General features: G+C 54.3%; 2 protein-coding genes across 24 annotated transcripts; one reads left to right on the forward strand and one right to left on the reverse strand.

The window, feature by feature from the left end:
• The first annotated feature begins 28,714 nt into the window (after nucleotides 1-28,714).
• Cux2 (cut like homeobox 2) lies at nucleotides 28,715-212,130 on the forward strand. 17 transcript variants are annotated; one of them, XM_060382429.1, is made up of 22 exons: nucleotides 28,715-28,932; nucleotides 143,508-143,618; nucleotides 146,878-146,925; nucleotides 167,569-167,647; nucleotides 179,794-179,928; nucleotides 181,485-181,605; nucleotides 182,810-182,886; nucleotides 183,628-183,694; nucleotides 184,885-184,933; nucleotides 187,613-187,717; nucleotides 189,896-190,087; nucleotides 190,164-190,222; nucleotides 191,915-191,963; nucleotides 192,044-192,164; nucleotides 192,889-193,530; nucleotides 194,102-194,203; nucleotides 197,775-198,565; nucleotides 199,004-199,169; nucleotides 200,300-200,569; nucleotides 202,174-202,362; nucleotides 203,175-203,448; nucleotides 206,581-209,540. In XM_060382429.1, exons 1-22 carry the CDS (start codon nucleotides 28,822-28,824, stop codon nucleotides 207,365-207,367), a joined length of 4,545 nt encoding a protein of 1,514 aa, XP_060238412.1. In that variant the 5' UTR covers nucleotides 28,715-28,821; the 3' UTR covers nucleotides 207,368-209,540. The 17 variants fall into 17 exon arrangements, with proteins under 17 accessions (XP_060238412.1, XP_060238420.1, XP_060238423.1 ...); XM_060382440.1 differs by lacking the exon at nucleotides 28,715-28,932 and adding an exon at nucleotides 28,974-29,164; XM_060382430.1 differs by lacking the exon at nucleotides 28,715-28,932 and adding an exon at nucleotides 29,028-29,164 and having other exon boundaries at nucleotides 143,508-143,698.
• A 1,639-nt stretch (nucleotides 212,131-213,769) lies between these two features.
• Pheta1 (PH domain containing endocytic trafficking adaptor 1) lies at nucleotides 213,770-219,182 on the reverse strand. 7 transcript variants are annotated; one of them, XM_021631322.2, is made up of 5 exons: nucleotides 219,032-219,182; nucleotides 217,750-217,832; nucleotides 217,020-217,109; nucleotides 216,490-216,613; nucleotides 213,770-215,885 (listed from the first exon to the last, which is right to left on the reverse strand). In XM_021631322.2, the coding sequence occupies exon 5, from the start codon at nucleotides 215,859-215,861 to the stop codon at nucleotides 215,133-215,135; it is 729 nt and encodes a 242-aa protein (XP_021486997.1). In that variant the 5' UTR covers nucleotides 215,862-215,885; nucleotides 216,490-216,613; nucleotides 217,020-217,109; nucleotides 217,750-217,832; nucleotides 219,032-219,182; the 3' UTR covers nucleotides 213,770-215,132. The 7 variants fall into 7 exon arrangements, with proteins under 7 accessions (XP_021486997.1, XP_060238429.1, XP_021486996.1 ...); XM_060382446.1 differs by having other exon boundaries at nucleotides 216,490-216,669; XM_021631321.2 differs by lacking the exon at nucleotides 217,020-217,109.
• Between the last annotated feature and the right edge of the window lie 12,052 nt (nucleotides 219,183-231,234).

The raw sequence follows: 231,234 nt of genomic DNA on the forward strand, positions 1-231,234 counted from the left end.
CCCACCCCCCCACCCCCCACCCCCCATCCCCTACCCCCCATCCCCCCGCCTCAGCAGCACCCACCGGGACACAAAGGAATGGATGTTATGAGAACGAGGCGGCTTGGCTAGGCAGCCGCAGGCCTCAGTCATGTGGAACCCGCCAAATTGAAAAGATCTTGGGTTAATCAAATCCCTTTCTCCTCCGCTTTTATCAAGCTCAAGAGGGGCCGACCTACTAATTAGAAACGCTTTTTCATGTTAAACACAGGCACTTCAGAGATAAGGAGGGAAGACCCCTGGCTCCGAGGTTCCCTGTGCTGTTACAAGCGCTCCTGGGCTCTGTGGAAATGTCCCCCGCTGCCAGACGAGGGCCAGAAAGCATCCTCTACAGACTTCAGAGAGTGTCGGCATGATGCTGACAACCGCAGAGCGAGCTTTCATTTCTGGAGCGTCCTACGTCGGCACTGTGGCTTGTTTTTATTTTTGTAGAGTCTGTTTTGTGTTTTTATGTGTGCTGCTTGCATGAATATCTGGGCTCCGGATGTGTGCGGTGCCTGAGGGCGCCAGTAGAGGGCGTCAGAACTTCTGAAACTGGAGTTGCTGATGGTTGTGAACCACCAGGTGGGGGCTGGGAATCAACCCTTGATGTTCTAGAAGAGCAACAGGCCAGCTCTTCAGCTCCTATTTTACATTTTTACTGTGCATGTGAGTCTTTGTTTGGGTCACGATTGCTGTGATAAAACACCATGACCAAAAAGCAAGTTGGGGAGGAAAGAGTTTATTTGGCTTACACTTCCACAGTGTAGTTCATCAATGAAGAAAATCAGGACAGGAACGCAAGTAGGGCAGGGACGTGGAGGCAGGAGCTGATGCAGAGGCCATGGAGGGTGCTGCTTACTGGTTTGCTCCCCAGGGCGTGCTCAGCCTGCCTTTTTGTGGAACCCAGGGCCGCCAGCCCAGGGATGGCACCACCCACAGTGAGCTGGGTCCTCCCCTATCAGTCTTTAATTAAGACAATGCCCTACAGGATTTTATGAAGAGATTTTCTCAACTGGGGCTCCATCCTCTCTGATGACTCTATAGATTGTGTCAGGTTGACCTAAAACTACCAGCACAGAATGTGCGCTCCAGAGGAGGCCAGAGGAGGATGGTAGGTCTCCTGTTCCATCACTCTCTGCTTTATTCCTCTGAGACGGGGCTCTCCTTGAACCCAGAGCTGGCCTGGTGGCCAGCCATCCTCATGTCTTTGCCTCCCACAGCCCTGGGGTGAGAGGTGTCTCTGCCTCAGTTTGCCACTTGGCATTTGAACTCATATCTTCACACCGGCAAAGCAAGCACTCGTGTCTGCTAAGCTGTCTTTCCAGCCCCCACTGTGGCTGTTTAAATGTAAATGAAAATACAATTTTTCTGTACCATTAGCCACTCTCACAAGCCTCAGTAGCAACGCTGTGGCTGGGGCTCTCCATCATTCCAGAAAGGTCTGCTGGGGAGTCGTTTCTTTTTAAAGAGCTCGAAACACCTCTTTGCCATTGGGGAGGAATTGAAAACGAATTGGTTTCTGGGGCTTTTGTTTGTTTGTTTTTGTTTTATTAGACAGTGTCTCACTGTGCAGACATAGCTGGCCTGGAACTCCTTCCTCTACCTTCCTCTGCCTCCCGAGGACTAGGATTAAAAGTGTTATAAATCAGCTGTCAGTGATGGCGCACATCTTTAATCCCAGCACTAGGGAGGCAGAGGCAGGTGTATCTCTGTGAGTTTGAGGCCAGCCTGGTCTACAGAGTGAGTTCCAGTGCAGCCAGGGCTACACAGGGAAACCCTGTCTTGAAAACACCAAAAACAAGCAAGCAAGCAAGCAAGCAAGAAAGAAAGAAAAGGTCACAGGTCTAAGAACAGATTAGAAAGGCCCACATGACCCCTAACCCTCTACTGAAAAAAAATGCCTACCAAAGTTGGACACTCTGTTCCCCGAATCTAAGGCCCAAATGCTCTGATTATGTGGAACTCAGGCCCCCAGGCCTTTGACTGACTCTTCAGCCACACGGGCTCCGTCTCACACGCAGCATTACTGGAGAGATTATGCAAAGTCACAACTTCATTATCCCTGGACTGAGCCTTCCTGTGGTTTCGGGCAGGAAATCCCACCATGTGTCTTTCCCAAGTGACACTCGGCATGGCTGCTGGCCATGCCCTCCTCCCGCTGGCAAAAATCTTTTTGGATCTCTCTGGAGCAGTCCCTGTCCTACCGGCTCTGGCCTTGTGGCATAGGTGCTTGCTTGTGATGGGTCCACACACCGGCCGCATGGACACGAGCCCTGGGGTGCTTGCCATGAAGGTGAGGCTTGGGTGGGCCCCTGGCTGTCACCTGGAGAGGTGGCTGTTATGACACCATGAAGGGATGAAAGGACCAAGCTACTCTCAGGATCCACTTGGCCTGTCAAGGTTAGCTTCAGTTGTTGACTTGACACACCTGGGGGTGGGGACCTCAGCTGAGGAATTACCTCCACGAGACTAGCCTGCAGCCACGTCTATGGGGCAGTTTCTAATGTGTTCATTGCTGAGGGAGGGCCCAGCCTACCGTGGGCAGTGCCATCCCTGGGGAGGCGGACCTGGGTGATAATGGAAGGCAGCTGAGCAAGCCAGTGAGCGGCACTCCCCCATGGCCTCTGCTTCAGCTCCTGCCGCTGAGTTCCCGCTTTAACCTTTGATGATGAGCTGTTTCTCGGAAGTGTAAGATGAAATAACGCCTTTCCTCACCAAGTTGCTTCTGCTCTGTCTCTTGCCACCGCCGTAGAAAAACAAGCCAGGACAGGAATTAGTACCAGAGAGCAGGGTTGTTGTTTGGGGGGAAATAGTTGGCCTTCGGGGCTGGAAAAGCTGTTGAGTGTCCTGTGCTTTCTGGGCTGTCGTGGGAGCGTGGGAGGTGACTGTTAAGAGCAGTGCAGGCTACGGAGGCTTTGGGACATCTCAGAGGGAAGCAGCGACTCTGTGAGGGGTGTGCACGTGGTGAGAATCTGTGGAACTAAAACCTGTGCTTTACTGGGACAGTTGATGCTGGGGTGAAAACCAGCTGTGGTTCACAAGAGAGCAGCAGATCAGCGAGGTGTTCTGGGAGGCATTGTTCTATGATTAGGGCACACAACCTATCTGGTATAAGGAGGTTTATTTGGAGGAGGGGGAGGGGAGAGGAGTTAGAGCCTGAGTGAGCTGTGAGGGCAGAGAGAGAGAGAGAATGAGAGAGACAGAGAGTCAGCTGGGGTGTCGCACCTGGCAGAGGTGATGACAGGGCTTCTCCGTGGCCTCAGTGTCCGTACACAGAAGCTATAGTCCAGCGGGGCCTGAGGCTGCAAATCAAGCTGGCAGCTGAACTGGGTAAGTGCTGCTTCAGAGCCGCCCATGCGCTGGGTCTGAAGGCATAAAGGATGGCGGAGAGTGCCTGAGGCTCAGCATCGGGCATGGTGGAGGCAGGAGGATCACCGGTGAAGGGGCAGCCTCAGCTGCGATGGAGACCCCCGGATATTGGAACTGCCAGGAACAGGGGATGACACCAAGGACAACAGCGGGGCTGACAAGCCCCTGTGTGTGCTGCTGTGCTGTAGATGGCGGAGCTGGATAGGTGGGCTGCTCCAGCCCTTTGGGACCCAGAAGATGGCGAATCCCAGGTGTCAGACCCTGAGATTTCCAAACTGTTGAATTTTGGTTTTGTTTTGATCTGACTATAACTATGCCCAGGTTCTTCCCTTTTGGATATAATGGTGTTTAACTTGGTTTTTCTTTCACAGGACCCCAGTTTAAGAGACTGGGTATCTTAAAGAGTCTTTGAGGGCTGAGAGACGGCCCAGTGATTAGGGGCACAAAACACTCACACACATAAAATAATGTAATTAAAAAAAATGAGGCATTGAAACATTTAAAAAATTTTTCTTTTTATTTATCTGTATGTGGGTACAGACGTCACATGTGGGTAGGGACCCAGGGAGGACAGGGAATGGTGTCCAGTTCTCCTGAGCTGAAGTTACAGGGGCTTGCAAGCCATCCAGCCAGGGTTCTGGGAACAGAATCAGGGTCCTTAGCAAGAGCAGCAAGTGCTCTTAACTCCTGAGCCATCGCTCCGGTGCCAGACACAGTAAACTGCTAAAGTGGTAGGATTTTTAAAAGACTGGGGGGTTTTAAAAGTCGTACTGTATTTTGTGTTGCGGCATTACTATGGAGATGATTTGGGGGACAAATAAAACAGGAAGGGGTGTGGCTTACAGTGATGTCGTTCAGTGTCAACGCTGACAAGGGATAGAGCATCACGGCCGGCGGCAGCCGGCAACACCCCTGGGAAGAGACGAAGTGAGCGTTTTCTCCGCTGGAGGAAATGGCCATAGGAAGTGAACAGTGCTCTTAGAAAGAGGCTCTCTTCTTCCTTCCCTCCCTGCCTCTCCCTCCTGTCCTCCCTGCTTCCCCTCCTCACCCTCCGGTCAGGTTTAGGGCTGACTCCGCAGAGCAGGTCCTAGGCAGATCTTTACCTACTTGTGTACACTGAGGCACGTAGCTGAACCTGCCCATGCCTCGGGTTCTCCATTTGGAAAACAAGGGTAATAGATGGTGCGAAGCAGAAATCCTGACTGATTTAGCAATTTTATTTCTGATGACAGGGTGATAGTGGTTGAAATGGGGGTGGGAGTGGCCATCTGCTGACTGGTATTGATCGCCGTGCGGTTGGTCATACGAGACAAAAGCTGTAAGCAGTCCTTGCCTTCCATAGGAACTGACGAACGCAGAAAAAAGTGCGGTATATCCGTACAATGGAATAGTACTCAGCCATCCTGGGTAGCCTGGGCTGTCCTGGACTCACCTTGTAGACCAGGCTGGCCTCCACCTCATAGAGATCCACCTGCCTCTGCCTCCCTGAGTGCTGGGATTACAGGCGTGCGCCACCGCGCCTGGCTGCCTTGGTGCCATGAATATTTATATTCTGTCGCCTTTGGGGAGCAGAACGATTTCTCAGACACCTCATGCCCACTCTGAATTTCACAGCACACTTGGTGACCGTGTCAGAGCTAACTGGCCGATGCTGTTGGGCATGATAACCTGCCCTAGGAGAGGTACCAACCCTGCTACGGGGGAGAAGGGACATCTTCGGTCTCACCGCTCAGCGCAGCGGTGACTGAAGATCTAGTGTGAGCCGGGCTGCGGCAGACACGGTGAGGAATGAACCCCACCTTCTCTTTCCTGGGAGGAGCGGCAGGGTCCTCGCTTCGGGAGACATGACTTAGAGGCCACCGGAGGGCGTGACCACGAGGGTCCCTCCGGAAGTTACACTGAGCCTGAAACTTCAATACACCCGGCATTAGTAAGGGATGGTGCCAGGATCCAGGTGCGGTCAATGTCATACCTGAGACCCAGTGCAGAGGAGACGTCCAGGAACCTTGTGTGCAACACAGAGGTGCCATGCCCAAGACATGTTGGGGAGGAGTGGAGGCACAACTTGCCTTTTCTTCATGGTCAAGAGGTTGCCAGAGGAAAACGGGCATTTGGAGCGTGGGAGGTATGTGTGGAGCCAGCGTTCCTACTGTTTGGCCGGAGAGCTGTGTCAGCCCTTGGCAGTGGGAGGAGTCTTCTAATCAGAGGGAACAGCTAGCCAGAAGGCTCAGAGGCAAAGTAGCTTGGCCTGGCTTCTCCTGGGAATTCCAATCCTCGACCGGGCAGCTGCTCACAAGGCAGGACTGGCAGTTTCAAGGGCTTTGGAAGCTAAGGTCAAGAGGAAGTCACAGAAAGAAATGGTTAGTATGAACATTAATTTTATTTTTTTTTTTTTTTTGGTTTTTTTTGAGACAGGGTTTCTCTGTGTAGCCTTGGCTGTCCTGGACTCCATCTGAAGACCAGGCTGGCCTTGAACTCACAGAGATCTGCCTGCCTCTGCCTCCCAGAGTGCTGGGATTATAGGCGTGCGCCCAAAAATCAGGCCCAGCCAATTACAGTGATTTGCAAATGATCTTTCGTGCTTAACAAAATGAGATATTATTAGTCTCAGCGACTAGGAAAGAAGAAACAAAAGAAAAAGAAAACAACAAACAAACAGACCCCGCAGGCTCAGATTTCACTTGCCAGTGCTGCAGACACTGGAGCAGGCTGGTGTTTTAATTGGTCGTGCTGACACTATCAAAGCCTGTTCTGGGGAGCTCAGCTGTGTTGTAGCTGGAGACTTGGTGTGTTTACTCCACCCAATTCCCCCAGTCTCTGCAAATTTGCCCTGAACAGGAAAATACCGGTTCTCAGCAGCTCTCTACCCCTCTCAAATCAACAGCTCCGGGCGCTGGCTCGCAATCCACTTCAGGTCTGAGCTGCCCTCCTGTTTTCCAGACTCACATTCCTTGTGCACAGGGTCCAGCCAGGATACGCCTCCCCCCTCCCCCACCCTCCCCACTAGAGCAGTTTCCTGCCCTCCAGGTTCTAATTGCTGTGACACTAAATCCATAGAACAGGCGAAGACCCGACATTCCTTCTCGCCCCCCCAGTAAACCCAGGTGCTTCCAGGAATGGTAAAAACCAATCTCTTCCAGGCTTCTGGGCTTCCTGAGAATGGGAGAATCATAAAAGATACTTTTCAGCGCAGATTTATACCTCATGCTGTCCCCACCCCGGCCCTGCATCCACACAAAAGCTGTATTTTAGCAACATACATCTCCCATCAGCAGTCCCGGGACACCTCAGTAAGCGATGATGTTTATTAGGACGTGAGTCCCATTAATTCTGGCCATCATCTGAGTATGTATTTATGACGGCCTGAGGGGCTCCTCCTCCCGCCTGGGCCAGTCTGTGGTTGCATTCTGCACACATTGCCTGCAGGGTGGGCTGTTGACAGGTCAATCCTAGGTGCAGAAGCCAGGCCCTGGTCTCAGTTTGTTTTTCTGGGGTTTTCTCATTCCAGTATGGTAACCCTCTTTTCGGCCGAAGGCGATCTGATGGAAAGGCCAGCCTACTTGCCCGACTTCTTTGTTTGCCGGGAGGATGGCTATCCTGGGTGAGGGCCGAAAGGCCAGCAGGAGGACTCGGGTGCGGTGGGGAGACGTAGGCGCCAGGCTCCGTAGGTAGCTTGGTGAGGCTGAGTGGGGAGGTGTGGTCCCGCAACAGGGTGTCCTGAGGGGACCAGAGTCGGAATCGGAGATGATACAAGTTCTTAAATGATGCTGTACAGGAAAAAGGAGCCGCGGATGTTGGGAACACCTGCCCTTCCTGTATACCCAGGTCTGGAAACTGCACCCTCCATCGCTACAGCCTAAAACCTTCGGTGACCTCGTCAGGACCCTTGGCTCCATGAGACGCAGGCCCGGCCAACCACAGCGTTTTCACAGCAGTCATCCCTCTCCACGCGACCATTGGTTCTCCATACCCATGTGACTCAGGCTCAGCCAATCAGAGGGTGCCAGCCTTCTCTGACTGCCATGATTGGGCCTGAGGTCAGCACATAACTTAGGCTTGGCTAGTAGGGGTGGCCCGTCTCCCAAGTCCAGAGGTGAGTAAAGAGAAGTCAGGACTCAAGGCCAGATGGATGTAAGCTTGAGATATTGCCACCATGAGGGAGAAGCCACCTGAGAAGGAAAACTTGGGTTTTGACGAGGAGCAAGAGAGCCATCGCCTAACAATGGCTGACCCACCCATGGTCAAAGCCTGCACCAGAAGACTGTGACTGCTTCCATTTCCCAGATAGGAAAATGGACGCCCATTAGGTCACCCAGGTAGGACCACGCCAGAATCCCCGCCGCAGTGTTCTGTCCACGAAATCCCAGTTTCTAAGAATCAGGCATCATTCTATAGCATTTACTGAGCACCTGTTGTGTACCAAGTTGTGTGGTGAGGTGGACAGCATCCCCGGACTCTGCCATAGCCGCTATTGGGTTGCCATGGTGACCTGCCTCTGGCTGGGTGGGGAGGAGTGGAATGTATTTCCTCCCAGTTCTGCTGGCCGCAGGGTCAAGGCAGGGCCTGCTGTTGTGGAGTGGCAGGACCTCCTCCCTGAAGGACATGGCCTCTGTGTGCATGTACAGAAAGAGGAGGGCTCCGGAGTCTTCCAGCGCCAGAGTCCCAGGTCGGGCCTGCCCTGTGTCCTTGTGCAACTGTGATTCCATCCTTAGGGGAATAGTGTGCAGATGGTCGCACGGGGTGCTGCATGGTGCTTGGGGAGCATGACTCAGGGTACCACCTTTAGGCCTTCAGGAGTGAGGGTCCGAGAGGGTGGGCAGGCCCAGCTTGCGGGGGACCTAGGGGTGACCCGGTAGGTACCGTGTGCCCGTGACTCTTACAGAGAAACTCCTTTGCGAGGAGCAGGGCTGGCCCTTACGGACCTTCGCAAATGTCAGGGGTAATTTTAGCCCGCAGAGCCGATGCGTCCGGCGGCAGAAGTGAGAGCATCTGGGCAGACAAAATGCACAGCCACAGGAATCTCTATTTCAGGCCGTGGGCCTGGCTCCGCCAGAGAGAGAAGGCAGGCTACCCAGCAGCCAGAAACTGGACCATACTCGAGATAACCAAGGCACAGGACCTTCTCTGGTCCACTCTCAGGATGGCATTAGGGCCCTCCAGCAAGTGCCATCTGAACGGGTATCCTGGCATCAGGGATGGTCAGTAAGGTGGCTGGACAAGATCACTACCTTTGCTTCTTTGAGCAAGTGTCCACAGGGCTTTCAGAGCTGTTGGGGAGTTGGGAAAATTCTACAAGTCCACAGTCTGGACTAGGTCCTTAGGGACTGTGGTGGCACAGGAGAGCACCTCTGAGCTTCTCTTACAGCCAGGGGAGGATTCTGAGGAGAGAGTGACCCTTGAATTAGGGGCTTGAATGCCACTCTGTAGCAAGGCAGGCCAAGTTGGGAGTGGAAGAGGAAATTCAATCATAGATAGAGATAGATATATGGATCCAGATGTTTCTTACTGTGGGATCTGCAGGACACGTCATCCAGGATCCCCTAGTGGACCCAAAATGGCCGATGGTCCCAAACTATGTGCGTGTTCCCGCAGTGTGTACTTTATGAATCAGCTATAAAAGGAGCTGAGGGGTGAAGGTAGCTGGGCAGGGACCACCTTGTCATAAAACCTACCTACAACTCAGAGCCCAAGTGGTATGCTCCTGTGGGCTTGGCACTTGAGAGGCTGTGGTCCGGAGAGCACTTGATCCCAGGAGTCCAGGACAGCCTGGACAATAGGATGGGAGCCTCTCTCAAAGAGGAAGGAAGGAAGGAAGAGAGAGAGAGAGAAAGAAAGAAGGTACAAAAGGAGGAAGGACAGAGAAAGGATGGAAGGAAGGATAGAAAGAAGGATGGAAGGAAAGAAGAGTAACAGTTTCACTATAGGACATGACTGATCTACATCTGTGCCTATTTCAAGTTCATCACAGACTTAGGGGTGGGAGATGGGATTTTGGTCCCATTTTGCTGCTGAGGGGACAGGCTTAGAAAGGTCAGCCTACTTGCCCGAGGCTACACAGAGGCGGCAGCAGCCCTTCAATCCAGCTTCAGGCACTTGTTACAGTATCGGAAGACTAACTATCTTTATAGATCCTGCAGAAGATGGCTACAGCCTGGGAGAGCCCAGGCTTGCCCTTTTCCAGCCGCAGCTCAGCTCTGGTTCCTTCCACCAATTTTACCATGCTCAGTGGGACCACATCTCACTCCATCCTGCGTTCCCAAGGCAGCCCAGGGCCCTGCCCTTCCTAGCACACAGCCATGTGTGCTCGCCATCCGCACAATTATCACTCATTTTGTACTATGCTTTAAATGGACTCATTTTTTAAAAAACTGTAAATAGACGTATAGGACAAGGCAGCTTTACAGTACTATAAACGAAACGCCAGTTTTTCTTTTGCAGAAATAGAACACAAACTAAAAATAAATATATAAATATTAAAGTTTTTAAAAATTCCCATGTTCATCTCTGCACAATCTAGTGTGTTGTCTGCCCGCTCCCCCACCCCCCACACTGGTTCCTTATCCCTTCTGAAGAGCGACAGCAGGGATTACAACACATGCTCCCAAGGAAGTCGGGGTACCAACGAAACAGGACAAAGCCACCCTGGGAACCGGTCACACGGCTGGACCAGGAAGGACCCACCCAACTTGGCACCAGCGGTGCTGGCCACCCCGGCAGGGGCCTGATCAACTCTCATTCCCAGGAACATGAGGCACCCACAAAGCGGGGGTCACCTCCCGAGTGGTTGCTCAAAAAATGCCACCGTGGGGAGGCGAGGTGGCTCTGCGGGTAAAAAGCCAGAGGTGGAGTGTGAAAAGCTGGAGAGGTGGGCCCAGACTCCCTCATCTCTCCCGGAGGTGCCTTGGTTCAGATTAGCACACGGAAGGCTTTGAGGCTCGGGTGTGTGAGCAGGTTGGGCTCACAGCCTTGGGAAGAATGCAGCCGCCGAATACGTTTCACAGGCTCAGAAATCTGAGCGCCTGCAAACCGCTTCACGCACGATTCCGAGGATGGAGGTGGCGCAGCTAGGACTCAGATAGTCTGCCCTAAATGCTGAGCCAGGCTTGCGCCCGGAGCCACTGAGCCGTTCTGGGGGCGGGGTGGTGGCTGAGGACAAGGGCTTCACCGTGTAAATCCCAACCCAGACTGGAGTGCCAGTCTCAGCTCTGCCACGCGCTAGCTGTGTGGCCCGGAACAGTCAGCACGCACAGAATATTTAGCGTCCCGTCTGCCAGGGTGTCACAGGAAGAGACGCGTAGAAGCAGCAGGGCCCAGGGTCACACGGGAAGCGTCAGGTTGGGGATTTGAACCCCCGAGCTGCTTGAACCGCGGCTGCGAATCCTAGCTGTGACTCTGTGTCCCGCTCACCCTGAGCTTCTGGTTCCAGTCCCTGGGAGCCCCCCCTTCCAGGCCCCTTTCCAGCTTGCCCTGTTTAGCCCAATACCTGTAGCCCGTTGGTGACAAAAGTACAGTTTTCTCGTCTGGGGTGACCCCTGTCACCACCCAGCCAGATGGAGAAGTTGCCTCTCAGCCTTGCGCTCAAGGCGAAGGGGGGTGGGGAGGGGCGGCAACACTGGCAATGGTGACAGCGTTGGAACCCGTTCTGGCCGGACAGGTTTCCTACACACCCGGACACAGTTGGCTAGAACGGTCTGCGCGTAGGACCCAGGTTTCCACCCCAGCTGATGTAAATTACCTCTGACCCATATATTTTCCTGGAAATCAATGCATTTTAACACGAGATAATATTTATGAAATTGAATTTTTTATTGAAGCTAATGCAATTCTATTCTATCTTATGCATTTTTATTAAACTAATGCATTTTAAATTAATCCATTGTATATTAACTACAACAGACACGGGTACTTACAGGCAAATGATATATGCCCGCCAAGATCAATACAGCGGCCAGAAGTTTCCACATGAGTGAGGGATGCTGAGAACTCGGGCCGTGAGGCCGTGAGAGATGGGTACTCTTTCTCTCAAAATCATTACTGCGTACAAACCCGAAGGTTTTGAATTCATTTCCTGACTCAGAACGGGAGGTGAATCGCTTTTGACCAAGTAGACAGCTGATTTTTTTTTTGTAGTTTAATTATTTGTGTGTGTGTGTGTGTGTGTGACACAGTGCCTCGTGTGGGTCTCTTTGTTGTTGCCCTCTGTGTACCCCAGGCTAGCTCACTTGTGAGTTTCTGGGCTTCTCACCTCTCCACACCTCCTGTCTCCTAGGGGAGCACTGGGTGACTACATCAGCTTTCTGTGGGTGCTTGGGATTTGAACTCAGGGCCTCACATTCCTGGAGCAAGTGTTTTACCCCAAGCCATCTCCCCATTTTGTTTTGTTTGTAAAAGTTTTTTGGATAACAATTTGGTTACAGCATTTCTCCCCTGCTTCCTCCCTCTATACCCTCCACATGCTCCTTCCCACTCGCCTTCAAAGTCACGGCTGGTTTTTTAAACTGATTTTTACTGCATGCATATAGGTCTATGTGTACACATATATTCCTAGCTCTAACCAGTTTAGCCTGCGTCATACTACCTACGTTACATTTTGGGGGCTGACCATTTGGCGTGCTCTCCCCCGGGGAAGAGCACCTCTCCCAGCTTTCCTTAGTCGCTGATAGCTCTTTATGTGGGCCAAGTGGGCTTTCCCCTGTCCAGTTTGACGCATTCACCGGTGCCACCCTTGTTCGGCTCGTGTTGGTGAGATTTTGTGGGTGTCGCTTCTGAGATTTTTCGGGAGCCACAGCCTCGCCACAACCTCCCTGGTCCTCTGCCTCTACAGTCTTCCGGCTTTCTTTTCTGCAGTGCTCCCTGAGCCTTCGGTGCAGGAGTGTTTTGTAGATGTGTCCACTGGGGCTGGGCCCCACGATGCAGAGTTTTGTTGTCTATGTGTTTCTGTAATGGTCTCTATCAAGTTCCTCCGTGAGGGGCTAGGACCACACTTCCCTGTGGGCGTACGGACAGATGTCTCTAACCTATTGTTAGAGGTTATGCTTGTTCAGTAAATTGGTGGCTGTAGATTCTCCTCTAATAACTGTGACTTCACAAGCACTGAGTAGTTACTGGTTCCCAGTACCAGGCATGGTTTTCCTCTTGTTGACCGGGCTGTAAGGTCAGTTAGAGAACTGTTGGTTACTGCCGAGGCATGGATGCCAGTACTGCGCCCTTCCGGTTAACGCCATGCTGGTCACTGATGTGGTTCGTAGGCGTCATAGCTGGGTGGGACTGATGGCTGCCTCCCTCCTTTGGAAGCTTGCATGGTGCCTGCTGGTGCTGTAAAAGCTAGTCCTCAGGGAGCGGGCATTCAGGTCAGTCCCAGCTCAGGTGCCTCTGGGTCCTGCTTCTGAGGTGCACGGTGTCTTACCTACCTTGAACCCCTGCAGGGCAATAGGCTGTGTGTTTTCGGAGTTTTTGGACAGCCCTGATGTCGGGTTTTAGGTTTTTTGTTAGGTGGTCTTTGCTCCGGGAGCAGTTTAGATGGAAAAAGTCCATTAAAACTGTATACTTATCCATGGGGTCCTGTGCATTGTTGTGATTTTTTTTTTCTTTTTGAAATAGCTAATAGTATCATCCCTTGTGGCCTCTTCAGCCGTCTGTTGGCATGTTACCTCCCTCAGGACGCCTTTTCGTTTTCTCCTCTCAGATCACTTCTGTCCTGTATTCCCCTTTACCTCCCCCATCTTCTTCCGTATTTACCTACCCCCTTCCCTAAAGAGCCCCCCTCTTTCCATTTTAGCCTTTCAAAAGATGATTTCACTCAAATTTAAGAGGCTTCTGCCTCAGTCTCCCCAGTGCTAGGATGAAGGTGTGAACCACCCACCCTGAGATGAGATTCCAGTCACTGACTGTTGCAGGGTATTTGATCCCTTTGTGAACCCTGAGAGTGTGAACTGTAAAACCCTGTTCATTGTTTGGTTTGGCTGAGCCCTAACACACACCTTTAAGCAGGCAAACAGGTGATCATGGTATGGCTCAGCCATCTATAGCACACTCATAATCTAAGAGCTCTCTGTACACAGGATTCAATAAAGTTAACCCGAGGTCAAGAAGCAGATCGAGAAACCAGTTGATAGTGATTAAAGAGCAGGAGGGACTTTGAGTTGAGGGGTATTCAAGACAGCGTGGAGAAGAAGAAAGGGCATTAGCTTTTTGAGCTTTGGCTCTTTGGGGCTTTAGGTCTCTCCCGCTCTGGCTTTTGGGGCTTTTTGAGCTTTAGCAAGCTTTTGGCCTTGGGTCTTTTGGCCTTTTCCTCCTGGGCTGTCAGCTGAGCTAGTGAGCCTTTTGGCCTTTTTCCTCTGAGACGCGAACCGAGTAGGAAGGTCAGCTGGGTGCTTTCTCTGCTTCTCTGAGCTGGCAGCTCTTCACCCGAGCAGCTGGCTCCTGAATCTTTATTGGTAAAATAGAGTGGTTGGGATTGCCATCTTTTGAAGCATTTACTGCTCTGTATAAAACACCAACGTTGCCATGCAGTGGGGGCACACACCTTTAATCCCGGCACTCATAGCAGGAGCGCATCTAGCTACTGACATAGGGTAGGGTTGATTCCACCAACCCCAGCAAAAAGATGTGTGCTCAGGTGGGCGGTGGTGGTGCATACCTTTATCCCAGCACTCGGGAGGTAGAGGCAGGTGGATCTCTGAGTTCAAGGCTAGCCTGGTCTACAGTGTGAATTCCAGGATAGCAAGGGCTATACAGAGAAACCTTGTCTTGAAAACAAACAAACAAAAAAACAAGCAGACAAACAAAACACCACTAAAGTCTGCAAATGATTTATTTGGGGGAAGAAAGAAAGAAAGAAAGAAAGAAAGAAAGAAAGAAAAGAAAAGAAAGAAAGAAAGAAAGAGAAAAGGATGAGTTGATTTAGTCTGGCTCTTGGCAGGAAAAGACCAATGGCTCCAAGTGCATTCAGAGGAGAGCCCCTTCACAGGCAAGGCTGTGACCTAGTGGGAGGAACGCCCACTTAGCATGCACGAAGCCTTGCCTTCCATCCCCAGCACTGCATAAAGCAGGCATGGTAGTGCATGCCTACAGTCTCAGCCAGGGCAGGAAGGCAGAGGGTCAGCCCAGATCACCCTCAGACAGAGAGTTTTCTCTGCTCCTTGGGATTTGGTGTAAGTAGCTGATACCTGGGGTTATGGCAGCCATCTTTTGATCACAAGGTAAGATATCACCAACAGGCTGAGCAACGCAGAACAGCAAAGGGGTTGGGACCCTTGTTGTTTTGTGTCTCTCTCAGACAAGCTCCATTCCTACACTGAAGCTTTGTGTTCTAAGCAACAGTGAGCACACATCTTTTGTGGTTTTGTTTGTTTGTTTTTGGTTTTCTGAGACAGGGTTTCTCTGTGTAGTCCTGACTGTGCTGGAACTTACTATGTAGACCAGGCTGGCCTCGAGCTCAGAGATCCACCTGTCTCCCTAGTGATGGGATTAAAGGTGTGTTCCACCAGCCGGCTGATCACACTCCATTCATGCTGGTGTTGGAAGAATCTACCATTAACCTATGTCAGTAGCTAGATGTGTTCCTGATACACTGTCATATACAATGCTGCTATCCTGGCATTTCCTATGGGGATCTCCCAGGACCCAGGTAACATACAAGAAAAGAAAAGAGAGAGAGAGAGGAAGGAAGGAAGGAAGGAAGGAAGGAAGGAAGGAAGGAAGGAAGGAAGGGAAAAGAAAAGAAAAGAAAGGAAAAGAAAAGAAAAGAAAAGAGAAAAGAAAAGACATGCAGTAATCCCAGCTCCATTTCCCAGCTGTGTGGCCTCAGATGCACTCCTTTGTCTCTCTGGGCTTTCTGCTGCCTCACCTGGCAGACTGAAGGTGGCCCCATAGGGTCAACCTTGATCCCTGGGCCCTTGAGCTGTAACCTGTTCTCTTCTGCTATGCCTGGAAATAGGATGGGAAAGATGCTGCCAAGTTCCGTGGTCGCCATGCTGTTCATTTCCAGAGACAGATGGAAGGAGGAAGAAAGTGCGTGGAGGTCACTGGGGAAGCTGGAATTATTTTCCCCCAATAAAAACTATTTCAAAGTTACAGAAAAGCTAGAAGGAAGGCTTGTTCCTGTGTTAATACCTGTGCCAGGTCTCTGGCCCTCTCCTGGACCCCAAGTGATTCTCTGCATTCAGCGGATCTCAGACAGTACACAACTGTGAAAAATGCCAGGGCGGGGGATAGGTGGCTGCAGGATTGGGGGCTATTGGCCTCTGGAGGCTGCGCTGCTGCTGAAGCTGTGGCATCCCTTGGTCAGACACTGGCAAGGTCCATCCTCCTGCCCAGTAGATGTCGCTATGGCATGACCTTTGCAGTCTCCAGGATTGGGCACCACTGACAGACTGCTCAGGTCCAGCGTAGGAAACCAGTGAGTTTATTGGGGTTCCCTGCAGCAGTGTGGGTGACTTAAAGGCAGCTGCATGGCCAAAGAGCCACCCCAGAGTGGGTGAAGACTCGCTGGAGAGCTCTGTCCTTGGAGCTTTTGCTCCACATGTCTATGGAGGAGTCTCCCCTCTTCGGCAGCTCTTCCTGCTTCTGTAACTTGGGGGGTCTGTGATTGTGAGTTCCCTTAAAGAAGGCCACTAACCCCCATCGAGGGTGCCCCACCACCTCATCAAAACTTAACTTTTATCTTTCAAAGGTGCCCTGGGTGAACTTGGTGGTGCTGGTCGGGTAATTTAGTCTGCAGCTATGGCTTCAGCTTTAGAAAATGCAGGGAAGCCAGAAATGGGGCTGGGGGTGGGAGCTGAGGATGGGGATGGCAGGACACGTAGGCCACTCCTCAGGAGGTGGTGCCGTGGCTCTGTGCTCATTGCTTTGGGTCCACTGCTGTGAGAGTTGAGGCAAGCGTCCTATCCTTTCTGGGCATGTCATTCCTGTTTCTAAATGTCCCCTTGGTTGCTGATCAGTTAATTTTCTTGTGGTTCCCCCCTTACTGCTGTCCAGGCATGAGGTAGAAGGGCATGGCTTAGGCCTGGCCTACCATTGTGATGATTGGCTCAGGCCCGGCCACGCGATCTAACCTGGACTAACGAGATTCTTCTCTGCTATTTATTTATACAGGGTCTATGTAGACCAGGCTGCCCTTGAACTCACAGAGCTGTACCTGCCTCTGCCTCCTGAGACCTGGAGTGAAGGACATGTGCCACTGGAGATGGAGGTCTAGACCCGGAGAGCCAACTTTGCCTCCTGAGAAGACAGGCCTGTCTGAGAATAAAGATGCCAGGGAAGAAATCAGATCCTGCACAGCGAGAGAGGAGATGAGAATCCAGCATCACAGCCCTGACCCAGCTGTACCTGAAGTCCATGCACACACCCAAGCCTCCAGTTATGCCCGTCTGCCCGACCCTTTCTGCTCAGGCACTGTGCTCGTGTGAGCTAACTAGCACAGGAAGTTTGCAGGTGCTGGCTAGCCCCGCCTCTGTTCCTTACCTGGGGGAATCTCATCCCTTTTGCTCGGGTTTGGGGCAACTGGCATCATGCCCCCTCAAGACCAGAGAGGGAGTAAAGCTTCCCACCCTTAGATCCACCTTACCACCTCAGGAGGGACCAAGTGCTGTGTGGTCTCTTGGGACAGGCAGTCCAGCCCCTTCCTAGCATCCTTAAAAAAAAAAAATTGTGTGTGTGTGTGTGTGTGTGTGTGTGTGTGTGTGTGAGTGCCTTCGCATGCACACACATACACAGATATGTGCAAGTGCCTGCAGAGGCTAGAAGAGGGTGTTGGATCCCCTAGGACTGGAGTTATAGCTGTGAACCACTCCACGGGTGCTTGGAGTTGCATCCTGGTCCTCTGTGAGAACAGCCAGAGCTCTGAGCTCTGGGGCGTCACTCCACCCCCTTCCCTCTCTTCTTTGCTTCTTCCCTCATGTTGCTCCAGCTTCCAGTGGCCTCTGCTCTAAGCCACTTGCTTTAGGGGCAGGAATAGCCACACCACTGATTCAGAAATGGACATGTGGCACAGTGACACAGTTGGCCAATGAGGTTTGAGGAAAAATGTCCTAGACGGGGCTTCCGAGAAGTCCCCTGAGTGAGAACAGCCCCAGGCTTGGTACTGACTGTCCGTGTCAGCCATTCTTCTGTCACTGCGATGAAATAACCCGAGGAAATCAACTTGAAGGGGCAAAGGTTTCCTTTGGCTTTGGGACCCTGTTTTCTTTGGGGGGGGGGTCTGTGGGAAAGAAGAGCATCACGATGGGGAGTGCGGCCAAGCAGAGCCGCTCACCTCCCCGCCCGCAGCCCCCATGTGGAGAGCCCGACCGTGTGGCACAGCCGCACACCAAGGCGTGGAAAACAAGGCATCCGTTCACGTATTAAAGCAGCTCGAGGCTGAAGTTGGCACCCTCAGGATCTTGTCCTTCTCAGAGGCCCCTCAATCAGCCTGCTGGGGACCTGGCATTCAATACATGAGTTCCAGAGATATCTAAGATTCAAGTTGCATTCATCCTCTCCTGAAACCTACGGGGGTTCTTCTGAGAGCACGTGTCCCCAAGGCACCCCTGTGGTCACTTGCTTTGCCATGACTGTGCCAGAGCCCAGAGGTGGGACCCTGGCACCTGGCATTGCACTGTCAGTTCCCATAAACCATGGGGTCTGCTTACCTGAGAAACTGAGATGGGAACACCTGTCCCCACGACTGAAACAGTGTTGAATGAAGATGTTGGGGGCTGTGTTTGATGACACAGGCCCATGACCCCAGCACTCCGGCGGGAGAGGCAGGAAGATTGTCTTCCAGATCACCCCAGGCTACAGAATGAGTTCAAGGCCCGCCTGGGCTCCATGAAGGCCTACCTAAAGAGAAAAGCGGCCTGGGGAGGTGGCTCACTGGGTGAAGGTGCTTGCCGTATCCCCATCCCTGCAACAGGGACTCAGGATGACCTAACTGCCAGGCCTGAGCAAGGAGTTGTCTATGCCACCTCAAGGAGGGAGCCGGGGTGATGAGTGGTCACCTCGGGCAGCCCCTGAGCCCACAGGTGGGGCCTGGCCTGGCCCACAGGGCCTGCTGGGTCTGCTCTCCCACAGAGCCTATGAGGAGAAACACGCCCAGCCTCTCCGTCCCGGGTTTGCATAAAAACCCACGTCCATGAAGTAGCAACTGCAATGTTTTGCAGTCACATAGCAAAGATATTTAAAAATATCACCCATATGTGTTTTAAATACAGGCAAATAGCTGGCGCGGCAGCCGGCTTCACACCCGCGTGCCATTCTGAGCTTGCTGCTTCTCGCTCCAACTCTCAAAATCGCACATTGAAGGCCAGACAAGCCCAGAATGCTGTGAGCTGTGGCACCAGAATCGCTCCCACCCGCAGCCCGGCTCTCTCTGGGAGGGGGATCCGATGTGACCTGGGAAGGGAGCTAGGTGTCCCTGCGCTCGGACCTCCACTTCAAGCCAGGATTGGTGAGGCAGTGCTGTCATTTCAGTACTCAGGAAGGTGAGGCAGGAAGGCAGGAAAGCAGGAAGGTTCAAGGCCATTTTCGGCTACACCGGGACCACTTTGGACTCCGTGAGTCTCAAAAACACCCCCCAAACCTTCGATTCATCCTTCATGAGGTCACACTTCAGAACGTCTGTGACATCAGTGTGTGCCGGGCTGAAAGACGCTCTTTGGGGCTGTGAGAGGGTTGAGCAGGTAAAGGCGCCAAGTCCAATGACCTGGGTTTGCTCCACGTGGTGAGAGGAGAGGACTGACTTTTGCAACGTGTCCTCTGGCTTTCATCATGAGCATCCATATGCACACCAAACAAGTGGGGTGAAAAACGTTAAGTCCCACTTTGCTTCTGTGAGATCCTACAATATGAGCCTCTCCCCATGTTATCACTTTCCAGATTTATACTTCAATACCTAAAACAATATCCCCATGCTCAGCAGCACAGATTAGAGCAGGGTTAGACCCCGCAAGGCGGCGTTTTTAGCACGTGGCCACAGCAGCACCCTCACGCTGACCGCTGTGCTGTCACAAGCGATGTGACCTTCCGGGGCCCGTTCTGTGCTCAGTCTATTGCTGACGGAAGTGTGGTCATGACGAACATGACTGTAGCGGGAGTGGTCAGTCCAGTGTTGCTGAGATCCACGGCTGTGTGATGTTAGCCTGTTCCCCTGCCCTCGTGGCCCTTGGCCACTTCAGTACACATCTAAATGCAGACCGCAGGAAACCTTTCCTGTGAGGCCCTCAGCCAATCTTCCCTCATAGCTCACTGGCCAGGAACGAAGGATGAAGGAAGGAAAGGATGGAGGGATACAGAGAAATAACACACAGTGGGAGCAGTGAACCGACATCTTGCCGTTGGGGGCGCTAGCTCGGGAGCTGGCTCCTTTTCTGTTCCTGTGGAGCAGGTGTTATACAGTCCCTAGAGCCTGGCTTAGTCAGCTGACTTGGAATCATGGGAAAGGGCTGGGGAACTGGAAGTGGGGTCAGTGTTTGTGGGGATGTCAAATGGCAGGGCCCTTCCTTCAGGAAGGAGGAAGGTGTGGAGTGCGAAGTGGATGCTGAATTGCTTTGCTCAGCACCAAGAGACCCCGTTTCTTGTGCTCCTAGTCAGTGAGCTGAGATTTAGACTACCCTCATGGAGAGACAGCTGGCGTGGTGGTCTGACCCTCCTGGTCCCCAGGAGTCACTAGGGGTCTTTATTCTTTTCTTCCTGGGGCAGGGGCCATCCCTCTGTCCCTTCCCTTTTCCCCACAGAATTGTTACCTAAGAATGTCTGTGCACTTCCCCCAGCATCCTTTGGGAGGTCAGGGGGGCCTTGGGTTGGAGTAAAGTTGGCACATACACAAAGCATCCACCAGGTGGGGCCTGTGCCAAAGCCAGGTGCTGGAAGTCCTGGGAGAGGTCGCCTTACCCCACTGAGCCTGTGTGCTCACAAGGCTGTGGAACTCACGTGTGCAAATAGATGTGTCTGTGAGAGGCTGTCTTTGGCTTGTGTGTTAGCGTGCATGGAGAGTTATGTGTATGTGTGTGCAAACCTATACGTCTGTACCTGGGTGTCCAGAGGGGCATAGGCATGGTGCCTGTGGGTGCAGCTACCTAAAGTGCGGACCGGAGCCCTGAGTGTTCGTGCCTCTGTGCTCACGTGTGTGCATGTATGTGCAGAGAGGCGTGTGCTAGAGATGAGATCTGAAGCTGGCTCTTGAGTGCACTTGAGTCCCCTTAGGCAGTTTGGAGGCTGGGGGGTAGGAAGGCTGGCCTTTTGCGGTAGCTTCAGGCAGTGATGGGGGGGCTGCCCCACTTTCACATTAAGCTCTTCCATCTTTGAAGGTGTCTGGAGTGGAGAGGAAAAGTTTCATTCAGAGCATGTTGAGTTCTGGTGAGGGGGCACTCCGCAGACAATGGATACAGAAAGGATTTGACTCCAGCTGGGAGAGGGACTCAGTGCCCCAGGGAGGAATCAAAGGCACCCAGGGATAGGAGAGACTGGCACCGAAAGCTGAGAGCTTGACCCCAGCCTCGCTAGCGTTGTGACAAGTCACTGGGCCATTTCCTGGGCAGAAAGGACTGCGTTGGCCTCCCAGCCCTGTTATGCAGAAACTTGAGACAGCAGGCTGGGCTGACCTAGTGTAAGGAATGGAGGAATGCAGCCACAAGCAAAATAAGCTCTGAGGTTCCTCTTCTGTCCTGTGGGATGGTGGCATCGCTCTTGGTTTGTGTGTACCAAGGGCAGAGAAAGCAGACAGAGAGGTGACTTGGGAACTGGCTTCCCGGGTCACACACATGTGTCCCTTCCTACTTTCCATTCCATTGGCTGCCACTGCCTCAATGTCTTCTTTATCCCCTTCCCCCTGCCCGGAGCCCAAGGCTGGTAGCCTCCTACCCAACTTCCAAATCATGTTCATCCTCATCCCAATGGGCTCGTCCATGACTCTGGGCCTGAGTTTTTTGACCTCTGAAATGGGCACAGCCATGTCTGCTGTAAGGATCAAGGCAAATCCTGGTGTTACCCCTGCGGGCATCAGGCACCATGAGCCTGTAATGATGACACCTGCCAGGGACAGAGACTAGCACGAGAGTCATGTTCCTTATCTTACCAAAGCAGGCACTGAACCCTCCCTTTTTGTTTGACTCAGTGGCCAGTCCCCAGTTAAAGATGAGAGTCCCACATGCTTTAGGAGAGAAGGCAGACAGGAATGGGGAGAGGTAGGAGCTGGGAAGATGGAGGGAAGAGAAGGCACGCTTGGTTGGGCAGGGAAATTAAAGACAGAGACGAGAAGCTGCGAATGGTGGAGCCTGCCTGTCATCTCAGCACTCAGGAGGCCGAGGCAGTAGGGATGACAAGTTTGAAGCCAATTTGGGATACAGAATGAGAGTCTTTCCCCCTCCCTCCATGACGCTGGAGTAGCCCTATGTTCCTCACCCTAGGGCTTCTTTCGGGTAGAGGTGCTGGAGGGTTGGGTTTCCTCAGAAGACAGGGCAGGTCCATGACCACCCTGTAGGCTGACAGAGGGGCAGAGGCCTCTCAGGTCAGCTGTTGGCATGTTTAAGGCAGGGGCCGTGTGTTTGCCCGAATTCCTCAGTTGCTGTTCTCCGCTTTTAATGGAGTAAGCGTTTTTATTTATGTGTTTGGGAGGATATGTACACATGAGTGCAGTGCCCATGGTGTCCAGAAGAGGGCACCAGACCCTAGAGCTGGAATTACATGTGGTTAGAAGTGGCCCAGCAGGGGTACTGAGAAACAAAGCCTGATCCTCTGCAGCAGCTATGGACTCTTAGTCCTGGTTCTGATTACAAAGCCATCCCTGGGCAGAATCCTGGATTCTTGCGTCACAACGGCTACCACCACACTGGAAGCCAAAGAGACTGAGAATGCAGCTCTGGGATAGAGTGCCTGGCATGTGCAAGGCCCTGGGTTCAGCCCGCAGCATTGCAGGTGGGGTGTTGTGAAGTTGGCTTCCCAAGGCCAATGCAGGTTGAGTTTTATCCTTTCAGATTCACAGTGTGAAGCTGGGTGTGGTGGCACACTCCTGTAATCTCAGGAGCAGGGAGGTGGAGACGGGAGGACCAGAAGTTCAAGGCTAGCCCCAGCTACGTGGTGTGAGGCCAGCCTGGGCAACATGAGATCCTGCCTCAAAATGAACAAATTAAGGGGTAAAAACCAAGCCATGGTGTGCTGGTCCTCCGTGTAACTGAGTGTAATTGGGTCTAATTGAGTGTGTGTCTGTCTGTGTCTCCGCCCTCCCCACCCGTATGCAGCTAGCAAGCTGGCCCAGAATCCTCTGAAATCCAAATCTGTCTTTTCCTTTCTGGTTTCTGGGACTGGCTGTTTCCATCTATTCGCATGTGTCTATTCCGTGCGAGCGAATCCTTCACGGCTTCTCATCCCATGCTTGTCCTTCTGCCTCCCCTTCTCCGTCCTCCTGACACGGTGACAGTCTTAGCATCTGATGGAAGAGTCCGCCCTCCCCAGCAGTCTTCGGAGGAGTCGCAGCTGCTCTGAACCCTTGCGACACCATCGTAATTTAAGATGGCAGGTTTGGGGAGACCTGCCTGGCTTCAGGGTCGGAGGGAATGGCCTGAATTTATGGACACGGTTGAGGAGCAGAAGGAGGACCTTCACCCTGAACCGGGGGCCGGCTGTGACCACGGCAGCCCCCTGCTCAGCTCCCCCACAGAGGAGCCAGCAGGCTGTGGCGCTCTGTGGCTTGCACTGGGCAGGGTCCCCGGGGAGCACAGCCTCTCCCCTCCAACCAAATGCAGATTCCTGATGAAAAAACTAATTTATGCTCATAAAAAAGTAATTAAGGAGGCCAGCGAGATGGCTCAGCTGGTAAAGGCACTCGATGCCAGAGCCTGAGGACCTGAGATCACTCCCTGGTACCCACACGGTGGAAGGGGAGCCGACCCCTGCAAGTCATTTTTTAAAAAAGTACATAATCTATATTTAGCTTATGTGCATTGGTGTTTTGCTTGCATGTGTTATCGTGCCAGATTCCCCGGGATTGGAATTATAGGCAGGGGTGAGCTGCCGTGTGGGTGCTGGGAATTGAACCCGGGTCCTCTGGAAGAGCAGCCAGTGCTCCTAACCACTGAGCCACCTCTCCAGCCCTGCAGGCTGTCTTCTGACCTCCACGTGTGTGCTGTGGTACTTTACTTGCCCACCCTCCCCTAAACAATTGGATTGGAAGCAAGTTTTAATATATATAAATTAAGGGCTGGGAGTGGGGCTCAGTAGCAAATCGCTGGTTCAGTAGCAAATCGCTGGTTCAGCACGTGGGAAAGCCTGGGGAAATGGACCAGCCCCATGTCCCAGGAACAAATCTTGTCTCAAAAGTGCCGTGGGTGGTGTCTGAGGTTGCCCGTTGTCCTCCACGTGCTCATATCCACGTATACGCACGTGCACTCGTATGCACGGGCACGCGCACATACATTCAGTTAAACAGACTAAGGTGGGGTGGAATTCAAGAGGTCACTCGAGGCTCGCTTCTGTGGCCGTTTGATGTCTTTTCCTTGGCAGCCTTCTGGGAAGCACAGTGCGACAGAATCTGGGAATGTCCACAGTCCTGCTCCAAACCCGCAGTCAATCCACCCGATCCACTGACATCTCAACACAGCCTGGGCTCACAAACAGATGGCCCTCGTCCTCTTCAATGATGGACGATACTCTTTCGTCCCCTCAGCCAGGAGGTTTCTTTGGGTGGGTGGGAGATCAGTCAGCCACCCACCTTGCTGTCAGTTACCCGTGGTCAAAAGAGTTCTGAAACTGTGAGATGGAAAATTCCAGAGGGACCACATTCATCTTTTACGACAGTGGGGCCATTCTACTGGTTCATTGTTTTATGGATTGCTCTGGCTAAATTCGTCACGGCTAGTGAACGGCTTACGATTCCTCATAGGTAAGTGTGTATGAGAGAGACACAGGACACGGTGGGTGCGAAGTTTCAGGGATCCCCTGCGGGTCTTGGAAAGTGTCCTCTGCACCTAAGGCAGAGGCAGGTAGGCCTCGGTTGCCAGGAAGAAGGACAGCCACATGCTCCCGACCTGGATGAGAAAGAGGCCGAGGGAAGCAGGTCCTGGAGCCAGTGAGGACAGGAGGGGGCAGTTACACAGGAGCAATTCAGCAGATTGGGAGCCTGGGAACCAATATGCCCAAGTTCCTCCCTTTCCACCCTTTGATCTTCTAACAGGCACCCTATTGGTCAGTCCAAATGTTAGTCAGACAGCAAGGGCGCCTGGGAGATGTAGTCCACCGAGGTCAGCAGGTGCACAGCGAAGGGGGGAGGGGAACGAAAAAGGGCACACTCAACACGCAGACAATGCGATTGTTTATTTTAGTAGTGTGAGAATGGGAAGGGAGTTGGGCCCGGAGGTCCTGTCCCATTAGTGGGGCTCCTCAGGCAGTTCTGATGGGTCATGGGGAATCGGCACCCGGCTGAGGCCCCATCCCGGCTTCGTGGTTCATTCTTCCCATCAATCCCAGATTACTGTAGGTAAGCTTGGTATCTGCCCTCACCATGCCCCCTGCACCCACGTGGCCTGGAACTCGACGCTTCTCAGGACCTAAGCGTCCCACCTCTAGCCTAGGAGCACCCATCCCCGCCTGCCCGCTATGACTCCAAGAGCCGGAGGCCTCTGCGCATTGGTAGTGCTCCACGCACATCCTTGTCACGTGGAGGGAACAGGTTTTGCACCGGCACCCACGCGGAAAGCAAGCCACGAAGGTAGACTGGCATGCCCACGTCCCTAAGCGTAAGTGGCAGGGCCAGGCTCAACACGCAGGCTAGCCACTCCGCCGCGCGAGCCGCCGGCGTTCTATCTGAGGTTCATTTGCGAGGCCTTGCCGACTACTGGGCACTCTAAGGTGGCGGCCAGCGTGGGGTAGAAGCAACCGCTGGCTTGCTTCTTGCAGCCGGCTAGTCCGGGCCTGAGCCTCCCCCCGCAGACGGCTGCCAGGCTGTGCCCCGCTCTCCCTGGGTGTTCACACTTCCAGATTAATTCCAGCGCTTGCTTCACTCCCTGCCTGGCAGCTGCGGTGGGCCACGCGGGCCTCTCAGAGGGCATTTTCCTTTTGTTTCAGCTTTGATGCTGTGATCTCTCGAATGTCATCATGTGTGGGGCTGAGGACCCGCCTGCGGCTCCCTGGGGATTCTTGTACAGTTTATGAATTTCTCGAAGGATCCCGGCTCCTCCTGCCTTCCGGATGAGCTGCCCAAGAAAGACATCTCATCTGTGTTCTCGGAATTTCCTAACATCGATCTGGGGGAGTGGGTGGCACGGGGAATCCGGGACTAATCAGAGATCTGGTTAAGTTTCTCTCTGTTAAAAAATGCCAACAGCATTTTATCACAGTGGTATTTTAAACTGTACTGCCTTAGCTCCAAGGTCACTTGTCTGCTGTGAAAGTCTGAATTTCCTGGCTTTAGAGGACCACCCATAATAATATCACATCCTAGAGTGAACTCTATTTAGGGGTTAAACACTTAACCGCTTAATTCATTATTGCCGAGTGGGAGACGGTTACAGATGTGGCTGGAAAGGGACCCTCCATATCTAATAAGGCCCGGGCTGGCGACGTGCTCGGAACGTGGCTGGGAGAGAGACGGCTGAAATTTATTTTGTGAATAAAGCAATAAGCCGCTAAACAAAGCTAATATGTTTCAGCCGAGACAGAAAGACACGATCATTCAGTATTTATGTAGCAGCCCGTCCCTCAGTGGGGCTGCAAGTTGCCGCCATTAAAATGGTCGGAATCCTTCAGAGACTCGGCTGTATTAAGTCATTTAAAAATATCACAGACTTAAAACAATCTGAATTATTGGATTTCCTCGCTGCTCCTGGGTAAGCATGTTTGCCGTGGCAATTTCCTGCTTGGCCAAAGGTACGGCCTGACTCAGTGAGGAAGGAAGAAAAGTTGTTGGCAGAATCTTTATGTGGTACCAAACGGCTGAAACAGAACCAGATCTTGGTTTTGTGTCTATTGTTCTTTCAATTTTGACGTGATTTCAGATCCCCTGAAACATCTGGAGGAAATCTAAACAGCGTGTGTTGAGAGATGGAGCCCCTAAGCCTGCGTGGTGTGAATGGTCTCAGGTTCTAGCGGGAGAAAAATGGGTGGGTGTTCCCTTCATCTGCTCAGCTGGGGCTGGCCACAGGCTCGGCTTCTCCTCCCCTCCCAACCACTTCTGTGCGTTTCCTAAAAACAAAGCTATTTTGTTAAACGGGCTACAAGGCAGGGATCCAAATCAGAGAGGTAACTTTAATAAATATTTAATCTTATCTGTTGGCTCCGGTCCAAGTTTGCCGTCGAGTCCAGTTGATGGCCTTTGGAGGAAAAGAAAGCCCTTGGCTGTCCCCTGTTATCACTTTGTCAAATTGCTCTGGCTTCCTACAGCTTGGAATATATGCTCCGTCCTTCTGTTTGTTTCAAGCGACACTGACATTTTTTTTTTTTTTTTTTTTTTTTTTAAAGAGAGCAGCCCATATATTTTGGAGAATTCCCCGCTCCACTTGGGATTGTGTGATATTTCTTCACAATTAAATTTAGACTCTGCACTTTGGGCAGGAATACCACACACGCACGAGTCTTTCTCGGCACAACATACCAGGCAGGAGTCACACCCTAGCAGCGTGTCCCACAGAGGCAAAGTCAGACATATGTTAAAAGACTCTTTCATTTCATTTGAGGCTCTGTGAAAGTGCTTTGAAAAGGTCTTACAATCTCAAGGTTTTTTTTTTTTTATTCTTTATTACAGGTTTTTAAAGACCAGACCCAAAGACGTGGAAGCTGCAAGCTGTATAGATACTCAAGAAGAAAATGCAGCCATTTAAAAAAAATTGCAACACATTAGTTATGAAATTTGCCTAAATTCACTTTGCAGAATGAGAGCTGCAATTTGAAGGCAGACTTATCGGGAGAGGAAATAAACCACATGTCACGTGCAATTTAATCTGGCAGGGAAATGGGCCACTCGGAATTGCTAACTCGGCCTAATTCGTTTCATCTCTGAGAAAGCTCTGCTGTTGGTCTGAGGAGTCTTTTCAACTCCTGCATTAATGCATCTGCCCAGACGTCACAGGAAAAAATGTATGAGGACAGTAAGAGAAATACTGTATCCTACTTTAAATCACACCGCAGTTTTTAAGCAGCTCGACTGATGGCTTGGAGCGATCACACCTTCTCCTGAAGCGTTTAAGAAACAGTTATTTACATTACATTAAAAACTTTAATTGCCTTGAAGCACGTGCTCAGAGACACAGATATTGGAAAATCATCAAAAATATCCATCATGATTCTCCCTCCTTTACAACTCTTCTAAACTTCATCTTTTTTATAACCCACTCTTATTGATCTATTGTCCCAGACCAAGAGTGATGCCCTAAGTCCAAGCTCGGTCATAAAAAGAGAATATAATTTCGGTTGGCTGTCCATAAAAACTAGTCTTTTGACAGAGAAAACGGGGGGGGGAGGACTATGCCCCTTCTTTTGGAAGGGAAGTAAATGGGGGTGATGTGCGGGGCCAGGCGAGGAAGGTGACTCCAGGTCCCCCAGGTGTTTTAGGGGGGTTCCGATGCATGATGGGATTCTGAGTCCTTTCTGAAGGACGAGGCATTGGGAGGGGTCTAGGGCTCAAAGAACAGAAGAGGAAACCGTGACATAGGACTCCTTTGGTCCAGGGTCTGAGGAACTACAAAGGCCAGGAGGGTAAAGGTCCATTTTCCAAAGACAAGGAGAGCAGGAACGCTATGCTGCAAAGGGCTGGGGAGAGGGAGGGAGGCAGGTGGGCTGGCCACAGTAATGACAACGTGATTCCCCATAAGTCGTTAGCGATCCGGAGCCCCCACAGCAGGCCGGGGGTGGGAGTGGGGCCTGAATGGATCCAAGCAATTGTTGGGGAAAGGTTTCTCTAAGAACGCCCTGCCGGGATCACTCCACACCGGGCCTTGAGCAGTCAAGCTGTGGGATGCGCTACGCCCACTAAATAACAGCGATCAAAGCTCTACTGTGCAGACACACAGGGTCCCGGGTCCCCAACCAGGGCTCTGACCCGGTCCCTGGCGGGTCTGAGGGCTCCCCGGCTGGCCAGCACAGTGCTGGGCGCCGGGAGACTTTCCCACGGCTCCGGGGCGCCCCCTGGCGGCCGCCGCCCGCAGCGCTCGGGAGCGTGTGGCGCTCGGGGGCGACTTCGGCCCGGGGGTCGCGCGTGTGCTCCGTCCTCGCCTCGCGCGAGGCCACGCAGAGTCCGGCCCCGCGCCCTGCAGGGCGCTCGCTCTGCTCCTTACGGCGGCTCCCCCCGTCGCCCGCGGCCCCTCCGCGCCGCCGTCGCCCCTGCGCATCGATCCGCGCGCGCGGCGCCGTCGATAAGTTTGCGAGGAGCCAAAGTCAAGTGCGTGCGCGCGGAGCCGGGCCGCGCTCCCGGGGTCCAGCCCGGGTGTTGGCGGCAGCCGCATCCCCGGCCGCGCGCCCGCCCCCAAGATGGCGGCCGAGGGGGGACCGCGGGGGGCCCGGGGGCCGAGGCCGGCCAGGGCGGCACGGGCGACCAGGGGGCCGCGCGCAAGACGGCGCCTGGACCTGCGGCGGCTGCAGGTGAGCGGACTGGCCCGCCTTTGTTCGTCGCCGCCCGGGGCGGCCGCCGGGACGCGGGAAGCCGCCGAGGCGGGAGGAGCGCGGGGAGCGGGAGGAGCGCGGGGAGCACGGGGAGCGCGGGGAGCGGGACGCGGCTGCGCAGCCATCCAGCCGCCGCCGCCACCGCCGCCACCGCCGCCGCCGGCTGCTGCAGCCAGGACGCTCGGGGCTCCTTCCGGGCCGACCCCTGCGGGTTAGTCTCTGGGTCTAGCCTCCCGCCGGCCTGTCCCCCCTCCGCCCGCTTTCCCTCCCTCCGCCTGCGTTCTGCCCCCCTCCTTCCCACCTCTTGTTGCCCCCACCTCCCGCCTGGCTTTTCTTCCTTCTTCCCCTGCTGCCTCCCCTCCTCTTGAGCTCGCCCCTCGCCGTCTCTCTCCCGCCCCCCTCCGCCCCCTTCCCCTCCGTCCCGGCCCGCCTGCCGGGAGCCCCGGGGCCCGAGCGCGCGCAACTTTGCGCACCTGCCGCGGGGCGGAGCAGGTGCGCGGGCTGCGGCCCCTGGGAACTTTGGCACCCGCAGCCCGGGCTCGCCGGCGCCCGCGCCGTGCTCTCCCTGCCCTGGGTTCGCTTGGTCCCCTTCGCTCCCCTCTCCTGCTCCTGGGCGACGCGCTTTCGCAGCCCCAGCACTTTTTCGCTGTTCGTGGTGCGCGGGCTCAGGGTGCCTCCGGGTTGGGCCGTTTGCTGAGGCCCCGGATTGGTGTGTGTGTGTGAGGGCTGTCACGGTACCCCAAGGGGTGACTCACTCCGGTGCACGGTACGGCGGTAGGGGCTCCCCACACCCTGCAGTCGGGCAGAGGCGAGGCAGGTGCGGCCACGGCCAGGGGCGGGGAAGGGGAAGCCGTGTGGCTAACCGCGCTCTGATAGCATTCTGCCTGGCCAGTGACATTCTCAGAAGACGTGACAGCACGTCTGGAGATTAAAAAAAAGGGGGGGGGGACCCACTTTCTCTTTTTAATCTGCCCGCAGATCTCGTTAAGTTGCTTCTGATAAGTGGCAGCCCCCCCCCCCCCCGCTTGGTCTCCGCTTCCCGCTCCCCTCCTCCCTCAAAGCCATCGAGCTGGAGAGAAAATCGGGGCACTCAGGCATGCACTTAATAACTGCGAGAACGGTGCAGTTCCTGGTCCGCGCCCGAGTTGAGGTTACAGTTTGGTGGCCGGCTGAGATGGGCAGAGCTGTGAGCTGTGCTTGCCTGTTTAAAGGATGCTAAAGTGGCCTTTGGTGGGGGGTGGGGTGGGAGAGGCAAAAGGACAGGGAGAGAGAGAGAGAGAGAGAGAGAGTTGGGTAGCCACATTGGGCTTGGCACGAAGGCCCATGGTAATCGTATTCCCTGCTAATGTTTGTAAATGAGACCCGGGCAGGCTGGGGGACAGCGTCTTTATTTATGATTGATGTTCTGTAACATAAGGAATGACAAGAACGCGGCAGACGAGAGGGGAGCGAGCAGCTGGGCTGGCGGAAGCCCTTAGCTGGGTGCTATTGTTATTCTACCGGGGAGAATTGCCACGGTGAGGTTTACTGCGCCGGTATTTGCCCGGGTCGGCCAGAATGCCAGTTAACACAATTCTCATTAGATAACTCGCTTTCCGCCCAGGAGCTGGGGCGGCAGGGTTGGCGAGAGAGAGAGAGAGAGAAGCTGGCCTGGGGCTGAGGGCTGGGTGCGGCTCCCCACGCTGGTTTCTGAGATGGGGTGGTGATTCTTGATGCTCCCCGTCCCCAGGCTTGGTGGGGAGTCTTTTGTGGAGCTGTGGAAGGTCACCCCAGTCTCGGTTCCAGCTGACTCCCCAGGGTCTGCAAGCCTTTTGTTAGAGTCTAAGAATACACTGAGATGGAAAAGGAGATTTGAGCAGGAAGGTGGTGAGTGGGGGTGGACAGGCCTGTCCAGGTGGCAGGGACCAGGGACACTGAGCCCTCTCTTTTCCCCAGATAGGGATGTACAAGGGTGTGTGCTGTGTTGTATGGGGTGGGGTGGGGGGACTTAGACAATGGCTGTGTGTCTGGCACAGTCGGGCTCCTGGGGAAGGGGGGGCTCATATGAATCGATATAATAGGAGGGGATGTCCCCCAGGGAGTTTGCAAAGGCTTCCTAGTTCTAGAGCTTGGAGAAATGACTGTGGAAGCTACAGCGTGCAGCCTGTCAGGCCCAGGCTGCCAGGGGCAGCTGCCCAGTCCCTGACCCCCGTCTCAGACTCTCCTGCGGCCCCCTGCGCCGTGTGCAAAGCCCAGCGTCTTCGGGGCATCCATCTCTCAGCCCTTTGCCCGAGGACCCTTTCTGGTCCGTCTCGTTAGTGGCTTCTCCATGCTCTCCCGCATCTTCATTTCTTCCCTCCATAGAGAAAACTTCTCCCGCTTATGGTGACGTACAGGTAGGAACTGTGGGTCTGTGCAGGCCCAGAGTGGGGGGCCTGGGAGAGTGTGTGACTTGTATAGTTGGTTGTTCAGGTTGGATGGTTTCTTGCAGCTTGATTCCTGAATCTTAAAGTGACCCAGCCAGTAAAAGCATCCCTGAATCCCCAGGCTGGACCACACTGCTGACGCTGCCCCATTTGGGACAGGAAAGGTGACCTTGTGCCAGCTGGGCTCTCCAGAAGCATATATTTCTTAAACATGGAAGCTGTTCGGTTAGTCATTATTATTATTACTATTTTCCAGCGTGTTCTGTGAGCATGGTGGAGCAAACATGCTGGGGGCGGGCTCGGTGGGATGGAAGTCAGTTGAACCCCCGGGGAAACGGGGCTCGAGGAATGACTGCAAAGGTCACTGGATCTGGGTATCCCGCCCTGGTTACTCCTCAGTCACCTCCCCTGCTTTTTTTCTTCCCCCTTCTCTGCTTGTAGCAGCTCAAGAATGAGAAGAAATAAAATCCCATCCCCAGTTAATGCCGGCATATTTCATTTGGTTATAGGATGGTTTTACGGTGCGCATCACTAATGCGAATGTACTTTATGGCTTTTCTGTGTATTATCGTTGTAACTGGATTCATGGTTTTCCTTTTCTGCTTTTGTTTACTCCCCCCCAACCCCATTTAATAGGCGTTCTGGCCCCCAGACCATCTTTTCTATTCCCTCTAAAGACAGTTGCTTAAGCTAAGCTTTTGGGGGCACCCAGTGTGAATGAGAGATGGGGTCCCCCTGCCTAGCTGTGGTTGTGAGAGAGGCAGGGGTGAGGCTAGTGGCCCCTTATAGGAGACCCGGGTAGGAAAATGCCAGTTACACTGAGGAGTAGCATGGCCCTTGGGATGAGCCAGGGAGGCCAGGCTTGTTAAAGGTGTCTTACAGAAACTTCTGGAATGGCCGGAAGCCAGGTGGTGCTTTGTGGTATACTGATCTATGCTCAGGGTTCAGAAAAGAGTGTGGATATAATTAAACTATTACAACCTTGTGATGTTCTGAAGCAGGTAAATTTTACATATCAGCTTCTCAGTGCTCAGGCATCCATTAGCGCCCATGACAGCTTTTGACTCACCTAAATGTGCTATCATTTAACAATGTGTCAAAATCCCCCTTTCTACCCATGACAGCAGTAAATAAGCTATCAGCCAGGTTGGTGATTCCTAACTTTGGAAACTTTGACAGTGCAGACTCGCAGTCTGTCAGAGTGGGGAGGTGGCAGAAAGGGCTTGGTGTGCCAAGCCAGGCCAAGTGTGGGAGGACCAGAGGAGGGGGCAGGGAGGGAAAGGTGGAGGAGGCATTTGGGATCAGGGGAACCTTCCAGAAACATCTCAAGGTTAAGCCGAAAGGCTGGTGAGTCGCCTGCCTTCCTGGGTCTCAAGATTTCACTACAAGAGCCCTCTCTTCAGAAAGAGGTGGAAGCTCATGTTGAGCATGTATTTGAGGAGCCCGGGCGTCGTTTTCTGGGCAGCCCCCTCAGTCCTGGTTTCTCAGCTGGTCAGAAGTTGCTTCTTAAAGATGGGCTCCTATTGGAGTGGTCCCCCCAACCGCCAAGCTGGTTATGTGTTTGTTGTGGAGGGGCGGGGTGGTGGTGGTGGTGGTGGTGGTGGTGGTGGTGGTCTGGAATTTCATTTTAGGTGGAGACTGTGAGAGGGTGGCTGGGCACTGTGCTGTCTGGGTGCCCTGCACGTTGCCGGCGGCATGGATGCGGGGTGTGAGAGGCTACCTGCACGGGCACAGATAAAATAATTGGCTCCCACCACCCCTGTCTTTCTTTCTCTGTCTTTTAACTTGCCCATTAAAAGAGGCTTCTGTCTTCAAACTTGACACTCTGCGAGGTAACCTTTCTTCCGGCAGATGGTGTCTTGCGTGTGAGCCACCTTGGCTGGTCTAAATTTGGGCCTGGTTGATGGCGGTCGGGGGCTGCCCAGAAACTGTGGGTTTGTATGCCATTTTCTTCGGGGGGATTAACTGCCAGCTAGTTCGTGCTCACCTGGTGTTGAGCCAGGGTCTGGCACAGGTGAGGCCCAGTTGGGGCATGAGGCCGGGACTTGCCTATCTACCTTTTCTATCTGTTCGTTTTGACGTTGTTTTCTTTTGAGAAAGAGGCTGACTGGCCCAGGCTTACCTCAAACTCTGGCTCCTCCTGCCGCAGCCTCTCACGTGCTAGGGCCATAGGCAACCCTGTATCAGTCTGCTTTCCATCCTGGCCTTGGGACTTGAGTCTTCCGAGGGTGGGTAGGGGAGAACACTCAGCACTCAGATCTCCCAGATGACAGAGCCACTGTGCGGGCAGGCTGAAGTGGAGATGGAGGGTGCTGGCTCACTCTGGACAAGTTCAAGGGGTCACATCCTGATGGCGTAGTCCTGGCTTGAGCCCTGCGGTGGCTGGTGTTGTTGGTGATGGTAGGGGCTGTTGACCATCAGGCACTTTTGTTTTGGGGCAAGAAATTCTTACAGTGGAGTTCACTGTATGCGGAGCCCTCCCTGACTTCCTGGCCAAGATGGTTTGCCCTGTTTTACAAAATGTGGATGGTATTTTCCTATGATGCATACATTAAGCTTCAAGTCCCTTCATTCTGGGGAATACCATGTAACCTGTGCCCCTTACTCTGCTCTGCCTCTCTATCACCCCCCCCAACCCCATAGCTTTTGAACAGGCATTTCCCCTGCCTGGAATGTCTTCCTGCCTTCCCATGGCCTATGTTGCCCTGGTCTCAATAATCGTCATCACTCTCCCCCCAAACAGCCAAATAAGTGTCACAGTTCTCCCTGCTCTATTTTATTTGTGCATATGTTTGTGTGTGTGTGTGTGTGTGTGGGTGGGGGAGCTAGTGGCTGACATCAGGTGTTGCCTTGTTTTTGAGGCAGGGTAATGGTTAGTTCTGCTTGTCAATGGACACAGCCTAGAGTCTCCTGTGGGGGTCCCCCCATATCAAACTGAGAGACCCGCCTGCCTCTGCCTCCTGAGTGCTGGGATTAAAGGTGTGAGCCATCACTCCCACTCTGTGCGTTTTCCTAGGCAAAGGTGTACCCAGGATCTCTAGGGACCCTGCATTTCCCCAAGGGCTGACCTCCGAACTTTCTGGGGTGTGGTGGCTCTGCACATCCTAAGTAGCCGTGGTCTGCCACCAAATGTGACCACAAAGGCTCAGGACAATCACATGCTTTGAGGTCCATAGTGTACAGTCCAACTCCGTGTCTGGAGCCTTAGCCAGTGAATGAGTGGGTGGTGGCTGGACATAGCCAATAAGAACAAAGAGATGTGGCTCTCCATTTGTCACAGGTCAATAAAACTTTATTCACAAAGCAGGTAGTGATAGCCATGCTTGGCCTGGGGCCTATGGTTACCCTCTGGTCCTCTGGTTGTGAGACATCTGCCATATTGGTGAACCATTCCTAGGTTTCCTCTTTTAAGGATGAGTTTGTCTCTTCTCCTTTAAGATGGAAGCCTGACTATCCAGGATGGTGATGGGTGCCCACACTGGCTTCAGATCTGTCTCCATCTCACTTGCCTACTTTGTGACCTTGGGTGGTGACTGAGCCCTCTGTGCCCCCTCTGTCCCTCTCTTCCAGCAGGACTGTTAGTATTCTACTACACGGCGTACGGCACTGTTCGGCAGAGCGTGGGGCATGAGATCACGCTTTGTAAGTACCTCGTTCCTTCTTAGGTATTTTTAGAGGGTGTGGGAGCGGCAGCCAGAACCTGCTGGCCTGCCAGGCTGTCTCCAGGCTTCTTGGGTGTTGCAGTATGCTTTCCTAGTAGCATGCGAACTGCGCTCAGGGGCAGCAGAGTCTGCAGCATGGAGCCCTGTTTGGCCCATAGACATGTCTGTCTGCCTGTCTGTCTGTGTGGATGAGCCGGGATGTGAACTCTTTCTCGTGAAAGCTGTTGGCGTTTAGAATACTGGAGGTTTTAACTCAGAAGTGCATCTGTGTTGGTTGGTTTCCTTGTAGAAGAGGGGCTTTGAGTGGTGGGCAGGAACCATCGAAAATGGAATGAGACCTAAGAAGGGCGTTCCAAGCCAGTTCCAGGGAACAGCCAGTCCACAGAGGGTCAGGACAGCTTGGGGGAAGTTCAAGGTCACTGCTGTCAAGGTTGCCATGTCCAGGTTGCTTTGCTGCCCTACCTTTGCTCCTCTAGGAACACAAAACATAAGGCTCCTGAAGGGCCTGTGGAGAGAGGTGGTCGAGGTACAGAGTCCAGTGATCCCAAAGGTGCCTGCTCAAACCCCTCCCCACCCCCACTCCCAACCTGCCTCTGTCATCCTTTAGCCAAACCAAACTCCAGTTCCCGGATATACGTTTGCCATTAAAAAAGAAAGACAGAATAAAATCAATCCCCAGGCGCTCTGGTCTGAGTTGGTTCTCTGCCCAGGATGCCCGGAGCCCAGCGGTGCTTAAGACTGTGTGAGCTGCCGCCATCACTCTAGCTGGGCAGGGACCACGGCTCCCTGGGAGCCGCTCTGCTGGACTGGCCAGTCCAGCCGGCTGCTTAGGTGTTGGTGCTGTGGCTGGGAAGACCGCAGAGGTCACCTGGCCTCCTTGCTGAGGCAGAGTCCCTGAAAGCAGCTTGTCACTCATTACCCGTTGTCCCTCATGAGCACCTATGGGCCTGTGTTGTAGGATGTGTTGAGGGCTCAGTCCTGTGTGCTGTTTACCAGCTCTGTGACCTGGGTGAGTTGCTTAACCTTTCTGAGCCATGGCCTCTCATATATAAAGTGTGGATGGCAGTAGTGTCCCTCAGGCGGAGCCCAGCATACAGAGGCACTGGAGAAAGTTGAAATTTATAACTGCTATTGTGCTACTTCATAGATGTGTGTTTACCGCTCATGGGGACACTAACAATGACAATTAGTAATTACATAAATAATAGTACACCAACATAATTAAGCTAACTTGTGGATTATGAGGTAGAGGATACAGATACTACACAGACGTTAGCAGGAGGGCTGGGCACCATGGCGCTGTGAGGTGGCAGGCGCAGGCAAGGTGGACATACACACATGGGCACTAACCTCATCACCAGACATTGGCAAGGTGACCAAGGAGTTGTCTTCACCTGACTCCGGAAGCAATGACTCTCCAGAAAGAGATCCGCAAGCCACGGGTGGTAAGCATTCCTCGAAGTGGGAACAGTGTGTGCAAAGGCCCCAGTGGGCAGAGAACACACACACACACACACACACACACGAAAGGCGGCAGGATGCGGGGTCACAAGTTCCAGCTGGGTCGTAGGAACTGCCTGCCCTCACCCAGAGGTCGACTGTCCAACACCACCGGGAAAGCCTTGGGAACTTTATTTTTTAACTAGTTAACCCACCTCCTCTCTTTAATCTAGTGCCTATGCATGGTGTTGCCAGGGTTCAAATCCCAGCTCCGCTGTACCATAGCTGTGTGTCCTTGGCAGCTGCTTTCTCCTGGGAGGCACGGTCTGCCTTCCCTGAGGTGGCACACTGGGGGCTCTGTTGGTCAGGGTTGCAAGGCCGTGTCGTGTAGGACTCTGGCTCCAGGGAAGGTGACAGATCCTAACTGCTCTACCTGGAGTCCCAGGCCTCAGCCTCCGCGGTGAGACGCAGCACACAGAGCGGTGGGGATGGGCCCAGTGCGTTTTCTTTGCTGTGCACCCCATCTTCATGTGTGCTTCTTGGAGGCAGCAGACAAGGAAGTGGGGTCCCCTGCCTAGGGCCCCCACTGCTGTGCAGCACCCTCTAAGGTGTCCATCCAGTCCTGGGGGATGTCACTGTCCGAGTGCCCAAGCTCGGTGGTCTAGCCTTGCTGGGTCCACAAGCCCCGTGCAGTTTGGGTCTCTCCTTTCCGTCCTTCCAGAACCTCTCCCTTTTGCCTCCTGCCTTCACCACCCTCTGGGCTCTTCACTGGTTCCTGGTAGCATCCAGCCGATTTCAACCCCAACCCTGTGCTCTGACTGTCTGGCCTGTCCCTTCCAGAGCTCATTCCTTTGGCTTGGTGACCCACTCCCTACTCTGCTCTTACTGAGTTGATTGTTCATTCATTCATTCATTCATTCATTCTTTCGTTCGTTCCTTCTTCCTTCTCTGCTCTTCCCTCGGGGAGTAATGATGGAACACTTGAGCTAATGGAAACCGTTCAGCCTCAGGCTAACGGTGAGCTTGGTTTATCTTTAGCTCTGTGCATCGTGCTTTAGAAACTGGTGACCCCAATTCCAGCCTGGGCGGTGGCCCCCTTCTGATCAATGTGTCTATGAATTAGTTTCCAGTGCCTGTGGGCCACCTGTGACGGTTTGCCAGCTCAGTCATAGTGCTCAAAGTGCTTAGGGATGGCTGCCACGGGCATAGGACATAGCCAGATTGCATTTGCCACCAGTTACCATGTTTGTCCACCCTGAAGTATCAGAGAGGAGCTGAGAGCGTCCGGGCCGGGATCGCAGCCTAAAGAATGAGTCCAGTCTGGAGATGTGTATTGTGAGCTGCCCTTGGACCTGGACAGGGAGGTTTTGGGCACCCTCTCTGCCTCAGTTTCCTTATCTGTGGGATGGGTCCAGCCCCCTTCTGCGATGTGGCCTGGGCCTGGAGCCGGCTTATTCCTCAGCAAACCACACCAGTCTCCATGGCATGCCTTGTTCCTGTCTCTCACTTTCGGGGCTCTCCACTGCCTCAGAAGTGCCAGGTCTCTGGATGGAGGTGGCTTCTCTGATATCAGATGAGAGGAGGCACGCACGGGTGCCTCACGGCTTCCTCTAGCCATGATCAGATTCTTCCTGCTTAGTCCGCCGAGAGTCAGCAGCCAAGAGATGAAGCTGCTTAGGTTTTGGGAGGTTAGAGTTCATCCTTGAGGTGCCCATGCATCTTGGTGGACAGCAGTTCAAGCCCTTGTGTCTTCATTCAAGCCCTTGGCTCACACAGTTCTGTGAATCCAAAGCCCTTTTGGTCCCCCTTTTATTGCTCAGTCTAGTGCCGTATTTGCCACAGGTGCGTTGTCAGGGCTGTAGCCTGGACCTTCTGGCCTCTTTGAGCTTTTGGTCCACTGTGGCCAGAGGTGCCAGGGTTGAGCCCACCCGCCTACACCCCTGCTCAGGCCCACCTGCATTTACCATGCCCACCCTCCCTCCCTTGTTTCTGTTCCCTTCCTTCTTTTCAAAACAGGCTCTCAGGTAGCCTAGGCTGCTTTCAAACTTGCTATGTAGCCAAGCATGAACTTTAACTCCTGATCTCCCTCCTCTCCCTCCCCAGTGTGGGAATTGCAGGTGTGCTCACCAGCCCTGGCTTATGTAGAGGTAGTGGGGTGCAGACCAGGGCCCCGTGCATGTGGGCAAGCACTCTGCCAGCTGAGCTAAGTCTGCAGCCTCTTCACAGCCTTCCAGTGTCAGCTCGAGGCAGGAAGTGATCCCGGCCCGAAGAGCAGCCTGGGCGGTTGAAGCTTAGTCACTGACTCCAGAATCCCTTAGTCAGACATTCTCAACCTACGGGTCATCTCATCACCCTTTCGCAGGGGTCACCTAAGACCATAAAAAACCCAAAACAAACCATTTACATTATGATTACTAACAGTAGCAAGATTACAGTTATGAAGTAGCAAAGGTAGTTTCCACAGTGTGAGGGAACTATTTAAAGGTGGCAGCCTTAGGAAGATTGAGGACCTCTGCTCTAGAACCTTCCCTTGTCCGGATGGACAGTGAGCACCACCCCTCCCACCAGTGTGCGGCTGCGTGGCGCCCCAGTCCTGTGGCCTGTGTTCCACAAGATGAAATTCCGGGCCGGCCTGATAATAAGCAGCTATTGATTCCTGCTGTGGTCGTTACCAAGATTTATTTAGTCAATATGGCCTCCCTGTTCAATAAATCGTGTCGTTGATAAAGAAGGAAGGAGACAGACTTGTAGGCTGTATTAAAAAAGTTTTTCAGATTTTCTTTTAACAGTTGACTCCATCCCCCATCCTTCCCACATTGAGCCTATAGCAGCAGCCTGCCAAGGAACTTGACACCCGTGAATTTGATGTCACTTTTCCCTCCAGGATCTGGTTCACTCCATACCATCCGCTCCTCCATTTCCTCATTTGCTCCTCATAGTCTTGGGGCTGACAGAGCAATCACCCTAGACTATAGTTGAAGACTCCGAGGTCCAGAGTGTTCCACTTGCCCAAGGTCATTCAGGACTCCATCCCAGGCAGAATCCGTCACTCATGGAGTAACTGCCAAACTGTGAATGAGCCAGGTGCTGCAAGCAGGCACTAGGGCCAGGCGCTGGCTGTCGGGTGCTGGCCCAGCAGGATGCATAGTTGCAGAAATGGGAAAGGAGGAAAGAGAAGTGTTGCCGTCAGTGTGGTGTCTGCCACAGGGGGCGATGGAGGCCGCCCTGTGTGGGTGACGCTCAGCTTTGCCGAGGTCCTGACTAGGCAGGCAGAGGAGAACTCTTAGCCACAGCCACATCCTGCGCTGGGGCAGCAGGCCACGCCTGACTGCAGGTGTGCAGGTTTGAATGTGGACTGTCCAACAAGGGCTTATGTGTTTCAGCGGTTGGTCTGCGGCTGGTGGCTCTCGTTAGAAAGGTTGGGGGACCCTTGTGAGTTGGGGCACTCTGGGGGGAGGCAGGTCACTGAGGGGTGTGGGCCTTGAGGGTTTAGAGTCTGTCTCCAATGTCTGTCCATCTTGCCTCTCTCCCCTGAGACTCGAGAAGTCCAGTCCCTCTCCCCTGCAACCAGGAGGCTGCCTGCCACCACGCATCCCCTGGTGCACTCTGTCACCCAGAGCGTCCTCCTTCCGGCTGTTAGGAAGGAAGCAACAGTGTAAGCTGTGTGTGTGTTTGTGTGTGTGGCGGGGGTCCTGGCTCTTTTTTTGGTCCCTAGGAAAGCAGAGAAGTCGGCCAGCCCTTCCGCTTACGCCCTTCCAGAATGTCGTCTGCTCATACCGCTTCTGTCCCCACCTCTCCCGCCCACCCTGCATCTACTTCCAGCTGCCACCTCCTCACAAGGTACCCCCTGTGTCCTCAAGGACCCCCTGTCCTCCTTTGTCCCTCCCACCTCTTGTCGCTTCCTTGTTTGCTTTTCAGGGGCCACTCTCTGGTGGCTGCTAAGCAGTGACTCTCTCAGTGTGTCTTCTCCTTTGTCCCCTGGGTGACTTGTCCCACTTCCCTCCCCGCCTGGGTTGACCGTTCTCCACCTCTGTCTCCCAGACCTCGCAACTTGGCAGCTTTCCTTACACAGCTTTCAAAATCTATTTTATCAACACCTTTTTTTTTTTTTTTACATTTATTTACTTAATTTTATCGGCATGTTTTACGTGTGTGTACATCTGTGTACCATGTACGTGCCTGGTGCCCCTGGAGAGCAGGAGAGGGTGTCAGATCTTCTGGAACTGGAGTTCATGTAAGGGGTTGTGAGCTGCAGCCTTATAAAACATCATCTACAACCTTCCGATGGTGCTGGGAACCAAACCGGGTCCTCTGCAAGAGCAGCCAGTGCTCTCAACCACCAAGCCGCCCCTCCTGCCCCTGTGGAGACCCTCCGACTGTGTGTGATAAAGATGCCTCTAGCTCCGGATGACCAGAATTGAACTCTTATCCCCTGGGCCTCCACTGGAGGACCACTCAGATCCACAGGACAGAAACTGTTGGCTCCCTGCCTCCCCCTCCCTCCTCCTGTCAACCCATCCCACAGTTGAGGGCTTACTTCCCATACCCACCCATCCCATTCTCCACTCCTTTCCACCGTTGGCGACTGGCCTGAGTTCCTGGCACCTCCCCTGGACTTTGCTCACCCAGTTTGTTTTCTGGGCTGCCTTCAGTGGCCACACAGCGGGGTGTTTGTAGATTGGTAGGAATCATCCCCTAGTGTGCTCGCAGGCCCTGAGTCCTCAGGAGCCACCGTTGAGCCTCCACACAGTGCTTCTGCCCTTGGGGTTTGCAGGTTCCTGAGCCTGTGCCTCCTGGGTTGCAGTCTCCAGCTAGTGTTGGGTTGTTTCTCTTCTTATTTTTGCTTTGTGCGTTTTGATGTTCTTTTACCAGGGGCCTGTAAGTTTTTAACTATGCCTTCCTAGTGAACAGGGCTTTCTTTTATTAGCAGATCTTTCATTCTCTAGTAACAGTTAAAAAAAAAAAACATTTTTTTTAAAGTCTATTCTATTAGAAACCATTTTTAGAAATTGTGTGTGTGTGTGCCCACGTGTGTGTGTGTGTGTGTGTGTGTGTGTGTGTGTATCACATGCAGGCAATTCCCCTTGGAGACCAAAAGTGGGTTGCTGGGCCCCCCAGAGATAGATTTATCAGTAATTGTGAGCTGTCGTATGGATGCTGAAACCGAGCTTGAGTCCTCTGCAAGAACAATTTATGTTTTAAACCACTGAGCCGCCTTTCCAGCTACTGTTTGATATTTCTTTGTGGAGCCTTCCATTCTTGGTCTGTTTGTATCTTTGACTCTATATAGTGTCTACTGTAAACAATGTGCAGCTTTTTGTTTGTTTGTTTGTTTGGTTTTGGTTTTTTTTTTGAGACAGGGTTTCTCTGTGTAACAGAGCACTGGCTGTCCTAGAACCTGCTTTGTAGACCAGGCTGTCCTGGAACTCACAGAGATCAGACTACCTCTCCCTCCCAAGTGCTGGGATTAAAGGCCTGTGCTACCATGCCTGGCTGACAATGTGCAGTTTTTAATCTGGTCTAAAATCCTTTTTGTTTTGATTAGGTTGTTTAACGCACTCACACTTAATATGTTATCAGTGTAGCAGAGCTTGTGTTTGCCGTTTTTCTTTCAGTTTTTCGTGTGTCTGATTTCCGGTTTCCCCCCCTCTGTTCTTTTACTGTTTTCTTGAGTGTTTTCTAATGTGGCATTTTAGTGTAATGATTGTTTTTAATTGCTTGGTTTTCTTAGCAGTTACATGGGTTGGCCATATTCGTTTCAGCCCATCAAAATTCTGGCTCAGGTTTACCCATGTTTGAGTCCTTCAGGCCCTGTTTTCCCTCTTCTTCACCTGATCTCGAACTGCATTCCTTGTACTTTCCATTCTCTAGCCTCAGGCCTCTGGCAGATCCCCGTGCCCCACACTCCTGCCATATTGACAGCCCCCTGTCCTGTGACACAATTTTTTCTCCCATTCTACGCCTGGTTAGCTCTTTTTCCTCTGGTGCTTACAAAAAACGTGTCACCAGGGGCCTGGCCTCTTAGGTATCCTGTCCATGCTCACTTCCTGTCCACAGTGCAGTAAAGTTCATATACCATGTGCTTTCATGGCTGGGATGGTCTGCAGGCATGTGGGCTGGTGGGACTCTCTCAAACCACGAGCTGAAACAAACCCCTTTGCACTTACCGTGCTGGTGTTTGGTCACAGTGATGAAAAGGTAACCAGCAAACGGGCTGCTGATTAAGCCTGCCTCCCACATGGACTCTCATCTCCTCTAATCTTGGATTGGTCTTACAGCTCATGTGGCCCCTGATGTCCTACGCTCTAGGGATCCGGCAGTTCTGCAACTGTGTTGAGGTGATTTTGCTTTTTCTGGCCTCAGTGTAGCCTGTCTGGAAAATGGGCAGGATTTACATCACCACAGATGAGAGAAGTGCTGAAAAAAAATTACTTTCTGAAAAAGTATATAAACATTTATTTGAAAATTACATTTGTGTGTGTGTGTGTGCCACAGTGTATATGCTGAAGCCAGAGGACAACTTGCAAGGGATCAGCTCTCTTATTCTACCATGTGGGTCCTGAGCATTGAACTCAGGTCATGAGGCCTGGCAGCAAGCATCTGTACCCACTGAGCCAACTTGCCAGCTCCCAAATATTAGATTTTATATTGTTTATTTGGAATAAACGAATAGTTAAACACTTAGCGCTTCCTAAATGTCCCCACTCAAATGATTTTATTCTCACAGTAGCACTGTGATATAGACATTGTTAATCTCCCCTGCTTTCCGAAGAGGCAGTTCAGAATGGTCAAGAGACTTGCCCCAGGCCACAGAGCAGGGCCAGGCAGCCTGAACACAGCGTCTGCACACGTACGTAAGCTTGCTTACCTGTTCTTGGAGTAACAGGGAAGTGGCTACTGTGTCCTGCTGCCTCTTTTCTTCCCTAAAGTTTGTGTGCCATCTTACATGAGAGTGGGCACCCCACAGGAGACAGAGGTGCCTGGCAGAAGTGGGAGCCAGGGCAAGAATTTCCACAAGTGGGCACCATGAGCCTCAGACTTGGGATGTTTGGGTCCCTATAACAGGACTCGGGGGATAGCCATATCCTTTTTCCTGTTTCATTACGAGGTCACTGGACCTGCTCCCTCGGGCCAGCACCCTGGAGCCTCTCCAAGCCAGCCTGCCCCTCAGAGGAAGGCCTCTGCAGCCTCCAAGAGGTCCCACGGCCCATGACCTACTTTGAGACACTGAGCTCTGGAGAAGAATCCTTTGGAGTCGTGCAGGGCCGGGCAGAGGCTTCGGGATTGTGGGACCCCGGAGTACCAGGAGGGACAAAGGCCCAGCTGCCACCACCAGCCTAGCTGCCAAAGCTGAGGTGTGTCCCAAGGAAGGCACACTTCCTCCCTCTGTCCCAGATGCCCCCCTTCATCCTGTGCATGTGGTGGCCTGGGTAGATTGGCCAGCGGGAGTCCTTCAGGTGACTTGCGGAGGCCCCTTCCTCTCTGGGGGAACCTTAGAGTGTGTACCCGAGGCTCAGCCTTCAGGCAGCCCACTCAATCGTGGTGGTCACAGCTTTGTCTTTCACACACTGTTTTGGGGGCCCTTTGCTAGACCCTGCAGTGTGCCCGGTGCTGCCCATGGCATGTTGGGGGTGACTGATGACTTTCTTTGGGAACAGTGTTTCTTGAGCTGGTCTGTGAAGCAGGGGAGTGTAGGGTGAGGCAGATCTTGCATTCGTGTAGCTGTATCAGCCAGTCATCGCTGTGTAACAAGACGCCCAAGCCTGTGGGGATAACTATAGACTCAGAGGGTCTGTCAGTCAGGAATGAGGCAGAGCCCAGTTAAAGCTGCCATCACCACTCCATGACAGCTGGGCGTCAGCTGGTAAGGTTCAGTTAGAAGTGACAGGGTGCCTCACGTTTTGGCTGATGCTGGCTGCCAGCTGACCCTCAGCTGCCCACAGGATTACCACCATGTGGCCTGCCCTGTCGTTTTTTTTTTTTTTTTTTTTCGATGTTCAGAGGCCAGGTTTCCAGAGAACAAGGTGGAAATTTGGCTTTCTTCTTCTAGGCTTGGACAATGGTTGTCATTTCTTTAGCTTTGCAATAGTCAGTCCAAAAGGAAAAGGTCTAGACTCCGCTTCTCAGTGGGAGGAGTGTCAGTCATGTTCCATGAAGAGCCTGGGAAGGGAGGGCTATGGTGGCTGCCATCTTTGGAAGTGATGTTTTCCATAGGAAGGGTGGTCCGGATTCATGTGATTCAGGTCCAAGTGCAACAGGAAGTGGCTGAGGGAGACAGTGGGTGATATAGGTTGTGCGGAATGACTGATAGTGACAGTAAGTGGCCAAGCAGGGAATGCGGTGACAGAAGAGTCTGTGAGGGGAGTGAATGAGATGAGAAATGGCCAAATAGGAGCGTGTGTGAGGGGAATGGGTGTGTCAGGAGAGCGTGGGGGGAAGTGTGTGATAGAAGAGTATGAGGGGAATGAGTGTGACAGGACAGTGTGTGAGGGGGAATGGATGTGACAGGAGGTAAGGGTGAAGTGAATATGACAGGAAGTGGTCAAGGAGGCCAGTTTGACTTTGCCAGAGTCTGCCAAGACAGCAGTAATGAAGGAAGATGCTGGGGGCCCCATCTTTCTTCACCTTCTGAACTGCCCCTTGAGTGCCTTGGGGTGACCAGCCAAAAGTTCACACATGGGGACCCAGGCCTCATCCAGCTGACTGGGCCCCTGCCTTGGATGTTTCTCACTGCCTCCCTTTTCCTATGGGTCTCAGTGCTCCCCAGTCCCCCAGCAGCCCCCCTCTTCTAGAAAGCGCAACTCCCACCTCAACAGCCTGGAAACCCTCCAACTACCACACTTCTCCTCAAATAAAAGCAGCTAATTAACATTATTCTTTAATTATTGCCTTTATCAACAAGGGGTCTGATTGCACCAGCAGGGTAGTTGCTTTCCCTTAAACTACTCAAGTGAATGCTTCAGTTCCTGGTGCTTTTGAAATGAATTTGATGTCATCTGCCCAGAGTCACTTAATGGGGACGCCTGGGTAATGACTGAGCGCGCTAACTCCGTTAGCAGCCCTGGAAGCATGTAATTTGGCCCCTCAGGCAACCGCACTTTGAAAATCTCTGGATAGTTTTGAACTCTCTGTTCTTAATTAAATATGCAATTTTTCACGGTAACCAGGTTAATTCTTTTGTGTTGTGTTGTAATACTGTTAGGAATTTTCATAGTTCTTATTAAACATTATTCAGGCATTGTGAATTCCATAATTAAAAAAAATGAAAAGAACAAAGCTTGATTCCCTCCTTTCTTTTTTCCCTGGCTAATTTATCAAATGAATTTTGCAAATTTTTCTTTCTGTCCCTAGACAGTGTGGCAAGTGTTTTAAAGGGGGAAGGATTTAATTGCCCTGTAGGGAATGGCTGGTTATGAAGGATTTGGCTGTTTGATTAGTAAACCCAGTTGGGACCGGTCTAATACTCCATGATCTTAAAAATTGTCTGATTGTACCCTCTCCGAGGAGCCTCGCCGCTCTCTCCCGCCCGTCCGCCTCTCACAAGTTTGATTATGAAGCGGTGGGGAAGGGAAGCTGCAGTGTTGACTTTACTGCAAATTGGGGATCTTGGGAGATTTTTGCCCCCATCCCCCTGGCCGGGGAGGGAACAGGAGAGACAAAAGACAGAGACGTAGAAACACACAAACTAGGGTGTAGGGGATACACACACAAAGACGGAGACAGCGACAGACACACAGACACCAAGGCTGAAAAGTTCTCAGATCTCAGGTGCCGTGTAAGACGGAGGGTGGCCTGAGGGGACAGCTCACTTATTCTTGCAGATAATGACCCTCCACCCCCCACTAGCTACTGGAGAGGCAGCTCCCGAGCTGAGGAAGCTTCGCTGTGCAGGGGGGGAGGGAGGACCGATTTCCATTCTGGAACTAGGACCTGTTCCCAAAATGTGCAGTCTGCCCTACTCTGAGCATGCTGTTAGCAAAAGGGACAGGAGCCCAAACTACCCTTTGTCAGGCCAGGCCTCCTGGGGAAGGGGTTCTGGCAGAGAGAGCCAGGTTCTTGAGACATTGACCCCGGCCCCTTTTGTTTCCAGAGAGGCCACCCGCTTTTGCCTCAGTTTTCCCCATCTGTAAGATGGGGCAGATGACTCCTAGCCCTTTCTGGCTCTCCTGCCCTCCCAAATCTGTATGCATCCGTGCACAGATGTATCCACACACACGAGCACACACGTCTCCACGCACGGGTATATAACCCCGGGTTTCCAGCACAGTGCCGCCTGCAGCTCCTCTGTTCTTGTCGGCCTATTTTTATTCCTGTTCTAGTCACTGGGGACAACGAGGAGCCAAGGAAGATTTCTGGGATTTGGGGCAGAGAGGGAGGCACAGGGTGTGGAAGAATTTGGGGGAGAGAAGGTGCATTACCACAGGGCTCTGAACACAGAAGGGTACGACACCAGAGCAAGCCTAGCAGACCGCTGTCTCAGGTCCTGGCTTCTTCCTTTCCCGTGAAGCCATCGGTTCTGGCCGGTCTTTCACTGAGCGACTGCACCTGCCCTTTTTTTTTACGCACATCCCACTGGTCAGAGCAGGTGTTTCTAGCCAGGACCCTGGTGGCTGTCTTCCACTATCCCCACCCCGAGGCCGGGCTCAGGCCTCAGGCCTCCTGGAGACTTTGTTTTTAAATGTTCATCTGCTTGCCTTGTTCTGTCGGGAGGGCTGGAGGCCTCGTGGTCAGGAGCCTGGTTGTCGAGGCAGGTGAGTACCACTCTGGGCCTGCTTCCGTCTCTGTGAAACGGGTCTTTGGGGACCGTGGAATGAATTTCACAGGGGACTAACATCCAGTAGGTACTCTGTAAGTGCTAGCTGCGTGGTGGCCAGGCCATTTGTTCCTCTGTGTCCCTCAGGGTGCAGCGGGCACGCATTTGCCTCAGGAATGAATGCAGGTTGGCAAGCTACTCTTCTGCCTAGGTGGCGTGTGCGTTTCTGTGGGGGCTCTCTTGTGTGCGGGCACAGGTGTCCACACATGGGTGTACCTGTGTATTGCACACGTACATGCACACCTCCAGCCAGGCATGCATGCAAGGCCATTCCAGCGGACAGTCTTGCTTATCTGCTGCAGTTAAGTATTCATCTGGGATTGGAGAATGCCGCATGGGCAGTAGATAAAGTGACATCACATGTGAAGGATGTGAGAAGCTGCATGCCCAGCTCTGCGTGGAGGAAGCAGAGTGGGAGGGGCTGGGCAGGGGTGACATCATTCCTTCACCTGGTGATGGGCCAGCAAGCTTTGCTTCGCAGCTCCTGGCTGCTGGGCAGCCAGCCATGTACCAGGGATGCCCCTGGGGATCACAGTGGACTCTTTCTGCCCTCACAGTGCTGTGTGTCTCCGTGGTGTTTAGAAAAAAAAAATCCCTGAAGGGACAAAGGTAATGAATCAAATAATCACACATTTGAAATTCTGTACCATGCTGAGGGCTTGAGGGAGGGGTGGGGGAGAGCGAGCTAGGAAGGAAGAACTTAAACTGGGATCAGATTTAATCTTGGCATCAGGAAAGGACTCCTGGAGTGACAAGGGAACTAGTAGTCCAGGGAATCAGCATGTGCAAAGGCCCTGAGGTGAGGAGGAACATGCCTATAGTTCTAGGGAGGGGAAGGGAGCTTGGTGTGGCTGGGTCCCCTGGAGTACCCCCAACAGCCAAATAAGGCTGGGAGGATGGACAGCCTGACTCCGATGGGACTGGAGAGAAGGGGACAATGTCTGCTGACATTAGGGGGATGGAGGGTGATGTGTGCTAGAGAGTGTCGGGACTCAGAGCCTGGGGTGGGAGAAGTGGCCAGTCTGGGCTACTGGGCTTCCGCCCTGCTGTCCTCTTGCCCTGGACTCATGTGACACCTGGGAAATTGAAGGACGCAGCAGACCAGCTTAGGGACAGGCACGAGGCACGTTTCCTGCCCAGGCAGGGGGGTGGGGTGGGGTGGCAGTGCCCCTTCATCAGGTCACTCTGGAACGCTGATGCATGGTGGCATTCTGAGCTGCAGATCTGCTCTTGGGATCCAGCATTTCCCTCTGGGATGTTTCCATCCGGGATGTTGAGTAAGCGCTGCCTGTTTTTAAGAACTGGGTAAAAATGTGTGTTTCTGGCAGGATGTGTCAGGTACCAGCCACACCAGGGAGGCTCCGGGCAAGATGGCCAAGGGCAGGGGAATACACACCCTTCCGGAAGTGGCCAGCTCAGCCCTGATGGCATTGAGACAGGCTGGAGTTAGGAAGGAACTTAATTCTGAAATCAAGGCAGAGGGCCCGGGGAGATGGCTCAGTGGAACAAGTGTTTGCCGCTCAAGCATTCGGATCTGAGTTGGGGTCCCAAGCACTCATCCCAAGATGTTCCTGTAACCCCAGCTCTGGAGGCGTGGAGACAGGAGGATCCCAGGGACGCTGACCAAATGGTGAGCTTCAGGGTTAGTGAGCAAGCTTTGTCAAAAAAAAAAAAAAAGGAAGGAAGGAAGGAAGAAAAAGAAGGAAGGAAGGAAGGAAGGAAAAGAAGGAAAGAAAGAAAAAAAAAAGAAAGGAAGAAAAGGTGGATCCTGGTGGTGGCGCATGCCTGTAACCCCAGTATTCAGGAGTCAGAGGCAGGCGGATCTCTGTGAGTTTAAGGCCAGCCGGGTCTGCAAAGTGAGTCCAGGACAGCCAAGGCTACACAGAGAAACCCTGTGTGTCCAGAAAAAAAAAAAAAAAAAAGGTGGACAGAAAAAAGGTGGTTGAGGAAGAAAATTGACATTGACCTCCACCCCTTCCTCTACACACACAAACAAACACATGAACGCACTCTCATGAACTCCCACACATATAAACATGTATACACACACATTACCTGTTTAATAAATAAAACAAGAGGCAGAAAGAGCCTGGTGTTTCCAAGCTTGGGATGAGGGGGAGCAAGCCCGCCCCTGTTTACGTGGACACATGGCTGGTTCTGACCTGCGTGGTTGGTCATTAGTTCATTCAGCGTAATACTCCAGGCTTCCTTGGCCTCAGTGTCTCCTGGGGAGCCGGGCAGTGGAGGGGCTCTTCACAGGGTCTCTGTGGGTGTAAGCAAACTCAGGGCATCCCACTGCAGTGTGGCACAACCTCTCCTCATCCCGACAGGCCTTGGATTTTGTGTGTGTGTGAAGTTGGACGAGTGGGGAGACCCATCTCTGAGAAGCGAGTCTTTACAGAACTCTGTTTTATGTTACGTGCGTGAGTATTGTACACGCGCGTGTCTTTGCCCCATATGTGTGCTTGGTGCCCGCAGAGGCCAGAGAGAGTGTTGGCTCCCCTGGAACTGGGGTCCCAGGCAGTTGTGAACCGCCATGTGGGTGGTGGGAATGGAACCTGGTCCCCTGCAGGTGCGGAGCTCTCAACTGCTGAGCCACCTCCCCAGCCTCAGAGGTACACTCCCCTCAGATGGAAAGGAGGGCCTGGGACATGGGGTAGCTGGGCCCAATGCTTGTACACAGTAGGTGCTCACTAACTGTCACTGCCCTTGCCAATACTGGAGTGAGGAACTGACTTGCCAGGCATAGATCCTGCTTCGTGGGTGCTTTTGAAATCTGGTACGGTTTTAGGTAAGTAGTTCTCAAGCTGTGGGTCATGACCCCCGTGGGGGTCCCATGTTAGATATTTGCACCACGATTCATAGCAGTAGCAAGGTTGCAGTTATGAGGTGGCAATGAGACAGCTTTACGGTTGGGGTTGGCCACAACACGAGGAGCTGTATTAAAGGGTCGCCTCATTAGGAAGGGTGAGAGCCCTGGTTTAGATGGCGAGCACCCCACCCTTCCCCAGGCTCTCCTCTTCCAAAACTTGGTCCCCAGCTGCTGGCTGTTCCAGGGTGTTGCGAAACCTTTAAGAGGAGGAGCCTCAGCTGGCTGGTGGTGGTGCCCGCCTTTGATCCTAGGACTCAGGAGGCAGAGGCAGGCAGATCTCTGTGAGTTCGAGACCAGCCTGGTCTACAAAGTGAGTTCCAGAACATCCAGAGCTACACAGAGAAACTGTCTCGAACAAACAAACAAAAAAGAGGTGGAGCCTCATTGGAGGAAGTGGGTTGCTGGGGATGGGGGTTGAGGTTTTGTTAGCTTTACTTAGCTTCCTGTTCAGCTCATCGTCTGGCTCCTGCCTCCATTGCACTACCTGTCACCTTGACAGATGGTACCCCTCCAACTGTGAGCCAGAATCAGTCTTCCCTCCCCTAAGTTGCTTTTGGCAATGAGAAAAGTAACCAATACAGAGTCCATGGGGGAAAAAGAACGGTTCTCAGAGGCTCCCGGGTCTGATCCAGCTTTTGTTGCGGACTGAAGGTTCATCTTAAGTAGGATTGTTTCCTGGTAAATTCCACAGCCTGGGTGGACCCGAGTGCCAGAACTCGGCCAGAGAGTCCATATTGTTGGTCTTGTTCCCCGCATGCCGTCTTCTTGCACAACTGCTCCACTCTGCCCTGTGTAAAAGCCTGTGTAAACAAATACTGGGGGAGCCAGTGAGTGGCGGGGGATTTGGCCTGGGAGAGAAAGCCCGAAGAACAGAGGTCATTCACCTCTGTGTGTGAGACACTTTCTGTTTGCTTTTGCTAAATGTCCGGTGGTATTACCAAATGAGAACAGTATTTTTGTTCATTAATTTCCTGGCAGAGGTTTTTTATTTTTTCTTCTTTTCCCGGAGAGAGAAGGTTTCTCTATGTAGCTCTGGCTGTCCTGGAACTCACTCTGTAGACCAGGCTGGACTTACACACATCTGCCTGCCTCTGCCTCCCAAGTGCTGGGAGGAGAGGTGTGCGCCACCATCTCCAGCTTGGCCTGAGGTTTTTGGACCTTCAGTGTCTCTGGTTGGGAATCAGTTCATTCAGGGCCCTTGCAAAACCTGCCGAGTCAGCATCCCTGGGGCGAGCTGCCGGAGGCCTGAGCCTGACAGGTCACCCAGGTGATCCTACTGCACCGCTGAGCGTTCCAAACCCATGTGAGTGTAGAGCCTGGCTACATGTGAGCGTGGACTCGCAGGGTGCCGACCACCTCTTCCTAGCACTGCAGAGAAGCCTCTTGCCTCTCTAGAGGGCTTGATTCCCCCTCTGGAGTTTTTTCCCCGTGATCACGGGGTCAGTATGTGTGTTTAGACCAGGGGGTGCTGAGTGCATTGGCATCACGGTCTCGGCTCTGACTGAACTAGCTGTGTGTTCTCCCCATGGCTGCTCTGAGCCCCAGCTTGTCCTCCCGTGGGATGGGAGAGTGGGGTTGCTGCCTCATGGAGGACCCGCTGAGCTCTCTGTGTGGTCCTGTCTGTGACTGGCCTGGCCTTGTGTGGCAGCTTCCACGACCATGGCTTGGAGACCTACCTGTGAGGTGGGCCCGTCCTCGTGCAAGTGGACCAGCAAGTGGGCAGAGGCCACAGAGTGGCCGTAGGCCTTGGCGTGTCCTCCATGGACCCCCTGCTCCTGGAGTGGCCATCATGCACCCCACAGTGCCATCAGTTCTGTGACAACCCAGGGAGGTAGGGGAGCTGTCATTCAGGGAGGTCACATGATCCAAACCAGGCCAACCAGAGTAATTCCTGGTATTTTCCCTTGCCTCTGGGAGGGGAGTCTTTTTCTCTTGTTGAGTTTATGAACAAACAGGAAGGTTAGCACTAACACTGCATTCCTCGAGGACGCACTGAAAGCCATCTCCTTGGAGTGGGAGTGACGGAGAGGGTCAGGTTTGAGCCTTTTCCAAGGCCACTCTCTTTGTATAGCATGGCCACAGGAGTTTACCTGGGGCCTTATGCCTCTTCAAATTAAGTTTATATCATTGATAAACAGAAACACAGACCCCTCCTCCCTCTAATTTCTCATGGAAGTTTCTGGAAACTCCTGGCCGTTTCATGCTGTATGGTCATAATTTCTATAAGGGTGAGCAGGAAAAAACGCCTGTGCCGTGACTCTAGTCCTTGTATCCAGGTCCCTGGCAGGGCTTTAGGATAGTGGCAAGGTTTCTCCAGGTGTCACAGGGTTCAGGGATGCCTCTAGGGACTCCCTGAGAATGCTCCCCTTACCCCTCTAGCATAAGGAGGTGTGGCTGGCTGGGCATAAAAGTGTCCTGAAGACACTCCATTCCTAGCATCCCCCTGAACCCCTTTCACCTGCTCTGGCTCAGTCCTGTGTGAGCTTTCGAAGATTGCAGCAATCAAGGCCATTTCTCTTGCTGCATTTGTCCCCATGCCACCATGTCTGGTTCTGCCAGGATGGCTTTTTCCTCCTCCTCTTCCTCCTCCTCTCCCCTTTCCCTCTCTTTTGGGCTTCTGCTGGGTTTGGCTACTTCAAATTGAAATAACTTGGAGCACACAGGAAAAATCATTCCCTTGTCTGAGTGACATGGGGACAAAAGCCAGCAAGCTGGCCCACTGCTGTCCTTTCAAGGTGCTTGTCAGCCAGCTCAGTGGCAAGAAGTGCCAGGTGTCACCTGGTGTGACTGGAGATGACTGTACTGGTGAGTTTTGTTTTTCCTCAGAAAGCCTTCAGCTCAATCTCTGGTCTCTCAGGGGCCCTGGAGCCGTATCTGTTTTCTACAGAGATAAAAGCAGGCCCAGTGGAGCTGCTTGCATTAGCCATGGGCACCCAGCAGGGACCCCGAGGCTGGGGCTTTGTAACCCACCAGTTCCGCCTTCATGGTTCCCCTCTGCCACTCTTTGTGGTCTGTGTGGCCCTGTGGGGCAGAGCCCCAAGAGGAAGCAGGGTGCTGGCTATGTCTCTTTGCTCGCCTGTGGGTGGGAAGGGAAATCTTGGGGTTTACATCATGGCTCTGGAGTCAGACTTGGTGTCAGTTCAGATCCTGACTCTGCCAATCTTACGGAGCCTGTCCTGCCTGAGCCTCTGTGTCCCCATAGCTAGAGCTGTTGGGTGTAGTGACTGTAACTTTTCTCGTCTCTGTGACAAAACCAGCTTAAGGGATGAAGGATTTCTTCTGGGCCACAGCTCAGGGAATACTGTCATGGAGGGGGAAAATGAGGACTCAGGGTAGGCTCAGTATACCAGCGAGAGCTTTGGGTGTCTTTTCACGTACATCTGGGGTCAGGAATGGGGTAGAGCTGTAACCCCTAGGTCTGCACTTCCCCCCCAATAACCCCTTCATGAGGCTCTGCCTCCTTTTAATTAGGTGGATACATTATAGTTGTTTTCTCCAGGTCTATTCTCTTGGCAAGTTCTTTTATAGAGCAGACAATTTTAAATTGCCATTATTTGTTGTAAAAGATTGATTTGCTCTCATTTATGTGACTGTGTGAGTATATGCATGTGAGTGCAGTGCCCATGGAGGCCAGAAGAGGGCGTCAGATTCCCCAGGAGCAAGAGTTACAGCAGCCTGACTTGGGTACTGGGAACTAGACTTGGGTCCTCTGCAAGAGCATCTTAACTGAGGATCCATCTCTCCAGCCTTCAAGCTTTTTAATGTAATGAAGTAAAGCAATCATTTCTTTCACTGACCACATCTTTGGCATTGGGTCTGGAACGTCACCAGTGTGTCCCAGGCCATCCAGGCATCTGAGAAAGGTCTTGCACAGCACAGTATGTGGTTCTCTCCATTTTGAGTTGATTTGGGTAAAGGCTGGCAGGTCTTGGTCTGGCTGTTCCTCTGTGTGGGTGTGAGCTTTTCATTGGCACCATCTGTTGAATGACTAATCTCTTTTCCCTCATTGTGCCTTTTCTCTTTCGTCAAAGCTCTGTCAGTTGCATTTGTACTGTCCTTTGCTGGGCTCTGGGCACTGCCCTTCCTCCACCATGCTGGCTTCATCACTGTAGCTGTTTAACATCTGGAAGTCTGTGGTTCTTCTCCCTTACCTGAGCATGGACCTTTTCTAGGTCTTTTGACTCTCTGTGATTGATGTTTCTTTTTCTTTTCTTTCTTCCTTTCTTTTTTGTTTTGTTTTTCAAGACAAGGTTCTCTTTGTAGCCCTGGCTGTCCTGGAACTTGCTCTGTAGACCAGGCTGGCCTTGAACTCGGGGATCTGCCTGCTTCTGCCTCCCAGGGTGCTGGGATTAAAGGCATGTGCACCATTACACCCAGCTTGATTGACATTTCATTGAGGCTGCAGACCAACTTGGGAAGAACTGATACCTTGATGATTCTGATTCTGGCTGTCCATGAACATGGGATGTCTGCCACTCTACTTAGCTCCTTGAGACTTTCATGTTTTTCCTCTTCTGGCTCCTGTGTATAATTCTGAAGCTAGTGTTTTCTGCGCAGAGAAGCCTGTATGTAGGGATACCAGGATCTACCCATGAAGGATACTGCTGTTTGATTGATTGGTTGGTTGACTGACTGACACAGGATCTCACTTTGTAGCCCAACCTATTTTGGAACTCATAGTGATCCTCCTGCCTTAGCTTCCCAAGTCCTGGGATTGCCGATGACATTCATTCTGTCATGGAGGGACATTTGAGTGACTTCCAATCCGAGGTTCCCTTAGCAGAGCACCAGTGTCTCCTGATGCAGAGAGCCACATGGCTTTCCTGGGCAGAGATCACAGTTCCCCAGATCACACCAGTGGCTTTGGGGCTGGGTGGGATTGTGGGAGCCTCACCATGTGTAGATAGAAATGTCTCTGGGAAATACCCAGCTTCCCCTGGCTGGCTCTGCGCAGCATGTGGGTAGATAGAGCCGGAGGCACTGATGATGATGATTTCCAAGCAGGGTGCCACCTCCACCAGCTAAGTGTGGCCTCTAGTTGCTTTTAACACCATCCATCCATTCATCCATCCATCCATCCATCCATCCATCCATCCATCCATCATCTGTCTGTCTGTCTGTCTGTCTGTCTAAAGTGTGGTGGATGGTATATATGTATGTGAAGGTCCTGGAGGCTATCGGGTGTTGGGCTCCATCACTCTCTGCCTTATCCCCTGAGACAGGGTTTTTTCACTGAACGGGAGTTATAGGTGCTGTCCTAGTGAGTTTCCACTGCCAAGTCCACACAGCCTAGAGTCATCTGGGGGATGACCTTTGCCCATGGGCATGTCTGGGAGGGATTGTCTTGATTGATGATTGATAGAGGAAGGCACAGTCCACTGTGGGCAACACCATTCCCTAGGCATGACCTTGCAAATGAGCGAGTATATGGTGTTCTTCCCTGGTCTGCTCCCCGTGCCTGCCTTGGCTTCCCTCAGCAGTGCACAGCACCTGTAAGATGCAATGCTACATGCTTTTATCACAGTGCCTGAGTGCTCTAGGACGGATACACACGTGACCACACCCACTCATAGGTGGGTGCTGGAGAGAGAAACCCAGGTCCTCATGCTTCTGCAGCAGGTGCTTTTAGCCCAAGTCCCCATCAGTACATTTACATGTGATTTGTATGTGATGTTGGCAGAGTCGGGTATTATGCTTTAAATGCCGTTATGTCATTCCTGTTGACTTTCAGGTGCACATCTTTTATATCTTTTGTTTGGTTGGTTTTTCAAGACAGGCTTTCTCTTTGTGTAGTCCTAGCTGCCCTGGAACTTGCTGTGTAGACCAGCTGGCCTCAGGTTTGCAGAGAGCTTGAACTCACAGAGATCCTCTTGCCTCTGCCTGCCTGAGTGTTGGAATTAAAGGCACGTGTCACCACCTCTATGTCTTTTATTATTCTTTTACTTACTTAAAATTTGAGACAGGGTCTCATGTATCCCAGGCTGCCCTCAGTATGTCGCTGAGGATAAACCATTTGTTCACATGGTGCTGGGGATGGAGCCAGGGCATTGCTTGGCAGGCACTCTGCCCTCTGAGCCACACCCCAGGTCCTGCCACTGCTTAAGGAGTTCAAGAATCTAAGCTGCTCATCTCAGGCTTCTAACTCCCGTCTGTCTGTCCATCCATGTAGACACTGCTCTGACTGGTTGTGTGAGATTTTTAGCTGTCTTTGCCTCTCTGTGCCTCAGTTTCCTCAGTTGTAAAACAGGGACCCTAAAACTGCCTACCTTCTTTATTTTTGACGATTGCACAAGCTGATTGGTAAACACTTGGCGCGTGGGAGCAGGGCTTCCCAGGGCAAGCAGGGTGTGTTGGCCGGCCTAGAAGCTGCAGGTGTTCTGTCCCGTGGAGGAGCTGAAGTTGACAGGAGACCTTCAGTTGGAGTCTTGGAAGAGCATTCAGCTTTGGTGCCAGGTTTTACAATAAGTAAGTAAATAAATATAGACATACATACATAAATCTATAAGTATAATGACCAATACGAGTAATAAACAACAATTAGGGGATGCCCAGTTAAATTGGAATTTTGAATAAATAATTCTTACTGCATGTATGCCCTATGAAATATTTGAGATATATTTAACACTAAAGAAAGGAAATCAATGCATCATTTACATGACTCACAGTGATGTATTTATTTAGCTGGATGACCTGGTGGCTTGCTTTCTTCTGTTGATTTTTTGTTTTTCAGACAGTGTCTTGCTGTGTAGCTCAGGCTGGCCTCAAACGTCAAGCCCCCTGCCTCACCCTGCAGAGTTCAGGGTGGGATTTGGGTCACTGGCATCGGACGCGCCTACCCCTCGCCTTCAGTCTGTCTTCGAGGCGCCAGGGTCGCCACCGCAGAGGCCGCATCCCGGCCCAGCTGTGTTTCTCATGACTCCCGTGAGCTGTGTCATGGGGAGCACCTGGCCTCTCCCCACACCGCATGTTGCTCGGTCTGCGGGCCCCAGTGCTTCATGACCAGGCTGCGGGTTGAATTCAAGACAAGTGAGTCACATGCAGGTTCACTTGCACCAAGAGGGTCTCAAGTGGAAGAGCAGGCTGGCGCTGTCTGCCGGAGCCAGGCTGGGTACGTCCTAACACGGGCCTCCGTAGCTGAACCGAGGCTGCAGGGAGCCGGGCTGTGGGCAGCCAGGCCCGCATTGATCGCAGTTCTTGGAAGGCCTGTCACGAGGACACCAAGCAGAGCGTAAACATTACCGGTGGCCAGCAGCCGCCAGGGTCAGGGCCAGCTCACTTCTAGGGACTGGCCAGTACTGTCCTTCGCCATCGAGGACGTGGCACCACCCCCTCCTCCAAGCCTGAAGCCTCCTGAGACCCTCTGGCCAGGTAAGGTTGGGCCCCTGAGCTCGCAGTGGTGCCTCTTTCCCCCTGACCCTTCCTTCCTGGAGCCTCGGGGACTTCAGGCTCATTGTTCATTCATTCCGTCCTCACTGGACCCCTCTGTCCCAGCTCTGGGCAGGCCTGGCATTGTGTAGAGGGGGTGCCATCTTGCCACAGCTCTTAACCCTGGAGCCGTCTCCTGCCTGGCTCTGGGGTCCAGCTGGTATTTGCGTTGCTGTGGGCTGCCACCCACTGGACGGTGTAGTGACAGTCCTAAAATGTCCCCTGATGTGGTCAGGTCCCGGAGCCTCAGATGCAGACGCTGCCTCGGGAAGGGGTCAGGGTAGCTGTACACAGATGGGCCCGTTAAGAGCAGATTCTCGGCTCTGTGGCAGGAGCAGCCTCTCGGTGGCTCGCTGGGTGCTTAGGAGTCTTGGTGGCCAGCGACATGGAAGCCTGTGGGGTGCTCTTGACGCTGGTTCTTTTGCATGCATGTGCTGAGGAAATGCCTAAGGTGCCTTGGGTTTTGTGTGTGTGTCTGAGTGCTTGCTGATGGTCAGTGTTGCTCTGGACCGTGGGAAGAGGGCTGTGACCCTGTAGGCCTCAGTACTGAGGAGCCCAGGTTCAGAGAGGCCTGATGTCTGGCCTGGGGTCAAGGGCTTGCTCTGTGCGAGGCAGTATGTTAAGTGAACCACGTGAGGCTGGTGTTTAGCATCCTGGTTTAATGCAGAGCGCTGAAGCACAGATAAGTCACTTCCCTTTTCCGCAGTCCCGCAGCCGGTGAGTGGTAGAGTTGGATTTTGAACACTGTATTTGGCTTTCAGACACAGTCAGGTACAGCGAAGTGCCCTCTGGGGTTCGTGCTAGACTCACCCTCATGCCGTAGAGCACTCGTTACAGAGCACTCATTACAGTGGGGGGTCGTTACGGAGGTCAGCACCGAGGAGGTAGGGTGCGTTCAGCTGGCTGTGCGGGTGCCTGTGTCAAGGACTCTAGGGCCGTGTGGTGCCCGTGAGCACAGCTCTTGTCAGTTCCTGGCCATCTGAGCTGTGACCTGGAGAACAGGCCACTGGAGGCCCAGAGAGGCTGTGTCACTGCTTGAGCTCACACAGCCAGGATGTAGCAGAGCAAAGATTCAGCTGTTCAGCTACAGGCTTATCCTGGCTTTGCTTCTCCCACATGCTCAGGTCAGGGAGCTTCTGGCTCCCCTGGTCTCTCCCAATCTCTGACCCCCAACCCCTGCCGAAGATGTTTTCCCCTCCCATGTTCATCCTTCCCATCGGGTCAGCTGTCTCACGAGGGCGGTGAAGCTGCCCTGAGAGTCTCTACCTGCTCAGCAGATTGTGAACTGACAGGGTGTGTGTATTGGGGGAGGAGGAGGAAGGGGAAGAGGCGGGAGAGGTAACGTGATAGAGGACCTTTCTTTGATCCTGTTTTGGTAAGATCTGGCTCTCAGGAAGGCTCTAGTTCAAGGTCAGAGATCTTAGAGATTGGCGAGAAGGCCAGGGCCACCACGGGGTCCCCACTAACCACACCAGCAGCCTTTGGACCCCTCTGGCCAGGACCACCCCCCCCAAGGCCATGGAGCCGTCTTTGTGTGAGGAGCACACATCTGAAGGTGGGAGCGTGGCTGGCCGAGTGCCACCCATCTTTATTTATTCATTCTGTTTCTGTAGTGCAAGGGAAATCAGCTCTCAACTTGGGAATCAGGACTGGCCTTCCCCAAGCCTCGTGTCCCCAAAGGCCCTGGCCAGCCTGCCCGCCCTGCTTAAAGAGGCCTTTTAGTCAAAGGCACAGCCCAGGCCAGGCCCCAGTGGATGCTGGTAATGTATTCACAGTCATGACACGCAGCCCCCCGAGTGTCCTGAACCCCAGCCTCTGGGAATTGGTGAGGCCGTGCCATCGACCCAAAGCCCTGGACCGATGCCCTGGTCTAAATCCATCAGGCCCAGCAGCCCCCGGTCGTGGGCCACTGAATAATTTACGGTCCCTGGGAGTAGCGGGGAGCGGGTCACTGGAGTTCATGGGTTAATAACAGGTTTGGTTTTCGATGTCAGCAGCTCTCCCGATAACGTATGAAAGAATCCTATTCTGTTGATTAGATTTTGAAATGGATCAATTTTTAATCAGCCAAACACCTGACTCACTCAATAAGGCCCGCATTGTGCAGACAGGATGGAGGCCAGCTTTATTTACAGGAGTGTTTGTTTTTTTGGGGGGCCTGTACGCAAATGCCCGCCCTACTCCCTCTTCCTGGCAGAAATTGACCGGGTTATCTCTGACCTCAAATGGCAGCATTTGATTCCCTTTCTGATTAGTTGGGAAATCCATGGGTCTGTTTAAGAGATAAGAATGACAGCTAACGGTTTGATTTAGTCATCGTGCTTATTGATGGAGAGAGCATTTATTTGCCAATGAAGAAATTTTGCTTAATGTAACATCAAGAAAGGAAGAGGAAACAGAGCTAGCTCTGGCTCCAGCTCCGGCTGGGGGCGGGGCTGGACTGGCAAAGGCATACTGTACTGGGCAGGGGCAGGGGCGGAGGATTTCTGGGTTCCCTGGCCCTATATTGTGAGGTTCTTCAAATAGCATCAGTGAACAAACACACGGAATTAGAAAGATAGATGATAGCAGACCAGGGTGTGGCACCTGAGGTCATTTTATTAATTCATTCAACAGCCCCTGGAACTGGTAACATCAGGCTCCAACCGGGGACAGGATAGGAGGGTGAGAGGACGGGCCAGGCAGTTCTGGTCCCTGGTCGAGTGGCCGGGGAGGAGGCAGTGTTAGGCAGTACAGGCAGCCCTGCCTGTAGTGTTCTTGGTCGGTAGGGACAGAGGACCATTAGTGCAACTGATTGCTTTACTGTGGATGAGGCCTTTTCCCTCAAACTCAAGAGCTGGGAGCAGGGGCAGAGAGGATGTGGGGGGGGCTGTACTTTCAGCGTGTCTTTACATGCTGGTGCCTCGGTTGGACAAACAAGCCTTCACTATAGAGCCTTTCAGAAGGACTCATCAGGAACTGCGGGTGTGGGAGTCCCTGGGACGGGCTTCTTGGGTAGACTGTTTGCTCTTTGTACCGAAGCGTGCGCTGTCATTTGGAGGTAAGCCTTGGCCTGCCTGCCGCTGAGATCATACAGCTGTGGGGTGTGGGTGTGGGGGACCTGGGGACCTGCTGCCTTCCCCCCAGTGGGGCTCACCCTACTCATGACCCCGGACCATCCTGGGTAGGACTTCTCCCTCCCATGGCCTCTTAGTCTGAGCTTGGTAGGCATGGCGACCATGCAGAGAGACCTCGGTGGAGAGCTAGGAGCTACTGTTGGAAGCAGCTCAGGGTTCTGGTCTGGCCTGTCACTCGCACTGCTTGTGACCTGGACAGGATCACCACACCCATCTCACAGCCTGCGGGCCTGCCGACCTGTCCTCTCATGCACCCCTTCATTTCTCTGGTGGCCACCCGCCAAAACAACGTTCTTTGCACACCCATGCTGGGCAGGCCTTACCCCCTCCCCCTTAGTTCTCAGCGCGACTACATGCAGGATTTACTTCTGCTGATCCAGTCCTCATTAAAATGCCAGCTCAGCCAGGTGGCACAGGTCCTTAATCTCAGAACCCAGGGAGGTGGAGGCAGGCCGATCTCTGAATTCAAAGCTAGCCTGGTCTACAAAGTGAGTCCAGGACAGCCAAGGCTACACAGAGAAACCCTGTCGCTGGGGATGTGAGATAAAATGCCAGCTCTGGGAAGGTGGGGACTTTTGTCTCTTAGGCACCTGCAGTGGCATCTGGCACACAGCAGACACACCGTCAGGTTCCTGTGGCGGGGAAGAAGTGCGACGAGCTGGCACCTAAGCAGCTCTGTTGCATTGCTGTTGCATTGCTGCTCCCGTGACTGCCCAGAGCTCCTGAGCGCTGCGGTTTCCTCTCCTGGATGTTGGCAACAGTCAGCCGGTGCAGATGCTGAGTCTTTGCTGGTCCTCCACTGGAGCGTGTGATTCTTCAGGACATGGGGGTGGAGGAGCCGTACTCATGTCTGCTGGCTGCCCTGGTGGGGACCTAGATTCACTTCTCAGAGAAGGCTGTGGTGTCCAGGGGCCTGACCCAGAAAGCCATCATGGTGACCATAACTCAAGTCCATTCCCCCAAAACTCCCTTGATGAGGGACTTCCCATACTCAGGAGGGGGTCGGCAGTATGAGGGACAGGGTGGAGTGACGACAGGACCCCACAGTGATTGGGGTGACTGCAGCAGATGCCACGTAAGGCGTTGTGTAGCCGCTGCGCCTTGTTTGTGCAGCTGTGGTGGAGCAGGAGGAGGCCCTCGGGGTTCACAGCCTCCACCTGCTGTGACCCTGTGCAGAGTTCGCAGCCTCTACCTGCTGGTGACCCTGTGTCAGGTTCTTTCCAAAACCACCAGGCCACCCTTTCTCAGAGTTGAGTGGGCCAGAGCATGGAGTCTCCAGCCATCCGTTCCTGGGAGCTTTTTCCTAAGGGAAGAGCTGGGGGTCTGGTGTCTCTGAGAGGAATAATGATTCTTGAGTTCAAATGAATGACAGATAGGAGGTCTGTACAGATATGAGGGACGTTGCCTGTGACATTCAGTGGACACCTGCTATGTGCACATTGTAGAGACCAACCCTATGCTCACAGGCTGGTACTCTGGTAGTAGGGCCCAGATAACCATGAGTGATCACTGAGGCGCCCTTCACAATAAAGGGGTGCAAGGGGCAGTGTGTTGGGAGCCCCGGGCTGGCGGGGAGGCTGGGAAGAGGCCAGCTCCAGGGTGAGCCACTTGGGACCCAGAGAACTTTGGTAGGTCCTTGCCACAGAACCTAAGGAGAGCCCACAGTGGCATCTGCTTGAGTCCTGGTGGAAGACAGGCTGGTGGTTCGGGGAGGGAGCCGTATCCCCTCCCGCCAGCCGTCACAACCTGTGGATGTGTTGAGAGACTGCCTGAGAGAAGAAACTTTTTCTTTTCCTCCCCCCACCTTTTAAAAGCCAGTTTGAAAAGGATTTTTCTCCCCTTTCCTCCCTGCGAACAGGCCAGGGGCTATTACGGAAATAGTAAACAGAGGGTGCCCGGCAGAAGCCGGTCTGTTTTAATTAGGGCATTAAAGTAGCTTAACGCTAACACTTTATATTTTTGCGAACTTGATTGTGTAGCATTTTAAATACCTGTGAACGTTTTAAGGAGTCTGGGCGATGGATTATTTGCAGTTTCACAGGAAGCTTCTATTTTAAAAGCAGGCCGGGGTGAGGGGCCGTGCAAGCCTCACTGCAGTGCCTCCTGGGGGAATGAGTCAGGCCGCGATGTTGGCAGATGGCCAACAGTGTGTCTGGCTCTTATTCAGCTACCCTGGGGTCTCCTCTGCAGGAGGAGCACCATACTGGGTGCCCAGCCGGGATCCCCACAAGTCCTGGTGGCTGCCAAGGCCTGATGGTGCCCCCCAATGTGCCTCCTAAATATCTCTGTATCTCCCTTCCACAGCCCAGGCCTGCCCCTGATTCCCTGTTCTCGTAGTGTCTAGCCATCTCATGAATTTTTGTATATGTGTGTTTATCTTCCTGTGCGTGCGTGTGCACGTTCACATGGAGGGCAGAGGTCAAAGTAATGTGTCCTCCTCAATTATTCTATGCCTTGCTCTTTTTTTCTTTTGTTGTTGTTGAGACAAGGTCTCCTGGGGAACCCCAGACTTGCTGATTAAGCTAAGCTGTCTGGCCCCGGCACTGCAGGGACCCACTCGTGTCCACGTCCCCAGCAGTGGCATGACAGAGAAGCATTGCCACATCTGCTTTCACACAGGTGCTGGGGATGCAGCTCAGGTTCCCACGCTTGTGGCAGGCACTTAACCCACGGTCTTCTCAGCCCCTGTTGGTATCAGACCAGTGGTTCTCAACCTTCCAAATGCTGCGACCCTTTAAAACAGTTCCTTGGGGCTGGAGAGCTGGCTCAGCGGTTAACAGCACTGTCTGCTCTACCAGAGGTCCTGAGTTCAATTCCCAGCAACCACATGGTGTTTCACAACCATCTCTAGTGAGATCTAGCACCCTCTTTTGGCATGTAGGTGTACATGCAGTCAGAGTACTCACACTCACACACATAAAATAAATAATGAATACATCTTAAAAAAACAAACAGTTCCTGTTGTGGAGACCCCCAACCATAAAAGTATGTTCGTTTTCATCACTGTAGTTTTGCTACTGTTATGAATTGTAACGTAAACGTTTGGCATGTGACCCTGTGAAAGCACAGTGTTTGAATGCACAGGGGTCTTGACCCACAGGTTGAGAACCACTGTGTTAGACCCTGCACCAAGCACACAGCAAGCTTCCCTGCCCTATTGGATTGGCCTTAAGATGAGGGGAGTTAGAATAAAGCGACCACAAACCTCATACACTGCAGTGTGGGTCTGAGTGTCCGGGAGACACCTTCCTATTAAAGGCTCCATCCTCAGCCTGAGGCACTCACTGTTGGGAGGTGGCGGAACCTTTAAAAGGCAGAGCCTACTGGGAGGAAGTGACACCAATAGGCATGCCCTAGAAAGGGCACTTGGGGACTCTTACTTCTTGCTTCCTGACTGAGGGGCAGCATCGAAAGGTGTCCCCACCAATAAAAACATGAAGTCCCCAGAGAAGGGAGGAACGAGCCAGGGCTCCATGGGGAGCATGCATCTCCTCCCTGTTCCTTGCTCGGAACAGAGGCAGCCTGGAAGCTGCCACATGGAGATGCGATGGTGGGCAGAGGCCACCTCAGGCGCGCCCCATTGGGAGCCTGTGGTTAAACAGCTACCCACCCAGGTCTGGAGCATGTTGAAAAGGAATCTACGGGAGGGTTGGAAAGGCTGCCCAGGCCTTCTCTGCAGGTGTCTGCAAGGTTTGGAAAGCACCAGGAAGCCAGTGGGCTGAAAGGGTGAAGGGGTGAAGTCCCTCGTGTGCTTTCAGTTTGGACAGATTTTGTGTTTGTGCCCCAGGACCTTTGCACATACCATTCCCTTTCCCCAGATTGCCTTCTCTTACCGAGTTCCCTGGTTCCCATTTCCAGAGAGCCCGTCCCTAGCCATTTTAGTTGAAACACTCCCCATCTGTACTCCATCCACACCCTCTCCTCCGTCCCCAACATGCGGCTCAATCTTGGTTGTTGATTTGAAGTCATGCCGAGTTGAGCAATCTCGTTCTCTGCTATCGCCTCACCTTCCAGTTAGGACTGAGTGGATTTCCCACCAGTGATGGCCTCTGGAGAACCTTCTCTGAGCCCATTGTTGGCTGGAAGGCGCGTGGATGGTGTGAGGCCAAGGATCAGTGGTAGGCTGAAGGAGGTGTCCAGCTCATGCCCCATCCGGCCTGCAGCCTAATTCCGGGTCCTTGAAGCGGCATGCCAGCAAACTGAGGATGTACAGTCATGGCCTTCGTGATTGCCATCCCCACCAGCCGCCCAACCTGCCAGAAACACTGGCGATGTGGCAGATGTTCCCTTCCTGCCACGGCTGCCCCTCATCTGGTCTGAGAGGCAGGGAGTGCCAGAGGGCGGGGACAAGGGCCATATTGGTTTCTTGGATGGGTGAAGAGCAGGGGCCCGGGACTTCGTGGCCTGGGGTGCATCCAGCGGGGGAAACGCTTGGATCAGAGGGAGCAGCTTTGGCTGACCTGATGATTTCTTTCTTTTACTGATGAGAGCTTGGAACCTATTGATTGAGGTGATCAACATTTAGATCTTTCATAGTTAATGAGGAGCTGTCTGATTGATATCGGAAACAGTCACTGCCCGGGGCTTTTAATGAAGCCTGCAGAGCGGAGAGAGAAAGACACTTGACATTACAGGTGGAGGAGTGTGGGCAAGGGACGAGGAGGGCTCGTTTCCAGTCACTGCCCTCTGTCCTTGAAGCTTCGCCCTGCCCTCCTGGAAGGGTGGCGTGCCCGTGGGAGTTCTTGCCTAGACTGTGGTGCAGCCATATGAGCCTGTGATTGGGTCATGGCACATCTGTGCAAGCCTGTGGCGTGTCCACACTGTAGTTTGCTGAGTGAAATGATGGTGCTTGAGCAACATGGACGAGACAGTAAAGATTTATGTGGACAGAACCAGGCCCCATAACTGGATGACTTCGTTTTAGCGGGTAGGGGGCAGGATCTTGTGCTGCCGGCCTGGACTTTAGCTCAGTAGGTAGTATAGGATGTCCTTGAACTGCTCATCCTGCCCGTTCCTCCCAAGTGCTAGAACTGGTCCAGACCGCCAGGCCCCTCAAGGATTCCATTCAGTGACCTTCTTGCAAAGAAGAAATTGGAGAAGCTACAGCAGGGAAGGTGTGCGGCTACCAGCTGTTCTGGGTTGATTGTGCCCGTGTCCTGCCTGTCACGGTGTTGGTCGGAGTCTTCAGGGAGCTATGTGAAGGAGTTGGTGGTAATGCTGCTATGTTACAGAGGAGGAAACTGAATACTCAGGGAGCTTGCTTGAGGACATACAGCCTGGAAAACATGAGACAGGAACTCAAACCTGGCTTCTCCCCAGGCTTGTGACTCAGAAGTCCTGTGTAGAGAGTGGCCTGGGTTTCCGGGCCTGGCTGGTCCCAATGCTGTCCTTGCATCTCAGCCCTGCCCGTTGTCCTCCACCCCTCACACGAGGATGATGTGACTTGGATGTTGTTATTCTTGTTTATAGGTGGGGAAACTGAGGCAGGGGAGGGACTGGGGGCTCTTCAAGGGGAGACGTGGTCCCTCCTCCTAGCCCCAGCTCCCCGGGATGTAACACAGCGGGGATGCAACACATTGGCTTTCTGGTCTGCCTCACTCGGCTGTATCCGTGGAGTCCCCATGCCGGTACAGTGGTCCAGGATCCAGGCTCTGTTGGCCAGTTCTGGCTTGGCTGAGATCTGGTCTGTCATCAGCAGGCTGAGGCCTTGGGCATTTGCTGGCTCTTCCTCCGCTGAGCAGCGTCCTCTCAGAAGAGGGATAAACTAGTTGAAGAAGAAAGCGTTCGCAGGGCTGGTGAGGACCTGACTCCAGATCCGAGCACCCACAGCCGAAGTGGGATGTGGCGGGGTACACACCTGTAACCACAGTGCGGGGAAGCTGGAGTACTGAGAACCCTGGGGTTTGGCCAGCCAGTGTAGCTGCAGCAGTGAGCTCTGGGACAGGGAGATGCCCTATCCCCGAGGAGGTGGGTGTTGTTCCTGAAGATGACACCTGAGGTCATGCACACACATACCACACACAGCGTACAGCACACACATATAAACACACACACAGACACCCCTCCCCAGTGTAGTCACCTTGTGAGGTGACAAGAGTCTCTACAGGGACAAAGACCTAGATGGGGCAGCTGGCCCCGTTTGGCCTTTTTGCTCAGGTTTCAGGGGAGGGAGTCACACCTCAGGGTGACAGGAAAGGGATCTGACTCAGCCGCTCCTTTCCAGGAAGGCCTGGAGCCAACAGCTAGCACAAGTCTAGCCAAGGTCAAGGTCCCAGTGTAGGGACCTGAGCCTAGGAAGTGCAGCGGCAAGAGTGGCCCACCTCACCCGATACACAGGCCCCGTGTTGACTTTTTCCAGCCCCAGGAACCTTCTAGAGATCCGGAGAGTTGCTGACAGGCTCTGCGTGCTCTGTGCTGAAGAGCTGCTGGCAGGACCTGCAGGTTCGAGCTGGACACAGCTGCCACATGCAACCCCAGCTCTGGAAGAGATGGTCTACAAGGCAGGGGTGGGCCACCTTTGCTCCGCAGGCTCCAGAAAGGCTGTCCCTGTTCTTCAGCCCTGGCCACCGAGTCAGGACCTTCCCTGGCTCGGCTGGCCTCCCTGGCACTCCTCTGTCAGTTTCAGACCTCTGTCTCTTTCCCCTTGGGGGAGAGAGACAGTCATGGGCAGCTGGCCACCCTAGCACCGTGAGCCCTCTTCATCTGACTTGTTGACTCGTCCAGAGTTTTAGGTCCAGCCACGTCTCGGGGTTCTGAGCTGATGTCAATTTCTGGGGTCGTGCTTCAATCCAACCCCAGCATCATCAGGAGACATTCTGGGTCCTCTTTATGCTTGGAGTTTGGGGTGAGAAAGAAAAGGGTGTGACAGGGACAGGAGGCTCTGTGGGTCGGTCTCCACTGCATTATCAGCCCCATAACTGCAGGAGTGGCTACAGATGGGCCATGGGCCATGATGGGGCATTGGCCAGATGTTACCAGATAGGCCTCAGAGCCTGAGGGTACCCCTGAGCCTTGAGTGGTGGTCGCTCACGAGACCTTCCCCAGTCTCTGCTTTCTCCTCAGTGAAGGTAGAGACAGCAGTGGGCCCTCCCACAAAGGTCTTAATCTCACTGCTGTGGGGGTCATGCCAGGTTAGGTGGTGTCCAAGGACCTCACTGCTGGGACAAAGGATGTAGGACTTGGAGAAGCGTGACCACAGTGATGGACACTGGCTTCAGGAACTCAGCACACCCCCGACTCTCGGACCCAGCCAATGATCTGCCAAGGATGGCCCAGCAGGACAGAGCTGAAACTTTTTCTGATAAAGCCACAATGGGCACTTCAAGGCTCCTCTTTTCAGGGGTCCTGCAAGGGGAGACCATTGCTACCTCAGTTTACAGACAGTATAGCTGAGGCTCAGGCAGGGTGAAGTCCACTGTCCAGGGCCACTCAGCTCGCTGGTGGCAGAACCACGATTCAAATGCAGACACATCTGAGCCTATGTCTCATTCCTTGGGAGCCTCCATGCCTCAGTTTCCCTATCAGTAAAGGGACCTTTTCTCCAGTAGTCATTAGGTCTCACCGTGCAGAGGAACCTCTGGAGCGTCAGGAAGGTGACAGGAACCCGGCTCACCCCTGCAGGTCTCAGCTTCCCTGTCCCTCCCTCACACCATGACTTGAGATCTTTACACAGTGTGAACCGTGTGCGGGGTGGCGAGCCTTCGGGTTGGGTGTGTGTGTGTGTGTGTGAGCTCGCGAGTGTGTGCTTGCAGCAAACATTTTATAATAGACAGGCCTTGTCTGCCACTTCTAAAAGTAGTGGGGGGAAAAAAACCCGCTTTGAGGAAATAAAAATAACCTCAATGCCTGAGATGCCGAAGTCCTTAGCTTGGTAGGGGCAGCAGGCGGGTCCTGGCTGGAAACTTCCAGTTCCGTGGCAGGTGCCTACGCTCGTGGGGAGCAAGTCCCCGTGGGTATTTTGTGGGCAAAGTGGCTACCCGTCCGAATCTCTCCTGAGCCTCAGAGGAACGCCTTCTGATAGAGGTCCGTCTTCCTCATTTTTACCAATGACCTAACGATTGATCATTACCTTGGCCGGGCCGTTGCACCGATCCCGAGCTGCTTGAAAACTTTATTTCCTGTGACTGGCATTCTCCGGAGTGAGCTGCTGTGTATCTGCAGCGCCCAGCTGGGAGGAGACTGCATGGAGAAGGGCTTCCTGGGCGGCCTGTGCTTAAGTAAGGCACCGCTGGGTCAGGTGACCGGCAGCATCACCACGGCGGCTTCGATGCTCTCCACATCACAGAGGAAACTTGGTGAGCAGAGTTGGCCCAACAGTGGCGGGAGCACCAGGGCCCAGAACTGTGGGAAGGGGGAGAAGCTGAGGTGCTGTGCCGTCACCCGGTCACCGAAGCCAAGAGAGTCTAGGAAGACCCTGAGGAAGGCGAGGATGCATGCCTCTCCTCTGCGCTCTGGTAACAGTAGGATCTGACTCCCAGTGGCGACATACTTTAAAGCAGAAACAAGGTGGTGGGATCCTATGGTGTGGATCTGTTTTGTCTGTGGACCAGAAGCTTGGATAGGTTTCCTTGGCTGTGGGGTCCCCCTAAATTGTTTCTGTGGCCTGTAGCACCTTGGCAGCACTGAAGCTTTGCTGAGAGTCCTGTGTCTCCCAAGCACTGGTTCCCCCTGGCGTCTCCCATCACTTTTGTCGAATGGCTCACTGTGAAGTTTTCCTGGGGAGAGGTTTGCTACGTTAATGAGCACAGAGGGCAGAGAGAGTTGGGATCAGGTCCTGGTCAGTGGCTGACTGTGTGTCCTCAGACAAGTGGCCTGACCTTCCTGGGTTATTGTGTTATCGTCGGCCGTGGTCTTTGAAATGAGGTGGCTGCTTTACATTTCCTTCTCTGTAAACTAGTGTCCTGTGGCTTTCCACCCAGGGCCAAGTGAGACGCTCGCAGGGTGGAGGGTTCAGGGCAATTCTGAAAGTCACGGCTGTGTCATGGTCAAAATTGACTTCTCCAATGCTGTATGATGGCTCATGAGACATCCCATGCTCACTTTCTCTGGCCCCAGGAAGCTCATGCCCTGTCGATTTTGTCTTGACACTGTCACTCCTCTCCCAACACCCTTTTTTTTTTTTTTTTTTTTTTTCTGAGATAGGGCTTCTCTGTGCAGTCCTGGCTGTCCTGGAAGTCCTCAATCTGTAGGCCAGGCTGGCCTTGAACTCACAGAGATCCACCTGCCTCTGCTTCCTAAGTGATGGGGTTAAAAGTGTGTGCTAGCATGCCTGGCTGTCTCCCAACATCTTTAAGCCACAGTGGCTTGCATAGCTGAGGTCTCATCCCTGTGCAGTGAAACCCACGTCATTGTGGGATGGTCCCATGGGTCTTAGACCCACAGTCCTACCACCCACTTCCTCCTGCTGCCTTTCCTACCCCCCTTTCCACACCACTCTCCAGCCTCCTTCCCCACCTCAGCCTGGGGTGCCAGGGAGAAAGCAAAGACTCTTGATTCTTTCTTTCTTTCTTTTTTTGGCTTTATTTATTAAAAACAAAACAAACAAACAAAACAAAACAAAACAAAAACTAATCCGAGAGCTAAGCACAGGGCACCAGCGGTGGAGGCTTAAAAATTATATTAATCGTGACAGCAATAACGAATGCATAGGAACACACGTGTCTGGGCTGCATGGGGTCCGGGAGGTGAGACAGGCTGCCGTGACAGGGATGGGGGGAGGCCCCCGTATCTCAGGGCAAGTAGGGGACACCACACTCAGGGGCACTCAGGGCCAGGACTGGACGCAGCCACAGGAGCCACGTGGTTGCAAGCACAGATTTGGGGCTGTTTTACACCGGGAATTTTACGGGGCACCAAGAACAGTGCAGGCTTTTCGTCATTTTGTTGGGGTCCAGGTGAGTGTACCTCAGGGCTGACAGGGCTCCCTCTCGGGTGTAGTTGGGACTCAGGGTTGGGCGTTTGGTTAGTCAACTCCAGGCGGCTGTGCAGTGGCTTTAAGCTGCAGCTGCGGTGACCTGTGCACTTGACCTTTTGCTGAGAGCTCTCAAGCCACCTCGGAGCTCCTGGCTGCAGGCAGGAAGAGCTGGGAGGAGCTGCTACAGCGGGCCAGGCCTTGTCCAGGGTCCTGAGCCTGGAGACCGAGAGTCCGCAGAGCACTGTCTGTGCTACGGAGAGATAATACGCTCCGTATATCTGAGGCTGTGGCTGTCTTTTCTGTTTCTCTCTGGCGTCCGAGAAAGGACGGCCCTAAGCTCTGGGCCATGGGGCCCAGGTGGTTCATTCATCCATCAGCTACCTGGGTCTGGTGGTTCACTGCAGGCTGCTCACTGCCCTCAGGGAATCACAGGGCCAGACACCGAGAATAAGGCGGGTAGCGGAAACTGGCTTGAGGTGGGAACTGCTCCCACCCCCCACCCCCCCAGAGCTGTGGGTAGGTGTTTGGTCGACCTGGAAGCCTGAGGCCAGGTTGTCTGGCTGGGGGCAGCAGCCCCGTAGTGAAGACAGGAGCCTGGCTGTCCTGCTGGACAGAGGATCTCGGGTCCCCCAGCTGGGGTGCAGAGTGACATGGAGGCTCAGAGGTAGGCCAGTATGTGTCAGTGGGAGGGGCAGCCGGAGCAAAGGCCAGGGTGGCCTTAGGGCAGGGTCACAGAGGGTCTGGGGCCCCAAGGTTGGAGTAGAGTCCTCGCTAAGGCTTGCATTTTGGGTTCTTAGCCTTGGGGCCCACCCACGTAGCCTGCTCTACTTTCTCGGGCCCCGTGTGAGCTCCCTTCTCACCCGAGCTGTTATTGGGTCCAGATTAGACCCCACAGGGAGGCGTGAGGTGAGGTGGCGTGCAGTCGAGGTGCTTTGTGGGTGCCTAATGGAGCCCCACTTTTACATCCTATCCCCCAATGTCAGATCTGGCCACTCAAAAGCCACTGTAAATGGTGCTTGTGTGGAAGGCAGGGTTGGGGGCACAGGTATCCAACTCATGGAGATAGGACTTTGAGGGGAAGTTGGGGTGTCTTTGTAGGTTTGGGGCTCCTGATCACCTTGACCGCCTTAGCGGGGTCTTCAGGAGCAATATAGGTTAGATTCCAGTGACCAGAGGGTACCAGGTCTGGAGCCTGGGACTCCGCAGGCCTGTCCATGCCTGGCCCTGAGGGTGGTCAGTGCAGCGTGTGAGGTAGCCTCGAGCTGCCTCCAGAGCCAAAGAGGTACTGCCACTGCCTTTAAAATTAGAAGGAAGATGTTTGTTGCGGAGCAGAACCTGCGTCAGCTCCGAGTCCTGTGGGAAGGGCCGCTAGCAGCCTTTCGCATTTATTTTTGCACATTCTTTGCATGTGCCGAGGCTGCTGGCGGTCCCTGCTCAGCTCGCTGTCGGAGGGGCTCACGCTGCCCGTCTCTGCTGTCGCTGGGCATCGCCGTGTTGGTGGCTCTGGGGAGGACAGAGCTGCCTAGGGTGAGTGCAGGGGTGTGTGTGGGGTGAACAGGATCCGAGACCACGTCCTTGTGTGTGTCTGTGCCCTGCCTCCCGTGTGGTCTGCGTCGGGGCATGTGTGGCTCGAAGGCTTTATCCCCTCACGTCCTGGTTTTGAGAGATTGGGTGGGGACCTTTGTCCCTGGGCGTGTGCGCTCAGGAATTGTGGCTTTCTGGGGCTGTGCCCGTCTTCAGGGGGTGCCCTTGGGTGTGGTTGCCTGGGGGTCTGCACCCGGCACCCGGCGCGGGCTTGGGGAGACGTGAGTCTGCGATCGTGGGTTCCTGTGGCTGGAGGTGTGTGTGGCAGAGAGTGGACATGTGTGAGCATACAGCATCGTACATGTAGAGGGGCGTGCACAGGCGCATTTGAACATGTGTGCACGGGGCACAGGGGCAGGGCGCTGTGTGGGCGCGCAGTGTGTGAGCGTTCTGCGTGAGTGATGGTGCAGGCACACGTGAGCGTGTTTGACACGTGCAAGCTGCATGTGAGTGTGTGCACGTGACACTCTTTTGGCTCCTGCCAGAGTGGGACTGCCACCAACCTGCCTGGCCCTTGCAAGCTGGTGTAGACCGAGGGGGCAGGCAGGCTGCACCCCAGCTGGTCCCAGACTCCTTCCAGGGCTGCTCCACCCAGCCCTGCCAGGAAGGGTGAGGCGGGCTTGCTGCTCATGGTACTGTGGGCTTTGGGGCCCCACGGATGACAAGTGCTGCCCTGTCCCCAGGCTTCCCCAGCCCCGTCCAGCCCTGGAGATCGTCAGGATGGCTCTGTGTTCCCTGGGATACAGCATGCCCCCTTCCTCCGCAGGGAGCCCGGGCTACCCAGCTGCTCCCAGCCAGGGGGACTGTTGTGCTGTGGTCTGCCTACCACGGATCCCATCCTCTCCAGAGCAGGTGGCCGGATGGGGGAGGCACACGCCACAAACTGGAAGTCAAGGCTATTCACAGCAGACCCAGTCCTTGGGGGCCGCACATCCAGAGTCTGGCTTCAAGTGCTGTGTGGCCTTGAGCACGTCGGTTGGCTTATCTGAGTCCCACTGCCCGGGCTGTGACATGGAGCTGGGACAATGGCAGGGCTTGTGGCTGCTGCTTGTCTGTTACTGAGAAGGTCTTTCTTGACCAGGACAGGTGTATGTGGCCAGGCGGCGTAGGTTGTGTGTCCTAGCCGTGTACGATCCCAGGTGTTCCTATCCGTGCCTCAGTTTCCTTACTCTCTTAACTGTGTATTAGCGGTAGCTGCTTCTCCCTGACACAGTGAGGGTGTCTCCTCGTTTTACATAAAAGGTTACAGAGCATGCACTATTGTTGTTATTTCTGGAACAGCGGAACGCAGATTAAAACATCCCCAGCCTGCGCGCGCTCCCGTGCTTCCATTGTCAAACGCGGTGTGGAGGCCGCTTCTCCGCAGCTCTGCCTGAGCTGGGGCCTCGGCGCCCGCAGCCTGGCATGGGGTTGCCGGGCGGCGCCCCCGTGGGTGGGCCGCTCTGCCCTCATCTCTCCAGTAAATTGGCACAGCGGGTACAGACGTGGCTGAAGCCACCCTGGGCAGCTGCCAGGGGCAGGAACGTCTGGCAGGGAAGCCCCTGGCAGCACTCAGTGTCAGTCCAGCCAGCTTCAGGCTTGCGGCGGCTGTGGCCACCCAGACTGTCGTGTGCTCTCTGCAGAGCTGACTGACGTGAACGTTGGTGACAGGCGAAGGTGGTGTGGTGTGGCCCCACAGTCTGGCAGCAAACCATCACCAGAGTCGCTTGCCCTCAGCGGCGGCTGGGTGCTCAGGGTGCAGCCCGGTGCATGGCAGGGACCCACAGATACCCCCTAAAGCGCTTAGCCATGGCTTCCAGATGGCTGTAGGAGTCTGGTTTCTCCAGTTGCTGGGTGGCCTTGAGCCAGCTCCTTAACCTCTCTGGCTCCCCCTCCCCCTGGGGGCTTACTTTTTTTTTTTTTTTAATTAGGTGTGTGTGTGCGTGTCACATCACGTGTGGAGGTCAGGGGATAGCTTGAGGAGTCGGTCCTCTCCTTCCATCGTGTGGGTCCCAGGGATCAAACTCAGGTTGCCTTGGCGGTAGGCACATTTGCCCCCTGAGCCATGTTGCTGGCTCCACTTTACCCATTTAACCTGGTGGCCAGCATAGTAAGTGATTGGTGAGATGCCTGTATTGTTTCACCGTTTGCGAGGAAGAGTTCTTGTCGGTATAATGAAGGTACTGAGGGGGTTTGCATCCTGACATGGACAGGTGGGCCGTCCTGTGGGAGGATTCGTGTTCTACTCTCAGTGGTCACAGATGTGTTCCCGTGTCTTGCCTACAGGGGGCGCTCTCTTCCAAGAGGCTTGTGGGCAGAGCCTCTTCCCTGGGATAGGGAGGGGCTTCACGCTATGGCATTTCCCTAACGGGAGGCCAAATGGCTGGGTGGACAATGTCCTGAACGCCTAGTGTGGTCGAGGGAAGTGCTGGGTTCTTGGACAGGGGTATGATGGGAAGCTGTGCCTCCCCCCTCCCCAACCCTGCAGGCTGTGGGTGCTAAAAGCTCCCTTAGGGGCAGTCATCAAACTGCTGGTGTGATGGCTGGAAAATAGAGATGTTAGGGACGTCTGAAACTCTGAGGCGGGGGTGGGCTGGAGGGAGGGGCTCTACCTGGTGGGAGGGCACCTGTGTCAGAGACAGCACTGGCTCAGCGCATGGAACCCCTGCAGGTGTTTTCTGGAACTGGGTCACAGTGAGGGAGACCCCAGGCTGCTCTCTGCCGCCATGGTTCGCCTCTTGCGGGTCTGCGAAAGAGAGCCCTCTTAACCCAGAGAAGGCTTGTGACTGGCTGAGGTGACCTGAAGCTCTAGGCGTGGCTTCAGACATGGCCGTATCCAGCTTCTGGGATTCGGTGTCTCAGCAGGCAGCTCTCTCCCCACTCGTAGCTGCCGTGAACAGCCAGTGTAGCTGTCACACCGGAGGGGCCCCCTGACACCTGTGCCCACCCTCCCAGTCATGCCCCGCCTGGGCTGCATGGCTGCTCATGCCTAGCCCTCAAGGCTGTACTTAGTCTTTTTGTGGGCCTGGTGAGGTGTTCTTGTTCATGCCTGGCACTAGTTCCACAGTACCCTGGCTGCATGGTGCTCCCATCACAGAGGCCAGACCCACGGTTAAAAATAAAGTAGGTGCCTAATGACTTCCTGTCAGTGGGGCCTTGGGGAGGGTTTAATTTAGCCAGTCTCCAGTGACTCTGGGGAGGCCCCAGGGGGTCCTAAATAAAGCCCCCAAACCATCTCTCTGAACCCTTCATTTATAGATAGGTCCCCAAAGTCTGGGCTACTCACACCAGCTTCCCTAGGTTCAAATTCCATTCTTTGGCCTTCAGGCTGTGTGATGGGAGGCAAGTTTCCCAACCTCTCTGAGCCTCTCTTTCCTCATCTGTAACGTTCACATGTACGTTTAAGGAAGGAACTGAATGCAGTACCTGTGGCTCCCAGCATGGCTGCAGGTTACCAGGTGGTCAGGGAGTCCTGAACTTCATTTCTGGTTAACAGAGGAGGAGCGAGCCTGGGGTGACCCTGTGAGACTATCCCCTCCCCAGGCCAAGGAGCTCAAGGGTCAGTGTGCCCTGCCTGCTCACCTGGTCTGCAGGTTGGCCCCTGCTCTCAGCCTTGGGTCTCCTGCTAGGGATCTTTGCATTTGTAGCGTGCCGTGGCCCTTGGAAGATGGCGGCCTGCAGTAGAGCCGGACGGTGTGAGTGGGCGCCAGCCCAAGTGGCTTTGCTCATAGAACCCTGTCCCTCCCGCCTCTTTGCTACTGTGGCATCTGTGACCTTTCTCTTCCTGTAGCTTCTGTCCTTGGCTGGTCAGCGCAGCGGCTCAGAGCTGTCCCTAAATAGCCTCAGGGCCACACTGAGGATGCCCGTGCTTAGAGGCATGGCCCAGGCTGCCCTCTACCCCCACCACTCCCTCTTCTGTCCAGCACCTTCAAAATCTTGGGGCTGACTGAAAGGAACTGTTTTAACTACGGTGAGGTGGAGTCTGAACAATGGCCGAGGCCTTGGGGGACACTCGCCGGTTCATTTGAGAGGCGACGTGTATTGATTTCCCTCCTCCCTGCGAGGGCCGAGGTGGTGGGTCATGACTCAGCAGAGGGGATGGGGCGGACAGGAAGCTGTGTGCTCTCCCCTCCCCAGCTGGCCAGAGCTGTGCCGGAGGGAGGGGGCTTCCTCAGTGCCTCCCCTCTCGGGGGATGGAGGGTGGTGATGGAGACACGGCTAGACAGACACAGAGCCAGCCAGCAGAAGCCTGCCCTCGTCTCCTGCCGAAATGACTGCGTGCCAATGGCTTCATCTCCCTGTGACTCAGTTTCCTTGTCTGCACGGTGGGCGAGCACTCATGCCTGTGGTCTTCAAAGTGGACAGAGAGGACCACCTCCTGGTAATTGGCTGGCATTCTGCCTGCAGCCGGGGTGTGGGTGACTCGTCCTAAGAGCTTTTGTTTGTGTCTGTGGTGCTGGTGATGGGATGGAGGCCTCTCCCATGCTAGGTAAGAGGTCTGACAGCAGGCTTCACCCCAAAACCCCATTAAGGTGTTTTAGTTGCTAGTAGATGGGCAATATAGTCTATGGGATGGCAAAGGAGAGGGGCTGAGTCTCAGGCAGGCCTAGAGGGCTTCCTGGAGGAAGCCTTTGAATGACGTCACTGGGGCAGAAGACACCGTGTTGTATCGAGATGTTGTGGACAGATAGGGATGCATAGAAGTCCCAGTCTCGGTCCCTTCCATCCTTGGCACTTTGGATGTGGGCCGACCTTTTTCGCTGGGCGGGCGGGCTGCTCTCTAACTGAATGCCCGTAGGTTGTACATCTTGTGCAGCGATATCGGAGGAGGGAGGCTGCGTCCCCAGCGTTTCCTGTCAGGGGGTGCTGCTGTCAACCCATCCCCACCGAGGCTGATGTCTGATGTCGACTGGCCTCCCCCGAAGGGTTACTCCTTTCTTTGTGTGTGATCAATGAGTCTCTTGTTGGGGAGACATTTGGAGACTTGCGCTGCACCCCTGCGCCCACTGGTTGGCCTCACCAGCATTACCCTCCTAGATGCCCCTGGCCTGGAACAGTGACTGCCGTGAGGTACTCCAAATGGCAATTTCCTGATCCCAGCATCCCTCTCGCATTGACGAGTTGATGACCTTTCCCTCTCCGGTTGTTTGTCTTTTCAATTATTCATTCCTGTTTTACGTACTTGAGGCTTCTGACGTCACTATAGGCCCCCTCCCTGCCGCCAGACTTACTCTTTCGGTCATTTTTCCCATCCTCCGCTTCATGCACGTGTGCGTCTTTAGGTCGCACATACTTGTGAAGGCCCGGAGTGTCACTCCTCAGGTGGTATCCACTTTTGTTTTTAGAGACAGGGTCTCTCATCAGCTTGGAGCTTGCCTGGTAGCCGAGGCTGGCCCGTGAGACCCGGCGATCTTCCTGCCTCCGCCTCACCAGTGCTTGTTCTTGAAAGCAGGTGCTGGGGATTAAAAGCAGGCTCCCCGTTCTCACACTGGCACAGCTGGCACTTCACTGACTGAGCCATCTCCCCTCTCTGTGTTCCCTGCCCCATCCCTCTCCCTTTAAAAAATCGAGACAGGGTCTCATGTAGCCCAGGCTGGCTTCAGGCTCCCTGTGCCCTCAGTGACTGTGAGCCCAGACAGTGAGATGACAGGTGTGAGACACTATTCCCGCTTTTCCTCCCAGTTTTTTTTTTTTTTTTTTTTTCCTCTCCAGAGAAGCCAGCCGGTTCATTCCACAGAGGCGGCCTCCACTGGAGGGGACTGAGCAGGAGTCTTCATGTCACTTATTCTCTTCTGCCCCTGGGCTCTCCTGTCCAGAGGTCTGGGCAGGTGCCTGTTTGGCTTGGTGCTGTTGGCAAGAACCCCTGGCATGGCTGCATGGTGTGGTACCACTCGGGGCACCGGGTCGGGCACCTGCTGACGCTGGGAGTGCAGATCAGTGGCGTTAGCTGTCACCGTGAGCTGCCCATTACTGAGGATCCCTGGCCTCTGGCTTTAGTTCCTGGGTCTGCAAATGGGCCTGCCGGCGCTGCCCCTTGTTCTTGGCTGGGATGTTTCTCTACAGGGAAGGCGGCCCTCAGTGCCTGCAGTCCCAGCGCTCCAGAGGTGGCTCTCTGTGAGGCCAGCCTGGCCTACAAAGTGAGTCCAGGACAGCCAAGGCTGCACGGAAAAACCATGTCTTAACCCCCGAGCGTGTGTGCGCATGTGTGTTACTGCACCCGTGCTCTACTTGTCCTGTCTCTGGCACTTGGGGACTTCATTCCTTGGCGATGACCCTCTGGGCTCACAGGTGGAGTCAGGACCTTGCTTTCTGGAAGGTCACACTGTTTCAGGCTCCATGGGCTTGTTCCTGCAGCTTGAGGCTACAGTCAAAGTGGTGCTCAGGGGACGGGGCAGGCGGGACAGGCAGGGCTCAGCACGTGGGGCTCCTCTCTTTCCTCATTCAGGTCCAGTTGCACACCTCCCCTCCTCTGCCATCCTCCCTCGGGACATGCCGACACCGCCCCAGCTCCCGCTGATGACTTGGGCTAGGTCTTTACCCCAGGGAAGGACTGGAGCTCATGGCAACCGAGAGGCAGGGGTCACCTGCGGCCTGCTGGTTGTGTGTGACTGACTACGGGTCCCTTTCTGCTACAGTTCAGCCCACAGGGCTGCTCATTGTTGCTGCCTTTCCACGTCTGAGGAGCCTCTTTTCTCCTGACCAAACCCAGACCAGAACAAATGACATGTAATATCCCTTCACCATAGCGACTTAAAAATTAATACGGGCCTCCGTACACTGCCCCCCCCCCTGTACGAGAGCAGCGCGCTCTCTGTTTGAGATTAAAACTCACATTTCATTTTTATATGCTGTGCTTAATCCAATAATGATTTTGCGTCGCAAACGGCAATAATATCTCTCAGCATAGTTAATCAGACTAGACTTAATTCTGTCACTATTTATTAACCTTTGTTGAAAAGCAAGAAGTTTCTCTCTAATCTGCGATTGTTGGTCCTGTCAGGGTCTATCAAGTGAATAAACAGTTTTGGCATTCATTAAAATGGTGCAAATCCAGAAATGACAGTCAGGGGTGGGTGGGATCTGGCTTGTGAAGCCCTCACCATGTTTATCGGGGTGGCTGAGGAGATGGGGGGTGCAGTGTGGCAGGGACCCATGTGGTCCGAGGACTGAGAGACCCAGCCCCAGATTCCTCTTCACTAAAATCTTTGCCTAGGACTTGAGGAAAGGAGGGCAAAGGAAGGAGGAGCGGACTCACTCGATGCATGGCTTTGAACTTCCTGGGGCCTGGCCCTGGTTCTTGAGCTACCGGGAGTCATCGGGCCTGCCGCTCATGAGGAAGCCGAGCCATCTCCTCTCCAAGGCCTGCGTCGAGTTGGAGTCTCTCAGTGTGGCTGGGGGCACGGCTCAGTGGGTAAAGCATAGAGACCTGAGCGGGAGCCCTTGATGCTAGGTAAAAGGCTGGGGTGTTGTGCACGCTCGCAGGGGGAACCACCGGGAAGTGGAGGCCGTGGCTGGGTCTCTGGGGCATCTAACCAGCCACGCCTACTTGGTGAGCTCCAGGTGAGAGGAGACCCTCTCTCAAAAACCCGGGTTGATGGTACCTGAGGCTTCCGGGCAGGGGCATCCCAGTGAGCTCAGCTGGGACCCCTGTAAGGACCTGTAAGGACCGGGTGGGAACTCCCCAGCACCCCAGGGTTGAGTAGGCCCATATGCCTTAAGACCGCTTCTCTAGAAAGTTTCCGGGTGATGCAGATGCTGGGGGTCTGGGAGCCCCAAGGACCTAGTGGTTTGGGGTTTTGTGAATCTTGTTGGGATGTTGCTAATAGGCTGTTCGTTGACCTTGGTTGGCAGCTGGATTAGGGTGTGCTGGGGGCGGGGGCTCGGTGGCCCCAGGCACCCCTGTTTCTTGATGGCATTATTCTGGAGCCGCCCTGCCCCGCTGCACACCTCAGCTTTGCCCCCTTGCCGCCCAGCACTGGGTTACCCTTACAGAGCAGGCTCTGATCAGCAGGGCACAGTGAGGTGGGGAGATGTCCTGCCAGGTTCCCAGGCCATGGGGTAGCTGACCGACCCAGCGTCAGGCCCAGTCACAAAGAGCCTCAGCCGATCACCTGTCTGTGTCCTGCAGCGGCAACCCTGTGCCCATACCTGTTCCCAGGCTGTAAAACTGGCTTTGAGAAAAAGGAAACTGCTGAAGCCTTTGAAAGACGCAGGCTGCTGGGATTCCCTGGATTCCATTTCTGAGAGCTCCAGTCTTGCCTCTTGGTGTCCCTTTGGGTTTTCTCTTTCCAAAGATGGCTTAAGCAGAACCTAAGATAGGGGCTGAGGATGTGACTCCACTGATAGAGGGCTTGTCTAACAGGAGCAAGGCCACGGGTTCAAGACCCAGCCCCACCTAAGTGGGAATGGTAGTACATACCGGTAATCTCAGTACTGTGGCCTTCTGGGATTCTGCAGGAAATCTGAAATTCAAGGCTATCCTTGACTACATAGTATGCTTGAGGCCAGCCAGGGCCACATGAGACCCTGTTTCAAAACAAAACGAAAAGCCTGGGAGGGATGGTCCAGCCACAAGGTAAACGCAGCGGTTGTTCTGGGCTTGGGCTGGGGTGGCCAAGGTCGGTGGCTGATGTGAGGGTCTCCCAGGACCGATGAAGCCTCTGCCCTTTCGGGAGGAGGTGGTGAGCAGGTGTGGTTAGTTGTTCAGGAAGGACGAAGGTGCCTGGGAGGGTGCTTTCTCTTCGCTGTCTGAGGTAAAGGCAGAAGGGAATGTTAAAATCCAGAACTCTCCCTTGCCTGGGACTGCAGAGGAGATGAGCCTGTCGCAGATGACAGGTACCTCTGACCCTCGCAGAGGTCAGTGCGAGCTGTGAGCTGCAGCAGCCATGGCCCCAAACCCACTTTTTATTTCTGCCTTGCAGAACCAAAGCCTGAGAGAACTCGGGGAGGTGGCATGGCCGGACAGCAGGGCTCTGGAATCTGCCCGTGGGACCTTGCAGAGACCCAAAGACCCCCAGCAGGTTCCCAGCAGCACTTGCAGTCTGTCCTCTCTTCTCTTCTGGGTCCCCACAAACATTTTGCCACCTCTGCAGCTTAAAAGAAACCATGTCGAGGAAGTGTGTGGGTTTCGGCTGCAGTGTCCCCTTGCCGACTCGTCTAGTCCATGCAGCGATCTTTGTGGATTGATGACACCCGGTTCCCTTCAGCATGTATTTTAAAGAGTTATTTTATTTTTTAAAAATTAGGTGTGTATGTGGGTGTGTGCGTGCGTGCGTGCGTGCGTGTACCACAGCATGTATGGAGGTCAGAGGACCTCTCTCTCTCCATCAAGTGGGTCTGAGGGATTCACCCTAGGTCAGCGTGCTTGGCTGAAAGTGCCTTTACTCCATCCATCCCACCGGCCCTAAGGCCACTTGGTTCTGAGATGTAGCCTGGCCCTGTGTCCTTGGGCACTGAGGGGCTGGGCAGCACTGGCCGCTCACCCAGCTGGGTGAGCAACTCTGCAGGCCTGGTCTCAGGGCTTGCCCCTCGGATCACCTCTCGAGGAGGCGATGTGTGAGGCACATTTGGAGGGATGGAGGGAAGTAAAATCCTCTGGAACATAAAGGAGCTAGGTTGGAACTTGATGAACACCTGTGGGCTGGGTGTTGAGGAGCCGGGCAGTGAGGCAGCGGGTGGCAGCTATGGAGAGTTCCAGCTGGGGATGGCCGGGGAGGAACTTTGAGTTCTGAACACCTGATCGGGGCGTAGGCTCTCCCCAGTACATGAGGGGAAATGCCTGACCAGGCCACAGACACGGGGCAGGCTGGACTTTCTCACACTCCAACCTGTTGGTTCGTTTTCATAAACTGTGGCCTTTGACACCCCCTTCCCCAATTCCGTTGTGGTACCCTTTGTATTCAAACCCTTTTTCCCTCTTCTGTTTGCGACCATGGTTTGTCTCAGGTTAGCTGAGTATATGGTGTGAGGGAAGGCTTTGAGGGTCTTGCCATTTCTTAAATGGACTTCCAGCTTAAGGATCTTTTTACATTTTTTTTAATGTGTTTGGCCTGCGTGTATGTCTGTGCCCAGAGCCTGCAGAGCCTGGAAAAGGGTTTTGTATCCCCTGATCCAGAGTTAGAGATGGTTGTGAGCTACTGGACGTGGCTGCTGGGAACTGAGCCCAAATCCTCTGCAAGAGCAGCCAGCGCTCTCAGCCACTGAGCCATCTCTAGCCGGCCCCTGGACAGTCAACACTGTGTGCTTCGATTTCTTGATTCCAAGAAAATGTAGGCTGTGTGTGGTTTGCTGCTCCCCGACCCCAGACCCTGCCCCCAGCAGCCTGTCCACCCCGCTAGGAGGCAGGCACCAGGCAGCTCCCGCAAGCGAGCATCGCAGAGGGTCCAGCACCCTCCAGCCCTGCTCACCCATTGTCTGTATGTAGTCCACGTCTGTGCGTTTTCCGTTTCCTCTACCAAGCAACCAAAGCAGGTCCTCCAAGCTGACCAGGGTGCTCTGGCGTCGGACCCCTCTCTTGCTGGCCCTGATCACCATCACAGAAATTCTTTGTGTGGTGCTGTTTTCCTTTGTTCATGGCTTCCTGTGAACCCTGAGCTTAAGGGCAGAGAGACCACGGACTCCAATCCAGGGAGTTTCCATGAAGATTTACGGGTGAGTGAGTGAAGGAAGGAAGGAAGGAAGGATAAAGCCCCTTTTCACACATACCTGTGCCTTGCTGGCTGCTGTCATTCACAGTTCCACACTTCTAGTGCCTGTCTGCAGATGGGGAAACTGAGTCCTCCTCCAGCTCTCTGCTTGGCTTTGTGTTTCATTCTCAGCTTTGGCTGTTGTGTGCTGCGCCTTGAGAATCCCTGTTCATCTAACAGGCGGACATGCATAACTGTAGTTTTCGCATTTATGGATGTATTATTTGTGTATGTGTGAATGAATCGGTGTGTGCGTACGCTTCCGTGTGGGTGTGGAGGTCAGAGGCCAGCTTGAAGGAGTTGGTTCTCCTCCTCCACCGTGGGGACCCTGGGGTTTGAACTTGGATTGTCAGGCTTGCTTTGCCCGACAGAGCCGTCTCACTGGGCCAATGGTGGCAGTGACGATAATGCAGTTTTGATTTCTTTAGTGAGACGAAGGGGTGCTGTGTTCCACAATCACTCAGGGCATTAGAAAAGCCAGCCGTGGGGTCTTGATCTAATTAGCTTTTCTTGTGAGCAAGAAAAGCTGAGTCTGCCAGATGCCAACAGGTAGTGAAGACAAGCGAAAGCGAGGAGAGCCTCCTACCCTGCTCCCAACCCTGCCCGGCATCATGATGTTAACTAATCGGTTTGTGGACATGCTTGGGTTAGATCCAAAGGCCGGGAGTCCCAAGCGAGGACTGAAAGGAAGACTTAAGAAAGAACTTCCTAAGGAGACTGAGGTGGCCAGGCTCCCAGCACGGGCTGCAGGGTTTGGGAATTCAGAGGAAGAGCCGAGGAGATCAAGAAAGTGGGTGCTGTGCAGGAGCCCTGGGGCAGCGGGAATGGGCCCGCTGAGCTGCTTCTCTCGGTCAACCGAGATTGACAGAAACGTGAGTGGGGCTCCCTAGGAGCAATAGGAGGGAGACCTCATGCAGTAATGGCCTCTCCTCATCACAGCTGCTCTTTCCTGTTCCACTCAATCCCATCTGAGTTTCAGAACAGCCTGGAAAAGCAGGGGCAGCAATGACTATTCTTCCCAAATCACAGATCAGCAAACTGAGGCTGATGGCCTTGGCCTGTGGCTTCAGGACTAGCCAGAAGGCTTCTATGGTACCAGCCCCCAGCCACACTGCTTTGTCTTGCCTATGCTTGTTGTCTTTGGTGTTGGATCTGATTGGCTTTTGTTTGTGATTCTAGAATCAAAGGACACTTTACTCCACAAGGAGCTGGAGGAATGGCTCAGCAGTTAAGAGTACTGTCTGCTCTTCCAGAGGAATGGAGTTCAATTCCCAGCACCCACATGGCCGCTCATAACTGCTCAGAACAATACCCTTAACCCCTCAGTCATGCTATCCAGTAGACACTGGAATACCTTACATTTTACAGATGATAAAATGGAGGCTCAAGTAGGTAAAGTCACTCACGCAGAGCCACACAGCTGGGAAGTGGTAGGCACGGTATTTGAACCTGAGCTGTTTTGGCTACAGAACCCACATTGTATCCCCCGATTTAATGATGGAGGAGTTGAGGCCCAGTAAGCCCCACCTAACACTTTGCATTCTGTCCCTAGGTCTCCTATTGGAGACCTATTCAGTTTGGGCAGTGGAGAGCGTCAGCCGCTCCTCCTGGGCCTGCCTCTCTCGGGCATGTGGCTCAGAGTTCCTAGAGTGAGCCTGTGTTGGTGCCTGATAGGATAAGTTAGCTACGCAGGGACCAAGCCCATTGCTAACGGCAGACTTTATTACACATTAAACGCCAGGGCTGGAGAAGTGTAGCTCAGCGATTAAGAGCCTCTGTTGTGCTTGCGAAGGACCTGAGTTCGCTTCCCAGCACCGACATCAGGCAGCGCCAGGAGATCCAACACTTCGACCTCCATGGCCACCTGCCTTCACACACATAAAGCCTCACCCACACAGGACGTGCACTCATGCAGGTAATTAGACACGCAGCCTGTTAAAGAGTTAAATGACGGAAACAGTTGAGGTCAGCGACCTGCCTTATCCAAAGGGACAAAGTTCGGAAGGCAGATGTCTGAAGCCTCAGGTGGCCTTAACTTTGTACGGGCTGTGTTTTTTCTATGTAGCCAAACCCAGGACGAGGTTTAGGTTTTCTAATTCAGGCAGATGACTGTAACAACGTACCGTAAGGCCTGGATGGCAGGGCCGTGCAATGTCCTGTGACCCCAGTGCGGAGGGGCAGGCAGAGACAGGGAATCTGTGAGCTTGCTGGCCAGGCAGGCTAGCTGCATCAGCAAGCTACAGGTTTCGTGAGAGGCACCATTTCAGAAAGTAATGTGGAGGGCGGTAGAGGAAACCGTGCCCGTGCTGAGGTCAGTGCTGAGGTCAGCGTGCCTGTCCGCAGGCTCAGGCTCAGAGCTTTGTTACGGAGTTCCCTCTCTCCAAATAGCCCTCTTTCTCGGATACTGTGAGCACGGCTAGGTGACTGTAGCAAGGGGAGTGAGCAGGAGTGTGGCATCTCCAGGTTAGGGGTTAGGGTTCTGTGACAGTCAGCTGAGATGCTCCGAGGCGAATGGCGGCAGATGGGTAACAGAGTTTAGGTACAACCAGAAGACGTTCTGATCCCACTCGCTGGCTGGGACGGAGCATGAGCGCCATGACATTTCACGCAATGCTGGAATAATACGTAATCTAAAACTCATGAACTGTTTATTTCTGGAGTTTTTCCTTTTATTTTTGCACAGCAGTTGATCGCAGTTAGATGAAAGCAGGGAAAGCTAAATCACAGATACCACAGATATTTTTTCCATCGTGGGCCATATGGTCCCTGTCACGGCCGCTCAACTCTGCCGCAGCAAAGGCAGCGTGCACAGGAAAGAGCGTGGCTGATTTCCAGTAAAACTTCACTGACGGTACCGGATGAGCCAGGGTTTCCCAGTTTTTGTCTGGAATGTCCCTCACCTGCCCAGCGATTATTCCTCAGTCTGTTTCTGCAGTGAGCCAAGGAGATGGATGAGTCAGTAGGGTGCACATGTCCCTCGAGGATGACCGGCGCGGGGGCTCCCTTCCACCCCCAGATTCTTTGGTTTTAGTCATTCTCACTAAGGTAGAGCGGCTGACCTGGCAGCAGGCGCTCCGTGAGGGCTTCTCAGCTCTCCCTCCCAGATGTGTGCACGGCAGGCAGGCACTCTGCCGGCTGAGCTACACCCGCAGCTCCCCAGGAGCTTTCTGACCATGCTGGGCCCCAGTGCCCACTTCAGGGCTGCTCTCCGCCCACCCGCCCCAACAGCGTCTCTCCAGGGCCCTGGGCATCGAGGTAAAGAGTGCCCACATGTGTGCCTCTGTGGCCTGATTTAATCCTTTACAGTCCCCCAGCTGTGGAGATGAGCCCGGAGGACGCCTGCCCCTACCCCGGCTGCCGCGTTAAGAGGGACGAGGTGTGTGCCTTTGCTGCCGGGAGAGGATTGAGTTGAGCCTTTGTCATTTCTGGTTGCAGAACATTTATTTGTATTTCTGGTAATGGACAAACCCCAGAACAGCCTGGGAGACCCCGCCTCTCCGCGCTCCCAGGATTTTTGCTTCCCCGAGTTCCAAATGCCTGCGTTTTTTTTTTTTTGTTGTTGTTGTTGTTGTTGTTGTTGTTTTTGTGGTGCGGCAGCCATTTCACAGTCCCCCTCTGGGCCTCACGCGCTCCGTTGATTGCTTTCAGGCACACTTGTCATGTTAAAGTCATCACCCCGACAACCTACATGCTGCATCTTGTATTTTAGGATGAATGGCTTTTCCCCAAACTGATTCAATGTGCGATATTAGACCTTATCAATAATAGACATCATCATCCATCCCCAGGCAGAGGGGGGTTAGCCGGCCATGTCTCCATCCTTCCGCAAGATCACGGAGCTTCACCGGAAGGAAGGCAGGAGGGCTTCCTGGAACACTCCCCACATTTTGCTCGCTGGTTGATCTGGTAGATGGCAGGGGCTGAGGATACTTTTCATGGAGATGGCTCAGTGAGGAAAAGTGCTGGCTGCCAAGTCTGACGACCCGAGTTCAATCCCCGGGACTCACATGATGGAAGTTGTGATCTGTTCTCTGTAGGTGTATTCGGACACACATGCACCTCTCCATGGCTCAATGGAGTAAAATTTAAAAACTATAAAAATGATTATACAAGGGTCTGGTGGCTCAGTTAGTATCACTTTACAAGCATTAGGACCCGAGTTCACATCCCCAGCGCTAGCATAAAACAGGCATGGTGGTGCACGCTTGGAACCCCAGTACTGGGGGGCAGGGTTGTTGGGGAGAGTGGAGACACGTGGAATCGATGAGCTTTGGCTTCTGTGAGAGCCTGTATCAAAAAGTAAGGCAGCCGGGGGCCTACGGGACGGCGCAGTGGATAGCCATGTAAGCCTGACAACCTGTGCTTGGTCCCCAAAACCCACATGGAGGAGAAAGGAGAAAACTGGCTTCATAACGCTGTCCCCTGGCCTCCACACGTGAGCTGTGGCACGTGTTCCCCCACCCATCATATACACAATGACAATAAGTAAAACAAGGCGAGGCTGAGAGAAAACACCCAGCTGACATGGACCTCTGGCCTCCACACGTATGTGCACACGTATACACACACAGAGACACACACGAACATGAGTGCACACACGTTTGTAGTGTGACAGGTCATACCTGTAGTCCAGCACTCAAGAGGCTGGGGCAGGAGGAGTGCTGGAGGTTTGAGGTTAGCCTGGGCTACATAATGTGTAAACAATAAACTGAGCGGTTCCAAAACCAAAAGGCTGCATATAAGGTCAGGTGATAAGGCAGGGGAAGGGGTGGGGTGGAGCGGGCTGGAGGGTGGAGATGTCCCTGTAGGTGAGACTCTGTCATTTAGGGAATGTAGTGCTGTTTGTAGGGTCTGACCTTTTTGGTTTTTCAGGACAGGGTTTCTCTGTGTAGCCCTGGCTGTCCTGGAACTCGCTCTGTAGACCAGGCTGGCCTGGAACTGAGAGATCTGTCTGCCTGCCTCTGCCTCCTGAGCGCTGAGATCAAAGGTGTGGGCATTAGGCCTGGCCAGATCTTGCCCTTTGAAATGCTTGGTTTCTCTGGCTTCTGACTCTGCCAGAATCCTTTCCACTGATCGGCTGGACCGAGTTCCAGTCCTTCTCAACTAGACCTCTGCCAGGGACTGGAGTCCCAGCCAGTCTCCTGCAGCCCACAGCAACATGGGCCTGTGTCCCCTGTGCTTTGCCCTCGGAGGTCTGGATTCCACAGATGAAAGAGCTCTGCCATCTAAATATAACTGTAGGAAAAGAAGATTCCAGGCCTGTCCGCTTGGGGCTGCCGAGAAGCCTTTGCCAGGAGCTCCCAGAAGCCTGGCGCTTCTCACCCTTAACGTTAATTTAAAATAAAGAAATGGTCCCCTGGGCTCAGTTGGTGGAGTACTTTTCACATGAGGACCCGAGTTTGGATCCTTAGGGGCCATGTAGAAAACTGTGCACAGTGGTGCGTGCCATCCTAGCACTGGGGGGGCAGGGATGCGAGGATCCCTGTGTCTTGCTGGCCAGCCAGCCTGTTCAGTGGGTGACCTGCTGCTTCCGGGAGAGAGCCTGACTCACAAAGATGGAGGGTGATTGAGAAAGACACCTGATGTCTGTCAGCTTCTGGCTTACACACGCGCGAGTGCACACACAGCAGTTATCTGAGGTCATCTTCCACTGTCCACCTTCTCTTCCCCACGCAGGTCCAGCAGGACACCTGCCCCTCCGAGAAGGAGGAATAGTTTTTACAAGTAGCTTCTAGAACAGGGGCGGGCTAAGCGGTTGTAATTTCTCGCAAGGCTGTTTTTATAGAAGAAAATCGAGTCAACACTCTGGAGTATAGCCGGCTCTTTCCAGAGATGGGAGAATTAATCAAGCTGCCGAGAGCGCTGTCGAAGGCGCGCGGGGCGGGAGGGCCGCGTTTCATCAGCAGATCGGCACTGGGAGGCGCGGATGAAAGGAAGGCCGGCCCTCTCCCGGTGCCTTAAATATTGGCAGGCGGTGGGGTCGAGATGTTTCCTTTTCTTTTGTTGTTAAGGAAAAGCCATACAGATAATTAATGCCGCTGAAAGCAGCCTGCTCCGCTGGCGTCTGCCAGGCTGGCCTCCCCCCACCCCGCAGTCTGGGATCTTCTAGGGAGGAAAAAAAAAAACAAAAAACAAAAAACGGTGAAGCCCCCGGGGGGACTCTGGCAATTTACACAAGCAATAAATATCATCCAGAGAGCAGACAGGACCAGCCAGGGCCTCACGGCTGCAGACATTTGAGAGGGGGACTCGAGTCACAGCAGACACCAGTGAACTTGACACAGGGACTGTTAATGCCATCCAGTTCCGCAGCGCACAGCCCTGGGGTTGGCTATCACGCAGTGATTACTTGAAAAGGTAGGTGGGCACCGAAGCCCGGGGAGGGCACACGGGGTCTGACGCTCGAAGCTTTCTATCGTGCTGCGCATGTGAGTGCCAGGAAAATGTGCTAGCATCCCTAGACGTCAGAGGCAGCCGTGGGACCATGCAGGCCTGGACAGATCTGCCGCTTCCCCAGGAGCCCTGTACGTGCCTTGGTGTGCCCAGGCCCACAGGAACCAGGGCACCACAAATGGCTGGCTTTGTGAGTCACGGTCTCTTGCACTTCCTGTATTCCACTCGCCAAGTATGGGAAGGACTCTGGCTGGCCCCATTATACAGATAAAGAAGCTGAGGGTAAGATCGTATGGCTGGAGTCAGAACCAGGATTGGAGCCTGTGGAGTCAGCTTCAAAACTGAAAGATGCCCCTGGGGGGGGTGGGGGAGGGAAGCAGGTACATGCACGCTAGTAAAATACATAAAATGAAATACATAAAATGAACCATTCAAAGCAAACACCCGGAGGCTGTTAGTACACTCACGGTGCCGGGTGACGGTCGCTTCTGGCTCATGCTGAAACAGGCTCCTCTCCTGACTGTTAAACATTCCCCAAAGGGAAGCTCGCACCCATTACCCGTCTCTCTCCGACCCCGTCTGTTGTCCTGGAGGTGCGCCTCCTGCAGGCATCTGGTGGGGGAGCTCGGTGGTCTGGCTTCGGGCGCCAGCCTCTTTCCCCTGGGGCTGCACTCTCAGGGTCCCATGGTGCCGTCACTTCCACCGGCACCTCATACCTCTTCGTGGCTGATTAATATTCCATGGCATCCCACCGGTAGCTCTCATTTTCTGCCTTTGCCGTGGCTGGCCTTTGGACTGTGTCCTTTCAAACGGCTGTTGTGACTAGTATACGGACAGGCGTTTGCTTGAACTCCTGTCTTGATTCTTTGGGGCGAGGAATTACCAGCTGCCGTGGCCACATTGTGTTTTCCTTTTTTTTGGGGGGGGAGCCCTCCAGACTCTTCAGGTCTGACAATCTTTATGGCTCGACCTCCAGGACCCCTCATGTTGAGCTGGATCGTCTTGCAAGGCAGCTGTGTAGCTGTCTCTTGGGGACACAGTTGAGTACCAGGAAAATTCATTTATGCAAGAGTTTTGGGGTGTCACCGTCATGGCAGATACTGCACCGCGTACATTGGGGAGCACCTTGGTGGTCCCTGCATGAGGCCTCACTGCGACTCCTGAGCCAGGAGTATCCCCGACAGGGCTAGGAGTGTCAGTGAGGGAGGCTTGTAGGGAGTGGTGGAGACCGTAGCCAGCATCCCGGAGGAGGCCTAGCTAGTGATCTGCAGCTCCCAAACTAGCTCATTGTGGCCAGGCTTGCTTAATTGTCCAAGAAACTGGAGATCAGCATCTTTGTGGAAAAGTCTCTGAGTCTGGCCAGATGTTTTAGCGTGTGTCTATAATCTCTGCTCTCGGAAGTCTAAGGTCGACCCAGCTACCTAGTTTAAGGAGCTTAGGGCCAGGCTGACCACACGCCACCTTCCACCTAACACTCAGGCTCCCCTGCCTGCCAGCCCAGCAACCCCCCCCCTCTCTCTGCCTGCTGACCCTCAGGACCTCACCAGGAAGCCAAGAGTCAGAGAGGGGGCCACAGACATTTGCACCATGTCTTCATGGAACTGTCCTGTGGCCTCAAGGCCCGCTCTGTCCCATGCCCGTTGGGACGGCCACCTCCAGTCTGCACACCCAGCTCACGATGGCTCGGAGCATGCCATTTGGCCAGACCCCATGAGGCTTAGCTGGAGGCCTTGTGCTGTCATCAGAGGACACCAGACTTTGGTCCAGCATCTGAAGGGATGGCTGAGGGGTGGAACAGCCAGGCCTATGTAAAGCCACAGCCGCGTGACGCTCCTTGGACCCCACTGCCAACAGCAGGGAGCAGTACCTGAATGACCCTTGCCCTTACTAGGATCATCACGGCACCCCTCTTACACTCTATGGACTCCTATACATTTCATCAAGGTAGAAGGTCCCTATATGGTAGTCCTCAGTGGCAACAAACTCTCTCCTGCCTCCCAGTACCCCCGTTCCCCTCTGTATTTGGATTTCCCCAGCTCAGCACTCTGGTCCAGGGCAGAGCCAGCCTGCAGAGAACTGCATCCCTATGGCCCACTGGAGCCTGAGTCCCCTTACAAATGCATCCTCAAAGACATGGGTCAGTGTCTGCCAGCCCCTCCCACAGTGGAGAATGTCAGAGCCCGCTCACTCAGCAGCCAAGCCTCAGACGAGCCCAAGGTGGCTCCAGGGTTTCTGGCTCTCTCACAGCGGTCACCTTCTGTCCATGGTTCAGACAAGGAAGCAGCCAGAGTCTTTTTAGCACCCATGAGAGGCAGTGCCAGCACTAGGTCAAAGCTCTCCGTAGGGGCCTGGGCCAGTACATCCAGCCCCACCCGGGTTCAGGTCCCAGCCACAAAGGCTACACTTTTGGGTTTTTGGTTTGGCTTTTCGAGACAGGGTTTCTCTGTGTGGCCCTGGCTGTCCTGGAACTTACTCTGTAGACCAGGCTGGCCTTGAACTCACAGAGATCTGCCTGCCTCCCTAGTGCTGAGATTAAAGGGGTATGCCACCATTGCCTGGAACGGAGACCATTTTTTTGTTTGTTTTGTTTTTGTTTTCGATACAGGGTTTCTCTGTGTAGCCTTGGCTACCCTAGACTTGATTTGTAGACCAGGCTGGCCTCAAACTCACAAGATCTGCCTGATTCTGCCTCCCGAGTGCTGGGGTCACAGGCGTGTGCCACCGTGCCCAGCTGGAGCCAATTTTTTGTGTCCACTTTCTCAGCTGTCTCTGGATCACACAGGGCAGCCGGTTTGGGAACCAGGCTAATCACGGTTACAGGAACTTCGGAAGTTCTGCTCCCGGGAATGTACCCAAGAGAACACATGTACACAAATGTTCTAGCAACAGCGTTCACATAGCCAGAAGGTAGAAGTGACCAGAGTCCCTGTCACCCTGGGAACCGACAAGCAAGAGGAAATGTATTCAAACAGTGGAGTAGTGTTCAGCCGTAAAAAGTATACAGTAATGTTCTGTGCTGTACCATGGATCAATGGTGAACACACACACACACACACACAAACACACACAAGCACACTGCTCGTGACAGAAGGTGAGTCACTTGGATGTGTTTCTATGACACGTACAGAACAGGGAGCTCCAGGGGCACAGACGCAGATTAGAGGCCAAAGGGCTGAAGAGAGGGGGATGGGAAATGAATGCTTGCTGGATTGGGGGCTTCCTTTTAAATTTTTTAAAAAATTTTATGATTGTGGTATAAATTTTACAATTAGCATTCAAAATAATGGGTTTCATCGTAGTATTTTTAAATCTACGTTCCACCTGTGACAGAAGCCATGACATGCTTGTTCTGCCCAATTCCTTTTTCCTGATTCCTTGGATTGGTGGCTTTTGGGGGTGAGGAGAATGTTCTGGAACTGGACATGACTGGTCTCCTGTTTGTGAGTGTGTTAATTGCTGCCGGTCGGACTCTGAGTGTCTGTGAATACACTTGCGTGCGCTAGTGGCCCAGCTAGGGGAAGCTGGAGCTGTGTGCACCGGGTGGGGACTGGCCCTTTCCTCGAGGTTTAGGATAAAGAGACGGACGGCCAGCTCTTGGCGTTGGTACCAATCTACCTCCACATGGAGGAGACTCAGAGTTGAGTGGGCGACCCCAAGGACGGGGTGGAGAGGATGGAGGGGTGAGAAGTGTGGGCCCCCAGCCTTGGGCTCAAGGGCGGGCATTGAATGGGAGAAGTCAGGCAGGAGCTCAGGCTGAGTTGTCTGCAGGCAGGACTCCGCTGAGTCAGGCGTCCCCAGGAATGGGGCAGCTCTTCCTTTTGCAGCCTGGGCCACAGAGTTGCCGCGCCAAACTCAGCTGAGGTCGCTGACAGTGGACACAGCCTCCCTGGGGGTTGGAGGTCAAGGCAGGGGAATTCTGGGATTCAGAATGTGCCCAGGTTATCAAGCCATAGCTGCGCCTGGGCCTGGCAGGCACATCCATTTTGCTAATTGGTGTGCAAGGCTCAGAGAGGCTGTGATTACCCAGGAAGGGCGGCCAGCTGCGAGCTATCAGGAGTCCTTTGAAGGGACTAGAAAGGCGGACGCTGAGGCCAGCATTACCACGTAGAGCTGGAGGGTCAGGAGTTCAGGGCTACCCTGGGCTACACAGTAAAACCCTACCTTGAGCAACAAACAAACATTTTTTTTAATGGAAAAAGTCATCAACAAAGAATAATAAAAACCGCCCCGGTTGTTGCCACCCTGCAGCTGGAGCTTGGCCACTGCCAGCTCTTCTCTTGCCCCTCTGTGCCCTTAAACAAACAGACCTGGAACATTTGAGACCAAGCTCAGGTGTGTCTGCAGATGGTGGTGGGGTCCTAACTGGTATTTTTGGTTCCTTTCCGTGCAGATTGGGAGTTGTCTTTCTTTTCCCTGTCTGACTTTTAAAGCTGTGCCGTGAGGGTTCCCACGCTCTGAAGTGTCTGCATCTTTTCATCTGTGAAATGAGGCCCCGCTGCTCCCTTCCTGAGCTCATGCCTATAAACTAGCGGGGATGGGGCCTGCTCTGGTGGTCTTATTCTTTTTTTAGCAGGGGGAGGGGTGTATGCACATGTGTGTGGAGGTCAGGGGTTGACCTCAGGTGTCATCCCCAAGAGCTACACACCCTGTTTTTCTTCTTTTGAGACAGGGTCTCTCATTGGCCTGGAGCTCACTGGGGCTAGTCTGGCTGGCCAGCAAGCCCCATGGGTCAGCAGCCTATCTCTGCCTCCCTAACTCTAGGCCTACATGCACACACTGAGGCTCTTGGCTTTCTCCATGTGTTCTGGGGATCTGAACTCGGGTGGGTCCTTGTACTTTCCAGAAGGTGTTTCTCCGACCCAGCCATCTCCCCAACTGCAATTTTCATCATTATTTTTTTAATGCATGTTTTAAAGCATAGGTTCTGCCCCTTGGGTCTCTGGGATTAGCCCTCCACATACACACCCCTAAGAGGACAAATTTGGTTTTCTGGAGGGCTCCTGCCTCTGGCCCACAGGTGGAACCAGGCTGCTCTGCAGCTCTTCTTCCCCTCCATCCCCCAGCAACCCCCATTCAGTATATGGCAGGCATGTCCTCAGGACTCGGGTATGGTAACCAGACCTGGCAGATGCCGGCCTCTGAGCCTAGTTTACCCTTTTATGAGTCAGACTTGGAGCTGCTTTGCATGGATGGAGTACAGCTAGAGGTGCACAGTGTTAAACTCTGAGTTAAGCGCCCATTAATTGTTCCATGCGCCCCCGACAATCGCCGAGCGCCTGGTCGCTTGGGTCCGGCTCTGCTGTGGGCCTTGTGGAATGGGACCCGGTATGAGCGAGCAGTTTAAGAGGATAAACAGTCTGGACTACGGTGGGGGGGGGGGAGCTCCAGCTGCCAGGACCCCTGTGTCGTTAGCTCCCTACCCGCAGCCTGGCCACGCTGGGCCCGCCACCCCTGGGAGGGGCTTGGCAGTAGGACCAGCAGATGCCAGCCTCAGGCCCGAGCACAGATGTATCTGCCAGTTTCTGACGGGAAGAAGACGTGATCTGGGAATCGCTCACTTCATTGATAATTAAATTCAAATTAAGAGAGATTTGCATTTATGAAATGCCTGTTTGACAAGGTGTCACTGCCCCATCCTCCACCAGGATGCTGGGGAGCTGACGGGAAGCGGGGGCAGCCACAGGGGGCAGGGCGGCAGAGGGTCACAGCGCCACAGGGGATGACACCGTAGGGTCTCTGCCAGGCCGCTTCACCTCGCCGAGAGCCACACCCCACCCCTTCGGCTGCCGCCGGAGTCCCCCTCACGGTTTCTCAGCTGTAATGTGGCTGTGAGTGCTGGAGGGAATCCTCCCACGCCTGTCACCCTTCCCATCGAATGTGGGCAAGGAGACCCAGCTTGTCTCTGGGGACTTGGATGGTGACCCTGATCGCCATGCAGGCAGAGTCCTGAATTCCCATCTTCCCCTTGCTTATTAAAATGCTGGGCCCTTCCTATCCTCACGGCCCTACAGAGGACCCCAGTGGGAGCACATCCCTTCAACAGCTCCCTTTGTTCTTCCTCTGTTCCTGCCTCCTCCAGAGGTGTGGCTATCTCCCCCAAAGACCACAGATACACACACACACCCCACTTTCCACCCCATCCCACCCCACATTCTCTTCACGGACCTCGTACTCCCAAGATGGCTGCTTGTGCTCCAACCATCTGAGCCCACTGTCCCCTTTCAAATGAAGACTCTCTTCCTCACCTTGTGGCGCCGAGGTCCTCGGGTGCGGGCGAGTTCTTTTTGCCATAGAAAGAGACACGCAGGTGACTTTGTTTCCCAGATCCACTAAGGCAGGAAGCCCTCGGGTCCCAGCCTCCGGCCAGCTTTCTTCCTCCTGTCACTTCCTCCAGCCTGCTGTCACGGCTGACACACAGCAGGTCAAGGCGGCCTGTGCCTGCTGGCTGGGGTGTCTGAAGAAGCAGGCTGAGGGGGCTTTTCTTCGTGATCAGGGTAAGGGGACTCCTTGAGCCCACGTAGCCCCCCACTCCCCGAGCCTCATCAGAGTTCCTGTGTGACCTCCAAGGCTGTGTGGCCTCCGGAAGCTCCCACCACCTCTCCGAGCGCTAGTTTCCCCCTGCAAAGCGGCACTGTATGGAGTTAGGAAGTTGCGGCTTTGTTTTTCTACATGGCAACAGTAAGTGGGGGACCCGTGGAGACTCCCACGTGGCTCAGCTCTCTGCTCTCATTTTTCAGTGCCCCTCGAAGGTCGAACTCCGAACCTTAGAGTTAAGATTATTTATCCACCTGTGTCCCATGTGTGTGGGTCTGTGTGTGCACGTGCATGTGGAAGTTCAAGGCTGACATTGCAAGCCTCTCTTGTTTACTCTCTGCCTTAGGCACTGAGGTGGGATGTCGCATGTGAACTCACCTGTCTAGCTGACTGGCTCTCACTGAGGGTTCTTCCCTACCTGAGTGCCGCCACACCCAGCTTTTCTCATGGGTTCTGGGGATCTGAACTCTGATCCTCTAGCTGCACAGGGAGTGACTTCATCCTCTCAGAATTGAGTTGTCATCGAAGGGCTGGGTAAACAGCTATTTCTCCCTAGGTGCTGATTAGGGGCTTAGGTTTTGGCTCCACTCCTCCTTTACACACACACAAACACACGCACACAGAGAGACATACACACACATGCACACACATACACCCGAACACCCACAAACACACCCACACACACATACCCACAAACACACACACACCCACAAACACACACACACACACAGTTCTTGGTAGGCATGTGTCCTTCAGTGCTTGAAAGAACACTGTGGTGGCTGAGGGAGAGAACCCTCCTCTGGGCCTCAGTCTTCATATCTCTGAAGTGCATGCTGTCTCCTTGGGTGGACTGAAATGACAGCAAGGAAGACTGTCTCTCCTAACTGTCCCCAAACTGTCCTTGGTCATCTTAGCCTTTAAGAAGCCACTGTCAACCACATATTACAGGGAAACCGAGGTCCACAAAGGTGACATGGAGATCTTTAATCCGCACACCCAGAAAGTAACAGTGTTGGGTTACCTCAGAGCCCAGAGCTTCCAAGTCCCGTCACCCCAACAAAATGTCAAGCTCTAGCCTCAGGGTGTTCCCAGCAAATGTGGACAGCCTTTAAAGACCACAGCAGCGGTGGCAGGCGGCCCTGGAGGAGGAAGGACAGCATGCAAGGTGGGCTCCCTGGGAAATGCCGGCACTGATTCACAGATCTCCACCCTACTTCCGGATGGGAGGGCATGGACCAGGCCGACCCCTGTGCTGAGTTGAGGCGGGCATCCCAGGCAGTGCCTCTACCAGCACCCCAGCCTACTATCATATTCTAGCGCAAGGTGCAGTGGCATGACGTTTCGCCCAGCTGAAAACCCCTCTATCTGCTGTGCTATCTAATTACTGCATTAGAGAAGTCTTCAGACCATGTATTGAACATTATAAATGGGAATAAGATGGTTCTGCTAATGGCTTAATAAAGCAGGTGACGCAGCCCCGACTGTCTGCCGGGTCCTTGGACGGTGGCCAGATTGATCCGTCAGGGAGGCAGAAAGCAGGGCCTGTGTGGGCCCCTGGAATGCTGCCTTCGTGAGGGGCCCTGGGCTCCATGCTTCGCTGTCCTTTGAAGGCTTTTTTGGCTAACAGCATTCATCAGGTTGGACGGAGACCTGTCGGTAGCCAGACCCACCTCCTAAGGCCGGTGGCTTCCCACTGGCTGGCTGGGCTGAGGATGTGTGGACCATTCTAGTGGCAGTGGCCAGGGAGGAGGGGTGGCTGTGAAGAGACCACAGGGCAGTCACGGGGCCTGAAGGCTGTGCGGCCGATGGCACACAGGCTCTGGATGCCACTGTCCGGTTGCTGTGTGCCCAGGAGGCTGCTGGGGGACTCGGGTCTCTGGGGCTTTCTGTGCACATGGCGGCTTGAGCCTCGACTGTGGCGCCAACCCCTCTCCTCGAATACTCAGTGCTGTCCTCACCCCCATGCTGGTTCCCTGACACCCATCGTTGCTATTGCCATCGGGCGTCTGCCCACCTGAACTTGCTCCCACCTGGAGCTGGCGTTCCCTAGCCAGTCACAGGGAGGCCACGAGACACAGTGGGCGCATGAGAAACCAAGGGAGGAGGGAAGGTGCTGTGCCTGGCCCAACCCCACCCCAACTTCTTGGTCTACCCAGACTCCTGTGTGGGTGCTGGAGGTCAAGTTCCACCACATCCGGAGCCCCTCCCTGGGCCTGGCGTTCTCATCAGGCGTCATCCTCGTTGTCATGACGACGGGGCCCAGGACCCCAGAGACGGGGACGCAGAATTAATGGCAGCGCTGGGTAAAGGATTCCTGTCTGGGCGAGCTTGATGGATTACGTTGACGAACCATTTGTCATACTGTAATTGTTCTGGCAAATGTAATACCCACTAGTATAAACATCGCACTGCTTTGCTAATAAAACCCAAAATAGGAAGAGAAAGGATGATACAGTGCCACGCTCACTTAAAGAGACAACGCCTCCTCTCTGAGTGGGGCCACTGCTCTTCCCTGAGGTGTAGGTGCCAAACAGCGACCGCCTCCCTGCCATGTGTGCAGGGTGGCTACCAGGCCGGCTTTTTCTCACTTCCTTCGAGTTCCTTGGTGGCCAAGTGGTGTCCTCAGTAGAGCCTGTCTGGCCGACGCTTCAGGCCACTGCTTCTGAGAAGCCCTTCTGGACCAGCCTTCCCCGACCAACCAGCCCTTCTCTGAGCTCTTGAGGTTCCTGGGGCTAGAATGAAGGTCTGAGTGTCTCCATTTCTCTACCTCCCCGGAGACGCACACAACAGTGTCTAGGACACAGACGGCACCTAACGGATGCTCAGTGAGTAGTCCAGCTGAGCACCCTCATGAGCTCAGGCCAACATTTTAGGACCCCCAATATCCGCAGGAGCTATCCCTGGCTCTGTTTGGGTCCTGTCCGCCCAGCCACTGCTGCTGCCCTGTCCCAACTCCGCAGCTGCTTAGCTCCAGATACCACCCTCCTCGGATAGCTGCACCACACAGGGGCCTCCGATGGCCCTCGGTGCCTTGGGCTTCACGCTGCAGAGTTCCAGTGCTCAGACGCTTCTTTTCCTGTGCTGTGACAAGAACAGCTGAGAAGTATGCTTACTGGCTCTGGCCATACCTGGCCCAGCCAGCAGTCCCAATTCCCTTGGAGACCCCGCCTCTGTAGGTACCACATTTGGCTGCCTGCAGTTTTTGACTGATGTCACCTGACACATTCCCTTACCTTTCCGGGTAGTTTTAGGTCCACAGCACAGCTGAGTGTCTACCCATCCCTACAGGATAGACATCTATGCAAATCCTTAGTCACGGGCAGTGGTTGCTTCTCCTCCCGGGCTCACATCTGCAGGCCAGGAAAACACCGGAAGAGGAGGCCAGAGATGCAGAGGGAGAATTCCTTAGGAAGGGAGACACAACAAGATGCTTCCTCTCACTCTCCATAACCAACCAGCCATAGCTGCAAGAGGACCAGGAAAGAGATCGCCATCCCAAGTTCAGGCGTCACCGTCCCGACTCTCAGTACCCCAGCTGGGCTGGGTCTTAACGAGGTAGCAAGATCCGCATGAGATCAGTGGGATGGGGTACTCCCAAGCCAAAATGGCTGCTGTCCTTAGAAGATGAGGCAGCCAGGACACAGACTCACAGAGGAGCGGTGCATGAGGACACCACAGATAACAGTGCTGCGGGGACAGATAAGTGGCGCCGACTCCACAGAACCCAGTCCTTGGAGTAGCCGCAATGTAGAGGTTGTGTTGTGTGTGATTTAACGTCTTTACTATTACTGCTTTGAATCATTCTCCTTCTGGTGCTGGGCCACGCTGTCTCTGTCTCTCTGTCCTTCTCATTCTCTCTGGGCTGACTTAGTTGTCCTCACTGCTGAGGTGGAACAGGGGCCCTTGTGCTCTCTAGGGACACACGCCCCTGCTGGGCCACACCATGGCCCTCTCCTGCAGTCCAGTGACCTGACGCTGTCTTTCCGATGGACCTAAGAAGTAGATATCGCTAATGCATAGGCCAGGACACCCACCTGGAGTACGCAGCAGAGCCAAGGTTCAGGGAAGGGGAAGCGTCCGTCCAAGGTGCACAGCTTGCTGGCTGCTGCTCTGGTCCTGGAGCCCCGTTCACTCCACCACTTCTCCCTAGGCCTACAGACACTCTGATTAAAACAAGGTTGTGCTGCTGTTGTTTCCTTGGCTGGCAATATTTGAGCAAGTAGACTTTTGTCATGGGGACCGTCTGTGCTGTGTAGGGTCAGCAGCTCCTTGGCCTATGATGGGTTTATCACTAGGCGCTGTCTGTTGTCCCCAGGGAAGACACAACCTGGCTGGGCTGGGCTGGGCTGGCACCAAAAGGTCCCAGGGGCCTTTTGGCCACACCACGTGGCTGCTCAGGTTTGAAGCAACACCTATCTGGCCTGTGGAGACCACCATTCGGGAGAGGTTATTTGAAGGAGGGGTTCACAGCGCTTTGCTCTGCCTGATGGAAGGGCCCCAGGATGTCCCAGCTCCCGTCACCCGCTCACCCTGGGAACGGCAGGACATGTTGAACGCCCATTTTTGGCATATGATGATGTGTATGTACTTGAAGCCTAAACAGTGCCCATTTGCAAGGTGATTTCTAGAAACAACAAGAATCCTTGTTTAGTGTGCGCCGAGGTTTGGCTCCGCCCCAGAGCTCTGCTGAATCCAAAAAGCAGGAAGTGCACGAGCCAGTTTTAATGAAGAATCCTGCTTGTCGGCTTACGTGATGGCTGATGTACACAGTTGGTGCTTAATTATTTCTCAATGGTCAGATGCAAAGCAGCAAGGCAAGGCATCAGTTTTCTTCTTTGTGTTTGTCTTTATTATTTGGATATGTTTTATGACAAGAGCACTTAATAAATTAGTGGCTTAAAAAAAAAAGCCATCCTCCAAGACAGGAAAATTCAAAGCAACACCAACAACAAAAGAAATGTCATTAACAGGACACACAGGTGCTTGTCCTGTGGAAGCCACGCTGAGGGCGAGGCCAGGTGGGGTCCACAGTCCTATAGAGTTGCTGCCGGGTAACCTTGGGCCATTGGAGAGAGCCATTTTGCTGAGGCTCTTGTGGGCGAGAGACTGTGAAAGGCGGGAAGCCAGCTAAGGAGCAAGGGCCCCAAAGCCTCTAGCTGTCCTCTGCTTCTGTCCCAGCCAGGCGGCAGAAGGCTAGACCACATATGCCCTTGGGAACCCCCCACACCCACCGAGCATCCGGACAAACCTTGTGAGATGGTGCGATGGAGGTCAAGGAGGGGAATAGAATTTTAGCATCTTTCAGGGAAGCAGCTGTCTGGGATGAGGCCTGCTTTTCAGATTTGTGTTTTTTGTTTGTTTGTTTGTTTGTTTGTTTCATTCATTGGTAGTTAACTGGCTAGCCAGCTAGCAGTCCTGTGGGGGACAGGAAGAGCCCACATCCAGCCTTGCACACATCTCCACAGTGCAAAGCTCTCTGAATGGATGCATCCCCCGATTTTAGGGTTTTGGAATTTGGGGGCTTTGCTTTTGTTTTTTTAAGTTTACAGAGCAGCCGGGGCCGGTGGGAGGAGGACAAACGCCCCTCCCGTGTTTAGAGCTCTGCGTGATTTCTATCTCTTGACCTTTGGATGTATTTGAATGTAAGCAGCAGTAAAAATGAAGAGCTATGACCGTCATTTCACACCCCGGCTGTACTAACCGGTGCCTGCCCGAGCGCCGGGGGTTTTAAATTGGCTAATGCGGAATGCTCGCTGAGCTAATAATAATTCAGATTACTTCTGTCAGCCATTCCGGTTTCATGGGTAATTTAGTAGTTGAATAAATTTTTTTTAAAAAAAAATTCATTCGTTACCATGGGCTGCGATGAATCAGTAGATGGTTTAACATTGGCAGCGGTAACTGTAAGAAGATTTAAATCGCTACTGAAAAGGATTTGAGTGAAGGTAATGTTTTATAATGTTCTAAGCCATATGCACTACTTTCAGGCCTCATCAGTTTTACATTGATTCCTACTGAAGTGTTTAATTGCATCGTGAATGCTATATAATTCAGTTCTTTCTGCTAATATGGTATATATCTCAAAGTGATATACAGCCTGACAGGGGGAGTTCACCGTTTTGTGTCTGGGTTTGGGAAGACGGTGGTCGTGGGTGCCTCTGGGACTCATGGGAGGTTGGTGGCCCCCAGGGGTGAGGGCTGTGGCTTGGCTCCATCTCACTGAGAGCTGAAGGCATTGTTGGCACATGCAGAGTGGGTGGCGTCTGTCACCAAGGGACTCACCGAGAGGCCATGCCAGCCGATGGGTCAGGGGGTGGGGAAGTTCCCCCAGCTGGCTGACATGACGCCCAGGTCTGGCAAAGCTGGCGCGTGCTGATGGGCGGCTTGCAAGTGGCTGCCAGGCCTTCTGTCGTCATCCGTTTAGGCGTGCGTTGAATATTCACAGAGGTGGCGGTGGGAGCTGGGGGGCAGGAGAGAGACTGGCACACACACCTCAGGGTGGACGCTTGAGTCACGTCAGTTCTGATAGAGACCTCGAGGGGCCTGGGGAAGTGGTACCGCTGGCAAAGTGGCCGCCTTGCTAGCCTGAGGCCTGAGTTCGGGTCCCTTGAACCCACATTATAAAAAAGAAAAAAAAAAAAAAAAGAGAAAAGCTGGGCATGGTGGCACTCACAAGGCTAGGGAAGTGGGGGACCAACACCCCTCAGAGCTTATTGGCCAGCCACCCTGTGTCTATGCTTTCCAAGCCAGTAAGAGGCCCTGCCTCAAAATTAGATGGAAAGCGATGGAGAGACGCCTGGTGATGACCTCTTGCCTCCACACCACACAGGCACACATGTGTGATTGTATGCACATACACATATACCAGAGAAAGAGAGAGGAGGAAGGAGGAGGATCTGAGCCCGCAGGGCACATGGGAATATGCATTCTCAGAAGAGGACAGGCAGCCCACGTCTCCAGATATGTGTCCCGAGGCTGCTGGTGCTTTCCTTTTTTTTTTATTTTTTTTCCCACTAAGCTAGACCTCCAGATTTGTATGCAAAAATCCCTCGTTTTTAAAGAAAAATTCAAACATATACATCATCCAGGCCAAACTAAATACAGTATGTCAGTGGGCATGGGCTGCGTGAGCCACCTGTTTGTCGTGTCTGTTCCCGGGCAGGGCTCTGCTGTTAAACCAAGATTTTTTTTTTCCTGTCAGCTGACAAAGTACTCGCAGTTGAAGATGGGGGAGGCAATGGGAGGAGGCCTGCCAGGCTGGATGGAGTTGGGCATGGCCATGCTGTGGGCAGGGAGGAAGGAGGCTGGGGCTTCCCATAGCTTAGCAACTCGGGGGGGGGGGGGGGCGTCGCTTTCTCATTCTCAGGTAGAGATAAAGATAAAAGGGACAGGCAAGCTGAGCGGGGTTCTGAAAGGTGCTGGTGGGGTCAGAGGGGCAGATGTCCGCCGTAACCCTTTTCTTTGCGTCTTAGGGAGCTGCCTGAGGCTGGGGTGCCCCTGCTGGGAATCCAGCTTCTGCCTAGGACGAACCTTCCAAATGACAGCAGGTGACAGGAAAACCCTGTGCCTGCAGCCACCACTTAGTCACTCACTCCTGCTTTATAGTATGAGTAACCTCTTTCCGGGGAGACGGTGCTGACTGAGAGAGATGGCCTCTCCCTCTGTAGCCTCTGCGTTTGTGGGGACAGAGAAGCCACATTCAGATGTGTCTGTCGCCACCACCACAGGCTGGCTTGGGTGTCCCTGACCTCGCACTCCAGGGACCGGCCTGCCTAGATCTCTGTCCTGCATTCTCAGAAGTAGGGCCACCACGGCAGAATACCACAACCCCCTGGCTCACGAGAACACATCTTATCTCAGTCCCCGTCAGAAGCCCAGACTCCAGGTGATTCATTCAAGTCCCCATCCCCCCAGAACAGGTGCTCTTCCTTTGTAATCTTCACAGCGTTATTTCTGCGTCAAGCCTGGCATAGTGGCGCAGCATTTGGGAGGCAGAGGCAAGTGGACCTCTGTGAGTTCTACATAATAAGTTCCAGGGCAGCCAGGGCTACATGGTGAGATCCTGTCTCAGAAGAAAAACAAAACAAAAGGGATGATGATGATGATGATGATGATGATGATGATGATGATGATGATGATATGATTTAAAAAGGAATGGAATCTTTATCAGGCAGGCCCACCCCAGGGACGATTTGAGCTTGGTTCGTCAGTCCAGACCCCATCTACCAATATGGTCACATCCTGAGGTCTTGAGACATGTGGGAATGAGGGTCACCATTTAGCCCTTCACACTCTAGTTAGAGGGATAGCAGGGCTGTGATTGTGGCCAAGCAAAAGAGACAGGACTGCCATACCAGCTGGCTGATGGCGGGGGCATCTGCCAGCTCTTAGTGATGCTGGTCACATCTGTCCCCTATCGGCAAGACCTTCAAGCGCAGTTGTGTTCAGCTATCTGATCTCAGCCCGTCAGAAAGCAGCCTGGCTCCGCCCTCCACATGGCGCCAGAACGGATGTAATCAGAGCTGTCCTTTTATCTTGGCTCTGGAAGGAAGGCCAGCCAGCTAGCTTTCTTTTTGATCATTGTAACCTTGACTCAGAAGAATAACTTGCCCACGGCCCTGGAAGAGGGAATTGCAGCATGTTATTTATGAAGGCCTCCATGGGCTCTCAAGTTTGTGGGTGTTGCCAGGATGGGGAGATGCAAGTGATGCCTGATGATAAAGCAGTTATTGTGCCTGTGAGATGGGGAGATGGCAGGCACCCATGGCAGAGATCAGGGGGTGCATCCTGCCTGGGGGTGACCCATGCGCCTTCCAGGGGGCTGCTGGGTCGACAGACAGAGCACGGATGTGTCTGACGTAGTGTGAGATTGGAGGAAGCTGTGGGCAAGCACAGCCTGGAAGAGTGTGTGGGGGCCTGTGCCCCAGTCTTGGGGATCCCTGGGGCTCTGAAGTGTTGTGTCTTCACTGAAGGCCCCAGAGTTTTGGAGCCTGGAGTTTGGGTCTCAGCTCTGTCCTTTTCTGTGTGGTTTAGGCTAGCTGGCGAGAGGGATAAGTTTTGTTGTTTGTTCATCTTTTTGTGGAAATGAGAACAAATCCTCCCCAAGTGTGCCTCTAGGTTAACATAAGGGAATGTACGGTGCTAGTCTGGTCACTGGGCCCTGTGTCTTTGCTCCCTGCACAGCCTGGCCCTGTAGCCCAGCCTCACTCCTTGCCTGCTGAGAGGTGACGGGGTCTAAGAAAGCCATGGTGTCGGCCCTAAGCAAGCACTCAGCACTGGGAATGTCTCCTGGGCTCCTCTGGGCCATGCTCTGAGTGGCCTTTCTCCTCAAAAGTCATTTCCAGTCCTGGCTCAAGTGTAGTCCCAGCCCCATCTGCCAACACCACAGATGACATGCTTACCTGAGAATTTTTTACAAAGTGGGGGAAGGGGATGGGGATTGGTCGGTGAGGTGGCCAGCAGGTAAGCGGAACCGACATTAAGCCTGATGACATGAGTTTGATTCCTAGCACCATGTAGTGCAGAGAGAGAATTGACCCCCAAAGCTTGTCCCCTGACCTCTACAAATGCTTTACAGCATATGCATATATGTGGGGACACAGATGGATACACAAACATGTAACTTTTTTGTTTTTTCTTTTTCTTTAATTCTGCATGGCTTCAGGTCCTTTGTCAGCAGAGAGTTTCTCAGGCCATCAGAAGTTTCTTTCCTTCCTAGGTGACAGGGATGTGGATTCCATGCTTGTCTGCTGCAGATGGGCTGGGATACCCCAACTCCTCTGGCCACCGCACTTGCTAAACTGGACACAGCACCTCGTGAGGGCACGTGGTCCCAAAAGTTCCACCTGGCCAGGGTTTTGCAGCCTCTCAGCATTTGGAGGGTCTCTCCAGTTAGCATTTGGTATTGAATTAGTGCTCATTTTCTCTAATACGATCTAGGAGGATAATCACGTTAGTGACTTTCATAGCACATCAGATTAGACGTTTGGAACATGCCCCTGCCTAGAAGAGCGATAAGGTGGGCAAAAGAGGAGCGGCCAGCAACAGCCGCAGGGGAGATGGTCTCCATCTCCACCCTCCAGAACACGAGCCCTCTCTCTGCTCCAGCCTCCTGGTCCCCGTGGAGGAGGGATTTCATTCTGCCCCCAGCATGTGTGGGAGTGAACCTAAGGCTTTAACAGGGGCACCAAATGAATGTCTAATTGCGGTGCAGAAGTATAGGCAGCGCTGAGGTTGTAATTAATAGCTCTAATTATTCTCCTACCCCTGGCCTTGCCCTCGTCCCCCAAGGTGGGAACAGCAGGAAGGGTTGCCTCTTGCTGGCCAGGGAAGCCGGTCTCTGAGCCTGAGGCACATCTGACCCCACCTTCCACTCCTATCCTGTCTCCAGTTGGGCTCTCTGGTACTGACGGGGTTAGTTTTTTTAATTAATTATTAGTTAATTAATTAATTTTAAGAACGTAGTCTTAGAATGGCAGCCGGATCTTCTAAGCACTGTTCTTTGTGAGCTAGCCTGGCCACTCTACTGTCTCAAACACAGAAGACAACCTTCCTCAGACAGACAGACAGACAGACTCCCTGAGGTCTCACTGCAGACTCCAAAATCGGCAGTACCACGAGGCCCAGAACTCAACGCTTTGCCTCAGACCACAGGCCGAAGGGCTCAAAAGTTGTCTGTGTGCAGTAGAAGAGTGGCTGGTCTGGAGTGGAAAGTGTCCTGCGTTCCCCCGGGCCTTCTTGATTGACTCACAGGAGGTGGGAGGCGTCCTGAGGTTGATCAGGCTTTGCAAGTGGGAACTGAGAACTGGGGACGGCTTCCTACAGCGATGCCCTGAGGATCTGTCTTCTCCTTTTTGCGTGTGTGCATGTGTGTATGTGGGCGCATTCATGCATGCACTGGTGCGTACATTCATGCGTGCTTGCATGCCTGCGTGTGTGGCTGGGTGCGATGCGACAGAGGTCAACCTTAGGGATTGTTCCTCAGTCGCTCTACCTTGTTTTTTGAGACGGAGCCTCTGGCTGGGACTTGGTCCCTGCTGACTCAGCGAGGTTGGCTGAACCCGTAAGCCTCAGGGACCTGTGTATCTCCACCTCCCTGAGATAAGACTCACGCTTGCCTCTTAGTGTGGGTGCGAGGGATTGAACTAGGATCCTCACACTTGTATGGCAGGGTTTTTACTCACTGAGCCATCTCCCCAGCCTGGCTGGAGATTTGCAGACCATGTTCTGGGTCAGCAGAGAGCTTCATCTAATCCGTGAACCGTCTTCAGCTAGGCCTTGGGGCTATGATGCCCTCGCCTAAAGGAACCGGAGCTGGGAGAGGTGGCGGGAGATAACAAGGCTGACTCTCATGGTACAGGGTAGAGCTGGCACCCTCTGCTAAATGTAAGGGAAAGCCATGGAGCAGTTCCCCGTGGAAGAAGGAGGGGCTAGGAGCTGGCGTGTTTAAAGAATGAAACCATCCAGCGCAGTGGCGCACACTTTAATCCCAGCCCTTCGGAAGCAGACACAGGTGAATCGGTGTGAGTTCAAGGCTAGCCTGATCTGTATAGATAGTTCCAGGACAGCCAGGGCTGCAGAGTGGGACTCTGTCTCAGAATGAATGAATGAATGAATGAATGAATGAATGATAGGAGCACTGTGGACTGGATAGAGAAAGTTAATGTAAACGAAGGAAGACAAATTCAAATATTAAGCTCAAGGTTACTGCAGGTGTCTGAACCTGCAGAAGGGTGGATGAAGGATAAGAGGACTGAGTCATTGATGGGCTTAATATGTGTGACACTCTAGTAGTAATGCCTGCCACGGGCTTCGGAAAGGCAGCAGACATATGCATGCCATATATTTGCTTTCTCTTCCCTGTGAGGCACTTATTGGTTGATGGGAGAGAGGGAGGAAGATGCGGGGTCGCCCGGGGATAGTGCTTGGTGGCTTTGGCAGCGGTTACAGGTATTTTGATAGGGATAGATAGCCACTGGCTGTTCACAGCAGCATCCAGCAAAGGGCTGGGCTGGCACAGGGTGAGAAGATCCCATGTTGTCTCCACCCGAGATTGCCAGGAATCGATCCAGGCAAACAGATCCCCCAGCAGGCGCAGAAGGACGGCCAGGCTTCCCAGAGACCTGCGTGGTTCTGAAGTGTGCCAGTCAGGACAGTTCTTAGAGTATAGGCAAGGCAGGAGTCATCGGTGGAGCTGAGAACAGAAAGTCGTTTTCGGGGAAGTCCAGTGAAAACAGGCCCGAGGCTGGGCACAGTCTGCCTTCTCTTCCCTTACAGCCAGGAGAGACCCACCAGGTACAGTGACACTCCAGAAGCACCTCCAAGCAGAGGACAGGCTGGCGGATCTCTGTGAGTTCAAGGTCAGCCCGGTCTACAGAGTGAGTTCTAGGACAGCCAGGCTATGTAGAGAGACCTGTCCAAAAAAAAAAAAAAAAAAAAAAAAGAATCTGGAAACATTTCCCAGAAGACCTGATGCTGAGCCAGATTGGAGAACATCTGGGCAGGCCATTTTTGAACGTGAGCTTTACAGAGATGTGTTATTCCATAAGCAACATACGCGCGGCTCTAAATGGAGCAGTTCAGATGAGCGCTGGGCGAACAGGCGGGGCTTCCAGCCTCCTTCCGTCACCAGCGCACACATGGCTGTTGCCTTGCTCACACTTACATGATGTAGGATGGACCAACATATGTTGGCGGAAGCAAGGCTCCAGGGCCTGGGGACATTGCTTAGCAGATAAAATGCTCGAGGGCCTGAGTTTGGATCCTGAGATCCTCGGAAAAGCCAAGGGTTGGCAGTGTGTTTCTGGGGAGTCCCACAGTGCTGGGGCGGCTGAGACAGGAAGGTCCTGGGGCTTTGCCATCCTCTGTAGCCAATCAGTGAGCTCTAGGTTCAAAGAGAAATCCATCTCAAAAAATAACAGAGAACACACACATACATCACACATACACACGCAGACAGAAAAGAAACCAAACTTCTGATTTTCAGTTGGGGAATTGTTTCTCAGGATGCTAAGCAGTAGCAATGAGGGCGGCTTTCAGGCGGTTTCACGGCCGCAAAGGGAGTAGCCAGCACACAGGGTGCGGTCTCACAGCCGGGACAGCTGGAAGGAGAAGTGTGTTGAATGCCATTCCTATCTGTAACATCTCCAACTCACAGCGGACTTGTTGGGGCACACCCCATAATCAGTCAGGATGGCCTACGGTCCTCACTGGCTCCGTGGGACATTGTGCGTGGTGGATGGGCATACAGGTGTGACCCACACGCACACATCTGTCAGACACAAGAGGGGTTGGGGTGATGTCTCCTTGGCTCTGGTGTGTTTTAAGAGTGGAGTCTTCACGGTGGGGCGTATGTGTTGTGCCTGCAAACAGTGAGTGCAGTGCATGTCAGAGAAGGGCTCAGGACTTCCCAGAGGCACAGGCAGAGTACTGCAGTCACTGGCCCCTTGATGACACATGGTTATCATCTTGGTGCCCAGGGCGTTGGTCAGTGATGGAATCCAGTTGTATTTCTGGGGTCCATCTGGAGCAGCACTGAATGGGCTCAGGGTATCTAGAGAGTGGGGGAGGGCTGCTCAGGCTTAACCATGGAAGTGGCCAGTGGGTGCACCGGTGGGGAGCATGATGGGGAACAGAATGAACAGAGGTGAAAATGTCCCCCAGGCAGGGACCAGGCAGTGGGGGACTCACCACTGGTTTCCTCGAGGAGGGAGATGGGGGTGGCAGAAATGAGATGCCCTCAACCTCCCTCCCACTGGGGCATCAGGGCCCCCGTGGGCATTGCAGTGAGACGCAGCTGGCCTGAGAACGGGGCGCCAGCTCTGGACACTGTTCTGGGTGTCCAGACTGGGTGGCCTGCAGTCACCATGGGGAGTGGACATGGTCACCTTTTCCCCAGCCTGCAGCACCCGATGGCTCCTCCAGCACTCAGGCACCAGAAGGCTAGGTGACCTCTGTGGTGGTGGCTGAGAACAGCTTCCTGGATGGTTCTGCGCCTTCACTCTGAAAGTAAGAGCACATCATACCCGAGGTAATCCCCCATGTGTCCCTCAAAGGCGACCGCAAAAGCCTGCCTTCAGTCCAACCTCCAGCCAACTCAGCAAATGCTTCAGTGTCCTCAGGCGTGAGCCTTGCAGGTATATCTGTGCCACCCTTGAGGAAACTGAGGCTCGGCAAAGTGACAGGGTCTCTGCAGTGAGTGGTGGCCCTGCCCAACTGTGCTGCATGCCAGGTGCTAGCTGCCTATCATTTCTGAGTCGCAGCTGCCCTTCCACAGGCTGTTACCATGGCACCCACTTTATCAAAGGGGAAACTGAGGTCCAGAGAGAGGAAAAGCTTTGCTCTGAGTCACTCAGCCGGAGCGGAACAGCACCCGGCTAGAATTCTGTCTTTGGCCACATGCTCTACACCTCCAGTCTGCCGTCCCAGCCCAACCCAGTGCAGTCCAGTGGGGCAGGACGGGGAATTAACAGAGGCCTGCAGGTTCATCGGGGGCAGTGTGATGGGCGCCTTGGAAACCCTAGTTCCAGAGGGGTGATCCCAGTGTGCAGAACAGCGCTCACAGGTTGCCGGCCATACAAGCTCCCGAGTCTGAGATATACAACTGAGTGGAGGCCAGCCCCTCACAGCACCAGCCAGCAGTGGACTGGGAAGCAGCTCACAGGCGGAAGTGGGGACTTGCGGCTTGCCTGAGCGTGTTTGTGTTTGTGTGTGTGTGTGTGTGTGTGTGTGTGTGTGTGTGTGTGGTGGTGTGCATAGGTGCACGTGTGTCCGGAATGAGTAGCTGGGAAGGCACACCCAGGCTCAGCCTCCACCTGCTGGCCTTCCCAGCTAGTCTGGCATCAGAGGCTTTGGACCCGGGGCTGGGCTGCCTTAGAATCCCAGCTCTGTGCCTGCTAGCTGCATAGCCTTGAGTTTGGCCCCTCAGCCTCTCTGTGCCTCAGTTTCCCCAGCCAGGACCTTTGTAAGAGACAAAGTAGTGCATAGAAGCGCGTCTGATGCATGGGGCACATTCACTCTGTGCTAGCTGGTGTTCCTGATGGGGTTGTTTTCTACATGTTTCTAGAAATGGCAAGCACGTGGCCTGTCTTGAAGCCATTCACCTTTGCTGCTGTAATAGGAAAGTGACTGCAGACAGTGTGGCCATAAGTGAGTCATTAGGCGCTAGCCAGTGTGGCCTGTCTGGCCTTCTGTCAGTGGCAGGCTGTATTAAACACTTGTGCCAGGTGCCCAGGTGGTCACCTGTCGCCACGTTTCTGTTCCAACAGGGTCCTTTTAAAGTGGCTTCCCTGTGGCCTCTTGTGACATTTTTCTTCCTGTCTAGGGGTGTCCCTCCCCGCTTCTGTAAGGACAGCCTTGGCCTTTGAAAGGTTCGGCGACTCACCCGGGTGCAGGGCTGCTGAGAGAGAGGCAAGCTAAGAGCCCCCAGGTTTTGATCCTTGAACTTCTGTGTTCTAGGTAGCTTCGAGGAAGGATTGGCCAGTGACCCTGGGGTGTGACCCCTGCCTTCATGCTGGGGATTTTTGGGTGTTGGAGGGCGATAGGCGGGACTACCAGGTCCTGGTGGCTATGTTTGCTCTAGGGACAGCATCGTGGTTTTTTGGGATGTATGCTGGCCACATTCTGACAATGGTGTGCGGGGGGTGGGGTGGGGGGAGGTTGGGATCTTGGCCATGTGCCTGTTGTCAGCGGGCTCCTGGATGACATGTGGGGCATTCTGGGAGTTATCCAGTGGCCTTGCGGGATAGCTAGAGATGGAGTGTAATAGGGCTGGGTGAGACTCTTCCACATCTGAGACAGGCTGGCAGACAGCAGGACAGCTCATGGTGGTATTAGAGGCCTCATTGGCTCCTTCAACATTCTCCCTGTGTCTCTCCCCCCCGATTTGTGCCCTCTCTCTTCCACCAGGATGGGCTGAGCCAGAGAGCAGACAGGTGGCTTGGAATTAGGAAAGCAATGCCCCCGTTCCCACAGGCTTCTGCTTCCTCAGTTAAAACCTCAGGCTATTCGTTCTGCTCCCTCCACACACACACTCCCATCTTCCTCAAGATAAGTTTCGCTGTCCTTGGTTTGGCTTGGTAACCTCTTGTGATATGACCCATGCCTCCTGGTCCTAGCTCCTGTCTTCCATCTTGTATGCCCCTTGTGTCACAGCTAATGTTTTGTTTTGTCAGTGCCTGGCCCAGAGCTCACTGTGACACGTAGGTGAAGCTGAAGGGCCAGGAAAGGTCTCATCTTCACCTTGAGGTGGGTTTCCCACGTGTCTGGCTGTGTCTGAGACTTCCCCCTGTATCCTTCTCACCTAAGTCTATTACATGTCTGGGGGTAGAACCATGTCACCCCCATTTTATAGGGGAAATGGAGGCACTAGGTGATTTAATCATGTGCCCAAGATTCCCCAGCCATGATGTGGTGGTGCCAAGACTTGTACTCCAGCCAGCTCGGGCCCCGTGCAGGGTTTTCCTGCGTGTGTTGGCTGCATGATCCATTCACATTCGGTCCCATCACTCTCCTTTGCCCCAAACTTAACCCCGCACTCACTGTCACCATGTTCACAGGCTTCCAATCACCCTGCTATGCCCGTAAGGGCTTGATGGATCAGCAGTGGCAGCACCAGCCCAGCTGTCACAGCAATAACAACAGAGTCACAGAGGATTGCGGAAGGTGCCCGGTTGCCCTCTCTGCTTAGCGCCGGACCGTGTGGAAGTCAGGCCCTCTGGGACATTTAAGAGAAGGGGCAGAGTGTTGTTCAGGGGTGAGGGTGTTGGAAAGAGAAACGCCCTAAGACTGCTCCCTCCTTCAAGCCTCAGTCAGTGGCAGGTGGCCATGCTGGCCCTCGTGGCTCTGCTCACAGCAGACACATGGCTTCTGCTGGCTCTGGCGTCAGTCAACCCAGACCTCCGATGCCATGCCCGGGTGAGGAGTGTCACATTGCATTAGCGAGTTCCCGCCCGTCCGTGTCATGTTGGGGTGCAGCATGAAGGCTGGTGCTTCTGCTAATGTGATTCGAAAGTGACTGATCTGAGAAGGCTCCCGAGTTGTGTCCCGGGAAATAAACATCGCAAGCCCATGTCGGTGGCCACTCAGAAAGTCCTGCTGCTAATTGACGAGATGGGTCCGTGGGAGGAGTCCGGATTGGTGCTTGAGCTTTGCTGAGACTATAGTGCTCTCACCCTGAGAATTAAGGTCAGCATCCGGGGCTTGGCAGTTGGCCTCAGAAGGTAAAGTACCCCCATTCAAACATGAGGACCCTGGTCTCATCCCCAAAACCCCTGTAAAAAAGCTGGGCATTTGTTTACATGCCTATAACCACAACACTGGGGAGGCCAAGATGGGTGGGTCTTGAGAGCACTGGCCAGCCAGCATTGCCTACCTAATGAGTTCCAGGTTTAGTGAGAGGCTCCGGCTCAAAAAATAAGATTGAGAGCCGAGGAACAAACTTAACATTGACCTCTGACCTACACACAGTATCTGGGCTCCCCTCCCCCTGACTCTCAGCTCCACACCCAGGTGCTCCCCTGTTTGGGACTGGATCATGTTGCCCCCAAATTCATGCTTACATAGACCCTTGTCTGAGAATAGGATCCATTAAACCAAGGTCATAGGGGATTCAGGTGGCTCTCACTGCTACATTGGGTGTCCTGGTGAGGAAGCCATGTGAAAGAAACAGACACGGTGGGGCTATGGGCAACAGGTGCAGAGATGCCGCAGCGCCAGGCCGGCACAGCCAGTGGGCACTGGGGAAGGCAAGGAAGGAGGTGGCTCTGTGCTTTGAACTGGCGGCCTCCCGAGCCGTCAGAGAAGTGCATCAGCTTGTCACAAGGCACCTGTCCTGTGGTCACTTATCACAGTAGCCCCAGGAAACAAATGGCCTTGTCCTATCACCCCAGGAAATGGGAGGACAGCTTCCGTCAGCTCATGGATGGCAGGCAGCCTGGGCGTTCTCAATCGGCCTCAGGCCCACTCACTGTCCCCTGCCTGCAAGTGTCCTTTGGGGGGCTGAGAAGAGTCAGGCAGCGGCGGGCAGCTGGCACATGGGCTGTACAGCCTGCCTCACATCACGTTAACGTGTGATTAAGGGGGTCTTTAAGGCGCCCATTAGTCCCCCTCTGCTATCTAATAGCGCTTTCGGATTTAGAACAGAATATTATTTACTCATTAGCTGATAGCAGAGCTGGAGCGTGCTGTGTGGTGGGAGAGCCACGATTAGAGACAATTACACAGGGGCTGTGGAGCTTCTGGCAGGGCTGGGGGTGCGGGTCAGGGTGGCCCTCGAGCGTGGAGTGACATAATGTGACCTCCGGGCCTGCTACCAGTCAGCAGAGGCTCATACACGTATAAGTGAATCCCAGTGCAGCGCAGCCACCTCCGCACAGGTCTGGGATTTGCCACCTTAGAGCCTGGCAGCAGTAGTGAGGGGCCTCACCAAAATACCAGCCATGTCCCCTAGGCAAGTGTGTTAAACGCCTGAATGCCCATGACCTCCAGCCAGGAAGTGGCTAGATGCCAGCTATCCTGGAATAACAAAGCCTGAAATCTTCCCAGCATGCCTATGCGCCCAAGGCAGAGACACCTGGCCTGGATCTCATCTCCTCCTAACCCAGAGGGGGTGAATGGTCACCCATCCCGTTAGCCTGTCCATCAGTGGCGGCAACCTTGACCTAGGCTAAGGTGGCTGGATAAGATGGGGAGGACAGGAGGGTCAGACTCATGTCTGGAACCAGTGGCCCTGGCCCAAATGTTTGTGATGGAGTAGGGGGAGGGGGGTGGCAGAGGCAGGAAGAGTCGAGAAGTGTCCGCAGCCTGTGCCTCTTGGGAGTGATGCTGGGTCCGCCCTCTTCTGGCAGACAGGATGGTGTGGAAAGAGCTTCTTGGGGTTTGACCTTCATATATGACTTGACCCTGGCGAGCCTGGCCCTCAGGTCATGCGTTCCTGGTGGTTTTGTAGGTAGACATTCAATGGGGGTGTGACCCGTTGACCCCTGAAACTGTCCCAAGAGCACACGATGTGTCCCTGCCACCTATCCGGGTTGGCAACACCTCCCACCATGTCAGGAGGGAGGTTTGAGCTAAACCAAAAGAAGATCCACAGCCAAGATGGAGAGCTGGGTCTCTCCTGGGTGAGTGTAACCTTCACTGTCAGTATGTTGGGGGGGGTGGTCAGGGGCTGTCCACACACTTGGAAGTGCCAGGCCAGGCAAGCTTGGAACATAGCAAGTACCAGATGCCACATGGGTCCCCAGCCTTACCTCAGCCCCATAAGTCTCAAGGGGAGCGGATGTGGATGAGGGGGTCTCTGTCTCTGGCCCAGGGCCCATCAGAGAGTGACCCACTCCAGGGTGTGTTAGGGACCTGTGCTGGCTCAGGGCTTTGTGGGGTTCCAGAGTGGACACCTGTCTTCAGGGACATCCAGGAGCAGGAGTCCCAGGCACAAGTGGCCTCTATGTCACGTCCTACAGCTCCAAACAGGTGCCTGATGTGATAGCCATGGTCCCTTTGGGCGAGGGAAAAGTCACCTTGTCAGTGGGACCCTTGGATATTTTCTGCTCCACACAAGGAGGGCCCGGGCGCCTCTGTTGGCCAAGCAAGGGGCACACACAAGAGTGTGTGTGGGCACACGTGCACTTGCCTCTGTTTTAATAAACCTCACCAGGAATCCGATATCAGTTCCTGTCGGAACAGTGCAGCACATCCGAGCCAGAACGAAATAAAAATAAACATTAAGCAATTATTGGAATTTGGGTTTATTTTAAACACCAGCAGGCCGCAGGAACAGGACACCGTTAGCGAGTCCCGTCAGGTCTTTGAACAACCCTGTGGTTTTGGCTTCTGCACCGTGGACCCTCAGACTACGATGAGTCGCAGCATCACGGAGAGCAAGCCAGTACCGCAGCAGGCTCCCCGCATGTCCTACGATAATGGCTCTGTTTGGGGACTTGGGAGGGACTCAGTGTTCCTCATCTTGAGCAGAGCTTTTCACCCACCGTGGTCCCTGTAGCAGAGGAGAATCTGAACCCCGAGCTGTTCCAGACCCTTGCACCCCCAATCCATGGACCTCCCTCATTTCAAAGGAGCCCGCAGCTTGCCATGTAGGTTGGCAGCCACAGCAGTGACCAGGGTGCATATGAGTCCCTGGGACTCATACCCTCCGGAAAACAGAGTGAGTCGGGAGGCAGGGAACCTGACGTCAGCGTCAAGAGAGCATGAGCACCCCCAGTTACCCTCCCCCGCCTCACCTTCAGCTCCAAGAAGAGCCCAGAAACCTGTCCAAGGCATGGGTTAGTGTAGCCTGCCCCCTCAGCCGAATACCCTAGGCCGGGCAGCTGGGGACACTGTTAGGGAGAGTCCTCTCCTGCCTCTTCCCATCGGGACCTTGGCTGGGGAAGGGACACAAGTGAGGCCATTGGTCCCCAGGTACACACTAGTCACTTGGCAGTTTCTTAGAGGGAGTAGCCAGGCTCCACCCCCAGAGTTCCTGCCTCTCCGAGTCTCAAGCTAGGAAGAGCCACCTGCACTTGTTAGAACTTTAGAAACTCTGGTGCTGCTGAGACAGGGACCCCTGCTGCGGAAGCCACTGGAGAGGCCACTGCAGAGACTGCAGTGCAAAGGGTCTGGGGCCAGCAGGAGCCTGGAGGCCTCTGGGAAGAGAATAAGGCTCAGAGGGGTGACAGGATGGCAGAGCGTTCATTGGAGAGTCTGGCAGGGTGCTACCCTACAGGTTGGTTTTGGATGGAAATGGAGTTGGGGTCAGGAGACGTTTTGAGCAAGTAGGAACCAGCATCCAGAATGTCCCTTCTGACTGCTGACGTGGGGTGAAGGGTTGAGCAGTTGACGGAGACAGAGAGTCTCACAGGAGGCCGCTGCAGGCATCTGGTCCAAACTGATGGTCTTGGGCAGTGGGGAGGAGAGCCTGGGGGGGGTGCCTAAAAGTGTCTGAAGAGTCAAGCCAACTCCCACTTTTGTGTAGATGGAGGTCCAGTGTTTCATCCTGGAGCCCAGCCTCTTTTGCAGGCATCAGTGCTCGAGGGTGGGGCTATGCCGGCTGGAGTTGACCCTGTTGGTCACACAGCACCTCACAGCGGTTGGCCAAAAACTGAGGGAAAGGTGGGTTTGTACCCATTTTTCAGATGAGGAAGACTGGGGTTCAGAGAAGGCAAGCTTTGTCTTACGCTGTCCTTGCCTAGCTGAGGAAAAGGCAAAGGCTCCCCCTCTGCCTCTGACCCAGGTCTGTGCCCGTAAACAGCCCCTTAAATGAGGCCGGCAATGGTCCCCACGTCCCTGGCCTGCCTGCCAAAAACCTTCCAAAGCCGTGGAAGAAGTTACGTTTCGGAGAGTTTGAATGAGCCAGAGAGCAACAGTTTCTCGTGGCTCGACCAAAATCCAAGCATGAGGCAGGGGGATGTTTCCAGAAAATTCTGCCTTGGGATGAGGAAAAGGAGTGTCATGCAACCTAAAACCTAAGCTGCACCCATGCACACAGGCACGCCTGCACGCACACACACGCACAGAAGCCGATGGGGCCATACGGGGACACACATCCTGGAATCAGTCTATAATGCAATCAATTTTGTATATCCCCGGTGAAGCGGCAGCATTTATTTAACGTCTTTTATAAGAGCAGCTGAGTTTTATCACAAATCACATTCCATTTCCAGTCAGCTGGGACTCCTTGAAGGCTAAAATGCATTCACTTCTTCCAAGGAAATTTACCAATTCCTCAATAAAGGCCCATTTGCCTCTGTATGTAAAATTGACACATTTATTGACTATTAAACCTTGAAGACTCGGGTTGGCTTTCCTGTCGTCCCCCCCTCCCCCACATTTTCTTAAACTTTCATTTGATGCTTTCGAAGCCTCCGACTCACAGGAAGCCGGGGGAGGAGCAGGAACGCCACAGGTGGGGGTGACACTTGGCTCAAGGGCTCGCTTGGCTTGTCACGTGGTTACCTGATGTCACTGAGGTGGGCAGCAGGACCCCGTGCTCCCGGTTAGTCCTGTGAGTTGTGTCCCTGCCCTTGGTGGCGGGCTTGGGTGTCCCACCGCTGTCCTTTTGGGCTTGCAGCAAAAGTTTTTAGGACACACACACTGACGACGTTTGCAGAAAGTGGGGTCCACCTCCTTCAGGACGGATGGCACAGAGTGCCATGAGGGCTGGTGAGTAAGGATGGTTTCCTTTTACTGGTGTTCCTGTTGGGGGACAGGGGTCAATTCTAGTCAGGGCGGTCTCTTCACCGATGGGGAAAAAATAGGCAGGGGCCTGGCTGGGGTCGGGGAGGGGCTGAGCTGTTGAAATGTGAAACCTGGTGCGGACTCCTATCTCTGAATGTGATTTGATGTGGTGGTGGGTACGGGTGGCCAGGACAGTCTCCTTTGGGGTTCGTTGCGAATTTAAAATTCAGAGGCAGGGGTCTGGAGAGGTAGCTCAGCACTTGCCACACAGACGTGGATGTCCTGAGTTGGATCCCAAGGACCCATGCTAAAAGCCAGGTGCGCCATTGTGATCAACACGCCGGGAGCTGAGCCACCAGTGAGCTCCTGGCCGGTGAGAGAGCCCGTCTGAAACACTCCAAGGCAGGCAGAGACTGAGGAACCATCCTCAAGCCTGGCCTCTGGCCTCCATAGGCTCACACACGAATGTGGCAGAGAGAGAATGAAGGGGTCTGTGAGTGGTGGCCTGAGCAGGTGCAGGTTCGAATCCCGACTCTCCTTGCCAGCCCTGTGGCCTCAGCTGTGTGGTTTTCTCTTAGAACCTTGGGGCCCTGCTGTGTAACATCAAGACAACCAGTGCTTGTCTTAGGACTCTTGGCAAGGTTAGATGAGTGACTTTAGAGGGTTCTAGAAGCCGCCTCAGTGATCATTGCTCCTGTTGTGGGAATGGGGTGCAGAGTCAGGCTAGGATGGGAAAAAGAAAAGTCTCAGGCTCCATTTTCCTGTCCATAGAAACTGTCTGTCCACTCTGTGCTAGGATGGTTGTGGGAACAGGCAGCCTACCCTGGCCGCCTCCCTATCTTCCCTGGACCCTGTTTGTGGGCGCTCCCTCAGAACACACAGCTCTAAGCTCCAGGCTCCCATCTATGCCCCTGAGCCCCAGGGAAGCTGCCTGCAGCGTTTTGTAGACTCGTGTGACAGGCAAACTACTGACATTTACATAAGGTAATATTCAGTAACACCCTTGGGCTGTGCCCCCTGATGTTGGGGCACACTGTTGTGATTTTCATGAGTGTTTTTAGGGGACTAAAGGGCAGAGGTTAGAGAAACACGTGGCCAGGATGCTGCAGGCCCTAGGACGCAGCTCTAGACATTGCTGGGGATGGGGCGGGCATCCCTCTGTTCCCTCCAGCACCAGCATCCCATGGCTTACACTTCCAGGATGTCTAGTGCCTTTCTGGGAGCAGAACCACATGTACCCCGCTTCAGCTAAGCCTTCTGCATCCTAGGGACCCAAATCCAACCTCCTGGCATTTCCTGAAGCTGTCACAGGAGAGGCAGGACTCACGGGGACAGGGGGCTTAGGGTGTCCTCTTCAGAGGCTCTCCCAGGATGTCATTTGGCCAGGCAGCACTAACTGTTCCCCAGGTAGGAAGGGGCCAGCCAGCTCTGGGTTAGTGGACTTTGCCTCTGCCTGTCAAAGCGACCACATATCTCTCAGAGCCTCAGTTTCCTCGTCTATAGAATGGGATAAAAATACTCGGGTCTCGTAGAAATACATAGCCTCCATGTAAAGAATCACCCCGACAGTACCTCACCAATATGTATCATTTTATGTTTTGCATATCCACTAAAGCATATAAATGTAAGTTAAAAAACAAAGCAGAGACCCACTCCATGCAGAGGGCCTTTCATGTAGAAGCCAGGGGTAACGTCCAGCCAGCTTGCAGGCCGTATAGACAGACACACATCCAAAGAGTGAAGGACATTCCCTCAAGGTCGCTCATAGGCTTATATTGAACTCTCAGAGCCTGGGGACCGAGGACCCTGAGACCTCCACTGGCTTGCCGTCCTCACCCGTTAGCAGAACCCGAGGTAGCCAGAAGATTCTCTTTCATTTTAAAAGCCAGCCAGTGTAATAAATCTTGTCCCGAAATCTCAGCAGCACATCTCGGCTGGAGTGTGTGATAAATCTAATATTCTGTAGTCTCTGTGAAAGGGACCCTGGGTGGATCTGTATCAGGATGACAAGCAAACCAGTAACTTGCTCTTGGTGCGACAAGGCCAGCCCTCCAGTCAGCTCCGTGAAGGTTGACAGAAGACCCTGCTCCTTTTCCCTTCCTCTCTCCCTCCACCCCTCCCCTCATCCCTTCATCTCCCCATCCCTACCTCCCTCTCTCGCTGCCCCCTCCCACACCTAGAACATAGCTCTGAACTATGAATTCAAAGATACGTATCTGTGATGGGAACAGAATGGGCTCTTTGGGACACCGGGAGTGTCAGGCTCCTCCATTTTGTTTGTTCAACAACTAGTGTTCAGGGACCTGTGGTGCCAGTGTTGGAAGGCTAGGAGCGTGTAAAGGAGACAGGGGTGAGCCTGGGGCCTGCGTGTTCACACTGTCCAGAGTGGATGCTGGTCACAGGAGCTCTGGTAGGAACATAGGAGTCAGGACCAGTGGCATTTGAGGAGTTGTGCCATCAGAGTCATGGCAGGGTGTGGCTGCTGTTTAGGTGGGGGGGTGGGGAGGTCCACCTGGTATGCTATGTTGGGACCCCAAGGACAGGGCAAGGTGCAGCTGAGAGAAGCTGACAGGCTCTGCCTGGCCTTCGCTCTCCACTGAGTGGCTCAAGGACAGAACAGATCCGTGTGGAGGGCTCTGGCCTCAGGTCATGGTGGGTGCCATGGGAGGGCAACGGGCCCCGTCTTTATTCAGAGCTATGCAGAAGCCCAGCAGGCCTCCCAAAAATGGAACAATACTGCCCCTTAAGGGGATAACCAGCTCTGGCCCTCACAACTTAAAAGCTCCTTCCTGCTCTGGGCCTCACGTAGAGAAACCTAATAATACCACTACCTACAGTGATGGAGAAGCAGTAGGATAAATGCTAAAAGAGACACGACGTGCCCAGAGCAGAGGCGAAGCAAGTGCTGAGCTCTGTTTGCTCACCGTATGACCCAAGAAGCTTCTCACTGCCTTCCTAATCCATTTTTGTGGGAATGACAATCATAGGACTTTATGGTGTCATTGGGGCCTGGACCACCGGGCTGAGAAATGTCAGTTGTTAGTTGCCACCTGCCTGAAGACTTCAGAATTCTACTGTGTGCCAAGCAGGGCTGGTTCCCTGCCGTCTGTGTGACCCCAGAGACAGAAGCCCACCCTCATACGGGGTCCCAGAGGCCATTGTCACCCGCCTGCCCCTCAAAGACAAAAGCTTTCCTCTGCTGCCACCCACCATTTTTCTGGTCCCAGTGTGAATAACCTCTTCCTAAAGAAGGGACAGAGGTTTCCTGGGCCCAGGGGCTCCCTTCTCTGCCCTGCAGCCCATAGGCCTCTGCCAAGAAGCCTGTCTAAAATCTAGACAGTCCCTGGAGAAGAATTCGGGCCTTCGTAAGAGGCCACGTGACAGTTTATTTTGATTAACGTCCGCACAGAAAGGCAGGAAGAGCACTGCCTCAAAGCCGGCATAGCCCCACCATTTGATTTGGGGGTGGGACGGAGCAGGGAGGGGGTCTTTGTTTATGCCAAAACAAAGGGCCTGTGAATGTCTGGTGGGCCCAAGGCTTCCTTCCTCTCCCAGACCCCTCTCAACTCCTGCTTGGAGGCTGTCCCTGTGTGTACATCTGGGATCATCCAAATCCTCACCTGGCTGCCAGAATGGGGGTGGGGGGACAGAGACCAGGACATCCCCGTGCCTCAGGGACAGAAGGCAGGTGAGTGAGGCTCCTTGACATTGTTGAGAAAAGATGGACAGCCCTCTCCATGGAGATCAGCTCCAGGCTGCACCTTGATGGGCGTGCGAGAGGCCCTCCCCGTGCTTAGAAGGAATAAACAGCCTTTAATGAAGTTACATTGCGACATAATGGGAATCATAAAACCGCCGTCATCCTGCAGGGTCCCCGGACAGTCTTTATTATCGACTGTGCCAGACTCGGCTTTGCAGAGCTGGGGCAGCTGCAGCCGAGAAGAATGCAGAAGTCTCCTTAAATTACCTGCTGGAAGTAACCAGTGGAACATTCCACGGGGGGCACACGGGGACGCTGCCGTCGGGGCGGTCTGTCAGAGTCATTTCACTGCAGCACAACAGATGTTCGCCCCGCTCCTCCATCGGCTGTTTGATGAGAAATTTACTGCTCTCCCACTGGGCAGGCGGCCCCTCTCGGCGGCCTCGGCTATGAGACAGGCCAGCCGCTGGCAGCCAGCCAGGGCCAGGCTGTTTTGATGGAAGCCATGAAAAGCTCTGGCTTGGAAGGCGCCGGCGATAATGCACCGGCTAGACTCTCCTGATTGGCCGATCGATCGGCCTGATTTGATTTATTGATCAATCCCCTCAAATTTGGCGTCTGAGAAGCTGCAGTGATCTTTAACTGCGGTGAACGTCTCCGCCTGCCGGAGAACGAGCCCCCACTAAGGAATGTATGAAAGGAACCGGGGCTTATCTTAATCACACACCGGCCTGGTGCTGGCCGAGCCCCACCGAGCGCCGCCCCATCGCCCGGGCAGGCCTGCGCCGATCTATAAATTGATGGAATTCAAAGCCTCCAGCATCGATTACCGTTATAACAAACAGCGGTGCGCAGAATGTCTGATTATTTTTAGACAAAGATTCTGTTCTCTCAGCAGCAATTTTGCTGAGCCTGTCACTGGCTCAGAAGTCTGTTGATTGCAATTAGATGCAAATACAAAAAAAAAAAAAAAAAATTAAACTCTGCAGCCTCACTCCTGTTTCCAGTTATTAAATCTCTCTCTTTGTTTGCCGTTTCCTCATGATATCTACAGCTGGGTGAGATATTTGGTTGGCAGAACAAGATGCTTGGTATCTGATGGAGAAGGGGGCAGCCGGACCTGCACACTGGAGTGTGTGTGTGTGTGTGTGTGTGTTGTGACTTATCCTGGGGGAGGGGAACTCGAAGAAGGTGGGTAAGAATGTTCGTTCGAAAGTGTGCAAAGGGGCTGGATATAATGATGCTTGCTTTTTGTCCCAGCACTTAGAGGTGGAGGCAGGAGGATCAGGAGTTCAAGGTCAACGTCAACTTCAGCCACACGGTAGATTTGGAGCCTGCCTGGGCAACAGGAAGCCTTGTCTAGGGGGGGAATGATAAAAGATAAAAGGTATTCCAGGAAGCTTGGGGAGGGTAGTGCCTTGGAGATTCACAAATTCAAGACCAGCCTGGGCCGAGACGCTAGATCCTGTGTCAAACAAAACAAAACAAAAACAACGGAAACTGAGAGCAGCAAGAGGCTGGGTGGATGGCTCAGTGTCAGTGGGTAAAGAGACTGTTTCACAGGCGTGAGGCTCTTAGTGTGTGTTCCCAGGTCGAGCCCAAACACGGCAGCATGTTTCTGAAATCCCAGTGCTCTGAGGTCAGCTACATGCAAAGACGAGAAGAGCCGCATCTGATAAAGATGGAGAACAATTGAGAAAAAGGCCCGATGTTCCGCCCTGCCCCCAACCATGCACACATAGATGGATGCAAAGGTGCCTGAAGCCTGCTCAGGACATCACGTGCCTTTAGAGCCACCTGAGCAGCCCTAACGGACAGGTGCAGGCTCCCTATTCTTGATGATATACAAGACGTAGCTGGGGATGCGGCTACGTCCTGGGAACCACTGCTCCTCAGAGGTCGGCGACACTTGGAATAATGAATTCCACACAAGGACCACAGGTGTGGGACCCTTTCCGAACACCAACATGCTGGCAGAACAGGCTCTAGGTAATTGTGGGTACAAGCAAATTAGGCACCCCCTGTTGCCCAGCCTGGCAGCCGGCATCCTGGCTCTCGGAGAGCCCATCCATCATCCTGGCATCCTCTGGCTGATCTGTGTTCTTGGAGCCATTAGCCCCAGAGTCCTTGACAGCAGAATAGCTGTAAAGCTGAGCCCATCGGTGGGACAGCCGAGACTGACAATTCATTACGCGGTTGGATGGAGAGAGGACTCAGGTGACAGTGCCAAGGCCTCTTGGTTCCCAAAAGCCAGCTCCACTCGGAGTTGGCAGCCTCGGGCTAATTTTAGAACACTTGTCTTTGGCAATACGGAAGGAGGGACTGCGGCTTGGACTCTAGAATCAGATAGACTGAGCTCAGAAAGACATCAGGCCAAGGGCGTCCCTTCTACCTACTCTGGAAGGATCTTGCAGGCGGGCAGATGGCAGAGACTGAGGTCACCATGGAGCAGGGCAGGGGTCAAGGTCGGTCAGAAAAAGATCTGTTCCTTGCATACCACCAACTGCTACAGATCCCAGGCCAGCTGCCCGCATGAACCTTCCTCCTCCCAACTGCCCCATTGCCTGTTCAGTAGACCGTCATACAGACACTGAGGCTCAGAGACACTGAGGGGCATGCCCAAGGTTGCACAGCAAAGAAGACCAAAAGGGAGCAGGTTTGAGAGTTGAAGGTCTCACCCAGTGGAGGAGAAAATGTCATCAGTGCTTGTTGAGTGGATGGATGGATGAGGGGGTGGGTGGATGGGTGGGTAGATAGATGGATAGATGGAAGGGTGGGTGGATGATGGATGGATGAATAGGTGGGTGGATGGGTGGGTAGGTAGATAGATAGATGGAAGGGTGGGTGGATGATGGATGGATGAATAGGTGGGTGGATGGAAGGATGAGTGGATGGATAGCTGAGTAGGTAGATGGATGGGTGGATAGATGGATGGATGGGTGAATAGATGGGTGGATTGGTGGATAGATGGGTAAATGGGTACGTAGTTGGATGGGTGGATAGGTGGATAGATGGGTGGGCAGGTGGGTAGGTAGATGGATGGATGGTTGGATAGGTGGATTATGGGTGGGTAGGTAGATGCATGGCTAGGTAGTTGGATGGATGGGTGGATGGGTGATACAGGAACATCCAGTGAGGACTTCTCTGGACTCCGGCAAAGCCAAGGATAGCCAGGCTATCTCTCCACACAGGCTTGGAATAGGCTTGCACCTGCTTTATATCTATGGGCATTGGGAGGAAGCAGTTTGGTCTCACTCAGGAGCTTCTGTGCAAGGACCCTTTAGTGTGCTTCTCCAGGAGGCCCCTGTATTAGGATATCAGGAAGCAGATGTGTTCACAGGTCTGGAAATGAGACCACTGTGGGCAACTCCAACCCTGAGGTCACATTGGCCTTGGCTGAGACTCTGGGTTCACCCCGTTCTCAGTGACCTCGGGTACATGATGGAACCTCTGCAGACTGGGGTCACAGGGAGCAGACGTTTGTCCCTATGGCCAAGTACCATGCAGAAAACTGTACCAAACAGTCTGGTGGCCCCTGGAGGACAGTTGTGACTAACACAGGCATATGTCTGGGGAACATTCCAGGCCAGGACCAATAAGACCCAGCTGGACTCTCTGAGGTCAGCGAGCAAGTGGCCACCCAACCTGTCATCTGTCTTGACACCCATGGTGGTCTTACGGTTTGTGTGTCTGTGTCTCTCCCCTTCCTCCTCTTCACTTTCTGGTAAGACGCACCTCCATGTGACTGGTAGAAGAGATCACCCCTCGTGGATAGTGACAGCACATACAGGGCCTTTGGGGGAGGAGCCAGCAGCAGCTGTCGCACTGACAAGCACCCCCACACTGACCCATCTTTGGGGCGTGGGCGTCCTTGCCTTGAGGGTTAGAGACAACCTGTGTCCACGAGGAGGGAACTGTAAGTCACGCCGTGTCCGGGAGTTGGGGTTTAAAATGGCCTACCAGAGGGCTGGGGAGATGGCTCGTACGTGCTTCAGCAGTGAGGGCCCGAGTGCCCACACCATGTGAAAGGCCGCACATGGCCGTCCTAGAACCGCAGAGATGAGAGCAGTGCGTTGTGAAGGTTGTGCAGGCGTGGAGAAGCTGTGCAGACAGCCCACCAAGTAAGCTGACGTGCACGGCACCGCCGCAGAAGACAAGAGTTGTGCGGCAGTGGCTGAGGGGGCACGGGCATCTCTGAGCGGACAGTGACGATGATCACATGCAGAGAAAGATGGCTTTGCGCTGAGCCCTTTCACTGTCTCAGTGACCATCCTCCAGCAATGACGTAGAACAAACGAATGAACAAACAAATGAAAGTCCGGGCTTTTACTCTTAAAACCTGTGCAGGGATGTGAACGTAGACTCTTGGTCAGAGGTGGGTGCAGACACAGGCTATTTACTGGCTGGCTCGGTGCCCTTGGCTCGGCTGTGGCATTGCCATGCCCCCATTTGCTGGCCTGGTCAGTGGCGTCAGTGAGTTGTGGTGGCTGGTGTGTGTATAGGGTGCGTACCCAGCCTGGGCCTCCAGCCAAGTCCTCCCTCGTGCCTGAGGCCTCGTCTTGGGAAGATGGCTGTCATTTGGCAAGTTCTAGGCCCAGAGCTCTTCCTGAGGGGGCACGGTGGGTCCCGAAGTCCCTGGGAATCCCACTTTCTGCTAAGCTCCTAAGGCCCGTTAGATATGAAGCTTGGACATGGGCTGTCCCCAGAGCCCAGCTTCTGTCTCCTCAGAGGGGCCTGGGGCACATGGCAGAGCCCTGCTGTGCCCACTGCTGTGGGTGGAGCTGGCCAGGCCTTGTCCTCCATCGGCCTCTTGTCCCCCGTGTTCCTCACTCCCCTTGCTTCCTCCCAGAGATGCTGTCACACGCCCTCCCTGCCCTTCGCTCCCCTCCGTCACTTCCCTTAGGCCTTGTGCAGCCTGAGCAGTGGCAGGAGCTTCCTGGAAGCTGTGGTCCAAAGATGGTAGGCCAGGGAGAAGCATTACAGAGAGGGCGACGCCTCAGAAGGTCCTGTGGTTGGGACAAGGGTGAGCTGAGCCTGAGGCAGCCATAAGTGGAGAAGAGAACAGGGAGAAGGAGGGTGGTGCCACCAGCTGCCAGCTGCACGGCCGTGACCTTGCCACTCGAAGCCTCTCTCTGGGGCCAGTGATGGTGCCATGAGAACCGGGAAGGCTACCATGAGGTGCGGTCTGACCTAGAGCTGGGCTGTCTAGGTCTCCAGAAACTTACGTTCTTTGCAACCCCTATCTGTGCTTCCTACGCCATGGGGTCTCCCGTGGCCTCTGTATGAAGCCTTCCTTCGCCTCTCCTTCCTGCTTCCTAGCCCTTGCCCCTCCTCCACTGAGCAGGCCTGCTTTACTACCCTGGGGCCTTTGCACTCCCTGGATCTCACAAAGACTCCTCCTTCCCAGCAGCGTAGCTCTAGGTCATGAGCAAAAGCCTCATTTCTCACGAGTGCCCCGCAGCTGCTGTAGGCAGAATTGCACCCCACCCCCACCACTTCTGTCTCTTTCCCTGCTTGGTCCTCCTCTGCTGAAGTCTGCAGTTAAAGAGCACCCCATTGCTCTTAGAGATGGGGCGGGCACTAGGATATCCCTAGGCACCCCAGCCCTGAAAGCTTGGTCCAGGCGTGGTACAGTGGCCGTTCAAATCCTGGCACTGCTTCCTGCCCGCCGTGTGGCCTCAGGCAAGTTGCTTGTCCTCTCTGTACTCACTGTAGCTTCCTTGGTGGGTGCTGCCTCACAGGGTCTGTACGAGGATGGAAGAGAGGCACAGAGTGGGTGTTCAAGACAGGGTTTCTCTATGTTACAGTCCTGGCTGTCCTGGAACTCACTGTGTAGACCAGGCTGGCCTCTCCCTCCCGAGTGCTGGGGTTAAAGGCGTGCGCCTTATTCTTGAGACAGAGCTCCTCACTGAGCCTAGAACTAGGCTGGTGGCCAGCAAGCCGAGCCATCCCCCTGCCTCACTCCCCTCTCCCCCCCCACACACAGTGCTGGGGCTTATGAATACAGGTACAGCCCTTTCACATGGGTGCTGGGATTTGAACTTGTGTCTTCATGCTTGTGAAGCAGTTACTCTTACCCACCTGAGTGCTGGGATGATGGCTTATACCCCCTCGCCTGGCTAGAACGTGAAGTCTTCAACTTGTCTTGAATGCTCTGGCCCAGTCTGCTGCTTCTAGGCCCATCCCCAAGGGTATGTCCCCAGGGTTCCCCTATTCCTCCCTGACCTATGTCTGTGAGGGGCAAGGTTGACAGCTGATGCAGCTGTGCCCCGCCCCTGCCGCCTCCTCCAGCCAGACCCATCGATTGGATGCTTTTACTAAGTCACTTTGATTTTGAACCTGACCCTCCATCTGTCCGTCTCACTTTCTGATGTCCCTCAAGGGCATATTTGCTAAACTGCAAGTCGGCCAGCCAGAAATCAAAGGCAGCTGAGCATCCGGGGGGCTCAGGGGCACACGGCTCTTGTTCTGGCAAGCATTTATTGAACACCGACTGCATGCACTATGCCGAATGCGTAGTCTTCATCGGCTGGTAGCTTACTGAAATGTATTTCCAACATCAGGAGAAGAACGGAGGGGGGGGCAGGGAAGTACAGGAGTGAGATTAGAAGAGAGGGTAGGCTCATTTCTGTGCCCATGGGGCAGGCACTGTGGGCACCAAGTATTGGTGTAGGTGTGGGGCAGAGACACAGACAACTCTGCCTCAGCTTAGAACAGCAGAGGCTGCTGGACACACACAGGTGTAATGGAGACCAACCTGCTGTGAGGAAGCTCTGCCCCCAGGCCAGGAGGGCGGAAGAACAGGGGCCCCGTCACAGGAAGGACAGGGGAGGCCTGGCTGAGCCAGTGAGAGGGGCATCAGAGGAAGCGAGGCAGCACAAAGACCCTGGGGTGACCAACATGAAGGCCACGAAGCAGGAACATGAGGCAGGGTGAGAGGATGGTGACTCCGGCTGGCCCCGGGCAGGACCTGGGACTTCATTCTCAAGAGCTGTGGGAAATCACTCTTCCCCTTAGAATCCCAGGCAGAGGGACCAGACCTAATTCATGCTTCTGAACGTGTGCCCCTGCCTCTGGGTGCTGTGGCAGGAATGGGCTGGGGTGGGGGGAGGGGAGATCATGGACTGTGCCAGTCCGTGCGCTTGGCACGACCCTGGAGCACTCTCTTGGCGATCTATTAGGTCACCTTCTCGTGAGGGCTTCATGGCAATGTACATAGGAGAGGCAGGAGGATCCCAGGGGTCCAAGGCTTTACTCAGCAAACAGCCATGTTCCCTGTGGCCTTGGAAGCAGCGCTGACATCCAAAGATGGCCGCACCCAATCACACAAAGTGGTCCTGTGCTCATCCACATCTACACCCACAAGGGGGACCCCAGCCCTGACTGGGGTCTTCGGTGTGTGCCCCTTGGCCTCGGGCTTCTCTGGCGTCACCTCTGCGAGATCAACCGGCGTTGCAGCTTGTGGCTTGCTCGCTTGCCAGCGCCTAAGGCTGCGAGGGCCATTCTGCGCAGTGAACACTTGGTAGGGCTCTCAGCCATCCATGTTAACGGGCGTCTGGGTCATTTCCAGCCGGGAGCTGTTATGAATGGTGCCTTGGTGATACATTCCTCTCGGTCTCAAACACATTCATGAATTATCTGGAGAGCTGGGTGAACCACAGAGTCGGCTCTGCGGGCCGGCAGCACCAGCGTCGTCATTCCTCGAGAATTTCGCGGTGCTCTCCCAGCCGCCGGTCCGCAGTCACCGTGTGTGCAAGGAGGCTCCATGGTGGCGCACAGGCTGCCCTGAAAAACGTGTGCTACAGGGGACTGCGGCAGCACAGGGAGGGCGGGGCCTGGTGTTTGGGTCTTTCCTGTGTTCTCGCCAACACTTGCTACCGTCTGCCTTTTCCTTGACTCTCGCCTTGTAATCCCGGCTAGACTTGCCGCCCAGGCTGGCCTCAGAGTCACAGCAATCCTTCTGCACCACCTCCCAGCGCACACTTCAGGTGCTCACCATCTCCCCTGCTTTGACTGCGGCGTGCTGGGCGATTGCGCCATCTTGAGTCTTGGCACAGGCATCTTACCCACAGTCCCCTGCCCTCTCACACTGCCTTCTGTGAATTTGCCTTCCTTTAAATCTTGAGGAGTTTTTGGGTCCGGATATAGTCCCTTCTCAAATTAGGTACTTGACCCTTCTGTCCTGCCTGGCCTTTGCACTCCAATATCAGCCCATAGGTTCGTTTGGTTTTTGAAAATCACGTTTCTTTGTTTCTTTGTTTATGTCTCTGTGTATGTGGAGGCCGGAGGTCAACTTTTGGGAGTCAGTTTTCTCCTTCCACTAGGGGTCCAGGAGATTGAACTTGGGTCCTCAGGTTTGGCAGCAAGCTCCTTTACCCATGGAACCATCTCGATGGCCCTACTTTTGATCTGACCGTTACTTCCCAGGGCATGGGTGTGCGTAGTGACCCGATCTGTTGTTCTGGGCAGATGGGGACAGTGCCAGAAGCGCTTTTGTTTGCTTGATCTTGCCTTTTTTGAGGCAGGCTCTTGCTCTGCAGCTCAGGCTGGCTTAGAACTTGCAAGACAGCCGGCTTCTGATCCTCCTGCTTCCACCTCCGAGTGCTGGGCTCACCTGCTTTCCCCACCACACCTGGCCATACCCAACAGTGTGGACACATAGCAGAACCTTCCAGCTGCTGCTCCGTCTCCATGGACAGAGCCCCTGAGGGCCTCCGTCACTTATAAGGTGTAGAAGTTCCCCCAACAAGAAATATTTGAGGTCCGTATAATCTGTGGCTAGCGAATAATGGCTGCCGTGCACCGCGTGGCCAGGAAGTGGGGCTGGCAATCTGGGGACAGAAACCCGCTGGCCATGAAGGAAACGCAGCTTGGAATCCATTCACGGAAGATGGGTGTGAGGCTTGTCTGTGGTCACTTGAAACAGGCCACCCCCTCATGTCTTGGGCCACCTTTACACATCCCAAGGCTGGCACAGGCACTCCAGGTGGAGCCACCACAGGCTGAGCAGTCCCAAGGTGGTTTTTTTTTTTTTTTTTGTAGCAGAACAATTTGAAATAATTAGAAACTTTCCAGAATGTCTTTAAACACACTGGTGTGGGCCTCAAGAGCAGCTCTTATTAGCAGGGACGGCTGCTGACTGGCGAGGAGAGGCAGTGATATAAGGCCCTTGATTAACTAATTTGAATTTCTTTGGAGAACAAATTCTGAATCTCTTTCTATTTTCTCCTATTGTACCGGCTGCACATCTGCGGGCTGGGGGATGGTAAGAAGCCCCATCCCAACCACTCCCAGCCTGGGCTAGGGCAGGGCTCCTGATGTGTGGCCAGCGAGCCACATGGGGGCCTCACGCTGTCCAGGGAGTGGAGGCTGTGGCCACGCTCACCTCCCGCCATGCTGCTTGGCGTCTGCCTTTCAGTGAAGGGTCAGGGTCTAGGCAAGGCATGCAGGAAGCAGAGTGATTTCCCTGAAGGCCCTCGGGACCAGTTGGAGACAGTTCCAAGATAGAGAAGGCCACCTGGGAGCCCTGGACCCATTTGACAGCATGGCAGTGCCGCCCACAGCCACCTCTTCGGTGTTTTCTTTACAGTTGAAGCAAGTCCCCGCAGCCAGCCCCACCACACGGACCTGGGGCTGAGCAGACCCGTCTGAGCTGTTACGCACGCGTCTCCAAGGGGATAGGAACAGGGCCCCTATCCTGGGATTCATGTGGTGTAGGTTCTGAACTTAATTAATAGACTCTACCACAGCGGGCAGGCTGGGTGCAAAACCCCAGTGAATCTGTGTTTGATACAAACTGAACTAGTTGCCAATGATTAAGGTTTTTTTGTTTGTTTGTTTTTCATAAAAAGTAAGGACTTAGGACTTTGGGGTGTGAGGTAGCTGCCCACTCCTGGCCTGTGCGATGTAACTGGGTCTGAGCCTCGCTCCCATGATGAGCGGACAGTGACTCCGCTTGTCCCTGCTGGCCCCTAGCTTCCTGCATGGCGTTACCTGCAGGGCCCCTGCTTTCTCTGAGCCCGGGAGGGCTGCCAGGACAGGCAGGCCCTTGGCAGATGTCCCAGTGACGGACACGTATAGGCCGCCTGTAAGTGGGTGGGCCTGGCCACTCGGTTGGTAGAGCGCTTGCCCGGCATGCACACAGCCCTGGGTCCCAGCACCACCACCCTGGAAATGGCATGATGATGCATGCCCGTGATCCCAGCCCTTGGGGAGGGGGAGGGAGAGTCTGAAGAGTTCAAGGCCACCCTCCACTACTTAGGAAGTTCAAGGTCTGCCTGGGGGCTGCGTGAGACCCCGCTTCAGAAGTGTGTGTCTGCAGGAGCGTGGGCGTGGGAATGCTCTGAGGTGAGGGCACTTGGCATATGCACAGTCTTGGCTAAAAGTTGACAGAAACCCCAGACTTGGGTGTGTCTACTTGAGCTCACCTCCCCAGCTCCTCCAGGACCCAGCAGCCTCGGAAGCCAGTTCTGTCCCCTTGTATCCCTCTTCTGTGTCCCCAAAACCTGACGTTCCAAAGATCCACACAGTGTGCTTGCATACACCGCCCCCTCAGCTCAGGGCCTGTGCAGCCACTGTCACAGCCGTGTTTCCTTCACACAAGGCCTTTCTTATGTAATTCAGTTTGAAGTTGTTTTAAAAAAAAGAAAGAAAGAGAGGAGTGGAGAGATGGCTCAGTGGTTAGAGCACTGGCTGCTCTTCCAGAGTACCCGGGTTCATTTCCCAGCACCCACATGGCACCTCACAACCATCTATAATGGGATCCAGTGCACCCTTCTGGCATGCAGATGTACATGAAGATAAAGTAATCACACACAAAAGATACAGAAGAATAAACAAAAGAGAGAGAGAGAGAGAGAGAGAGAGAGAGAGAGAGAGAGAGAGAGAAGGCTGGGCTGAAGAAATGGCATGTCCCGTAGTATCCTTTCTGCGTAAGCCCCAAGAGCCGAGTAAAAGGTCCATTACATACTTGTTTTCCGTGCTGGGAGGCGGGAGGCAGGGACAGGCTGGTGCTCCTTGATAGACTAGCTGGCTGCTGAACGCTGGGTTCAGGGAGAGACTGTGTGGTCCAAAGAAACCAAGGTGTGGGGCTGGAGAGATGGCTCAGAGGTTAAGAGCACTGGCTGCTCTTCCAGAGGTTCCTAGTTCAATTCCCAGCAACCATTTGGTGGCTCACAACCATCTATAATGAGATCTGGTGCCCTCTTCTGGCGGACAGGCATACATACAGGCAGAACACTATACATACATATATACATACATCTTTTAAAGAAAGAAAGAAACCAAGGTGTGCAGATTCCCGAGGAAGGACATCCAAGATCTCCCTCTGTCGTGCAAGCGCATGTGCCGGCACACACACACACACAGACACCCACGCGTGCACACACACACACCTCCACCTCTGCCTCTCCCTCTGTTTTCTTGTACTGACTGGGATTGTTTTTAGAAAGATGCCTGGCATGTCAGCTGACAGAGCTTGCATCCTGAGTTTCCACCTCGTGGGAAGAAGACGGTTTCTAGACCCAGGGGCCCAGGTGTAAATGCGCTTTAAACCAGGAGCCACCTGCAAGTGGCCTGGCCACCGATCACTCCCCCCCTCCCCCGGGAGACCCGAGAGTGAAAGGCACGGGTGAGACTTCCTCTCGGGACTGCCTCCAACGTCACAGGATGAGCTCAGCCGCCGGAGCCCAGAGCACGGCATGAGGACCACCCAAGCCCCATCCTGCAACCCTGAGCCCTGACACACCTCCTCTGAGTCCCCACTGTCACCCTGTACAGTACAGGAAGGTGTGACAGAGACCTAGGGGTGTGGCCGTAATGTTTGTTATCGTCCGACAGCACAGCCTGAGCCTGGACAGGGAGAATTCTCGGAAGAAAGCTTGTAGAAACGTCATGAACCTGAGTTGATTGCCGAGCAAAGCCTGCTGTGCCTTCTGGTGAGCTATTGGGAACAGCTTTATTGAGGTGTGACTTAGGGGAAACTCCTATGTGCACGCTGTGAAAGTGACCTACTGTGTGCAGGCAGCCTAATGCACCTGGTGTTTATGGAGTTGCAAGGCCTCTGTGCTCTATGCTTTAGAACACTGTCATCAACCAGGAGGTCTTCTGTATCAATCTGTAATCCCTCCTGACCCAGCTCTGCCCAGCTGAAAGCGCCTCCCTGCCTGGAAGGATTTGACTTTCCCGGCCACAGAGTGGGAACGGGTCTCCAGCCTCCACTCCAGCCCTGAGCACCACGCTCCCAAGACTGTCCTTGTCGCCTGAGCACCTGCTTTGTCCTTTGAGTTGTAGAATAGCGTCTCGGGGTGTGGATCATGCATCTGGCTGTCTCTGTGTGAGTATGGCCCACGGAGGCCAGAAGGGTGTGTCGGATCCCTTGAAGCTGGAGTTACAGGCTGTTGGGAGCGGCCATGTGGGTGCTGGGAACGGAGCTCTGGTCCTCTGCAGGAGGAGCAAGCAGTCTTAACCACGAGCCGTCTCTCCAGCCCTGGGCTCAGGTTTTCGAGACCCACCTTAGCAGAGGGGGGTTCTGCTTCCTGTGGAATGAGGAGTGAGCGTGCGGAGGAAGGGGCTCTGCTTCCGAGTCCCACGATTGGGGTACCTAGTGCCTTTTAAGCCCTAGCAGTTACGGGGATGGAATAGGAGAATCTGCTTTAGAAGTGAGGTCAGACCAGGCATCCCCGCCTCTCCGATGCTGGAACTGTGGGGGTGTGGTTGGGGCAGCTGGGACTGCATGTGCAAATGCCCTGGGGCCGGAAAGGGGGCTGGGCCTGCGGGAGAACCCGAGACTGGAGAGTCAGGGAGAAGAGGTGTCTCCCTAAGGTCAGAGCCGTGAGCAGTGCCTAGACCCCAGTGAGCCCCGGAGAAGAACCTGATTTAGCCTGAGACAGTGACAAGGGCTGGTTGAGGTGTGCGCAGCTAGCTCCATCTGCCACATGAGGGTGGGCGCCGGGAGAGGAGGCAGCAGCCTGGAAATAGCCTTCACTGGGGCGGGGGGAGCAGCTTGGACAAAGGTGGTGCTCGTTTCTGGAGTCTTAGGAGTAGTTAGGAGAGAGCCTGGGTTCCTCTTCTGTCACGAGTGTCCTCACACAGAGGTGAGGAAATGGAGGCTCAGGAGCAGTGACATGCCTTGAGGCCATTTGACAGTGAGGAGAGCAGGATTCGAACCCAGATCTACCAGCCTAGCCTCCCACCTGTCCCTTGCCAGAAATCCCATCCAACAACTGTGCCTCCCCCGCTGAGGCTCTCCAGCGCCTCCGCTGCCCGCACTTTCTTCTTTCTTGACTTTCTGACCCTGGCCCCAGAGCCCCTCCCAAACATTCCTAGCCGCCTGGGCACGCAGCCTCCGTCTCGGGCCCCTGCCCAGGAGCCTCCCACCGTCCAGGAAGCCACCGCCTCCTGCTCTTAGGACAACATGGCTGAGCATCTCAGTCCTCCACTCCATGGGGCTGCCACAGGCTCCTGAGTCGCCACCTGACTCGGGGAAAGTGCTTCGATGAACTTTCTTCCCTGCCAGTTTTGTTGCTCTTCTCCAGAGCCTGCCATAGCCCCCCCCCCCCCAGGCTTTCTCCCGGCCCTCAGGAAGCTGATCAAAGTATGACCGGAAGGAAACAGATCACAGGTGCACAAGTGTCCCAGAGGGTGGTGTGTGGAGGGGCAGAGCAGTCCAGAGCCTTCCTCACTGTGAATGGGGGGGGGGGGGGCATCCGTAGCTGAAACAACACTCGTTAGGGACACAGACATCTGGGCAGATGAAGCTGGGGTGGAGAGCACCCGCTCACGAGGGATGCAGGCCCACCACCTGGAGCCCTCCTGAGTGCCCAGCGCTTAGCGGGTGAACGAATGAAGTTAGTGAACGAATGAACGAGTGAGTGACTGAACAAATGGGGAAACGAGTGAAAGTCAGTGTGAACAAAGGAACCAGTGAGTGAATGGGGGATTGTTTGCAGCTGGGACCTTCCCCAGCTCACCCTCCTACCAGCCCTGAGCCGAGTGACGGGTGTCCGGGTGTCCGCAGCCTCTTACTCGATGCCCTCAGAGAGGGACTCTGCTCCCCTGAAGCCCGGGGGCGGGGCACTTCCGAGGGGCTGCTTGGGAACGGCAAGCGGTAATCAAGGCAGGAGGACGCTGTCGGATGCCGCTTGTGCCGGTGATTAGGTGTTTGATTGGCGCCCCCCCCCCCCCCAGGACAGCCACCTCCGGTCCTACGGTGGCAGGAGCAGGCTGCCTTCCTGCAGGGTACCTGGGGAGTGTCGGGGGGTCTGAGGGGAGCGGCTGCCGAGTGTGGGAGTGCGGCCAAGTCCGGTGGGTCCCTCCTTCGCTTGTCCGTTCATTCAGACATTCATTCGCTCAGCAAGTATGAGCACCTGGCGTGCACTGGGCATCCAGGGCGCGGTAGTAGCCTGGGCCGCGCCGTCTTGTCTCTGCGGTTAATGCTGGAGAAGCTGGGTGTAGAAACAGGTCATAAGCGGCAAGGAGACCAACAAAGCCAGCAAATCTGGACCCAGGAGGGACTGCAGAGGCTGATGCATCAGCCAAGGACCATGCACAGGGGGGGACCTAGACCCTATGCTCAGATGTAGCCCATAGCAGCTCAGTCTCCATGTGGATTTTCTAGTAAGGGGATCAGAGACAGTCTCTGACACGAACATGGTTGCCTGTTCCTTGATCACTTTCCCCTGGCGTGGCGACCTTGCCAGCCCACAGAGGAAGAGGATCCAGGCAGTTCTGATGAGACTTGATAGGCTAGAGTCAGATAATAGGGGAGGAGGGCTCCTCCTTTCAGTGGACTAGGGGAGGGAGATAGGGAGCAAGAGGGAGGAAAGGTGGGGCTGGGAGGAGATGAGGGAGGGGCCTACAATTGGAATATAAAGTGAATAAATTCTAAAAAAAATTGTGTGTGTGTGTGTGTGTGTGTGGTCAGAGAAGTAGCCACCTAGATGTGTGGGTGGTGAGGGGTGTGCAGAAAAATGGCAGAGGCTCAGGGGAGGGAGCGGCCTCTGCCATTCTGAGGAGGAGGTGAGGTAGGTTTTTGTAAGGGGAAACCCACAGGCCTCTGGGAGAACAGCATGGCCTGCAGATGACCAGCCACAACAAAGAGCCTAAGGCAGAATTGTGCTTGGTGCCCTCAGGAACCAGTCAGGACCCCATGTGACCAGAGCCGTGAGCCAGGGGAGGGTTGAGAGCAGGGAAAAGATACAGAGAGGGGAGTGATGGGCCCATGGCTGCCAGATGGGAAAGGGATGGGAGGAGGCAGTAGGAGCCAAATGGGGACACACTTTCGGAAGCAGAACCAGAAAACTGGATGAAAATTGTTGGGTCAAGCTGACAAGACTTGCTAATTCATCACCCGTGACATGGCAGAGCAGGTGACCTCACCTGCTTCCAGAATCTCTGATCTGGCAATGGCTCCCTTCCGAATACCACCCTTGACCCCAGGGTATCCTAAGGTTCTAGAGCACCCAACAAATTCCCAGACGTCTCACATGGCCTGTGCTGCAGGCCTCTCCTGCTTCAGACGCCCCAGAGGGAGACGAGGCTGACTGCTCACAGTTGAAGCCCAGCTGCTGAGAGGCAAAGTCACCAGCCGGCTAGCGCCATGCGACTGACTTTCTGTCTACCTGCCAGCTAGCAGGACCATGACTTCCTGTCCACCAGCTAGCTAGCACCATGTGACTGACCTGTCCAGCAGCCAGCTAGCAACACATGACTTCCTAGAACCAACCATAGACTCCTGAGACTGTAAGCCAGTGCTTGCTTGGACCTCTGGAAGCCAGGGTTGTGGGAGCCGATGCAGGATTGAAGACACTCCCATTGTCTCCACTTTCTGGATGACCAGATCCATCCCATGGGCGGGACCTGTGCCTGTCCTTGACAGTGTTTTAGGAGCCCACACCCAGAAAAATTGTTGAGTGAATGTATGATGGAGAATGTGTGGACAGACAGTTGACTGGACGGATGGATGGATGATAGGTGGCGTAGAAAGGAAAGATGGATAAATGATGGGAGGTGCATGGGTGGAGAGATGATGGATGGATGGTGGAAAGATGAATATACGAACGATAGAGGATGGATGGGTGGACAGTCGACTGGACTGATGAATAGATGGGGAGGTGATAAGTAGATAAAGGATGCATAATGGATAGATGTTGGCTAGGTAGGTAGTAGGTAGGTAGATGGATGATAGATTTAGGAGAGGTAGATGGATGATGGGCAGATGGAGAGAAGGGTGGAGAGGTAGATGATAGACGTATTAGGGATGGGTGGATAGGTGATTGATGGATAATGGATGGGAAATGGATGGGAGGGTGGATGGATGGCTAGGTGGGTGTATGATAGATGGTGACTAGGTTCTAGGTGATGGATGCATGGACAGATGGGTTGACGGATAGATGAACAGACAGTTCAGAGAAGGACTCCCCTTGTCAGTACCTGAAGCACATCCCCCAGAGCAGCAGCCTGGAGGGACGAACCATTGGGAACCTGGCTTTGTCTCCTTGAGGGCCTGGGTATCGGCGTGCACCTGCCTCGAAGGGCAAGTCATTAACTTCCTCAACACGAGTTCCTGAAACTCACTGCCCTCTCAACACCGAGAGCCACGTGGCCTGTGCTGCAGCTACACCAGGCCAGTTGCTGTGAGGGCAGCGGACAGTCCTCAGCGTACATCCCGGCTCTGGGGTCCAGCCTTACTCTGAACTGTCCCTGCACTGCTGGCACGCCTGGCTCAGAACCCTTCTCGAAGACTCCACCCCTCGCCCCAGCCCCTGATAATTGGCCCAATACATCTTGGTGCTGGAAATTTACATACAGCACAGGAAGTGATGGATGGCTCTAGTAAACCCGTCTGTCTCAGCCTGGCGCAGCTATCCATCTCAGTGGGCTGCGAGGCCATCTGTCTTTCTGTCCTGTGCTGGTGGCAGCAGGCCAGCAGGTGCCCTCCATCCTGGGTCATCCAAGGCCCCTCTGTTGGCAACACTCCCCTCCTGAGCAGCCCCCGAAACTTGCTCCTCTTCTGGTGTTCCTGGACGCACCTTCCTCCAGCTCCGTGGACCTGTCGTTCAGTGGGGACATTCTTCTGTCCCAAAGATTAGCTGATTACTAGTGTCATGAGGCTGGTCATGTGGCTAGGCCACTGACAGGCCGGCTGCAGATGTTTTCTGAATGCCCGTTCTGTACCGGGCATTTTACGGGTACTGAAGTACAGGCCTTGTCAGTTATCTGAGATCCTTTCCTGAACTCCCTGACCTTTCATGGGAGCAGACAGTGATACTGGGTACTTTTCCCGTATGGCCCCATTGGTCTTATGTCACATAAGACAAGCTCCCCTGAGCTCCCAGGATCTACCTGTCTCTACTCCCTGTCCCACAGCTTGGAAGAGGAGGTCTGCAGAGGCGCATACCCTTAATGCCTAGCTCTCTATGGGTCGCTGGAGATCTGAACTCGGGTCCTTGTGTGGGGTGGGTGGGTATGTGTGCCTGCGTGTGTGTGTGTGTGTGTGTGTGTGTGTGTGTGTGTGTGTGTGTGTACCCACCAAACCATTTTTCCAGCACCTGTTAGTGAAGAGGGATGTCATTATTCAAAGATCAGGGACAGGCAAGCTGTAACACACTAATTCAGACATGGCACATACCTCTGTAATCTCAAAACTTGGGAGGGATACTGAGGCAGGAAGATCCAAAGTTTGAGACCAGCCTGGTGTAAATAGTGGCATTTTGTCTCAAAACAAAAACAAACAAACAAACAAACCCTCAAAGCAGAGGCAACCACAGGTGTGCAAGCGAAGATGAATAGAAATCAGACCAGCTGTGGGGTCGCACCCTGTACCGCAAGCCCTGGGGAGGGTGGCAGCAGGAAGGTTAATAGTTCCAGAACAGCCCGGGCTACATAGTGAGCATAGTGTGTTTGACATCACACACACACACACACACACACACACACGTATGTGTACATGTAAAATAAAGATCATTCAAGCAGGGTAGCACCGTGGTGGAAGTTACACCGAGGGACCTGTTTCTGACCTCCAGCCCATGAGGCTGGTGGTGGCTCACATGTCCTGAAGGCCTGGAGGTCCCGGAGCCGGGCACACACCAGGCAGTGGTTAAGCGTGGGGAGAGCAGACCAGTGGCAGAGCCCCTGCCGACGCGGCTGCACCCCAGCCTCCCCTCTCCTTGCTCACTCATTCCAGCCTCAGCTGCATCTATCATCTGCTCCCAGCTCATTAAAATTATCTCTTTTTAGTTGCAAATAGGCTGTTTATGAGGATCATTACTTGAATGGTCTGCTCAGGGCTCCGGGCTGTCTGTCTGCTGCTGATGGCTAGTTAGGTTAATCGCATGTGTCTCCTCCCTGGCTGGGCCCGGCCCAAAGTCTGGGACTGTGTGTATCATGGCTGGGGCCGGCCGTGGAAGCGTCGCAGGGGCATGACTGGCAATGCCCGCTAGCCGGATGCAGGGTGTCTCTGAAGCAGGACTTGAGAACGGAGCTGGCTTATTTTTCTGAGACTTCTGTTCCCTTGAAATAAATATAGCTCCGTGAGCTTTTCTAAATGTGTTTATTTTAAAAAGCCCTGTTGTCCATTCCATCTCTTAGTTTGTTGATTTTTTTTTTCAAACACCCGTTCTTTCAGAGTACAAGGGGATCAGTTTTAATATCTCCACTTGGCATCCTATCTCTTTTCTGTGTGTGAGTGTATGTGTGTGATATTTTTACTGACCTGTGAAAATCTAGCATATTTGGATCTAGCAGGGTGTCCTCTTCATCCAGTGTGTATAAGAAGGAGATGAATATCAGCCAGTGTTTATTGAACTCCTGGCAGGGTGCGTTATGATCTTGAATTATTTAAAGCAATCTCCCCCAACCTCCCCCCCCCAGCTGGTGGAGAAAGGCAGCCGAGGATAGCTGAAAAGGAGGCCATTGAAGGTTTGCCTTCAGAGCCCACCACGGAGTTGCCCCCACCGCAGTTATTAGGACTGCCTGTAATTCGCCTCCTAGCCCCTGGCTGAGTCCTCTCACAAATGCACAAGCCCTCAATAAATGGTAGTTACGATTACTGCATTTTTTTATTGTCACAATTGTTGTTGCTGAGATATTTACTATAGAAGTGCTGCAAGAATTCAAGGCTGAAGGATGAGCATCGACTGAGGCGGAGGAGGCATGGTCCTTGTGTCCGTGACAGTGTCTGCTCTGACTGGGCAGGAGAGCAGGACATGCCGTGCTCCAGAGCCGGGAGCTGCTGCTGTCTCCTGTCTGGCCTGGTCCTGCCTTGAGCTTGGTGATGTGGTCAGCAGGCACCCTACTGATCAGATCTGTACCCACCAGCAATCAGGGAGGTCCAGACAGAGGGACAGCCCGGAGGCACACCACACTGGCAATTAAATGTCTCCCAAATGGCTGTTTCCTTTCATAACCTGTGTTTTGTGTGTGTGTGTGTGTGTGTGTGTGTGTGTGCATGTTCACATGTGTGTGATCATATATATCACTCTTTGCTTTGTTTACTGATACATAATTTCTTGCTGAACTCCAGGCTTACACTCTTGAATAGTCTGGCTATCCAGCTTGCTTTAAGGACTCTGCCAATATCCACCTCCAAAGGAGTGGGTTGACCAGTAGGCTACCACACCTGCCTAGCTTTTATATGGGTGCCAAGGGTCAGAACTCCAGTCGCCCTGCTTGTACAGCAGGTCCCTTTATCCACAGAACCATCTCTCCAGCCCCTGGGTGAGGAAGTCAAAGCTAAGCTGCAAGAGCTGATACCGGTAATGGCTGTGTGACGAGGTGCAGGGTCCCAAGAGGGGAGCTCACACCTGCAGGTGCACACCCATGATCTAGCACTCAGAAGGCTGAGGCTGTGAGTTTGGGCCAGCCTGGGCTCCTGAATTTAAAAATAAGTGCTCATAAAACTCAGTGTCAGGAACAGAATAATCCTTAACCCAGTGGTGCATCCCAAGTCCCATTCTGTGTCCTGTGGCAACGCAAAACAAAACAAAACAAAAAACCACCTTTAAAAACTAACAAAAAGTTCAGTGGACCTCAACCTTCTAGTTCTTTCTCCCCTAGTAAATGAGAGCCCTACCTCCTGACCCTACCAATTCTTGAGAGATCGTGTATGTGTGTGTGTGTGTGCGTGTGTGTGTGTGTGTGTATGTGTGTGTGTGTGTAGTGTATGTGTGCATAAGTCATGGCAAATGTCTTCTCTCCCTCTCCCTCTCCCTCTCCCTTCCATCTTTCACCCAGCTCAAAATTCCTCATGGCTTTCAAGCTGGTAGCTCAAGGTGGCCGGGTCCCACGCTGATGTGGGAATGCGCGTCAGCACCTTGGAGAGCGCCCCTCCCTCACCCAGGTTAAGCCCGGACGGACGGTTGGTGCCTCTGCCATCGCCCCCAACCCTGCCAGTCTGTGATTTTCTCCAGAAGTTAGCCGTTTTTCTAGAAACAGACGTTCCTTCTTGGGTTGCCCCAGAAAGGGGCTCCCGGGGCCAGAGGCTGTCCTCACAGGTTTAGGAACTAGGGAGCATAGGTTTAGTCTATGGAACTGTGGTAAATTGCCACAGAGCAGGCGTTTCGGACGCGAGTCTCTTTGCAAGGAAAAGGCTCTGCAGCGGGTTAACGGCGCTTTTATTTCATTATCTAACAGTGAATGGGTTTCATTGTGTGTGCAAGACGGATGTGGATTAGCGGTGACAAATGGGGTCTTTCAGCACAACGCCGCACTTTGTCATACATATGTTGGATTAAAGAGTTCACCCTGGAAACGCGCTCCCCGCATCTGTGCGCGCATTTTTTTTTAATAAATCTGATTGCAGAAATTTATTGCACCACCGGATTTAGGAAATTATGGGGCTTGATTGCTGCAAATATAATCGGGTGATGTATGCAGGAGGGTTCATCGAGTTATCGTCCAGGAAAAGGGAGAAAAAAAAAATCGCAGCTCAAGTCTGTGCCGGCAGTGCAGGCCACATAAACAGAGCGTTTCTTGAATTATGCAAATGAGTGGTGACAACTCCTGGTGAATTGTGCTCCTCCTGTGAAAGCCTCCGTGACAGCGAAGGAAGCTCTGAGAGGGAGGGCCGAGCACACACACACACACACACCCCAGCAGCAGGCCCCACCGTGATGCATGGCCCACCCCTCCCCCTCCCCCCTCGATCTCACGTGGCCACGCTCAAGTCTGAGTCCTGAGTGCACAGTCAGGCCAGGCCGCCCCTCCCAAGTCTGTCTGTTCCTTTCCAGGGTTCTGGGAACCTTCGGTGATTTACCGTGGGGTACACCCGAGGTCAGTGTGCTTCTCTTCAGCACCTTCATTTTTCCAAAATCTGCTGGAATTAAAAAGCCATCTATATCTTAAGAGGCAAATTTATGGGCCTTTAAGGGAGAAAGCCGCAGTTGGAGCGGCGCCCGCCGCTGATGTATGGAAGCTGTCGGCGGCACTCTCGCACGGGGGAAAGTGCCCATACAATATGCCGCGCGCCGCTATTTTGACATGCTTTGGAGATGTTTTCTTCAGTTACTGACAGGCTTATGCCATCACTCTTGGGAAATTTAAGAGGTGGGGCTTGGTGGGGGGGAGACGGGGAGGGCTGGGGGGTAGATAAAACCTCCGTTCAACTTTGTTTGGCCCAGCTCCTCAGAAGGACAAACATGGAAAGCCCAGTGTCCTGGAGCTCTTTTTTGATTCATCCCATTTTGTTTGTTTGTTTGTTTGTTTTGCCTTCTAATTTTCCATTCGTACCAGGAGTCAATATCTCGCCTTTTCTCAGCCGTGTAAGTTACGAAAACTTGTTCGGATTGTTGAATTGTACGAGAATTCAAAAGCAAAGAGAAGAGGACAAATCTCTCTCTCTCTCTCTCTCTTTCTCTCTCTCATTCCAGAAGGAGCTTAATTCTGTCGCCTCGGAGCTGTCTGTACCACAGGAGGAAAACGAGCATTCTCCTAAACATTTAATTGAACTCCACCGGGAATTTAAGAAAAATGTGCCAGAGGTACAGTGTGGCCGCCTGCTATGCCGTCGGCTCGAGAGGATGCAGCTTGCTCACTCCTCACTCCCCGTCCAAAGTATACTGTGAGAACTGTAGACATAAGTGACTAACAAGAAAAGAAGTTAATTAGCCACGAGGATAAATCACAGCCCCAGCCTGCCGGCTTTGGCGGTGTGGGGGGAGGAGGTGCCCGCACTGACTGGAATTGGGGCACCCAGGCACCTCCGCCCAGATTACTCTTTCCCAGGACTCAAGGTGGCCAGGATTTGCAGTTAGAGTCCTAATCTTGGGTGAAATGGCTGGCATTTGATGGCCAAGACAATTTAACCTGAAGTCTGCATCCTCTTCTGCCTGCCAATGGGCCTGGGAGACACAGCTAGGGCTCTGGGCCCCACCCTTCTCTGCCAGTCAATGCACCTGCCCCTCCCACTCCCCCACAAGGCGCTATACCCTAGTCTCATCTCAGAGATGGCAATGCCCAGGCCGTAGAAAGCCCACTCCCTCTCCCTGAGGAGCCTGCCGGCCCAGGCATGGGTATGTTCTTTCCTGAGGTTGAATGTGAGAATTTTATTTCTCCTCTGCCATCAGGACCCCTGCTGCTTCTCCAATTAAAAAAATGAAATAAAATTTAAAAACCTATGAGAGTAAACAGAAAAGTGGAGCCCTTGGACCCTGTGTTGCTTTGACAGGGCCGAGACACGCACAGAGAGTGCGGGCAACAGACCCAGGGCCAGGCCTATTTCCCAGCCGCTTGCTGCCTCAGCCTACCCGCTCGGGTGTGCTGGACCACAGGAGGGTAGGCGGGGGCTGGCAGTTGTCCCAGGGCCTAGCAGTCTGGGGTGGGGTTGGGGGCTCCTGTAGCATTGGTGGTGGAGGAGGGGCCGTGGTTGTGAGTGGAAGGGCAGACAGGGCACAGAGGGCTTGGGCCTCACACTGGAAGCTGTAGGAACCCATCATGACGTCATAAGCAACTGTGCTTCTTCAGGGCAAGCTGGGGGACGAGGGTGCAGTAGGAATTGTTTGAATCATGTGGGAAGGGGTGAGGGCACAGGAGAGGCAGAAGCCTCAGACTCAAGTGCGCCCTGCTGTCATGGCTTCAACAAGCACAAGTTCTGAGACACATAGCTCAGGCCGGCCTGCACCTCCTCATACGGCTGAGAATGACCTTGAACTTCTGGTCTTACTTCCTCCATCTCCCAAGGGCTGGGTTACAGGTGTGCACTAACACCCCCCATTTCTGTGACAGTTGGGGTGGAACCCCAGGCCTCCTGCCTGTTAGGCAAGCGCTCTGTAAACAGCCCTATCCCCAGGCCTCCCTTCTCTTTTCAGCAGACCGTAGCGTGTTCTATAAACTGGGTTTTCTCTCAACTTGGAGAGTGCCACTGGCCCTCCCGTCTCTGGGGAGCATAGCTGACCGTCATAGCCCCACACACTTTCTGTCCCTCTCTGGTCCTCTCAGACCATCTCCTTCACCCACCGCGGTGACCTCAACCTCAAGCACCAGTTCACACAGGAACCCTCAGGTGAGGAGGGAAATCCAGGCCAGGTTTTCAGCCTGCGAGTTTGACTTATGTAATTTTCAATGCTACATAATTATGCAATTACATAATTAGAAGGGATAAATTTCCACTCCTATTATAGTTGCGGCTCTGGAAACTCTCATGTTTGGAACCCATCCCTCCTGGTGGAAGAGTCGTGACAACGTTAAGAGCATTGTCTGGGGGTTCCAGCCCACCTGCTACATGTGCCCTCCCAGGACTTACATCATCATGGGGGGACTTAGCCCAGCACCCATCCACTTCCCCATCTCGTGGCTCTCAGATGTGAACCCCTAAACTCACTTGACTATTGGCTTATGAGAAGAGCCTGTTGAAGATATCTTATGACTTGGGCTCAAATTCCAACCATATCACCTGCTGGCCACGTCACCTTGAGCAGGCCAACACCCTTGGGCCTCAGTGTCCCCCTTTATAAAATTGGGGGCCTTTTGGTCTGAAAAGTTAAGCTTTGCGTTCAGTTCTCTCCGGCCAACTGCTTCCTCTGAGGCACTTGGGTCCTCCCTGCTGCCTGAGGCTCAGCCGCAGCCCCCAGGTCCAGCCCCTCTACTCCTCCTGGTAGCATCTTGCCTCTGTGCATCTAGCCTTGAGACCATGACCCTGAGCCACCTAACTCTGCTGGCAACTGGTTCCTAAAACCAAAGCCATGGGCATCATCTGTTTGTCCCCAAAGACCCACATTACATCCAGGCAGCAGCTACTTTGGGAAGTTCCCAGAGGCAGAAGTCAGTATGGAGCGGTAGCTGGGACCAGAACAGGGACCTTGTCCAGGGGGAGAAACAGCAGGAAGTGCCCCATGGTTGGGGAGCACCCCTCCCCGACCTGCCTGCCAGCCCTCCCACCCCTTCATCCCTCCAACAGTGTTTGTTCTCCCTGTGACTTTGGCCAGTTGTAGCAGGAGGAAGCATCCCAAGTGGATCCCCGAGGACTCACAGGCTTCAGAGTTGGCACATATAAGGACACTGCAGTGCTGGGGCCCCTCGCCAGACCACCCTGGAGGTCACATGGGAACATTGGGACAGCCAGTGTCTCCCCGGTGCTCACAGCATTGGTGACAAACACCAATGTCCAGGCATGGCACCACAGGGCTGGCACACAGCCCCGTCCCCAAAAAGCACTCCAAGCCCTAGTGAGGAAAGATAGGCAGGGACAGTGGTGACTTTCGACAAGGTGCAGATTCGTGGGAGATAGCCACGGGAAGATGTAGCCACAGGCCAAACCTGGAAGGACAGAGGGACTTCCTGAGGGGGACTTTGCCAGCTTTCCAGCCTGCTTTCCCCTGAGCTATGCCATAACACCTACCCTGCCACACACACGGGTGTCATGAGCCCAGCATCCGAGGACTCCCGAGGCTGGGGCAGGGGGGTCATGAGGTTAAACCAGCCTGAGCTACATAGCAAGACCCTGTCTCAAAGTGCTAAGGGCTAGGAATGTAATGTGTCATGCGTGGTTCCATCCCCAGAACCACCAAAAAGAAACCAGGCATGCATTTAGGGAATATCCTTGCTTGCCTCCCTTTCCAGAATGGCCAATGGCTGAGACATTAAAGGCTCTAAGAACGGAACCTCAAGCGTGTGTGTGTGTGTGTGTGTGTGTGTGTGTGTGTGTGTGTGTGTGTGTGTGTCAGGTCCCACAGTGACCCAGGATGCGGGGCTGGGGGCGGGAGTGCCTGGGCTGTGGCACACCTTCTGTCCTCTCTTTCTCAGGGACTCAGAGAGATGGTGGCTCCGGTGCTGAGAAGCTTCCAAGCCGAGGTAAGAGCCGGCGGCATGGCACTTGAGGGAGGGAGGGGTGGGTGACGTGCTCTGGCCTCCCTTCCCAGAGGCTCTGCCACATCTGTGCCGCTCACCTTCCAGGCTCCCATTCCTCAGGCTGAAATCTAAGACCTGAGCTGGCTGACCACCACCACCACACACACACACACACAACTCACTCAGGCAGCCTTGCAGCTCAGTCCCAGGGCCTATCAGCACACCCAGCATGTCTCCCTCCCCACAGCTCAGGTAGATCCAGAACTCTCCCACAGCCCTGAGATGGAGAGGAGAGCCCCTCTTCACTCCCCACCCCTCAGAGCCACCTCTCCCTCAGAACCACATATGCACATACGTACATGCAGTGGTGTGGGCGTGTACTTGCATACATGGTGTGGGCGTGGCTTCTTTAGGTGCCTGGAACTCCCATTTTCCTCTCTGTACCATGGACATAAACAGATCTCTGTCCTTTGGTGTTGTTCTGGACATGGATCAAGAGAGAGGGTGCAGGACAGGGGTGGAAACGCCTGTCTGGCACTCTGAGTGTCACGGGAATGAAGAGTGGCTGGGGTCACTGGCTGTGTGATCTTAGGTGAGTTCCTCAGCCTGTCTGTGCCCCTGTGTCCTAATCTGTTAAATTGGTGACGATTTTCTCTCTGTCATAAGGTTCAGGCTGAGAGGGGACCAAGGTAAATGAGGAGGAAGTGTTCAGAACTCCGGCTTGGGTGTTGGAAGCCTGGACATAGCTGGGTGTGGTGTCGCACGCCCGTAGTCCCAGTACTTGGGAGGGTGGGGGTCATCGTAGGCCGAGTAGAAGAAAGACTTAAATGTTAGAAGCTCCTAGCGAGGAGAAGGCCCGAGGCACAGCCTCCGGGATGGCGGGCTCGGAATTTCAGCCCCATTCCTTCATCTGTGTGGTCCTGCGGAGGTTCTCCGGCCTCTCTGAACCTCAGCTCTCCTCCTGAGACATGGAAAGCCAAGCTTACAAACCCAGAGAAGGAGGAAGCAGATGGACGGCCACAGCCATGAGCCCGCTGCACAGTTGATGTCCCTAAGGACAGGGAAGGAGAGAAGTCTTACGGGGAGCTGACCAAGTAAGGAGCTGGTTTCCCACGGCAACGTGTGTGCACAGCTGTTCCGAGGGTCCTCTCCAGCCATGCACTGCTTTCTTCTGATCGCCGCACTGAGCTGCCATGGCTGCGGGTCCCTTCTCGCCCGGGTGGGGAGAGAAGTGGCCACCGAGCCAAAGGAAGGTGACACTCAGAAGCATCTCCATCAGGTCCATCCCCGCCTTCCCGTCCAGCAGCCTTGGCGTGTGCGAAACAGGGTAGCCTTTCTCCTGCCTGTATGAGGAGTGTGAGGGGAGTGAATCGACGCTTTCTTGATTGCTCAAAGGACAGTTTAGATACCCCCTCCCCCTACACACCTCCCAGGAAAACAGAAGCCAGCCAGGGAAGGTGGCTTCCGGGAGGCAGCTTGAAATGGCCAAAGTTTGAACATCCTGGTACGGAGAAAGGGAGGCAGCCCGAAGGCCCCGCTAATTATAAAAGTTGCTTTTATGAAAGATAATTCAAAGCAATAATTTAGCAAACATAATCAAGCCACGCAGATGGGGCCGCTGATGGATGGATCGCAACATGCAATTAGTGGCTCTCACAGTTACATGTCATTAACCCTCCACGCACAAAAATTATTTTCTCATTATTAGTTGAAAAGGTAAAATTAAGCTGACTAGACACTAAAGGAGCAAACCACAATTAATTACCTTCATTTATTACAGTCATTATCTTAGAGTTATTTTTGCTTGGAGACAGAGAGACGCAAACATCTAAATTAAAAGTTTTGTTTTCTGCTAAACCGGAGGTGAGACGGTTCCGAGCAGGGTGCGCACCGGTCTGCTCCCTCGACCTCAGGACCGCGTTGGCGGGCCTCCTGCTCCCGGCTTTCTCTTCTCGGGGTGGCCTTCGGCAGGGAAGTGCCATGGGCTGGCCTGGGTGGTCACCCGAGCCTAAGGGGAACTTGGCAGTTTGGGGGGTCGGCGGGCTGCCCCCCGTGATGGAGCGCGTGTGGCCCTGGTGAGTGACTTCATGTGTCCGAGCCACACAGCTGAGTTCTGTGCTGAGGAACACGTCCCTGGGACTCTGAGCGCCGGTGAGGTGCTGAGTGCCAGGTGGTGGGCACGTCCACAGTTCGCAACGTGGCGCCGTGTACCGCCACGGCCTGAATTCGGTGTTCCCCTCTGAGGAACTGAGGGACCCTGTGTGATCACCTCCTTGGAGCTCTGAGAGGGTACCAGGAGAAGATTTAGGGGGCTGGCTAAACCCATGCAGTTGTGTATCATTCAGCAAACACCTAGGGTGTCTAGGAAGATGGTAAAGCGGCTTGGGAGCACAGGATCCGGGTTCAATCCCCAGAACCCACATTAAAAAACAAAAACAAAACCTACGTGTGGAAACGCCCTCGTAAGCCCAGTGCTGAGGTAGTGTAGGCAGAGATCTCTGGGGTCCCTGGCCGGTCAGCCAGCCTGCTCAGTGAGTTCTGGGCCATGAGAGACCCTGTCTCTCCAAAGCAAGGTGGGCAGCAGCTGAGGAATGGCACACGTGCATGTGTTCTCTCTCTCTCTCTCTCTCTCTCTCTCTCTCTTGCTCTCTCCCCCCCCCTCCAACACCTGTAGTGTGTCAAAAGCAGTCTGCTGTCAGCCTTGGGAGGGCCACACCTCAGCCCCTCTTGGCAGGGGGACAGCGGGCATTTTTACAGTGTACTCAGGGATACCTTCCCACTTGGCCCTCTGCAAACAGCCTTGGATGGAACTCTGTGTGCCAGGCTTCCATGAGGCTGGAGACGGCTCAGAGGTGGTGGGGCGCCATCCCTGCCCCTGGGGAAGTCCTGAGCACCGAGTTCTTTCATGGAGAAGTTGCCCAGAGCCCCAGGGGGGACCTGGTGTGCCCTCCCCAAACTTGTGTCCCCAGACTTGATGGTCTTGTCCTGGCGAAGGCCACAGCCATTAATCCTGCCCCTGTCTGTTTGCCTGTGTCCTTGTGTACCCCCCTCGAGCCACAACGTGTGTCTCTGTCTTTCGGAACTGGACTTGCTGTCACGAGAGCTCGAGATGACAGTGATATGGGGCCAGTATTGAGGGGCCCCCTTAGCCAGGCTGGTAGCCATGTCCTGACATGTCCTGGTGGCCAGAGCACTCCCTGCTGGGAGAAGCAGGTCACAGTGCTACCCAGAGAAGCAAGACCGGAGCCAATGGCTGAGCTCAGTTGGCTGCAGGCCCAATGCCACCACCTGTGACCAACCAAGAGACACCAAGAAGAGCCCAGGCATGCTGCAGAACTGTGAGCAGTTGCTCTGAGGGGAGGTTTAGGGGTGCGGTTACCCCAAAGATAAAAGGAGACCCCTACATTTGCAGTGAGCCTCCCCTCCTCTCTCTCCCCTCCTCCCTACCCAAAGTTGGACAAAGCTGATTCTTGACACTGTGGCCAGGTCTCTGTGGGCATGGGTTCGAGGTCTTTCCCTCCTGGCTCCAGAGAATGGGGCCAGGGAGATCCGAGCAAGGGGGTCTGCTGTTGGGAAGCCTGGGAACCTTCCCTTTGAGCGTCTCCTCATGAGGTCGAGGGCAGCTCTGAGGCCAGGTGGCTAAGGGAGCCAGGAGGCCAGAGAGCCCTCCCGGGGCGAGGGGCAGCTGAGTGGGGGCAGGGCCCAGGTCCCGCTGTCTTACCAGGTGGCCACCATGGTGGCAGTCAGCCTTGCAAGTGACCTGACAGACATACCCAAGCCGTGGTGATGTGCTGAGCTGCCTGGCTTTCTAGAACCGCCTCTGTAGACTTTGTCCAGGAGGCCGTGCCCCCTCGGTGCTCCCACTTGCAGGTGGCAAGGGGCTGGGACATGCTGTCTGCTTGCGACCACACGCTACCATTGTGGTAGCTAGTCAGGCCAGCGGGTGACAGAGACAGTGAGCAAAGCCAGGACCCTCAGGGTGCGCCTTCTAACTGGCTCGCCGTGGCCTAGAGCGCTCAGTTGCCCCTCACCGCGTGGCCAGGCCTGACACACAGGGCAGGCAGGCATTGTCTTTCTCATGGACTGGATTTTGACTGCTCACTTCCTGTGTCTGTTAGTTTGTTACAGTTGTCCCAATTGTGGAGAGTCTATGGTTATCCCTAGTGAGGAAACTGAGGCCCAGAGAGGTAGTAACTGGTGGCCCAAGCCTGGAACTGAGGCAGGAAAAGAACAGAGGGGACCTGAGTCCCAGGAAGCTTCCAGGCTGCCCCCACCTGATATTAAATGGAGGACGTCACTGAGGAAAAGTTCAAGGTCAGGACACTTGACTGTCTTACCAGGCCCCTGTGCCCTCACACAGGCCTAGCCTGGCTCCTCCCCAATCCAGGGAGCTGGCATTCTCAGTTTGGAGAGCTAATTGACCACCTCAACATACAAGGGGACCAAGAGGTGCTGAGAAGGCCAGGCTGGGGAGCCCAGGACGTACACAAAAGCGAGATTCTAGTTTGGGGCTGGGTTGTAGGAGAACGAAGTACTCGGTAGACAAGAGTGTCCCCTGCAGGGCCCTCGCTGCTGCCTGCCACCCGCTCTGTGGCGTCATCCTGAGGACCAGCCTGTCTCCCTGGCTGTCCCGGCAGCTGAGGGTGAGCCTCCCGCTAGCCCACACGCCCGTCTGGGTTTGCCGCTAACGCACCAGCACACCCCCGGGCTGTGACGCCGAGTTCCAACCAAATTAAGATCCCGCAGCCATCCTCTTTGCTTCACGCTCTCTGCCTTATCAAGTAAATTATTAATGCTCCTGCCCCCCAGTTAAGCAGATAGTTGCAGCCATTCCGGGTCCTACTCATTAGAAAGAACATCATCTAAAGAAGGGTATTGATTGATTTTTCTTCGTTTTTAATCTTGGAATCGTGGACGTGAACCACATATCTACATGGCGTTCCCTTTAACTCGCGCTCTCGTGCTTTATTTTTATATTATCGATCTCTTTTTGACATGAATTGCTTTTTGGCCCTGTGTGCATGTTGTAAGCTCTTCCACCCAGCAAAGGAGCGGGCTAGGCCCGGCCACGAAGAGGGATGGCTCCGGCCGCGTGGCGGGAACGTTCCCGAACATTTAGCAGCAATTAGCCTACCCTGCTGCCCGGACACTCGTGAATGAAAATTTACAAGGCTTTTAATAGACTGAGTTCTGGGGCCGGGTGGGCCTGGCGCCAGGCGGATGAGGCCACCGGGGGTGTCCGATGCCTCCAGGCCAGACGGGTGGGCGAGCTGTGGAAGTTACTGGAAGCACAGCCCACCCACTCCAGCCGGGGGCCCTGTGGCTCAGCACGCAGGCACACATGCAGCTGCTCAGCCGGTGCTCGTTGAGGTCCTACTGTGTGCCCGGCGCAGAGCTAGGTGCCGGAGATGCAGGAGAGTTCAGATCTGTCCCACACCTGTTGCTCAGGGTGGGGGAGAAGCGGGCACAAAGCCTGAGTCCTGCAGACCTGAGTCCTGGTGGTGGCCCTGCTCGTGTCAGGGGCTCCCTCGGGTTCCCCGGCTGTGGAATGGGAATGCACACAGCGCCCGTCCCCCAGGGAGGTGGGCACACGTGTGTGAGCACATGTGGGGAGAGGCTCCCTGGGAACTGGGACTCACTACTTAGGAAGAGGCTGGCGGCAGCTGAGGAGCTGAGATCTGCCTGGCTCGGTGCCCCCAGCCCGAGTGTTCCAACCACCTGCCGCCGGCTTTTGTTTTTTAAGATAGGAGTTCTTGACATTAAACTGTGGCCCTCGTGCCCACAAGGAGCTGCTTCACTGGCTGAGCCACCTCAGTCCCTGAAGTCGCCCTCCTGCCCCTGCAGTACTGTCGCCCCCTGGGGGAGAGGTAGACACTGTCCACGAAGCCATTAGCGGTGCTCACTGAGGTTCCTGTGGCCGAGGCAGGGGCCCTCCTGTGTGCGGACTCCACTGGGGGGGGGGGGCTGCCTTCTGTACTAAGCCAGCATCGTGCCTGCAGGGCATGGTGGAGCAGCTGCTCACCTCATGGCAGCCAGGAAGCAGACAGACAAACAGACAGACAGACAGAAAGGAAATGGCAGGAATAAGACACTGTTCAAAGACCAGGTAGCTATCAACCAGCCAGTGGGTGAGTACACAGATTAGGTCAAAACCCTTTTCCACCAGTCACCTGTAGGGTCTTAAAACCAGGTCCTAGAGAGATGGTTCAGTGGTTAAGAGCACTGGCTGCTCTTCCAGAGGACCCAGGTTCAATTCCCAGAACCCACCTAGCAGCTCACAACTGTCTGCAACTCCAGTTCCAGGGGATCCAACAACTTTAGACAGACATACATGCAGGCAAAGCACCAATATACATAAAAGAAAAAGCTGGGTCCTGTAACGCTTTGGGTTCGGTTTTATAAGAGTTTGTGGGTTGTTCCGATGTTAGGGAGCCTCTGGCTGAAGCCGCACGCAGGTGGATTGACGGCGCATGCTAGCCAGCTCTGGCTGTGCCTTAGACCTGTTTTCACGGCGTCAGCGACCCAGCAGCCAGACCCAGTGTGGCATGTGCCACACAGAGCCAGAAAGAGCTGCACAGTCTGCCCATCTCAGAACCTGCGCCCTCAGACCCCACGGGTGTCACGCTCCACTTGATGCGACATCGCTGGGCCTGAACTGTCAACAGAAAGGAACTGTGAATTAAATAGGAGTTTTCAAAAAGTTTCTGGAAATTTGAAACTCCGTCTCGGGGCCAGGGTGAGGGGAGATGGTGGAGCCCGCCTGTCATTCTTGATGCTCTGGACTCCATCCCAGCCCTGAAGTGTGTCAGTCCCCCTCCAGGTCAGCCTGCAGCACACCCTCCCACCAGTGAGCACAGAGCAGAAGTGGTGCCGGGAGGGGCCTGGGTCACTTTATGAGTCAGCTACAACACCCCACTCCCGTGGCTCAGGCATCATTACCACCCCAGAGCAGAACTGAGCAGTCACGTCAGGATCCGGGGTCCCCGGAGCTGAGTGTATTTATTCTCTAGTGCTTTGCTGAAACAGCCACTGACCCTTCCTTTGAAGGGAGTCGGAAAGATTGCTGCATTCATTGACTCACTCCTCATTCATTTACTCGCTCATCCACTCATTCATCTGCCGTGTAGGCATCCCAGGGCACTTGCTGTGCACCGGGCATTGCTGCAGGTGCAGGAACAAGTAAGACTCTGGTTCCCCACCCGCTCCATGACACCCAGGGCCAGCAGAGACCAGAGCGGAGTCCCAGCTGAGACAGAGCAGGGGCCCAGCCTGAGCTGCTGGGCTTGAGACGCGGAGGCAGCAAGGGGCGACAGGTGCACGGCCTGCAGCCGTCCTGTGTGTCCCGCCTAGAGCTGGTTCTCTGACATCTGCTATGTTGTGGAGTGTTAGAGAGACGGAAACAGAGAGGCTGAGGAGTGGGGGGAAGGAGTCATTCGGTCCCCGGTCTGCATCGTCGGAGCAATGGTTCCTGCAACAGCAATTACGAGCTCGGTAATATCTTGCTCTAGGCAGTGGGGGGAAGGGTCGTCGCTCTGCACCAGAGTCCCCTGGGGGGGACCAGCATCACTGTCATCCCATTGTCCTCTGCTATCAGCTGCTTCATGGACAAGAGAAGCTGAATCATATCAGTTCTGTCCCTAAGGGACAAAAGCCACTGGGGGCAGAAAAGGCAGGTGTCAGCTCCGTCTGCTGTGTGGTGAGTCCCTAAGAGACTAAGTGCCTCCCCGCTGCTGGGGGAAAGCCTGGTGCCCGAGAATATGTTCCAACTAGTGACAGGGAGCCTGCCAGGGCCGCGCAGGGTTCTGGGCTTTGAGGAAGGAGAAATCTGTGTCCAGGAGGAAGGCTGATCCAGTCCCCAGGCCCCAGGGTCCACTAAGGCAAATGCAGACAAGTGCAAGAAGCCTGCCATCCCACAGCTCCAATGAGGTGAGGTCCTAGCCAGGATTAGGATCACATGGAGGTGGGATAGGATAGGATAAGCAGTGACCCTCGCTTTGGCCTTGGCAATCTGGGTTTGGAGGCCAAGTTTGGTCACTAGTTAGGTGACCTTGGGCAGGTCATTTCCAAGCCTCAGTTTCCTTGTTGGCCATCTGGTGATTGGTGTGTAGGTTTGTGGTAAGGATTGAGATGGCAGTACGTGCACCATGCTCATATGGGAAACGGAAGTGAAGGGATTTGTCTCCGGATCTGGAGGATGAGGCTGAGCCAAATTTGGGCAGAACAGCAGAGCCCTGACAGCCAGCTGACAGGCCCCACCTTGTCTGCAGGCCTGGGAGGGTGATGGAGGGAGAGTACAGAGTGAGGACGGGAGAGGGGGTGTTGGGGATAAGCACCCTGTGCCTCAGTTTACCCAGGTCTGCGGGGACCTGTGCCTGGTTCTGTGAGCTCAAAGAGGCATGTGGACAGTGGGCCACAGCCTGTGGCTTTGGTTCAGAAGGGTCCAGCTGCCATGATGACACAGGTAACAGTCACCTGAGCACTCAGGGTACTGAGGAAGGAGGATCACAGGTTTGGCTAGCCAGGGCCACTCAGTAAGACCCTGTGTCATCATGATGAGTCAAGGAAAGAAGACTCTTCCTGCCCCTCCTGCCCCTCCTGCCCCTCCTGCTCCTCCTGCCCCTTCTGCCCCTCCTCCCCCTCAGTGCCCCTCTCCTGAGTCCCAAGCTGTTCATTAGCTTTGTATTTTGCGACTCTTCTCTCTCTTGGTTACAAAGGCCTCAGTTCAGTCTCCAGCACACGCGGGGTACAGTGCACAGGCCTGCACTCCCAGTGCTTGGGAGGTAGAGACAGAAGAATGGATTCAAGGTCATCTTGGCTACATATTAAATGCAAAGCCAGCCTGGACCGTATGAGGGACCCTGTCTCAACAACAACAATAATAATAATAATAATTGTTCATTAATTGTTCTTTTAATTGTCTAAAAGGCTTCCCCAGCATCCAAGACCACCCAGGACAGAGAAGGGTGGTGGCATCAAGCTCCAGTGTTTTTGCATATTCTGTTCCTTTTCCCCCCAACTCCATATGTAAGTGTCTACGAGTCCTGCAAGGATCCATCCAAACGGGTGTGAGATTTTGTGGGCTGAGCAGCGCATGGCTCTCCCTTCGCCTGCTGCTCCTGAGAAGCACACCATCAGCCCCTCTGCCTCTCTCCAGGGCCGAGACAGCACGGGGTGCTCCCCGGCCCACTGTAACCCTCTGACAGCTTCCAGCAACTCCTAGGATGGAATCCAGCCCCCCACTATGCATCTGGGAGACTTCCTGCCCTCCACCCTGCCCGCCCTCTTTGCACCCTCCCCTTCCTTTTTTAACCACTTCCTTGATCGCCCACTGGCTGCCTCAGGGCCTTTGCACTTGCTCGACCTGCTCTACCTCCTTGCTAGGTATTTCGCCTATCTCGTGCAAAGCTCTCAGCCTGGGCCCTGTGAGGTTCTGGGTCAGGTGGCTGTTCCTCAGGCTGGCCTCTGTCTGGGAGGGTGTTCAGCAGCCTGGCTCAGGTGACCCCACTGGTGGCCCTTAGCAGCTCCCTCAGTGACAGCCAGAGCCACTCCAGGCATCGCAGGGCATCCCTGACCCCTGTGGCTCCTCCAGAGCTCTGGCCACATGAGCTCTGCCTACAGGGAGACTGCTGAGACTCCCTGGGCCCCTTCACAGGGCTTGGCACACTGCCTTGTTGTGTGTGTGTTTGTAATTATTCAGATGCTGAAGGCGCCTGTGCTCGTGCGCACACACACAGTCCTGTGCTCCCCAGTCCCCTGACGTCCCCACTCAGCAGGAGCTGGGGGAGGCACTGACGAGGCAGGTATTGATTGAACTGTGACACAACTGGCAGGCGAGGGTTCTTGGTGTTTCTGTCCCAGACAGCACTCTGCTCTGCGGTTCCCAATTCATTATTCCCCGTGACCTGCGTGTAAGCTGGGGACTGTCATTGTCAGTAATTTTATAATACAAGCAAGAAATGGGCACAGAGGACTAGTGACCCACCCAAAGCCACACTGCTGCTTCAAACTGACAGCCCTGGCCTTTAACCATGATTTATTGAACACTTACTATGTGCCAGGTCCCGAGAACAGCATGGAACAGCATGGAACAGGAGAGCCCCAGGTTTCTCACATGAACACACACACACACACACACACACACACACAAGCATACATGCACACACACACATACGGAAGAGTGGCTCCTTTTTCAGGCACTGAGATTCCCAGACATAGAGCAGGATCACACAGCCGGCTGATGGCACAGTCCTTTTTTCTTCTTCCAGGCCTTGTAAGCTTCCCACTATATACCCTGTCCACAGGGCAGGGACACTTTAACAATCTAACCAGTCAATTATAATAATATTTTTCTCTCCAAATGTTTAAAAGGAGTGGGGCGGGGGTAGGGGGAGTTGGCATGCTAAGGTATAATCATGGCTCAGAGGCCGAGCTGACATTAGTTATTAATTAGGCCATTATGCATTCCACGGTGATAATTGCTTTGCTGCGGAATCACCAAGCATGAAACGGACCCGGCAAAGAAATGCAATCTATCAATCCTTGGAGCTCAGCCGCTCACCTTGAGCCGGTACCTCAGCAGGAAACAAAAAGAAATTAACGATGCCAGTGATAGGCTGCAGTGAGCCAGGCCCTTCCCTCATCCCAGCCCCGGGGACAGCGCTGGAACCACATGAAGGTGGCCATTTGTCTTGGGGACAGCTTTTCCTGCCTTCTCTTTCCCACCTTGTCACCTTCGGGGAGGTGCTGTCGCCGTCTCCTCCATCACTGCTCCTGGCGGCGGCAGGGGAGGCCTCTCCACCTGTGCTCTGCCTCCACCCAGGTTCCAGCCCTGGCCTCGCTGATGGGGAACGAACCCAGATCTGCTCTGAGGCTCTGAGTGGCAGACACAGCCGGAGTGGGATCTTAGCACGAGGACCGGGGATCGCCGGGAGTGAGCACACATACCGGGACCCATCCAATGGCAGCTGTCGTGTTTACAGAGTGTCCAGCATGCGCCAGATGCACCCCCCGCTGTTTGGTTTCTTGGTGGTTGGTCCTGTGCTGCCCATTTTACAGGTGAAGGTTGGCCAGGATGACTCAACATTGTTGGTGTGGCTGGGATTTGAATCCGGGGTCCTGAGAGGTGAAAAAGCAGAGAGCAGGACAAAGCAAATACACTATCCTGAACCAAGGCAGGCATGTTCCCAGCTGCAACAAGAAAGGCATCCTCCTGATGGCCATCTCCAGGCCAGCCTCCTCAGCTCCCGGGCACTTCTGGATGGATCAGGTTCCCCTCAACTGAGGAGTTCCAGGTCTGAGTTCTGACTCCCAAGGTCATGGATGACCCTGGCTCAGCTTAAGGCCTGCCGGGTCCATCCGCCCGGATCCAACCAGCTGCGGAACAGAAGTCAACCTCAGCAAACATGGCGGGCCCTGGTGACTTCAGGGAAGGAGGAAGCCTGCAGAGCAGAGCCTGGCCCTCGGCCTCCTATCGATTGTGTCTGCCTGGCACAGAAGTTCCTGAACAATTGGATGAGTGAATTTGATGAACTCCATCCTTCCTGAGCTGCTCCCCCTCCTCCTCCCAGCCGCTTCCTGGAGGCACTGCATTTCCCTGCAGGAAAGAAAGAAAGGAACGCTGTCAGCAAAGAGCCACCAGCGCACTCCATCTCAGGGCCGGAGAGCTGTGAGGGAGAGGGGACATCTCCCGGCCCCCACAGAAACGCTTGGACAGAGACGCATGTTTCGAGGCCGTGGTAGTTTGTGAAGAGTGGCTCAAGCCTGTAGTCCCAGCGCACGCACGACAGACTGAAGGATTGCTGTGGGTTCAAGACCAGCCAGGGGCCGGAGAGATGGCTCAGCTGTTTGCAGAGGACCTGGGTGCCCTGCCTAGTGCCCACATTGGGCAGCTCACAACTGCCTGTAACTCCAGCTCTGGGGGGTCTGACACCCTCTGCTGGTCTCTGCAAGCCCTGGACTCGTGCACAAGGACATATGCACACAAGTACACACAGGGCCTCTTTGAAAGACCCACATACCAAGGAGTTCATTTCCAGATAAGATGGCACTGTAAACTAGGTGCCACCCCTGCGCTTGCCCTGTCTCCCGGCTTCCCCATGCTGAGGCGCCGTCCCTGGCCAGCCCCCAGACATTTCCCCTGTTACTCTGACATGCTCCTGGCACCTTGGCCTTCCGCCACGCCACACTGCACGGTAGTCAGTCTCAGCATGACACTCCTCACAGCAGGAAGAAGGGACTTCCACGTCTGAAGTCACCCTGTCAGGCTACAAGTGGGGAAACCCTGCCATGGGGGCAGTAGGAGGAGACTGTGCCCCCCCAACTGCATCCTTTTTTCTCTGCCTGATCGCAGACATCATCATTCATCATTGCAGCAAATATTTATCCGGCTTCTACTCTCCAGATCTGTTCTGAGCACCGAGCGGAACAGGCCACTCGGATGTGTGCATTGATAGCTGTGTTGCCTGCTGTTTGTAGGGACCCTCCCCACTCTGCTGCTGGACCATACTCCGTCCGTCCGTCCCTTACCCCATCAATCCAAAACAGATGTAGAGCTGCTCTTTTGTCCCTTTGATATGATACGGTGTCTCACGTAGCCCAGGTAGCCTCAAACTCCTGGCCCTCCTGCCTCCACTTCCTGAGTCCTGGGACTACAGATGTGCCCCACGACACCCAATCAACACCACTGACAGCTGAGCGATTGTCGTGAGGACCCACAGCAAGTCAGCTATGGGACTGAAGCAGCGGAGAACCTTCCAGGTGGGGGCGGGGCCATGTCACTGCCCGCCCTTGTAAATAAAGCTTTATTGAAGGGCAACTTCCTTTGCGCATGGTCACCCACCAGTTTTGCAGGCTGGGGGCAGAGCTCAGCAGCTGCCGCAGACCACAGAACAAGCCAAAGCGCTGAAAATCTTCATTCTGGCTAGAGCCGGGCACCTCAACTGTGCCCCGTCCGGCTGAGGTTCCCTCAGGACGCCCCGCAGGGCCTCCTCCACAGAGACTTCCCAAAGGACACAGCTATATTTAAAAGCCTGGGAAGGACAGCACTTTGATGACATTTGCGTGGCCGCCACTCCTTAAAGGGCACACATATTCCTTTAGCTTTGCTCTTCTGGGCTGGCATTTTGGAAAATGTGCCGGAGTGGCATTGAGAGGAGAAAGCGGTGCTGCCCGGGATTCGCCCAGCCCGGCCGGCTTCCCAGGGCAAGGCCACTGTGCCCATAGCTGAGAGAGCGTGGGGCCCCTAAGCAGGCGGGTGTGATAGAGAACCCACGAGGGACAGCCCCGGAGAGCAGTCATGTCCCAGGGCAGGCCAGAGGTTCTTGCCATCTCCGGCTCTTGTGCTCACCCTTGTCTGCAGGTCTGGCAACTCCGCCTCTCACGCGCCAGCCTCTCACTCCCCCCTGTAGCCCTTTGGCCAGAAATTCTAAGAGCTGCCTGTGCCTCAGCCAATGTCACCTCATACTTAACAGCGACGGGCATGCGGCAGGACCCCAGGCTGAGCACTTGTCTGGCAAGTGCAGGCTGCATCCCCGGCACCGCCACAGCAAATGGAACCTGTCCCCCAGCTGCTAGCGTCGGGACACGGCTGCTGAGCCTCGCTGTCCCCACGCTCTAGGCAGGGCGGCTGAGGCACAGGAAGGGCAGAGAGACTCATTCCCTTGGCCCTCCACCTCCTGACGTGCACATCTCAGAGGCTGGCCAGGCTCCGCAGCACAGCTCTGCCAGCCCCACCTCACAGCGGAGGTAGCTGAGGACCTGGGGAGACGATAGGGAGGCCAAAAGCTGGGGGCCGGAGTTCAGATCCCAAGTAGCTCAGACCCGGCTCCAGAACCCACATTCTTTCTGAGTCCCTAGGCCTCTATTAAGCACCAGCTGCATGCATGCCCACTGCTTTCTCTTGGCCCCCCTCTCCTCAGTGCCAGTCACCCAGTCATCTCATCAGCGCTTGGCTTCTGTGGAGTCACGGGGGTGCCCAGAGGGTGTACGGGGCCTGGCTTTCCTGGATGGAGGCTGAGGTACTGGAGGGCTCGCTGAGGCTTGGAGCAGCCAGAGAGACAGGGCTGCAGCTGTCCCTGGGCTCCGGCCCTTGTCACCTAGCTGCACCTTTGGAGATATGGGGTGTAGAGGAGAGTGTGAGGATACGGACCAGAGGTTAAAATGACTCTAGGGGCAGGTGTGCCAGGCCTGGGGCGGGGGCCACTTCAGATCCCGGCCAGTCTGAACAGACGGCCCAGATGGCTCCAGGTGGTCGCTGTCGACGGAAGCGTGGGCCCCGGGCGGCCAGATACTCCGACTCCGTGGATAAGCTGGCAGTTTGGCACTCGTCTAGTTTTAAAATCCTGGCTCCCTCTAGATGCACATATTTACATATTCTGGTCCTTTCTGGGGTGTCATTTACATACCACAGTCAAATGTGCAAATCCGAAGTGTCTGGCTTGATGGATTCTGACAGCTCCAATATTTTTTAAACACTAGAGTGTCCAAGAAAATAGGATCGCAGGGCGGCTCCAACCCACCCTTCGCGGCTCCTCTCTGCCGCCACGTGCCGCACGACCCCATGAGCGAGGCAGGACCCAAGAGTGCACCCGTGCTTGTGCGTGGGGCAGGGCCTGGCCTGGGGAGATATGGATGAGAACTTAACGTCACATGGCACACAGCAAGAGCATGGGCTCTGGGTCCCGGGTGCCAGTTCCACTTCTGCTGTGTGCTTTCTCGCTGCTTGCCCCACCTCTCTGAATCCTGGTCCTCTCTGTTGTTAAACGCGGGGAATGTGACGCTGACCTCACAGGACTTGGGTCCTGGTTAAGGAGGTGACGAGGCACACCCCCGCTGCCCCCTGTGAGCTTTGCACGACTCTTGCCACCCTGGTGATGCCCCTGCCCCGAGTGGCACCGGCATCACTGTATGGGGCTGTGGGTTTTGACAGGCTTGTGACACCAAGGAGAACCCGTCTCGCTCTTCTGAAGAGCAGGCATTGCAGGAGTAACCTGGCACACCCAACCCAGAGGCCACCGTCACCCACTCAGGCCGCCTGGGGCTCACTCAAATTCCAGCCCCCAGTCACCTGCCACACAGCTAGTTCTGTGCCAGAGTCACTGCCTTAGCCCTGCCGTGTGGCTCGAAGCCACTGTCTCGGCCTCTCTGGACCTCTCACCCAGAGCTGCCCCACGGAGGCTTTGGAGTTCTCCTGAACTACTGGCCTCAAGAAGTCTTTGTGCTCTGTTATAAAACTGCAAGGTATTATGGTCATAATTCTACACGGAAAAGCAGTGTTCGGACCCTGGGCACAGAGGACTGGCCCAGGCCTCAGCAGGAGAGGGCAGAGAGGCTTGGTGACTCTGAGGTCACACTTCTGGGGGTGAGGGAGTTGAGAGTCACCCATGGGTACAGGAGCAGGGTCACATTGGGAGTGGCAGGGTGGCAGGCCACATGCCAGTCCATACAGAGTCACCTTCTCCCCGCCAGGGGCACCCAAACAGGACCACAGAGCAGGCCTCGGCCTCACCCCGGCACAGCAGGGTATTATGTCCCGTCTTCTCTTGAGACACAGCCCTGAGGAAGTCCCTGCTACAGCAGGGCCCGGGGCCACTTTCTTTCTCTCCTTTTTCCTTCATTTCTGTTTTTTTTTTTTTTTTTTGCTTTTGCTTTTGCTTTCTTTTCTTATTACCCTCAAAGGAAAATTTGTTTGTAAGGTACTGGAGGAAGCCTCCTGTCCCTTTTGTGTCAGCAGTCCTCAGCAGAGAAGTGAAATCGTGTATTTCACTGCTAAAAAAAGACCCTGGCTTCTTTTATACAGTTTTAACAATAGAAAAATGATCTTTGCGCTCCGATGCGTGGAGGCTTGGAGGAAAACCGGCAGCCGTTCAGGTGGCTGGCGCATTACAAATGAACGGTTCACCTTTGTTTTGAGTGACAGGCAATTTAAATGCAGTCTTATATGGAGGCCAGGGTGTTTTTTTTGTTTTGTTTTGTTTCCACCCCAGCATGTTGGGGAGGAGTGGGGGACAAAAATGGTGGGAGGAGCAAGAAGACCTGAGGGGGCTCTGCAGTGGCCCCCATGAGGTGAGAAGTCCAGCTCGAGCTGTTTAATTAGGAAATTGGGGGTTCCTGTTGGAGTGATTGGTGATTACGCCGTAACTACCAGCAGCCACAGCCTGGCCTGCTGAGCTACATGGCGGTGCACTTTGCCGGGGCCCCAGAGTCTGGCACAAACAACCTGGGCCCACGCCATGTCGCCTAAAGTATTCTTAGTGTGGACACTTGAAAACAGGTCCCTCTGCTCCATTTTTAACCAGGGGCTGATAACAAATATGGTGATGAGACCTCCGGTGGTTCCTCCTCCCCAGCAGACATCCCCTTCAGGCCCGGTGACAGTGACAGGTGGTGGAAGGGGAGTACGTGTGCAGAAAGCAGTGCTGACTGACTGCCTGGGTGATCAGAGTTAATGCACCCAGGTCAGGAAGGTGTTGCAGAGCTTGGAAGACAGCCCAGTGGTTAGAGAGTGCTTGCTGTGCAACTGCAAGGAGTTTGCATTTCTAGCACCTGTGTGAAATCCAGGCATGGAGGCATAGGCTGGAGGAGCCCAAATTTGCCAGGTCTTAACCCCCAGCACAGGTAAGAGCCAGATAGATGGTGGCCACAGGCCTTTTTCTCTCTTGACTTAACTGTTTCCTCATGGCCAGGGTCCTGGCGGGGTCCCAGGACTGTAATGTAAGTGCCAGGCTATTGTTTCTAACGGGGAACTTGTGTGAGGCATGTAGCTGGGCACTTTACTCTCACCCGCCTTTGTGAGCAGGCATAGCCATGAGCCAGCCCCACAGCCTTTCTTCCCAGCAAGCCCTGGTCGGGGCCTTTGGGCTAAGGGCAGAAGCCACAGTCCTTTGGAAAGCACCGAAGTACCAAACACTGTCAGTTCGCTGATCACAGGGTCTGGCCGAGCTGCACTGTTCTGTCCTGGAAATCTGAAAGCTACCATGGACAGTGCATGAAAGAATGGCTGTGCTCTGATAAAACTTTATTTCCCAAAACAAATGAAGGGCCAGATTTGGCCTACAGCCTGTAGTTTGTCAACCCTTTCAGATTGGATTGGCACTCCAGCAGAGAGAGAGAGAGTGTGTGTGCAAGCCATATAAAGTTGTTTAGGCTTCTCTACAAGCTATATCACATTTTTAAAAATAAGAAACTGATGGATCTAACTTTAATAATAGCTTTGAGCTCATCTAATCCGTCCTTAGCAATGTCGGGTCCACAAGCAGCAGTTATAAAATAATTATTGGGGACTTTCTCATTTCCTTTTCTGTGCCAAGAGTTACAGACTCCCCTATTCTCGCCACTCATCCAAGTGTGGAATAGCCACATTATTTTTTACAGGTATGTATTTGTATGTGGGGGAGGCACACATGTGTTCCACTGAATGCATGTAGAGGTCAAAGTATACCTTACAGAAGTCAATTCTTTCCTTCTACCATGTGGGTTCAGGAAATCAAACTTAGGTCTTCAGGCTCCACAGCAAGTGCCTCTAGCCACTGAGCTATCTCACCAGCACTTTTCTGTGGTCAGTGGCCCGTGGGTGGTGAGTGTATTGGACAGCTCAGATCTCAGGGTCATTATGCAAAGACTGTCACTAGGTAAAGACACCAGTACAAACTGGCGGGTGTTGTGATGGGAAAGCAGAGGGCGCCATGGGTAAGGCTGGGTAGCTGGAAAGGACTCGGCCAGCCCTTGTCCCCACTCTTGCTTTCGAAAGCCTTAAGAACATTCTCACCCTTCTGCAAATGCCAGCCGGGACTCTGTGTTTAGCATGGGATGGGCAGTGAATGTTGCTTCTTGTGGCTTCAGGAGCCATGCATCAGCCATGCAGAGGCTTCTAACCTCGAGCATCTGCAGGACCCTGGGGAGACAGGAGCATCCCAAAGGGTCAAAATGGCCACCACCACCACCCCTGCCTGGGACCCTTGCCTTCCCAGGGACAAAGGGCCTCAATTTGCTTGCCCACATAGACAATGGCAGCGGTAACTTGGTGACTTGCTTTGGTGACATGTCTTTGAAGATGGATGTTCACAAACAAAAGTTTGCCTCGGCATTTTACTGTCACTGACACCCCTTGGGGACTGACTCCCAAACTCACTGCTCCCTAACACTTCTTAGAGATGTGGCATTTCATTGCCTTCTGCTTGGAGTGATCTATCTCTGAGGGTGGCAAAGCTACCTGCGCTGGGTGACTTCATTTTCGCACATTTCCTTCCCCGGCCTGCTGCCCTTCCCAGGGAAAGATGGGGACTCGCCAAGTTCCACCAAACTGTATCAGCCTCCCCCCACGTCCATTCCCTGCCGTTTCCCCCACACACACACCCAGTGCTTGAAACAACTCATCTGGGGGATTGCCTTGAGGTCCATGTTCCATGTTCCTTATGGCTTTTCTTAGTCCTCGGTCGCAGGCATATGACAGAGACTCTTGGGAAATGCTGTTGGTTGAATGAATGAAAGACTGTCACCCGGCAAGGTCAGACACCAGGGTCTGTTCTCAGAACGATGAAAGGTGAAGCTGCTGCACTCACTGGCCTTTTAAGTCCTTGTTCGACACCGACGGTGCCTTTCTCTCTACTCTCTATTGTAACTCCTCCCGTTCTGAGCGGCCTCTGTGGACCCTCTCTGTCAGAGAGAAACCTAATGATCACAGACAGAATCTGACACTTTCTGGTAACCACATTGTTAAATAGTAAAAAGTGTGTATGCCTCATTGCTTCGGAGTGTAGCTCCGTTTTTAAAATGGTGGTGAGCTACACTGTCTTTTTATTTTATTTTTTTCATGCTAAGTCTTTGAAGTCCTGCGTGTATTTCCCATTCGTTATATGCTTTGATTTAAACTCCCCCATGGTTCAAGTGGTCAAGAGCCACACATGGCTTGGGCAGCATGGCAGCCATATTGAGTATCATGGCCGCCATATAGGGTATGGGAACTTCTATATTGAATGTGGTTTTCCTTGGTGCGTCGGTATGTTTTTCTCTGTACAAGGCAGGTTTCCTCTTAGGTTGTGTCTGTAAAATACCGGAGAGACAACAATTGAGATTCTCACTCAGAGCTGACAGAGTCAAGGAGGAAAATTGGTGACCCTTGACGGTAAACTATCTATGAAGCCTCTGCTTGCCAGAAGCTAAAACCCTGTATTCTCTGGGACCCCTTGAAGGAGTGTGTCGTTAACTACTCCCCTTTACAGACAGGGAAGCGGATTTTGTGTCCAGCTAGCCATGCTGGAACTGCTGTTTCAATCTCCTGGTGTCCACCTCTCTGGTTAGGTTTGACTCAGAAATAGCCTCTGCCACTGGGGAGCGAAAGGGCCCCAGACAGCATTTTGGCCGGGCACAGGGTTGATGCAGCACAGTTTATTCGGTAAATGGCACTGACGGGCTGGGAGTGCAAGCCTAGCGTGCACGAAGCCCTGGGTTCGATCCCTAGCACCGCATAAAGTAAGCGAGGTGATGCACTCCTGTAACCTTAGCATTTGGGAGGTGGGGCATGAAGACCAGGAGTTTGAGGTTATCCGAGGCTACGTACGTAGTGAGTTTGAGGACAGCCTGGACTACATAAGACCCTGTCCTGCCCCAACCCTGAAAAAAATGAATATGCTGGGCATGAACTTTGTGCCAGAACGAGCTCTGAGGGCTGTGTATAAGGAAGAGCTTGGCCACAGATCAGTCTCTCTGTCTCCTTGGACTCAGCGCTGAGACTCATGGGAAGTGTCAGCACAGAGAAGACTTAACAGTCCACACAGGAAGTTGGGTCCTAGCAGCCTAATGCTCACTGCTGCCCACCTCGGCCCAGCCAGCCAGGGTCCTGCAGATGGGGGGATGCTGTCAGCACCTGCCAGGGGCAGCCTCAGACAGGGAAGGCCCAGGACTCAACATTGCAACTGGCCAGCAAGAGCTAGGACCAGGGCAGCTGGATTTTGCTATCTGAACCAGGAAGTGAGAGGGTCCTGAGCCCGGAAGTTCACTGCTGCCCGCTCTCCAAGAGTCACCCAGCCACTTGGTGAGGGTGACGCCCATCTTCCACAAAGTCTCATCGACAGAGCAAGAACATGAGCAAGAGGATGGGGTGAACGCAACTCCTCATCAGTTGCCTGTTCTGTGGTCAGCCACTCAGTTGGGAAGCATCTATTGAGCACCATCAGTATACCGGAAACTTTCACATAAACTTTGTTACTCTCTGATGTTGGTTGAAGCTCTTCGGGTCTTCTAAGAAGTGACAACTTCATATTTGCCAAGCGTGTCACACTTTCTCCCAAAGCATGTCATGTTTGAACTCACAGCATTGCCCTTGTGCGTAGAGTAAATATTGATAGCCAACATTATTAATAGCCTACTGCTTGCCTTTCCCTGTGTTTAGATCTCCTCACCAGGTTAGGAAGTGGGTCCTGTTAAGATTTAGCCAACCCAACCCCATTTAACCGACGAGGAAGAGGGCTGAGGGGCGGTGACTCATCCAAGGTCACACAGCCGGCACAGAGCCGCTGGGCTCTGAGCTCACATCCCTTCATGTGGGGGCCTCCGCCCCAGCTCCCCCCTCCTGCTTTGCACAAAAAGATAGCTGTCTCCTTGCAGTTCCAGGGCCATGGCTGCACATGACACTTCCTCTTCTTTCCTAAGGTGGTGGCTCTCAGTAAGAGAAGTCAGGAGGCGGAGGCAGCGTTCCTGAGTGTTTACAAGCAATTAATCGAAGCGCCAGGTAAGAGGTACTTGGGCTCCGTAATTGAATAATTGCCACTGAGGAGCATCATGAGCAGGTGACACAGACAGACACCGCTGTGGCACTGTGGCACTGGGGTCTGGGGACAGGCCTGGTCCCAGGGGCAGGCCAGGCCTTCGGGAAGCTGGGGTGGGGGTGGGGGTGATTTAACCAGCCTGGCTCCCTCCATCCACCATCTGGCTTTCTGCCCTGCGGGCGGAAGGTGGACTCTGATGTGACACTCACCTGGGGCTTCTCCTCCATCCCTGCCCCAGGGGGCCGGGCCTCAGATGACTCTGCCAGTAGGGGGCAGAGGTTAATGCTGCCTTGCCCACAGCCAACCTCGGAATCACCGGAATCACCGCATTGAAGGAAGCCTGGCCCAAAAGAACAAATACTGGGTGGTTCCCCACAGCTACAGTGTGAACAAGGCAGAAGTCAGCCCCTTAGCTTGCTCACTGTGCTCAGAGCCAACACACACACACACACACACACACACACACACACACACACGCTCACACACATACCCACACATGTCTGCCATCAGATAAACAGATGTCTGAAGCTTGTGCCATCCATACTGGAGCACGAGTCAGCCGTGAGAAGGAGTGCCCATGTCATGACAGCAACACATGAGTGTGTTCGAAGAGCGGGCATTGAGTTCCACCATGAGAGGCCAGAGGGACCAGAGGAGGCGTAGGGATTTCCTCTGGGGCAAGATTCTGGAACTCCAGGGAGGCCGGGCAGCAATGCTCTGTGGGTGAGCTGAATGCCCCCCGGCGGCGGTTAAGGCCACCAGTGAGGCGAACACAGCAGCCTCCCGCCATCGGGGGCCATGTCTGAGGTCCTAGCTGGGTTCCGCACGCGGTGCTGCTCCGAGGTCTGGATGTGGGTCCAGTGTGTGACCTTTTTAAGCATGCTTGGCTGAAAGGACACGTCCCTGGCACTTTGCCATCTGTTGGCTGACACCTACCCCTCACGCAGCAGGCGTTCGGGCCACAAGGCCACCACTCCAATAAACTGCCATGCTAAGCCCCGGGGAACACCAGCCATTTCCATGCCTGGGGTATCCAGACTCGGGCATGGTAGCTCACTCCTGTGATCCCAGCACTCAGAAGGCTGAGGCCAGCCTGGGCTGCACAGGGCGACACAGTCTGTCTCAGCATCGGCCTGATAAAGCAGCCGGGGAGGCGGCTCATGGGGTGAAAGGCCTGCCGGGGGCCCGCCTCTAGCACCGCGCGACGCCCTGGCTGTGGGCGAACGTCATTACCCAGGCTCGCTGCGTGGGCACCCAGGCAAAGGCCAAGGTCACGCGCGGGCGCATGCGCACACCCACAGAGGGCCCAGTGCTTCGGTTCTTGAGGCCACCGTGCCACCCTCATCTTTCTTTCCGGACCCTGGACTGTTTTAACTTAGCTATGGGTCCAGCCGAGAGCCTCGCGAGCCCCCGAGACTGGTATGGAACCTTCCGGAAAGTCCTCGCCGCCTCTCACCCGCGTCCCCCGTCGCCTGGGTACTCACTCAGGGGTCCCGGAGGTGGGATGGGGGCCTGGGGAGCCCAGAGAGCCTGGTGGGCGCTGACTCCAAGCCCAGGTCCCCTCCCGTGATGGGGGGGGGCACATCCCAGCTGTCAAACGAGCTAGAAAACGAGGAGACTTAACGGATGGAGACACGCCACACAAACAGGCCCTTTAGGGGCCCTAATTCATTTCTGAGACATTTAAGAATAACACAGTGTTTTAATGATTTCTTCGGGGAATCGGGGAGACATATTTCGGTGCTCATTAAACGCTATCCGCAGACGCGAGAAGCAAATGTCAGACGTGGAGGTTTTGGGGGGCCCCGGAGCACCCCCACGCCCCCACCCCCGCGCTCCCCACCCCTGTACAGCCGGGGCGCACAGACTCTCCCCCGCTCTGTGTCTTGACAGGCAGATTACTTGTCGCAGCTCCCCCTCACCCCCCAAGTCCTGATTCAACATTTCCGTCTGAATGAGTGGCTGCTGCCAGCCCCAGCCCTTGGCAGGCAGCGACACTCTGATTGCTCAGCAACTATTTTGATAAGTGCGCAGTCCGTGTATCTGTAATTACGGAAGAAAACCGTAAATCTTTTGGATATTGTTCGCACAGATGTGGCACGAAGTGAGAAAAAAAAAAAAAAAACACCCAGTAAAATGTGTTAAAAGCGTAATTAATGTCATTGTTGTGAGGGAAGACTTGATTTAAACCCCTTGGCTCCGGCGGGCCGTGTTGACAGCCGACATCCTCACTGCACACAAGCCAAGTCGTGGGGGACCCGGCCCGGCCTCAGCGGGAGAACTTGGGGACCCGGTGGCTAGAGCACAGGAAAGAGAGACGGGGAAACGGGAAGAGGTGAAAGCCAGGGCGGCCCGGGGGACGCGTGGACACACGGCCGAGGCCCCTGCCGGTCAGGTGAGTGGCCCCCAGGCTCCCTGGGTTTTCTCCGGGCGCAGGATGTGAGGACTCCTGCAGTGTGCCCTGCTCCCGCAGTGGCTTGTGGGGCAGACCGCTTGCAGACGGGATGTCCCCGCTGCGGCGGCAGACACGCAGCCAGGACGTGGTCCTCGGCAAAGCTGTGCGACCTGAGCCCGCAGCCTCACCCTCTCTGGCCTCTGCTTGGAAAAGAGGTGGTCGTGGGAATCTCCTGCTCCACTGACGCGAGAGCTCGGCACTCGGTGTGTGGAGGCCTTTTAGGAACATCCCATAGCCTGTGCAGTCGGCACTGCCAGAGTCTGTCGTGGATCTCTGTGGGGTAGCTACCTGTCCAGGACCCCGGGGGGCTGGGTGGGCAGCGTCGCAGCCGAGTCTGTGCGGTGGGGAGCTGCTTGGCTTCAGGGGGTGTGTTGTTGTTTTTGTTTTGGTTGTTTTCGAGATAGGGTTTCTCTGTGTAGCCCTGGCTGTCCTAGACTCACTTTATAGACCAGGCTGGCCTCGAACTCACAAAGATCCGGCTGCCTCTGTCTCCCCGAGTGCTGGGGTTACAGGCACTGGGGCCGGCTGGTTTGGAGGTTTTTAATACACCTTCCAAACCTAAAAAAAGCAAAGGAAGAAAGCAGCTTTTGCTTTCTATGGCCTCAGCTCAGATGACTGGAAAGTGAAAGAGAGCTGCGGTTTGGCGCCTCGTCTTGTCCCCTGTGAGTCTGCAGGGTGGCGCCTGGTCCTCTGTGTGACCAGCGTCCTCCGCATTCCCTTCCCCAGCGTGAAAGTGGTCCCTCGCTGAGACTCCTGACCTGGCAGCCTTGCCATGCAGTCTCTTCTCTCATGTCACTGTTCCTGAGCCCTCCCCCACGCTGCCCATGCGCCAAGGGCTCAGTGTGGCTTTGCAGGGTTCCAGGATGAGAAAGAAAAATGAGGGAAGGGAAGCACATTGCCGCCTGTCTTGATCACAGACCCTGTGGTCAGGACAAAACGAATCTGTTCCTCCTTGTTGGTCTGCCCAGCTCTTTATTTTCTCTTCACACGGTGTGTTCTCATGCAGTATATTTTGTAAATTGACCATTTGTGTCATTCCTCCATGTGTGTCAGGACTTAATTATTATTGATTTGTCAGTGCTCTTTGTATATTAGGGATAAGGGCATTGGTACTGTTTGGCATCTTCTCTCCTAAACTGACTTTTGCTTTTTAACTTCGCTCATAACCTCTTTTATATACAGTACCTAGCAGCCGTTCAGGTGATGCTTTCTGGAAAGTAGAGAATCTTACCAAATATTTTTTTCTGTGTCCTATTTTTAAGCACGTTCTCACCTGAAGGTTGAAATTGGTTTTTTTGAGTATTCTTGTGATCTTTTGAAGTTTTAAATCTGAGCCATGTGGAATATGTTTTTGATGGAAGCAGAAGGGAAAATCACTAGTTTTGAGTTTTCTCCCAAACGACTAATTCTAGCGCCCTCTAGTGATCAAGCCACCTTGGCCTCCACGGCAAAGAAAACATTTAGTATAATTGGGAAGAGTGGCTGGCCCCTGCTACCATCTCCTCCTTCCCTCCCTCCCATTCTTCCTCCCTCCCTCAATGCCTGTGTCTCTAGAGAGTCATAAGAACACACAGAAACACTTCATTTGAGCTCAGATGGAAGACAGAGGTACCGTCTTGCCAGGACATTTCTGGTGTGCTGTCTATGTGACAGGCATCAGCCAGCCCCTCACAGGCACAACCTTCCTGACCCACACACACTCATGCACCCCTTCAAGGTAGGCTCAGATAGGTCAGGTCCCTTGGTGGAGGCCACACAGCTGAGAAGCGCTGGAATCTGAGATGCGGGGTGACACAGTCATTTGGGAGAGCCGGGCTGGAAGGATGGGGAGGTCCTTGCTGAAAACCGGATGCTCTCACCAGCAGGGCCCCGGCCTCACCTGTGTGAACCCCCAGAGCTGAGGGAAGCAAAGAGCTGCAAGTGTGGGGGCAGCAGAAGAGGGGTCTGGGCCACAGGGATGGGCCAGGCCCCGCTTTGCCGGTCTGTCTCTCCTTGAGCGCCTGGCCCTTCCCATGCCTGTCTCCCCTGACACATAAGATGTGGACGATGGTACCCCATCTCCGTGGAGCTGTGGCGCAGCAGAGACCCCAGCGTGCCGCCTGACGCACACCTGTCCCCCTGTGCCACTCACTCGGCAGATGTTGAGCACCCACTGCTAGTCGGCCTCTCTCCTACCACAGGGGCGTGGTGTTGAGCGAGATGGACTCCCCCTGCCCTCCTGGGAGGTCCCACAAACGTCACACACGGAGCTGTGTTTGCACTATGACGCAACTATGTGTTTTGTGGCTGGGAAACTGACTCTCCCTCTCCAGGCTGCTGTCTCCGCTGGACAGATGACCTCATTCCCTACAACCTTGAGGGAGAGAAAGTCTCGGGTGCCTGGCCTGTAGTACCTGCTGAGCTATGGGTGGCCGCCGTTGTCACCATGAACACCGGGGGGGGGGGGGGGCGAGGGAGCGGGGATGCTCACGGCTGCTGTAGAGGAAGGTAGTTGTGCCCATCTGCTAAGGAAGAGTCAGGACTCTGGATTGAAGTTAGTCTGTGTGCCACCCACATGGCCACCACTCGAGCCCAGATGGGAGCAGGCCGCTGCCTGGGTTGGAGCTTGGAGGGGCGCATACTTCTGCATACATGTTTCTAAGCAGCCTCATGGCCAGCCTTCTGGCTCCAGCATCCCAAAAAATCCTCAGTGTGCCACTTCGGGTGGGCGCAGAGGGAGGGGAGCACCAGACTTCTTTCCCTGTGTCTTCAGCCCCTGCCTCCCACCGTGAGCATCCGATAGTGACCAGACACAGCAAGGGGGCCACCCGCCCCTGTTATTAGCCACCCGTACATCAGGAGCAGGCCATGGCCCTGATCCACCCTACTCCGGCTCCAGCCCATCCCCTTCCTTGCCTGTGGCCACCCCAGCCTGTTGGCCCCCTGGTTAGGGGCCCCCTCGGTTCAGCTTATCCACAAGCCCACTGGTTCAGACACTGTGGGTTTGGGGGTTCCCACATTTGCTTTTGAGAAGTCTAGCTTGGATTAAAAAGCTTCTGTGTCCGCAGGGCCGCTGTCCCACCCCATCCACACAGGCCCTGGTTACAGGAGCCCCTAAGGGAGGCAGTCACTAAAGGAGGCAGTACGTCACTCACTGTGCCCCTGACCTGGTGTCCGAGGAAATGTCGCCAGGCAGAGAGGAGTGGCGGGGACACAGCTGGGTGTCAGTGGCCACTCTTGAGCCCAACACCCTCATCTGTAAGTGTGGCCTGTGGGCATGAGGACCCTCGTGGATAGGAGTCAGGAGAGGGAAGCAGCCCGCCTTCCTCAGCCTGACCTGGCTGTTTCTCCAGATGCGACCCCACCATCACGCCACTGACTAGAGCATTCTCCTTCATCACCGTGCTGGCTGGCTCTGCTCAGTGTCACCCCAAGATGGATCTGCCCTGCCCAGCCTATCCCACGAGCTCATTCTCTGTGACACACGCCCCATCTGCCCCATGCGAGTGTGGAAAGCCAGGGCTCTCCTCTCTCGCTGCTCCCACAGCCCAAACCTTGCTTAGCACCCAGCAGGCCTAGGCAGTGTGTGACTGAAGGAGGGGCCACACCTGGCACTTGGTACACGCTCACCAGCCACGAGCTTGTGGCTGCTGCTGCTGCAACAGGCTTGTACCCTCACAGCTATGGCGGTCAGATGTCAAGGCCTGTCTCCCAGGCCTGCACCTTGCAGGCTTGAGGAAGAGTTCCCTCTGCCTTCCCCAGCTTCACCCCATACGGAGAGCAGTTTGGTCCATTCCCAGAACCTCTCCTGTCTGTAGCCATGACTCCTCAGTGGACCTTGAGATGGTCCCAGTAGCAGGTCATGGCACCTTCCTCAGGGATGCCACGAAACGCCCCAGGCAGGCAGCCACTTCAGCTCCCTCCCCTATCACTGGCCTCGGACACCCCACATTAATTGCCGGGCCCCTGGGAGAAGCCAGGGAACAAACAGACCCAGGTCAAGGGCTGTTCTCCCTTCATTCAGTCTGCGACCACACAGAGCTAGCAATGAGTTGCTGGCCCCCACCCTGCCCCAGCCCAGGAAGCCTGTCTGTCTGTCTCCCAGCCTGCCGCAGTCCCCACCCACAGCTGCCTGGACCGTACAGGTAGCCTCCCATCTGGCGCCCTCTCTAGGACACATTGCACACAGCGTGTATGGGGGGGGGGGGATCAGCGCGTCACATCCTGAGTTGCCACAGTCCCTGCACTAACCTGCACATCCCTTCGCCTGCCGGACTTCCGGCTCTGAGTCACCTGGAGCACAATACACCCAGGGTTCTAGAGCAGAGCTCTTCAGCCTGTGGGTTCCGACCTCATTGGGGGCGGAATCGGATAATTACATTACAATTCATGACAGTAGCACAACTGCAGTGATGAAGTAGCAACAGAAATAATTTTATGGTTGGGGGTCACCATGACATGAGGAACTGTACTACAGGGTCACAATGTTAGGAAGGTTGAGGTGCTAGAGGTTGTGAGTTGAGGGTCAGGGCAGAAGGGTGACCCATGCTGACCCCACCTGTGACCTATGACCTCCTGCACAGTGCCCAGCTGAGAGCTTCAGCCAAGCTACCTGCTAGCTTGGCAAGTAGCCCCTTGCAGGGCCAATAGGTAGGTACGACACAGTCCTGAACACACTCGGTCACTGCTGTGGGCAGTTTGGCTCTTGTGGCCTTGAAGGAGACTGAGTTGGGGAGCCAGGCACTGTGCCCCTTGCCCCCGCTTTGGGTGCTGTGGGGCAGGAGGGGCTTACAGCCCTCTCACCAGCAGAAACCGTAACAGTCCAGTGCCTGGAACTGAGGTCTACGCTATCTGGGGCGTTGTGAGCTGACTGTCCAGTGCTGACCCTGTGTACTATGTCCCCTTGTTATCTCCAGCTGCCTGTGGGGAAACCGAGGCCCAAGGCACCCTAAGCCATTTTCCCTGCCAGTGTCACAGCCAGGATTTGATTTGGAGCCTCACTGCTCCCCCTTTCTTCCAGCATGATCTTGACCTCTCTGGGATGAAGGTCACCGTGAGGTGGCCAATGACTTCCGTCCGAGCCAGGCATGATGGCTCATGCTTTCAATCCCCGCACCTGGGGACAGAGACAGGCAGGTCTGCGTTCCAGCCTAGCCTGGTTTACATGGTGAGTTCCAGGATAGCCCAGGCAATGTAGAGAGACCCTGAGTTGAAAATAAATGAATAAATAGCCATGTCCTTAGAGTATCCGGCTCGGCGGCCCTTCCCTGCGTGACAGGGTCAATGCTGAGTGTGTGCCTGGGACACACTTGTCACAGGAACCTGAACAGAGCTCCATACACTGTCCCCTGGCCCCAGCCCCAGGTTTCTGGTGGCATTTAAGAAGCCAGCTTCTCCCTATGGTGCCCCAAGGCAACCGCCCTGCCACCGAGGGGCAGCCCTGGGTTCAAGTCCCTCCGCCACTGCTTCTGAGCACATTAGGCCTCTTCTGTGGACGGACGTTCATTTCCTCATCCTGGGGATAATGGCAGGTCTGCTCTGCCATTCAACAGATGAGAGTGTGCGGCCTCGGGGAGGGGAGCTTAGCCTGACATGGTCTGAGAAGGGTTTTCCGAGCCCTAAGACCCCTGATTCCTACTGCCCTTACTCAAGCCAGGCTGTTGCCATCTTCAAAGCTTCCATGCCAGATATGTCCATCTACAAGGGGAGGTCTCTCCTGGGTGGCCACGCCTGCCCACCTGTTCACAGGCCCACTGCTTCACTTTTCCATCCTCCTCCCTCTGCTGAGGCGAAGCTGGGATACTCCATCCTCTTCTCTCTCGCAGATTCGCTGGTCCGCCTGTCCCTTAGACCCACATTGAACCCCTCCCTGTCTTCTGACTCTTTGAATTGCTCAGGCTGGCCAAGATACCAGATCCCAGGACCTTCATCCCTCAGCTCCCAGGAATCTGGCCCCATAGCGGGTCAGTCACCCTGAGGGGCACTGCCCTGTGTTATAGTGTCTCCGTCTCACCCGAGGGGAAACTGAGGCCTGTCTGCAGGCTGCTCCCCCATGGAAGCGAGAGTGGGGTCTTAACCCAGCGGGTCTCCTTTATTCTAAATCCATGACCCTGCTCAGGAGAATGCTGAGTGCCTGGCCCCACGTGACAGGCTCCCTAGGGAGCTCTAGGCTCCTCCACACCCATCAGCTGGAACATGGGGACCTTAGCTAGCCTGTCCTGGAGATCCACCTGTGGGAGGGGGTCTGCCCCCATCGCCTCAACCTGGGGAGGCACCATCACTGGTGCCTCAGTTTCTCCATCTGGGCAATAGAGATACAACATTACTTGCTTCCCATATGGCAGTGAAAGGCACAGGCTGGGAGGAATCCTGGTTTGGAGGAGGCATGGGGGCACCTACCCCCTCTATTGGGGACCCCAAGACCCACAGTGGATGGAGGAAGCAGCCCAAGCACCCATCTCAGCCTTGCTGCCAATTGTCTAGCGGACATTGGAGGAGGGGGGGTCCTACTGCCCCCACCTGTGTAATTGGTTGGGGAGTAAGTGGCAAATGAAATGAGCCAGCCTGTCTCCCGGGGAGCCTTCTGGGCAGTCTCTCAGCAGCTCCAAGGTGGTGTATCTCAGAGCAAGGAGGCTGGACGCTTTTCTCCCAGGACCCCTGATAGCAGCCCGGGGCATCATTGTAGGCTGCCCGGCCCCAGCACTCCTGAGCTCTTGGCCGTTGGGTGGCCACAGCCAGCGCCTCACCTTGCTCACCTCCCACACTCCTACCCACCAGATTCTGAGCAGCAGTAGTCAGGCAGAGCCACGTGGGGATCAGGTCGCCGGGGCTGGTCCCACCCCGAGTCACACCACCTCTCCCCTCCCTGTCTTCCATCTGTTCATGTAGATGGTGCAGAGGGTCAAACCCAGAGCCTCCAGCCTTCCAGGCAAGCAGTCTGCCGCTGAGCCACATCGCCAGCCTTTTGTTCTTCTGTAGCCCAGGCTGGCCTTGACGCCCATGCACCATCCTGGTTTGTGGAGGGCCAAGGTTGAATCCCGGGGCATCGTACATAGACAAGCACTATGGGCCTTGAACTTGCAATCCTCCTGCCCTACCTAGCCTTCAAGTAACTGAGCTGACAGGCCTCACCACCAGGCCCAGCTCAGTGTCTTTTTAATCTCCCCATCAGCGCCTACTGGGAAGTAAGAACCGCCCACTTTCCTCCTACTCTCCTGTGGGGAGCTCCAGGACCTCCTCCTCAGGGAGGACAAAGGGCTGTCCCTGGCCTCTGTGAACAGCAGGTGACAGGAATCCTTTCCTGCTGGTGTGGTCCTTTGGCCTGGCCCTCCGGGCCCCTGGGCCTCCTTCCCTGGCCCCTGGCCTCCTCAGCCTGTGCTATCCTGTGCTATTTATCTAATCTCCCTGACCCCTGAAAACATTCAGCGCCTTCCCCCCCCCTTCCTTCCTCAAAAACCAGGCCACAATAGAAAGCAATTCCTTGAACTTATTAAAAAATCTAGACTTGTAAATTAATTTGTCCGTGTTGTACAAAGGCAGTGCAGATGGGCTCGTTAGCATGCACACAACAAATAATTAGAGATGAATTTTTAGCCGGCCTGCCTAATGCGCTTGCTGGGTTAATTATGTCAATGTATAATTACACCAGCCCGGGGAGGCATAATGGCACACCCCGCTGAGCAGGCCCCGGCCTAATGACAGGCGTTTGGGGGGGGGGTGCTGACAGAAGAGAGCCATTGCCAAGTCCCTCACACCTGCTCACCTCAGTACACGCATCGTCCGGCCTCCCGCCACCTAAACAAACAGGAGGCAGAAGACTCAAACAAGGGACCGCCTGGGTCCAGCCAGACCCGAAGGCGCCCGCTGCAGGCACGGCCTAGGTCTGCTGCCAGCAAAAATGTGTCGGGCTAGACTTCAGCCAGCTTCAGGGGGAAGAGAAAAGCAAGAATGCATGTGATCCCAGCGTCTTTTGCAGACACCTAACCACTGAGGGATAAGGAGATGGACTTACAGAGTGATGAGACAGTTGTGGGTGCACAGGGTCTGTTCTTGGGTTACAAGATGGACTCAATATGGAGGTCTGCCTGTAAGAGGTGGCATTTGAGCTGCTGGGAAGAAAGGGGAGGGTGTCCTTGCTGGCGCTCCTGTGCATAGCCTCTGAAGAGTAGGGCATCATGAAGAAGGAATAGTTGGGGTTTCTGTGTGTTTGAGGTCTTGGGGCCTGCGCGGACCATTTTCTATGTTCCTCATCACACAACGCCCACTCCCACCCCCCGGGTGCGGCCATCTGTGGTGAGGCACAGAGAGGAACCGCTGCTTGCCAAGAATCAAGAATCAAGGGGGAGAGTCGGTGGAAAGGGGGCTCCGGGGCATGAGAAGGAACTGGGGCCACAGGTCCTGTGGCCCCGGGCACATCTGTGAGCATCGTTTGCACCTGCTGAGGCTGCGGCTGCACACGAGGGGACCGGTCACATGCGTGAGCTCCCATCAGAGACTCTGACCTCTGACTGCCTGAGCCAGCCACAGGGAACCCTGAGGACTGTGGGAGCCGCTCCGTCACCGGCACGGTGTCTTTCCCTGTGGCCTCTCGAGTGTGACGGGTAAAATGGCGAGGCTGGCCAAGGCCTACCTCCTCGAGTGGGTTTTCCTCTACTTGACTGGCGCGTGTCACAGCTTGTGGCGTGCCCACCCAGGAACTGGGAACAGGGAATGAGGGGCACCAGGAGAAATGGTCAGTTTGGCCGAAAGGGGCTGGAAAGGTGGGGACTAGGTCCCACCAGGAGGCAGTGTCCTCGCTCAGTGTGACCCCACAGCAGTTCTGCTGCCTCTGTGTCCCTGAGCATGTGGTCGTTGTGTGGGGCCCCTTTGTGGGTCTGACCATAACAGCAGATGTCAGTTACACGATGATTGAGACACTATGCGGGGGAAGAGGGGCGTCTTGTCATCGTGGTGGGGAGCATGGCAGCCGCCAGGCATGGTGCTGGAGAAGTAGCTGAGAGTAAGACAGGATCTGGCTGTGGGGCATGGCGCCGCACACAAGTGGATCTCTGAGTTCGAGGCTAGCCTGGACTACACAGAAAGTTCTAGGACTACATAGAGAGACTGTCTTGAAACAAAATGTGAATAAATGAATGAGTGAGTGAGTGAACGAGTGAGTAAAAGAAAATGATTGAGCCCAGCATGGGCTTTAGAAACGTTAAAGCCCACCACCATCGACACACCTTCTCAATGAGGCCACGTCTCCTAATCCTTCCCAAACATTTCCACTAACTGGGAACCAGGAAGTTAAACATAGGACCCCCGCAGGTGGCTTGGCGTGTGCTGCTCCTGCAGAGGACTCCAGCTAAGCACCCTCACAGATGGCTCTGACCACCTGTAACCACCTGCAACTCCAGCGCCAACGGCTCTGACACCTTTGGCCTCTGAAGCCACCCGCACTCATGTACACGCGCCCAACACACACACACACACACACACACACACACACACACACACACACACAGTTAAAAGAAATTCAGTCTTTAAGTTGGAAGCGTGGCCTCTGCTTCCTGTAGCCATCAGAGTGACTCCAAGCGGCTCTTACAGCTTGTCTCCCTGGCTTCCTGTGGAAGGCTGTCTTGACCCCATGGCGCCTCACCCACAGCCCCCCTTCTGTCTCTCTTTTTTTCCTTGCAGACCCTGTTCCTTCATTTGAGGTGGCGCGGACTCTGAACGACAGACTGCAGCGTCCCAGCTTCCACCCCAGTGGACAGCCCCTACAGGACGTGCACAGCTCGTGGAAGAGGTGCCCAGAGCCGCCCAGCGCCAGAGGTAACGATGACGCCCCCGTGGGACGTTGGGGGCAAACCTGGATGTCAGCGCTTCAGCCGAAGCTGAGCACCCTTTGGGCTTCCAGGCCTCGAGTGACAGTGGGTTTTGGTAGCTGGGCGGCTGATGCTGCCATCTGTCACCATGTACACGGGACATCCTGTCAGAGCCATGCTAACCACCATGCCTGGGCATTCCAGCACTCAGGAGGCTGAGACCCCAAGGACCAGCCCGAGCTACATAGATCCTGTTTCAAAACTACTTTGAAAAAGCCAACTGTATAAACTGACAATATGACCGCTCCATAAAAGTAGGAGCGTAGGCAAAATAGCAGGGTTATGAGGACAAGGAGTGGCTGGGCGCAGGGGAGCCTGTGAGCCGGGGAGTTTAGGACAGGGGGTTAGATGAGCTGAGCATGGCCTGTGAAGTGTGTAACAGGTGCCTGTGATGCTTTGGGAGCCTGGAGGCCAGCATGTGCTTTGGTACACTAATATGCACCACAGAAAGCCATCTGTCCCTTTAGCCAGTGATAGAGGAAGTGTCTGCTTTTGGTAGGGAACCAATGCCACAAGTTTCTGAGGAATGCTAGCTTTTGTCTAACCTCCAGAATTTGGGAAAACGGAGTCTCCTTCAGCCTGACACACACAAGCACACAGATAACATCGTGAATGTCAGTTGAAAACAGTTAAGGCTCTAGATCTCACGTATGTTTTAGCACAATTTTAAAATAATAGAGGGGCGCAGGTGTTCAGAAGGGACCCCTGGGTGGCTGTCTGAGGCTGGAACCTTGGGAGCTTGACTTTGAGTTTTAGAGTTCCTATTGCTATGGTGAAGCCCCAGGACCAAAGCTACTTGGGGAAGGAAGGGTTTATTTGGCTTACACTTCCTCATCACAGTTCATCATCAAAAGGAAGTCAGGACAGGAACTCAAACAGGGCAGGAGCCTGGAGGCAGGAGCTGATGTAGAGGCCATGGAGGGGTGCTGCTTACTGGCTTGCTCCCTACGGCTTGCTCAGACATCTTAGAGAATCCAGGACCAACAGCCCAGGGATGGCTCCACCCATAATGAGCTGGGCCCTCCTTCAGCAATAATTAAGAAAATGTCCTACAGGCTTGCCTAAAGCCCTGTATTATCGAGGTATTTTCTTTTTTAATAATTTATTTTTATTTTATGTGCATTAGTGTGAAAGATCCCATTAGTGTGAAGGTGCCAAACCCCTTGGAATTGGCGTTACAGACAGTTATGAGCTGCCATGTGGTTTCTGGGAATTGAACCCAGGTCCTCTGGAAGAGCAGACAGTGCTCTTAACCACTGAGCCATCTCTCCACCCCCTAGAGGTATTTTCTTAATTGAGGTTCCCTCCTCTCAGATGTCTATAGCCTGTGTCAAGCTGACATAAAAACCGGCCAGCACACTTTGTGAACGTGCCAGCCAGCAGGCCAGTGGGTCCCTCCCCGCTCTCTCTATTGATAAACTGAGGAGCCATCCCAGGGCTCTGTGGAAAACCTCTGCCTGCAGCTGTCCGAGTGATGAGTGTAGTCCTCCCTGTCTTCTGCAGAGCAGAACGAGGGCACGTGTCCCACCGAGCACACGACAGCCAACGGTAGCCACCTGCCAGTTCCTGAGAACACCCTCCTGACAGACACCTTGCTGCAGAAGGATGAGGCCGAGAGACAGAAGTGAGGAGGGAGGGTGGGACGCCCGGGAGGCGGGGAAGGGTGAGGGACTCTGAGGCCCGCCCTGCGACTCTCATGTCACTCTTCAAGCCTCACCTGCCTCATCTAGAGAATGGGCTGGTCCGGGCCCATTCATCAGCGTTGTTCAGAGAGATACAGCTAATTTTGTTGCTGTTGTTGTTGTTGTTGGTGGTGGTGGTGTAGTTTATATGCATATATTAAGCACATCTGGGGTCACGTGGTCACAGAGCTCCTGTGAGTTGTCCGGTGGCAGAACCCTGGCCTCCTGCTCTCTGGGAACTCCGCTGCTTTCCCCACCTTGCTCTTGAAGCTATCTGTGGCCTAGACAGGCCCACCGGCCTCATGAGGGGCCTTCTTCCCCTCGATGCTGCTTCAGCGGAGGGTAGACAGCGGTCTCACCCAGATTGTCTGCCAGCGCCTAGGCTAGCGAGCAGCTGAGCTGGCCAGGGGTGGGAGGGACAGAAATAAAGACAAGCCATGGTGATAAAACGGTGAGCAAGAGTGGGGAGATCAACTGGGGGGTGGTCTTTCTAGAGCACCGGGGGTGGGGACAGGGCATGGTGATGGGTGGGGAGAGTCCTCGGTCAGTGAGACTCCTGCAAGTGTAGACGGAAGGTGTGACAGGCCAGGGGAGCGGCCAGGGCAGAGGCCCTGAGGTGGAAGCCTGCCCGGAGCAGCAAGGTGAGAGTAACTGAGAGGAAAGAGCCCTGAGAGGGGAAGGAAGTGACGGCAGCCTTCAAGGGCTCATTCCCTGTGAGGAGCAGCAGTCAGTAGCCTGCTCTGTGTGTGTAAGCTCCCTCCAGCCCCACTAGGGCCCCTCTTTCTCTGCTGCCAGGGCCAGGTCCCATTTAGGATGGCCTCAGTGGGCTGGTTGAGCGCCCAAGCTCCTGCCACGGGCAGTGGAACAGTTCCGAGGAAGGGATACAAAACCAGGGAGGCTGTGGGGCCGGCATGCCAGGCTCCACGACACCCACCGTGGCTGCACCCCTTAGGAGCTCCATTTTACAGAGAAGGGAACTGAGGCGCAGCCACAGGGGGCAGTGGCATTGGAGCAGGTTGTGGGGGTGATGGATGCGCCACGTCCGGGCCTCACATAGAGCAAGGTGCAGACAGTGGGGAGGGCCTGGCTCAGGGTGGGACCAGGTGGGTCCCAGCAACGAGCGTGAGCAGTCCTGTGTCTCTGCAGGGGCCTCCAAGAAGTCCACGTCACCTTGGCAGCCAGGCTGGGGGAGGCAGAGGAGAAAATCAAGGTGTTACATTCAGGTATGACCCTGGCTCAGGGGGCAGCCCTCAGACCAAACGGCTTGAAGCATCGTTGGGGGCAGTGAGGCCATGAACTTGGTCAGAACTTAGGGACATGAATTGGGTATGCTTGAAGATGGAGGGAAGCCAGGAACAGTGCAGAGAAGCCGCTCATTCAGCAGGGACCAGCTGAAAGCTGGGTTGGAATCAAAGTGCCTCTTCGGCAGAGGGCATGCACTGAGCCACGGAGTCAGTGGCACAGCTGGTGTCCAGGGCACCAGGTAGAATGAGCCGGGTAGATCAGGCAGGGTCTGGGGCCTCAGAGCTCATGAGTAGCCCACTTCTCAAATTTCTCAGTGTAACTGGCAAGAAGCTGCGGCAGGAGGTTTAAGGCTAGCCTGAGCTACACAGAGTATTCTATACCAGCCTTAGCCAAACCAAACAAATAGTAAAACTGGGATTTTCCCGGAAACCTGAGTGGCTGTCACAGACTGGAACTCCTTCCTTTGCCGGCCAGGCTGGCCTTGGGGTGGGTTGAGCGCTCATACCCAGGCCTGCCGGGCAGAGTGGGCATCCCCGCAGCCCCACTCAGCCACTGTTCCCTGCACTTCCCAGGGCGAAGGAGCCCCCTCCCCCTGCCAGCTCCTCAATCCCTTTCCCACCCAGACTGGGTAGGAATGAGGGGGGCAGGGGAGCCAAGGGAGGGAAAGAAATGGGCTTAGAGCCCAGCCACCGCACCTCACCCGGCTTCACCTCTCCCAGCGCTAAAGGCCACCCAGACAGAGCTGCTGGAGCTGAGGAGGAAGTACGATGAGGAGGCCGCATCCAAGTAAGTCAGCGGGGGACACCTCCTCCCCCTGTCTGCCCCACGCAGGCCACCTCCTCCTCGCCCTGGTCCTCGTCCCCAGGCAAGCACCTGACCCATCGTCCCATTCCACTCACACACCACAGTCACAACACCTGAGTGAGGCCATTGGGCAGCCTCACTCCTGACCCCTGACCCCTGACCCCTGACCCCTGACCAGGGAGCCGTCCCCACTCCTCAGCTTCCCAGCATAACCCATAGAGGCCAAGTGACATCCCCTAAATGACTCAGAGTACAGGCACGTCTTCAGGTTTAAAACATTGCTCACCCCATGAGCATGTATGGAGCACCTACTGTTTAGCTGGGGCTATACTGAGACCCTGCGGGAAACTAACTTGTGACATTAACTCGTGACCCTGCCTTTAGAGCAGACACAGACAGCAACAGGCCATGATGAATCCACTCACAGAAACTACTGAGCACTTACTGTATGCACTGACAGCACGGGCACTGTGCTGAGCATGGGACAGGTGCCTCCAAGGGAAGAGCTAGAGGCAGGCAGAGAAGGCAGGGTCGGCCCAGGCAGGTAGCCTCGGGATGACAGACACATTAGGAAGCACGCCTGGGACAGTAGGGACGGCTGGTGCCAATGAAGGCCTACAGCATGGGTGTGAACAATAGTGTCCCTCAGGTCCCAGGGTCCCAGAATGCTGGGCAGGCTTGTCCCAAGCCCTCAGTGTCACACTATGGAGGAAAGGGTCCAACAGACAAGTGACCCCCTTAGGGAATCACAGCAGAGGCCTTGTAGGAGCTGGTCCCTAAGGGGAAGGGCACTCGCTCGGTAGAGGTACAGTTGGGAGAAGCATTGGTGGTGGCGCCCCAGAGACTGGGGCCCTGAGGGTGGTGGGTCCGGCTGCCTCCGGACGAGTCTTGTGCCAGGCAGCAGTGGCGCACACCTTTAATCCCAGCACTTGGGATCTCTCTGAGTTCGAGGCCAGCCTGTTCCACAGAGTGAGTTCTAGGACAGCTAGGGTTGTTATGCACAGAAAAACCCTGTCTCAAAAAAAGAGGAGTCTTAAGAAAAAAAAGAGGAGTCTTAAGGCCCAGTCCCCACTCCCAACAGTCAGGAAGCTCCCATGGTCCTGCTCTATGCAGCAGAGATAGGGGCAGAGGCTGCCAGCCTGTCTCAGGGCCCCTTTCCCTTTGTCTCTCAGGGCAGATGAGGTCGGCCTGATCATGACGAACCTGGAGAAAGCCAACCAGGTGAGCAGTGAGCAGGAGCCTCCGGTGGGTGGGGGTACAGGGGAAGTGGGGTACCCAGCCACAGCTAAATGGCAGGGATTTGGGCCCAGGCTCTCTGGTCTCACCAAGATCCCTGCAGTACCGAAGCTGAGGAACGGTGGCCAGAAAGGGCCTGCAACACGTTATTACTGAGTATCTTCCTTTCTGCCCGAGGGTATAGAGACAGCCCCATTATCAGCAGGCAAGTCCTGTGGAGGTCACATGGTCATTTTCCTCAGGTCACCGCAGGAGGCCCCGTGGCAGAGTCCCTCAGGACAGAAGCCCTGAGGCCAGTCTCTGTGGGCACAGTGCAGGCTACTGACACCCCTGGAGCCTCTGCTCTGGTCCCCCAAGAGAGGCAGGGCCCGGCAGTGGCTTTCCTGGCCTCAGCTCCTATGGTTGGTTGGGTGGGTTTTTGTTTGTTTTGAGACAGGATCTGTAGTATCTCAGGCTGGCCTTGAACTCCCAGTGTAGCTGAGGATGACCTTGAACCCCCGATCCCCCTGTCTCCCTGAATGCTGGAATTACAGATGTGTGCTGCCATATTCAGTTTATGCTTTATATAAACTGTGTCGCAGGCTGGAGCCCAGGGCTACCTGTGTGTTGAACAGACACTGTCTATTGAGCCACACCCCCAGCCCAGCACCTGGGTGATTTTATTTTTTAATTTTCTTTGTTTGTTTTGAGACAGGGTTTCTCTGTGTAGCCTTGGCTGTCCTGGACTCACTTTGTAGACCGGGCTGGCTTCGAACTCACAGAGATCCGCCTGCCTCTGCTTCCCTGAGTGCTGGGATTATAGGTGTGCACCACCGTGGTGCCCAGCTAGTCCCGTGTGATTTTAGTGATCATTAAACTACCCCCATTTCTGTTGGTTGCACAGCATTTTTAGTGGTTTTGGGTTCTGAGACAGGCTCTCACTGTAGCCATGGCTGGCTTAAAACTTGATATGTAGACCAGGCTAACCTTGAAACCGCAGAGGTCTGCCTGCCTTTGTCCCCCTCTGGGACTAAAAGCACCAATATCGCCTGGCCCAGTCTTGTACTTTTAAATAGGTAATTAATTCACTCACATAGTTGAAAATTCAGAAAAGATGACTCAGGGCCGATCCGGGCACTGCCCCATCCCCCAGCAACCTGTCTGACCAGTCTCTGGACTCTTCCAGAGCAGCCCGCCCATCCACAAACCAACCAGTGGGCCTGCATGCGCCCCACATTCCTTGCGTGCCTCTGGCAGACGAGTGTCCGTGCCCTCTGGCACACCCTCACCTAACCAAACATCAGAAAATAAATATTTGGGGGCTGGAGAAATGGCTGTGGTTCAGAGCACCGGCTGCTCTTTCAGAGGACCCAGGTTCAATTCCCAGCACCCACATGGCAGCTCACAGCTGTCTGCAACTCCAGTTCCAGGGGATCTGACACCCTCACACACAAATATACATATAGGCAAAACACTGATAAAGAAAATAAAAAATTAATTCATTTTAAAAAGTATTCTAAGAAAGAAAGAAAGAAAGAAAGAAAGGAAAGAAAAGAAAAATATTTTAGCTCTGTGAGCCATGTTTTATGTCCCAAAGAGGCATCTTCACCATTGTAGCAGGAAAGCTTTGACACTGTGTCCACAATTGAGCATGCCTGTGTGCCAATAAAGCTTTATTTATAAGAACGGGTAGTGGGTTATAGATCGCTGACTCTCCTCTAGCCAGGCCACTATAGATGACTGTTAATAGTTAATGCCCACCTTTCTCCCCTCCCAACCAACACGTTCACACTTAGCCTCAGACAGACGCCATCTCACACATGCAGGAGCTGGTATGATGGGGCCAGGTCCCAAAAGTGGGATTGCTGGGCAAAGGCTGTGCGCCTTCAGGACGTGGCAGTGTAGCCAAACTGAGCCTTGCTTGTAGGGGCCAGTCTGCCTGTCTGATGAGGTCAGTACTGTGCCCAACTTGCAGATCTTTGCCAGTGGTGTGGGCTTGGGATCACAGCCCGGTGTGCTGGTACACACCTGGGGTAGACAGGAGGCCCAGGAATTCAGGGTCATCCTCCGCTACATATCAAGTCCAAAGCCAGCCTGACTGATCCTGGAAATACATGAATGGAGCTAAGCTCTACCATAGACTACTTAGAGAAAAAAGGCCCTGTTCTCTCTTTTAAAAAACGTTTGGGCCTCCTCTGATATTTTTTTAATACCTCCTTTTTGCAAAAGGGAAACTGAGGCCTTAGAAAGCCAAGGAGCTTGCCCAAAGGCCTGTCACAGCCTGTGAACTGTGCCCACCTCTGCAGACTCCAGGGCACAGTCTAGATCCAGTGCCTGAGAACAGACACAGGCCTGAGGATGTGACAGAACCACCTGGGCACGTGCAGACAGCCCCTTCCCGCCTTTGCCTCCCTGGCAGAGGGCGTGCTCTCACTCCTGGTGTTCCTGGTACCCCCAGCACCATCTAGAGCCGCCCCTGGCAGCCTGCATTCAGTAATACCATCTCCCCGGGAAAGGTGAGGTGCAGCCGCTCTTCCCTTTGTGCCCAGCCCAGAGCTCGGTGACAGGGCCAGCCTGTGCTCAGGACCAACAACAAAGGGACTTAGACCCTTGGAGACCCGGGGTGGTGCAGGCGTAGGGGTCCTTGTGTCCTCTGACCTCTCACTTGCTCTCCCTCCTCCCCAGCGAGCAGAGGCTGCCCAGCGGGAGGTGGAGAGCCTGCGGGAGCAGCTGGCATCGGTCAACAGCTCCATCCGCCTGGCATGCTGTTCCCCCCAGGGACCCAGTGGGGTAAGGATGCCCCTGGGAAGGGGGAGGCAGCGGCAAAGCCATGTCTCTGCACACAGGACAAGGCAGGTGGCACCGGGATGCAAGCAGGGACGCACGGGTCTCCCGGGCAGGGCCTCACTAAGGTCAGCATAGTAAAGCAGTCACTGCAGCGCTGTTGAACCAGCAGGGAAACGCCACAGCCACCACTCTCAGTGTTCAAGCCTCCACTGACTGGCGATTAACAAAAAGCCTCGTGCCTTCCTTCGGATGCCTCCCTCACCTTGCCTGGGAATGCTGTAATTGTTCGAAGGCCAGAGAGGGTCACACCCATTGCAAAGGGCACCAGGATTTGGGCAGCAAGGCTGAGGCGCACTGTGAGCGGTGGCCACCAGGGGGCACTGTTGAACATTGGTCTCCCGCTGTTGGGTGGCCGCTTGGGACCTTGTGGCCCTGACCAGGGATTGTTAGAAGGCGTAGGGCTTGTACTCAGCCCGTAAATCCTAAAACTTCCAGTGACTCCGGCGGGACCTGCCCCTCCCGCCAGCCACATGCTATAAGGAGCCAGCTCCGGCTCTCATCCCCGAGGTCCCTGAGTGAAATCCATCTCCTTCTTCCTGGCCAGCACCCAGTAGGGTCCTGGGGTCATTGCCTGCCTGAGGACTGTAGTCACCGCCCACCTTTCTACCCTCATGTCCTCCTCCTTGCACACTGGTCACCCTCCTTCCCGTGTTCCCCGCGTGCTGGCCGGTTACCTAACTGCAGGTGGCTGCTGTGTCTTCCACCGTTTCTAACATGCAGGCCCTGCATCACAGCACTCCTTCAGTTTGCATATTGGACGGTGTCTCTGCCCACAGCGGTGATGGTGCATGTGCGCGTGTGCAAACGCTGACTGCTGGCCATGCCTTGGTTTCCCCGCCCCCCCCCCATCCTCACCTACCTTACAGGGTTATAAAAACAAGTGCTTGGCTCATTCAAGGTGCTGGGAACTAGCCAGTGCTTTTCACTGTTACCGTCAGCCTTTCCTTGGCTCTGTGCATCAGAGCTCATGGCCTCCTGCACCCACGGGTGTGCGTGTGTGCTGATATGTGTCAGCGGCTATGGGTCCTCGATGCCCAGGAGTTTCGCTGTGTGCGGGTGAGAATCCAGGAAGTTACATGTGCTTGTGTCCCAGGAGACAGTGGGTGATCTGCCGGGTGACTGTCCTGTCTAGAGAACGAGGGAGCTTTGGTGGCCGCCCGGGGAGGAGCCGCCAGTGTTTCTTAATTAACCCCCGCGGAACTGCAAATGGCTAATAGCCACACAGGGAGCCCCGGGGGCGGGGGAATTGGGGAGCAGTTTTTCTGAACACAACAGTGGCGCTTGATGCTAATTAATTTAATGTATTGGTGGCATCCGCTTCCTGTTTTAATTGGCATTTATCTCCAAGGAAGAGAGTAGGATTAGTAGCGACGGGTTGTTTTTGTATGTGAAGTCTCTCCTTCCCCCCCCCCCCCCCCCCCCGCTAAGTCTTCTTAGACCGTGTAACTGAGCCTGACCGGCTCCCGCAGATAACGGCCTGTCCCTTGTCGTAGATGGGATGAAGACTCGGGGGCAGTTTCTGAGACTCCAGATGGCTGACAGGCCTGGGACAAATCAGGAGATGCCACAGCACCACGGCCCGTGACTGCCTCATCTCTGCTCTAGTCCTGAGGGCCCATGGTTCCCTGGCTGGGGAAGGACCCAGACAGACCTGGTGTGCCCAGACCTATTTTAGAATTGTCTTTACTGAGGTTCCTCCCTGCTCACTGCCTTTCGTGTGTGTGTGTGTGTGTGTGTGTGTGTGTGTGTGTGTGTGTGTATAGTGTTATACAGTTGAAATTCAGGCCTCTGCTTTATCAACAGGCGCTTTTATTTTATTTTTCTAGTTTTTTGTTTGTTTGTTTTGAGACACAGTCTCACTGTATAGCTCAGGCTGACCTGGAACTTGTGGTCCTCCTCCCGCCTCTGACTCCAGAGCGCAGAGGTTACCCTCCCACCCAGCTGTGGTTGTACTTCCGACAACGAAAGCCTTGAACGAAGCGTGGCTTATGTACGGGGAGCCACGCAGGTCGCACAACAGTATTTGACCACCAGACGGAACATCCCCTTCTGCCCGGGATCCGGGGCTAGCACGCCCCGGTTGAGCCCCTCAGTGCCGCTCACAGCCCCTTCTGTCCCCAGGAGAAGGTGAGCTTCGCGCTGTGCTCAGGGCCCCGGCTGGAGGCAGCCCTGGCCTCCAAAGACAGAGAGATCCTAAGGCTGCTGAAGGACGCTCAGCAGCTGCGACACTCCCTACAGGAGCTGGAGGAGGTCTCCGCCAACCAAATCGCCGACCTGGAGCGGCAGCTCGTGGCCAAGTCTGAGGCCATAGAGGCAGGTCCCAGGGTGGCAAGGGTGGCGGCAGGCTGGGAGCACGGGGCCAGCGTCATTGTCCACATTTGTCTTCTAGAAACTACAAGAAAAGCTCGAGGCCCAGGCTGACTACGAAGAGATTAAAACAGAGCTGAGGTACGGTGCTCCCCTCCCAGCTGCCCATTCTGGGGTCCACATCTCCTCCAGTTGGCATCTGGCCCATCAAAATTGGCACAGTTTGAGCTAGGCATGGGGATGTGTACCCATTGGTCCAGCATTCATTCAGGAGGCTGGCGCAGGAGCCTCATCCACCCAGGCTGGGCCTCAGCAAAACAAACTGGTGATCCCAGGTTGGTTCCTCCTGCTGTGAGTAAAGTGCCAAGCAAAGCCAACTGGTAGCTTACGGGTTCCAGTCCATCATCAAGGGAAGCTGAGGCAGGAACCTGGTGACAGGAGCTGATGCAGAGGCCGTGGAGGAACTGTTTCCTGGCCTGCTCCCCATGGCTTGCTCCCCATGGCTTGCTCAGCCTGCTTTCTTAGAGCACCGAGACCACTTTGTACCAGGGCTGCGCCTTCCCTCGTCAATCGTTAATCAGGAAAATGCCCCACAGACTTGCCCACAGGCCGGTCGCATGGAGGCCTCGTCTCAGATAAGGTTCCCTCTTCCCAAAAGACACGGTGTCAGGTTGACAGAGGGACTAGCCAGCCCCACTGCTCCTTCTTCACAAAGATGTGGATGCTGGGGACTCACACACCACACAGATGAGCACGGGCCGTGGGCATGTGGGGCTCACCAGACCAGCTGCCTCCAGGAGCCACTAGAGCACATTAAGGAGCCTGTGACTTCAGGCCTGCCGTTGGCAGTTCTCAGTGGACAGTTGAGCCTTGGCGTCCCCGGGGTCAAATGCTGAAACCCCTCGTGTGACTGTGGTAGTGTACTCCATGGAGCCCAGGCACAGCTGTGACTTCATCATCTCTTCTCCCATGATTCCTAGTGCAGGGCGCACACACCCCTCCATTCCTGTGGAACACTTCAGGACTCAGCAAGTAGCCCAAGGCAAATCCAATTTTTGCACTGTGGAACGCTCTAGAGGAGCGTGCATTTTACAGTTTCCACCCGTGTCCGACTACAGCCGGGAGGCAGGGTGGCTCATTGGCAAAGGACGCGTATGATGTGCAAGAGGCCCTGGGTTCCTTCCCTAGGAAGGGCTGAGAGAAAGCGAGGAGAAAGGGAGGAAAAAAGGAAAAAGCAGATTGGTGCTACTGCACACTGTCATCCTGGCACCTAGGAGGTAGAAGCGTGAGGATCAGGAGTTCAAGCTAGCCTGAGCTGCATAATGAGTTTGAGGCTAGCCTGGGCTACATGAGACCCTACCTAAGAGAGAGAGAGAGAGAGAGAGAGAGAGAGAGAGAGAGAGAGAGAGAGAAAGGAGGGAGGGAGGGAAGGAAGGAGGGAGGGAGGGAGGGAGGGAGGGAGGTAGGGAGGGAGGGAGGAAGAAAGAAAAGAAAAAAGAAAAGAAAAGAAAAGAAAAGAAAAGAAAAGAAAAGAAAAGAAAAGAAAAGAAAGAGGCAAGTGTGGCTCAGCAATGGTAGCACGCACCTTTAACCCCAGCACTCGGGAGGCAGAGGCACTCTGTGAGTTCAGAGCCAGCCTGGTCTACAGAGTGAGTCAGGACAGCCAAGGCTACACAGAGAAGCCCTGTCTCAGAAGGCAAACAAGTGAAAGGCAAGTGTGCTATGCGTCCAAGGTCATCTGGGGGGAGTAGCAGAAGGCCTGAGCCACGCCTCACTTGGGCCTCTCCTCCCGCCGGGGCTGCTGACCTCGGGCCTCTCCGCTTTCTCTGGCAGCATCCTGAGAGCCATGAAGCTGGCCTCCAGCGCGTGCAGCCTCCCTCAGGTACCTGCCCCTGCCGCCGCCCCTGGCCCCCAAAGCCAGCTGCCCCCACCCCCGAGCCTGCAGCAACTGTGCCTTCTCAGCCTTGCTTTCCATCTCCTCAGGCCCTGGCCAAGCCCGACGATTCGCTGCTCATGGCCAAGGAGGCCTTCTTTCCCACACAGAAGTTCCTACTGGAGAAGCCGCCACTTCTGACCAACCCTGGTAGGGACGAGGAGCACTCTGAGGGGCCGAGGGCTGAGGGCTGGGGAGGGACGCCTCTGGGTTCTCTCCCACCACAGGGCCACTGCCATTCATGGGGCAGGAAGACCAGACCAGGCACGTGGGTTGAGCCCCTACTGTGCGGTGCTCCCCATATTCAGAATCACAGGCAGAGCCGAGGCTCCCCTAGCTCCCCTCGACCCTGAGTCCAGCTGGGCAGTGGGGCTTTAAGAAGAATTGAGGAGTCGGGAAGGGGGTGTCCACACCCCACCCCCACAGCCAGCTCCCAGGGAATGAGCCCACAGCTTAAAACTGCCATCTCCCCACAAGTGGCCTTTCAGCCCCGTGGGCTTCCCCAAGACTGCAGGCTCACTATTGGTTCCCTTGGCTACAAAACTGAAAGTGCCGGGTGGCCTGAGTGCCGCAGGCACAGACTCCGGGGTGGCAGTGAGCCTGGCCCTGCAGGCGGCTCCCACAGACTAGCATTTGAAGGGGGTCCCAGGAGGTGAGGCTTGAGAACGGAGGGGAAGCAGCCGGAGAAGGTGTTTCCCGTCTCTGAGGCTGTAGCCTTTCCCTCAGCCTGTCCCTCCACTACCCCACGTTCCCGCTCCTGCCCTCGCTCTCTGCCTCCCTCTCTAATTATCTCCCTTGCCCCTGCGCACCCTCTCCTCCCTGGCCACCGGCCTCTCTGCCCCTGTCTATCTGCGCGTCCCTCCCGGTGTTCTAGAGGAGGACCCCTCAGAGGATGACTCCATCAAAGGCACGCTGGGCACGGAGCCCTCCTACCCTCAGCTTCCACCTCCGCCAGGCCCGGAAGACCCGCTGTCCCTGAGCCCTGGGCAGCCCCTGCTGGGCCCCAGCCTGGGTTCCGATGGGCCAAGGACTTTCTCGCTGTCCCCCTTCCCCAGCCTGGCACCAGGGGAGAGGCTAGCTGGGGACCCACTGCTGCCCAAGCACAAGATGGGCCCGGCTGCCTTCAAAGGGGAGACGGGCAACCTGCTGCCATTCCCACCGGCGTTCTATGGCGGGGCCAAGCCTCCAGCGTCGGCTGCCCCCTCGGTGGCCGGCCCCGAGCCCGCCGCGGCCCCAGAGCCTGCGGACGGGGCCGTCCCGGAGGAGGAGCAGCTGGACACGGCGGAGATCGCCTTCCAGGTGAAGGAGCAGCTGCTGAAGCACAACATCGGCCAGCGCGTGTTCGGCCACTACGTGCTGGGACTGTCGCAGGGCTCGGTGAGCGAGATCCTGGCGCGGCCCAAGCCGTGGCGCAAGCTCACGGTGAAGGGCAAGGAGCCCTTCATCAAGATGAAGCAGTTCCTGTCGGACGAGCAGAACGTGCTGGCCCTGCGCACCATCCAGGTGCGGCAGCGAGGTGAGCCCCGGGCCAGCCCCGCCACCGTCCACGTGCGCGGCGGAGGACGGGCAGGATGCCACCTGTGCCTCGGCCTCCCACGCTGTGAGGGAAATAAGCAGAGCCTCGCTCCCTCTTTTACGTGGCCACCCCATCCCTCACCCTCCTCACCCCAACCCCGAAGCCCCTTGCTGGGCAGCCCAGCCTAGGCTCTGGGCCAGTTAATTCCTCAGTGTCGTCCCCGCCCCCCGTCAATCCCCCCGGGGGGAGGGGCTGAAAGGGCCCAGAACGCTGGTCACTGCACCCAGAGTGACAGAACTGCTGAAGAAGTGTTAGCTGCTGCCATCGTCACCATGTTACTGTTAGTCAGAGTCTGGCTGGGCACGTGGCTCAGCGTCACTGGGCTAGCACAAGGCCCTGGGTTCCAGCCCCAAAGCCAGAGTCTCTCCACTGCCGTGTGTCACGTGGAATAAGCCGTGGCCGTGGCCCTGCACCCTCGAGGACAGCCTGGCCCACACCCTCCTCCTGCCCACCTCCAGGGCCTGACCCCTCACCTTCAGGCCCCACAGCCGCCACCTTCATGCCCCCCCAGGCAGCATCACCCCGAGAATCCGCACACCTGAGACCGGCTCAGACGACGCCATCAAGAGTATCCTGGAGCAGGCCAAGAAGGAGATTGAGTCTCAGAAGGGGGGTGAGTATGGCCTCAGTCTCTGACTCTCACCTGCACTCAAAGCCTGCTCTGAGCAAATGGCGAGGCCTCCTCCCCCCAGAGCATTCTGAAGCCTCTGAAACCTCCAGGGCCCAGAGGACCTTCCTGGAACACAAAGGTATCTGCCATGGCTCCCTGCTGCCCCCCAAATCCCAGCTGCTCAGCAAGACATCCAGGCCCAGCGTCTTCACACCTCTCACAGGACTCCTACCGTCCCCTTACCCAGGACATCTAACCAACTCCCACTCACTTCCTTACACTCGCCTCCTCCAGGAAGCCCCCCCCCCCGACCCTATCCAGATGGGCTGTGGAGCTGCCCATGCTCTGACTTCCCACCGTGACGTACAGTACTGAACACAGAATAGCCGGGCTGGCCATAGCTTCCGCCTCTGCTCTTGATTAGCCGTGTGGCCCTTGCCCTGGTGACTTGGCCTCTCTGTGCCCCCTCTTCTCTTCTCTAAGATGGTTGTGGTGTATCTTTCTGAGGGCTGTGGGAGGATCGCGTGAGGTGGGTGTACCCAGCCAGAGGCAGGTCCAGGGAAGCCTGTGGACAGAGCGTGCCGCGCCAACCGGCATCCTTGTGAACCTGCCTGCAGTCAAGGGCTGTGCCTTGGGGGCTTCTGTGAACAGGCCCAAGTTGCACACTTTCACCCTTCTGTTGGAGACCTTGGCTGCCTGGGAAGCTGGGCTCCTCGCTCCTACCCTCCTCGCTCCTACCCTACCGTGCGGCGGCTGCTGCCCCCTGGTGGACGCTCAGTGGATGTGTCCCTGACTGCCTCCTGGGGAGCCCCTCTGTCCTTGGGAGGGACCACTGGAGAGGAGGCATGGCCGGTGCAGTTTGCACCGCCCCACTATGTCATCCTGTGAGCTGTCCACGACACCTTCGTAAAGCCCCCACTGCGCGCTAGACAGGGCTGCAGACGTGGGGGACTCTGCAGCAAGTTCAGTTCCTGAGGCCCCAGGCCAGAGACAGGCAGGGCAGAGTGTAAGGTTAGCAGCAGGGCCCAGGGGAATGTTCACAGTGCTAAGCCGTAAGGGTCGGCACACCCCCACAGCCCTACACCCCCACCCCCACATTCTCACCACCCACCCCCCCAAACAGCGGGGCAGGCCAGGGAGACACCACTAGCCACTGCCAAGGAGGAAGAGTGCATGGCCAACTGCCAGCTCCAGCTGTGAACTTGAGGGAGCCAAAGGAAATACCCAGAGCGAGGGTGGGCGGGCTCCCCTCCCAGAGACAGCGGTCAGCCTTTCCCCCGTCAATCCATTGTGTTCGTCATTTGATTAGAATTCCCCCTCTGTCATGTTGTTAAGTTTGCTTGCTTGGTAGCTCCTTGGAGACATGTTTTACTTCGGATCATCTTTTCATCTTTTTTTTTTTTTTTTTTTTTTCCCTGAGATGGGTTTCCCTTGTAGCCCTGGCTGTCCCCGTTTATATTATTAGTTAGATTTTTGCCTGTCTTTATAAGGCATCTCCCTTTTCACTGCTGTGTAGTATTCTACTGTGTCCACACAATTGTTCATTGTCTACTCTTTCATCTTTGGACAATTGGGTTTCCTAGAGAATGCAAGAAAGAGCATCTGTGTGTTACTGCTTATAACAGCGACAGGCTACTGGACAGTGGTGGCACATGCATTTAGTCCCAGCACTGGGGAGGCAGAGACAGGTGGATCTGTGAGTTCGAGGCTAGCCTGATCTACAGAGCAATTCCAGGACAGCCAGGGCTACACAGAGAAAACCTCTCTTGAAAAACAAAACAAATGCACAACAATGACAGGAAAAAAAAAAAAAGATAGTGACAGGCTGGAAACAACGTAACTTTCCAGCAGTGGAGATCAGGTAAAGGAAGAAAGCATGACTTGCCGGTGACACATATGGCGCTAAAGATGGAGTTTGTTTTGTTCTGGTTGTCTTTTGTGATGTTGGAGATGGAGCCCAGCGCCTCCTGTACCCCTTTCTTCAGCAGCTTCCCCCCCCCAGCCTGCATTTTGAGACAGGGTCTCACAAGCTGCACAGGCTGGCCTTGAACCCCTGCTTCAGCCTTCCAAGTGGCTGAGGTGACAGGCCTACCTCAGGCCCGGCTGGAAGAAGGAGGTTTCCGTTTCGGAGGCGGGGGAGGGGTGTGAATTACATAATGTGAAATTATCAAGAGGTCATGGAAGGGCAGAGGAGGACATCAGGTGTCCTGGGTTCCTCTGAGGCTTCCCAGTGATCCCGGCCCTAGCCTGCTTTACTGATCCTTGCTGTAGTGTCCTTACTCCGGAGCCTTCCTAAAAGACCACATCCCCATAAGCGGCCACGCCCATTTCAGCCTCCCCAGCGGGTCTCCGGACTTTGAAGTCACGTGGCAGGCACTTCCTGGGTTGTCATCCTTCAGTCTTTTCTGCTTTAAATGGTTTTCCAGGCTATAGCTTAGAGCTCAGGGCTGTTCTATTGCTTTTAGTTTGAAAACATTTTTTTTTCTTTTTTTTTTTTTTTTTTTTTTTTTTTTTTTTTGGCTTTTCAAGTCAGGGTTTCTTCATGTAACAGCCCTGGCTGGCCTCAAACTCGCATAATCCTCCCGCCTCTGCCTCCCCAGTGCCGGGATTAAAGGCATGCGCCGCTTCTGCCCATGTGAAACAAAATCATTTTAGCGGCTGTGTGGCGGTCCCCAGAGTGGAGGCTACACGGAGGGGTTGTGGAGGGAGGCCATGCTGACCTGCCTGGCCCACGACTCAGAGAATGCTGCTTAAAAGGGAGAGGCAGACCCTAGTCACGCCCCATAACTGCCGTTCCTGGGTCCCAGCCAGGGCTTGGGACATTCTCTGCCTGTGTGGCCTTCTTGTATGTGTTCATTCACGTACTCATATAACCAACTGAGCCTCCATGGCCCTGACTGACTCTGACCTGGCCTTCCCCTCCTCTTTCCTCCCCTCCCAGAGACAGCGGTCAGCCTTTCCCCCCTGTCAATACATTTTGTTCGTCATTTGATAAGAATTCCCCCTCTGTCATGTTGTTAAGTTTGCTTGCTTGGTAGCTCCTTGGAGACATGTTTTACTTCGGATCATCTTTTCATCTTTTTTTTTTTTTTTTCCTGAGATGGGTTTCCCTTGTAGCCCTGGCTGTCCTCGTTTATGTTATTAGTTAGATTTTTGCCTGTCTTTATAAGGCAGCTCCCTTTTCACTGCTGTGTAGTATTCTACTGTGTCCACACAATTGTTCATTGTCTACTCTTTCATCTTTGGACAATTGAGCTTCCTAGAGAATGCAAGAAAGAGCATCTGTGTGTTACTGCCTCTTTCCTGACCTTGAACTACTTCATGGTTGCTTCACAACATACATGTTTCTGGTTTTGTTTTTTGTTTTTTTTTTTAATCTTCATGTTCACTTTCTCCAGATACACTAAAAGATTTTGTTATTGGACTGATACTTTTAACGCCTGCCTCATATTCCAATTAATTACTTGACTAGTCCCCACTGCTGGACACAGAAATTGCCCTTACCTTTAGACGGTATAAACAAAGATGCTTCGTCCTGACGTGGGCTCCTGTCGCACTGCCGCCCTCCCTACAGGCGAGCCCAAGAGCACCACGGCCTCTGCGAGCATCGCCAACGGCACAGCCCCCTCCAGCACCTCGGAAGACGCCATTAAGAACATTCTGGAACAAGCCCGCCGTGAGATGCAAGCCCAGCAGCAGGCCCTGCTGGAGATGGAGTCGGGACCCAGGGGCCGCTCAGTGCCTCCCTCCCCTCCGGAGCGGCTCTCGCTGGGCACTGTGAGCCAGAATGGGGCCCTGGCCTGCGTGAAGCAGGAGGATGGCGGCGGCTGCAGCAGCTCCAGCAGCAGCACCAGCACCAGCAGTGCGCAGGCGCCGCTCGCTGTCCTGTCCCCCGCCGCGTTCGTGCAGCGGATCATCCGCAAGGTGAAGTCTGAGATTGGCGACGCCGGCTACTTTGACCACCACTGGGCATCGGACCGCGGCCTGCTCAGCCGCCCCTACGCCTCCGTGTCGCCCTCCCTCTCCTCCTCCTCCAGCTACTCAGGACAGCCCAATGGACGAGCCTGGCCGCGCGGGGACGAGGCAGCCGTCGCCCCTGAGGATGAAGCAGCCACGGGCGAGGATGAGCCCTCTCCCAGGGCGGGAGAGCTCAAGGCCGAGGCCGGGGTCCCCGAGGTGGGCGGAGGGCGGCTGCCCTACTACCCGGCCTATGTGCCCCGCACCCTCAAGCCCACCGTGCCGCCCCTGACGCCCGAGCAGTATGAGCTGTACATGTACCGGGAGGTGGACACACTGGAGCTGACCCGCCAGGTCAAAGAGAAGCTGGCCAAGAACGGCATCTGCCAGCGCATCTTTGGGGAGAAGGTGTGGGCTGCAGGGGGAATCTGGGGACCCGGGAGCAAGACCCACTGAGACATTGGCCCTAAGTCTGGAGGGTGACCCTAAGTGGAAGGTGCTCCTTAGGATCCAGGTCAGAGGCCTGTCTTGCCCTTAGCCATCCCAGGACACTGGGCCAGTTAACAGCCAGTCCCCTGCCCTCCACGGCCCCCTGCAGGTCCGTGGCCCAGCCCCTGAAGGGTAAGCACTCAGCCCAGCCCAGTGCCTTACTGTCCCTAGCTGGGTGTAAACAGAGAGGGGTAAGAAAGGCTAAGGAAGCTAGAGCTGGGAGAAGAGGGGGCCATGGGAGGTCCTTCAGGGTCAGGTGGGGGCTCTGTACTCCGGGTGGTGCTTAGGGTTCTGAAGGGCCTGGGAGAGGCCAGCAAGGCCAGATGTGGGATTTGCTGACCTGGCTTCCACCTGCAGGTCCTGGGACTGTCCCAGGGCAGCGTGAGCGACATGCTGTCACGGCCAAAGCCATGGAGCAAGCTGACACAGAAGGGCCGGGAGCCCTTCATCCGCATGCAGTTGTGGCTGTCGGACCAGCTGGGCCAGGGCCAGGCCCCAACCCAGCAGCCCAGCGCCACCCAGGGTGAGTGCAGGCCGCAGGGCCAAGGCTCTTCCCCAAACCAGCGGCCTTGCTTGCCACCTCTGCCCGTCTCCTTCCCTGACACTGGCCCACCGCTGTCACCAGCACAGGTGTTTCTAGCCCGAGACCCCGCTTCCCTCCTCTGTGCCCTCCTGGAAGGAAGTTTCCTCCTGGAAGAAAGCTCCCCAGGGCTGCTTTTCAGAATCTCTCTTAGCACAGGCCTGGCTGGGCCAGTCAGCTGTTCATTAATGAGGTCATGGGCAGGATGAGCCAGAACTGTGCTGGGGAAGAAAATGGAGGCTCCAAGAGCTGCCTGAAGTGGCAGGGTCAGTAGACAGGGCTGCTGGGGTCCTGTGGGTGTCCCCTACTTCGGAACATGTGGCTTCAGGCAGGATGGCCCACGTGACCACAAACCACAAAGAGGCCATTGCCCGAGGTCAGTAACCCGACCTGTAAAGTGGGGATCCAGCAGAGCCGTACCTCAGGTCACAGAAGCGCACCAGGACTTACAGCAGGGTTACAAACCAGAGTGTCAGGTGACAGAATCATGGCTCCCAGGGGACAGTTTCACCTTAGCAACAGGACGAGAGCTCCCCTTTCAGTTCATGGCTACAAAACCAGGGACAGACAGAAGGCAGACTACAGGCAGGCAGGCAGGCAGGCAAAACAAATGGCAGACACACCTCTGGCACAGACTGATTAGGCAAGAGAGGTGACAGGTGGCAGGTAGGCTAGACCGGAGGCCAAACAGGCCAAGAACAGATGGCGAGCAGGCAGCTGACAGGCCAGACAGGTGCTAGATAGACAAGCAGCACTCCAGGGCCAGAGACAGGAGGATCATGAATTCAAAACCAGTTTTTGCCATGCATGGAGGCCCATCTCTCCAGATGAAAGTTTTGAAAAGAGTTGAACTGTTGTTCAGTGGTAAAGTGCTTGCCTGGCATAGCAAGGCCCTGGTTCAACTCCCAGGAGCAGAGAAAAAGGAAAAGCTACATTACCTTGAGGACCCTGGACGGCCTTACTGGGGTGCATTATGATGGGTTCAGATGCCTCCGTGCCGGTCTCATTTCTGGCAAGCCATTGTGTCCCGCCATACCCAATGGCAGTGACATCTCACCGTCTCTCGCCTACAGCCAGTCCCACTGAGCCCAGATCCTCACCGTCACCTCCCCCAAGCCCCGCAGAGCCTGAAAAGACTTCCCAAGAGCCTCTGGGCCTGTCACTGGAAAGCAGCAAGGAGAACCAGCAGCCTGAGGGCCGGGCCAGCTCCTCCCTGGGTGGAAAGCCCTTTTCAGGCAGCCAGGCTACGGGAGGCATCCAGGAGATGGTGGCCATGTCCCCGGAGCTGGACACATATTCTATCACCAAGAGGGTCAAGGAAGTCCTCACGGATAACAACCTAGGTACGTGGTGACGCCGGGGCTAGCTCCTCCTGGCTTTGAGCAAAGCGTCACTGGGAGTGACCTCAGGGCGAGCCTGGAGGTGCCAGCCAGCCCTGAGCATGCAGAAACCCCATGTGAGGCAAATGACTCTGACCAGGGTCCCTGCTGAGGGACAAAGGGGAGCTGGCCCAGCATGGCTCTCTAAGATACCCAAGGTACCCTGCAGGGGCCCTTAAGAAGCCCCAGTCACGTGGCAATGATGGTGCTCGGCATGGCTGAGTGCTGCCCTCTGGGGGGACCAGCGAGCAGGGAGCAGCATTCACTGTTTTGTATGCTCTGCTCAGTAATGCTGGTCACGCTCCAGCCCCAACAACAGCGAAACCCAACAGCTCTCACTGTGGTTTCTATCATGAGGGGAAGATAGTGTTGTCACAAAGTGCCCAACAGGAGCTGGGCACAGTGCTCATGCAGTAATCCTAGCACTTTAGAAGGCTGAGGCAGGAGGACTGCCACAAGTTCAAAGCCTGCCTGGGCTAGAGCATGCAACCTTTTCTCAAAAACAAAACAAAAAATTAAAAGTCAATAAGATAGGCTAAGCAGATAGCTTGAATTTGAATCCCCAACAATGTTAAAAAGCCAGGCATGGGGCCTGGAAAGATAGTTCAGTGGTTAGGGGCATGGGTTGCTCTTCTAGAGGACCCAGGTTCAATTCCCAGCACCCACACTGCAGCTTACAACCACCTGTAACTAGTTTCTGGGGATCTAATGCCCTCTTCTGACCTGCTAGGGTGCCAGGCAAGTACATGGTCTACAGATACACGTGCAGGCAAAACACCCAGACACATAAGTAAAAATAGAAACAAAGAAACAGCAAGCTGTGTAATGGCTGACCTATCTGTAACTCAGCGTTAGAGCTAGGGCAGAGACAGGCAGACCCCCGGCCAGCCAGGAAATGATGAGCTCAAACAGGAGATCCGTCTCCTGAGCTTTAGGAAGCAATCTAGGAAGACACCCAAGGTTGACCTCTGACCTCCACACACAGGCAGATGGAGCCAGGTATGTCATGCATCCCTGTGATCAGCACTTGGGAGCCTGGGGCAAGAGGATCACTCAGCCACAAAGCAAGATTGTTCTCAGGACGCGCGCGCGCGCGCGCGCGCGCGCACACACACACACACACACACACACACACACACACACACACATGAAAAGCTAAAGAGGGAAGGAGTGGCAGAAAGTAGAGTGCCCTGGGGTCCTCACCACCAAAACCAGTCTATGCTCCTGGTGCCATTGGCCAGGTGTCCCTCTAGGCTAGTCCTGGGGAAACAGAGTATTGGAGCAGAGGTCAGACACCCTTGACATTCAGATAGAACCTGCTAGGGTTCCCTCCAGCGGGAGGGTTTCTGTTGGTGGGTTGGGGGCGGGGTGGGGGAGGTCCCCTGGGAGTGAAGAACTTTGCTAAAAGAAAAAGCAGTTTCTGTGTTACTGTCCAGTGTCGCCCTTCCCCAATCTCTTGTGCGGAGAGAGTCCTGGGCCCATCCTGCCTGGCCGTTCCTCTGACTCTTCCCGGGATCGGGTCTCTGTGCCTGGCCCGGGGTGACAGTTGCCCTCTGCCCTGTCCCCAGGGCAGCGGTTGTTTGGTGAGAGCATCCTGGGGCTGACACAGGGCTCCGTGTCAGATCTGCTATCGAGGCCCAAGCCGTGGCACAAGCTGAGCCTGAAGGGCCGGGAGCCGTTCGTCCGCATGCAGCTGTGGCTGAGCGACCCCCACAACGTGGAAAAGCTGCGGGACATGAAGAAGCTGGAGAAGAAAGGTGAGAGCCAGGCAGGAGTGGCTGGGTAACCAGGTCCCAGCCACACTCCGAAGATCCCCGGCTGGCAGCAATCCAGATACCCACCTCCGCCACCAGAATCACATGCAGTGCCTCTCCATGCCCTGCACACACCCAGAGCTGGCCCACAGCCTCGCCAGCCTCAGCTGCACACCGGCCCAGCCCTCTCCGGCCTCGATGTCTCCTCTAGATGAACTCTCCTCTGCCTGTTAACCAGCCTGTGTAGCAGAAGGCAGGCCCACCCTGGGAGAGACCAGGGTCCCAGTAGTTCCCTCAAGGCCATGCTCCCCGGAGGCTGGGGAGGGTCGCAGCCAGTAGACCGGTAGCCCTAGGTTCATTTCCCAGCACTGCCTAAACCAGGCATGGTAGCAAACACCTGGAGTCCCAGCACCACCCAGGAGGCAGGGGCAGGCAGATCTCTGTGAGTTCGAGGCCAGCCTGGTCTACAAAGTAAGTCCAGGACAGCCCAGGCTACACAGAGAAACCCTGTCTCAAAAAGCAAACAAAGTAACCCCTCACACAGCAAACTCTCCTGAAATCTAGTGCCGCCTCTGACAGTCTTGGCAGCCACGGAGCACCCCAGTTTGAGGGCCCTGCCTACAAGCACCCTTTTGATCTCTGTAGTGGCTGTGTGCTCCAGGAGCCCCCAACCCCAGCAAGCCTCACAAACAAGGGTGAGCCAGGAACAGGCCAGCCTCTCAGGAGAACAGGAACAGAGGATGGGAGGCAGGGACACAGGGGGCTCCTCAGGGATGGCAACGGCCCCTCAGCCCGGCCTCGCCCTCTCTCCCCAGCCTATCTGAAGCGCCGCTACGGGCTCATCGGCACAGGCTCAGACAGCGAGTCGCCAGCCACACACAGCGAGTGCCCCAGCCCGTGTCTGCAGCCACAGGAGCTGAGCCTCATGCAGGCCAAGAAGCCACGCGTGGTGCTGGCACCCGCCGAGAAGGAGGCGCTTCGCAAGGCCTACCAGCTGGAGCCCTACCCCTCGCAGCAGACCATAGAGCTGCTCTCATTCCAGCTCAACCTCAAGACCAACACGGTCATCAACTGGTTCCACAACTACAGGTAGCCTGTGGGGCCGGGGCCACAGAGCAGCACAGAGGGCCGGGGGACACCCTGACGGTGGTTCTAGCCTGGGGGGGCTGTAGCTGGATCACACAGCTGTCTAGATCCCCGGATGCACCGACTTGCCCCCTCCAGCGGAGGGACCCTGAGCCCCGTGCTGTAAGCTGTAAACAAGGCCCGTGACGCATCCCCCTTGTCAGTGTCCGGAGGGTATATATGTCAATGCCTGGCAGAACCAGCACTGACAGTGCGACTCCAGCTGTCACTCCCGTTCCATGCAGTGGCCTCTAGGAAGGGACAGCTCAGGCCAAGACCTGAGGCAACTCCAGCTGGAGCTAACTAGGGTCATGTGGTCCCTCCTCCTCCGACTCCGGTGTGGCGGTTCCTCCGTGCACGGCTCCATTCTCCAGGCCAGCTCTCAGAGGCCCCGAGTGCTGTGGCTTCTGTCAGGCCACAGAGGGGTTCCTGAGGCTGGCCTAGGGCCTCAGGAAGAAGGCTCGAGAGAGTGTGCAAAGATCGTCTCCGAGGCCCTCTCCACTCTCTGAACAAAAGTGTCACCCGTGTCCATGTGGCATTGTGGAAAGTCTGTCCAATGTCATATGTGTCCATGGGCACATGTGCCCATCTATTCTGGGCATAGAGAAGATCCAAGACCCCCAAGAAGGAAGAGGGCGATGGGTAGGGTCCACATTCCCCTCTCCCCAGCCCGCTTGTTGACATCACACGGACCTTAGCTGTGTGGTCCGAGCAGGTCACTGGCCTCTTAGAGGCTCATGATGATTCTCCAGCATGAGACATGTCACTCCTGCCCCCGGCACCAAATCAGTCACGTGAAGCAGCTGTGGGAGTGAATGGCCTTCGGTAGAGCTTTGTCCCCACTGCAGACACTGTGGGTCCTCACAGCTTTCCCTTAGCGACAGTGGGGACATCATCTCACATTCTGTCACCATCCATCATGTTCATTCAAAGACATATGCCCAGGGAGCTGGACTCTACAGATAAGGGTTCAAAGCCATCATCCCTGAGCCTGGTCAGCGTACATGAGCTGAGTTATTTCACCTCAGCCTGATTAATATGGCAAAGGAGGAGTAGGGGCTTAGGGCAGAGGGAATCTTGCCTCTAGAAAGCTTGAAGAAGAGGTACTTGAGGTGGGTTTTGAAGGACGAATAATAGTGATGTCTGAGTGAGGTGTGATGGTGCTTTCCTGTAATCCTGGAACTTGGGAGGCAAAGGCAGGCAGATCTCTGTGAGTTCAAGGCTAGCCTGGTCTACAGAGTGAGTCTAGGACAGCCAGGGCTACAAGAAAAACTCTGTCTTGAAAACCAAAGGGAGGGGGGGAAACAAGTGTGATTTCTGTGTTTGGGCCAAGCCAGCCTGGTCTACATGGTAAATTTCAAGCAGTCATGGCGGTATAACGAGACCCTGACTCAAAAAAGGAAAAAGAAAAAGAAAATCAGACTTGATGTAAGCATGGCCCTGGGTTCCATCCCCGCCCAAGAAGGAAGGTGGGGACTAGGTGAGGTTAACAGAGTGCCCGACCACATGAGCATGAAGACCAGATCATGATCCCAACACGGCTTTTCTTTTTGGACTTGCTTTGTAGACCAGGCTGGCCTCGAACTCACAGCAACCTGCCTGCCTCTGCCTCCATGACTGCACTCAGATTTCTTTCTCTCTCTTTCCTTCCTTCCTTCCTTCTTTCTTTCTTTCTTTCTTTCTTTCTTTCTTTCTTTCTTCCTTTCTTTCTTTCTTTCTCCTCTCCCTCCTTCCTTCCTTCCTTTCTTTCTTATTTTTGTTTTTCTGAGGTTGGGTCTTTCTTTCTGTGTAGCCCTGGGTGTCCTGGAACTTGCTCTGTAGACCAGGCTGACCTCAAAGTCAGAGATCCAGCTGCCTCTGCCTCCCAAGTGCTAGGATTAAAAGAGTGTGCCACCACTTCCTGGCTCGGATTTTTCTTAAGCCACATACTGGGCCAGCCAGCTGGCTTCAAGGGTACCAACACCCACCGCCTGACAAGTTTGCCAACCTGAGTTCGTTTCCCCAGGCCCAGGAAGCCAAAGGAGAGTGCCGAGTGTCCTCTGAATTTACACACAGGCACATGTCCGTGCATGCACGGACTCTGAATAAATAAATGTAAGTTAAATTTTTAAGAAGAAAAGACACATACAGCTTTGATCCCAAAGCTGAGGAGGAAGAGACAGGAGCTCCCGAGGCTCACTGGCCAATCAGTGCAACCAATGAGTGCCAGGTTCACTGAGAGACGGACTGCCTCAAAAGCTAAGGTAAAGAGCAACTGAGAAAACACTAGACACCGACCTCTGACCTCGTGCCCTCAACACATCCAAGGGAAAATAAGGTGTAAGACTATTGACGAAGGCACCTGCCTACTGTTACTTTCCTTTTGCTATGATGAAACACCGACCAAAAACACTCAAGGAGGAAAGGGTTATTTGGCTTAGACGTCAGGTCATGGTCCATCATTGGGGGAGAAAAGGCAGGAACTGAAGCAGAACCCCTGGGGGAAGCTGCTTGCTTACTGGCCTGCTCATGTGGTTGCTCCCTGGCTCATGCTTATCTAGCTCATTTTCTACAGCCCAGACCCTCCTGCTAAGGGATGTGCTGCCCACAGTGGGCTGGAGCCTCCTATGCCAATTAAGCATCAAGGCAGTCTCTCGCAGCCGCAGCCACAGGACGGTCTGATCGGACAGCTCTTCAGTTGAGGCTCCCTCTTCCCATTCTAGGTTGTGTCAGTTTGACAATAAAAACTGCACATCACCCAGTGTTGACCTCTGGCCTCCATGCACGCTCACGCACTCATGCACTCACACGGAACTCTCAGTTACTGTGACGGAAGTGCCCAAGTCTGTCCCAGGCAGACTTAGGGAGGGAGGCAGACGCTGCCCTGAGCACCTCCTGATCAGCTGGTGAGTCCACACAGTGTGACGGTATGCACTGAGCTACGGGGAGCAGGAGCAGTGGGCGCTGATAAGGAGCATGACTGGGAGACACAGCTGCGGGCTTGAGTGTCGCTCAGGGTGGTGGCGGGGAGCAGCAGACACTGTTCCAGCGGCTGAGTCTGGCTGGGGTCAGCAGCCTCAGGCAAGCCCCGGGCTCTCATCCTCATCTCTGCCACAGGTCCAGGATGCGCCGTGAGATGCTGGTGGAGGGAACACAGGATGACCCAGACTTTGACCCAAGTGGGGGTTCTGGTGTCCTGCCACCAGGCCACACCCACATAGACCCCAGCCCGCAGAGCCCCGACTCAGAGGCTGAAGACCAAAAGCCACCCATGAAGAGCCTGGAGCTGCAGGGATCTGAGAGTCCCACACACCTAGCTACCCCAGTTAGGGCTCTGGTGAAGATCAAGCAGGAAGAGGATGCAGAGGTGGATGGGGACAGTCAGCCCCAGGACACAGGGGATCCAGACAGAGGCCACGGTGGCCCCAAAGAGGAACATTCCCACCCTCTGGGGAACAACGAACTCCCAGAGCTGGCCCCTGGACCCTTCCTTCCAGGCACACCCAACCCAGACTGCCCCTCATTGCACACCCCCCAAGGAAAAGAGACTGGGGAGCAGGTCCACTCAGACCCTCTGAGTTTCAAGTCCACCTCAGAATCCTCATGCTGCAGCCTGGAGGGGCCACCGAACTCTCCCTCTGCCATCTCGTTACCAGACCCCATGACATGTGTGTCACCTACCCCCTCCTCCTCGGCTCCCATCTCCCCATCCCCGCCTGGCGTCCTACCTGCCAAAGTGCCGAGTACCAGCCCCACTGCTGACACAGCTGCAGCCTTGCACCCCAGCACCAAGGTGAACCCCAACTTGCAGCGGCGGCATGAGAAAATGGCCAACTTGAACAGTATAATCTACCGACTGGAGAGGGCGGCCAACCGGGAAGAGGCTTTGGAGTGGGAATTCTGAAGCCGGGGTGAAAGACATACCCCAGAGGTCACCTTCCCTTCCCCCCTCCCTCCCTCTCCCGGATGGGGTGGGGCCAGAGAGGCAAGAACTCAGCCGTGCAGATGTGGACAACAATGTTAAGCCGTTTATGTTTATTGTTGTAACACTAGTTACCTGAAGTTGTGTGTGAGCAGATGCCACCACCTCTTCTTTTTGACAGCCCTGCTTGTAGGAGGCACCGAATCCTGCCTTCTCCCCTCCCCCCCTGGGAAGGCAGGACCAAAATGGCACCACATTCTCACTCAAAAACTCCAAACTCTTTTAGAAAAATAAATATTTATAGACCTCTTTCAGCTATTTTAATAAAGGATCCTTTGGAATTTATCCCCAGCCGATGCTGTTTTGATATTAAAGAGAGTTATAAAATCAGCTGCTGTCACTGCTGCTGTGAAGCAGACACAGAAGCTATGTCGTTTGTTTTGTTTTTTTTTTTTTTGCCATGAGATGAGATTAAAAGAAGACGATTGTTCAAAGCCATCACAAAACACTCTGAGACGGACCAAATTCAGAGAACCCTTGGACTATGGGTTTGGTGGGGTTTTTTTGTTTGTTTGTTTTTTGCCCACACGCCTGTCTGTGAGACACAGCATGATGCTACCGCCCTTCCAGAACCTGTGCTGCAAAGAGAAAGTCCAAAAGACTCTAAATGGAAACCTCTGTGCTGCTGAGGATGGGACCATGCTGGCGGACTGTCTGCAGCCTCCCGGTCACAGGAGGTCCTGTTGCTAGTGGAGACGTTGCCCTTGGCAAATGTCGTAGGTATCACAAAGGCCTCCACTTCCTGAGTTAGAAACCTGTCCCGACCGAGGATTGACTGTTTCTAGAACCTTCCGAAAGCTGGGTGTTGGGGAGGTGCTCAAAGAGAGGTGCTAATGTCAGAGTGATCCTGGCTCCATCCTGAATCGTGGCTGCACTTGGAAGATTTCTCCTAAGGTCTGAGTAAGGCTGCTTCGTTCCAGAAAACACTGTGGCCTCCATCTTCCCTCCTTGCTTCCAGAAATGGAAAGTGTTGGTCCGCCATAACCCCCAAAGTTTAGCAACTAGCTCTAAAACCTAGACCCACCCAGTCGGAAACCTCATTTCTCACCACCTCTCTCACGTTGGTACCGGCGCCATCCCTGGAAGGTGTCCAAAGGTGTCCAAAAGTCTGTGGGACTTGGAAAGGCCAACATCACCACAGCATGGCCACCCCATCCCTGTCTTTTAGCCTATTCTCTTTTCCTACGCAAGACCTGATAGGGATCAAAGATGTGACCCTCGACCCCCCCCCCCCCCCGCTCAGAAGCAACCTTCTTCCAGTGTCCTGACTGTGATTCCCAGGGAGAAAGGGCCCATTGGAGGTGATGGTCTCCACACTGGCTGTCGGGTCTCTCCTACTCTTACCTTTTTCCTTTTTTTCCAAACTGTGGAGGCTAAATTGGTGACTGATGATGACTATGTGGCCATCTGTGTTGCCATTCCAGTACTGGAGGGACAAACAGCTGCTCAGTGCAGTGACTATCTTGAAATCATGTGAGCAAAAAAAAAAAAAGTTTCCAGAAAGGAAAAAAAAAAAAAACAAAGGACCGTTGCAGAATTTCTAACTCTCATGCACCCAGCCAAGGCTGCAGACTGTCAACATCAAACAAGCCCTGGAAAACCTCCTTTTCCACACACAATCCTGGCTATGCATCGAGAAGTTTTCCACTGTATACATTTTTATCCAGAGGAGGGTATTTTTATATTTTGACACTAGGAAACCATGACAAGTCTTCAGAGGAATCCATTCTGGGACAAATGAAGCCCGCCTCAGCCTCTGCCGCCCCGTTGGAACAGGCCCCCACAGGGAGACGCTGCCACTCTTCACCTCAGAACCACATGTTGAGGCGATGCACGCCACACGCCAACGACACTAAGCAGAATCCACGGTGGCTTTAGTGTGACTGGATTTGGTGTGACCTTTGAACACATTAAGCTGGTTGTGCAAAGGAAGCCCCTGGACCTGCAAACAGATCCGTCCAGTTCACATCCTACAACAATTTAAAAACAGAACACACACAAACTGTTTCTATGCGAGATTGATGAACTTTGTCAAAAATTTTCAAAAAGGGACACCTTCTGTAAACACGTCTCTAAATACAGAATTGTATAATAATCCTGGGTGTCCCCATTTGTTCTGGAGCTTGGGTGCAAGATGGGGTCGGAGCTGGTCCTCAGAAGTACTGTACAAAATAAGTTGGGTTTTTTGTGTTTTTTTTTGGCGGGGGGTGGGGGTGGAAGGTGGTGGGTAGTGGTGGACTTTTTTTGTTTGTTTTCTAAGACAAAGTTTTGCTTTGTAGCCCTGGCTGGCCTGGAACTCATAGAGATCTGCCTGTTTCTGGCTTCTTGAATGTTAGGATTAAGTTCTTTCTTTCTCTTTCTTTTTTTTTTTTTTTTTTTTTTTTTGCTTTTGTTTTGTTTTTTTCTTCGAGACATAGTTTCTCTGTGTAGCCTTGGCTGTCTAGACTGCCTTTGTAGACCAGGCTGGCCTGAACTCACAGAGATCCTCCTGCCTCTGCCTCCCTGAGTGCTGGGATTACGGGCGTGCGTGACCACACTGGCAAGATAAATTTCTTTATTATTTTTGTCGTGTGTGGTGTGTGCGTATAGACATGGAGTGGCTATCAGAGAACAACTTGCCAAAGTGGATTGTCTCCCATCATGTGGGTTCCAGAAACTTGAACTTGGGCCGTGAGGCTTGCGTGACAAGCATCTTCACCTTCTGAGCTACCTCAGCAGTTCAAAATCATACATGTGAAAACCAGGCTTTTTGAAAACCTGTTTATGTATTTATTCAGGTCTGTGGCGCCCTGGCTGGCCTAAAACTCACAGAGATCCGCCTGCCTTTTTTTCCAGAGGGCTGGCCTCAGAAGCATCACTACATCTTCCTCGGTCTCACCGCACAACTCAGTGAGGAATTCTCCAGCCTCACCCACTGAATGCTGGGGTCCTGGTACCCAGGAAAAACTGATTATTTGTGGTTGGTTTGTCTGTTTGACTGTCTATGCGACAGGACCTCACTACATAGCCCTGGCTGGCCTGGAACTCACAGAGATCCGCCTGCCTCTGCTTCCCAGGATGCTGGGATTAAAGGCGTGCACAACTGGCTACACTTGGTTTTGAGAGTCTCATGTGAGCCAGACTGTCCTCAGACTCACTTTGTAGCGAAGGGTGACTTTGAACAACTGATCTTCTCTCCTGGGTGCTGGGATTATGAGCATGGACCACCAGGCCCAGAAAATACTGGCTTTTTAATTGAGTGCCAGCATTCAGATATGGGGGTGTGTCTCTTAAGCACTGCAGATGCCAGCTTCTGAGGACTGTAAACTCTAGCTGCACTGGGCGACAATCTTGTGACAACAGCCGGCTGAGGAGTGTCCTCCTTTGTCCATGGCACCTGTATGGCATCTGGATGTTGACTGAGTGCAGGTCCTAGCTGTTCTGAAGGCAGCCAGGGACTTGAAACCCTGTCCTCCGTAGTGTGGCCTGAAAGCTGGATGGTTGGACTCTGGGGCGTGGGACGAGGAGTGAAGATTGAGCCTTGCCAATACCTGTGGCCACAGGCCACAACCCTCAGCCAGCCTCTCCATATAGTGGGGAGTAAGTCTGTGAAAAGGGCCCTTCCCCGACAGCACTGCCCCTTCCCTGCGGCATAATGCAGGCCTCAGTTTCCACATCTTGCCGCCGTGACTCGAGGTGCATCCTGGGGGGAATTGTGTGGAGCATGGGTAAGACTTGTCCTGTGCCTGAACTAGGAGCCCGGCAACCATGTGAGCGTCATCTGAAGTGGGGCTATCTTGTCTCTTGCCTCAGCCATCACTCCCCCATGAGCCAGAGCCCCTGTGTAGTGGCTCAGAGTTGGCTAGTTGGGAAACCTTTCTACAACTCCTGTTTTCCACGTCTTCTTGGGGGAGGACTCTGACTCATTATCCCCACCGTGGCTAAGGGAACTTGCTTCAATCCCAAAGTCTGGCTCCCAGGCAGCACAGTTGGGGGTGGGGAACAATAAAGGGAGCTGTCCCAGAAAGGGTGACCTTGCAGGCAGGCCCGGGTGCCTCTGAGTCAGGGAACCAGACAGCCTGGTTTCCACACCAGCCCTTCTGAGAACTATGTGTCAACGAGAGAATGCCTAAACCTCTCTATGCCTCAGTTTCCCCAGTTGTAAAACAGGGATGGTTATACATTTCTTTTTCCAGTAGCTATAAGGTTCAGATTACTGGGTGCTGGCTACTCTGGTCCCAGGTCACCACTCTTAGGAAGGTTGAGAATCAGAGGCAGGGACAAGGTGTAAGAGTGATGTATTCCTGTTATCCTTGCTACACCAAGAAGCTGAGGCAGGGGGATTGCTTGAGTCCAGCCATTTGACAACAGCCTGAACAACACAGCTGAAGCCCCCCCAAGACCCAAGAGCTGTGGGGCTGGACGGAAGTGACCTTGTCTGCGGTGATCCACTGAGGAGCTAGCCTGTGACCCTACCCTGAGGCACCCACATGCCAGCCTTAAAGCCAGGTCCCTCATCTGGACATCTAGGGCTTGATTTCCTCATCTGTGAGATGGCTGTGACCAGACAGCAGTGTTTGAACCTGCTGGCTAAGGCTGCTGGATGAAGCTGCCACCTTTGGTGGCTCCCAGCCCTGAGGCATAAGTGTGAGGCTGGCTGTGTGCTGCCTGGAAGTTCCCTCCCCAACACCAAACCAAAAAGGAGATGAAACACCTGGTTCCGGAAACTGATTTCTAGGGTTCCTGAAATGCTGCCCCCTCTGCCTGTACGGCCTCAGGCCCGTTGTGGGATGACAGTGATGTCACCAGGCAAGGCTCTGGAAACACTCAGCCGGCAGCCCAGTGTGGCTGCTGTCTTCAGCAACCCCAGCCTGGCTGTCCCTCTCTTGGGCATCACAGCCAGCCTCATCCATTGGGACCACAGGGCACAATGGTGTGTGTCCCGCCATCCCGATGGACAGGAGGTTTGCTTGTGGGGGGCAAATCATGCTCTTAAACATGTGCACACTGAGGCCTGTCTGAGGAGCTGGCCAGGGGAGGGGAGGGGAGTCCATTCCTCCACGTCCCCACAGGCCTTGCTTGCTCACTTTTTTCATAGCAGCTATCTAATGGATGCTGGGTGACCTCACACATCTCACTAGCTAAAAGTGGCCACAAGGCCATTTGGGGGCCATCAAATGGCAACAGCATGACTGACCCAAGTGGATCAATCAGGTGGGGTGGACAGCTGCCACGCAGCCATGGCCTCTGGCCGGCCCCCAGCGCCCCCCCCCCCAGAGGATCCTGACCTCACAGGGCCTCGATATCTTCTCCCTAACAGCAGCAGGAGGGCAGACAGGCATGTCAGCATCGACTGACTCCACCTATCACTCCGAGGTAAGGGCGCACCTGCCTTTTGGAGCAGCCTTCCCGGATGAGGACCCAGTGCCCTGACTCAGTCGGCTGTGGCCACCCAGGGATGCGAGGACTCAGCGTGTGCTGGAGACTCAGGAGCACGCGGTCCCCTGACCACAGTGCTCTGTGGTTTGGTGCACTTGAACATGAGTTATACGGGTTACCCGGTTCACTCTAAAGCCAAATGTCCCTGGAGATAGTTTTTCCAGGCTGCAGAGGGAGAGCTGTGACACACCCTGAGTCACTCGGAAGACCCTGGGCCTCAAGCATCAAGCTGGCCCACCCTGGGCCTGCCCCTTCTTTATCATAAAGCCCCCATAAAGCCCAAAGAAGAGGGGACCCAGCACCAGCACCCAGAGCAGACATTACTAATCAAGCACAGACCCTTTCCCCTCAATTCTCATAGTGCCAGGATCCTCTGCACTCACACCCTGAGCTGCCAGGAACTGGTGAGTAAGAAGAGCCATGATTTTGTTGAGACAGCATCTCACTGGATAGCCCAGGCTGGATCGCTGGCTAGAGCTCCGCTGCCTCAGCCTTGACTGCTGGGATAACAGGTGGAGACTATCACTAGGTCTGACCAAGAGCCAGACTTGGACCCTTTCCCATTCACATCCCTCCCAACCCTCAGGAGATTGGGCCCAGCCCCCTGTCAACCATCTTCTCATTTTCCTTTATGCTCCATTGTCCCCCATGTAGCTCCAGGGGGAACCACCAACCACAGGGCCAGAGGGTGGCCTTCAGCCAACTCTCCAGCTGTGTGACCTCGGCTAGCTCCCCACCACACACACACACACACACACACACACACACACAAACACACACACACCCAGTATCTTCCCTAAGAGGTGAAGGGTCTGCCTGGCTAAAGGCCAACAGTCGCCTCCCTTCTGGGACCCAGCAGGCACATCAAGCGTGGATTCACAGAGAGAAGGATAATACACGCAGCCATTACTTGACCAGCTTTTATTCTGGCCCTCGTACCCTGGCCATTGCTGACATCTCTTCTAGCTCCAGAATCAGCTGGACCTCATCTTGTGCTTTGGGAGAAGGGGGCACCTCTACTCTGCCCCCACCCGCTGTCCCGTACCTTTATTAGAGTTGGTGAAACCATCCCAGGCTAGAGTCTATGCCTTAGCCTCCCAGCCGGACCACATCAGAAGGTCCTGAGCCCCACACAGTGGGGGAGTTGAAGGGATAGGGACCAAGTCCCCAGAGGCACCTGTGCAGACAGCCGAGCTCGGGGCACAGAGAGGTAAGGGCCAAGACAGCCAGCGCCTGTGTGTCTCCTGCCAGGGCCAGCTCCCTGGGGACAACACCACCCTACCTGGCCAGCCAACCCTAACGGAGGTGGAGGGGGAGGGGTGAGCACTAAGCTTCACTGCTGGAAGAAAGACAAAGGCAATACCTTACCTACTTCAAAGAAAAACCCAGAGCCAAGCCCTGGCCCCTGAGCCAGCAGGGAGCCAAGAGGCCCTGGCGACAGATGCGCCCATGGAACCCCAGCCCGGGGCCTCCCGGGACAGAGGAGAGGGGCCAGGGTGAAATCTGTCCATATAATGCAGTGATTGGAGTGACAGTGTCCTCCAGGCCCCAGGGCAGGGCACTGAGGAGGACTGTAAACAATACCCAGGTGGGGCACTTGTCAGGCCCGGCACTCTGGAAGGCAGCCAGCACTGTGGTGATGAGAAGTGGACGCAGCAAGGAAGTCCACCGGTCACCTGTCCAGGGCCCAGGGGCAGCACCTGGACTCTTCCTCCCGCAGGCGTGAAATCAGCCGTAGGCCTATCTCCTCCAGGTGAACCTGCTGAGGAAGCTGGGTCACAGCCCACGGCTGAGGTCCGGTAGCTCTCGGAGGCCCTGCCTTGGCTCAATCGAGGGCCGGCTGCCTGCAGGGCCGGGCAAAGTCCTGCCTTAGCTGGTTCCAGGCCAGGAGCCTTGGGGACCTATCCAGTTCAAGCTCCACCTTCTCCCTGCTGCCTGCTGCCTCAGCCCACAGCAGCCCAGGCAGCAGCTCTCAGTCCCAGACCTTGGATCCTTGCAAGGCCCAGTATCAGGTGGACCCTGGGCCCCACAGGCCCGAGGCCAGCTCCAGGGTCACACAGACTGCCCTGGGTCAGAGTTCTCTGGACACCAGCTCCTCAGGCTCTTGAAATATGTTCAAGTCCCAGATTCTTCTCCTCGGCAGTAAGTGCCACTGACTCCAGGGGCCAGATCTTCTGAGTCACATGTCCTATGTCCCCTGCGAGCCTGGCTTGAGTCCAAACCATGTCAGGGCCTTCTGTTCTCAGGCCTCCCTCAACCTGTAGGCCCCTTAAGGCTGGTCCTGGGTCTGGGTTCTGATCCCACCAGAACCAGAAGGAAGCCAGGGGTCCTCCAAGCCAGCTAGGTCAGCTAGGCCAGCCTGCCGTCCACGCCACTGGTTCCTGAGGGCCTGCACCTCCAATCCATATCGCTCATGCAGCTGGGCGAAGGTGGCCAAGGAACCCTTGGCTGCAGAGGCCCTTCGGCGGGGTGGCAGTGGTGGGCGCTGGGGAGCTGCAGCTGGTTGCTCAGGCAGCGTACTCCACACTGCCCGGCCATTCTCTTTGGGGCGCGGGTTCGAGACCGGGCTTGGGTTGGCAGGCAATGCGTTGGTGGGGCCCCTCTCGCGCATGGCTGCTAGCTGCTGCTCCAGCTCTCGCACCACTAAGCGCAGGTAGTGGAAGCTGGCCCTGGACAGTGCCTTCACCCAGCCCTCCAAGGCCGCCTGGCTGTCGGCTGCCAGTACATAGGGCCTGGAGCGGCCACCAGCGAAGCGCACGGCGAAGGCGAATTCCTCCCTGGCGTCCACCAGCTCCACCGTGCAACCCTCCAGCAGGATGACGCCCAGCGGCTCTCGGCTAGCCTCCGCCTCGAAGTAGAAGAGCATGTTGCCCCGAAGCACGAACCACCGCCGGTGCGAGCCCACGCCGCGCCCGCCGCGCTTGTGCAGGAAGCCCGCGTTGTCCACCGGCGCGTCGCAGGTCGCGTAGAAGGCCAGGCTGCGCTCGTTCAGCTTCATGGCCGCAGCGCCCGCGCCCGTCCCCTGCACCGGAGCGAATGTTACTCCTAGGACCACCCACTCGCGGACCACCAGCGGCCGCCTTCCACCACACCCGCCCCAAGGCCCCCAGGGAGCAGGGGGAGTCTCACAGGCACAAGGAGCACCCCGGATGCCCTTAACCATTCAGCTGGCCCCACACTTAGCCCACGTGAGCTCCATCAGTCTAGCAGTGACCTTGGGTGGCATGGGCTGGTGTTGTGGTCGTATCTATGCATCAGGTGGGGAAACTGAGGCACACTGAGGTCAGCCACAAAGCCGAGGGCTCAAAGCAAGTTGGCCAGAGCCCTTGCTGGTGCCTGGAGGTCAGCTCTGTTGAGTTGGTTGGTTTGGAGGTCAGGTTCCTCAGGGAGGGAGCCATTGGGAAGAGCACGGCAGGGGGGAGGGGAACACAGAGGCCCTGTGGTGAAAACCTGCCACGGGGATGCGTGTCCGGAGTGGGGCGGGGAGTGGAAACAAAGACAGAGCACCGCAGTAACTGACAGAAAATGCCGTATTTTCGATGCCGTGTGGGCTCAGCCCAGACTGACGGAGAGGGCACTCTGACACACACCTCCCAGAAAGTACACACTGGAGCAGCAGGACTTACCGGGAGGCAGCACGCACGTCACCAGTGTGGCCCCTCGGAGGAGGCCCTGCAACCCGTGGGTCCCCTGTCACAGCCTCGCTCTGCAGACGGCAGTCATGCCTTTCACGAGAGGTATGTAAACAGCCTGGAATGCAGAAGACACTCGGCCACCGTCCACCCCTCTGCCTGTGGCACCTAGGTCTGGAGGAACGAGGGCTGGGTGGTGGCTCTGTAGGGCCAGGCTGTGCCACCTGACCCGGGTGGAGGGAGAGACTGCTGCCAGACAAATACTTATTTTCTCGCCACCTCATGCCACCCACGCTGCTGTTGGGGACAGCTTCCTGCTGAGTTAGAGGCTCAGACCAGCTTGTCCCCACAGAGCAGTGGGGTTGTGGCCTCAGCCACCTGAAGGCTCAGCTGTGTCTCATCCCCACTCTGTCTCCTTGTGCTGTGTGGCTTCTTATACTAGCTGTGCCTCTCTGAGCCTCTTTGCAAAAGTGACTCACACACCCCTCCCAAAACAATCGGGGCCCACTTCTCATAGAACCTACCACAGGCCGCTCACTGCCTTCACAGGTCAGCTCAGGCCTCCAGGCTGGTCGCCTCAGGTGCCCTCAGTCACCCTCTCTGGACCTCTAGTCCTTTGTTTATAAAAGGAGAGCAGAACTGTCTAAGTCAAGGTTATGGCAATGAGACCGGGGCACAAGGGACCTAGCCCTCTGCTGTGCTGGCTGTTGACCGTGTACCTGGCCTCCCTCTCGTCTGTCCTGTCTCAGCAAATGGCCCCTGGTATCCCTCTCACCCCCAACATCCCATCAATGAGGCCAGGCAGTTCCCCCAACCCCCATCTCCGGCTGTCTTCCAAAGCAATGGTTGTTTAACTCTAGGTCCCCATCTATATTTGCTGGGACCACTACAGGAACCCTACAGCTGTCACCTGCCTCTACCCTTGTCCCTTCCTAGCTGGCCACCTCAAGGCCCTGCCCTGGGCCCACAGAGGGAGTCTTACCTCCCATGACTCTACCCACTGCTCAGCCCTGCCAGTCCCCCAGTCTGAGCTCTATTCCCAACCTCTGCCCTCCTCTGTCACAGGGCCTCAGCCACCTGGCCGTCTTTCCATCCCTCAAACGTGCCAGAAGTTTTCCCTCATCAGGTCCTTTGCCCTGGCTGTTTCTCTCTCCTGGCCCTTCCCTACCAGGGACTTCTCCATCACCTGGGAGGAGGCATCCTCTGACCACAGGAGACCACCAGGCACTCTCCCGTACCCCAGCTGGAAATTACCTGGGTCATTCGCGCCTGCTCCAGGAGGGGAGGGGTTTTCTGCCTGAATCTGAGTGTCTGGTATGGAACAGGTACTCAGGAGCCTACAGGACAAAGCAAACCTTTGTCAACACGAGGGCACTGTGACAAGGGTGGTCCCCACCCTACATTCATGGATGTGTAGACTGACCTACCCAAAGTACAGGGCCCTAGGCAAACCTCTCACCAAGCTTCTACACCACTAACAGTAACCTGCCAGGTACCCGCACCCTCCCCTGACTGCCCAGATGGGGGCACCCTGGCCCAACGTCACAGGCAGACAGACAACCCAGCCAGGCCCCTGGCCCTTGCCTGCTCCTGGCTCAGCTAAGGAGCCTGGGCAGCAGGGCCCAGGCTCTAGCTTCCCCTGGAGGGAGAAACTGCTCCCCACCTTCCAACCGTCCTGCTCTTCTCAAGTTCAAAGACTGTTGACGAAGCCAAGCTACTGAATCAACAGGGCCTATGCACCATGCTTTAGGGACCAATTTCCTGTCCTAGCTGGTCCAGGATAGAAAACTGGTCACTGCCACTTCCGAGACCTCAGCTGCCTCAATGGGCTTCAGTGAAGAAGGTTCAGATGAGCTAAAAATAAAGCCTGGGACAAACTACAGGGAGCGTATTCGAAGTAGGTGAAGCACCCGGCGGCGGCGTGGCGGCTCACACCTGTCATTCCAGCACTTGGAAGGCAGAGGCCAGCCTGAGCTACAAGCAAGACCCTCTTTAAAAACGAAATAAAGGCCCCATGCCGGGTAAGGTGGTGCACACCTTTGATCCCAGCGCTCGGAATGCAAAGGCAGACGGGTGTGTCGGAGGAGAGCTTGTTCTCCTTACCTAGTTCCAGGACAGCCAGAGCTACACAGTGAGATCTTGTCTCAAAACCAACAAAACCCGCAAAAAGCCGGGACTGGCGACACAGTTCGGCGGTCAAAGGCGCGCGCCGCCAAGCCTGACCTGAGTTCCGTCCCTAGAAACCACAGGGATCAAGCCAAGACCCGGCTCCCGCAAGTTGTCCTCAGACCTCCACACGCGCACGCGTAAGCAAAAAATAAAGATTTAAAAATGTAAGACAAGTGATGAACCCGCCATCGGTGGCGTTTCAGCTGGCCCCGCGGCCAGGACTCCAGGGAAACTGAGGCAGGGCACCATCGCAGAACCGCAAGCCCCAGCGGCGCGCGGCCCTGCACTGACGGAGGCCGCGGGCGGGTCCCGGGCAATGGCCGCGCGGATCCCGTCCCCGCCGCCGTCCCCGCCCGCCCGGCCTCACCTGGCTGCGGGGCTGGCGCGACGGTCCGCACCGCCCATGGCCTGGAACCGCTGGGGGGGCGGCGGCGAGCGGACGCTTTGTCTCCCCGCGGCGGAGCGGCGGCGGCCCGCGGACGCCCCTTTAACCCTGAGCGGCCCGCCCCGGAGGGGCCCGCCCCCGAGCCACACACGCCTGCCCATTGGTCATTCCCGCCGAGCCCCGCCCCCGAGCTTGCCACGCCCCACCCACGCGCGCCTGGAAACCGCTCTTAAAGGGACCGTGCCGAGCTCAGGAGTCCCCGGAGTTCTGTCCCAGAAAACCGGACGGTTTGAGCCGCGGGAAAAACTTAGTAAATTAAAGACACAATTTAATTTAGTGCAGCTTCGTAAATTAAAGACATAAAGCTTGCGAGGCGGTCGGTGCACAGCTTTAATCCCAGCACTCTGAAGGCAGAGGCAGGTGGATCTCGGTGAGTTCAAAGCCCGCCTAGTCTATGTATCCAGTTTCAGGCTAGCCAGGACTCCCATAGTGAGGCTCCGTCTTCAGAAAAAAAAAAAAAAAAAAGTCAACCCATGGCGTTTCCGGACAAAATCAACACAGGTCTGCTGTAAACCTACAGGGTACCGAGCCATCCGACACTTCCAAACAGGCGAAGAGAGAGCGTTCCGGAAGGAGCCCAGCTGGGGGTCCACGTCGGAGAGACCTCCCAGCAGTACCTTGGCTTCTCTGGGCTTCCATCTCTACTCTGTAAAATACAAAGGCAAGCGGAATGTTTACAGGGTGTGACTCAACTGCAGGCGTTCCCAGTAAGTAGGAATTGCTAGGGTTTTTCTTTTTTCCCCAAAATATCATGGTCCACCTCTCCCAATGCTTCACTTCCTGTTCTTTCTTCCTCCTCACTTCCTTCTACCTTCCTATCCCAGGCCCTCCTAGCCTGAGGACAAGAGCAAAACAGGACAGACCAGGATCCCTGCTTCATTCCGCAGCGGCTCACTAGCGCCTACTGTGTGCAGCCTGCTCCAAAGGGAAAGGGCCAGGAGTGATCAACAAACAGTTGTGTTTGGTGTGAGGAAGAGAATAGGGTACAGCGTCCTAGCCCACTGGAGACCTGCAGGGAGGGTGCCCGGGTGGAAGGAGCAGCCCGTGCGTAGGCTCAGAGGAGGGCAGTGAGCAAGAGGAGGAAAAAGAAGTTGGCTGAAGGCTCTTACACAGCCACGTTGCATGGGACCCTGCAAACTTGGGGGAAACCTTGCTTTCCGGCATGCATGGTCATGGTCGCACACACTTGTACACTTGTAATGCCAGCAGTCAGGAGGCAGAGGCAGGAGAATAGCTGCAAAGCTATAGCTGTATAGCAAGACCCTGTCTCTAAATAGAAATAAGAATGATGATACTGCAGTGGTCTGGGCAAATTGTGATGGCAACTTGGAGGACAGAGTGGGAAAAACAGAAGCGTGGAGTAAGTGCTTTGTACGTGTTTTAAAGATACATGCAAGAATCACTGATGGCTTCCATTAGGAGATGAGAGACTCAGAAAAGGGGTTCAGAATGAACCCACGTCTTTGGGCCTGAGTAACGGACATAACTTCGGCATTTGGACAGGAAGAGTCCAGAGAAGGTTTTAGCAAACTGAACTGCAGCCAGCAGGGAGCCATCCAGAAAGATAAAGCCTGCTCTGTACGTCATAGCCAGATGAAGACTGACGCCAAGCAGAACACAGACATCCACGTGAGAGCTGTCCCGGAAGACTTCCAGGGGAGGAACTGGAGGGAAGTGAGGGGGAAGTCCCAGCCTTCCTGAGGGAGGAAGGAAAGGAGGGAAAAGGAGAAGAAATTAGTTGATCCATCAGTGGTCAGTTGTTGGCAGGCAGTCACCAATCATCAGTTATGGTGGTCGGTAGTCCTGTCAGTCGGCAGTCAGCCAGCCTGTCTGTTGTCAATAATCCTCAGCCACTGTTCAGTCTTCCTTCAGTCACGTCACTCAGCCAGTTCTCCGTAGGTCGGTTGCCAGTCAGATGTCAGGCAGGCCAGCCGCTTGCCTGTCAGTCAGCCCGTTGTCAGTCCTCACCCAGTCAATCAGCGATCAGTCTAGATGTCAGTCAGTACTCCTCAGTCTGGTGATCACTCATCAGTGTTCCCTGGTTGTCAGTCAGTCAGTCCTGGGTCTGTGAGGGTTTATTCAAGGTCCGTCAGTCAGAGCTCAGTCATCTGTCCCGTCAGGTAGGTGGTCGGTCAGTGAGTGGCCTGTCAGTTGTCAGTTGTCAGTGAGCGGCCTAACAGCTCTCCAGTCACCACACGATCAGTGGTCAGCCAGCCAGTCCCGGCCTGCCTCCATTCAACATGGCGGCCACTGGCATACAAACAATTGCTTGTGTCCTGGAGCCACTGGCTTGAGGACACAAGCAGTCAGGTGGAGTGAAGGGCGCAGCTACGGATGGTGTCCCGGTCATGGCGGTTGCTTCAGAGATGGACATGGGACCAGGCCAAACCCATGAGGACCAAGCAGAGCAGGGTGACTGCTGAGTAGTCGCAGTACTGGGGTGGGTTCATTACCCCTCACTTCCTGTCTCGGCTCCTCTCCCCTGCACCTCCCTCCCAACTGTATGTGCTTCCGCCCCAGCTGCAGGGCCATGGCTCCTCGTGGTCCCTGCCCTCTGAAGGCGCAAGTATCTAAACTACGCAAGGTTGCCTGAAAGTCTCCATCTGTGCAACAGTGAGGGGGCTCTCTGGTGGGTGCTGCTCTGGGGTCACCTCCGCTCTGTAAGTGGCCCTGGACCATGCTCTCTGTAAGCAAGCTCAGGAAATCACTGACTCACCAAATCGGACTTTTCGGGGGATTCTTTCCTTTGCTCTGTCCAAATGTTGCAGGCCCTATTTGGGGTAAGTACATTTGTTCTGTCACCCCAAGGAAAGTCACACAAAAAGTGAAAGGACAAATATCCGAAGCAAACATAGGGGGGTTTTGTTCTTTATTATTCATGGGATTTTTGGTTTGGGTTGGGTTGGGTTGGGTTTTTCGAGACAGGGTTTCTCTGTGTAGCCCTGGCTGTCACTCACAGGCCTCGAACTCACAGAGGTAGAGGCCTGTCTCTGCCTCCCCAGTGCTGAGATTAAAGGTGTGCACCACTACTGCCCAGCCTTTATATTATTATTATTATTATTATTATTATTATTATTTTAATGGAAGTCAAAGTCATTTGAAAAATCTGTTTTAAAGCAAACAATCTGACTGCATTTGCTGCATTCCCAATGTTGCAGGCTGGTTTGTTGGTTTGTTTGTTTGTTTGTTTGCTGAGATAGGACCCTCATTATATAGCCCAGACAGGGCCTGAATTCACTCTTCTCTTGCCTCCACATCCCAAGTGTAAGAACTACAGGCAAGCTGCACCATGCCCACCTACAAGACATTATTACCTCAGAAAAAGATCCCAGAGGATCTAGCTCAGTGGTAGAGTGCCTGCCTAGCATGTATGAAGCCCCAGATGATGGCAAGGTTCCCAGCTTCATCAAAAAAGGGAGACTGAATCCGAATTCCCCAGCCCTAGAAAACCTCAGACATCCTTGTGTCTCTGTGGAGTCCACATACAGGTTCACAGGATCCATGTCCTTTGTTCCTGGTGTATTTCCCTCTCCAGGGCTCGGGGCCAGTTGGTGCTGAAGTTGGCATTCCGTCCTTTCCATGGCTGAGTAATGTCCCATGGTTGGCACAGAAAGCATTTGGTTTATCTGCCTATCCACCGAGGGGCCCTCCACTGCCTCCACCTTCCAGCTGCTTCGAGCAGCCAATACCTTTGTGGCTGGGACTGAAGATGGGTGGGAGGGACCATGAATTAGAAAGGCCAAAAAGTGGAATTAAGGAACCGACACTGAGCTGTGGCCAAGGATATGGTTTTGCCTCCAAAACCACGTCTCAAATCCAGCACTTCCCCATCTCAACCTGCTCTTCCCAGTCATGGTCCCTTCTGCTCTCCCTCTCCTCTTTGGACCCCCTGGGCCCTGGGCTCCATTCTCTACTTCCACCAAGCAGCCACAAACCAAATCCTGCCATTCTCTTGGTTAAAGGCATGTCATGCTCCTCAGACCTCAGGACCAAGTCCAAGTTGCTCCCTGCCAGCCACAGAGCCTTCTTTGCACAGGCCCTTTCCGCCAGCTCTCAGACCTCAGGCTGCTTTCACCAGCCCGGGCTATCTAGCCACCAGCTTCCAGCACTAAGGAGCTGCTTGCTGGCCTGCCTCAGCGTATTCCTGCAGTGCTGAGGGAGAACCCAAGCCCCACTCATACCAGGCGAGAGCTATGGTGCCAGGTTGCCCCCCAAGGTTCCAGCACATGAGTGGAATCTTACTCGGCCGTCAAAAGGAATAGAACATGACACATTGCTATAGCGTGGTGGATGCTTCTTTAAGGGAAACCAGATGAACACCAAGGCCACGCGTGACTGCAGGTGCCAGCCTCCTCCTAGAGGACTCAGAGAGAACACTAGCTCTGTCCTTCCAGGGACTTAGGCAAGTGACTGAGCCCTGCTTAAGAGACAAGGCCAGCCTCTGTCAGAGAAAGCTACACCCCAGGGAACTAGGGCTGTCTTTAGGCAGAGGTCACATTTCAGGTGGTTTTGAAGGGTGCATAGGAGAAAGGGAGAGGAAATGGAAAGCATAGCAGAAAGTCCGGGAGAACAGACCGGAGAAGCGTCCCTCGCCTGGGGCATAGGTGTTTGGTGCTTCCTGACGAACGGTGAGGTAATAGGGAGCTATGGAGAGCTTTGGAGTACGTGTGCGAGGGGCAGATATCACCAGATTGGTACCTTGCAAATAACTGATAACAGCAATTTAATAGCACTTACTGTGTAACAGACTTCCACGTGAAATGAAGTCTTTGATCCGATTTTCACGGCAAGCCAACCAAGTAGAGCTGTTCATTTACTTATTTGTGGTTTTGTTCTGTTTTCTCAGGGTCTCACTGTGTACCTCTGGCTGGTCTGGCCTCGCTATGTAGACCAGGCTGGCTTCAGACTCACAGATACGCGCTTGCCGCTGAGTGCAGGGATTAAAGTGTGCCACCATGCCAAGCTTAGGGTTCTCTTATCCTTGTTTTATGGATGAGGAAATGAAGGCTGGAAGATCCCATATCGCTGGGGGCGTGGTTCAGAGGTACACCTGTGGCCCAGGCCGTGCCAGACCCTGGGATCCATTTTCTGTCTCTCTGTGTGTGTGAGTGTGTGTATAACCAAATAATTGATTTTTTTTTTTAAAGTGCCTCTTAAGGGGGAAAACCCGCATCCTCCCCCTTGGTGGCGAAGCAGCCCCGGGTGCCTGGATTTCAGCGAGGCAGCTGCTGCTGTGCAGCCGCCCGTAACCAGCAGGGGGCACGCGAGCCTCGTGTCAACCGTTGTCGCCAGGCTCCTGCCCAGGAAGCGCGCGAGGATCCAGGAGGGGACCCGAGTCTCCGAGCTGCGGAGCAATTAGGGCCTTTAATTACCGGATTGGAAGTGGACACGCCTCGTGGGGCCTCAGAGCACTGAGTCACTTCCCCAGAAACCAGATTCCCAGGGCTGGCGGAAGAGGGGGCGGCTGCGCTTCTCTGCGGCCGGGTGCTGGCCAGAACTGGACTGAAGCCAAGACCAGAACCTAACAGGGTTTGGGGGATCGGGCGGGAAGCGGGGTGCTGGTTTCTGCTGGCCGTTGCACCGCTCTGCAGGTCTTGCCGAGGGCACCTGCGTCTCTGTGCCTCAGTTTCTTACTCTGTCAAGCGGAGAGGAGCAGCCCCCTTCCCCTGCATGGTGTTGGCCAAGCAAGTTGTGGGTCTGTGGACGACCTTCCAAATCGTTTCCACAGGACCCAGGCGAGATGGCCCGCAGCTGTAAACCCAGAACTCAGGCAGGAGCTGCAAGCGCAGAGCCAGCCTGGGCTACTCAGTGAATTCCAGGACACCCTAGGCTACAGTCTGAAAACAAACACGTCACAGGTCATCTATTATTCTCCCATTGCTGTCTTTATTTCTGGTGCTGGGAACAGTAGGTGATGGTGCCCCCGGCTCTGCAGTAACCCCCCAGTCAGGAGTCCTGAGCGTCTGCCTCAGTCCTTCAGCAGCTGTGTGACCTGGGGTCATCCGGGTGCTCTGGGCTCCAGTCTCCTCAAACACATAGGGCAAATGAACAAACAGCCTCTTCCTTCACGGCAGGCGTGGCCTTGGCTGGGCACACAGAGGCTGACGCCTGACCATACTTGCATTGAGCAAGGACTTGCGGCAGTTTTCACATGGAAGTGGCCGAGAGCACAGAAAAGGGAACCCTAGCCCCAGGGAGGAAGCAGAGGGAATAGATGGCACATGGTTCCTGAAGTCAGCAGAACCGACCCACAGCAGGCATGCTGCCTGGGAGTTGTGAGCGCCCTGTGGCAAGAGCCACAGCAGATGTGCGGCAGCTACGCCAAAGCCAAGGCTGCTTTCCTGGGCCCTGTCTGGCATTGCTGCATCCATGTATGGGGAGCAGATCAGATGGACGCCTTGGAACGATCGTAAACTCTGTAATAGCAACCGCTGTGGAACAGCCTCCTCCCCAACTCAGTCACTGGCTAGGAAACACTCTCCTTCACTCTCTAATGGTTTGGGTAATTCAGGTGCAGTTTCAGCTGCTGTGACTTGAGGTCATGAAGAAGGGTGAGGGCCAAAATGGAATCCGGGATTGGCAACTGCCTGTTAACGCTAGAACTTGGGGAGGCCAAGGCAGGAGGACCAAGAGTTTCGGGTCAGCTTGGGCTTTCATAGTTATACTCCGTCTCAAACTATATTTAAAAACCTGCACATATTTCCTCTGAGGGGGCGGGTGGAGGAAGCCTGTGGCATGCACCTGCGTGGAGGTCAGAGGACAACATAAGAGAATCGATTGCTCCTTCCGCTGTGTGGGTCCCAGAGACAGAACTTAGGGCATCAGGCTTGACAGCAGGCACCCTTCCTCAGGTCCTCGTGCTGGCACTAAGCACTGCCACCCCCTAGCCTGTTAGTTTTTGTTGCTATGTCCACTAACAGTATGAATGACTTGGATTATCGACTTAATTGCTATACACACTCTTGGCCCTGGTTAACTTTCATTGGTGCTCTCGGCTTTGATTTGAGACGGTGCCTCGTGTAGCCCAGGCAGGTTCCAACTCAGTAGGCTGGCCTTGAACTGATGCCCTTGTCTCAGCATCTAAGTGCTGGCCTCTTGTCACTCACTGAACCTGGTTGACATTAAGGTGACTATTAGGGCACTGACCTTGTTGACTTATAGAACCTGTTAGTTGCTAGGTTTGGTTGTCCTTCTGACCTGGCCACCAAGGCTCCTGCAGGTGGACCCTGTGCTGCTGCCCTCAGCAGGAAGGAAGGGCGGATGGCCCGGCCCCTGGGAGTGGACAGCCTGCTTCCGGCAGTCCCCGCCAGCCGTGGGAACTGGCGTGCCCCTTCCGCCAACCCCAGCAGTGCAGGGAGGAGTCAGGTCGGGGGCGGGGGGGGGGGGGCGCATAACCCAGGGGTCGCGGCTGTCACCGCAGGGTCCGGCCTTGGAGCCCTTTGCCCTCGGAAGGAACAAAACACAAATAAATACAAGACTCTGACGACGCAGGGTTCTCAGGGAACCCAGACTGGGGCGGGCCCGCGGGGCGAGAAGAAACTGAGCGAGGAAGGAAACGGGTTTGGGCCTCGGAGAAATCTGGCAGGCAGGGCTGGCCTGTGATTAAAAAGAGGAAGAACCACAAGTCCCCGTTTAACTCAGCAGGGCTGCAGCCGGCTGCGAGAGGGAAAGTGCTTGCGGCTGGCAGATTGCAGCCACCTTTTGGCAAAGGCTGCCAGTACCTGCTGCGCCGGCCGCGGGCCTCCTGGCCACTGGGAGGCTGCCGTCGCCCCAGGTGCTGGAAGGGCTGCGCTGTGGGCCAACCAGGCCGGACTTCGCGGAAGCCCTCCTTCCTCCTCAGATCCTGCGTCTTTCGAGGGGACACCAGGACGGCGACAACAGCCCAGGCTCTGTCTGGCCTTCTCTTCCTCACGATTCTTCGTGGCTCCCCGGTGCGCTCAGGAAGAACCACCCTCCAAAACAGACAGACAGACAAAAACGGACTCCGCACCAAGAACTTCAAGACACCACGTGTAGGCCAACGTGTTTCTTTGTAGGTGGGGCCGTTTCTGCTTTCTAACAAGGCACCTCCAGGGCCTTGGCATCGGCCATTCCTTTGGCTCCTACGGCCTTTTCCTCTCTTTTTGTGGGAGGCCTCAGTTCGACTATCACTCAAATATTTTTCTTCCTTAGTCGCCACTACAGCCGCCTCCATCCACAACGGGGTTGTCAGGGTGCTGTCTCCTAACCACCGTGCCTCCCCTACGCCTCCCCTAGGAGGGAATAATTCGCGTCCATAAGCACCGTACGTTACCTATCCCACCGTAGCTTTCGCCTTCCCACGTTTGTTTTGTGGCTTCTTCCAAGCCATTCGTCCCAGCCAACCTGCCCTGTTGGTATAATGTTCTTTTGAAATGTGTACACTTTACCCTTGTTCATTCAAAAAAACAGTGGGAGGCAAAAGGGCGGGTGAGGGAGAGCTGGGAGAAGAGAGGCAGGAGAGAGATCTTGGAATGACATGGAGAGATGGACCGGACCTAATGTATCACAAAAGCAAGTATAATGTGGGAAATCTAAATGTTAGGAGACTGTGAGGGCTTGGAGGTTTAGAATAGAACAACTATTGCTCAGCATTGTGTTCGAGGTTAACTGAATAAATCCCAGTATCTGTGCGGTGATCTGGGTATACAGCTGTTTAGGATTAACAGCAGCTTTACCAGAAGAGATAGCAATAGTAAATATTAATTATAACTTACAACAAATGGTGCCCAACTAATCTAAGTATCCACACCCTTTAAATCATACTTTATCATAATTTGATGGGGGGGAATAAGCGCCCAGTGATAAAACCCAAACTTAAAACCTAAAAGCTCCCAGGTCAATTACTGTCTCTTTAAGAAAGACTCTTAAACCTGCCCAGGAGCAAAAGACAGCCCCCTGTGGGCAGACCTGAGATTTAACAAAACTGCCTGCTGCTATAGCCTCACTGGAGGGGTACAGGAGCATGTATGTCTTCCTTATACTGTGGCTCAGCTCAGCTCAGCTCAGCAACACCGCCATGGCAGACAAACCTCTAGACAGAGTTTGGCCTAAACTGCATCTAAAAAAAAAAAAAAATGAATTGCCATGGCAGAGGGAATCATAATCCTTTTTGGCTTTGTTTTGGCTGTCATAGTCATGGATCTGGTTGCAAAATGTTTAATGGTGATGGCTTTTCTCTATGCCTTCTCCGAGAAAGTTCAAGGAGAAAATGGGGGAAAAAAAACCCAAGGATTGGGGTAGGAAGTTACAGACAAGAAAAAGGGTACGCTTCCTAATAATTAGATTAATAACGGCTAAAAGTCAAAGCTCTCTGGCTGCAAAATACTTGTCAGCTCTTTCTGGTAAGGGTCCGCCAATTTACTAAAACATCAACTAAATTCCAAAAAAATAACCAAATGGGCTTTGTTTGTTATAGTGTAAATTGGCACAGCTGACCCCAAACTTAATATTTTCTTGTCTCTTTGCTTGATTTTCATTTAAAGGCTTTGAGTTACAATAATACTGATTTGAAACTATATATATATATATATACACACATATATATACACATATATACACACACACATATATATATACACACACATATATATACACATATATATACATATATATATATTTGAACAAGTTGGTGAAGGCACATGCCTTTCTTCCCAACACAAAGTAAAAAGAAACAGGCAAGTCTCTGAGTTCAGGATCAAGCTAATTTACATAATAAAAGTCAGGATGGCAACTCCTGCTGTTTAGCCACTTACAGAGATAGTCTAAGATTCAAAATGACAAAATTTTCCTTAAGGTTACCATGTAAATTATTTTTCCTTAATAATAGATGTTATGTCTTTACTGATCTAAAGGTGGGATTCACATCATTTTTAAGTTTATGGAAAGAGAGATGTCACACTGCTCTGGAAACTGCCTTATTCTTTTAAACATGAGACATTTTCACGGGGGAAAAACTGTCAGTCATGCCTATGTAAAAAAGACACTAGAGGCTTAAAGATGGCAAAGTACATGCCAACTAGTTTAGTCCTAAAAACTCAAAAATTATATTCTTATGTTTAAAAAACAAAACCGCCCATCCTGTATAAAAAAGGAGCAAGCCAAAAAATAACCACAACCAATGTAAAACCAGATACAAGATGCCTAGGGTATGCTTAAATACTAAAGGTAAGAGGGAGTTTATATAAAGTTTGGCTATAAAGGCATAACTACCCATTCTATATATAATAAAAGGACAGGACAAAGAGCTACAACACATATAAAAACCTACGCCTAAACCTCTAAACAGGCACAAGATACCTCTGGTATCTTCTAAATTAAAAAGGAGTTTATATAAAGTTTCTTCATTTTCTATTGCTCAAGGCAACGAGCTTGTCTCTTTAATGGGAGGCTTCTCTAGGGAAATAGGTAGCAGCCTGGCCTAATACAACAGGCATGCAAGAGCCCCCAAAAAATATATTTTAGGGCTGAGAGATGGCTCAGAGGGAAAGAACAGTGCTTGTTCTTCCAGAGGTCCTGAGTTCAATTCCCAGCAACCACATGGTGGCTTACAACCATCTATAATGAGATCTGGTGCCTTCTTCTGGTGTTCATGTGTACATGAAAGCAGAACACTGTTTACATAATAAAAAAAAATCTTTAAAAAATATATATTTTAATCTATCCAACCGTGTTTTGATTTCAACATGATAATGATTGTATGTTCAATAATAATGGTAACTTATATTGCTGATCCCTTTACAACTCTAAAACTGACTGAGACATAAAATATGTCTCCAGAACTCCAACAGTACTTGGCCAATAAACCTTGGCTATAATATCCTCAAAATGTATTATGCTAATCTTTTATTTGCATAGATAAAATTGGCTTACAGTTTAGTTTCATCCTGCACATCTCATACATTTATAATTTTAGAACTGTATAATGCTTTGAGAAATTATATGTTTGCAGAACAAAAGAACTGGACACCAGAGATGTTGGATCAAACCTCACAGGATTCATCCTTCCAGTGTGCGGAGACATTGACACATCTGTTCAAGCATCTTGCATGTTCCAGCACTCTGCTTGTTCCTGCCTCAACTGCTTCAATTGCTGTTTCTCATCAAAGCCTGCTCCCAAGAGAGCTTTGAAGAAAGCTACTAATCTTAATTGGTCCAGCATTTTAGACTGTTCCAAAGAGGACTTTTATTAAGCCTGAAATTTCTCAACATTCAAAGACTGGACCACAAATGTTATTGCTTGCTTAATTAACCAATTTTCCCCAATTTTCTTTGGGCCCCCTAATAGGATTTCTGCGTGTCCAAAATGTCAGCTAGAAGAAATCCATGAGAACGACGTCCAATTTTCCTTAAAGGGGGTTGGGTATGTTTTTGGTTGTTTTCTATGGCTATGAATTTTACTATCATTGGGAGATGTTTATAAATTATTAATGGTCTTATTCAAAGTGAAACAAGGAATATACAGGGATATCTTAAAGGAGTAAGACAAAAGGTAGATTATTGAATCTACTCAACTTAGGGTTTTATTTGTTATTCTCAAATAAGGTTAATTTGAACTTTGGTATAGGATTTTGCATATTGATGCAAAAATAAGTCTATTTTTGATACGTTGGTATAAGCTTTAGTATATTGATACAAAGTCAAGGTTACTTCCAATACTTTTAAACTGCTATTAAAAACTGGTTAGGATATTAAGTAATGCAAGTTAATTGCTAGTTATTGAACTCAGTCATGTCAGACACTAGTCTAATTTTTCACAGGAGCATATGTCCTAAGTTTAACAGATAGATATGATTTTGTAAATAGATATATTACATAAACATAGGTAGTCTTCAAAAACTTCAGAGACCTACAGAATATGGCATTTAAAAGTGTCTTTATTATTTTAAAGATTCTTTGACAATAAGACAAGTCATCTCCTGGCAGCACCCCGCCTACCTCAAAGAAGATGATGAGCATCGAAGAACCTCCTTATGGAGATAGGTTCAAATGTGGCAAACGAGCCAGTCAGGTAAAGAAAATACCCTCGCTTCATGACAGACAGAATTCTGCCAAAAATGGGCAAGCTTAAATGCAGGACAAGGCGACTGCCAAACTCTGCCAAGACA

This window comes from Meriones unguiculatus, chromosome 4, assembly GCF_030254825.1.
Source record: "Meriones unguiculatus strain TT.TT164.6M chromosome 4, Bangor_MerUng_6.1, whole genome shotgun sequence".
NCBI classification, from domain to species: Eukaryota; Metazoa; Chordata; class Mammalia; order Rodentia; family Muridae; genus Meriones; species Meriones unguiculatus.

What these genes read in the sequence shown, in the direction of transcription:
- Cux2 (XM_021631336.2), top strand. Translation starts at nt 71,914, where the DNA reads ATGTTTGTTGCGGAGCAGAACCTGCGTCAGCTCCGAGTCCTGTGGGAA. An exon ending in AATCAAGGTGTTACATTCAG is followed by an intron (nt 182,887 to 183,627) that starts GTATGACCCTGG and finishes CACCTCTCCCAG; the next exon opens with CGCTAAAGGCCACCCAGACA. An exon ending in AGCGCATCTTTGGGGAGAAG is followed by an intron (nt 198,566 to 199,003) that starts GTGTGGGCTGCA and finishes TTCCACCTGCAG; the next exon opens with GTCCTGGGACTGTCCCAGGG.
- Pheta1 (XM_021631321.2), bottom strand. Translation starts at nt 215,861, where the DNA reads ATGAAGCTGAACGAGCGCAGCCTGGCCTTCTACGCGACCTGCGACGCG.